The sequence below is a fragment of the Acanthopagrus latus genome, chromosome 4, assembly GCF_904848185.1.
Source record: "Acanthopagrus latus isolate v.2019 chromosome 4, fAcaLat1.1, whole genome shotgun sequence".
NCBI classification, from domain to species: domain Eukaryota; kingdom Metazoa; phylum Chordata; class Actinopteri; order Spariformes; family Sparidae; genus Acanthopagrus; species Acanthopagrus latus.
In genome coordinates this window covers 7,148,981-7,433,169 of record NC_051042.1, presented here as the reverse complement: position 1 = coordinate 7,433,169, position 284,189 = coordinate 7,148,981, and the positions used below count along the sequence as shown (strand labels likewise).

The window sequence follows — 284,189 nt, the reverse complement described above, 5'->3', positions numbered from 1 at the left end:
ACATTTTACAGTTTGAATGGTGTGTCTAGGTCAACGTATGCCAGAGAAGGAGATTTGCGATTTTTTTGACCTCGTCCACACATTCCTTATGAGAAATGTTTGGCAGTTTTTCGCGTCTTACGATGCGAATTATCTATATTCTGAAAAACTGAATGATGGCATACCGAGTCAGATCGAGCTGCACGTTGTGATCTATTGTTTGTTTGTGTGCACTCAGCGATGTGGGAAGAGTTAGCGACAGAAAAAAGGGAGAAAAGAGAGAAAAGAGAGAGAGACAGACAGATAGACTGAGAAAGACAGACAGATAGAGAGAGAGAGAGAGAAAGACAGAGACAGACAGACAGAGAGAGGGAGAGAGAGAGAGACAGATAGAGACAGACAGAGAGAGAGAGAGAGAGAGAGAGAGAGAGAGAGAGAGAGAGAGAGAGAGACAGACAGACAGACAGACAGATAGAGACAGAAGACAGACAGATAGAGAGAGATATATGTATGCACAGACAGAGAGAGAGAGAGATAGGCAGGTAGAGAGAGAGAGAGATAGACAGGTAGAGAGAGACAGGTAGAGAGAGAGAGAGAGAGAGACAGACAGGTAGAGAGAGAGAGAGATAGACAGATAGAGAGAGAGAGAGACAGACAAATAAAGAGAGAGAGAGAGAGACAGACAAAGAGAGAGAGATAGAGACTCACAGACAGATAGAGAGAGATATATGCATAGACAGACAGAGAGAGAGAGAGACAGACAGACTGTCTGTGCTGGCCCAGCTGATCTCGGTTGCCACGGTGATCGTTGCCGACCCCCCCCCTGCTCCCCGGTAACGGACTGGGACTGCTGTTTCTCAGCCCTTTCAGCCTCACATGCAGGACGTCAAACTGGTGCTATATATTCAAAACCATACATGATAGCACCAAAATTTTTTCACGATCAAGCCAGAAATGCCTTAAAGAACACGCTCACCAAGTTTCGTGGTCCTCGTGTCCGAAATGTGGTAACACGAGCGAGTTGAAAAAGGGTGCAGTCTCGAAAATCCTCTTCGCGATTAACATTGGAGTGAATGGAGGAAGTGAGAGCTACTCTGGTCGGTCAGAGGCAGATAATTCAAAAACCGTAAATCCGACTGAAAAAGCGGACACATTGTGAGAGAGAAGACAAGTGTGGCTAAAACTCTGGAAAATATCACTGTTTTTGAGCATAATTTGTGGCCGGGATCGTCACGGAAAGAGAAAATTTCTGAGTGTTTTTTTGAGGCTCTCTCACTCTGTCAGTTGGTCTCCTGCACTCTGCTGCGCGAACATTCCGCCATACACACTCATTGAAAACCCTGAATTTTCCCCAAATCACTCATCATCGTTAAAGGGTCAGAGTTCAAAAACTATACATCGTAGGAAAAAAGTTCAAATACAACTTAAATAGTCGAGACTTGTGCCTACGTTTTAAAGTTGGAATGGTGTTTCTAGGCGCACGTATGCCAGAGCAGGAGATGTTTGAATAACGTTGCAGATTTGCGACGTTTTTGACCCCGTCCCATTCATTCCTTATGGGAAATTTTTCGCAGTTTTTCGCGTCTTACGACGCGAAAAATTCGAATTTCAAAAATCTGAATGATAGCATACCGAGTCAGATCGAGACGCACGTTTTGATATATTTTTTGTTTGTGTGCGACAAACGGTGCGGGACTAGTTAGCTGCCAAAAACGAGCGGGAGGATGAAAAATATTATTAAGAAGAGGCGCGAGCAATAGTAATAGTGGGCTGTGCTCCGCACAGCCCACTATGGACACCCTATAGCAGAGCTATAGAGGTGTCCATAGTGGGCTTGCGAGCACAGCCCACTAATTAAGAAGAGGCGCGAGCAATAGTAATAGTGGGCTGTGCTTCGCACAGCCCACTATGGACACCCTATAGCAGAGCTATAGAGGTGTCCATAGTGGGCTGGCGAGCACAGCCCACTAATAAGAAGAGGCGCGAGCAATAATAATAGTGGGCTGTGCTTCGCACAGCCCACTATGGACACCCTATAGCAGAGCTATAGAGGTGTCCATAGTGGGCTGGCGAGCACAGCCCACTAACTAGACAATTCCCCGCCGGGGAATCGCGAGAGTGGGCTGTGCGCTTTGCCCCGTGACGAAAAAACCCTGAAAGCTAAAGCAAAAGTTGAATCCCACATTGATAATTTGGACTTGTATCTACATTTTAAAGTTTGAATGGTGTGTCTGGGTCAACGTATGCCAGAGATGTCGGCTTTTGAAATCTTGAAAACCGTTGAAGTTTTGCGACTTTTCTTACCTCGTCCCATTCTTTCCTTATGGGAAATGTTTGGCAGTTTTTCACGTCTTACGACGTGAAAAATTGATATTTTGGAAATCTGAATGATAGCATACCGAGTCAGATCGAACCGCACGTTTTGATGTATTGTTTGTTTGTGTGCACTCAATGGTGTGGGACGAGTTAGCGACAGAAAAAATGGCTCTCACTGTACAGTGGATTGTAAAATAAACACTAGACAATTCCCCGCCGGGGAATCGCGAGAGTGGGCTGTGCGCTTTGCCCCGTGACGAAGAAACTATGAAAGCTAGAGCAAAAGTTGAATTCCACGTTGATAATTTGGACTTGTATCTACATTTTAAAGTTCGAATGGTGTTCCTAGGTCAATGTATGCCAGAGAAAGAGAGAGAGAGAGAGAGAGGCAGACAGACAGATAGACAGATAGAGAGAGAGAGATATATGTATAGACAGACAGATAGAGAGAGAGAGACAGATAGACAGAGAGAGAGAGAGACAGACAGACAGACAGACAGAGACAGACAGACAGAGAGAGAGAAACAGACCGATATAGAGAGAGAGAGAGAGATAGAGAGAGAGATAGACAGATAGAGAGAGACAGATAGAAAGATAGAGAGAGAGAGAGAGACAGAGAGACAGAGAGAGACAGATAGAGAGAGAGACAGACAGACAGATAGAGATATATGTATAGACAGACAGATAGAGAGAGAGAGATAGAAAGAGAGAGAGAGAGAGAGACAGAGAGAGAGAAGGACAGACAGAGAGAGAGAGAGAGAGAGACAGATAGATAGAGAGAGAGAGAGGCAGACAGACAGAGAGAGAGAGAGAAAGACAGAGAGATAGAGAGACAGGGAGAGACAGAGACAGAGACAGACAGATAGAGAGAGAGAGAGAGACAGAAAGATAGAGAGAGAGAGGAAGACAGATACAGACAGACAGAGACAGACAGATAGAGAAAGAGAGAGAGACAGACAGATAGAGACAGACAGATAGAGAGAGATAGAGAGAGACAGATAGAGAGAGACAGACAGTCAGATAGAGAGAGAGAGAGACAGACAGGTAGAGACAGACAGATAAAGAGAGATATATGCATAGACAGACAGATAGAGAGAGAGAGACAGACAGACTGTCTGTGCTTGCCCAGCTGATCTCGGTTGCCACGGTGATCGTGCTGACCCCCCCCCCCCCCCCCCCGCTAACGGACTGGGGACAGCTGTTTTCTCAGCCCTTTCAGCCTCACATGCAGGACGTCAAACTGGTGCTATATATTCAAAACCATACATGATAGCACCAAAATTTTTTCACGATCAAGCCAGAAATGCCTTAAAGAACACGCTCACCAAGTTTCGTGGTCCTCGTGTCCGAAATGTGGTAACACGAGCGAGTTGAAAAAGGGTGCAGTTTCGAAAATCCTCTTCGCGATTAACATTGGAGTGAATGGAGGAAGTGAGAGCTACTCTGGTCGGTCAGAGGCAGATAATTCAAAAACCGTAAATCCCACCGAAAAAGCGGACACATTGTGAGAGAGAAGACAAGTGTGGCTAAAACTCTGGAAAATATCACTGTTTTTGAGCATAATTTGTGGCCGGGATCGTCACGGAAAGAGAAAATTTCTGAGTGTTTTTTTGAGGCTCTCTCACTCTGTCAGTTGGTCTCCTGCACTCTGCTGCGCGAACATTCCGCCATACACACTCATTGAAAACCCTGAATTTTCCCCAAATCACTCATCATCGTTAAAGGGTCAGAGTTCAAAAACTATACATCGTAGGAAAAAAGTTCAAATACAACTTAAATAGTCGAGACTTGTGCCTACGTTTTAAAGTTGGAATGGTGTTTCTAGGCGCACGTATGCCAGAGCAGGAGATGTTTGAATAACGTTGCAGATTTGCGACGTTTTTGACCCCGTCCCATTCATTCCTTATGGGAAATTTTTCGCAGTTTTTCGCGTCTTATGACGCGAAAAATTCGAATTTCAAAAATCTGAATGATAGCATACCGAGTCAGATCGAGACGCACGTTTTGATATATTTTTTGTTTGTGTGCGACAAACGGTGCGGGACTAGTTAGCTGCCAAAAACGAGCGGGAGGATGAAAAATATTATTATTATTATTAAGAAGAGGCGCGAGCAATAGTAATAGTGGGCTGTGCTCCGCACAGCCCACTATGGACACCCTATAGCAGAGCTATAGAGGTGTCCATAGTGGGCTGGCGAGCACAGCCCACTAACTAGACAATTCCCCGCCGGGGAATCGCGAGAGTGGGCTGTGCGCTTTGCCCCGTGACGAAAAAGCAAACATGGTATCAGCAAAATTTCTCCACCATCAAGCGGGAATGGCCTTAATTAACACAGTCACCAAGTTTTGTGGTCCCACTTTGAGAAATGTGGCAATAGGAGCGAGTTAGAGAAGGGTGCAGTTTTGCAAATCCTCTTCCTGATTTACAATGGAGTTAATGGGACAGTTGAGACCTACTCTTGTTGGTTAGGGGCCGATAATTCTAAAACCGTGAATCCCACCCAGAAAATAGACACATTGGGAGAAAGAAGACAAGACTCTGGAAAATGTCACTGTTTTTGAGTGAAATTTGTGGCTGGGAGCATCATCTAAAGAGAAAATTTCCCTTACCATCTTTCAAGGGCCAGCATTCAAAAACTACACAGTATAAGAAAAAAGTTGAACACACCTCTAATAAACAGGATTTGTGCCGACATTTTAAAGTTTGAATGGTGTTTCTAGGTGAATGTATGCCAGAGCAGGAGATGTTTGAAAAACGTTGCAAATTTGCGGCTTTTTTACAACGTCCCATTCATTCCTTATGGGAAATGTTTGGCAGTTTTTCGCGTTTTACGTCACGAAAAATTGATATTCTTAAAAACTGAATGATAGCATACCGAGTCAGATCGAACCGCACGTTTTGACATATTGTTTGTTTGTGTGCGCTCAACGGTGTGGGACGAGTTAGCGACAGAAAAAAGAGCTCTCATTGTAAAGTGGATTGCAAAATAAACACTAGACAATTCCCCGCCGGGGAATCGCGAGAGTGGGCTGTGCGCTTTGCCCCGGGTCAAAAAAACTACGAAAGCTTAGGCAAAAGTATGACATCACGTTGATAATTTGAGTCTTATCTACATTTTACAGTTTGAATGGTTTGTTTAGGTCAACATATGCCAGAGGAGGTGGTGTTTGAAAAATGTTGAAGATCTGCCACTTTTTTTACCTCGTCCCATTCATTCCTTATGGGAAATGTTTGGCAGTTTTTCGCGTCTTACGACGCGAAAAATTGATATTCTGAAGCCTGAATGATAGCATAACGAGTCAGATCGAACCGCACATTTTGATGTATTGTTTGTCTGTGTGCGCTCAACGGTGTGGGATGAGTTAGCGAAAGAAAAATTGGTTCTCAATCTACAGTGGATTGTAAAATAAACAGAGAGATAGAGGGAGAGACAGACAGACAGATAGAGAGAGAGAGACAGACAGACAGACAGAATGACAGACAGATAGAGAGAGAGAGGCAGACAGACAGAGAGAGAGAGAGAAAGACAGAGACAGAGAGAGAGAGAAAGACAGATAGAGACAGACAGAGAGAGGGCGAGAGAGAGAGACAGACAGATAGAGACAGAGAGATAGAGAGACAGAGACAGACAGACAAACAGATAGAGAGAGATATATGTATGGACAGACAGATAGAGAGAGAGAGAGTTAGACAGGTAGAGAGAGAGAGAGAGAGAGACAGGTAGAGAAAGAGAGAGAGATAGACAGGTAGAGAGAGAGAGAGAGAGACAGACAGACAGGTAGAGAGAGAGAGAGATAGACAGATAGAGACAGAGAGACAGACAAATAAAGAGAGAGAGAGAGAGACAGGTAGAGAGAGAGAGAGACAGACAGGTAGAGAGAGAGAGAGATAGACAGATAGAGACAGAGAGACAGACAAATAAAGAGAGAGAGAGAGAGAGAGAGAGAGACAGAAAGATATATATATGTAGAGAGAGAGAGACAGAGAGACAGACAGAGTGTGAGAGAGAGAGAGAGACAGACAGACAGACAGAGAGACAGAGAGATAGAGACAGACAGATAGATAGAGAGAGATATATGCATAGACAGAAAGATAGAGAGAGAGAGACAGACAGACTGTCTGCGCTGGCCCAGCTGATCTTGGTTGCCACGGTGATCGTTTCTGACCCCCCCCTGCCCCCCGGTAACGGACTGGCACAGCTGTTTCTCAGCCCTTTCAGCCTCACATGCAGGACATCAAACTGGTGCTATATTTTCAAAACCATACATGATAGCAGCAAATTTTTTTCACGGTCAAGCCAGAAATGCCTTAAAGAGCATGCTCACCAAGTTTCATGGTCCTGGTGTCAGAAATGTGGAAACGGGAGCGAGTTGGAAAAAGGGAGCAGTTTCGAAAATCCTCTTCCCGATTAACATTGGAGTAAATGGAGCCAGTGAGAGCTACTCTGGTCGGTCAGAGGCAGATAATTCAAAAACCGTAAATCCGACCGAAAAAGCGGACACATTGTGAGAGAGAAGACAAGTGTGGCTACAACTCTGGAAAATATCACTGTTTTTGAGCGTAATTTGTGGCCGGGATCGTCACGGAAAGAGAAAATTTCTGAGGTTTTTTTTGAGTCTCTCTCACTCTGTCAGTTGGTCTCCTGCACTCTGCTGCGCGAACATTCCGCCATACACACTCATTGAAAACCCTGAATTTTCCCCAAATCACGCATCATCGTTAAAGGGTCAGAGTTCAAAAACGATACATCGTAGGAAAAAAGTTCAAATACAACTTAAAAAGACGAGACCTGTGCCTACGTTTTAAAGTTGGAATGGTGTTTCTAGGCGAAAGTATGCCCGAGCAGGAGATGTTTGAAAAACGTTGCAGATTTGCGACATTTTTGACCCCGTCCCATTCATTCCTTATGGGAAATTTTTCGCAGTTTTTCGCGTCTTACGACGCGAAAAATCAAAATTTTAAAAATCTGAATGATAGCATACCGAGTCAGATCGAGACGCACGTTTTGATATATTTTTTGTTTGGGTGCGACAAACGGTGCGAGACTAGTTAAGTGCCAAAAAATCACGGGAGGATGAAAAATAATAAGAAGAGGCGCGAGCAATAATAATAGTGGGCTGTGCTCCGCACAGCCCACTATGGACACCCTATAGCAGAGCTATAGAGGTGTCCATAGTGGGCTGGCGAGCACAGCCCACTAACTAGACAATTCCCCGCCGGGGAATCGCGAGAGTGGGCTGTGCGCTTTGCCCCGTGACGAAAATACTATGAAAGCTAAGGCAAAAGTATGCTATCATGTTGATAATTTTGACTTGTATGTACATTTTACAGTTTGAATGGTGTGTCTAGGTCAACGTATGCCAGAGAAGGAGATTTGCGACTTTTTTGACTTCGTCCCATTCATTCCTTATGGGAAATGTTTGGCAGTTTTTCGCGTCTTGTGACGCGAAAAAATTGACATTCTGAAAAACTACATGATAGCATACCAAGTCAGATCGACCTGCACGTTGTGATCTATTGTTTGTTTGTATGCAGTCAGGGGTGTGGGAAGAGTTAGTGACAGAAAAAAGGGCCCTCAATGTACAGTGGATTGGAAAATAAACACAGAGATAGAGAAAGAGACAGACAGATAGACCGAGAAAGACAGACAGATAGAGAGAGAGAGAAAGACAGAGACAGACAGTCAGAGAGACAGAGAGAGAGAGACAGACAGATAGAGACTGACAGACAGAGAGAGAGAGAGAGAGAGAGAGAGAGAGAGAGACAGAGAGAGACAGAGATAGAGAGAGATATATGTATAGACAGACAGATAGAGAGAGAGAGAGAGAGATAGACAGGTAGAGAGAGAGAGAGAGAGAGAGAGAGAGAGACAGGTAGAGAGAGAGAGAGAGAGACAGACAGATAGAGAGAGAGAGACAGACAAATAAAGAGAGAGAGAGAGAGAGAGAAAGACAGGCAGATAGAGACAGACAGATAGATAGAGAGAGAGAGAGAGAGAGAGAGACAAAGACAGAGACAGAGAAAGATAGAGAGAGAGAGACAGACAGACAGACAGACAGAGAGACAGACAAATAAAGAGAGAGAGAGAGAGAGAAAGACAGGCAGATAGAGACAGACAGACAGATAGAGAGAGAGAGAGAGAGAGAGAGAGAGAGAGACAAAGACAGAGACAGAGAAAGATAGAGAGAGAGAGACAGACAGAGAGAGAGACAGACAGATAGAGACTGACAGACAGAGAGAGAGAGAGAGAGAGAGAGAGAGAGAGAGAGAGACAGAGAGAGACAGAGATAGAGAGAGATATATGTATAGACAGACAGATAGAGAGAGAGAGAGAGAGAGATAGACAGGTAGAGAGAGAGAGAGAGAGAGAGAGAGAGACAGGTAGAGAGAGAGAGAGAGAGAGACAGACAGAGAGAGAGAGAGAGAGACAGACAAATAAAGAGAGAGAGAGAGAGAGAGAAAGACAGGCAGATAGAGACAGACAGATAGATAGAGAGAGAGAGAGAGAGAGAGAGAGAGAGAGACAAAGACAGAGACAGAGAAAGATAGAGAGAGAGAGACAGACAGACAGACAGAGAGAGAGACAGACAAATAAAGAGAGAGAGAGAGAGAGAAAGACAGGCAGATAGAGACAAACAGACAGATAGAGAGAGAGAGAGAGAGAGAGAGAGAGACAAAGACAGAGACAGAGAAAGATAGAGAGAGAGAGACAGACAGACAGACAGAGAGAGAGACAGACAGACAGACAGATGGAGAAAGACAGATAGAGAGAGAAATAGACAGGTAGAGAGAGAGAGAGAGAGATAGACAGGTAGAGAGAGAGAGAGATAGACAGGTAGAGAGAGAGAGAGAGATAGACAGGTAGAGAGAGAGAGAGAGAGACAGACAGATAGAGACAGACAGACAGATAGAGAGAGAGACAGACAGACAGACTGTCTGGCTGGCCCAGCTGATCTTGGTTGCCACGGTGATCGTTGCTGACCCCCCCCCCCGCCCCCCGGTAACGGACTGGCACAGCTGTTTCTCAGCCCTTTCAGCCTCACATGCAGGACGTCAAACCGGTGCCATATCTTCAAAACCGTACATGATAGCAGCAAAATTTTTTCACGGTCAAGCCAGAAATGCCTTAAAGAACAAGCTCACCAAGTTTCGTGGTCCTTGTGTCAGAAATGTGGTAACGGGAGCGATCTCAAAAAGGGTGCAGTTTCGAAAAACCTCTTCCCGATTAACATTGGAGTAAATGGAGCCAGTGAGAGCTCCTCTGGTCGGTCAGAGGCAGATGATTCAAAAACCGTAAATCCGACCGAAAAAGTGGACACATTGTGAGAGAGAAGACAAGTGTGGCTACAACTCTGGAAAATATCACTGTTTTTGAGCGTAATTTGTGGCCGGGATCGTCACGGAAAGAGAAAATTTCTGAGGTTTTTTTTGAGCCTCTCTCACTCTGTCAGTTGGTCTCCTGCACTCTGCTGCGCGAACATTCCGCCATACACACTCATTGAAAACCCTGAATTTTCCCGAAATCACTCATCGTCGTTAAAGGGTCAGAGTTCAAAAACTATACATCGTAGGAAAAAAGTTCAAATACAACTTAAGTAGTCGAGACTTGTGCCTACGTTTTAAAGTTAGAATGGTGTTTCTAGGCGAATTTATGCCCGAGCAGGAGATGTTTGAATAACGTTGCAGATTTGCGACATTTTTGACCTCGTCCCATTCATTCCTTATGGGAAATTTTTCGCAGTTTTTCGCGTCTTACGACGCGAAAAATCAATATTTCAAAAATCTGAATGATAGCATACCGAGTCAGATCGAGACGCACGTTTTGATATATTTTTTGTTTGGGTGCGACAAACGGTGCGAGACGAGTTAAGTGCCAAAATCGGAAGGAGGATGAATAATAATAACTAGAAAAATTGTATTTCCTGCGAAAATACAGTGTGAATGCTGAAGGCTGAAACGCTCTTGGAAATCTGCTGAACGTCCTGGCGAAATGTTGAAAAAGTCGAAAAGCCGGAAAAGTTGCAAAGTTAAAGGCCGAAAGAGCTTAAAAAGTTGAACATATTGATAGTTGAACAGTTCCATAGCTGCACAGGAAGCGGAATGGTTGAAGCAGTTGAAATTACAGAAAGATGAATATTTTAAGAAGATGAAGAGACAGGAAGGTTGAAGAGGGCTGAAAGAGTTTAAAAAGTGTAACAATTTCATAGCTGAACATGAAGTTGAATGTTTGAAGGAGTTGAAAAGGCAGGAAGATGAATATCTGAAAAGTTTGAAAAGCTGTAGCTTAAGAGGGCTGAACGAGCTTAAAAATGTGAAAAAAGACTGAAAAGGCCAAAAAGTTGTAGAGTAAGAGGGAAGAACGAGCTTAAAAAGGTGAGAGAGGGTTGAAAAGGTGAGAGGAGAAAGGAAGAAAGAGCTTAAAATGGTTGCACACATGCTGGAGCAGGAGCAGAGCCAAAGATGAAAATGTCCCCATAAGGATGAAAGGGAAAACGCCTGACAAACTCCTGCGATCTTTGAAAAAACTGTAATGGTTATGGTCAAAATATTTATTTAATGAGTAACAGGAGACATTGTTAAACGAAGTGATGTTGTTTATATTTCTGGAAAGAATATTTTAAAAAGATCAAAAGACAGAAAGTCCAATATCTGAAGAGGTTGAAAAGCTGTAGCTTAAGAGGGTAGAACGAGCTTAAAAAGGTGAAAAAAGACTGGAAAGGCAGAAAGATTGTAGAGTAAGAGGGCAGAAGGAGCCTAAAAAGGTGGAAAAAAGGTTGAAGAGGTGAAAGGATAAAGGCATAAAGAGCTTAAAATATTTGCACACATGCTGGAGCAGGAGCAGAGCCAAAGATGAAAATGTCGCCATAAGGATGAATGGGAAAACGCCTGACAAACTCCTGCGACTTTTGAAAAAAATGTAATGGTTATGGCCAAAATATTTATATATTATAAAGTTGGAATGGTGTCTCTAGCTCAAAGTATGAAGGACAGGAAGAGGTGCAAAGTCGATGACTTTGGAAGAGGATTTGAAGATTTTCCCATTTACTTCAGTGTTAAATTTTGTTTATAAAAAGCCGAATTTCTAAAGAAGTTGAAAAGTTAAAAAGCAAAAAAGTACAAGGTTGGAATAGCTTAAAAAGTTGAACATTTTAATAGCTGAATGGCTTCTTTAGCTTAAAGTATGCAGAAGTTATAGCAGGATGAAATTTGAAAAATTCCCCATAAGGATGAATGGGAAAACGCCTCCCAAACGCCTCCGATTTGAAAGAAAACTGTAATGGTTGTAGCTGAAATATCTATATGGTGAGTGAGAGGAGGAGTTGCTGAACGCGGTCATGTTGTTTTTATTTCTGGAAAGTGAGAAATGAAGGCACAGAAGCGAGAGAGAGAAAAGGTACCGTCTGCTCTTCAGCAGAAATTTTGGCTCAAAATTAACATTGCGGCTTATGGAGGAACTGTTGGACTTCTTGTTGCTCTCGGGCTTCTAGATCCAAAACCGTAAGTCCCACATCTGAAATGAGACCATCAGATGAAAGCCCACAAGATTTCCTACATTTCTATGCATATATTGTCTATATCAAATAAAAGATGTGGGAACCAAATCGAGCTGAAGAGAATTTTCCTCCCTTTTTTCCCAGCTGTTCTACACTCTGGGCTGCGGCAGTTGGTGCGCGCGCACTCTAGCTGACGCAATACACACCCATTATAAAATGAGAAGAGGAGCTAAAAATCCTTCAAACTCAAACTGCGATGATTTCAAAACCATACAAGATTTTAAAAAACTGAATACAGTGCAAACAGTTCAAGGTGTTGTGAGTATTTTAAAGTTTGAATGGTGTCTCTAGCTCAAGGTATGAGGGAGAAGAAGAGGTTGAAATTCGAGGAGTTTTGAAGAGGATTTGAAGCTTTTCCCATTTGCGGCAATGTTAATTTTTTTTTAAACAAAGCTTAATATTTGAAAAAGTTGAAAGGTTGAAAAGTTGAAAAGCACAAGGTTGAAAAAGCTTACAAAGCTGAACATTTTCATGTTTGAATGGTTTCTATAGCTGAAGGTATGCTGAAGTTATAGCAGAATGAAATTTGAAAAAATCCCCATAAGGATGAATGGGAAAAATTTAGCAGAAAAAGCTGAATATTTCCAAAAGTAGAAAAGGTAGAAAAAAGAAAAATACAAGCCATCATGTCCCAAAAAAGCTGAACATTTTGATGGTTGAATGGTTTTTATAGCAAAAAGTTTGTAGGAGGAGAAGCGAGCCAAAAAACGTACGGAAGAAGAATAATAATAACTAGAAAAATTGTATTTCCTGCGAAAATACAGTGTGAATGCTGAAGGCTGAAACGCTCTTGGAAATCTGCTGAACGTCCTGGCGAAATGTTGAAAAAGTCGAAAAGCCGGAAAAGTTGCAAAGTTAAAGGCCGAAAGAGCTTAAAAAGTTGAACATATTGATAGTTGAACATTTCCATAGCTGCACAGGAAGCGGAATGGTTGAAGCAGTTGAAATTACAGAAAGATGAATATTTTAAGAAGATGAAGAGACAGGAAGGTTGAAGAGGGCTGAAAGAGTTTAAAAAGTGTAACAATTTCATAGCTGAACATGAAGTTGAATGTTTGAAGGAGTTGAAAAGGCAGGAAGATGAATATCTGAAAAGTTTGAAAAGCTGTAGCTTAAGAGGGCTGAACGAGCTTAAAAATATGAAAAAAGATTGAAAAGGCCAAAAAGTTGTAGAGTAAGAGGGACGAATGAGCTTAAAAAGGTGAGAAAGGGTTGAAAAGGTGAGAGGATAAAGGAAGAAAGAGCTTAAAATGGTTGCACACATGCTGGAGCAGGAGCAGAGCCAAAGATGAAAATGTCCCCATAAGGATGAATGGGAAAAAGCCTGACAAACTCCTGCAATCTTTGAAAAAACTGTAATGGTTATGGTCAAAATATTTATTTAATGAGTAACAGGAGACATTGTTAAACGAAGTGATGTTGTTTATATTTCTGGAAAGAATATTTTAAAAAGATCAAAAGGCAGAAAGTCCAATATCTGAAGAGGTTGAAAAGCTGTAGCTTAAGAGGGCAGAACGAGCTTAAAAAGGTGAAAAAAGACTGGAAAGGCAGAAAGATTGTAGAGTAAGAGGGCAGAAAGAGCTTAAAAAGGTGGAAAAAAGGTTGAAGAGGTGAAAGGATAAAGGCATAAAGAGCTTAAAATGTTTGCACACATGCTGGAGCAGGAGCAGAGCCAAAGATGAAAATGTCGCCATAAGGATGAATGGGAAAACGCCTGACAAACTCCTGCGACTTTTGAAAAAACTGTAATGGTTATGGCCAAAATATTTATATATTATAAAGTTGGAATGGTGTCTCTAGCTCAAAGTATGAAGGACAGGAAGAGGTGACTTTGGAAGAGGATTTGAAGATTTTCCCAATTACTTCAGTGTTAAATTTTGTTTAGAAAAAGCCGAATTTCTAAAGAAGTTGAAAAGTTAAAAAGCAAAAAATGGAATAGCTGAAAAAGTTGAACATTTTAATAGTTGAATGGCTTCTTTAGCTTAAAGTATGCAGAAGTTATAGCAGGATGAAATTTGAAAAATTCCCCATAAGGATGAATGGGAAAACGCCTCCCAAACGCCTCCGATTTGAAAGAAAACTGTAATGGTTGTAGCTGAAATATCTATATGGTGAGTGAGAGGAGGAGTTGCTGAACGCGGTCATGTTGTTTTTATTTCTGGAAAGTGAGAAATGAAGGCACAGAAGCGAGAGAGAGAAAAGGTACCGTCTGCTCTTCAGCAGAAATTTTGGCTCAAAATTAACATTGCGGCTTATGGAGGAACTGTTGGACTTCTTGTCGCTCTCGGGCTTCTAGATCCAAAACCGTAAGTCCCACATCTGAAATGAGACCATCAGATGAAAGCCCACAAGATTTCCTACATTTCTATGCATATATTGTCTATATCAAGTAAAAGATGTGGGAACCAAATCGAGCTGAAGAGAATTTTCCTCCCTTTTTTCCCAGCTGTTCTACACTCTGGGCTGCGGCAGTTGGTGCGCGCGCACTCTAGCTGACGCAATACACACCCATTATAAAATGAGAAGAGGAGCTAAAAATCCTTCAAACTCAAACTGCGATGATTTCAAAACCATACAAGATTTTAAAAAACTGAATACAGTGCAAACAGTTCAAGGTGTTGTGAGTATTTTAAAGTTTGAATGGTGTCTCTAGCTCAAGGTATGAGGGAGAAGAAGAGGTTGAAATTCGAGGAGTTTTGAAGAGGATTTGAAGCTTTTCCCATTTGCGGCAATGTTAATTTTTTTTTAAACAAAGCTTAATATTTGAAAAAGTTGAAAGGTTGAAAAGTTGAAAAGCACAAGGTTGAAAAAGCTTACAAAGCTGAACATTTTCATGTTTGAATGGTTTCTATAGCTGAAGGTATGCTGAAGTTATAGCAGAATGAAATTTGAAAAAATCCCCATAAGGATGAATGGGAAAAATTTAGCAGAAAAAGCTGAATATTTCCAAAAGTAGAAAAGGTAGAAAAAAGAAAAATACAAGCCATCATGTCCCAAAAAAGCTGAACATTTTGATGGTTGAATGGTTTTTATAGCAAAAAGTTTGTAGGAGGAGAAGCGAGCCAAAAAACGTACGGAAGAAGAATAATAATAATAAATTCCAGAAGAACAATAGTGTGAATGCCTTCAGCATTCACACTAATAAATTCCAGAAGAACAATAGTGTGAATGCCTTCAGCATTCACACTAAAAATAAATTCCAGAAGAACAATAGTGTGAATGCCTTCAGCATTCACACTAATAAATTCCAGAAGAACAATAGTGTGAATGCTGACTCAGCATTCACACTAACTAGAAAAATTGTATTTCCTGCGAAAATACAGTGTGAATGCTGAAGGCTGAAACGCTCTTGGAAATCTGCTGAACGTCCTGGCGAAATGTTGAAAAAGTCGAAAAGCCGGAAAAGTTGCAAAGTTAAAGGCCGAAAGAGCTTAAAAAGTTGAACATATTGATAGTTGAACAGTTCCATAGCTGCACAGGAAGCGGAATGGTTGAAGCAGTTGAAATTACAGAAAGATGAATATTTTAAGAAGATGAAGAGACAGGAAGGTTGAAGAGGGCTGAAAGAGTTTAAAAAGTGTAACAATTTCATAGCTGAACATGAAGTTGAATGTTTGAAGGAGTTGAAAAGGCAGGAAGATGAATATCTGAAAAGTTTGAAAAGCTGTAGCTTAAGAGGGCTGAACGAGCTTAAAAATATGAAAAAAGATTGAAAAGGCCAAAAAGTTGTAGAGTAAGAGGGAAGAATGAGCTTAAAAAGGTGAGAAAGGGTTGAAAAGGTGAGAGGATAAAGGAAGAAAGAGCTTAAAATGGTTGCACACATGCTGGAGCAGGAGCAGAGCCAAAGATGAAAATGTCCCCATAAGGATGAATGGGAAAACGCCTGACAAACTCCTGCTATCTTTGAAAAAACTGTAATGCTTATCGCAAAATATTTATATGATGAGTAACAGGAGACATTGCTGAACGATGTGATATCGTTTATATTTCTGTAAAGAATATTTTAAAAAGATGAAAAGGCAGAAAGTCCAATATCTGAGGTTGAAAAGCTGTAGAGTAAGAGGGGTGAAAGAGCTTAAAATGGGTGCACACGTGCTGGAGCAGCAGCAGAGCTGAAGATGACAATGCTCCCATGAGAATGAATGGGCAAACGCCTGCCAAACTGTGATGAATAACAGGAGAGATTACTGAACACGGTGATGTCCTTTAAATTTCTGTAAAGAATATTTTAATAAGATGAAAAAGGCAGAAAGATGAATATCTGAATAGGTTGAAAAGCTGTAGAGTAAGAGGGCTAAAAGAGCTTAAAAGAGTGGGAAGAAGCTAAAAAGCTAAAACATAACATATTATCTTTGTCTTTTGGCATTGGGTTAGACATTCACATTTTTGAGTGGAGGGGAAAGATCCATAGACTTGCCAGGTAGTGATGCACAGTCAGGGCTTCTGTGGTTCAGCACCACGGACAGCGGTGAGAAAGAGAGACCACAAGCATGCCCCAAAACAATTAAAACAAGGTGAGGGTGATCCGCTGTGTGATAGCGGAGTGGAGAGTCAACAGCTGGATTTTGCAGACACGGTCAATATTAGTAGATGTATAGGCAAACAAAAAAACAACAACCACGACCATTATTCATTTTTTTAATTACATTTGTGAGAAGTTATTATAATGAGGATTTTCACTTCCCCACAAACATGATAAATCCCTCCAAATAGTTATTACATTAGTGGGAAATCACATGTTACATTTGAAGTAGGCAGCGGCCATTACCTTTGTGGAAAATGTATTAAATTTGTGGGTTTATTACATTAAAGGCTGGCTGCAAGGTTGAATGGTCTTAAAAAGCTGAAGATTTGTGAAGCCAAACGGTTTTTTTAAATGTCCCCATAAGGATGAATGGGAAAACGCCTGCTAAAGATGAAAATGTCCCCATAAGGATGAATGGGGAAACACCTGACAAACTCCTGCGGTCTTTGAAAAAATTGTAATGGTTATGGTCAAAATATTTATTTAATGAGTAACAGGAGACGTTAAACGAAGTGATGTTGTTTATATTTCTGGAAAGAATATTTTAAAAAGATCAAAAGGCAGAAAGTCCAATATCTGAAGAGGTTGAAAAGCTGTAGCTTAAGAGGGCAGAACGAGCTTAAAAAGGTGAAAAAAGACTGGAAAGGCAGAAAGATTGTAGAGTAAGAGGGCAGAAAGAGCTTAAAAAGGTGGAAAAAAGGTTGAAGAGGTGAAAGGATAAAGGCATAAAGAGCTTAAAATGTTTGCACACATGCTGGAGCAGGAGCAGAGCCAAAGATGAAAATGTCCCCGTAAGGATGAATGGGAAAACGCCTGACAAACTCCTGCGACTTTTGAAAAAACTGTAATGGTTATGGCCAAAATATTTATATATTATAAAGTTGGAATGGTGTCTCTAGCTCAAAGTATGAAGGACAGGAAGAGGTGCAAAGACTTTGGAAGAGGATTTGAAGATTTTCCCATTTACTTCAGTGTTAAATTTTGTTTAGAAAAAGCCGAATTTCTAAAGAAGTTGAAAAGTTAAAAAGCAAAAAAGTACAAGGTTGGAATAGCTTAAAAAGTTGAACATTTTAATAGCTGAATGGCTTCTTTAGCTTAAAGTATGCAGAAGTTATAGCAGGATGAAATTTGAAAAATTCCCCATAAGGATGAATGGGAAAACGCCTCCCAAACGCCTCCGATTTGAAAGAAAACTGTAATGGTTGTAGCTGAAATATCTATATGGTGAGTGAGAGGAGGAGTTGCTGAACGCGGTCATGTTGTTTTTATTTCTGGAAAGTGAGAAATGAAGGCACAGAAGCGAGAGAGAGAAAAGGTACCGTCTGCTCTTCAGCAGAAATTTTGGCTCAAAATTAACATTGCGGCTTATGGAGGAACTGTTGGACTTCTTGTCGCTCTCGGGCTTCTAGATCCAAAACCGTAAGTCCCACATCTGAAATGAGACCATCAGATGAAAGCCCACAAGATTTCCTACATTTCTATGCATATATTGTCTATATCAAGTAAAAGATGTGGGAACCAAATCGAGCTGAAGAGAATTTTCCTCCCTTTTTTCCCAGCTGTTCTACACTCTGGGCTGCGGCAGTTGGTGCGCGCGCACTCTAGCTGACGCAATACACACCCATTATAAAATGAGAAGAGGAGCTAAAAATCCTTCAAACTCAAACTGCGATGATTTCAAAACCATACAAGATTTTAAAAAACTGAATACAGTGCAAACAGTTCAAGGTGTTGTGAGTATTTTAAAGTTTGAATGGTGTCTCTAGCTCAAGGTATGAGGGAGAAGAAGAGGTTGAAATTCGAGGAGTTTTGAAGAGGATTTGAAGCTTTTCCCATTTGCGGCAATGTTAATTTTTTTTTAAACAAAGCTTAATATTTGAAAAAGTTGAAAGGTTGAAAAGTTGAAAAGCACAAGGTTGAAAAAGCTTACAAAGCTGAACATTTTCATGTTTGAATGGTTTCTATAGCTGAAGGTATGCTGAAGTTATAGCAGAATGAAATTTGAAAAAATCCCCATAAGGATGAATGGGAAAAATTTAGCAGAAAAAGCTGAATATTTCCAAAAGTAGAAAAGGTAGAAAAAAGAAAAATACAAGCCATCATGTCCCAAAAAAGCTGAACATTTTGATGGTTGAATGGTTTTTATAGCAAAAAGTTTGTAGGAGGAGAAGCGAGCCAAAAAACGTACGGAAGAAGAATAATAATAATAAATTCCAGAAGAACAATAGTGTGAATGCCTTCAGCATTCACACTAACTAGAAAAATTGTATTTCCTGCGAAAATACAGTGTGAATGCTGAAGGCTGAAACGCTCTTGGAAATCTGCTGAACGTCCTGGCGAAATGTTGAAAAAGTCGAAAAGCCGGAAAAGTTGCAAAGTTAAAGGCCGAAAGAGCTTAAAAAGTTGAACATATTGATAGTTGAACAGTTCCATAGCTGCACAGGAAGAGGAATGGTTGAAGCAGTTGAAATTACAGAAAGATGAATATTTTAAGAAGATGAAGAGACAGGAAGGTTGAAGAGGGCTGAAAGAGTTTAAAAAGTGTAACAATTTCATAGCTGAACATGAAGTTGAATGTTTGAAGGTGTTGAAAAGGCAGGAAGATGAATATCTGAAAAGTTTGAAAAGCTGTAGCTTAAGAGGGCTGAACGAGCTTAAGAATGTGAAAAAAGATTGAAAAGGCCAAAAAGTTGCAGAGTAAGAGGGAGGAACGAGCTTAAAAAGGTGAGAAAGGGTTGAAAAGGTGAGAGGATAAAGGAAGAAAGAGCTTAAAATGGTTGCACACATGCTGGAGCAGGAGCAGAGCCAAAGATGAAAATGTCCCCATAAGGATGAATGGGAAAAAGCCTGACAAACTCCTGCGATCTTTGAAACAACTGTAACGGTTATGGTCAAAATATTTATTTAATGAGTAACAGGAGACATTGTTAAACGAAGTGATGTTGTTTATATTTCTGGAAAGAATATTTTAAAAAGATCAAAAGGCAGAAAGTCCAATATCTGAAGAGGTTGAAAAGCTGTATCTTAAGAGGGTAGAACGAGCTTAAAAAGGTGAAAAAAGACTGGAAAGGCAGAAAGATTGTAGAGTAAGAGGGCAGAAGGAGCCTAAAAAGGTGGAAAAAAGGTTGAAGAGGTGAAAGGATAAAGGCATAAAGAGCTTAAAATGTTTGCACACATGCTGGAGCAGGAGCAGAGCCAAAGATGAAAATGTCGCCATAAGGATGAATGGGAAAACGCCTGACAAACTCCTGCGACTTTTGAAAAAAATGTAATGGTTATGGCCAAAATATTTATATATTATAAAGTTGGAATGGTGTCTCTAGCTCAAAGTATGAAGGACAGGAAGAGGTGCAAAGTCGATGACTTTGGAAGAGGATTTGAAGATTTTCCCATTTACTTCAGTGTTACATTTTGTTTAGAAAAAGCCGAATTTCTAAAGAAGTTGAAAAGTTAAAAAGCAAAAAAGTACAAGGTTGGAATAGCTTAAAAAGTTGAAAATTTTAATAGCTGAATGGCTTCTTTAGCTTAAAGTATGCAGAAGTTATAGCAGAATGAAATTTGAAAAATTCCCCATAAGGATGAATGGGAAAACGCCTCCCAAACGCCTCCGATTTGAAAGAAAACTGTAATGGTTGTAGCTGAAATATCTATATGGTGAGTGAGAGGAGGAGTTGCTGAACGCGGTCATGTTGTTTTTATTTCTGGAAAGTGAGAAATGAAGGCACAGAAGCGAGAGAGAGAAAAGGTACCGTCTGCTCTTCAGCAGAAATTTTGGCTCAAAATTAACATTGCGGCTTATGGAGGAACTGTTGGACTTCTTGTCGCTCTCGGGCTTCTAGATCCAAAACCGTAAGTCCCACATCTGAAATAAGACCATCAGATGAAAGCCCACAAGATTTCCTACATTTCTATGCATATATTGTCTATGTCAAGTAAAAGATGTGGGAACCAAATCGAGCTGAAGAGAATTTTTCTCCCTTTTTCCCCAGCTGTTCTATACTCTGGGCTGCGGCAGTTGGTGCGCGCTCACTCTAGCTGACGCAATACACACCCATTATAAAATGAGAAGAGGAGCTAAAAATCCTTCAAACTCAAACTGCGATGATTTCAAAACCATACAAGATTTTAAAAAACTGAATACAGTGCAAATAGTTCAAGGCGTTGTGAGTATTTTAAAGTTTGAATGGTGTCTCTAGCTCAAGGTATGAGGGAGAAGAAGAGGTTGAAAGTCGAGGAGTTTTGAAGAGGATTTGAAGCTTTTCCCATTTGTGGCAATGTTAAATTTTTTTTAAACAAAGCTTAATATTTGAAAAAGTTGAAAGGTTGAAAAGTTGAAAAGTACAAGGTTGAAAGAGCTTAAAAAGCTGAACATTTTCATGTTTGAATGGTTTCTATAGCTGAGGGTATGCTGAAGTTATAGCAGAATGAAATTTGAAAAAATCCCCATAAGGATGAATGGGAAAAATTTAGCAGAAAAAGCTGAATATTAGCAAAAGTATAAAAGGTAGAAAAAAGAAAAATAGACGCCATCATGTCCTAAAAAAGCTGAACATTTTGATGGTTGAATGGTTTCTGTAGCACAAAGTTTGTAGAAGGAGAAGCGAGCCAAAAAACGTACGGAAGAATAATAATAAATTCCAGAAGAACAATAGTGTGAATGCTGACTCAGCATTCACACTAACTAGAAAAATTGTATTTCCTGCGAAAATACAGTGTGAATGCTGAAGGCTGAAACGCTCTTGGAAATCTGCTGAACGTCCTGGCGAAATGTTGAAAAAGTCGAAAAGCCGGAAAAGTTGCAAAGTTAAAGGCCGAAAGAGGTTAAAAAGTTGAACATATTGATAGTTGAACAGTTCCATAGCTGCACAGGAAGAGGAATGGTTGAAGCAGTTGAAATTACAGAAAGATGAATATTTTAAGAAGATGAAGAGACAGGAAGGTTGAAGACGGCTGAAAGAGTTTAAAAAGTGTAACAATTTCATAGCTGAACATGAAGTTGAATGTTTGAAGGTGTTGAAAAGGCAGGAAGATGAATATCTGAAAAGTTTGAAAAGCTGTAGCTTAAGAGGGCTGAACGAGCTTAAGAATGTGAAAAAAGATTGAAAAGGCCAAAAAGTTCCAGAGTAAGAGGGAAGAACGAGCTTAAAAAGGTGAGAAAGGGTTGAAAAGGTGAGAGGATAAAGGAATAAAGAGCTTAAAATGGTTGCACACATGCTGGAGCAGGAGCAGAGCCAAAGATGAAAATGTCCCCAAAAGGATGAATGGGAAAACGCCTGACAAACTCCTGCGATCTTTGAAAAAACTGTAATGGTTATGGTCAAAATATTTATTTAATGAGTAACAGGAGACATTGTTAAACGAAGTGATGTTGTTTATATTTCTGGAAAGAATATTTTAAAAAGATCAAAAGGCAGAAAGTCCAATATCTGAAGGGTTGAAAAGCTGTATCTTAAGAGGGTAGAACGAGCTTAAAAAGGTGAAAAAAGACTGGAAAGGCAGAAAGATTGTAGAGTCAGAGGGCAGAAGGAGCCTAAAAAGGTGGAAAAAAGGTTGAAGAGGTGAAAGGATAAAGGCATAAAGAGCTTAAAATGTTTGCACACATGCTGGAGCAGGAGCAGAGCCAAAGATGAAAATTTCGCCATAAGGATGAATGGGAAAACGCCTGACAAACTCCTGCGACTTTTGAAAAAAATGTAATGGTTATGGCCAAAATATTTATATATTATAAAGTTGGAATGGTGTCTCTAGCTCAAAGTATGAAGGACAGGAAGAGGTGCAAATTCGATGACTTTGGAAGAGGATTTGAAGATTTTCCCATTTACTTCAGTGTTAAATTTTGTTTAGAAAAAGCCGAATTTCTAAAGAAGTTGAAAAGTTAAAAAGCAAAAAAGTACAAGGTTGGAATAGCTTAAAAAGTTGAACATTTTAATAGCTGAATGGCTTCTTTAGCTTAAAGTATGCAGAAGTTATAGCAGGATGAAATTTGAAAAATTCCCCATAAGGATGAATGGGAAAACGCCTCCCAAACGCCTTCGATTTGAAAGAAAACTGTAATGGTTGTAGCTGAAATATCTATATGGTGAGTGAGAGGAGGAGTTGCTGAACGCGGTCATGTTGTTTTTATTTCTGGAAAGTGAGAAATGAAGGCACAGAAGCGAGAGAGAGAAAAGGTACCGTCTGCTCTTCAGCAGAAATTTTGGCTCAAAATTAACATTGCGGCTTATGGAGGAACTGTTGGACTTCTTGTCGCTCTCGGGCTTCTAGATCCAAAACCGTAAGTCCCACATCTGAAATAAGACCATCAGATGAAAGCCCACAAGATTTCCTACATTTCTATGCATATATTGTCTATGTCAAGTAAAAGATGTGGGAACCAAATCGAGCTGAAGAGAATTTTTCTCCCTTTTTTCCCAGCTGTTCTACACTCTGGGCTGCGGCAGTTGGTGCGCGCTCACTCTAGCTGACGCAATACACACCCATTATAAAATGAGAAGAGGAGCTAAAAATCCTTCAAACTCAAACTGCGATGATTTCAAAACCATACAAGATTTTAAAAAACTGAATACAGTGCAAATAGTTCAAGGCGTTGTGAGTATTTTAAAGTTTGAATGGTGTCTCTAGCTCAAGGTATGAGGGAGAAGAAGAGGTTGAAAGTCGAGGAGTTTTGAAGAGGATTTGAAGCTTTTCCCATTTGTGGCAATGTTAAATTTTTTTTAAACAAAGCTTAATATTTGAAAAAGTTGAAAGGTTGAAAAGTTGAAAAGCACAAGGTTGAAAGAGCTTAAAAAGCTGAACATTTTCATGTTTGAATGGTTTCTATAGCTGAAGGTATGCTGAAGTTATAGCAGAATGAAATTTGAAAAAATCCCCATAAGGATGAATGGGAAAAATTTAGCAGAAAAAGCTGAATATTAGCAAAAGTATAAAAGGTAGAAAAAAGAAAAATAGACGCCATCATGTCCTAAAAAAGCTGAACATTTTGATGGTTGAATGGTTTCTGTAGCACAAAGTTTGTAGAAGGAGAAGCGAGCCAAAAAACGTACGGAAGAATAATAATAAATTCCAGAAGAACAATAGTGTGAATGCTGAGTCAGCATTCACACTAATAAATTCCAGAAGAACAATAGTGTGAATGCCTTCAGCATTCACACTAATAAGAAGAGGCGCGAGCAATAGTAATAGTGGGCTGTGCTTCGCACAGCCCACTATGGACACCCTATAGCAGAGCTATAGAGGTGTCCATAGTGGGCTGGCGAGCACAGCCCACTAACTAGACAATTCCCCGCCGGGGAATCGCGAGAGTGGGCTGTGCGCTTTGCCCCGTGACGAAGAAACTATGAAAGCTAAGGCAAAAGTATGACATCACGTTGATAATTTGGAGTTTTATCTACATTTTATAGTTCGAATGGGGTGTCTAGGTCAACGTATGCCAGAGCAGGAGATTTGCGACTTTTTTGACTTCGTCTCATTCATTCCTTATGGGAAATGTTTTGCAGTTTTTCGCGTCTTGCGACGCGAAAAAATTGACATTCTGAAAAACTACATGATAGCATACCGAGTCAGATCGAGCTACACGTTGTGATCTATTGTTTGTTTGCATGCAGTCAGCGGTGTGGGAAGAGTTAGCGACAGAAAAAGGGCCCTCAATGTACAGTGGGTTGGAAAATAAACACAGAGATAGAGAAAGAGACAGACAGATAGACCGAGAAAGACAGACAGATAGAGAGAGAGAGAAAGACAGAGACAGACAGTCAGAGAGACAGAGAGAGAGAGACAGACAGATAGAGACTGACAGACAGAGAGAGAGAGAGAGAGAGAGAGAGAGAGAGAGAGACAGAGAGAGACAGAGATAGAGAGAGATATATGTATAGACAGACAGATAGAGAGAGAGAGAGAGATAGGCAGGTAGAGAGAGAGAGAGAGAGATAGACAGGTAGAGAGAGAGAGAGAGACAGGTAGAGAGAGAGAGAGAGACAGACAGATAGAGAGAGAGAGAGACAGACAAATAAAGAGAGAGAGAGAGAGAGAGAAAGACAGGCAGATAGAGACAGACAGATAGATAGAGAGAGAGAGAGAGAGAGAGAGAGACAAAGACAGAGACAGAGAAAGATAGAGAGAGAGAGACAGACAGACAGACAGAGAGAGAGACAGACAAATAAAGAGAGAGAGAGAGAGAGAAAGACAGGCAGATAGAGACAGACAGACAGATAGAGAGAGAGAGAGAGAGAGAGAGAGAGAGACAAAGACAGAGACAGAGAAAGATAGAGAGAGAGAGACAGACAGACAGACAGAGAGAGAGACAGACAGACAGACAGATAGAGAAAGACAGATAGAGAGAGAGAGATAGACAGGTAGAGAGAGAGAGAGAGATAGACAGGTAGAGAGAGAGAGAGAGAGACAGACAGATAGAGACAGACAGACAGATAAAGAGAGATATATGCATAGACAGACAGATAGAGAGAGAGAGACAGACAGACTGTCTGTGCTGGCCCAGCTGTTCTTGGTTGCCACGGTGATCGTTGCTCACCCCCCCCCCCCCCCCCTGCCCCCCGGTAACGGACTGGCACAGCTGTTTCTCAGCCCTTTCAGCCTCACATGCAGGACGTCAAACCGGTGCCATATCTTCAAAACCGTACATGATAGCAGCAAAAATTTTTCACGGTCAAGCCAGAAATGCCTTAAAGAACAAGCTCACCAAGTTTCGTGGTCCTTGTGTCAGAAATGTGGTAACGGGAGCGATCTCAAAAAGGGTGCAGTTTCGAAAAACCTCTTCCCGATTAACATTGGAGTGAATGGAGCCAGTGAGAGCTCCTCTGGTCGGTCAGAGGCAGATGATTCAAAAACCGTAAATCCGACCGAAAAAGTGGACGCATTGTGAGAGAGAAGACAAGTGTGGCTACAACTCTGGAAAATATCACTGTTTTTGAGCGTAATTTGTGGCCGGGATCGTCACGGAAAGAGAAAATTTCTGAGGTTTTTTTTGAGTCTCTCTCACTCTGTCAGTTGGTCTCCTGCACTCTGCTGCGCGAACATTCCGCCATACACACTCATTGAAAACCCTGAATTTTCCCCAAATCACGCATCATCGTTAAAGGGTCAGAGTTCAAAAACGATACATCGTAGGAAAAAAGTTCAAATACAACTTAAATAGACGAGACCTGTGCCTACGTTTTAAAGTTGGAATGGTGTTTCTAGGCGAAAGTATGCCCGAGCAGGAGATGTTTGAAAAATGTTGCAGATTTGCGACATTTTTGACCTCGTCCCATTCATTCCTTATGGGAAATTTTTCGCAGTTTTTCGCGTCTTACGACGCGAAAAATTCGTATTTCAAAAATCTGAATGATAGCACACCGAGTCAGATCGAGACGCACGTTTTGATATATTTTTTGTTTGGGTGCGACAAACGGTGCAGGACTAGTTAAGTGCCAAAAAAGAGCGGGAGGATGAAAAATAATAATATTACTAGACAATTCCCCGCCGGGGAATCGCGAGAGTGGGCTGTGCGCTTTGCCCCATGACGAAAAAGCAAACATGGTATCAGCAAAATTTCTCCACCATCACGCGGGAATGGCCTTAAATAACACAGTCACCAAGTTTTGTGGTCCCACTTTGAGAAATGTGGCAATAGGAGCGAGTTAGAGAAGGGTGCAGTTTTGCAAATCCTCTTCCTGATTTACAATGGAGTTAATGGGACAGTTGAGAGCTACTCTTGTTGGTTAGGGGCAGATAATTCAAAAACCGTGAATCCCACCGAGAAAATAGACACATTGGGAGAAAGAAGACAAGTGTGGCTACAACTCTGGAAAATTTCACTGTTTTTGAGTGAAATTTGTGGCTGGGAGCGTCATGTAAAGATAAAATTTCCCTCACCATCTTTCAAGGGCCAGCATTCAAAAACTACACAGTATAGGAAAAAAGTTGAAGACACCTCTAATACACAGGATTTGTGCCTACATTTTAAAGTTTGAATGGTGTTTCTAGGTGAATGTATGCCAGAGCAGGAGACGTTTGAAAAACGTTGCAGATTTGCGACTTTTTGAGCTCGTCCCATTCATTCCTTATGGGAAATATTTGGCAGTTTTTCGCGTCTTACGACGCCAAAAATTGATATTCTGAAAAACTGAATGATAGCATACCGAGTCAGATCGAACCGCATGTTTTGATGTATTGTTTGTTTGTGTGCACTCAACGGTGTGGGACGAGTTAGCGACAGAAAAAATGGCTCTCACTGTACAGTGGATTGTAAAATAAACACTAGACAATTCCCCGCCGGGGAATCGCGAGAGTGGGCTGTGCGCTTTGCCCCGTGACGAAAAAACTACGAAAGCTAGAGTAAAAGTTGAATTCCACGTTGATAATTTGGACTTGTATATACATTTTAAAGTTCGAATGGTGTTCCTAGGTTAATGTATGCCAGAGAGAGAGAGAGAGAGAGAGAGAGAGGCAGACAGACAGATAGGAGAGAGAGAGAGAGATATATATGCATAGACAGACAGATAGAGAGAGAGAGACAGATAGAGAGAGAAAGAGACAGACAGACAGAGACAGATAGAAAGAGAGAGAGAGAGAGAGAGAGACAGAGAGACAGAGAGAGACAGATAGAGAGAGAGACAGACAGACAGATAGTGATATATGTATAGACAGACAGATAGAGAGAGAGAGATAGAAAGATAGAGAGAGAGAGAGACAGAGAGACAGAAGGACAGACAGAGAGAGAGAGAGAGAGAGAGAGAGAGAGAGAGATAGATAGAGAGACAGAGGCAGACAGACAGAGAGAGAGAGAGAGAGAGAGAAAGACAAAGAGATAGAGAGACAGGGAGAGACAGAGACAGAGACAGACAGATAGAGAGAGAGAGAGACAGAAAGATAGAGAGAGAGAGGCAGACAGATACAGACAGACAGAGACAGACAGATAGAGAGAGAGAGAGACAGACAGATAGACAGTCAGATAGAGAGAGAGAGAGACAGACAGATAGAGACAGACAGATAAAGAGAGATATATGCATAGACAGACAGATAGAGAGAGAGAGACAGACAGACTGTCTGTGCTTGCCCAGCTGATCTCGGTTGCCACGGTGATCGTGCTGACCCCCCGCTAACGGACTGGGGACAGCTGTTTTCTCAGCCCTTTCAGCCTCACATGCAGGACGTCAAACTGGTGCTATATATTCAAAACCATACATGATAGCACCAAAATTTTTTCACGATCAAGCCAGAAATGCCTTAAAGAACACGCTCACCAAGTTTCGTGGTCCTCGTGTCCGAAATGTGGTAACACGAGCGAGTTGAAAAAGGGTGCAGTTTCGAAAATCCTCTTCGCGATTAACATTGGAGTGAATGGAGGAAGTGAGAGCTACTCTGGTTGGTCAGAGGCAGATAATTCAAAAACCGTAAATCCGACCGAAAAAGCGGACACATTGTGAGAGAGAAGACAAGTGTGGCTAAAACTCTGGAAAATATCACTGTTTTTGAGCATAATTTGTGGCCGGGATCGTCACGGAAAGAGAAAATTTCTGAGTGTTTTTTTGAGGCTCTCTCACTCTGTCAGTTGGTCTCCTGCACTCTGCTGCGCGAACATTCCGCCATACACACTCATTGAAAACCCGGAATTTTCCCCAAATCACTCATCATCGTTAAAGGGTCAGAGTTCAAAAACTGTACATTGTAGGAAAAAAGTTCAAATACAACTTAAATAGTCGAGACTTGTGCCTACGTTTTAAAGCTTGAATGGTGTTTCTAGGTCAACATATGCCAGAGCAGGAGATGTTTGAATAACGTTGCAGATTTGCGACGTTTTTGACCCCGTCCCATTCATTCCTTATGGGAAATTTTTCGCAGTTTTTCGCGTCTTACGACGCGAAAAATTCAAATTTCAAAAATCTGAATGATAGCATACCGAGTCAGATCGAGACGCACGTTTTGATATATTTTTTGTTTGTGTGCGACAAACGGTGCGGGACTAGTTAACTGCCAAAAACGAGCGGGAGGATGAAAAATATTACTAGACAATTCCCCGCCGGGGAATCGCGAGAGTGGGCTGTGCGCTTTGCCCCGTGACGAAAAAGCAAACATGGTATCGGCAAAATGTCTTCACCATCAAGCAGGAAAGGCCTTAAAGAACACAGTCACCAGGTTTTGTGGTCTGTGTTTGAGAAATGTGGTAACAGGAGCGAGTTAGAGAAGGGTGCAGTTTTGCAAATCCTCTTCCCGATTTACAATGGAGTTAATGGGACAGTTGAGAGCTACTCTTGTTGGTTAGGGGCCGATAATTCTAAAACCGTGAATCCCACCGAGAAAATAGACACATTGGGAGAAAGAAGACAAGTGTGGCTACAACTCTGGAAAATTTCACTGTTTTTGAGTGAAATTTGTGGCTGGGAGCATCATCTAAAGAGAAAATTTCCCTTACCATCTTTCAAGGGCCAGCATTCAAAAACTACACAGTATAAGAAAAAAGTTGAACACACCTCTAATAAACAGGATTTGTGTCGACATTTTAAAGTTTGAATGGTATTTCTAGGTGAATGTATGCCAGAGCAGGAGATGTTTGAAAAACGTTGCAGATTTGCGACTTTTTTACAACGTCCCATTCATTCCTTATGGGAAATGTTTGGCAGTTTTTCGCGTTTTACGTCGCGAAAATTTGATATTCTTAAAAACTGAATGATAGCATACCGAGTCAGATTGAACCGGACGTTTTGACATATTGTTTGTTTGTGTGCGCTCAACGGTGTGGGACGAGTTAGCGACAGAAAAAAGAGCTCGCATTGTAAAGTGGATTGCAAAATAAACACTAGACAATTCCCCGCCGGGGAATCGCGAGAGTGGGCTGTGCGCTTTGCCCCGTGACGAAAAAGCAAACATGGTCTCGGCAAAATTTCTCCACCATCAGCGGGAAAGGCCTTAAAGTACACAGTAACCAAGTTTTGTGGTCCCACTTTGAGAAATGTGGTAATAGGAGCGAGTTAGAGAAGGGTGCAGTTTTGTAAATCCTCTTCCTGATTTACAATGGAGTTAATGGGACAGTTGAGACCTACTCTTGTTGGTTAGAGGCTGATAATTCAAAAACCATGAATCCCACCGAGAAAATAAACACATTGGGAGAAAGAAGACAAGTGTGGCTACAGCTCTGGAAAATTTCACTGTTTTTGAGTGAAATTTGTGGCTGGGAGCGTCATGTAAAGAGAAAATGTCAATCACCATAATTCAAGGGCCAGCATTCAAAAACTACACAGTATAGGAAAAAAGTTGAAGACACCTCTAATACACAGGATTTGCGCCTACATTTTAAAGTTTGAATGGTATTTCTAGGTGAATGTATGCCAGAGCAGGAGATGTCTGAAAAGCATTGAAGATTTGCGACTTTTTTTTACCTTGTCCCATTCATTCCTTATGGGAAAAGTTTGGCAGTTTTTCGCATCTCACAATGCGAAAAATTGATATTCTGAAAAACTGAATGATAGCATGCCGAGTCAGATCGAACCGCACGTTTTGACATATTGTTTGTTTGTGTGCGCTTAACGGTGTGGGACGAGTTAGCGACAGAAAAAAGAGCTCTCATTGTAAAGTGGATTGCAAAATAAACACTAGACAATTCCCCGCCGGGGAATAGCGAGAGTGGGCTGTGCGCTTTGCCCCGTGACGAAGAAACTATGAAAGCTAGAGCAAAAGTTGAATTCCACGTTGATAATTTGGACTTGTATCTACATTTTAAAGTTCGAATGGTGTTCCTAGGTCAATGTATGCCAGAGGGAGAGAGAGAGAGAGAGAGAGAGAGGCAGACAGACAGATAGACAGATAGAGAGAGAGAGACAGAGACAGAGACAGACAGACAGATAGAGAGAGAGAGAGAGAGAGAGAGATATGTATAGACAGACAGATAGAGAGAGAGAGACAGATAGATAGAGAGAGAGAGAGAAAGACAGACAGACAGAGACAGACAGACAGAGAGAAACAGACCGATATAGAGAGAGAGAGAGATAGAGAGAGAGAGATAGACAGATAGAGAGAGACAGATAGAAAGATAGAGAGAGAGAGAGACAGATAGAGAGACAGACAGACAGACAGATAGAGATATATGTATAGACAGACAGATAGAGAGAGAGAGATAGAAAGATAGAGAGAGAGAGACAGAGAGAGAGAAGGACAGACAGAGAGAGAGAGAGAGAGAGAGAGACAGATAGATAGAGAGACAGAGGCAGACAGACAGAGAGAGAGAGAAAGACAGAGAGATAGAGAGACAGGGAGAGACAGAGACAGAGACAGACAGATAGAGAGAGAGAGAGAGACAGAAAGATAGAGAGAGAGAGGCAGACAGATACAGACAGACAGAGACAGACAGATAGAGAGAGAGAGAGAGAGACAGATAGAGACAGACAGATAGAGAGAGATAGAGAGAGACAGAGAGAGACAGACAGTCAGATAGAGAGAGAGAGAGGCAGACAGATAGAGACAGACAGATAAAGAGAGATATATGCATAGACAGACAGATAGAGAGAGAGCCCAGCTGATCTTGGTTGCCACGGTGATCGTTGCTGACCCCCCCCCCCCCCCCCCGGTAACGGACTGGCACAGCTGTTTCTCAGCCCTTTCAGCCTCACATGCAGGACGTCAAACTGGTGCTACATATTCAAAACCATACATGATAGCAGCAAAATTTTTTCACGGTCAAGCCAGAAATGCCTTAAAGAGCACGCTCACCAAGTTTCATGGTCCTTGTGTCAGAAATGTGGAAATGCCAGCGAGTTGAAAAAGGGTGCAGTTTCGAAAATCCTCTTCCCGATTAACATTGGAGTAAATGGAGCCAGTGAGAGCTCCTCTGGTCGGTCAGAGGCAGATGATTCAAAAACCGTAAATCCGACCGAAAAAGTGGACACATTGTGAGAGAGAAGACAAGTGTGGCTACAACTCTGGAAAATATCACTGTTTTTGAGCGTAATTTGTGGCCGGGATCGTCATGGAAAGAGAAAATTTCTGAGTTTTTCTTTTAGTCTCTCTCACTCTGTCAGTTGGTCTCCTGCACTCTGCTGCGCGAACATTCCGCCATACACACTCATTGAAAACCCTGAATTTTCCCCAAATCACTCATCATCGTTAAAGGGTCAGAGTTCAAAAACTGTACATTGTAGGAAAAAAGTTCAAATACAACTTAAATAGTCGAGACTTGTGCCTACGTTTTAAAGCTTGAATGGTGTTTCTAGGTCAACGTATGCCAGAGCAGGAGATGTTTGAAGACGTTGCAGATTTGCGACATTTTTGACCTCGTCCCATTCATTCCTTATGGGAAATTTTTCGCAGTTTTTCGCGTCTTACGACGCGAAAAATTCGTATTTCAAAAATCTGAATGATAGCATACCGAGTCAGATCGAGACGCACGTTTTGGTATATTTTTGTGTGGGTGCGACAAACGGTGCGGGACTAGTTAAGTGCCAAAAACGAGCGGGAGGATGAAAAATATTACTAGACAATTCCCCGCCGGGGAATCGCGAGAGTGGGCTGTGCGCTTTGCCCCATGACGAAAAAGCAAACATGGTATCAGCAAAATTTCTCCACCATCAAGCGGGAATGGCCTTAAATAACACAGTCACCAAGTTTTGTGGTCCCAATTTGAGAAATGTGGCAATAGGAGCGAGTTAGAGAAGGGTGCAGTTTTGCAAATCCTCTTCCTGATTTACAATGGAGTTAATGGGACAGTTGAGAGCTACTCTTGTTGGTTAGGGGCAGATAATTCAAAAACCGTGAATCCCACCTAAATAGACACATTGGGCAACAACTCTGGAAAATTTCACTGTTTTTGAGTGAAATTTGTGGCTGGGAGCATCAAAGAGAAAATTTCCCTTACCATCTTTCAAGGGCCAGCATTCAAAAACTACACAGTATAAGAAAAAAGTTGAACACACCTCTAATAAACAGGATTTGTGCCGACATTTTAAAGTTTGAATGGTGTTTCTAGGTGAATGTATGCCAGAGCAGGAGATGTTTGAAAAACGTTGCAGATTTGCGACATTTTTACAACGTCCCATTCATTCCTTATGGGAAATGTTTGGCAGTTTTTCGCGTTTTACGTCGCAAAAAATTGATATTCTTAAAAACTGAATGATAGCATACCGAGTCAGATCGAACCGCACGTTTTGACATATTGTTTGTTTGTGTGCACTCAACGGTGTGGGACGAGTTAGCGACAGAAAAAAGAGCTCTCACTGTAAAGTGGATTGTAAAATAAACACTAGACAATTCCCCGCCGGGGAATCGCGAGAGTGGGCTGTGCGCTTTGCCCCGGGTCGAAAAAACTATGAAAGCTACCAAAAAAGTTGAATCCCACATTGATAATTTGGACTTGTATCTACATTTTAAACTTCGAATGGTGTGTCCAGGTTAAAGTATGCCAGAGATGTCGATGTCTGAAAAACAAAGTTTCATTTTTTTTCACTCAGCCCCATTCACTGTCAATGGGAAATGAGGATTGTCAAAGGTATGATACTACAATGCAATGCTACAACGTGTTCATTTCACCACCTACCATTCATTCTCAGCGTCTTCATCTTTTCATTGTTAAAAACTAAAACTAAACTTGCAAATAATAATTCAACAGGCATACACCGACATCTTGTAACAGAGATGACATTTATTTCTCTCCAAAAAACAAGCACAGGAGGCCTTCTTCCTGGAGGTCTTCATCCTGAGTCTGAGAGTTGTTGTCTCTTCAGTGGAGAGTGAGACACGAATTAGTTCAAAATCATCGTGTGAACATTTGAAGAGAAAACAGTATTACTTCCCTTATTTTTGCTGCAGTCCTCTGGAGGTCTTCTTCCTGGATCACTTTTGTTAGATTTAAAGGACATTAATTAGTTACAGGTTCGAAAGACTGATGTAAACATTTTAAGTGAAAGTTGAGAATTAAAGGAAACATTACTTCCCTTATTGTTGCTGCAGTCCTCTGGAGGTCTTCTTCCTGTAGTCTGTATACATTTTGCCAGATTGAAAAGACAAATTAGTTACAGGTTCGAAAGACTGATGTAAACATTTTAAGTGAAAGTTGAGAATTAAAGGAAACATTACTTCCCTTATTGTTGCTGCAGTCCTCTGGAGGTCTTCTTCTTGTAGTCTGTATACATTTTGACAGATTGAAAAGACATAAATTAGTTACAGGTTCAAAAGACTGATGGAAACATTTGAAGTGAAAGTTGAGAATTAAAGGAAACATTACTTCCCTTATTGTTGCTGCAGTCCTCTGGAGGTCTTCTTCCTGTAGTCTGTATACATTTTGCCAGATTGAAAAGACAAATTAGTTACAGGTTCGAAAGACTGATGTAAACATTTTAAGTGAAAGTTGAGAATTAAAGGAAACATTACTTCCCTTATTGTTGCTGCAGTCCTCTGGAGGTCTTCTTCTTGTAGTCTGTATACATTTTGCCAGATTGAAAAGACATAAATTAGTTACAGGTTCAAAAGACTGATGGAAACATTTGAAGTGAAAGTTGAGAATTAAAGGAAACATTACTTCCCTTATTGTTGCTGCAGTCCTCTGGAGGTCTTCTTCTTGTAGTCTGTATAAATTTTGCCAGATTGAAAAGACATAAATTAGTTACAGGTTCAAAAGACTGATGGAAACATTTGAAGTGAAAGTTGAGAATTAAAGGAAACATTACTTCCCTTATTGTTGCTGCAGTCCTCTGGAGGTCTTCTTCTTGTAGTCTGTATAAATTTTGCCAGATTGAAAAGACATAAATTAGTTACAGGTTCAAAAGACTGATGTAAACATTTTAAGTGAAAGCTGAGAATTTAATGAAATATTACTTCCCTTATTTTCTTCTGGGTTGTTGTCTTTGCTGGAGAGAGGGTCCTTCTCACTGGATCATCCTAGAAAGACAATGACATCATCGAGTTAAATCACTCAATGCAAGTCAATCACTTAAAAAACAAAAAACAAAAAGAGACATACTTACTTTGTTATGCACCTGGTTTGACATGCAGCTTGGTCTGCATCTCTCTGACACTCCTACACTACATTAGCTAAGATTAGCGTAGCTAATGTGATGACAACAACCCAGCAGAAAAAAAACAAAAAACAAAAAAAAAACACAATAAAAAAAAAAAACAATTACAATACATGAATAATAAAAAAAAAAAAACACGATTCATTAAACATACATCCTTAAATTACATAATTACATGATCAATTATGTAAGCTTAGCCAATGTAATTCTTACATGAGCTTAGCTATTACATTGCAGCTTACATCATATCTTACACATGCCATTCTCATCTAAATAGATGAGAACATCATGAGTTAAGATTTTACAATGTCAATAAATACATGATAAATATATTTAAAAAATGTTTAAAGGCATTTACAAAATTATTAACTACAAAACATTTAACACACTGGCCCGGTCGCTCTCATCATCTCAAGAGATAATAAGAACATGAAAAAAGTTGCTGACCCCATTCTAAAATAAACAAATACATACATACACATTTACATTATACAATTAAACTATTTCCAGCCAAGACATGCCACTGCAACCACATACATATGAAAAACAATTACATAAGACTAAAACACACTAAAAGACTAAACAAGACCAAATAGTGAAATAAATGACATCAATCACTAGTGAGCAAATCTCCGAGTGCAAATGAAGCAAGCCCCCTGGTACCTGCCTAACTCCAAACTAAACCTAACTATCTTCTGAGACGTGCTGGGCTCGAGGCTTCTTTAAAGCAAAACTTCAGTAAACCTCAGCCAAATGACCAAGGCCCTGAAATGCTCGCCCCCACCAGAGAAACATGTCTCCACCCAGGATTGCCTCGAAAATAAAAAAGGCAAAATAACAAATAGTACACCGATGGAAGGACAGATTGCTCTGCCCAGCTGGCACACTCCCTAACTAACCAGGGAGATCAACCACAAACTGAAATCAGAAACACTCGGATGCTATACTCACCCGGAGAGGACCACAGCTCCTGGTACGCTGTAAAAACGTGGCACAACAGGTCTTGGACGTAACAGCTGGAGATAAGTCATTACTCAGTCAAAATACAATAAACTGGACTGTGGTAACTATAATATGTTTGGAGAACACCTGATTGAAGACATTTATCAGGATGTGAAATGTAAATGTGATCAATCAGTGTGTTCTTTTCGGTCGTCGAATTTGCTACTAATTGAGTGTAACCTCTGGACTGAAACAAATCTTTGATACTTTTTTTTCCCTTTGAAAGGTGGTCCTCATTAAAATCGCCACAAACAATGATGGGCTGGTGATTTAACATGTCCAATGAGTCCAAGAGGTTTTTCAAGTTTTGGAGAAAGATTCCCAGTTGAAAACTTGGCGGTTTGTACACAGTCGCTATTAGCACTTTGACTGGAGCCTCAATTTTAAGGACAACAAACTCCAAATCAGTGACCTGTTGCATGTATCGGCGAGGCTCTGCTTGCACAGTGTCTCTACAGTACATCGCAACTCCACCTCCCTCTTTTTTGGCCATGTTCACACAGCTGTTGTAAGACAGCTGTCTGCTACGTGTGAACATGGTGTACCCCTCCAATTGAAAAATTTCAGCTACAGAGGACCCTGACAAATGTGTCTCTGTAAGGCAAAGCACATCTGCTTGTTGGAGCTCGTGATGTGCTTTCAGGTCCACCATGTGACATGGCAGACCCTGCGTGTTGTGGTGGACAATTGTCAAAACCTTTGGCATTTGTTGTATAGATTTCAAAAACGTTAACAATGGTCTACAGCTCTGGAAAGATGCATGAGGCATACTTTCCAGGGCTGTCTTGATCTTGGGGTCAGCATAAATTTTTTTCTCATCAAAGTCAAGGATGGTGAGACCTTGAAGCGAGGTTGTGCGGCTGAGCGCAACGTACGCCATACCAGGTTCAAAAACACGCTTCAGACACACAACCGCCGACGGCATGGTCATTCCTTGAACTTTGTGGGCCGTACAAGCAAAAGCTAATTTCATGGGGAACTGCCGGCGAACAACCCCTTTCTTGTTACTTAGGTTCTCCTCAGATCTTTCGATGTACACCGAGTCATCTGAGGGACCTAAGATTTTTTTGCGGTATCTCTGTCCTGCTGTAGGATTGTCCAGCAAGAGTCCAATCATCTTCACGCCTTCCGGTTCTCTAATTACAATGTTAGAAATGGTTCCAAATGTACCGTTCACAAGGCCGTCTTCCACATCTAAATTTCGGATCAACATAACGCGTACTCCTTGAGCAGCCATTATGTTGTCGGGCAAATCTCGCTTGTGTCCTTTCATTTCCCCAGACACAAACGTCATGCAGCCAGTTCTGGGGTCTTTTCGAAAATCACGAGCTGCAATGCCAATTGCATCCTTGTAGGAAGCAGCTACGATGTTGGCGTTGTGACGGTCTACTTCTTTGTTTGTGGCGTAGATGTGTAGACTCAGCGCTGGGCAATGCTGACTATCAGCCACTGCCTGTGTAAGCAAGAGCCTGTCTTCATCCAACAAAGAATCTTCCTTTTGCTTCACCCTGAGACGGTTCAAGAGTTCAGCAAAAGCTCGATCGTCCTTCTGTCGCATGATCTCAGTCAGGGTGACCATTTTGAAGTTATCCTTCCAGAGATCAAACTCAGTCTCCTCATACACACACAGTGGCTTGGCTTTACCAAGGGGCGGCAGTTGATAAAAGTCACCTACAGCAAGGACAGACATGCCTCCAAATGGCTTCCGATTACCCCTGATCTGCTGAAATCGCCAATGCACGTAGGCAAATAGCTCTTTAGAGACCATGGATATCTCATCGATGATGAGAATCTCAGCGTTCGCCAGTGTTGCTCTGACTTCGTCGAGTGCATTCCCAAGACCTTGATAAGGTGGCTTCAAGGACCTTGGTAATTTGAGAATGGAGTGCAACGTGTTGCCTGATATGTTAAATGCTGCTGTACCTGTGAATGCGGTCAGCAGCACTGCGGGTTGGGACATGTCTGCGTGGTCCCGAAATCTCGGGAGCTCGCGCAGAATTCTTGTTGCCTCGTGGTGAATGCACTTAATCACATGCGATTTGCCACATCCAGCCCCTCCCGACAGGAAGTAATAAAATGGTTCTGGATTGTGGCCCCAGACTAGTTCAAAGCACCACTGTCGAACACTGTAGAAAACGGAAGCCTGAGTTTCGTTCAGACTTTGGTACATTTTCCTAACAAAGTCTGGACTCAACGCTGGAGCATCTACTCTAAGCATAGAGCTCCCCTTTTCCTTCTTAGTGCCAAATTCTGGGACATCTTCACCGTTTTGCTCCTGATCGCGAGGTTCACATTCAGCCAGGCACTCCAGCCGGTCAACTTCAACTTCGGGCGCAAAAGAGTTCCAAGCATTCACGAGAGGACCGCACACCTGAAGCTGTTGAAACGCAGCTTCCATGTTTTTTCCTTGGCCCTCATAACGCTTTTTGTTGTGCCTCACTATTTCCTCTACTCTCATACCCCACTTGTCGCTACACTTATAAAACTCTTCATAAGTGGGGTACGCTTCATCTCTCAGATCGGCGTCGGATCGATGTGGGAGATAAAGTTTCAGCAATCTTCTATAAAACTTCTCTGGAGTTTTTTCCTCAGAGAAGCGAGTAAATCTAATGATTGCTGGTTTTCCTACGGTTCTCTTTTGAATAAATCCTTCATCGTTCAACAATGGAATGGCATTCGGGCTTTCCGTTTGCCGGCCATAGACTACCCTGTAGTCTGACGCGAACTCGGCCAGGCACATACGTTCAAACTCTCGAGTGAGAGGTCTGTTGACGTATTTTTCAGGCAACCCCGACATCCATACATCCACTGATCCGGGTTCCATTCTTTCCAGTCTACTCATAGGGTGACTCATTTTCAGACCTTCCTCGTCGGTCTGAATAAACACCACGGATCGGGAGCACTTCTTGAGGCGTAAGCTGCAGGTACGGGCTACAGCCTCTTGAGCGCTGACCTCTCTGTGTTTAGAGTAGGCCTGCATAATTTGTTTCATTTCGTCGCGCTTGTTAACATCAGATGTCTTTACATCCTTGATGACGTTCTTAAGGAATTCCGTCATCTCGTGCTCCGGTTTCGCTACATATGACATCATGTACATGATGCAGCTGTAGTCGTCTATGACGTACTGGATGTCCATGTTTGCGTTCCACGCTCTAAGCAAATCAGGATTGTAGGCATTAACCCAACAATCATTTGGATGGCGCCTCAGCATCACGACATGGGTGTTTGCCAGGCGCTGCGCGGCGGCAAAGTATTGTTCGTAAGTTAAGTTGCACTGGCAAAGCAAGTCTGTCAAACTGCTGAACGAAGCGCCTGGATCCATAAGCAGATCTCTAACTGGTTGGAGCGTTTGTTTAGCCAATTTTTGCATTTCTGCGAGGGCCCTTTTCTGCTCCTCTATTTGCGCTTCAAAGTCTGCATCATCTTGATCCTCTTTTTGGTAGCAATTAATAGTGGGGGGCCTGGTGATGAATGTTTTATCCATCGGTAGTTTTGGAAAGCCGAACCTGCAGGCTACATTTCCCTTCTTACAGGACTTTGAATGTTTCCTGCTGTGCACCTGAACCTCTGACACTATTTTGTGGAGTTCCGGATCTGTGTCAGGGTCGGGCATTTTGCAACTTATGTATCTATCTATAAATTCCATGATGTGACTATCGGGGTCCTCTTCAAATTTAGGTGAATCTTTTATCCAAATGAGCATGTGGATGTGCGGGCTTCCCCTGGCTTGGAACTCAACGCGATAAAAATAATCTTCCACTTCACCAATCGGCTGTGAAGGGGAGAGGATGAGATTCGTCATGAGTGCCTCTACTCTCTTTTCAAACATGCGCATTACTGTGATGGGGTTACTTCTCAGAATGTCACATTTTGATTTCCAATCCAAATCTGAAAACAGCCCCTGTTCACCTTGCTGAGCTTTGATGGCCTCTATGAACTCAGGCCATCTCATCTCAGCAGCGGAAAATGTGGCAAAAAATGTTGGTTTTCCAATTTGACGAACCATGGCGTGCACATCTTTAAGCGTTTTATTCCAATAGGCTGGAGTGCCTCTGAGAGGCTGCATGAACCTGGTTGCATCTTGGCTCATGATGAGCCGTTCTACCTCATCCTTGTCCTGGAGCATGACATTGTTAATCCTTCTGCCGTCTTTGGTTTTCGACTTTCCTTTGCGCATTTGTATAGACATACTATTTGTCGCGAGGTGAGTCTCTGTAACAAACTGCGCAAAGAAAAGATAACTCTGGTCACTTGCAAAACGCGTATCTGCAGCAAAGAGCCTAGAATTAAAGTAGAGGCTCGGGGACAGGGAGACGGTTCTAGCTTCATCTAATGTGTTCTCTCCTGTCGGAAATTGTACAGGAAAAGCCATGGCCTCTAACTTTGGTATGGTGAAAAAACCAACCGGTTTGTTGCCTTGCGCGGGTGCAACACTAAATACTCCGTCGCCATATGAAAGGATTTCCTGTGCAATGTCGGGGGGCTGCATGCAAGTGTCCAGGGAGAGGCCTGGTCTCAGCTCCTCCTGTTCTTCCTCATCTGCCTCTAACTGTCCCGGCTCGTTTTGACTTTTAAAAATTTCCTCTAAATCGACATCCCGATCTTCTTCTGGGATGCTGGGCTCCTCTTCTTGTCTGAGCTCCTCTTCTTCGATGGGCTCCTCTTCTTCGAGCAGACAGTCAAAAGTTGCAGTCTCATCGATAAACACGTCTTTATATTCTGAATGTGTCTCTTTCAATTTCGCAAGGCCAGCTAGCACATTCTTCATATTAACGTTGTAAAAGTGCTGGTAACCTTTGTATTTGATGTGCCTTTTCAATTTCACTTGAAGCAGCTGCGCTTCTGCTCTGGGCCTTGGGAGACTGTTGACGGTCGCTTCCACCTCTGATGGAACGCACACAACAGCTCCGTGAACTGCTCTCTGTTGGCCTTTTGGCAGAGCAACAATTTTTGCAAATGGCAAGATTTTTGCTATCAGCTGCCTCTCAAGCACATTGAGTGCAGCCAATTCTGGGGGGATGGGCGCCAGCTCCAAATTGTTTACGACTGCCATGGGTGGTATGCATCCTCTGCTAAGGTGGCTGTCGCAGGTGTAGCATATCCACTCATGCAGTCTCTCTTGTGGCACAGAGCAAGGGGTAGAGCAGTCACTGTCACAAAAGTGAACATAGTTTCCTGTCAAGCATGCTGCTGCGACTTTTGCGTGTTTACAATATTTTTGTCTTTTGCATTCTTTGACCTGATTAGGAAACATGGTTCTGTTACAAACGGTACAAATGTATGTGGGTCCATGTCTAATGGACTCACGAAAGGCAGCTATGGCTGCTTCCATCACCGGATCAATAAGGGGCTGGGGGCGGTGGGGCACAATTTGTCTGTATTTTCTCCTGATTCTAAGCGCTCTCTGCATCTTGTAAAATATGCTAAAGGCAGCATTTGTGGCCAATTTGGTTCCTCTCTGCTGGTTACAACGTTGATTAAAACGACCTCTAAATTCTGGATCACTGTGATATCTAAGATTGAAATCTTGCTTTTTCTTTTGGCTATAGCTTTGATCTGTGTTATACCTCTGAGACATGCCAAATTTTTGTCTGCTCCGAAACGCTGCATCTGACTGGTATCTATCTGTAATGTGTTTCTTTTGTCTGGTGCGGAACATGGCATCTTCCTTGTATTTCTTTGTAATGTAAGTCTTCCGTTGTTGCCTGAAAGTAGCATCTTCCCTGTATCTTCGGACGACTTCTTCTTTCTTCTTATCTTGAACATTGTCATAGTAACGTTTGAAGGACAGTAATCGCCGTTTCTGATGGAGACTGTCTTGGGCATATCTTCTCCTTTGTGCTTGGAGCTTTTTTCTCCGAAATTCTGGACAGCTGCTGTATTTTTTCCTTTCATATTGGGTGTTTTTCCTTTTTTCTTCTTCACCAGAGAGTAATGCGTTTTGATTTCTGCTGGCTTTCCGCATCGCTCTTCGTCGCTGTTGCTTTGGCAATTTTGTGAAATGTTCTTTTGCTGGTGGTGCAGGAGCCATCTTATGGACACGCTCTTTTGCTGGTGGTGCAGGAGCCGTCTTATGGACACGCTCTTTTGCTGGTGGTGCAGGAGCCGTCTTATGGACACGCTCTTTTGCTGGTGGTGCAGGAGCCGTCTTATGGACACGCTCTGCTGCTGGTGGTGCAGGAGCCGTCTTATGGACACGCTCTGCTGCTGGTGGTGCAGGAGCCGTCTTATGGACACGCTCTGCTGCTGGTGGTGCAGGAGCCGTCTTATGGACACGCTCTGCTGCTGGTGGGAGAGCTGTTCTGGATACACTGTGTGCCAGAGATGCCTGAGGGCGTTCTCTTGAACCAATGGCTTCAAATGACACCGGAACAAACTCATAACTGGCAGAAGGTCCACGATTTGCAAAGAGTTTGTGCAGGTGGTCAACCAAGTCACTGATTTCCGAGAAGGTCTTCATAATTGCAGTTCCATGGGGGTGAGGTAAGCCCATCACATTTCGTGAGTGTGAATCAAACACACCATACCTGCCTGATTGGTCACGGAAAACTGCAATACACTCTGGACTTACTATGATTAAAGCCAGATTAACTTCACCTGACAGACACTCTAACTGTGTGGCAAGGGGCAGATACCAAGCCTGGCTTCCACTGGCTTTCATAAGTCCACACCTGATTTCAGGCATGTGGACGTTGCACACATCTGTGTCAGTCAGGACTTGTTTGGGCAGTTCTTCCACAGCGAGATGGTCACTGCGGAATCTTTTTTCCCGGATAAGCTGTTGTTTTACACCTACATAAAGTGAATCTCCCTTTGCCAGCACTCTATCGAGTGCAGCAGTGTTGAACTGACAGCCCTCGTTCTGATAAGCCAGAAAAGTCAGGGACATGCAGGTACACTGGTGGTTCCTGGAGAACTTCCTGTACCTCATGTCACTCTGACTATGACTAGCCCTAATACTAGCACTAATTGGCACCTGAAATATAAGATAAATTATAATCATTATCATAAAGGACTACTTATTAGCATAACCGTGAGCATAGTAAGGCTGACAATCTTACACATTACTTGACTTGAACACATCAACTCAGATTATTCCATTTTTCAAATTTAAATGTTTTGAGACCATCGTCAACCTTTGTCATCTTGACCAAAGTCTGAAGGAGTCTTTAAAGGACCTTTAAATCTCACACATCCCTTGCTACTACTTGTACTTGTGTCACACCTTTTACACATGAAAACATTTAATATTCAAATTTATACTACAATGGCAGTGTATTAAAACATGTCGCTTACACTTTCATCACTTACATCGCCACACTTTCCCTTGAACAAACACTTGTTCACGCCCACAATAAACCTGAATGTAAATGTCTTTACCTCTTTGGAAGGCGAATGAGAAGTGGAGAGCCCATCATCGATGATCCAGGGCCAGCAGGTCGATGAAGGTGTCCAGGCAGTCTGTGATAAGTCATAACACCAGTTAATATTTGGACATGAGGTAACACAATGCAGCAAGTTGATACAAGTTTTCCAAATGTATTTCAATTACTCACTGACATTTGTGAACTGCAGAGAAAGATATGGGTATCAGAGATGTTAAATGAAGCAGTTCAATGCAGTTACAGCTGATTTTACAATAAGCGTTCTGTGTGTGTCAGTTGTGGAAGTAATACCTTAGCTGGGCGAGGAGAGTGATAGGCTGCAGCTTTAATGGTCTGGGACAGTCCAGCCGGTGAAGGGGTCTTCAGCCTGGCCATCTGAAAACAAATACCAACAATTCAGTAAAATGAAGACTTTGATGACATTATGAACTTTATTCAATAGGAATAATCTTTACCTTCGCAACCGGTGAACAGCAGGGGGTCGCCGGATCACCCAAACTACAGGACAACCTGACTGGAGGGGATCCAACCAGCTGCTGACACATGAGAACAAATATGTTAAACTTCACGCGTCTCAGTGAACACAATGTGTATTCTGAGTGAGATTGTGTCTTGTGTCAGAGAGTAACATACGTTGGTCACTGAAGTTTGGGTGCGGGGGGGTGTTCCATCCGTGGTCCTGGACCGAGGAACCGGGCTGGAGGGGCCGTCGTCCTCCAGTCTCCGTGACAGCCTGGCTGGAGAGGATCCAACCTGCTGTTGACAGATGAGAACAAATATGTTAAAATTCAGACAGAGTGGACAATGTAGTTATGTCTCCATGAAGACACCATTTCAACTGTAAACATTGACTATGTGCGTCAGTTGTGTAACATACGTTGTTCACAGGAGACTGGTGGCGGGGGGGGCGTCTCTCCGTGGTCCTATGACGCCTGGCTGCCACTGGGGAGGCCACCTGCACCGTCAAATAAAACATAGAACCAGTAACTGAAGGGACCAAGGAGAAACTTTAAAATACAGCTGAGAAGCGATGTCACACAATTTACCTTCTTGCGCGCTGGAGGAGATGGGACGTCCACCACGTCAGACAGCTGAGAAGGAGACACTTCCTCCATAGCACAAAGGGTCGTGCTACTGAACCACCGTGGGTTCAGTGGAAGGAAGGACTCCTTCTCCTGTGGAAGACAAAACACCACAAAGACAAATGAATATTTGTCAGGTCAAATACACAAAGTTTAAATACTAACCAGTTAACTTGTTGTGAAAAAAAAAAAAGAAAAATAACTCACCTGCTGCTGAGCCACGCTGGCCGGACCAGGAACCTGCGGCTGGGAAAGCACATCACATATTTGATTAAATAGGTGCTTTTTAGTTATGACTGTGAACCAAAATGTACACAAACACATGTAAAGACACATAATATAATAATAAATAAAAAAGAAAAACCCTACTAACCTTGCTGCTCTGACCAACGACCTTCCACTGGAAGGGGTCAGGAGACAGAGGAGCACGTACCTCTCCCTTCACAACCAGCTTAGGAGAAACCTTCCTAAGCGGCTGTGAAGGAGTAGGAGACACCGGGGGAGGTGGAGGTGGTGGTGGTGTCTCGAGGAACTGCTCGGTGGAGGCCCACAGCAGCTGGGTGAGAATCCCCATCCCCTCACGGTCGCTCAGGTGAACCTGCAGACATGACAATACAAATCCATTTACAGACAGTTTAACTTCAAAGGTAGCTCGTGTCGACTGTTTCATATCGACACACAAGAAATTATAGCAAATTAGACCTTTTCTATCACACAGATACTCTACTTACGCCGTCTCTGCTCCACAGATCCAAGCGCGTACGGGGGAAGTACTCCTCCGCAGAGAAGTACCTCAAACCTAAAAACATAAAAAAAAAGTCATTACAATATTCACACATGTATGACTAAGTTCATCACAGACATTTTTAAGTACATTTCTTTTACTTGGGTTAATTGACAAGATATTTTTTGTTACCTACCCATACGAGCTGTCACACGATGGTACGCATGGCGAAGGGCCCTCTGGTGCTCCTCATCCTCGTTCAGGCGGGGAGGAAAGTCCACCACAAAGACCTGTAGGAAACAAAATTTTAGAAAACACCAACTGACAGTTTCATTCAAAATCACACACACCATATTTAGTACACATTTTTGAAAGCTCATACAATTAATCTTATTAAAAGTAGCTAATGTACTACTAGTGTTGTTTAACTACTAACAATACAGGACAAGCGAGACATGAAATAAATGCTTACCTCCGGCCAGCGGCTCCTCACAGCAGTGAGAAATCGGGCGTAGTCAAAATTTTAGAAAACACCAACTGACAGTTTCATTCAAAAATCACACACACACCATATTTAGTACACATTTTTGAAAGCTCATACAATTAATCTTATTAAAAGTAGCTAATGTACTACTAGTGTTGTTTAACTACTAAGAATACAGGACAAGCAAGACATGAAATAAAAGCCTACCTTCGACCAGCGGCTCCTCACAGCGGTGAGGAATCGGGCGTAGTCGACGGCTGCCTCGTCGACGGTCCTGCTCGCGGTCAGGTTGTTGCTAGGAGCAAGAACACAAACAGCATCAGGGTCTTGAGGAACCTTAGCGTGTAGGACCTCAGTGCGCAGCTGAGAAGCATGGGCCCCAGGGGTCGACATGATACCAAAAGAAAACTTCCCTTCTGGCATCTTGGCGAAGCGGTCCACGATGGCCCGGAGATGGGAGTCCCCAACAATCAGAACAAACTGCAACAAAAAAGAAAATTTCATTAGCATGAAAATCATTAATCCCTCTCAAGATCAATTACTTCCTTCATAAACTGGACAATAATAGCACCTGCTTGCCAGGAGACTCCGGTGGGATGACCAACTTGTGGCTCCGTCCAGTGAGCTTCGAAGTTGGCCACGTCTTCACCCGATGGCGGTAACCGGTACCGCGGCCTGTTTGGTAAAGTACAAAACAGATAAAAGGTTAAACTGATGAAGGAAAGGCTACTAGGAAATATCAACAATCACTTGTTTATACCAGTAAAAAAGTACAGGAAAACCTGTTTAAAAAGTTCAATATTGATGATGAATTAATTTATTGATCACTTAGGGATAAAAACAAGTAGATACTTACGTGCACGAACTTGCACATCCTCCGGGCTCCAGAAAGGCTTGGCTGGGGGTGAAGATCCAACTGCCTGATGACAGATTAAAGACAAAAAAAAAAAAAAAATTAACGATAATCATAACAAGCATAAGATGAAGACATACAAGTTAAAACAAAATATAATAAAACATGTCTCATTGTGTGTGTCTGAGGTAGGAACATACGTTGCCGACTGGAGCTCGGGAGCAGGGGGGGTGGGTCTCCCTGGTCCTCTTGGTCCTTGACCCTCTGGAAGGCTCCTCTCCAGCCGGGGGGGACACCGTCTGAAGAAACATTAACATCAAAAGACATGGCAGACCTTCAGAACTCAGCAGTTAAGGAGAAAGCAATAGATGTAACATTTCTACAGCCATTTTCATGCAGACAGTTGACACTGCGACACAGAGGCTTATCTACTGTGTAAGTACCTCCGGGGGGGTGGGGGAAGACCTCAGCTCTTCCAGGTTGAGCTTCCTCCAGCGCTGCTTCAACACCTCAGATCGCCTCGACTTCCTTGGCATCCTGCTGACAGAAGTTCAAGAAAAGAGAAACAACGAGAAATACTTGTCAAACTGACCTAAACCTAAACCACCTAATGTAATCTAAACTAATCTAAGACAAACTAATATAATCTTGTATATAGAATGAAATTTGAAAAAAAGATGAAGATGTGGTGATTATGTGTGTGTAGGTGATGTGGTGATACTGCTCTGTGAAGGTTGAGGGCAATGGATGAAGGATGATGGTCACTCTCAGCTGTCAGCGGTCAAACTCAGTGCAGGAACCCTTTAATCTTGTCAAAGACAATAGGCAATAAAAAGATAAATGTCACTCAAATGTTACGAGTCAGTGTTAGCAACAAGTTAATATCATAACAGACACAAGTTAAACATCTGTACTTGTCATAATTTGTGTTGTTGGGCACAGTATTTTTTTTAAATAATTCTATTATAATTTATAATTACTATAAATGATAATTAAAATACTATGTCAATTTTATAGTACACAGTATCAAATCATTTATTCCTAAGAACAAAGAATTACTATGACATGATAAATATAACACACAAGATAACAATAAGTTCATCAAATGTACAGGATTTTATCAACATCTGAATGCACATTTATTACCAAAAGCAAAAATAGTCATGTATGAAAATGCTTCCTTTTCTATTTAATCAAGGTAGATTGTAAGTGTATGGTACATCTAAAGTATGATATTTATCTAACTACATAGAAAGGCATTTAATCACATCTTATCACAAACAGGAGAAATGTGTTTTTCAGTAGACAGGAGGGAGTATTAAATACTAGTCACAATCTACACAATTAGATATGAAATAGAGCTCTTAGCTTGTGTGAACATTCTTGTATGAAAACAGAAAAAAACAAACAAAAAAAAAAATCCCAAAATAATTAGTGTAATATCTCCAACTACAAATCTGACCCGTGTTAAGGATCTAGACATGACAGTACAGTTCGCACCCGGAGAGAAAAATGGCTACCGTTCGCGCCGTGAGAGAACAAAAGGCGAAGGTTCGCGCAGTTAGCATCTAGCTAATGGCTATCCTTCGCGCTGCGAGAGAACAAAGACAAGGTTCGCGCAGTTAGCATCTGGCGCGGCCTAACACTTTAGCTCAATGATCTTATATATAAACAGATCGACCTTATATAGAAACACATCGACCATAAACAATTAATCTTCCCAAAATCACGAGATAGTAATGTTTAGATTCAATTACCTCACTTTTGTTAAAGGTGTACGGATGTTAGCACAATTAGCTTTTCGCTCCGGTTAATGTTTCTTTATAGAAAAAGCAAAGTCACCGCTGTTGGCTTAGATCGTGGCCTAATGTTTTACATACCAGGGCCGAGTAGCGCCATTAACTCGTCTTAATATTGTTGTATTGAAACAGACTGACGGAGCCCCGTTACTGTTACCGAGACAGACATATTATATACTTATGGACCCCTATAGCTTTGCTAACCACTGTTGGCCCGGAGCTACGGGGCTCCGGGTAGCGGAGCTAACAGCTAATGGAGGTCCGTTAGCTGTTAGCTATCTGTGCACTTGACACTCCGCTGTTGGCCCGGAGCTACTGGGCTCCGGGTAGCGGAGCTAACAGCTAACGTTAGCTATCTGTGCACTTGACACTCCACTAACGGAGCTCCGTCAGTCTGTTTCAATACAACAATATTAGGACGAGCTAACGGTGCTACTCGGCTCCGGTATATAAAACATTAGGCCGCGCTCGAAGCCACCAGCGGTGACTTTGAGCCAAGTACCTCCGGATTAATATTGCTGAAACAGACCGATCATTAACAATTACATTCATTTTTTTCCACGAAATCATGAGTTATCGTGATCATGAGAGAGATAGTAATGTCTAGCTTCAATAAAATCCATTTTTATTAACGATTTCAGTATGCTAATATCAGACGTAACAGGTACTTACCTACGACGAGGTCAAAGGGTATCGAGCAGAGCCGGATCAGTGGTTTTATATCAAGGCCAAAAATAATGCACACACAACTGTCCAATCAGAGTTCTCCTGTGTTGTCTGTCATCTGTATCCGAGGTGATTTGTCCAATGAGATGGCTGATAATCTGTGCACTTGACACAGACTCCGGACGACCATACTTTGCTGCATCCATTATTTATATATATTTCTATGAATGTATTAGAATATAATACAGTAACAAAACATCAATGTTAATTAGAACACTTAATTAATAATGATATTAATTGACTGATGTTGAATTATTATGTTATATATTATTAAATAACATAAAACAATATATGTTTTATTTATTTCATTTGCGTATCATGATAAAATACATTAATGAAAATGTTACTATGAATTAATTAATATTATTGATAATATTAATATCTTAAAAGTGCTTTTCAACAATTTTAAGACAGCATTCCAGTTTATTTTTTTCAGCTGATGGATTATGAAGGCTTGAATGAGTGAAAAGATAATCGTCAAATATAGGTTACATATTGGGATATATACTGTGTGTGTGTGTTTGTGTGCATGTGTGTGTGTGTGTCTGTGTGTGTGTGTGTGTGTATTAAACTGACTCATTACTTAATCTGTCACTCTTTCTTCTTATTAGTGGTGCTGTGCTCCGCACAGCCCTCTATAGGCCGCTATTGCTTTGCTTTACAGGGGTCCCATTTCCTCGTCCCATTCATTCCTTGTGGGCAACTTTTCACAGTTTTTCACGACTGACGTCGCGAAAAATTGATTTTCTACAGAGTTGCATAATTGCATACCGCGTCCAGTCAAGCCGCACGTTAAATGAATGAAAAATTCATTAAATATGGTTTAAATGTTGGGAAATATGCTGTGTGTGTGTTTATGTGTGTTTGTGTGTGTGTGTGTGTGTGTGTGTGTGTGTGTGTGTGTGCATTAAACTGACTCACTGATTAATCTGTCACTGTCTCTTCATATTAGTGGTGCTGTGCTCCGCACAGCCCTCACTGGGCCCCTATAGCTTTGCTATGGAGGGGTCTCATTTCCTCATCCCATTCATTCCTTATGGGAAACTTTTAACAGTCGCCGCCGCCCCCCCCCCCCCCCCCCCCGCCCCCCCCCCCCCCCCCCAGTTGATTTCTCAGCCCTTTCAGCCTCACATGCAGGACATAAAACTGGTGCTATATATTCAAAACCATACATGATAGCAGCAAAATTTTAACCTAACCTAACCTATTCTAACCCTTACCCCAAGCCAGAATGGACTTAAGGAACACGCTCACCAAAAATTGATATTCTGAAAAACTGAATGATAGCATACCGAGTCAGATCGAGATGTTCGTTTTGATGTATTGTTTGTTTGTGTGCGCTCAACGGGGTGGGACGAGTTAGCGACAGAAAAAATGGCTCTCAATGTACAGTGGATTGTAAAATAAACAGAGAGATAGAGAGACAGACAGAAAGAGAGAGAGAGACAGACAGAAAGAGAGAGACAGACAGACAGACAGAAAGAGAGAGGCAGACAGACAAACAGACAGAGAGATAGAGAGAGAGAGTGAGAGACAGAGCGACAGACAGATAGAGAGATATATATATAGAGAGAGAGACAGACAGATAGAGAGACAGATACAGATAGAGAGAGAGAGAGAGAGAGACAGATAGAGAGACAGACAGACAGACAGATAGAGAGAGAGACAGAGACAGACAGATAGAGACAGACAGATAGAGAGAGAGACAGACAGACAGACAGAAAGAGAGAACGAAACAGACAGATAGAGAGACAGAGAGAGAGGGAGAGAGTGACAGTCAGACAGGTAGAAAGAGAGAGAGATAGACAGATAGAGAGAGAGAGAGACAGACAAATAAAGAGAGAGAGAGAGAGACAGACAAAGAGAGAGAGATAGAGACTCACAGACAGATAGAGAGAGATATATGCATAGACAGACAGAGAGAGAGAGAGAGACAGACAGACTGTCTGTGCTGGCCCAGCTGATCTCGGTTGCCACGGTGATCGTTGCCGACCCCCCCCCTGCTCCCCGGTAACGGACTGGGACTGCTGTTTCTCAGCCCTTTCAGCCTCACATGCAGGACGTCAAACTGGTGCTATATATTCAAAACCATACATGATAGCACCAAAATTTTTTCACGATCAAGCCAGAAATGCCTTAAAGAACACGCTCACCAAGTTTCGTGGTCCTCGTGTCCGAAATGTGGTAACACGAGCGAGTTGAAAAAGGGTGCAGTCTCGAAAATCCTCTTCGCGATTAACATTGGAGTGAATGGAGGAAGTGAGAGCTACTCTGGTCGGTCAGAGGCAGATAATTCAAAAACCGTAAATCCGACTGAAAAAGCGGACACATTGTGAGAGAGAAGACAAGTGTGGCTAAAACTCTGGAAAATATCACTGTTTTTGAGCATAATTTGTGGCCGGGATCGTCACGGAAAGAGAAAATTTCTGAGTGTTTTTTTGAGGCTCTCTCACTCTGTCAGTTGGTCTCCTGCACTCTGCTGCGCGAACATTCCGCCATACACACTCATTGAAAACCCTGAATTTTCCCCAAATCACTCATCATCGTTAAAGGGTCAGAGTTCAAAAACTATACATCGTAGGAAAAAAGTTCAAATACAACTTAAATAGTCGAGACTTGTGCCTACGTTTTAAAGTTGGAATGGTGTTTCTAGGCGCACGTATGCCAGAGCAGGAGATGTTTGAATAACGTTGCAGATTTGCGACGTTTTTGACCCCGTCCCATTCATTCCTTATGGGAAATTTTTCGCAGTTTTTCGCGTCTTACGACGCGAAAAATTCGAATTTCAAAAATCTGAATGATAGCATACCGAGTCAGATCGAGACGCACGTTTTGATATATTTTTTGTTTGTGTGCGACAAACGGTGCGGGACTAGTTAGCTGCCAAAAACGAGCGGGAGGATGAAAAATATTATTAAGAAGAGGCGCGAGCAATAGTAATAGTGGGCTGTGCTCCGCACAGCCCACTATGGACACCCTATAGCAGAGCTATAGAGGTGTCCATAGTGGGCTTGCGAGCACAGCCCACTAACTAGACAATTCCCCGCCGGGGAATCGCGAGAGTGGGCTGTGCGCTTTGCCCCGGGTCGAAAAAACTATGAAAGCTAAGGCAAAAGTATGACATCACGTTGATAATTTCGAGTTTTATCTACATTTTATAGTTCGAATGGTGTGTCTAGGTCAACGTATGCCAGAGCAGGAGATTTGCGACGCGAAAAAATTGACATTCTGAAAAACTACATGATAGCATACCAAGTCAGGTCAAGCTGCACGTTGTGATCTATTGTTTGTTTGTATGCAGTCAGCGGTGTGGGAAGAGTTAGCGACAGAAAAAGGGCCCTCAATGTACAGTGGGTTGGAAAATAAACACATAGATAGAGAAAGAGACAGACAGATAGACCGAGAAAGACAGACAGATAGAGAGAGAGAGAAAGACAGAGACAGACAGACAGAGAGACAGAGAGAGAGAGAGAGACAGATAGAGACTGACAGACAGAGAGAGAGAGAGAGACAGACAGATAGAGAGAGAGAGATAGGCAGGTAGAGAGAGAGAGAGAGAGAGAGAGATAGACAGGTAGAGAGAGAGAGAGAGAGACAGGTAGAGAGAGAGAGAGAGAGAGGTAGAGAGAGAGAGAGAGACAGACAGGTAGAGAGAGAGAGAGACAGGTAGAGAGAGAGAGAGAGAGAGAGTTAGACAGATAGAGAGAGAGAGAGAGACAGACAAATAAAGAGAGAGAGAGAGAGAGAGAGAGAGAGAGAGAAAGACAGGAAGAGAGACAGACAGATAGACAGAGACAGACAGAGAGAGAGAGAGAGAGAGAGAGACAGACAGACAGACAGATAGAGAGAGAGAGAGAGAGAGAGACAAAGACAGAGAAAGATAGAGAGAGATAGAGAGAGAGAGACAGACAGACTGTCTGTGCTGGCCCAGCTGATCTCGGTTGCCACGGTGATCATTGCCGACCCCCCCCCCCTGCTCCCCGGTAACGGACTGGGACTGCTGTTTCTCAGCCCTTTCAGCCTCACATGTAGGACGTCAAACTGGTGCTATATATTCAAAACCATACATGATAGTAGCAAAATTTTTTCACGGTCAAGCCAGAAATGCCTTAAAGAGCACGCTCACCAAGTTTCATGGTCCTGGTGTCAGAAATGTGGAAATGCCAGCGAGTTGAAAAAGGGTGCAGTTTCGAAAATCCTCTTCCCGATTAACATTGGAGTAAATGGAGCCAGTGAGAGCTCCTCTGGTCGGTCAGAGGCAGATGATTCAAAAACCGTAAATCCGACCGAAAAAGTGGACACATTGTGAGAGAGAAGACAAGTGTGGCTACAACTCTGGAAAATATCACTGTTTTTGAGCGTAATTTGTGGCCGGGATCGCCACGGAAAGAGAAAATTTCTGAGGTTTTTTTTGAGCCTCTCTCACTCTGTCAGTTGGTCTCCTGCACTCTGCTGCGCGAACATTCCGCCATACACACTCATTGAAAACCCTGAATTTTCCCCAAATCACGCATCATCGTTAAAGGGTCAGAGTTCAAAAACGATACATCGTAGGAAAAAAGTTCAAATACAACTTAAATAGACGAGACCTGTGCCTACGTTTTAAAGTTGGAATGGTGTTTCTAGGTCAACGTATGCCAGAGCAGGAGATGTTTGAAAGACGTTGCAGATTTGCGACATTTTTGACCTCGTCCCATTCATTCCTTATGGGAAATTTTTCGCAGTTTTTCGCGTCTTACGACGCGAAAAATCAAAATTTCAAAAATCTGAATGATAGCATACCGAGTCAGATCGAGACGCACGTTTTGATATATTTTTTGTTTGTGTGCGACAAACGGTGCGAGACGAGTTAAGTGCCAAAATCGGAAGGAGGATGAATAATAATAAGAAGAGGCGCGAGCAATAATAATAGTGGGCTGTGCTCCGCACAGCCCACTATGGACACCCTATAGCTCTGCTATAGGGTGTCCATAGTGGGCTGGCGAGCACAGCCCACTAAAAAGACGCGCGAGCAATAACAATAGTGGGCTGTGCTTCGCACAGCCCACTATGGACACCCTATAGCAGAGCTATAGAGGTGTCCATAGTGGGCTGGCGAGCACAGCCCACTAACTAGACAATTCCCCGCCGGGGAATCGCGAGAGTGGGCTGTGCGCTTTGCCCCGGGTCGAAAAAACTATGAAAGCTAAGGCAAAAGTATGACATCACGTTGATAATTTGGAGTTTTATCTACATTTTATAGTTCGAATGGTGTGTCTAGGTCAACGTATGCCAGAGCAGGAGATTTGCGACTTTTTTGACTTCGTCCCATTCATTCCTTATGGGAAATGTTTTGCAGTTTTTCGCGTCTTGCGACGCGAAAAAATTGACATTCTGAAAAACTACATGATAGCATACCGAGTCAGATCGAGCTGCACATTGTGATCTATTGTTTGTTTGTATGCAGTCAGCGGTGTGGGAAGAGTTAGCGACAGAAAAAGGGCCCTCAATGTACAGTGGGTTGGAAAATAAACACAGAGATAGAGAAAGAGACAGACAGATAGACCGAGAAAGACAGACAGATAGAGAGAGAGAGAAAGACAGAGACAGACAGACAGAGAGACAGAGAGAGAGAGAGAGAGACAGATAGAGACTGACAGACTGAGAGAGAGAGAGAGACAGACAGATAGAGAGAGATATATGTATGGACAGACAGATAGAGAGAGAGATAGGCAGGTAGAGAGAGAGAGAGAGAGAGAGAGAGAGAGAGAGAGACAGGTAGAGAGAGAGAGAGACAGGTAGAGAGAGAGAGAGAGACAGACAGGTAGAGAGAGAGAGAGAGAGACAGACAGGTAGAGAGAGAGAGAGATAGACAGATAGAGAGAGAGAGAGAGACAGACAAATAAAGAGAGAGAGAGAGAGAGAGAGAGAGAGAGAGAGAGAGAGAGAAAGACAGGCAGAGAGAGACAGACAGATAGACAGAGACAGACAGACAGAGAGAGAGACAGAGAGAGAGACAGACAGACAGACAGATAGAGAGAGAGAGAGAGATATGTATAGACAGACAGATAGAGAGAGAGAGACAGATAGATAGAGAGAGAGAGAGAGAGACAGACAGACAGACAGAGACAGACAGACAGAGAGAGAGAAACAGACCGATATAGAGAGAGAGAGAGATAGAGAGAGAGAGATAGACAGAGAGACAGATAGAAAGATAGAGAGAGAGAGAGACAGAGAGACAGAGAGAGACAGATAGAGAGAGAGACAGACAGACAGATAGAGATATATGTATAGACAGACAGATAGAGAGAGAGAGATAGAAAGATAGAGAGAGAGACAGAGAGAGAGAAGGACAGACAGAGAGAGAGAGAGAGAGAGAGAGAGAGAGATAGATAGAGAGACAGAGGCAGACAGACAGAGAGAGAGAGAGAAAGACAGAGAGATAGAGAGACAGGGAGAGACAGAGACAGAGACAGACAGATAGAGAGAGAGAGAGAGACAGACAGATAGAGACAGACAGATAGAGAGAGATAGAGAGAGACAGATAGAGAGAGACAGACAGTCAGATAGAGAGAGACAGACAGATAGAGACAGACAGATAAAGAGAGATATATGCATAGACAGACAGATAGAGAGAGAGAGACAGACAGACTGTCTGTGCTGGCCCAGCTGATCTCGGTTGCCACGGTGATCGTTGCTGACCCCCCCCCCCTCTGCCCCCCCGGTAACGGACTGGCACAGCTGTTTCTCAGCCCTTTCAGCCTCACATGCAGGACATCAAACTGGTGCTATATTTTCAAAACCATACATGATAGCAGCAAATTTTTTTCACGGTCAAACCAAAAATGCCTTAAAGAGCAAGCTCACCAAGTTTCATGTTCCTTGTGTCAGAAATGTGGAAACGGGAGCGAGTTGGAAAAAGGGAGCAGTTTCGAAAATCCTCTTCCCGATTAACATTGGAGTAAATGGAGCCAGTGAGAGCTACTCTGGTCGGTCAGAGGCAGATAATTCAAAAACCGTAAATCCGACCGAAAAAGCGGACGCATTGTGAGAGAGAAGACAAGTGTGGCTACAACTCTGGAAAGTATCACTGTTTTTGAGCGTAATTTGTGGCCGGGATCGTCACGGAAAGAGAAAATTTCTGAGGCTTTTTTTGAGTCTCTCTCACTCTGTCAGTTGGTCTCCTGCACTCTGCTGCACGAACATTCCGCCATACACACTCATTGAAAACCCTGAATTTTCCCCAAATCACTCATCATCGTTAAAGGGTCACAGTTCAAAAACTATACATCGTAGGAAAAAAGTTCAAATACAACTTAAATAGACGAGACCTGTGCCTACGTTTTAAAGTTGGAATGGTGTTTCTAGGCGAAAGTATGCCCGAGCAGGAGATGTTTGAAAAACGTTGCAGATTTGCGACATTTTTGACCTCGTCCCATTCATTCCTTATGGGAAATTTTTCGCAGTTTTTCGCGTCTTACGACGCGAAAAATTCGAATTTCAAAAATCTGAATGATAGCATACCGAGTCAGATCGAGACGCACGTTTTGGTATATTTTTGTGTTGGTGCGACAAACGGTGCGGGACTAGTTAAGTGCCAAAAACGAGCGGGAGGATGAAAAATATTATTATTAAGAAGAGGCGCGAGCAATAGTAATAGTGGGCTGTGCTCCGCACAGCCCACTATGGACACCCTATAGCAGAGCTATAGAGGTGTCCATAGTGGGCTGGCGAGCACAGCCCACTAATTAAGAAGAGGCGCGAGCAATAGTAATAGTGGGCTGTGCTTCGCACAGCCCACTATGGACACCCTATAGCAGAGCTATAGAGGTGTCCATAGTGGGCTGGCGAGCACAGCCCACTAACTAGACAATTCCCCGCCGGGGAATCGCGAGAGTGGGCTGTGCGCTTTGCCCCGTGACGAAGAAACTATGAAAGCTAGAGCAAAAGTTGAATTCCACGTTGATAATTTGGACTTGTATCTACATTTTAAAGTTCGAATGGTGTTCCTAGGTCAATGTATGCCAGAGAGAGAGAGAGAGAGAGAGAGACAGACAGACAGACAGAGAGAGAGAGAGACAGAAAGATAGAGAGAGATATATGTATAGATAGACAGATAGAGAGAGAGAGACAGATAGATAGAGAGAGAGACAGACAGACAGACAGAGACAGACAGACAGACAGAGAGAAACAGACAGATATAGAGAGAGAGAGATAGAGAGAGGCAGACAGACCGATAGACAGATAGAGAGAGAAAGATAGAGAGAGAGAGAGACAGATAGAGAGAGAGACAGACAGACAGATAGAGAGAGAGAGATAGAAAGATAGAGAGAGAGAGACAGAGAGAGAGAAGGACAGACAGAGAGAGAGAGAGAGAGACAGATAGAGAGACAGAGGCAGACAGACAGAGAGAGAGAGAGAGAGAGAGAGAGAGGCAGACAGACAGAGAGAGAGAGAGAGAGAGAGAGAGAAAGACAGAGATAGAGAGACAGGGAGAGACAGAGACAGAGACAGACAGATAGAGAGAGAGAGAGACAGAAAGATAGAGAGAGAGAGGCAGACAGATACAGACAGACAGAGACAGATAGACAGAGAGAGAGAGAGACAGATAGAGACAGACAGATAGAGAGAGATAGAGAGAGACAGACAGTCAGATAGAGAGAGAGAGGCAGACAGATACAGACAGACAGAGACAGATAGAGAGAGAGAGAGACAGACAGATAGAGACAGACAGATAGAGAGAGACAGACAGTCAGATAGAGAGAGAGAGAGACAGACAGACAGACTGTGCTTGCCCAGCTGATCTCGGTTGCCACGGTGATCGTGCTGACCCCCCCCCCCCCCCCCCCCCCCCCCCCCGCTAACGGACTGGGGAAAGCTGATTTCTAAGCACTTTCAGCCTCACATGCAGGACGTCAAACTGGAGCTATATATTCAAAACCATACATGATAGAGGGAAAAAATTTTCACGATCAAGCCAGAATGGCCTTAAAGAAGACGCTCACCAAGTTTCGTGGTCCTTGTGTCAGAAATGTGGAAACGCGAGCGAGTTGGAAAAAGGGAGCAGTTTTGAAAATCTTCTTCCCGATTAACATTGGAGTGAATGGAGCCAGTGAGTGCTACTCTGGTCGGTCAGAGGCAGATAATTCAAAAACCGTAAATCCGACCGAAAAAGCGGACACATTGTGAGAGAGAAGACAAGTGTGGCTACAACTCTGGAAAATATCACTGTTTTTGAGCGTAATTTGTGGCCGGGATCATCACGGAAAGAGAAAATTTCTGAGGTTTTTTTTGAGTCTCTCTCACTCTGTCAGTTGGTCTACTGCACTCTGCTGCGCGAACATTCCGCCATACACACTCATTGAAAACCCTGAATTTTCCCCAAATCACTCATCATCGTTAAAGGGTCAGAGTTCAAAAACTATACATCGTAGGAAAAAAGTTCAAATACAACTTAAATAGACAACACCTGTGCCTACATTTTAAAGTTAGAATGGTGTTTCTAGGCGAATGTATGCCCGAGCAAGAGATGTTTGAAAAACGTTGCAAATTTGCGACATTTTTGACCTCGTCCCATTCATTCCTTATGGGAAATTTTTCGCAGTTTTTCGCGTCTTACGACGCGAAAAATTCGTATTTCAAAAATCTGAATGATAGCATACCGAGTCAGATCGAGACGCATGTTTTGATATATTTATTGTTTGTGTGCGACAAACGGTGCGAGACAAGTTAAGTGCCAAAAACGAGCGGGAGGATGAAAAATATTAAGAAGAGGCGCGAGCAATAGTAATAGTGGGCTGTGCTTTGCACAGCCCACTATGGACACCCTATAGCAGAGCTATAGAGGTGTCCATAGTGGGCTGGCGAGCACAGCCCACTAATAAGAAGAGGCGCGAGCAATAATAATAGTGGGCTGTGCTCCGCACAGCCCACTATGGACACCCTATAGCAGAGCTATAGAGGTGTCCATAGTGGGCTGGCGAGCACAGCCCACTAACTAGACAATTCCCCGCCGGGGAATCGCGAGAGTGGGCTGTGCGCGTTGCCCCGTGACGAAAATACTATGAAAGCTAAGGCAAAAGTATGCTATCATGTTGATAATTTTGACTTGTATGTACATTTTACAGTTTGAATGGTGTGTCTAGGTCAATGTATGCCAGAGAAGGAGATTTGCGATTTTTTTGACCTCGTCCCATTCATTCCTTATGGGAAATGTTTGGCAGTTTTTCGCGTCTTGTGACGCGAAAAAATTGACATTCTGAAAAACTGAATGGTAGCATACCGAGTCAGATCGAGCTGCACATTGTGATCTATTGTTTGTTTGTATGCAGTCAGCGGTGTGGGAAGAGTTAGCGACAGAAAAAGGGCCCTCAATGTACAGTGGGTTGGAAAATAAACACAGAGATAGAGAAAGAGACAGACAGATAGACCGAGAAAGACAGACAGATAGAGAGAGAGAGAAAGACAGAGACAGACAGACAGAGAGACAGAGACAGAGAGAGAGACAGATAGAGACTGACAGACTGAGAGAGAGAGAGAGAGACAGACAGATAGAGAGAGATATATGTATGGACAGACAGATAGAGAGAGAGAGATAGGCAGGTAGAGAGAGAGAGAGAGAGAGAGAGAGATAGATAGACAGGTAGAGAGAGAGAGAGAGAGAGAGAGAGAGAGAGAGACAGGTAGAGAGAGAGAGAGAGAGACAGGTAGAGAGAGAGAGAGAGAGAGACAGACAGGTAGAGAGAGAGAGACAGGTAGAGAGAGAGAGAGACAGACAGGTAGAGAGAGAGAGAGATAGACAGATAGAGAGAGAGAGAGAGACAGACAAATAAAGAGAGAGAGAGAGAGAGAGAGAGAGAGAAAGACAGGCAGAGAGAGACAGACAGATAGACAGAGACAGACAGACAGAGAGAGAGAGAGAGAGAGAGAGACAAAGACAGAGACAGAGAAAGATAGAGAGAGAGAGAGAGAGAGAGAGAGAGAGAGAGAGAGAGAGAGAGAGAGAGAGAGAGAGAGAGAGAGAGAGAGAGAGAGAGAGAGACAAAGACAGAGAAAGATAGAGAGAGATAGAGAGAGAGAGACAGACAGACTGTCTGTGCTGGCCCAGCTGATCTCGGTTGCCACGGTGATCGTTGCCGGACCCCCCCCCCCTGCTCCCCGGTAACGGACTGGGACTGCTGTTTCTCAGCCCTTTCAGCCTCACATGCAGGACGTCAAACTGGTGCTATATATTCAAAACCATACATGATAGCAGCAAAATTTTTTCACGGTCAAGCCAGAAATGCCTTAAAGAGCACGCTCACCAAGTTTCATGGTCCTGGTGTCAGAAATGTGGAAATGCCAGCGAGTTGAAAAAGGGTGCAGTTTCGAAAATCCTCTTCCCGATTAACATTGGAGTAAATGGAGCCAGTGAGAGCTCCTCTGGTCGGTCAGAGGCAGATGATTCAAAAACCGTAAATCCGACCGAAAAAGTGGACACATTGTGAGAGAGAAGACAAGTGTGGCTACAACTCTGGAAAATATCACTGTTTTTGAGCGTAATTTGTGGCCGGGATCGTCACGGAAAGAGAAAATTTCTGAGGTTTTTTTTGAGCCTCTCTCACTCTGTCAGTTGGTCTCCTGCACTCTGCTGCGCGAACATTCCGCCATACACACTCATTGAAAACCCTGAATTTTCCCGAAACACAGCCCACAGCCCACTATGGACACCCTATAGCAGAGCTATAGAGGTGTCCATAGACAGGACTGGGAGACAAGTTAAGTGCCAAAAACGAGCGGGAGGATGAAAAATATTAAGAAGAGGCGCGAGCAATAGTAATAGTGGGCTGGCGAGCACAGCCCACTATGGACACCCTATAGCAGAGCTATAGAGGTGTCCATAGTGGGCTGGCGAGCACAGCCCACTAATAAGAAGAGGCGCGAGCAATAATAATAGTGGGCTGTGCTCCGCACAGCCCACTATGGACACCCTATAGCAGAGCTATAGAGGTGTCCATAGTGGGCTGGCGAGCACAGCCCACTAATTAAGAAGAGGCGCGATGAATAATAATAGTGGGCTGGCGAGCACAGCCCACTAACTAGACAATTCCCCGCCGGGGAATCGCGAGAGTGGGCTGTGCGCTTTGCCCCGTGACGAAAAAGCAAACAAGGCATCAGCAAAATTTTTCCACCATCAAGCAGGAAAGGCCTTAAAGAACACAGTCACCAACTTTTGTGGTCCCACTTTGAGAAATGTGGTAATAGGAGCAAGTTGGAGAAGGGTGCAGTTTCGCAAATCCTCTTCCTGATTTACAATGGAGTTCATGGGACAGTTGAGACCTACTCTTGTTGGTTAGAGGCCGATAATTCAAAAACCATGAATCCCAACGAGAAAATAGACACATTGGGAGAAAGAAGACAAGTGTGGCTACAACTCTGGAAAATTTCACTGTTTTTGAGTGAAATTTGTGCCTGGGAGCATCATGTAAAGAGAAAATTTCACTCACCATCATTCAAGGGCCAGCATTCAAAAACTACACAGTATAGGAAAAAAGTTGAAGACACCTCTAATACACAGGATTTGTGTCTATATTTAAAAGTTCAAAAGTTCGGTGTTCCTAGGTGAATGTATGCCAGAGCAGGAGATGTTTGAAAAACGTTGAAGATTTGCGACTTTTTTACCTCGTCCCATTCATTCCTTATGGGAAATGTTTGGGAGTTTTTCGCGTCTTACGACTCGAAAAATTGATATTCTGAAAAACTGAATGATAGCATACCGAGACAGATCGAACCGCACGTTTTGATGTATTGTATGTCTGTGTGCGTTCAAGGGTATGGGACGAGTTAGCGACAGAAAAAATGGCTCTCAATGTACAATGGATTGTAAAATAAACAGAGAGATAGAGTGAGAGATAGACAGAGAGAGAGACAGACAGACAGACAGAGAGACAGACAGACAGATAGAAAGAGCGACAGAGACAGACAGAGAGAGAGAGAGAGAGAGAGAGAGTGAGACAGAACGAGAGAGAGAGAGAGACAGACAGAGAGACAGAGAGACCCCCCCCCCCCCCCCCACTAACGGACTGGGACAGCTGATTTCTCAGCCCTTTCAGCCTCACATGCAGGACGTAAAACTGGTGCTATATCTTCAAAACCATACATGATAGCAGCAAAAAATTTTCACGATCAAGCCAGTAAGGCCTTAAAGAACACGCTTATCAAGTTTCGTGGTCCTCGTGTCAGAAATGTGGTAACACGAGCGAGTTGAAAAAGGGTGCAGTTTCGAAAATCCTCTTCCCGATTAACATAGGAGTGAACGGAGCCAGTGAGAGCTACTCTGGTCGGTCAGAGGCAGATAATTCAAAAACCGTAAATCCGACCGAAAAAGCAGACACATTGTGAGAGAGAAGACAAGTGTGGCTACAACTCTGGAAAATATCACTGTTTTTGTTTTTCCGTAATTTGTGGCCGGGATCGTCATGGAAAGAGAACATTTCTGAGCTAATTTTTGAGTCTCTCTCACTCTGTCAGTTGCACTCTGCTGCATGAACATTCCGCCACACACACTCATTGAAAACCCTAAATTTTCCCGAAATCACTCATCGTCGTTAAAGGGTCAGAGTTCAAAAACTATTCATCATAGGAAAAAAGTTCAAATACAACTTAAATAGTCGAAACTTGTGCCTACGTTTTAAAGTTAGAATGGTGTCTCTAGGCGAATGTATGCCCGAGCAGGAGATGTTTGAATAACGTTGCAGATTTGCGACGTTTTTGACATCGTCCCATTCATTCCCTTACGTCGCGAAAAATTTAAATTTCAAAAATCTGAATGATAGCATACCGAGTCAGATCGAGACGCACGTTTTGATATATTTTTTGTTTGGGTGCAACAAACGGTGCGAGACAAGTTAACTGCCAAAAAATCATGGGAGGATGAAGTGCTTCACACAGCCCACTATGGACACCCTATAGCTCTGCTGGCGAGCACAGCCCACTAACTAGACAATTCCCCACTGGGGAATCGCGAGAGTGGGCTGTGCGCTTTGCCCCGTGACAAAAAAACTATGAAAGCTAAAGCAAAAATTGAATCCCACGTTGATAATTTGGACTTGTATCTACATTTTACACTTCGAATGGTGTGTCCAGGTTAAAGTATACCAGAGATGTCGATGTTTGAAAAACAAAGTTTCATTTTCTTCACTCAGCCCCATTCACTGTCAATGGGAAATGACGATTGTCAATGCTATGATACTACAATGCAATGCTCCAATGTGTTCATTTCACCACCTACCATTCATTCTCAGCGTCTTCATCTTTTCATTGTCACAAACTAAAACTAAACTTGCAAATGATTAATAATTCAACAGGCATACACCAACATCTTGTAACAGAGATGATATTTATTTCTCTCCAAAAAACAAGCACAGGAGGCCTTCTTCCTGGAGGTCTTCATCCCGAGTCTGAGAGTTGTTGTCTCTTCAGTGGAGAGTGAGACTGATGGAAACATTTGAAGTGAAAGTTGAGAATTAAAGGAAACATTACTTCCCTTACTGTTGCTGCAGTCCTCTGGAGGTCTTCTTCTTGTAGTCTGTAAATTTTGCCAGATTTAAAAGACATAAATTAGTTACAGGTTCAAAAGACTGATGGAAACATTTGAAGTGAAAGTTGAGAATTAAAGGAAACATTACTTCCCTTATTGTTGCTGCAGTCCTCTGGAGGTCTTCTTCTTGTAGTCTGTATATATTTTGCCAGATTTAAAAGACATAAATTAGTTATAGGTTCAAAACACTGATGGAAACATTTGAAGTGAAAGCTGAGAATTTAATGAAATATTACTTCCCTTATTTTCTTCTGGGTTGTTGTCTTTGCTGGAGAGAGGGTCCTTCTCACTGGATCATCCTAGAAAGACAATGACATCATCATTGAGTTAAATCACTCGATGCAAGTGAATCACTTTGAAAAAAAAAAAGAGACATACTTACTTTGTTATGCACCTGGTTTGACATGCAGCTTGGTCTGCATCTCAGCTGGATGTTCAGCTCCCTCCCTGACACTCCTGCACTACATTAGCTAAGATTAGCGTAGCTAATGTAGTGACAACAACCCAGCAGAAACAAAAAATAAAAACAAACAAAAAAAAAACACAATAAAAAAAATACAATTACATTACATGATACAAAATAATAAAAAAAATACATGATTCATTAAATATACATCCTTAAATTACATGTGTGAAATAAACACGTTGTGTGTATGTTTAGTGGATGCTGAAATGCTCCTTGTAACTTATCCCCACTACATTAAATTAATTGTAGAGTCCGACACTACCAGAAGACAACACGCACACAGTCAAAATACAGAAATAATATATTTGCAAGTAAATTATTTGCTTGGTTTTATCTCTCACATAAAGAGTATTCATGCCGACAATAATGCAAATTTATGCTACATTAAAAATAACTATTAAATCAACACCACTTACTACAGACAGGGACCGAGACTGGGGTAACTCCAGCTAATACAGCGATAAGGTGTCATTGACAGGCAGCCGATGTTATAATACGTGCAAACACCAGTACTTCCCACACGTATATCAGCCTGCACAGGGAGACGTCTAGGTTATTTACACTGTCACTTTCGTCAGGTTTTTTTTTGTTATGTTTGGGTCGTCGGTCAAGTTAAACGCGATGAATACGGATAAGTTTGACAGTGGACTTGTGACGTGATGCCTTTTTTGACAAAGTCATTTGGTGATGCACTCACATAGGATTAGAAAGCTGGGAAAATCACACTCCATTGCTTTTGCCCAGCGTTTTGTGCAAACGTAGTTGCCATAATGAAGAGGTATGACACATTGTTAGGAGAGTGTGGCTGCCAAGTGGTCACATAAGCGTGAGAAAGTCACAGATTACCACAAATAACACCTAATTATTCAGCCTGAAATGTATGTTTAACGTGGAGAAATCTGTGTGTGTGCGGATATTTTCTATGTAATGAATGAACGTAATCTAGTATTACCCATTAATTTCTTATGCTATTCAATTTTCATCAGGAACACCACAGCTGTTACAAAGTTCATTAGCCAATTCAAAATTCAGTGAAAGTGGTAATCAGCAATTTCATATGTTCAGATGGCTAGTGTGGAGGATATCATAAGGTCTTGACAAAATCAGAGGAAAAAGTACAGCTCCAAGCAGGGATGAAAAGGCTTTGGCACCGTTAGAGAGCAAACACTTGTCTCCTGTCACTCTTGGCTGAATCATTGACACCTACGAATCCTGCAAATGTCATGAAAATGGAATAAAAGTTTTGAGACTAACTCTGCCTGTGTCCACTATGTATTGCTATAAATCACCCTTCAATTATATGTGATATTGTAGTGTATGATGTGAAAAAAAAACAACCCCCAAATGTCATGTACTGACATTATGTAAAGCAGTCGTCACCAATCGCCATGCCGCCAAACAGTATTGGTGAGGGGATGCACTGCAGGGGTGAGTAGCACTACCTGACATACAGTTGTGTTCAAAATAATAGCAGTCCAACATGACTAACCAGATTAATCAGTGTTTTTGGTAGAAATCTTAATATTACATCGCAAATAATTTACCAGTCGGTGTAGTAGAGTCAGAGAAACCCAACAGACCCAACATTCATGATATGAATGTTCCTGAGTCTGTGTTGTCGAATAATTAAGTGAAAGGGGTGTGTTCAAAAAAATAGCAGTGTGGAGCTCAATCACTGTGATCAGTCGTTATGTGAAGAAACAGGTGTCATTCAGGTGTCCCCTATTTAAAGACGAAGCCAGCACATGTTTTACATGCAATTTTCTCTGAGAACCTGAGAAAGATGGGTCGTGCCAGACACTGTTCAGAAGAACAGCGTACTTTAATTAAAACGTTGATCCAAGATGGGAAAACATACAAAGAAGTGCAAAAAATTATAGGCTGCTCAGCCAAAATGATCTGCAATGCATTGAAATGGAAAGCCAAACCAGAGAGTCGTGGAAGAAAGAGGAAGACGACTATTCGAATGGACCGAACAATAGCCAGAATGGCAAAGACTCGGCCAATGATCAGCTCCAGGGAGATCAGAGATGAACTGAGGTTACCTGTGAGTACTGTGACGATTAGAAGACGTCTGTGTGAGGCTAATCTATCAGCAAGAAGCCCCCGCAAAGTCCCATTGTTAAAAAAAAAGACATGTGATGAAGAGGATACAATTTGCCAAAGACCATATCGACTGGCCTAAAGAGAAATGGAGAAACATTTTGTGGACTGATGAAAGAAAGATTATTCTTTTTGGGTCCAAGGGCCACAGACAGTTTGTGAGAAGACCCCCAAACACTGAATTCAAGCCTCAGTACACTCTGAAGCCCGTGAAGCACGGTGGTGCAAGCATCATGACATGGGGCTGTTTCTCTTACCGTGGTGTCGGGCCTATTTATCGCATACCAGGGATCATGGATCAATTTGCTTACATCAAAATACTTGAAGAGGTCATGCTGCCTTACGCTGAAGAGGAAATGCCCTTGAAATGGGTGTTTCAACAAGACAATGACCCCAAACACACCAGTAAGCGAGCAGCATCTTGGTTCCAGACCAACAAAATCAAGGTTATGGAGTAGCCAGCCCAATCCCCAGACCTTAATCCAATAGAGAACTTGTGGTGTGACATCAAAAATGCTGTTTCTGAGGCAAAACCAAGAAATGCAGAGGAATTGTGGAAGGCTGTCAAATCATCCTGGGATGGAATACCTGTTTCCAGGTGTCAGAAGTTGGTTGACTCCATGCAACACAGATGCGAAGCAGTTCTCAAAAACGGTGGTTATGCAACTAAATATTAGTTTTGTTAATCACAGGAATGCTAAATCTTAATGTTGTTTCAGTTCATTGAGTAAACATGAGTTTGTTGTGAAAAATTCAGACACTGCTATTTTTTTGAACAGCCAACAACCACTTTTTCTTCATTTTCTGTAAATTAATTCAAATATTGCTACTTTTTTCTTGATGCTTTCATGTAAAATATAATGTGCAGTGTTCCCAGTGAATGGAAATAAAAATATTTGAAGGATTTTGAGCTTTACCCACATTTTTAACAACACTGCTATTATTTTGAACACAACTGTACACTGCACAAAGGAGGGGGCTACCAACAGTGTACACACAGCCATGACTGACACTTCTCAGACACTCACCTTATGACTAGTTCTGTTGATTCAAGTGTCAAATTCTTGCAAACCAAGACACACTGGCTGCACCCACAGACAGTGGAATTTTTTCATAATTGATGTGTATCTTACTCCACTCTCAAATCATAATGACTATTTTAACGAATATAACAAAATAGTTGTACATACTACTAATTTAACTGTGTCATTATAAAACAAACCAAACTCTCACACTATCAGAAACATTATGTTCCTTCTTTCAGAAACACACAAATAACTAATGGCTAACACTAACACATCTGGAATACTAATGGTAATATTACCACTGTTTTGTGTGTGAACACTTATGACAATTCCTAACACCCTAATCACCATAGATGTTGTATACAAAAGGAAACAAACACGTATGCAAACAACATTTATTAAATGAACAAAAATTGAAACACAAACAGAAACTCCTCAGACTCCTCCCACCACATCTTCTCCTCCTACAGCAAATGACATAAACAATACAGGCAAATAAATTATTACTTCAGTTACACTGACATATAAAGGCACAGCTTTAATGTAACAAAGAGTCTCATCAGAGTCTTTTGACTCTCTTCCTGTCCCTCTCTGAGTGGTGGAAGCTCAAATACAGAAAGGAAGAGACTCAATAAGCTGGTGAAAAGGTCTGGCTCAGTCTTGGACTGTCTTCTGGACTCTATTGAGGAGGTGGGTGAGAGGAGGATGTTAGCCAAGCTGACATCAATTATGGACAACCCCTCTCACCTCTAAATGCAACTGTGAGGGCCTTAAGCAGCTCCTTCAGCAACAGACTGCTAAACCCACGGTGTAAGAAGGAACACTACCGCAGGTAATTAATTCCAACAACTATCAGACTGTTCAACACATATAACCCTAAACGTAACATCATAAGCATCTACTTATCTGCACTACTTAAACTTCTACCTCCGCTATCTTGTGCAATTATTCTGTGCAATAATACTATTCTCTTTTTTGTACATATTCATACCCTGAGTCTGTTCATTTTAAAATACTGTATTTAAACACTATTTACTTATGCATCTAATCTCAACAAAGCAATACTCACACTTTATTTAAATATATATATCTGTATGTGTATCTACCTGCTACTGTGACAAGTGAATTTGCCTGATGTGAGGTAAATAAAAGTCTCAAGTCTAAACTACCATATTTAGAACTCACCCTCCTCCAACACCTCTGCCACTCCTACAACAAATGACATAAACAACACAGGCAAATACATTATTACAATTCAATTACACTCACACATAAAGGCACGGCTTAAATGTCTCTTCCTGTGACTCTCTGAGCATCCACAGTTCAGAAAGGGAAAGGAAGAGACTCAATAAGCTGGTCAAAAGGCCTGGCTCAGTCTGGGAATGTCCTCTGGATTCCATTGAGGAGGTGGATGAGAGGAGGATGATAGCCAAGCTGCCATCAATTCTGGACGACCCCTCTCACCCCCTACAGGAGACAGTGGGGGCCTTAAGCAGCTCCTTCAGCAACAGACTGCTTCACCCACGGTGTATAAAGAACGCTACCACAGGTGATTTATTCCAACGGCTGTCAGATTGTTCAACACCAATAACCCTTAACATAGCATCATAAGCACCTATATATTTTGCACTACTTACACTTCTATCTCTGGCATCTTGTGCAATTATTCTGTGCAATAATACTATTTTAGGTACATATTCATATTCATACACTAAGTCTGTTTATTTTCAAACGATGTATTCATTTATGCAACCAGCTTCAACAAGGCAATATTCTGACAATTTATTTAAATGCATATAATGCATATTTTTGCCTGCTGTATATAATTCACATAACTTATTGTGCTTTCTATATTTTACCTATTCTCTCTTATTCAAATCTTTTTAGTATTTTAAGTCCTTTACTTATTGTATATCTGTGCGTCTGTCTACCTGCTACTGTGACAAGTGAATTGTCCCCATGTGGGATGAATAAAAGTCTGAAGTCTAAACTAACACATTTACAACTTACCCTCCTCCAACACCTCCACCATTCCTACAACAAATAGCATAAACAACAGGCAAATACATTATTACAATTCAATTATAAAAAGGCACAGCTTGAATGTGACTTACCCTCCTCCAACACCTGGAGCATTTCTTCATCCGTAACTTCTGCAAATGGTCACAATCATAGTGTAAGAAGAAATGTTTGACTTTTCCCCACACTTTGCATATACTGCTGACTCAAACAGTAGCCTCATTCACACTGCTGTTTGCATGCCGAGATCCTGCACCAATTCTTCGCACCGTCCTTCGTGTGAAAGTGTCAGATGCGGAGGGAGTGAAATTTCGCTCCGGCTCTGATCCGCCTCTGCAGGTAGTATCAAGGCCGCATTATTAGTGAACCGAACCACTGTGAATGGATAAGTCAGAGGCGCGGAGCAGGGGCATGTCGGTCTGACTAGTCTGATAACTGCACTCAACTAAATAAAGAGAGATGTCCCACAAAGCAATGTTAGAGGACCAAACAAAAGTAACACAGTAACTGTAACTGTCTTTGGCAACTTATATGAGGAAAGAAATACCACAGCTGTACATGGAGAAGCGTCCGTCCTCATGCCTGTCCTCCCAACACTTCATCACATTTCTGTCTGTCATCAGCACAAAACTTTAAGTCACCGAGTGTTTATGATGAAAATAAATCAACACAACCGTCAGCCGTCCCGACAGAGACTTCAGGGAAGTTTCCCCCAGAAAACAGCCTCCATCCCCACAAATGAGGGAATCCGACAATGTCCACTTTATTAATGGTGATTATGTATTAGTAATTTAGCTTGAAAAAAGTAACTTCATCACTTTCCACAATGTTTGGTCGGTCAGGATCTCAATCACAAAACATTATAACAGCATCCATATGATTGTAAACTGTCCTCAGGTTTAGAATGACAGGGGGACACCTGCGAAACACCAACATCAACAAGATGTGTACCATCACGTCTCTTTAGGAGCTGAAGTGCCGGCTTTCTGTGTGAATTGGCAAACCACCACTCCAGAGATAATGAATAGTGTAAAAGGGCTACTAACTGAACTTACCAGATGCAGGAGGCTTCAAACTGTGTTGGAGTTGAGCCAACTCACTTCGTAGCTTCTCAATAGTGGCCTTGTCAGAGAGGTGTTGCTTCTTCTGCCACTCCACCTTTGCTGAAGAAGCATTCAGCTTACGAGCAAAGCTGCCAGTGACCCTGAGGAATTTTTCCCCGATTTCGAGGGAACTTTTGTATGTTGATGTTGTCGTGGCACCGCCTCATCCAAGCAAGAGTACTGCAACACACACAACATACAAACATTTCCCAAACATAAATAAACATTACAGTTAATAACTATATATAACTATATATTTATATATTTATAATAGTAGCCTACTCTAACTTTTATCATGAAGTGTTACTGAAAACAATATCATATCACATTTAGATATCAGAATATGGTTGTTGTAAACACAGCTTCAATATTTAAGTCCTTTATCATCACAGCAAGAGCACTACATTCACTGGTAGCTAAGTTACAATATTTTGCATATGTCTACTTTATAAAGTTCACTGCACTGAGTTGTGTTACCTCACGGGGCTCATCTGTCACATCCAGAATTGTGGACATGCAGAGGTATAGCAGCAACGGGAAAACCTGCTATATGAGGCATCAGGTCTACATCTATACAGACACTGCGTACGCGCTTGCCACAAAGCTTCACAGTTCATGGTTGGAGCGGTAAATGTCGGTAATAACATTGTTGGCTATCGATATGAATTGCATGGTTAAATACTTACAGACATGACCTGCCACTCCTGGCGGAGCGCCATCACCTCAGGGTCATTGACGATGCTGAACTTCATTGGAGAGTCCGGGTAAGACATATTTATCTTTAATAAAGAAATACACAACCCATTAAGAACACTAAAAAACACTAACAACACACATTTTGACATGACTTGTAACATGCACTTTTTCATTCATGTATCCATCCAACGCTAGCATTAGCACGTTATAGCTAACGCTAGCTAACCAGCAATACCTTACGACATCCGTACAATTTCAAAACAATGTCTGACTACTTAATCAACTACCATGACATGTATCGGTGTTACCAATGGCATTTCTTGTTGATTACGTTTAATATGATTATATTAGGTGTTTTATTACAGGTGAATGACACATAACCAACGTACCACTCCTGAAGAACTTCCGATAATGGACGTTTTTGGTGGTGTTCGATGACAGAAAAGGAATCAAACTAACAAGGTGACGTCACCGCTACAGGCGCTGTTCAGTCTCTGCGTGAAGTGTACAGAGCTAACACACGCCATATCCGATTTGTCTCATTTCAAAACAAAAGCACGTATTTCTTAATTAATTAATTTTTTTAAACGATGCAATTACACAACTTTATAAAGGCGAGTTCTATAAAGTGCTTTAAATTAGTTACTAATAATGTAACGCTGTTGCTGTGATGATAAATGACAGATATTGAAGCAGTGTTAACAACATCCACATTCTGACATGTAAATGTGACATTTGTAGGAATAAAAAACAGCAATTGACATGTACCTAACCTTTTTATAAATACACTGATGTTTTTATATTCCAGTGAATTCCCTGCATATTTTTCACTTGACTATGAGCAGGTGTAACACAAGCAATTTACACTCACAGATGAATAAAGCATTTCTCATTCTGCTTTCATCATGCAGCAGGTGACATCTCACATACCATCAGTTCTTCTCTGACCTAGCTGGATTCTCTGGATTTTTTTCAAGATCCAGTGAACCAGTGTGCATGACAGAGTGGTGGCACACAGACTCCCAAGAGCAAACCAAGTAAGATGGAACTTCCATATCCATGCCGTGAACACTGTGTTTTAGCACAAAGGTGACATCATCCAGTGTTTTGAAATCATCAGGGGAGTTTGAGCCTACCACTGAGCGAGAAACTAGAGAGTTTGTGAGCCTACTGGAGGATGATACTTTCAGCTTCTTCCTGAAAGTATTTCTTTGCATCATGCCTCGTATGCATATTCTCTTCAGCCAGCTCCTGAGGCAGACCATTGACTCAGTCTTTGTCCAGGGAATCATGCAGCAGTTAACACAGTTTTTCTGACTTCAGCATACATTATTTCATGAGCAATAGCAGGTCACCGAATTATGGAGAAACAACTTCCTCAGCAAAGGGTGTTGCTTGAACAAGCCCTGAAGGCAGCATGCCCTGACGGCGGCATGCCCCAAGGTGCGTGGACTGCGAGGGCCTGTCCAACGCTGCTCGCAGCTTTAATTTATTTATTTATTAGGGCCCGAGCAGGGAACCTGCAAGGACCTTATTGTTTTTGAAAGGATTCTTTATTAGGGCCCGAGCAGGGAACCTGCAAGGACCCTATTGTTTTTGAAGTGATTCTTTATTAGGGCCCGAGCAGGGAACCTGCAAGGACCCTATTGTTTTTGAAGTGATTCTTTATTAGGGCCCGAGCAGGGAACCTGCAAGGACCCTATTGTTTTTGAAGGAATTCTTTATTTTTTTGTTTTTTTAATTAATTAATTAATTTTTTCTTTGGACGAAATGATTGCATTTTTCACTGCCTGGACATACCCCAAAACTCAACAAACTTGGAATATAAGTCCCACCTGGCGAAACATTTTATAATCTATTGTCGTCCTGAATTTCCACCACTAGGTGGCGCTGTTATTATGCACAGCGCATTTTGGCTAATAACTGCCATATACTTTGTCGCACATTCAAAAACCTTATATCCACACGTGAATTGGGCTGAGTCTCGTGGTATAGGCCACGCCCATTTCCGCCTACCGTTTTTTTTCGCTACGTTGCAAAATGGCGAAAACATACTTTTTCAAACTCGTCCCAGGCAATTTAACCGATTTGCACGAAACTTGGCACACAGCATCTGTGGACACTCCTGACAAAAAGTTATTAAAAGAATTTTGATAGGCCAAACAATACTCAAGTTATTAAATAACAACTTCCTGCAGATTTTCTTCCAAACAGGAAGTGTTGGATATCTCCACAATGGTGTGTCCAAATGACATGAAACTTGAGATAGTACTTTGACATGAGTTCCTGAGGATGTTTCCAAAAGTTTAGGCGATGACCACAAGGTGGCGCTCTTTAAATACCAATAGTTTATATCTCCACATCGGTTGAGCGGATTGACACCAAACTTGGTATAATCATTGCCACTCCCCTCTTGAGGATATCTGACAAAGGACTTAGCAATCGGCCGCTAGGTGGCGCTGTGGTGCCAGTTTAATTTTATATTTGGCCCTGTGCCCACACCTTAACACTTATGGAAATGAAATTCATAGGGGTGGTATAGACTAGCCCCTGCAACTTACATACCAAAAATGACCAGCAGGTGGCGCTATTTTCCATGTGAAAGCGTTTTTGGCCCATAAGTCACACGTAATGTGTCACACATTGTTAAACCTTATATCTACATGTTCCCTCAATTCAGCTGAATTATTTGGTGTAGGCCACGCCCACTTTTGCATTAACTTTCCATCCGCAAAATTGCGACAAATGCAAAACGTACTTTTTCAAACTCCTCCTAGGAAATTTGACCAATTTGCACTAAACTTTGCGTGAACCATCTGTGGACCCTCCTGACAAAAAGTTATCAAAAGAATTTTGATAGTCCATAAAACGCCCGAAATTTAAAACAACAAATTCCTGCATATTGTGTTGAAAGCAGACGATCGTGTACATCTTAACAAAATACTGTCTGATTATCACGTAAATGTTCATAATTGTGTGCCATGGACTGATGAGGCTTTGTGTAAAATTTGGTGCAAATCGGCCAATAGGTGACGATTTGGTCGCAGTCTAATTAGTTTGAATGGAAAGTAAATGGGAAAATCTTAAAATCCTCTTCAAAACTCATCGGCTTTCAACCTCTTCTTGTGCTTCATGCTTTGAGCTACGGATACCATTCCACCTTTTAAAGAGTCAGAAGACCTTGAAATGTTGGGCATGTATTCAGTTTTTAAAAATCTTTTACGGTTTCCAAATCATCACAGTTTTGGTTTTAAGGATTTTTAGGCCTTCTTCTGATTTTGTAATGGGTGTGTATTGCGTGAGCTAGAGTGCGTGACATCATCGCTAGAGTGTAGAGCAGCTGGAAGAACTGGAGAAAAAATTCTCCTCCGCTACTGGACGATGATACTTTCAGCTTCTTCCTGAAACTATTTCATTGCATTATGCCTCATGTGGACATTTTCGTTGGCCAGCTCCAGACGCGGGCCATCTGACCAGCTGGCGAGCACAGCCCACTAATAAAAAGATGCGCGAGGAATAATAATGTTTAAAAAAAAGGCTAGATAATAAATCATTTCAACCTGTGATAATCTAAAAAAAAAAATGGCTTCATTATAAATATTATAAATGGAGTCATATTTTCTAAGAAACGTGTGTTGCACTGTTATGCCCCGGCCTAGGGTATACGGGAGCATAACAGTGCAACACATCTCTCCCCTTTCCTACTCCCAAGAAAACAAAAAAACCCCCACCAGAACCCATGGATGCAGTGCAAAAATAAGGGATTTTATTTACCCAAACGAAACATACTTCAGAGTGAACAATACCTAAAACAATAAACAAAACAAGCTGAGTTTTAATAAAAAAATAACTTCCCTAATGCCAAAAAAAAAGTCAACATGAATACAGGTTTTCTTACCTCACTCCCTAACAAAAAACAGGAGAAAAGGTGTACAAAGAAAAAAGGCTACTCACCCCTACTAACATGGACTGAGTATTTTAAAAATTATTTACAATATTTACAATATGTACCAAAAAAAAGTTGCTTTCAGTGGATCTGTCTGGACCCAAATATAAACAATGCCGAGGAAGACGGTGGAAAAAAATCGTTTTGGCACATGCCTTGTCCACATGTACCAAAACAATCTTTTTACTTAAAAACACATTACAGGACTATTCGTCTTCTTCTGCTTAATAAATGGCGGGTTCTCCCCAGAAATTGTTAGTGTAGTGGGGCGCACCATCAGCGGGGGGGGGACGGTCGCCATCGTGGGGGGACGCTCCTCCACCGTCTGGGGAGAACCCTGCAGAGTTCTACAGCGCCCCCTCCTTATCCGGTGGGTGTAAAAATGACTTTAAAAGGACGAACATTTAAAACAATCTTTTCGAAGATGATAATTATAAAAATAGATGCTGTTATATTTTGTTTGCCCAAGCCTTGAGAGGAGTTTAGAAAACGGGTTGTTGCTGCCCTGTCTGCCACACCGTTTGAATCATGGTTTGAAAAGGCAGCCTGTACTCAACCTCAGTGGCAGGAAAGCCATTCAATTTATGTTGGGACTAGTGCTAAAGGCCCCCGCACACTGCGCAGACGTCCAACTCCCTTATAGGACCACACTTCGACCACTCTGTTGCCTCTTGTCTGACCTGTTCGGCAGAAAAGTTGCACTGAAACACACTGCTTCGACGTACTGCGTACTGCACAGTAGCGTGTACGTTCTGCGCTTGTGCGAGATGCAATAAGCGGGTGGCGCTTGTGTTAGTGTTGTGTCGGTCGCGAACATGTTGTTCGAACCAATGGATCTTTTCGGTGAATGAAGTGAACGAGATCACTGATTCGTTCCTTTCCCAGTTCAGTTGAGCTCAGCCAAGATCATGCCGGCCGGGAGTGGACCTGCCGCAACACACACAGAGAACTGTGAGGATGTGATTCTCGTTTGCGCTGTGATTCGTTCATGATTCACGAACCTACGGCAGGCAGAGAACTGATGCTGAGGACGTGATTCTCGTTCATGTACTGTGCTGAAGATGGCGCTGTGTCACTCACCCAGGGCAGAGGAGATGATTCACGTGCAGTAACCCTACTGCTAAAATTAGCGCTGTGTTGCTAACATCCGTGTAGCATCATGATAAGAGATTTTACTGTGCACAGAGGACACTTTCACCGTGCGATAATTTTAGTGCATGTATACCACTCAGAGCAGCAGACACTGTTGAGCACTAAAGTAGAAGATTCATTTTAAAAACTTGGGAAATTCTTTGTATTTATATAGAACATCCTCTTCAGTTTCAAAAAGTAACCCCCCCACTACATTTTATGATCACTTTTTTATGACCAACATCCCAGAAAAACTACTAACATTCATATTAACATGCTGACTTTAATTTAAAGCACCTCTGAAACTTAACAGAGCCTCACAGAGCCTCTAGAACTAGAACTAGCTTCTTAATATTGTTACTAGGCAACATAATACACACAAAGCAGCACAGTTGCTGCTGTTTCTGTGGATGACTACAGCTCTGATTCTTAAACATTTCAGCACACACACACCAGCACTCTCACTGGTTTATATCACATTATATCACACTTTAATTATATTATTAAGCTGCCAGACCAGGATACTGTGCACAAAGAACTTACAGAAACAAATGCAGGAAAAGACAATTCAGCAAGTAACTTTCATCCAATTTGTTTTCCTGCAAATTCCTTTACAGTATAAATGAATGTGCCCATTTAGAGTCCTGCGTGCTTATAACAGCCAATGATACAAGAAACTAGTGATAATAGTTCACTCCAGACCCTCTCAAATATCTTTTGTCCTTAAGTTTTAGAAATTTCATCTCAAGGAAAAATTCATCATAGTCTGACACTACATGGCCATGTCAATTTCCTTCCTCCAGCAGAGCAGCAGAATCGTCCATAAATTTGATAAAATGTCTATCTAAATATTGGCTCCAACAGTCATTAGAGAGAGCGCAGACATCCAGGGAGCTGCAAAGACCAAAGTGGTGGACTGACGGACACTTTCATCCCAACAACAAATGCCAAATATATAGTGGTTTAAATGCGACAATGTGCTTCTTTATTATGTTCTCTATTATGCTAAATATCTTTGGGTTTTGACTGCTGGTTCAATTCTGTTTGTTCAAATAGCTTAAAATGACATCTTTAACTTAGCAATTTTCACAATTTTCAGAAACTCAAACAATTAATTTGTACAAATGAAAAATTCATTAAATAAAAATAATATAACCACCAACCCAATATTGATGTTTTTTCCTGTTTTTGACAGTTTAGCAAGGGGCATAAATCTACAAATGTAAACCTTTGGCAAGAAGGTGTGTTAGTTGTGAGCTGTGTACATCTCTTCAGCAAAACATCAGATCCGTTCCATTCCATTTTCTTTTCCGCTTATCTGTGAGGGTTGTGGAGATGTTGCTGCTTTTTTCCCCTAAGGGGTTGCGGGGCTTACTGGGGCCAAATCCAGTTTACTCGATGGGCGAAGGCCAGGGTACACCCTGGATGAGTCGCCAGCTCATCGCAGGACCCTTACTGATGCCAGCTGCACATCGGGAACAATTTTGGGGTTCAGTAACTTATTCAAGGATACTTCGAGGTATCCAAAACATCAAATTTACTTGTAAATTACCGGCCAGCCTCTGGCCAAGCAATGATTAAACAGTGATTAAAGGTTGGCATCAAGTCATATATGAGAATGTCCATTATTGTCTGTCTTTGGCCATAACAACGAGATAACAAAGATCGGTTCCAGCTTTAGCTCGAGGGTTTGGGATTGATTAATTCAATTTAAGAAGCCGTGATAGAAATGACATCTTTGGAGAATTTTTCAGTACTGCTGGAGGTTTGTGCCTTTTAATGCCATTTAAATGCCAATATTTATACTTCCGTATTATGTGTATTGCGTGTTTACTCAAGTGTGCCGATTGTGTAAGTTTTCAATTTGGATCCAATTTGGGTTTTTGGATGGATTTTTTCTGACAAACAGTGACACAGCACAAAAGTTTGTTAAGTCAGGACAGAATACGCCTGACTCCCGACACCACTTCGCTAAACGTTAGCAAACTAGCTAACCAGCTAGCCACAGGTAGCTCTGGGAGCTACTTACCAGACGCCGAATCTCCTCGCCGGCTGCAGGCATGCTGGCGGTGTGTGAATCCTGCCTCCCCACCCTCTCAAAACTGAGGGACAGCGTCTCTGGTCTGAAGGCTGACCTCAAACAGAAGGACAAAATCCTTATGGATTTCTCCACTGTCGCCACAAACCAGGCGAAGCTGATCTCCCACCTGAGGACATCCGGCGTTGGTGACCGGAGCATGACGACCATGGACAACACCACCTTGCCATGGACCGGCTCAATCACCACCGAGACTCCGGCACCAGCACTAGCCGAGTCCCGCTGGCACCACCAGGGAGCCAAGCCCAAGTCATCGGCACCCTCCACCTCCTGCCTACGCACCGCGGACCCGCTGTGCCTCAGACGGGAGGATGGAATGGAGGCTCCGGTGAGCTAAACTCCACTCAGGCTGGGGGACCACTGGTCAGTGGTGCACAGGGGCGCTGGGGCTCGTCGATCTCCTCCTCCTCCGCCCCCGGATCTTCCACTGGATAACAGGTTTGACATTCTAAGCCTGCAGGATTTCCCTCCCGTGGGTGCCATGTCCGGCTCGCCCATGGGACCTGCTCATCCAACTGGTCGTGGCTCTCACCAGCCCAGGGTCCGGGGTCCACCTGTCCAGCCCGATCCCTCCCCTCCATCTCGGCGAGGAAAACCCGCAGCACGGCGCCATAAATCCGTGCCTCAGGCTCCATCCGGCGTCGCCCCATCCCGCCTCCGACGCACCTCCAGGCAGCCAGTGGAGCGGCGCACCCCCTCTGTGCTGGTTGTCGGGACCTCCATGGTCAGGCACGTGGCAGCGGACAGCGGCCGGACCTTCTGCCACCCTGGAGCCAGCGTGAATGAGGTCGCATCCTCTGCCCTCAAGCTGAGCGAACAGCACAGCTCGGCCTCCACGCTGGTCCTGGAGGCCGGCATCAACGACCTCAAAACCCAGCAGTCGGAGGTATTAAAACGCGATTACATCTCCCTCGTGGATCGCCTGCTGGACACGGGGAAGCGGCTAATTATCGCCGGCCCGCTCCCCCCACCTAGGTATGGTGACGTCACCACCAGCCGCCTTCGTCAGCTGCACCTGTGGCTGAAGGGGTACTGCCTGACAAAAAGTATCCCGTTTGTCGACAATTTTACAGCGTTTTTAAACAGGCCTAGCCTTTTTAAACGGGATGGCCTCCACCCAAACCAGGAGGGATCACGGCTTTTATCTGTCAACATTGACCTGACTGTCCGTTCCTGCACCACACCCACCTCCTGACTCACGGTAAACACGCATCCCACTCACTCACCCGCACCCGCCTCTACCTACACGACACACGCCCCCCATTCAGTTGCCCCCGAGGCACAGGACAACATCCACACCATTGAAACAAGACTCTCACGCAGACGAATCACACGCAGGACTGTTTTTAGACCAAACTGTGTTTTTAACATTCCTCTGAAAAGACATGATGAGCGCACGTTCAGCACGGACATTAAAATGGCCGTGCTGAACGTGCGCTCTCTTTTAAACAAATCTTTTATCATAAATGATTTAATTTTAGATAACAGTTTAGACAGCATTCTCCTGACAGAGACATGGCTTGGCACTGATGCACCTGTTGTTCTCACTGAGGCTTCCCCACCGAATTTTAACTTTTTATTTTCTACAAGAGGGGGACAAAAAGGAGGTGGAACTGCATCAATCACTAAAGACACCATGTTGTCAAATGAAGTCTTTTTTTTAACAAATATTTATCATTTGAATACCATGCCTTTGTTTTTAGCAGCCCCCCCCATCCTCTGTATTACAGTCTACAGACCACCCCGCTATTCCACCTCTTTTAACAGTGAATTCTCAGAGCTACTGTCAATAACTCACAGCAATTATAACAGAATATTAATAACGGGTGATTTTAATTTGCACATAGATAATCCCTCAGATACGATGTCGAGAGAATTTTTAAACCTTCTACACTGTCTAGATTTTAATCAGCATGTCACGCAGCCGACCCACAGCAGGGGGCGCACCCTGGACCTGGTCATAACCTATGGCCTGTCCATTGGTGCGCCTTCTGTTGTGGACCTGGCTGTGTCTGACCACTTTTGTGTGTTTTTTACAATCACCAGTTTTAACCAGCGGGAGGCCCCAGTGAGAACAGTGAGGAAACGCTACCTAACTTCTGAAGTGGCTGCAAATTTTATCCAGATTTTACAGAGCACTCCTGCAGAAATTTTACCAGCACCATGTGATTTTATTGTTGACAGCTTTAACCATAAAATAAAATCAACGCTGGACTCAGTGGCTCCACTTTTAATAAAAAACATTAATACAAGACCTACACCCCCGTGGAGAAATACAGAAACTAAAAAACTCTTGAGAAACTGCAGGAGTGCTGAGAGGAGATGGAGAAAAACAAAGTTAACCGTTCACCATGAAATTTTACGTGAAGACCTCAAAACCTACAATAACGCAGTCAAACAGTCAAGAATCTCCCATTTCCAAAAGCTAATCGACGAACATAAAAACAACCAAAAATTCCTCTTCTCCACAATTGACTTTTTAACAAACACACATTTTAATAGATCCTCCAAAACACCAACTAACGCCCTTTGCGAGGATTTTGCAGACCACTTCAGAAGTAAAATCAATGACATCAGAACGAGTCTCTTACCTCAACAGATTTTAAATGTCGACACACCTGGATCATTGATTTTACTCGAGGAAACACTAGAGAGTTTTGCCCTGGTTGATGCGAGGACACTTGGTCGAGTTTTCTCCCAAGTAAAGCCCACGACCTGCCTATTAGACCCAATTCCCACACCGTTTTTTAAAACACTTTGTGGAGACGGGTGTCTTCCCCGTCTCCTTTAAAACGGCGGTGGTGAAGCCCCTTCTGAAGAAGAGCAACCTAGATCCCAACATCTTTAATAATTATGGGCCTGTATCCAACTTACCGCTTTTAAGTAAAATTTTGGAAAAACTTGTTTTCAATCAAGTGAATGATTTTTTAATTGCAAACAACATTTTAGAGAAGTATCAGTCTGGCTTTAGGACGAACCACAGTACTGAGACAGCCCTTTTAAAGATTTTAAACGACATCAGGTGCAACTTAGATAACCATAAACTCACAGTCTTGGTACTGCTGGATCTAACCGCCGCCTTCGATACAGTAGACCATCACATTTTATTAAATAGACTGAAGAACCTGGTCGGCCTCTCTGGTACTGTTCTTAACTGGTTCGTTTCTTACCTCACAGACCGACACTTCTTTGTAAGTATGGATACATGTTCCTCAGAAACCCACAAAATAAAGTGTGGGGTTCCCCAAGGGTCAATTTTAGGTCCAACTCTTTTTAATCTGTACATGCTTCCCCTTGGGGACGTCATCAGGAGGCACGGCATCAGCTTTCATAGTTATGCTGACGATACGCAACTGTACATCGCTGTGTCTCCTGATGACACAGGGCCTATTGATGTCCTTTTTAACTGCATTTTAGATATCAAGACATGGATGGCAGCAAATTTCCTACAGCTCAACCAGGACAAAACAGAAGTTTTACTCATTGGTCCTGAAGGCCTGAAAGAGAAACTTTTACCAAAGTTAAAGGATTTTAAACCATCACAATCTGTAAAAAATCTGGGTGTGATTTTTGACTCTGAGCTCAGTTTTATTCCACACATCAAAAATATAACAAAGACAGGTTTTTACCATCTTAAGAATATAGCCAGAATCCGCCCGTTTCTCTCTCAGGCCAGCACGGAGGTGCTGATGCATGCTTTTATCTCTTGTCGTTTAGACTATTGTAATGCCCTGCTCTCTGGCCTTCCCAAAAAGAGCATTTCGAATCTACAATTATTACAAAACTCAGCTGCACGAGTGCTGACGAGGACCAGAGGGCGGGAGCACATTACACCGGTTTTAAAGTCACTTCATTGGCTCCCCGTGCGTTTCAGGATTGATTTTAAGGTTCTTTTACTAGTTTTTAAATGTCTTAACGGTCTTGGGCCTTCTTATTTATCTGACCTGCTTTTAGTCTATCAGCCCCCGCGGACCCTGAGGTCCTCCGGCACCGGCCTTTTAACCATACCACAGGTTAGTTCAAAAAAGCACGGGGAGGCGGCTTTCTGTTGTTATGGGCCCCGACTGTGGAACAGCCTGCCGGAGAGCCTCAAGGTCGCAGAGACTGTAGAGGTTTTAAAAAAGAGGCTCAAGACCCACCTTTTTAACCAGGCTTTTAATTGAAATTTAAATTCTTCTTAATTCCTTTATGCCATACTAATCAGAGCACTTTTATTTATTTATTTACTTATTTATTCTTTTATTTATTTATTCATTTAAATCATTTTTATTTTATTTTATTTTATTTTATTTTATTTTATTTTATTTTATTTATCTATTTATTTATTTTTTCTTTTACTGTTTTAACCCTTTAGTCCCTTGTGCGTTTAGCCTTTATACTTTTATGTTTTAGTCCCCCGTGTTTTCAGCTTCTATGCTTTTTGCTTTATTTTACTGTTTTAGTCTGTCAGTTCTTAATCTCCAGTGTTTCCTCCTGGGGGCCTGCCGGGCTGGGGTGGTCTCTGGTCTGGCCGCGGCGGGTGCTGTCCCATGGACGGCTCCGGCCCGGGTGACCAGAGGGCTCTGCACCTTGGTGTGGGGCCTCCTGTCTGCCCGGGTTGGGGTGGTCTCTGTGGTGGTGCTCCCTGCGGCCTTGGCCCGACATCTCTCCCGGTGTGGCTGGCTCCTGAAAGGTAGCTTTCTCCATGCACCAGGTCTCGCTGCCCAGCCATGTCTCTTTAGTGACAGCTACTGTATGGGTGTGTATTAGTGTGTGTGTGTCCGCGTGCATATGTGTGAGTGTGTGTATGACTGTGTATGTCTCTGTCCATGTCTGAAGGGGTGGGAGGGTTTGGGTTCTTTTAACTATCTTCTCCTTTTTTTTATTTTGCTGTTTCTATTTTTCTGCTGTTGTTTGTTTATTTCTGTGAGGCACTTTGAGGTACTTTTTTCTGTATGAAAAGCGCCATATAAATAAAGATTGATTTGATTTGATTTGATTTGATTTGATTTGATTTGATTTTGAGAAAATAGAGGCTGTATCTTCATCTTCCTGTAATTCCTTCATGTCACATCTATCCTGCTCTCTCTCAGCTGGCTGTGAGCCTCGGGGTGCTTGTAGTATAAAAAAATGTTGATGATGTGATATAGCACAGGCCAAGACAGCAGCCCCATGTTTTCTTCCTAAGTACAAAAAATTAATTTGTTTTCCAATCCCCTTTTCTATCATTAATCATTTCATTGATTGTCTGACTTGTTAGGGAATTGGCTTTGACCCTTGCAGTTTATTGGCTGGCTGAAATATCAAACTTTTTTCCACAGACTTGAAATCCCTCCAGGTGACAGATCCAGATTAGATTCCATAGCAAATATGTAGTGGTGCCAATGTACAATATGTTTGTGCAAACCACACGCATCCTTTCCATTTCTTTATACTCAAATCAATCCAATCCAATCCAACTTTATTTGTTAAGCACTTTAAAAACAACCAAAGTTGACAAGAGTGCTGTACAGAAAAAATAAATAAGACATCATAAATAGAAAGACATCATTTCTCACATAAAGCACAAAATACAACAATACATTAAAAGGCATAAAACATGAGTAAAAAATGCAATAAAAGTAATCAAAATAAGGAATAAAATCAATCAGATCAAGTCGACCTCTTACTAGGTGTCAAATGCTATGGAGAAGAGATGGGTTTTAAGAAGTGATTTAAAAACCGACAAAGAAGAGGCCTGTTTAACATGCCGAGGCAGATCATTTCATAGTTTGGGAGCCGACACAGCAAAAGCACGGTCCCCTCTGAGCTTCCGCTTAGATTTAGTCATACTCAGGAGCAGCTGATCATCTGACCTGAGAGAGCGGGTGGGTAAATAAGGGTGTAGAAGCTCAGAGAGGTAGGGTGAGGCAAGACCATTCAGGAATTTAAAAGCAAATAAAATAATTTTAAAATGGACCCGAAATTGAATAGGCAGCCACTGCAGTGAGGCTAAAATGGGGGAAATGTGCTCGTATTTATGTGTGCCAGTTAAAAGACATGCAGCTGCATTCTGTACCATCTGGAGACGGGCGATGGAGGACCCACTGACCCCCACATACAGTGCATTACAGTAATCCAGCCAAGTAGTTACAAAGGCGTGGATTACTGTCTCAGAGTGCTGCCTTGAAAGAATTGGCTTTATTTTGGCCAGCTGCCTCAAATGGAAAAAACTAGCTTTGACAACAGCCTTGCTCTGACAGTTAAGATTAATCTCAGGGCCCACTTTAAACCCTAGGTTTGTGATATTAGGTTTAATATACTGGGCCAAGGAACTCAGGTCTACGGGGGGGTCCCTGTGGCGCCACCAAAAACCATCACATCTGTCTTTTTATCAGTAAAATTTCAAAAGTTCAGCGCCATCCAGGCCTTTATGTCGTCAAGACATGTAAGTAACCGTCTGGCAGAGTGTTCATCTTTCTTTTGAAGAAGCACATAAATCTGACTGTTGTCTGCATAACAGTGGAATGACATGCCGTGCTTCCAAAGTATGGAACCAAGTGGAAGCAGATAGAGAGAGGAAAGGGCCAAGAACTGAGCCCTGGGGGACCCCACACGAGAGAGGAGCAGAGGAGGATACCGAGTCACCAAGGCTGACACAAAAAATGTGATCTGTCAAGTACGACCTGAACCATTCCACTGTGTTAAATGCAGCAGTTAAATCTAAAAAAACAGATTGGAAAACCTATAGGATATTATTTTCTTCCAGAGCATCCAAACAATATACTGCACTTTAGGAGTCCCAACGAGAGGATGGCTTGTCTGCTGAGGACTTTCTAAATTTAGTGCTTCCTATAGAGAGCCACTGATCAGCAAGCACAATATTGGAGCTTTTGGATAAACTCTATATTTTCATTTCCACCTGTCAAAAAAGAGGTGAGGCCGGCTGTTTTTCCTCTAGTCTGACCTCCAGTTGTGAGCATGAAAGTTTGAATCTCAGGATCATTGAAATGTTGGGGATCAGTGAATTTGGTCAGGACCAGAGGCATAAATATTGGTAAGACATTGAATCTTTCAGTCAGCCTTTAATATGTTAAAGCTTCTGTCCTATCTTACTAAAGAGTTTCTTAAGCACACATTTCCTCTGTGTTTAAGGAGTTAACTACAGAACAGAGCAGAAACAAGGGAGGTTCAAATGTGCTGTGGATAATTGCTGACCTATGATTTCAATTCTGTTCTTGTAACTGAACAAAATAGAAAAGGAAAACCTCATTTTACTAATGAAGGTCCATTTAGAAATGACAGACAAGGACACTTCAAATCAGTTACATTTGCAGTGCTGAGAAGTTGGTCTGTATAATCACTTTATGGTGTATGATGTTCATGTTTTTTATCACTTGGAATGGCCAAGATAACTTATATCTTATTAACGAGAAATGTTTGTATATCGTGTAACAATTGCATAATGATTTGAAAACAGAAGAAAGCACGTCATGCTACACTGTAGGTCAAAGCAGCCACACCAGCTGCTGTCGTCAACAGCAAGGAGATGAAGAGAGAGAGAAATTCCTCAGACTCCCTTATAAATACTTTCAATTTTGTGTAATTTTGAGTTGGGAAAAAACGTTATAATCTTTGTATAATGCTTTCTATGATAAATTCTTAATTATTTGGTTATTCTCGTGAATTCGGCAAATGTTATAGATGAATATCATAGTGGAGAGGAGCATACTGTGTGTTACACAGATCTGCTTTTGTCACAGTGAACAGACACTCCAGTCAGCACTGCAGTTTGCACACTTCATACACTTGGTAGATTAACCAGAATATTGACAAGTTAATTTAGGCTTGATGATCAATGGAAGTTTTTATATAATGTGGACAAACAATAAAAGGTTCTTACAATGCTTTTCGGCCTATAACAGATTATAGGTTTATTTAGAAGGGGAGACATTTGGGGATATTTCCAAGAAAGAGCCCGCAGTCTGTGTTTCCAGTGTTACACACCGTACATTTGCAGTTTCTAGCCACAGGGTAGGTGACAGCCAGCAGACATCCATCAATGTGTTTCACCTCATAGGACCAGTCCCCATTACAGGTCCTTTGTTCAGCCCAGTCATGCTGACTTAGGTAGACTGGATCCTGTCAAGTACACCAACAGACGACAACATGATTGAAGAACAGGAAAGAACAGGATAGAAATGCAACCTTGTGATTTATGATAACGACAAATATCAACAAAAAAGAGCAAGAACTGTATCGAAGACATTTTATGTTTTACAAGTACAGTATGTCATTTCTGCCATTTGTTAAACAAAGTAAACAAAAGACAGTCCAATGACATCTTGAAGTAGTGGGAGATCATGGGACCACCACTGCTGATGAAAATCTACTTGGCGTGACTCAGGCAGAATGGTTCGCAGAAGATGTAATGTATAATATAATATTTAAGTTTTATCAATGTTACGTTTAGCCACATTTTCCAACATCCCTCCTCACTCTTGCAAGTATCAGCTGATGTTCCCCGGGAAGTTATTCTGACCAAACAAAATGTACTGACCTTGGAAAAAAAATCAATAAAATACATAACAAAAGTCATTTTAAAACACCTAAATATACAGATATGTTACATATTATAAATAAAAATCTTCAGCCATCCAACAGCAGATTACTGTAAACTATTGACCTCTGACTGCACTCACAGGCACAAACTGATAAACAGACAGAGCTCGATCCAAACTGAGTCAAAGGGCTGTGGAACCATTAAAAATAATAACAACCTGCTATGACCTGCACGTGACTGGCAAGTTTAGAAACACACTATATACTTATACACTTTATAAAAAGGGCATAAATCATATAATTAAGTCATATTGAGCTAATTCATTACTCAGGATTGTGAAAAGATGAAGTTACTGAATTTATGTTATTAGTTAACACTTCATAGATCATCAGTTAATAGATGTTAATCCACAATTATGTCATAATTTAACTGACATGCAATCTTATTAGTTCACTTCCAGTTTCCTCATATTTGTTCAGTCTCTCTGAAAGCAGAACAGAGATATGAAAGGCACTATTTTATAAAACTCGATTATCAAACTGATCATCAGATGCAAAAATGATGTATATCTAAAGCTCAGTTCATGATCATTATCCATTATTATCAGGGAAAACTTACCAAGCATTAAGCTATTTAATAGCAACAGGGGACAGTTGTTTAATTGTTAACAAAAACATATTGTTAAACCTTATATCAAGCAAGTGTTCACTTTAAAGATGCACTTTGAAATTTGTTCAGGCAAAATATAGTCGATGAAGATCATTCTCCTTTCTGATCAAAACTAAGTAAACTAAATAATCTTCAGTTATGGAAAAATAACTAGTTCTGACTTTGTATTATTATTTATATTGATATTGTAAATATTGATATTCCAAATCTGAATTTCTTCTCCAACACTACTAAGTGCCACTTTAAAGCTTGAAGTGATGCTAATCATAGTTTGTAAACAGTTAATAAATACTATGTGGTTCATCTATAAACACTATTTGGATAATTTGCAACTGTTAATAATGTTAATACATGGTTTATAAAGCATCTCATTGTTGGAGAAATGTCAAAATAACTATAAACTAAAGTTCAATATTTTATAAATTTTCAATTTATGAATGATTGTTATTATAAAGTATTCCAGATGATTGCCTTAATTCACACTCATACAAACTAGAAGTTTACAAGCATGGTTATCAACTGTGGTAATAACAATAAAGAGATGAGTGGGTTAAATAATGCATATTATTAGCGAACATGACTGGCAAGAAGGGTGACAAGATAAAAAAAAAAAAAACAATAAATAGAAAACAAACTGCCATTTAATGTGTGTGAATTGACGTCTTAATTGATAATCTACTGAGTGTGATTAGGTTGCATTAACTTCCACTGAGGTGAAATCAATTCAATGGAAAAACTCCCTCAAGCTTATCAAACAAAGAGAACATAGCCTACTCTGGATCGATCAGCTGGCATGAAGTTTAACATCCTCATGGATATAAATCAGAATAATTCAGTGTGTTCAAGGTTTGAATGATCTGTTACCTCGTGGTAGCACTGTCCTGCACATATGGTGGTGTCAATGAACCCTGTTCCACCACAGCTCTCAACTGGCATGCTGATGTTGGTTGGATGGCAGCCGAATCTGCAGCTTTGGCCTGTCCCCGTCAGCAGTACTACTGCTGCCATGACAACTAGCTGCATCCTCTGACGGGTGCCACACCGACACCTGCCACAAGAGGGGATCAAGTCTCACATCAGACACTTAAAGACCATGTCAGAGGCCCAGCCAAGTTAATGTGGAGTAAAGCGAGGGACTGTGCTGTCACGTTTGAGGTGGTTTTATATTTACAGGAGAGATTTATGTTACACATCTGTGCCTCCTTTAATTCATATCTTCTTGAATGAAATCATTCTGAGCATGAGATTTTCAAATCTGAATCACTGTGTAAATCAGTTTGTAAAATTACTAATACAGCTCTATGTGTGGTAGAGTAGCATATAATTGCATTATGATGCAATATAGCAATAATGAATTTAATAGAGAGAATAAGGTTCGACTGTAAGTTCATGATCAGACTGGAAACCAAAATAGGTTTCTAGGTTCCTCTAATAACTAAAATTCACTTTCTATCTTCAGATTTTTATTTATACCTAGAGTTAAAGTGACTACAAGGAAGATTGAAGTCTTGACAAAACATTTGCCTGATTCCTCTGATGACTATTAATAACCTGCAAAAGCAAACGAGACCATCAGCTACATGTTTCAAATCTGATTGCACAAATGTGTTTAGTGTCCCCTTATACTCTTCACTGTACTCGCATTTCAGTTTTTACAACTTCCATTTCTAGGAAAAACAGTGATACCTATAAAAAGTACAGCTCCCTTGAGCTGTGCAATGAGGCCTGTTATAACTCAGGTCTGAAATTTGTAGTTTCATTGGTGCATGGTTCTAATTATTATCAAAAAAAGATATAGCCACACAATATATCACACCTGATACAAGTAAAATAGTAATTAGAACACAAATGATTTTACTGCCCAGGTAACTACACAAAATGAACTAGATACAAACAATGTGCAAGCTGTCCTCCAGGACCCTCCCGGCTCCACCTCTATGAAGTCTCACAAACTCTGACACATATATAAGTGTTTTTTACAATTTACTCTTCATTCTACTTACTCCTCAAGTTCTGTTCTTAGGTACAATATTGAGGTGCTTCTGCTTTACTTGATTATTTTCATTTTCTGCTACTTTGCTCTTTCACTCAAATACATTTTCAAGGCAAATGTTGTACTTTTACTCTGCTACATTTATTGGAAAACTTTAGTTACACGTTACTTTAGCAGTGGCACGTGTTACTTTAGCAATGGCATGTTGCATGTTACTTATTTATACTTTTACTTTATTTGTACTTCTGATACTAAGTACATTCATTATAAGATACCTAAAGACTTTTACTCTTACTACTTCACATTTATAAAGGCTATATCTTAATATACTTTTACCTTTACTCAAGTATGACACATTTTTTCAACATATGAAAAAATGCAATCAAGTCTTTTTGAGACAATGTTCTGTGTCTACCATTTCTCAGAAGCATGTCTATCAAATATGATACAAGCTGTTCTGATTTCTGAATGTACTTCCTTCACTGCCTCTTTATGATCCTATCATTCTGTTAGAACTTTACAACAGCATAATTAGCACATTTTCAGCAGCCTGTTTGTAACCATACCTGTAGGACAGTTGTTGCCTGGAACCTTGTTTCCTCTGTCACTGTCTGAACATCTGAATCAGCCTCCAGCCTGTGGCTCTCCCCTCTTCCCTCTCCCACTTAAATAGTTCTGCTCTCAAAACCTTTTAATCTATTTGACCTTTGGCTATTTTTCCAACCTGCCTGGACTTAAGAACAAATCCTCGTCATTTTCCCTCAACAGCTCAGAGATGGCCCCAGGCTCAAGGCCTTTCCACCTACACCTGAGGAGGAAGAGTTGATATCTACAGAAATCTTGTTTGGATTAAGAATGAATGGAAGACTTAGATGTACCACAGAAAGAAAAGAAATAACCAGCCTCAACAGTAAGATGGAAACACTGATGCAGGCAACAGTCATTAATTTGCCACGCTTCAGCATCATTCATTATGTGTCATTTTCCCAGATTAGTAATGGTAGTTAAACACGCTCTCACTGAATATGAAGGTCATAGATTATATACAAATATACACTGAAAATATGATTGGGGCTTGTAGGGGGACTACAGAGTTTTGGAGAAGAAATTCAAACTCCATGTGACCCCGTAAAAGGGATAAAGCGGTTACAGAAAATGGATGGATGGAAATTCAAAGTCAGCATTTTTATATTTACTGTATTAATAAAGTAATAACACAAACTCAGAAATGTTCATTTTTGTGGCAGGGTCCACCACATATAACACAGTAAAACAGTACAAACGGTCAGTTTGTTTTATTCAGTCATGAGAACAAAGACAGTTTGTTTATTTGTATCAATTGTTTGTTTAGGCAAAAACAAAAAATCAGTTAAAGAACATGAAGTTGATACTTTCCCCCATACTAGCTAGCAGCAGCCGCTACTACAACAAGCTGATCTGCCGGTGGAGAGCTGATCAAGTCGTCAGCTGGCACCGATCAAACGGAGCATAATGGGGCCGAAAAAAACCCTGACCCTGACCACGGAGGAAGTCGATGACATTAAAAAATCACTCGACTTCCTATCGGAGGAAGTTTCTGCTGTGAGGATGCAACAGAAAAACATCTTGAAGCTGGTTGACGAGGTGAAGGTGCTCCGTTTGCAAAATGCAGAGAAGGACAAGCGGCTTGTCTATCTGGAAAATCGGGTTGCCGACCTCGAACAGTACACCAGGATGAATGATATTGTCATTACTGGAATACCAATAAATCCACGGTCGTATGCGAGGGCGGTGACTGCAAGTAGCGAAGGGGAACCCGGATGTGAGCTGGACGCAAGCTCAACCGAGCAACAGGTGGCTACATTTCTGCAGTCAAAAGGGATTGCTCTGGACTTAAAACAGGTTGAAGCTTGCCATCCGTTACCCAGAAGAAACAATGACAAACCAGTGGTCATACTGAGATTCATTAGCAGGAAGCACAAAGTTGCACTCCTGCAAAAGTGTAAGATGCTCAAAGGCACAGATGTGTACATCAATGAACATCTGACGAAGATCAACGCTGACATCGCTAAGAAAGCACGTTATCTGAGAAGAATGAAAAAAATCCAGAGCACATGGACGAGAAACTGCAAAATATTCATCAAGCTTAACGGATCACCAGAAGAGGCCAAGGTACTGATGGTGAGGAACATAGAGGAATTGGAAAAACTGGAATGAGTATCCCCATTATGAACATAGACTGGAGAGGTCTTGAGATGGAATGGAGCACAAACACAAACATTATGCTCAGTGACAGAGATCAACCTACAATAAGTGACAATGGACACGTAATGCAGTGGATTCAAGAACACGAACAACTGGAATTAACAACATTTGAATACAGTGAAAGCAGTTCATTTGACAACGAACAGGATATTGATCCAGACAATAACTTCTTCTCAATCATAAACAATACATGTTATTACTACAACAATGATCAGTATAATGATAATATTATGGCAAAGGATAAACTATCTATAATTCACTTCAATAGCCGAAGTTTATATACAAATTTTAACAGCATCAGGGATTATCTGCAAACATTCCAACAGCCATTTAACATAATTGCTATCTCTGAAACCTGGATGACCACTGAAAAGGGGATGAATTTTGAGATGGAGGGCTATGAATTTATATATAAAAACAGACAGAGCAAAAGAGGTGGTGGTGTTGCAATATATGTTGATCAGAACTTGACTTTCAAGATTGTAGAGGCTATGACACAGGTGATTGACAGCCTTCTTGAATGTCTCACAATACAGATTTGTATTGAAAAGAAAAAAGATGTCATTATCAGTTGTATATATAGAGCTCCGGGTTCTGATATAGATAATTTCAAGGAATGGATAGAAAGCATGGTAATAAAAATGGGTAATAAAAATATCTTCATTTGTGGGGATTATAATATTGATATACTAAACCCCAACAATCAGAAAAGTATTGAAGATTTTTTAAACTCAATGCAAAGTTTGAGTCTCTTCCCTACTATCACTAGACCCAGCAGAATAACGTCTCATACTGCAACTCTGATTGATAACATATTTACCAATGTAATAGAAATAAGACAATAAGTGGGTTATTAATTAGTGATATCACTGACCACCTCCCAGTATTCACAGTATATGACAATAATTATAATAGAATTGAAATAGAGGAACATAAACAATATAGACGAACTAGAACAGAGGAGACAATAGCTACTCTAAAACACGAATTAATGGCAAAGGACTGGGATGCAATATATAATGAAACAGATGTAAATAATGCATACAACAAATTATTGATTACATTCACTTCATTATATGATAAGCATTGTCCCGTTAAGAGATATAATAAAAAACTAGCACATAAAAGCAATCCATGGTTAACTAAAGGTTTAAGAAATGCATGTAAAAAGAAAAATTTACTCTACAGGAAATTCATAACACAAAGAACAAAAGAGACAGAAGATAAATATAAAAGATATAAGAATAAGTTAACTAATATTATAAGATTAAGCAAAAAAGAATACTATAAAAAGAAATTAGAAGATAACAGAAACAAGATGAAAGGGATATGGAACATGCTAAACAACATTATTAGAGATGGTGCTAAACAAAACAAACTGCCTAAATATTTTGTTATAAATAATAACGAAAATTATAAATTGGATGAAGTTGCAAATAGTTTTAATCAGTTCTTTGTAGATGTTGGTCCTGAGCTAGCGAAAAACATCCCAAGTCCAGGGCCAGATGGAGACTACATGGATAAACTAATAATAAGGAATCCCCACTCAATGTTCCTGAAAGCGATAGAGGAAAATGAAATTATCAACATAGTAAAAAAGTGTAAAAATAAAACATCTACAGATTATAATGACATTGATATGTCATTAATTAAAAAGGTCATTGAAGGGGTATCAAAACCATTAGCACACATCTGCAATCTGTCTTTTCAAACTGGAACATTTCCTAACCAGATGAAAATTGCTAAAGTCATTCCGATATATAAAACTGGGAGCAAACACAACTTTACAAACTACAGACCTGTCTCAATATTGCCACAGCTCTCAAAAATATTGGAAAAGCTTTTTAACAATAGAATGGATGCATTCTTGGAAAAATACAAATTATTTTCAGAGAGTCAGTATGGGTTTAGGGCTAACAGATCAACATCACAGGCAATAATGGAATCAATAGAGGAAATCACAGATGCAATAGACAACAAGAAACATGCAATAGGAGTATTCATCGATCTTAAAAAAGCGTTCGATACAATTAATCATAACATACTATTCAACAAACTGGAAAAATATGGGATAAGGGGATTGGTGTTAGACTGGATCAAGAGTTATTTGAAAGGAAGGCAACAGTTTGTAAAGTTGGGTAATCACTGCTCGGGATATTTGGACATTGCTTGTGGGGTGCCCCAGGGGTCAGTGTTGGGCCCCAAATTGTTTATCCTGTATATCAATGATATGTGTAAAGTATCTAGGTGGTTAACATTGGTCAATTTTGCAGATGACACAAATATTTTTGGCTCAGGAGAAAACATTAAACAAATGGAAACAGTTATAAACGAGGAAATGAAAAAACTAAAGACATGGTTTGACTGGAATAAATTATCATTAAATGTAAGTAAGACTAAGTTCATGTTGTTTGGCAAAAGCACAAGGAACACAAAAGTGCGAATAGAATTAGATGGGGTTGAAATTGAAAGGGTGCATGAACACAGATTTCTCGGGGTTATAATAGATGACAGACTGAGTTGGAAACCACACATCAAACATGTTCAGTCCAAAGTTTCACGAAGCATTGCAGTCATACACAAAGCAAAACAATTACTGGATCATAATTCTCTTCGCACACTGTACTGTTCACTGGTCTTGCCATATATGAATTACTGTGCTGAGGTCTGGGGAAACACTTACAAAACATCATTACGGTCACTTACTATCCTGCAGAAAAGAGCAATAAGGACTATTCATAAGGTCAGCTACTTGGAACATACAAATCCACTTTTTATACAATCAAAACTACTGAAATTCACTGACATTGTGTCTTACCAAACAGCAATTATCATGTATAAGGCAAAAAACAGACAATTACCAGAAAATATCCAAAATTTATTTAGAAATCGGGAGGGAGGTTATCAATTAAGAGGGGAACATAACTTCAAAAGAATAAACAGACGAACAACCTTGAAAAGTTTCTGTATATCTATTGCTGGTGTCAAGCTATGGAACAACCTAAGTGAGGAACTCAAGCAAAGTCCAAATATCAACCAGTTCAAGAAAATGTATAAACACATGTTATTTACCGGGTATAATGGATAATGGTCATTAATGAGTATTGGTGATTATCATTTATTAATTGATGGGGCATGGTGATGAAAGGTAAAGAATGTGGATGTGTATGTGTGTGTGGGTGTATATGTGTGTATGTAGATATTTGTATGGGTATGTATATGTATGTGTATATGTATGTATGTATGTGTGTAAATGTGTATGTATATGTATGTATGTATGTATGTATGTATGTATGTATGTATGTATGTATGTATGTATGTATGTATGTATGTGTGTATATATGTATGTATATGTATGTATGTGTGTATGTATGTGTATGTGTATGTGTATATATGTATATATATGTATGTATATATGTATATATATATATATTAATTTCATTTTGTCACATCGTGGTGAGGTTGTCTCGTCTTGGTATCTGTCTTGTGAACTTCCTGTTTTATTTTGAAATTAACTCTCCTTTCGTTTCAGGTCACTTACCCTTCCTCCCGTGTCCATGGTCTGACGTCATCCCTAATCCCTGATTGTTTCCACCTGTGAACCCCTTCCTCATGTGTATAAAGTCTGCGTCTTCCCCTGTCTCTGTGCCAAAGTATTTCGTCTTTATGTCGTTTACCGAAGCCTTTGATCACAGCCTTGTTCCACGCCTTGTTGAGAGTTTGAATCATATATGGTTAAGTATTGTTCATGTTTTATTTTCTCTGAATTTTGTATCCTCGAGAAGAGTGATTTTGATTTGTATTTTCTGGTTAGGATTTTGAGTTGAAGTTTGAAGTTTTACAGCCTTTTGTTTTCCTCGTCACGAGTGAATTTTTGTTGATAACTTTAAGAAAGAGTAGTTAATTTTCATAGCCTCTGAGCTTCCTCTTCGGAGTGTTTTTTGTTTTGTAAATTTTGATATCTATGTACATATTTAAGAACAGTGTAGGTTTTTCTCCTACGGGAGCGTTTTCAGTTATTCTGTGTTTCATGTTGTTTGTCTTGTTTGTCTCGCAGAGTTTCATAGAGTTTTATTTGTCATTCTCGCTGGAGTGTTACAAAATCAGAATAATAAAACTTGACACTACTACTGCCATTTCCGCATCTGAGTTCTCTTTTCTGCCCGAGTCTGACACATTTAGACAAAGGGGTGAGAGCTAACAAGCTATGCTTCTTCTCACTCCTTTTCACATATGTCATTTATTTTACTTTTTATCGTATTATTTTGCTTCCTCAAAATCTTCATTTCCATATGATGTTGTGCAAATAATTTGTTAAACTGCAATCAGGAAGCCATGTTCTATTTGCATATTCGAAATAAAAAGAAATAAAAAAAAAAAGAAATAAAAAATACTGTATTACACCTTTGATAACAACTTCATTCAAACACATTAACACCATATCTCTATTCCATTTGAAATTTTAAGGCCATAAGACCTCATTTACATGAACTTTTACCTACAGTAAATAATAATGACAAATAAAGCAATCAATTATTCTGACTATGGCTAACACTAAACCTAGATCAGTGGTGTCAAACTGATCAAGAACACGCCTGATTTGGATCAGGCGTGTTCTTGCTTGGTTGGAATGAAACACACCTGATTTGGATCAGGCACGTTCTTGCTTGGTTGGAATGAAACACACCTGATTTGGATCAGGTGTGTTCTTGCTTGGTTGGAAAACCTGCAGCCACATGGCCCTTTACTGGATCAGTTTGACACCACTGACCTAGATCATCACAGACTGGTATATGTCAAAGTTGAGCTAGGACACTGTTTTTAAACCACTTAAATTTTCTAATGTCAGCAAATAATCACAGCTGTTGTCTGGTTTGACTGTTTATAAAGCATAAAGTATGAATTATCACCCACCTCTGTTCCAACTCATTACCTGACATACGAAACATGTCAACATTCATTTCAAAAACATTTAACTTTTCAAAACTAACTTTTCAGTATAAAAACAGTGTGAATGCCCTCAGCTGCATGCGAGGCAGGTAGTCATGGTGAGATATCTCTGGCAAGAGCAGAATTTGCAGGCGCTTCCTCAGAGGAAGAAGTAGCATGTGGTCTGTACGTCAACTCCATCAGCTCATCAGTTGATTCTTCCTCCTCATAATATTCAGCATTGTCCTCCTGGTCATTCTTTTCCACAACATGATTAAGAATGAGCTCTCAAGCCTCCTATGCAGTCAAGTGCTTCTGCCTCCTCATTGTGCTGCTCTCTCTCAGACCAGTGAGAAACACACCTCTTTGTTGTTGTTGTTGTTGTTGTCATAACCACAGCTTGACTCCACATATCAAACGTCCAACATCAAAGATGTTTTGGAAAGCAGTATGGTGTGACACAAAACAAGGCTTAACAAACATCTTTCTCTTCTCATTAAAGTGTCTTCCCCAAATCTACTATCGCAACTTTATTCAGTACTTTAGTTACTTGGAAATTTTCATCCAATTTAATTACACAAGTTCAATGTATAGTTCATGCATAGTTGAGTCAATATGTTTGAATTAAATAACAGGATGTATGAATTATTACAGGAGACAGAACAACCCATTTGAAATGCATTACTTTATTCTATGGCCCAACAGTCCCCCTTTTTTTAATCAAGCCTCATTAATATCAAACTTGACTGAGGGTCAAGATCCTCACGTCCATGTATTGTGGAAATGTGTCCAGTTGTTTTTGGTGGCACAGCAACCATCAAACCAACAGACACGGCCAGAATTCAATCGACACTAAAGCATTTTGTTTATGTTGAAGTTGAGGTTGTGACTTCATACGTCACTGAATGTTGTTACACTAGTATAAGAAACACACAATTGAACTACTCAAGTACAGTACAAGCACCTTAAAAAAGTACTGTACATGAGTAACTATTCAGTAACTGCTCTAAAGATTTCTTCCCTGCAGCCTCCTAGCCTGCAACTGCCTGTTTTTTTTAGAAATTCTGTAGTCCTCTGCTGCATCCAGTAAAAAGTTTTAGCACTGTACCATGGGCCAGACAGTCTGTAGTGACTGTACAATAAAATCACTTGGGAAGTAGCCACGGCTCATTCAACTGCTGCTCCATCTGCCCTTGCATCCACCAGGGACCCAGGCTCCCCTACATCCAGTTGAAGTGCCATACCTGCGTAACAAGGACTTTTATAGAGTGTCACCCTCGTCCTCTACGGCATCTCTTCCTTTAGGAATCCTCAGCTGAAAGAAATATTTGTTAAAATGCATTCTGTCCTTAATGACAACCAGTCATAGTTGATTAATCAGAGTGGAACACATTGTTAGTTATTTTCTGAGACTGAATTACAGCTAGTAATTCCTCTTAAAATGAGCTGCACTGAAACTTGATTTATTAACTGTGGAGATGAAACACTTACATTGGTCTATGTGCTGCATTGATATGCTAATTACATTAACACACTGTTCTATTTACAAAAGGGGATGTGAGGCATTTAAGTTAAAGTTTGTATCATAGTCCTAAAAATAGCCTATTTGTGCTGCTGCAAGTTAAAGGGACAGGAATCCCCTAACCTGGTGCATTATTAAAAATATCAATGTTTGCACTGAGAATTAAGTCAAATAGTTTCATTGTTATATCTGCCTGGAGAAATGAATTGAATACTGTTTCGATTTTTGGCATCTAATCATCAAAACTGCTATGGTGAAGGAACAAAAGACTGATGTTGGCCTACCATATGTATTTCAACAAAGAATAATTGTCATAATTCCATCATGGCAGCCCTGCCTTCTCCCTTGTGTGTGTTTTGTGTTTTTACCCTCACCCTCGCTTTCACTGGTGACTTCACAAGCCATGTTTGGATCCTGGGACAACGCACCACCCCCTCCCCTGCACTTGTTTACACGTTCTAAATATTAAAGAAATTATTTACTGTGAATCAGTTGTCTAGGGCGTGCATTTGGGTCCTAAATGTATACACAAATCATATCAATTATAATACAGAAATCTTTGTGGCTATTCACATGTAGATTTCAGAGTTTAGGAGGTGCACCTGAATGCATCATTAAGTTTCTAACCCTGCGTTAATTTACATGGAAACAAGGTGACAATGTGACTTACAGGGCTGCACAGCATGTAAATGTCTGGTAGATTACGTTGATATTCTCCTATTGTGTTAACGAGATATGATAGTCCTACAGTGCAACCTTGTGGTCAATTCCGCTTTTATTTTGAAACGTGCCGTTTTCTTCCTCTGGTGTCTTTTGTGACGTTTAACGTCCTGCCACTAGTGATGGAAACGGCAGTTCTTTTTATTGAACTGAATTTCTAGAATCCGTTCAGTAAAATGATTTGTTCAAAAGATTTGTTCACCGAATCGTTCAGTGCTCTCCAACTCCCTGAACTGATGAGCAGCCAAATGATCCGACATTCAATTAATAATTCAGCCCTGAGGTTCACATTCACTTACTGAGGAACGGTGCACAATCATTCGTGGGAGACGCAGTGCTGCTCTGAGTGGTATACGTGCACTAAAATTATTACATGGTGAAAGTGTCCTCTGTGCACAGTAAAATCACTTAAGATGATGCTACACGGATGTTAGCAACACAGCGCTAATTTTAGCAGTACCGTTACTGAATGTGAATCATCTCCTCTGCCCTGGGTAAGTGACACTGCCATTTTCAGCGCAGTATGTGAATGAGAATCACGTCCTCAGTGTCAGTTCTCTGCCTGCAGTAGGTTTGTGAATCATGAACGAATCACAGCGCGAATGAGAATCACGTCCTGATAGTTCTCTGTGTGAGTTGCGGCAGTTCCACTCCCGGCCGGCATGATCGCAGCTGAGCTCAACTGAACTGAGAAAGGAACGAATCAGTCCATGAAGTGATCCCATTCACTTCGTTCACTGAAAAGATCCGTTCGTTCGAACGACACGTTCGTGACCGACACACCACTCTCTGTTCACAATGGTGTGCTCCTGTGTTGTCGGAGGAACGGTAAAGACGTGTAAACACACTAGTTATTCATCGTGTTCATCAGTTTGAATCCTGTAAGTAGAGAGTTTACATTGTGATTTACCTCATTATCTTTGTATTGTTCGTACCTGTTATCTTTTAAGAGCTCCGAACTGTGAAGCGTGTGTCAAGTTAGAGAAACTTTTTAATTAGTGCCCTTGGAAAGCGGAATGAGGTATGGAAACTGTGGAGTGTGTATTATCATCATCATCATCATATAGGATTTTGTTAAGAATGTCATTACTTAATTTGCTTATGAGTTAATTGCACATGTCATCAAGATAAAGGCAATATATTCTTTCTGTGAACAATTACAGTATATTGTATTTCATTTAAAATAAGCAAGTGATACACTTGTCATAATAACTTAAAATTATGTTTCATCATTATGGGTTAAAATGATCTGTATTGGGTGTCAATATGATTAATATGTGGACTTGGTTTATGTGTGAACTATTTGTTAAACTACAGGCAAGCATTTTGTATTTCTTCTGTTTATACCTGTAGTTTTCACGGTGTTGTACGAAGATGGAAAAGGAAGGGGAGGGAATTAAAAGGACACCTGTTTGAAACTCTGTGTTTTAATCAATGAATCCGAGGGGCCGCTACACAGCAAGAGTCCTCCACCATCTCAAATTTGGAACTCTGTGATAATTCCCAGAACTTGGACCCAATTTATTCCAAAATAATGCCTGGAATCGTTCATCAAATGAGCCATTTGCTCCATTCCAAGAGGATCAAAAAATTCAAGTAACCATGTTTCTTTTGAAAAACAATTTGTCTTATATGTCTTCCAATTCATTAAAATCATTATTTTAGCAACCAAAGCTTAGGCCTGCTATTTTCCTATCTCCCTTTGACCTGAGTTGTGCAGCCCTGTATCCTGACAAACAAATGAGAGGACAAGGAGAGAGTTCTATCTTCAGCATAAGTGACACTGTGTGGACCACATCCTCCCAGAAGGATTTAACTGCAGGACAATGCCATAACATGTGGATCAGAGTTCCTACTTGACCACACCCATGCCAACAGAAGTCAGAGGAGCTGGGGTCTATTTTTTTCATTCTTGCTGGTGTGATATATGATGAATTTTCATTTGTGTGACTGATTTGGAAATGGCTGCAGGGTCCCTCCATATTCTTTCCCATTCTGTTGAATTTAATGAGACCCCTAAATCCTGTTCCCACTGTAACTGAGTGTGGGCATTAGGATTTGAGGAGGAGCATAATAACAATTTATATAGACCCGAGACTGTGCCTCTGCGTGATGCTAAACCTCTCAATTTACTATCTATTTCAGCATTGTACTTCAAATATTCTCTTGGGAATTTTGACAGTATTGATGATAATTGTGCATATTTTAAGAAAGCATTAGCATTTAAACAATACCTTTTTCTGAGCTCCTCAAAAGACAATCACCCCATTTTCTACAATTTGTGAGATTAAATTAACGTGAAAATGATTAAGAAATGAACAGTGGTACAGTACTGACCCCCCCACCCCATTTGTGTTTTTAATTTGTGTATTGTATTGTACTTTGTGTATATATGTGTATATGTGTATATGTGTGCATGTATGTAAGTATGTATGTATGTATGTATGTATGTATGTATGTATGTATGTATGTATGTATGTATGTATGTATGTATGTATGTATGTATGTATGTATATGTGTACAGTATATGTACATGTATTTTTTTGCATGTCTGGTATGGTTTGTTGTGCTTTGTCATTTCTTTTTGTCTGATTTATTGTATTGTATAATAATAAAAATGTTGAATTAAAAAAAAAAAAAGTTTCTAAACCTGTGCTGTGTGTAAAACTTCAATACAAACAGGGCCAGACTGGGAGACTTTTTCAGGCCAGGAGTCATGTAACAAGGCCACCCTGGCCTTGCCCACACATGCATGTTCACACCCACACCTACATGCATGGGCACGCATGCACACAGGTACGCACTCACACACAGATTCAAAACAAATATGCGCTCCAATACAGGCATAATAATTACTACAACACTCACCCTAATGTCATGGACATTTTCAGGCCATGACCCATCTATGGAACTATTGACCTAGCAAATATTTTGAAGCAAAATATGACATAGACTGTCTATATACCATGTAAAAAAAAAGGTATATGATTAACACTATGGTAAATGGTCCATACAGTATATTCCTGTTTTCAGTCTTCAAACATACTGATGATCAAATGAAATAATACTGTAGACAAGACAGGTGAAGATCACACATACTTTAGTGAGATCGAAACATCTTTACACACAGCTTCAAAATGGCAGTGCCTGGTGGTGTTCATATGTCTGCAACTTGTTGCAAGTTGGTGCTCTACTGTAGAAATGATTCTGTACCTTCTGCCAACTACTCTGCACTGGCTTCTCCTAAGGCACCAGCAGGACTGTCATCACCATCACCACCTTTGAATAACAAACATATGCTTACAGTGTTTTTTTCCATACACTAGTATGTAGTTCATACAGTAAGATAGTGTAGCCCATGTCTTGCTTGATTTGCCCTTGTATTCATATACATAATAATGGAATGAATATATCCCATTTGTTGCACAAATAAATAATTTCAAAAACAGTCAATAAAAAGTGGCTTGTAAATCAGTGATTTTAAAATCCTGGCTGTGTGTGTGTCTGTGTGTGTGTGTGTGTGTGTGTGTGTGTGTGTGTGTGGGGGGGGGTCCATCATCTAATCGTCGAAGCCTCGTCTCCTCTCCGCTCACCACACACACACACACACACACACACACACACACACACACACACACACACACACCGCAGCAGGTACCAGACACACGTCACATACCCCTTCCTCCACACACTGTCTGTCTGGGTGTTACGGACTGTTGGGGCGGGTGTTAATCGAAACAAACCAATCGTCTTGTCCTCCTCACATGCTGCTGGCCTGAGTGGCCTCTGATTGGCCTGGCCTGCCTCTCTGACTTAGAAAAAAAAAGTCAGATAGCCACGACGCCGGCTGACCGGCAGCCTGTTAGAAGAGAGAGAGAGAGAGAGAGAGAGAGAGAGAGAGAGAGACCAGCAGGCCAATCATTGGCACTTCGGGAATACGGAATACGGTTCTCCCTATGGCCAGTCCAGGCCTGAACACAGACAGAGGACAGAAGCAGCATGCTGTTAATGACACCAAAACACAGTTCAAACTGGCAGCATAATTTTCAATTAGAGGACTGTTTTGTTAGAAACATTTACCCACCAGGTTGACCAATAGCCTTTAGACATTTACTTACCAAACATAAAATCTGCCTGCATTTGGCGTTTGTATTCATTTCAGCCCCTCATCCAGGAGAAGAGGAATATTTTACAAGATCAATCTGGGGATTTTATGCAATTAGGCTTAATATCATAGTTTAGCCATTGAAACATGAGGAAAGATTACAATTACAATTCAGTGTGTGTAGTGATAAAATATAAAATCACACTCACAGTCCATACAATTTATCTAACACGAATATTGAACTTTAGGATTAGAATAAAATCTACTTTATGAACACTAATGCAGGTAAGTGACTGTCATCTTTCACATTGGGAATAAAGTAAGCTTGTACTCTGTTAAAGGCTGTGTCTGATTTGTTTAAATGTTTTTAAACACAAAACATTGTTTTTGACTCAAAGAAACACAGCTCCAGGTCATAAAGTCAACTGAATTTATTTGAAATGGTATCCAAATCCAAGGTGCTGACTTGCAAGCAGGACACACAGGAACAGGATATGATGATGCTGAGGAGAGAAGAATATAGAAAACATAAACTTGTGATAAAAATTGAATTAATGCTCACTTAAACTCACTTAAAAACAACACTGTTACATTTTTGGTGTCACAGCATGTGCACAAGGCAACATCCCAAATCCCTCATATTGCGTGTAATATGATTGACATGGGATGGTACATTGTGCAAAATTTGGTGACTACAAGACTTGTGGACATGTTTGTGGTTGTTAAGTGTTTAATTTGGTCACTGCTAAGTTATAGATACTGCTGTGTATGCTGACACGGCAGTAGAATTAATAAAACACTTGACCTGAAAATTCATGTGTCCATCAGTCCTGGTTGGGGGAATCCTGCAAAAAGAGATAAAGGGAACAAAGCAGAACATGATTTCTTTTAACGTCAGATGAAGGAAAGAGTAAATCCCTTTTATTAATCAATTCTTTAAAGACTGCAAGGCTGGTTGCTGGTCCCTTTTGACTCTCCCTGATCTGTATGTATATGTATTTTGATTTTGTTTATTTTATTTATAAGATTACAAGAGCGCATTAAAAAGTAAATGTTATCATTACATGTTGCTCACTACCTTCATCACTACTCTGAAGCCAAATTACTCTTACACAGTCAGATGAAACGTATGGCTATCACAGTATGTGCACTCTTGTGGTTTTCTGCACTGATTGGTCATAAAAATGGGACCTGTGGATGTCTGTCACCAGGAGCACTGGCTTGAGGGTTTTCAATGAAGACCATTTAAGCGGGACAATTTTTTCTTGTGCTAATAACATGTCACACTGTAGGAGCAATCATGCATGAAACATCTGCACTATCATGCCATGCAGAAATCCACACTTTTCCAGAAGGTTCACTCTTTTTCTTCCAACTGTGTAAAATAAGGTTAAGGATGTCCTGAAACTATGAAAATCAAGGCCAAACTTAATGTTGAAGTTAATGTTAGCTTATGCCAATTGTTAGCTGCTAGCTGAGTAACAGCTAGGTTATCTTTGCTAAATTCGCATATACACATCTCTTACCTGATCAATTTGAGCCAGAGATACTTCACATCTGAAGGCATCCGAAAGAAACAACAGCCAGTCCTGCTTGAGGACTGGTACAAAACACATCAGCATCTTGAAATACAGGAACCTTGACTTAGCCACTTGACAGCGGAGGGAAAAGTTGATGATGTGATGTCACATGCGCGACATGTAGTCTTTCTCATTGTTTTTCTCTACAGCCTTTAAATGAACAGTTGCACAATACACTGTCAAACTCTTGACAAACAACATCTGTATAATCAAAGGCATATAAGGACTGGAACCAGAAAATAATTACTTTCTGTCCATTCAATCCCATGCATATTTTACGATCCCAGAGGTCCCATGGGGTCCATCGGATGGGGCGGGACTTTGCCACTCTATTAGCCCACTGTATATCTCATGGTCCTGATGTCAACAGCCTCTCTGCTCTCTGCTCCTCTCTCTTGGTCCTAATGTCAACAGCCTTTTGCCATTCAATAAAATTAGGGCTGTCAGGTTAAGGCGTTAATTAGATTAATTAATTACACTGCAAATTAACGGGTTATAAAAATTAATGCAATTAATTCTGAGATTTTGAGTGGCAATTCAATGTGCCAGCATTTTAAATTTGGGCCACTGAATGACCCGTAGGCTACTTGACAGTGGCTCCTCATGGTAGCACTAGCATCGAGGAACTTGTCCAGACATGTTCATCACTTCCCACCTGCGTCGCTAGTCAAAGCAGGGTGACAACAGACATGAGCCTTTTTTAGACAGAGCACCAAGCCGCCAATTTGCCCTTCCTTTTTGGTCCGCGGTTTTAGACAGAGGCCGGCAAATTGGGGGTCTGTTTTGGTCCGTCGATTTTCCGCCTCAGAGGGTACACTTATTTCTGCCTCGCCTGCTATCTAAAAACGAGGCAGAAATGTGCCGGCCTCTGAGTGAGGTGGGCGGAGGTGTCATTGACCTGCACTGTTGTGCAACCCACAGCCGGGGAGTTTTAAGACCAACAGCTGATCGCAGCAGTCAGTCCATCGCTTCATCCGTGGACATTACGATGAACAACTGGACAGGTCTCTTTAGCTGTTTGGTTGTGTTAGCTGGTTGTTGTGTCGGCAAGCTAAGGATGGTCGTTACATTCAAGTTAAAAGCCCCCCGCTAACAACCCAGTTCTAAATGGGGTGCAATGTAAAGCTCTTATTTTGAAGACAAATTCTATGTCACTGTTCACAGCCTTATACTTCTACTATTCATTTTGAATTGCTGTATTAAGTCAGTTTTGGTATTCATTTTGAATTGCTGTATTGAGTCAGCTTTAGTGCTCATTTTGATTTGAGAGTCTGCTTAAGTGCCTATTTGAGACTTTTTTTTCTGAATTTTATTCATTTAAGTGTCTTTGTCTTGCACTTTTGAATAATGCACCTGGCCTAATTGGTTTGCTGGGATGTGCTCCATTTTCTTTTAAATTCCATTTATGAAACGCACTTCACCAAAAAAAATGTGGATTTCAAATATTCTCTTCTTAGTGTATTCAATTGATTAGTCATGCAATACAATTTTATAATGTCCTAGAATTTGAATTCTTTATTTGGGTACCTTTAGCAGATATGAGATTAAAATGCAATTAATTAGAGTAATTAATTACAAATCCTGTAATTAATTAGATTATTTTTTTATATTTCCTGACAGCCCTAAATAAAATGTTTTTTAAAGAAGTCTTGTAAGTCATTGTTTTATTGCTTAATTTTCATTGAATATAAGAAAGTAGGGATAAGTAGTTGACTTGTATAAAATAACATGACACCGTGGACTGGTTTTCCTCCTGTCCTCCCCAATTTTTTCAGTCACCAGCCGCCACTGGTGTAGAAGCATAACTACGACGAAAGAAGCACTTCTTAGATTGACCATATTTTCGCTTTCGTCTCAAATTCATGGGACTGCATGGGGCACTTTTACGCTAACATCAAAATCGATATTTTTAAAACACTAAGAAGGCTTGTAACTTGAAACTATGCTTGTAGTATCACCAGGATCTCTCATTGCACTCCCTTTGAAAATGAGTTTGAGCTGAAAATGAAAAGACGGTCAATCTTAAAAGTGCCTCTTTCATCGTAATTATGCTTTTACATAAAGGTTTGACTCATATGCATTCACAAAAAAATCCTAGGTTGCATTTTGGCAAGAGTTTCACTTAAATGCCCTCCTCAACTGAACATTTGCTGAACATTTGCTGGCTTTGTTAGCCCAGTTAGCTCACTGCTCTATCCATGGGAAGAATAACACTTCCCTCTGATCCATAATATGAATAAAAAATAGTTCATGAAACTGCCCACAAGACGTTCTGTGGATATATTAAAGTAACAACCGCTCGAGTCTGATGGCATTGAGTCAGGGGGTCACTCGAGTTCCTTTTTTTCAGCCACCGTTGCCAGGTGCTTGTTCATGAGGCAAAAGTTAGGTGGTTATAAATAAATTATTAATCAAGAAGTATGGTCTAGATCTGTTCAGTTTGTTAAGTGTCATGCGATGACTTTTGTTGTGATTTAGTGCTATACAAATAAAGCTGACATCACAGATTTGAGTCACGGATCATTGATTTTGAGTCCTCTTGCTTCTTTTTCCATCACCACACTGTAAATGCTTCCATAACAGGACTGACAGCATCCACAAACCCTCTCTCTGCAGAGCCTCGCCTACTCTGCCACTTCCATCTGCTGCTGTACCAGTCCTTTAACATGACCATGTAACATGGAAAAACCACTCACTCAGGCCCCTGAATGCACCATCTCACACTCACGTTTTCACCCTCAGGTCCAATCAAAATGCCTCCACAGCACAGCCAAGGACGAGACTATTGTTTGGTGACTTTGCTGCAAGATGTTTCTGTGTGCAGGCTGAGTGTGGACATAGGTGGTGGGCGTGTATCGACTGCTGATGATTCTTCACTGTTCTTCCCTTTCTCTGTTCTCTTTACATTTTCATATCAAATCTCATTCCATGATTCTTCATCTATTTTTTGATTTATCTTCTTAGCGCATTCTGTCTGTCACATTCAGTCTGTTAAATACCTTTAATTATTTTCTGTGGTGTTTTAAAAACTGTAAAAAAAAAAAAAAACTTAAAAACTTAAATAACTGATTGCCATTTTGAGCTTTTCTGAATGAGAGAACCGCTTATCAGCAGGCGCCTATTGCTAACCTGCTGCAGGTGTGTATGTCTCAGCTGATCCAGAGAGTGGCCAGCTCCGCCCAGTCCCTCAGAAAAAAACACCAAAACACAAGTATCTGCCTCAGAAAATTACAGAATGTGACAGGAATACTGCAATAAACCTGAAGATTCAAGGTCTCAAACAACTTAGCCCTGTTTTTTGGCCCGCTGCCTTGTTTCTGTTTTCATTCCTGTCACTTGCTTCGAAAGTGCAACATGGTCAGAAACAATGGATTAATGAAGTTCAAATGTGGAGTTATCTACACATCTCAACACTAATCTTTTACATGAGTGGTTAAGTCTCTAACCTGATCTTCAGCTATATGGTTTGTTAACATGATGTAACAGAAAGAAAATTTAATGGTTAACGCTTTTTTAAATGGCAGTTGACTCTTGGATGCAGTCAGGACACAGTGAAATGTGGCCACAAACTGCTAGCCTTAAGTAGACAAGAGGGGCAGGCTACAAACTAATAGTGCTGAGACCCAACTGATGGTGATTCAAGTGACATCACTTGAGGGGCAATTTCATAGACTTTGTGTAGCCTCTCTTCTCCATTTATCTGTTGTACATTTAACACTTGTAAACAGACTTTCATGTTTAAAATTGACTGTGCTCCCCTCTAACACCTGACTGTCTTCTCTGGTTAAAGGTTTTGAGTTTGTTTCACCTCTGGTCACATGAAGCATCATAGATGGGTGTGGTTAGAGGTGTGCTTGGTTGCACCTGTAACCACACCCAGCAGTGACGTAATGGCATCTCTGGGCTCTGCCAGAGTCCTCGAGTCAAGAACCCCGTAAAGTTAGAGGTAAAAATGTCAACCGCACTTGATTAAGGGAGACTTCAGATCGTTCCAGGAAGTCCTGAGTGAGCAATTTAAATTCACGAATACTGAGAGACAGAAAGTACAATGTTTGGCAGTTTATAGGTTATACATGATTCATTGATTGAATTGAATGATTTCCAGTGCTGGGCAGCTAGTATTTGTAGCTAACTTTAGGAACTACTGAGAGGCTCCATGGTCTACAATTGCTCTAAAACTATGCTAATATCACCGCTCTCATTACTCATGGGCTCTGATCTTTACATCACCACAAAGAGAAAGACAATATTTTGATAGGTTGATAAGTTCCACTTCAGATTTGGTTATTTTATATTTCCACATTCACCAAATGCAGGACAAATGCTTATTATATTGTGATACTGATCTTATTGCCATGCCTGACATGAGCTATGCTCACTGATGCAAAACATGAATTTCCATCATCTCACAAGGTTTAAATGCATTGATTGCTTCATTAACTTTCAAGCTTTAGTGTCAAAAGTCCCCAACTTCCCTACCTTTTTTAACAGTTTAACATTATCCTGGGTTAGACGTCCTGTAATGATTAACAAATGGTTGAACTGTAAATACATACATACTGCAATAAGATTCAGGTGGATTTTATCAGCAAACGCAGCTATATTGCAGCTCTGGCATCAGTTCAAAGTGCGTCTAAACTGGTTTGTAATAAGATTCCTTCTATCCTCACACTCTATCACCTCTTATTATTACTGACCTTACAACTCCCCCTGGTGCTGACTAAGGTGGATGCTCAATGAAGTGCAAGAGGCGATGCTGCGTGTGTGATGGGTGGAAGGTTGCCTACATGTTGTGCAGACTAGAAAGAGCTCCTCTAATGTCTTTGGTAAGACTCTGAAACATTTACAAAGAGAGAGATGACTGTGAAGATGTAAGAATCTGTAAGTGATATTTGCACTGTCGGCAGGACTGATTATTTCACTAGGATAAGCCTTTGTATTTAATTTTTCCTTTTGGTACAGATTTCCTGTTATGAGATGGAAGCACAGTGACTGGATAGTTCATTTTAGGAGTAAACTGCACAACCAAAAATATCCCTGCAGAAATATCACAACTAGAAATTTTAAAATTACCTGGAATGATTCTTTAGAGGAATATTGCATCACTTTTCTAGTTTGGAATAACAGGCTGTTCTTGTCCTAATTAGAGTTTTTGAGTCAAACAGATTGAATGGAATGGGCTCTAGCTGCTGATTGCTTTGTGTCCCAGCACCAGACCTGCAGTGGTACCTGCAGAAAAAAATCAGTTATCTGCACAATCAAATTAAACCTGGGAGGTTTCAAAGACTTCCATCTTCCCAGAGCGCAAAATGATCCAAATAAATCTGTGGTGGCAATTGGGTGATCAATAACAGTGAATCAACAGTTACCTCGCCAAATACGTAAGTTTCTGGGTTTAAAAGCTGTTAAAGGCTATGTGCACTTTTGACTTCTCAGGGAATGCCAACAGGAAAAACATCAGCTTCTGAACCTAAAATAGGATAAAAGATTACAGAATAATATATAATAATGTCGTATTAGCGCATTTATCTATCTATCTGTATGCCGTATGTGTGTGTCTTTTGTAGGCTTATATGCTCTATATTTACAGTCTGCTCTTTACATTTTAGGTGACAGAATCACAAAAACATCATTGTTCGTGCTGTTGATGAGCTGATGATGACAGAGACGCCGAGCAGATGTGCTGCTGAGGTGTCTGCCCACTTTAAGGTCTAGTGTGGATTTAAGGGCATGTAGCAGTGAGGTGGTGGACTGCAAATAACTGGACACCTGTCATCTCAATGTCCCCAAAGCCATTATTATTTATAATTTCTTGTTTCAGTTTGTCCTTTCTGTATAAACATGGTGGACTCCACAGAGGAGGACCTGCCAAGCCCAAACTCATTTTCATAGCAGCCAAACCGTGTCATTACACCACAATGTGACATTGTGAAAGAAGCATCTGTAAAACTGTGAACTAATTCATTTGAGCTTCACAACCCCCGCATGATTTAAGTATACCGATTCAAGTTAGCTGGCACTAAACCAGAAATTAACCAGCTCGGTCTGAAGTCTCTAGTACACACACTCAATGGGAAGCACAACACAGAAGATCTGAGTACTCTCATACTCAGAAAGTGGAGATTTTTGGCTTCATGTGCCATTGAGACGGGGCTCAGCCTCCAACACTGTGTCCATGTCTCAGTGTACATCCATGGGACTGCTGCCTCCGTAGATATAAAAGTCTCATTCAAAGGTAACAAAATCACAATGGTCTTTATTCTTAAGTGATTAAACACTAATGAAAACACAAGTATGAATATTATATATTCAGTTTCTGCCAATGGAATCCAACCGAATCAGAATCAATCTGCTGGATCAAACCTCAGAACTGCGGGTTTTGACGTGATGTCCTTGTGTGATATAAACATCATTTTGTGTTTTTCTACACTGAAAAAAATGATTTTTTGTCCCTGTAATTATTACTTCAATTATGTATATAATTCTACAAGCAAATAACATTTGAGTGCTTTTACTTTAAAATGTCGGTTTTCATGTGGTTTGTTACTTGGTGTTTGTTTGTAAGAATGTATGTTACACCCGCAAACGTAATAACTGCCCACAAACGTAATAAACCACAAATGTAATACAAATCTGCAGCTTTGAATGTAATAATCCCGCAAATGTAATAAATTTCCCACAAACGTAACAAAATTTGCCTACTGCAAACGTAATACTGAATTTCCTGCAAATGTAATAACTATTACATTTGCAGGAAATTATTACATATGTGGGAAAGTGAAAATCTGTAAATGTAATAACTTCCCACAAATGTAATATGAGACAAAATAATGATCTTTGTGGTCGTTGTCGTTTATTTGTTTACTTATAAACCTGCCAATAGTGACTGAATGTTGACAAGCAACCCGCAGGTCAGGTGGGGCAGGTCAGAAAGTGACAGAGCAGTGTTCTAAGTTATTAATAACACACACACACACACACACACACACACACACACACACACACACACACACAGGTCATGCTCATAATTTTAAGGGCTATGGCTACAAGCCTATGCTGGTGGCTTATGAGAGCCAATGTTTGAACCATTTAAGCTAGAAGATCCGCGGTTTGCGTCCCGGTTAGGACGCCTGGGATCTTTCTGTGTGGAGTTTGCATGTTCTCCCTGTGCAGCGTAGGTTTTCACCGGGTACTCCGGCTTCCTCCCACAGTCCAAAAACATACTGAGGTTAATTGATTATTCTAAATTGTCCGTAGGTGTGAATGAGAGTGTGCCTGGTTGTTTGTCTCTATGTGTAGCCCTGTGATGGACTGGCGACCTGTCCAGGGTGTCCCCTGCCTTCGCCCTAAGTCAGCTGGGATAGGCTCCAGCCCCCCCGCGACCCTGCAGAGGATTAAGCGGCGTACATATAATGTACAGATAATGGATGGATGGATGGATATCAAAAGCCAAAAACTTGAATAGATAGTCCATTCTTTGAAGTACGCCTAATGAAAACATTTGTCAAGATTTAAGACTGGTCCATGTTCTTTTTGATAGTAACATGGACCAAGACTGTCTGAACACTGACAATTAAAGTCTTGCAAATAAATAATGACTGTAACTTAAATTAATCTACCATTGTGAATGCAGGAAAGTGAGAATTGCCATGTAGGCTACCGTAAGTAACAGAAAAATTCCCAATGTTACATTATGTTACATTATTTTAAATAAACGGCCTTTCAATTAAGTGTGATGTAATTGTTGATGATTTGTTGCTGCAAACAGGCCCGGCGTCATGGGCAGGCATTGGCGGGCAGTGCCCGCCCACAGAGTCGGCCGTGCCCGCCCTGGGCTGGAAGCTGTTTATTTTTGGGTTTGTTTTTTTTTTTTTTTTTACATCGGCGTGGCCAACTTTCTATTATTCCTATCTCGGTTTGTCGATCATACAATTCAATCAATCCAACCAACCAATGAAGGCAACGGGCTGGCCATTTACAGGTGGTGGGGGCGGGTCATGAGTGGATATCCGTAGTTTTTTCAAAAAAAATACGCGGGCAATAAATAATGTCGGGAGCGAGCAGGATGCAGCGGCAGCGCCATTCACTTCTACTGGAAACAGAAGCACTGAAGTCAACAACAGTAACACTGGAGTAAACATTCATGCTAGGAGAGGTAGCTACAGCAGCTAGGGAGCACAAGGAGCAGCACCGAGCAGTGTAACTCACCTGCACGGAAGAAACGTGAGTGACGACGTCGACAACAACAACAACAACAACACAGAGGTTCACAGTAACGCGAGGAGCAACAGGCCATTGCAGCCTACTGACCTTGGCACAGAAGAGCCCCAAAGACCACTCATGCAGAGCTTTCCTTCACGCCATTTCTCAGGGAAAAAAAGGTCATTTTGCAGTTCCTGGTTTGGAAGCTTTCCCTGGCTGGAGTACTCAGTTCAAGCAGATGCTGCATTCTGCTACCCATGCAGAATGTTTCAGGGACCCAGACATGATCAAACCTTCAGTGTAATTGGCTTCCACGACTGGAAGCATGCAATGGAAAACGAAAAAGGACTAAACAAGCATGCTGCATCCAAAGAGCACCTGACTTGTGAGGCCATGTGGAGGGACAAGCAAAGACGCATTCACACAAGTAAGGAAATCTCAACACTAATTAACACTGATCAACTGCAGCGCAACAGATATTATCTGTCTGCAATTATTGATGTTGTGGAGTTCCTTGCTGTGAACCAACTGCCCTTTAGAGGTGACCATGACAGATACAGTGCTATGAATGAAAATGGATGTGGGCTATTTTTGTCTCTATTTGAGTTTGCACTAAGGAAAGATGCTGAATTAGCAAGGATAGCAAAAACTATTCCTGGCAATGCAACATACACAAGTCACGACATTCAAAATAACTTAATAGATGTGATGAGTGCTTTAGTAAGAGAGCACATTGTAAAAGAAGTTGGCGAATCATTCTACACGTTGAAAATAGACGGAACCAGAGACCCAACAGGGACAGAGAATATATCCATAGTTCTCCGCTTTTTGAACAAACTGTGCGAACCAACAGAGCGCCTCCTAACAATAGCCACTGCTGACCAGGGAGATGCAGTTACATTGACTGACACCATCCTAGGAGAACTGACCACAGCTGGCCTGAGCCCTGAGAAAATCATCAGTCAGGTGTATGATGGGGCCTCGCTCATGTCGGGCAAACATGGGGGGGGGTACAGAAATTGCTGCAGCAAAAACTGGACAGAGAGATACCATATGTCCACTGCTATAATCATCAGCTGCATTTGGTGGTCATCCATGCCCTGGCAGTTGAAAAGGCCGTGACGGACTTCTTCAGTGTGTGTAACATGCTGTACAAGTTCTGCAGAAAACCAACTGTTGCCATTCTCTACAAAGGAGAGACACTCAAGCGTCTATTGGACCAACGCTGGACTGGACATTTTGCTACAGGTATGTTCATTTGGACTGATTAATCTGATAATGATGATGCTGTATTGTGTGAATGACTCCCCACCTGAAGATATTAAGATATATTTTCTCTATTCTACAGTCTCAGTCATTCTGAAATCATTTGATGACCTATCCACACTGCTCAGAGAGATTACCTGCAACCGGGCATTTGGAGTAGATCTGCGCATTGAAGCAACAGGATTGTTGCAGAGCATGTCTGAACCCAGCTTTAAGTTCATTGCTGAGATGGTGCATAAGATCCTTGCATATCTTGATCCCCCAAACAAGATGTTGCAGTCCGAAGACATGGATCTGCTTACAGGTGAAATTATTAATGTAGATGGTGAAAAATGTATACCTACTTCAAAATAATAATAATAATAATAATATAATAATAAACTTGGTGTATAGATCCTTCCATGCAAGAAATGTAGCATACAACAAAGAGTTACATGAACTAGGTGCTTCACAATTAACATAAAACGTGATAAAAAGAGATGAGCGAAAATAACAAAAAAGAGTAAGAATAAAACACATAGCTTCAGCTCTATTTCTGGTTCAGTAGAAGCAGTAAACTCATTAACCCACTTTAAAAGGATTTGCAATGAACTATCTTAAAATTTAATCAACTTTAAATAATCTTTAAAATTACTGTTAATTTTGTTAACGATAACTTATAGTATCTTCAAAAAAGAATATTCACTTTAAATTGTTGTGGGCATCCCCACAGGAACAATTGTTTTGATATGTATGTTACACAATATTTTAGAACTTATAGCTGGATTTGTTTGTTTTGTTTAATTTTCCTGTGTCTTTTCATGCAATGCTGCATTTTAAGTTGTTATATTCTGTACAGTAACAATAAGGTTTTTTTTTTATTTTCTTGTAGGCTTGCAGCTTGTCTGCAGTGCATGCACCTGTCTTGAGAATATCCGCACTGAGACTGAATTCCAGGCAATCCTAGCGCATTGTGACAGTGTCACAAAAAGGCCATCAAAAAGAAAGCGGTCTCAAAACACTGCCTTTGCTGACTATGTTGTTGAAGACATCAGCACACATGTAGATACAAATGAAGAAACAGAGCTACGCAGGATTTTTTACAGCTGCATTGACTCTGTGTGTGGGGAAATGAAGGATCGCTTTGGGAAAAATAACTGTCAACTGATGGAGGCACTCAAGGCCCTGGATCCTGTCCAAGGCACATTCTTGGATGTGAGCAAGGTAAAACCTTTACTTGACCTCACCAAGACACCTGCTCTGGACTCTGAGTTTGAGGTGGCCTGCAACTTCCTCAGGGCACAGATGGAAGAGTCTTCTCCACCGGATGGGGAAAAGTGGACAATGAAACAGGTGATTAAGACTAGTTCATCATTGTTTTTATTGTACTTTAAAAAGCTACAAGGCTCCTTTTAGAATTATTAAATAGCCTATATTGTCATGGCATGGTCATTTGGTGACCCTTAAAAACAAACTGATATTTTTCAGCATCAGGGCATCATCAAGCAGTGAAACATATCACACATCACACCTACAGTAACCTACAGTAACATGATTTGGTTCAATGAGATGACAATTTATTTGATTGTTCAAACTACTGTAATTTTATTGCAAAGTGTTACCATTGTTCAACATGATGTTGCATTTATATTGTTATCTAGGGAATCATTATGGTTGTAATGATATTGATTTCAACCTTATTTCTCTATCCTCACAGATCTTGAAACAGTTCCACAGACCCCTGGAAGCAATGCCTACCGTCTTGACAGCGTTCAAACATGGCCTGACATTCGGAGCAAGCACTGCATCCTGTGAAAATTCATTTTCCACTCTTAAGAACGTCTTCACAGAGCATCGCCAGAGCATGCTTCATCAAAGGAAGGCCAACCTCATCCACTTGGCATTTGAGAAGGACTTGACCCGAAAATTCCGGGATGAGTGGAAGGACATGGTCTTAAGAAGGTTTCACACAATCCACAGACGCCGCCTGCCACTCTACTAACACACACACACACACACACACACACACACAAACTTACAGTAGGTTACTTGTAGGCAGAAGGGTTACATTGCTTTGTGCTGCTCCTTGTGCTCCCTAGCTGCAGTAGCTACCTCTCCCAGCATGAATGTTTACTTCAGTGTTCAGGTTGACATCAGTGCTTCTGTTTGCAGTGAAGCTGCTGTATGGTGCTATCTTGCTTTGTTGAATAAATGGACACAGCACCACACTATTTTGTTTGTTTTTTTTTTTTGATTTTCTGATGAACTGTTCCTTTTTAGTAAGAGGAAAATTATTCTCCGCACTGTAGGAGTGGTCACAGAGCCATATTGTTCACCGTGAAGCAAATGTTTGCCCCACTGAAAAAATGTAATGCCCCCCCTTAAATGTTTTTCTGCAGCCGGGTCTGGCTGCAAATAAATGAATGAATGAGTATGCACCACCACTCTGCCAATCAGAACAAAGAAGACGCACTGACAGGCTACAACTTTGGCAGAACTTTTCACCCCTTTCCCGGTAAGTCAGCATGATGTATTTTGTATCGATGAATTCATTGAAATCTCAAGATATATGATGGTTTCGCAGTAGTTTTAAAGCTCAGTCCGCTATATTGTCAAAAGTGTCCCTCTTGTATTTTTTTCCTCTTATGTAGCATGATACTCCAACATAATTAGCTGCACCACATGCCAGCTTAAATAAAGGTCTATAGTCACTTCGCGGTAAAACAGCAACAACTTTTCACTCCTTACCCGGTCAGCAAGCATGATGTATTTGGTGTCAATGGATTCGTTGAAATCTCAAGATTCATATAATACCGCTGGTTTTGCGCTACCTTAAAAATTGAGTCCGCTAGATTGTCAAACGTGTCGATGTTGCATTTTTTTCATGCAAAGTTACGTGTTTAATGCGTATTATATTGCAACTTGCCCAATTGCACACTAGATATAAAGTGCTATTTTAATTGCACAATTCTCAATACATTTTACAATAATTAAATACCAACAATGGTAATTTTATAATACAGAGAGAACTAGAACAGAAATATAAAGTGCTTGTTGAATTGCACATTGCTCTACTGCCTAAGAATAAAAGATGATAGAATTGCAGACTTATTACATACTACAATAATTCATTAACAGTTATAATTTGTGAGTACCCAACTATGTGGACATGTAAAAATTAAACATTATAATATACAATAGATAATAACACACAACAAATCAGCAGCAGTGGACAAGTTAAAAATGATCACAATTAGTGGCAACAGGTTTGATTTTCCAAAGTTTAAGATGCTTGGAAAATGAAGCAATAGTGGGTAGATCAGGCACTTGGTGTGGAGTTCCAAGAATTTGCCGCTCGATAGGAAAAAGTTGCTTGACCAAAAGTACTTCTCCTTAAAAGAACAGTGCAATCACCCCTAGAGCCTGCTCACTTTCCTGCATTCACAATGGTAGATTAATTTAAGTTACAGTCATTATTTATTTGCAAGTCTTTAATTGTCAGTGTTCAGACAGTCTTGGTCCATGTTACTATCAAAAAGAACATGGACCAGTCTTAAATCTTGACAAATGTTTTCATTAGGCGTACTTCAAAGAATGGACTATCTATTCAAGTTTTTGGCTTTTGGTATCCATCCATCCATCCATTATCTGTACATTATATGTACGCCGCTTAATCCTCTGCAGGGTCGCGGGGGGGCTGGAGCCTATCCCAGCTGACTTAGGGCGAAGGCAGGGGACACCCTGGACAGGTCGCCAGTCTATCACAGGGCTACACATAGAGACAAACAACCAGGCACACTCTCATTCACACCTACGGACAATTTAGAATAATCAATTAACCTCAGTATGTTTTTGGACTGTGGGAGGAAGCCGGAGTACCCGGTGAAAACCTACGCTGCACAGGGAGAACATGCAAACTCCACACAGAAAGATCCCAGGCGTCCTAACCGGGACGCAAACCGCGGATCTTCTAGCTGTGAGGCAGCAGTGCTAACCACTGGGCCACTGTGCAGCCCCGGCCTTTGATATGCAGACATTAAATGGTTCAAACATTGGCTCTCATAAGCCACCAGCATAGGCTTGTAGCCATAGCCCTTAAAATTATGAGCATGACCTGTGTGTGTGTGTGTGTGTGTGTGTGTGTGTGTGTGTGTGTGTGTTATTAATAACTTAGAACACTGCTCTGTCACTTTCTGACCTGCCCCACCTGACCTGCGGGTTGCTTGTCAACATTCAGTCACTATTGGCAGGTTTATAAGTAAACAAATAAACAACAACAACCACAAAGATCATTATTTTGTCTCATATTACATTTGTGGGAAGTTATTACATTTACAGATTTTCACTTTCCCGCATATGTAATAATTTCCTGCAAATGTAATAGTTATTACATTTGCAGGAAATTCAGTATTACGTTTGCAGTAGGCAAATTTTGTTACGTTTGTGGGAAATTTATTACATTTGCGGGATTATTACATTCAAAGCTGCAGATTTGTATTACGTTTGTGGTTTATTACGTTTGTGGGCAGTTATTACGTTTGCGGGTGTAACAAATGTATCCTCAATTTTGCATATAAATTTTACTCTGTATTCCAAGTAATATTCACTAAACTACTCCATTAACTTTATTAGTTGAAATGTGCAAGTAAAATGTACTTGGGTGATATCAGTGAACCTGGCAACCTCCCTTGCACTCGGTGTGTGACGTCAGGCCGTTCGTTGCATGTTGTGCTGTTGAGTGCCTCTGCCCTCGCACATGTGGACACCTGAGACCGTGGATCAGCAGTGGGATTTTAGTCGACATGGGACCGCGGAGGTAAGTCTTGACAAAAGCTAACAAGCACACAAACGTTGTAACGCCCGTTTTATGTGTTATTTTTTGTGTAAGTCGACGGCTCGTTTTTCGTCGTCGTCGTCGTCGTCTTCTGCTAATGTTAGCTAGCTAGCGCACTTGTCGTTTTTGCCTGGAGGCTGTGGTTTTATCAAAGTTGGATATGTTGCTGGGTGGAATGGCTGGCTTGCATGATGTGTCTGTGTATGTGTCGCCCCATAGTCTTCTGCAACTCCCGACCATGTTTGCAAAGTTTGGATGAAAACAAGTGCAAAACCGGATACCCACATTTGAGAGGAATATCGCGTCCGCGCGCGCGCGTGTGTGTGAGTGTGTGTTTTTCCATCCGCATGGGGACAAAATTCTGACTTTTACTATACTGGTGGGGACTAACTGTCTCTTTGGGAGGCTTAAGACTTGGTTTTAGAGTTTATGTTTGAATTGGGTTTTGGTTAGGTTTAGGTTAAGGAGCTAGGTAATGCATTATGTCAATGAGAGTCCCCATGGAGATAGAAGTAGAAACGCGTGTGTCTGTGTCTCTATGTCTGTCTGTCTGTCTGTCTGAGTCGACTGTGGCTGTGTTAATAGAAATGTATTTAAAAAATTCATAGCTAACACTTTTTTCCCTTTTACAGAACCTAAGGTCATTTGCTCATCACTTTGCAATTTCCAGTCCACAGCTGAGATAAGGTAAGATCAAATTTGTAATGATTAGGAACAGAGAACACAGTTTTAGTTTTTATGTATTGAATTTGTATTTTTCAGGTGCAACAACATGAGATGGGTGTGTAAGATATGTAGGTTTGAATCAGAGAAGAGGGGACCATTGTTGAAACACTACAGACTAAAGCATGGACATGGTGGGCGCAGCCAGGCAGTTCCTTGTCTCCACACTGATTGCCCCTGTTCATTTAAAACGTTTAATGCCCTTCAGACCCATTTGTCTCGGCAGCATGCACAGATGGCCACACAAAGTGGACCTCTTTCATTTTCTTGTCTACTCTGCTCCACTGGTTATTTTAATTCAGAAAAGCAGTATTTTGAGCATCTTGGCAGCCACTTGAGAAAGTTTGAACTTGTAGCATGTGTCTTCAAAAACTGCAACTTCAGCACAAACATTTATTCAACATTCGCTACCCACAGACATAGAAAGCACCATTCACACTCCATTGATGATTTTAAAACAGAAGTCTTAAAACAAACCCCCCTTGAACCCATTTCAGCTCTGGATGAGAGTGATGATGTGGAAGAAAGCTCAGAGCTTTTGGATGGTGAACCACAGGAGTTGACCCAAGATATAAAAGAGAGATTTGGTCATCTCTTTTTGAAGCTGGAGAGTACTTTCAATGTCCCAAACAAATGCATTGATGAATTAATAGATGAACTTAAGTTTATATCCACATGTGCCTCTGGTCCACTTATAAAAGACGTGGTTTTGTCCACCTTGAGAAACCATAAGTGTGATCTGGTTCCAGCTGTTGTTTCAGATTTGGTAAAAAATCTGTGTGAGTCACACCCTATAAGTACTGCTTTGGGGATGGATGGGCCTTTCACCACTCAGTACAAGAGGAGAGAATTCTTGAAAAAACATTTCTCAGTTGTTGAACCCGAAGAACATATTCTTGACAAAAAGAAGGGGAAAACCTTCCAATACGTTCCAATATTGCCCTCCTTGTTGCAGGTCCTAAGCAAGAGTTTTCAAGAAAAGACATTTGAATGTGGAAAAAATTCTGAAAATAAGTACCAGACATTCCGTGATGGATCTCACTATCAGAAGAATGATTTTTTTTCTGTGAAAGAGGACAGAATCAGTCTAGTACTCTATATTGATGACTTTGAGGTATGCAATCCTCTTGGGACATCACGAAAGATGCACAAAGTCACTGCTGTATATTGGGTGTTGGGAAATATTCCAGTGCACTTACGGTCCACATTGGCATCCATCTATCTGGCAATTCTGTGTAAAGCTGAAGACACCAAGCAGTTTGGATTCCACAGAGTTTTAGAGCCACTCTAAACAGATATTCAAAGCTTGGAGAAAGATGGGCTTTTTGTTCCAGAGACAGGGAAAGCCATTAAAGGAACTGTGGTTAGTGTGGTGGCAGATAATTTGGGAGCCCACTCTGTGGCAGGATTTGTCGAGAGCTTCACAGGACCTTACGTCTGTCGTTTTTGTGTTGGAGAGCGATCAGCCTTTCAGTCCAGTGAAGTGAGATCCGGGTCTTTTCAACAAAGAACTAAAGATCAGCATGCACTGCATGTACAGATAGCTGTGTCTAGTCCAAGTCACACACCTTGCTTTGGTGTGAAAAAACAGTGTGCATTGTCAGAAAAACTTGAACATTTTCACGTGACATCAGGATATCCCCCAGATGTTTTACACGACACTCTGGAGGGCATTGTTCCTGTGGAACTGGCTTTGTCATTGGATATCCTGATCAGGAAAAAATACTTTTCTCTCATGGAACTCAATAATGCCATCTGTGATTTCCCAGATAAGTGGAGTGATAAAACCAATCGCCCTCATCTCATCCCTGCTAACTTTAGTGCTCGAAAATCATTAGGGGGAAATGCACATGAAAACTGGTGCTTATTGCGACTGCTGCCTCTGATAATAGGTTTAAAGGTACCTGAACATGAGCCTGTATGGCAGATGTTAATGACACTGAAAGACATTGTGGCCCTTGTCATGTCTCCAGTCCACACAGAAGAAAGCATCTGCTATCTTAACAGTATGATTGCAGAACACCGAAGCAGATTCCTTGATGTTTTTCCCCAAGAGACGCTCAAACCAAAGCACCATTTCCTGGAGCACTACCCTCAGCTCATACGTGAATTTGGCCCTGTTGCTGCTCTTTGGACAATGAGATTTGAGGCAAAACACAGCTTTTTTAAGAGAATCGTCAGGCACATCGGTTGTTTCAGGAATATCTTGCTGTCCCTTGCAATTAAGCACCAGCTCATGGTTGCGTGCCATCAAACGCATGCTGTCAAACCATCACTTGCAGTCACAAAAACAACAGAGGTCTCATTAGATGTACTTAAGGATGATCTAAAAGACCTGGTGAAATGCAGATTCCCATCTGTTTCAGCTGTGCATGTTGCGAATAATGTGTCCTTTTTAGGCACGAACTATGCAGTGGGAATGTTGTTGTGTTTTGGCTCCACTGCAGGATTGCCTGATTTTTCTGAAGTGTTGCAAATAATGGTGATTTGTGACAAACTGACTTTTTTTGTGAGACAACAAAACACGTGGTACAATGAACACCTCAGGAGTTATGAGCTGGAGAAAACAGCCAGTGTGCAGTTACTTGAGCAAGGAGAGCTTAAAGATTTTTATCCTGTGGCTGCATATACTCTTGCTGGAAGGCGACTGACAACTTTGAAGCACCACATTTGCCTCTCCTTCTAAGTAAGACATGAGTAGACGAGGATGTTGTATCAATTAATGTGTGTCGTCTTCTCCATTTTTTTGAAGCACCTTCCTCATCTTGATATGGCATCCCCAGTGAGACTGCGGATCATCGTTTGCGAGGATGACATCCGCAAACTGATTCTTCCTTCAGGCATCCCGGCCACAGTTCAGGCTCTCACTGATGTTATTCAAGAGACGTTTCACATTACAGAATCATTCACTGTAATGTATCAGGACGTGGATTTCGATAACCAGTTTTTTACTTTGACCTCAATTGAGGAAGTACACGATAAGGCTACCCTGAAACTTGTAATGACTGAACCAGTAGTCTTAACTATCAGTCCTGTGGATTTGTCAGACATAGAATCCCCAGTACCACAGTCTTCAGATGCAAGCTCTGGCCACTCATCTGGATCACAGGACACAATCCTGCTTTCACCAGAAGATGAAAGTGGAACATCTTTCAGGTCTAAGCCATGGCCAAGTAAGTTTGAAATACCGCCCTTTTCTTATGATGTTGACCTTGTACTGGAAGCTGGAAACAAGGATTATGAAAAGGAAGGCACACTGTTGAACAACCCAAGAGTAACAAGTAGCATACTTGAGAAGCTATCAGAGACAATATTTAGCTTCACAGCATACCCAACTGGTGTCCAGATTTTAGCTGTTGCTGAAGCTTTGGTAGAAAAGTACCCGTGCCTCAAAGAGCCAGGGTCTTTTAATGGCTTATATGGCTGGCAACAGAGGATCAAGTATAAAATGGGCAATTACCGGGCAAAGTTAAGAGGCCGCCAGCTAGCCATTCCAGAACTGGAGGTTAACACACTGAAGAAACGATGCATCAATGAAGAGGGTTCACCAAAAGGCATCAAAAGGGCGAAGAAAGCTGAAGTGAATTACCTGCCACCACTGCCATTAGGAGAGACAGAGGAAACTTTAGAGAATGAGAGACTAGATCTGCTCAAGGAAATAAAGAAGAAGAACAACGGGAAGATAATCAATGAGAAAATGGAGAAGTCTTTCGCTCTCAGAAGAAAAGAGGTTGTCAATGACTGCCCCACAGTCCAAGACCTCATGGAACGATGGCCTGGTCTGTTCAGTCAAACTCAGGTAACTCCAGTTCTCTCTTACACTACGAGGTTTGTCTGATGGGGACCTGTTCATTCAATAATTAAGTGTACCTGGGGTCTGTTGAGTATGATATTTGTGTTTCTATATTTTGTGTTTATATCTTTCATTTCAGATCAAAGAAGAGTTCAAACGAATAACCACAGTTCATCTGGAGCAAACGTTTTTGTCCAAACTGGACAGGCACACCACCAAACTTGTGGAGATATTTAGGAAGAAAGGCGGGATTGCAGGAACAAAGATAAGACCGATGTTGGACTCACTAAGTGAGGTAAATGTTTTAATTAATGTAATTGCATTATTTAATGTTAATAAATGTATTGCTGATGTCTTATTTTGATAGTGTCTGTTCACCTCAAACTTTTCTCTGTATCTCATCACTGTTTGTGATTTCTCACAGAAATGTAGACAATCTTGTCCTCTCTCATATTATGTGCTCAAAAAAGCAGAGACATTTACATAATCTTCACTGTGAATCTCTGAGTGGTCTCTGGGTTTGATTCCTATTCCTATAGCTACAATCGAGCCCTTGATGGAGCACATTGTCTCAACAGATACCATTAAGAAACTTATTTTATGTTGCACACTTCTAATACACTTACCCACGTAGAATGCTGTTGCAAGCTTACATTCCCTATAGGTAACTGTTCGCATTTGTGTGTGCTGTATTGTTCTCTGAAATTAAATATTCTTATAATTTTTAACAGCAACATATCGAAGGCCGAAGAGACATCATCATCCGTTGATTTTTGGATGATCAAAACCACAAGGATTATCTCACCATCCTATACACTGAATTGTGTTTCACTGTGGTGTATTTATATTTCCATGCATTTCTTTACACTAACCTCAAACACTCCCCAATGGTATGTGTCTGCAGATGCAGAGACTGCAGATTCAGACAGACCTGCAGGTCTGTGTCTGCAGTCTCAGGGTCTGCAGACACACCTTCCTCAACAGTCTAGGCATTTTTAACTGTTCCATGTTATTCAACCTCCCTTTCACAAACTGTTTGAAATCTAGACTTAGCCATTGATTTCTAATTCTAGTTGTATATGTTTTCACAGGATGTCAGCCAAGAGGCAGTGAAGGAGGACTGCAGTCAACACTTGATGAAAGTCATCGTCATCTGTCAGAACCTGGAACAGGAAAGCCAAGACCTCAGCTATGTGTCTGTAGTCATAGAGGGGAAAGAGGTGTTGGAGGACTGCAGGAGTGTGGCAAATGCTTGTCTGCTCCTCATGGGTGTCATTTATGCAGTCAATCTGAGTTACCCACTGAAACTCAAATACACATTTGAGGTATTTCAGAAAATGCTTCTTGAGCTCGATGCTCTCAAAATGTCTTCAAAGGTCCAGGCTCTCCACAGGAAACTACTAGCATGAGTGTGTTGAATGCTGCAGTGTTTTGAATCCATGTGCCCATGCACAGGAAAGGTTTTTAGTTCTTGTTCTTCTCACATTTCCTTCTGTGATCACAGCGATCCAGTGTTAGTAGACAGTTGATTCAGTTGCTGTTGTTGCAGTGATACCTCTTCTCTGTTCTGAGGTTTAAAAGAAAGGAATACCCTACATATGGGAAATTGCCAAGGTCTGCGTGCGTGTGCGTGTGTCATTTCTGAAAGTCATTTCTTCCCCGATTTTTAGAAATCTGTGAATATTTGGAAGAAAGTGTCATCAGCAGCAGGTCATGTTTTCTTTTAAGAGGATATTCACACTAATTCTCCATTGAGTGTGTGGGAGGATTCCTCACCTGCAATACAAAGGCTGTGTTTATTAGATTTTAAAGGATGTTCACTGTTTCTCACTGTTTCTCAGCCCTATTGTGTGTGGACAGGAGTGTGCGTACATGTGCATGCGTGCATGAGTGGGTGTCTGTCTGTAATGAGACAGAAGTGTGTGTGTGTTTTCAATCTTTGTTCATGTACACCAAAGGAAGGTTATGATGTTATGTAGACATACATATATGTCAGTGCAAATTGGAAAATAAAATGTCCATTTGAAAAATTGAAAATGTTTATTTATTCACTTCACAGAAATGGCAACAAATTTATTGTGGTAATGTGAAGTCATAAATTAAATTTAATTCAAGTAAATATTACTTAATCATTTCATAGAATTAAACAAAGAAAAGCTTAGTTAAATAAGAGTAAGAACCACCTGAAATATTTAACTGGATTTTGCAATTAAAATGCAATGGTAATTTAGTAAAATTTACTTCCAATAGGTGAGTTCTGCTTGTGAGATTTACTAAAAATTACAAGGGATTTCCGTGTGGAAAAACTTGCCTAGCTTTTTTTAAGTAAATGTCACTCCAAATTTTTTTCAGTGTAGTTAAAAATAGTTTGAGTAACTGATTCAATGTTAATGAAAGCAATTATTTGACCCCACCTGAATTTGTATTCCATAGAGACATTCATTAGTGTGAATGCTGACTCAGCATTCATTAGTGCCAATGTTCTTCTGGAATTAAATTCTAACTTGCAAAGGTGTTGAACAGTCAGTCATCTTGATCATTTGTTCAGCTGTAGGCATAAAGACAATACGGATTCTCCATTTATTATCATGTTGTCATATTGCACCAGTCAATGAAATGTGGTCTCCATAAAGACGTAATATCAACACATTTATTGTTTCATTTAAAATGTCAATAATGTGCAACTGTATAGGCTGTGAGCTGCCAACAGGAAGTTTTCATGATATCTTAAGAGGAACAGTTTAATACATGAATGTTAACTAAGACACTGTGTTACTGCTGGAACTCACAAACACAAACACTTGGAGCTCTAACTCTGAACCATGAGCACAAGAAATTAAAATGTTTTTAAAGAAAGGTTTCAATTACTTTGTAATGCTTTTGGCTTTATTAATTGTGATTTTGTAACGTTGTTATTCATTCATTCATTTGGAGCAGTGGTTTGGTCCTAATGGCCTCAGCCCGAGCTCTTTAGGAAGATGAGAAAAAACTTGAGACAGTTCTTCATCTCTCACGCAACGCTTCCTTCTCCTTTATCCTTTCAAGCACAATCTTCTTGTCTGACTCCCAAGCAGTAGTGTAACATCATGGTGATAGGCCCTGGTACGAATATTTTCTTTCTGGCCCCCACCCCTGCCCTAAACACAAGCACACACTCTTGCGTGTTACAGGTCTCAGGCAGAGAACCCATCAGTCTCTTGTATTCCATATTAAAATAATACTTTATTAAGACAAAATCCACAATATATATAAAAAAAATCTAATTACTTAGTCCAGGTACAACCTCGTTTGCTTTAAAATAAAACACATTTTCCATTTACCATTAAAATGATACTGCATTAATGAATTCTCATTAAATCCTTTAACTGAACTAGTGTTTCCAGTTAGTTCACAATCACCTAACAGAAAACATTATTCTAAAATGCAGCATTTCTTGGTTTTCATATGCTCCCTTATTTAACCTCACTCCTTGTGCAAAATAAAGAAAAGACACATAGCACATTGCTACTAATGACAGTTGTGTAAAAATTTGTGAGCTGAAGGCTTTCAACATTCAACTTTTCAAAGTGCTTATAAAAAATATATTCACACTGTAACAGCAACAATACACTCATTTAGAACAAGCTGTTATATCAGCACAAATAGTATTTCAAACCAAAAGGGAATGTACTGGAGCCAAACTAAAACATGCTTAGACCTTACTTTGTTTCCAAGAAAAAGTTTACAGCAGGCGCCATTTTGGGTCAGCTGTGACACAAAGGAAAACAGTCTTTTCTCTGCTTGTTCACACAAACCATAGATATGTGCTTATTTCCTTCTACAACATAGATTTCCAGTTAGTTAAAGCTAGGGTCTACAATCCTGGAGAGCTAGCAAGGGATCTAGCAAGAAAAAAGCGCCACACTGCCTCCTGCTGGCAGCACTGAGATGCTGTACTATAAAGAAACCCTGTGCTCTTACCAGGAAACAATAATTCCATGGGGGAGAAACAAAGCGCCACACTGCCTCCTGCTGGCAGCACTGAGATGCTGTACTATAAAGAAACCCTGTGCTCTTACCAGGAAACAATAATTCACCATAATGGCTCTTATTACCACATTTCTCTCATAAAATAAGACTCCAAAAATAAAAACATAAACAAAATGACATTAAATGTGTACATTTTGTGTGTGTCACACACGCATGCACACACACACGCTTGGACACACATGCACAGCCACAGAGTACTGCTATTGCAGGAGTGGACTGGCCATCGAGAGTACTGATGTGACAGTTTAACTGGCGTTCATTTTAACTGGCGATGGTCCCAGATGTGTTGGAGGTGTGGTTTGAGAATCCCGCGCTACAGAGCACACAGTGACAGTGTAGGTGACTGTGTCCATGCCTGTCCAAAAAACGCAACTGTCAGTAAATCATCCAAAAGTGCATGTTGTTGGGCTTACATCTTTGTCGTGAATGTCTGTTCTCTCAAACAACTCACAGATGGAACAGTCTGAGGCATTTGTTCATGCCGAGCGGCTAGAGAGCAGCGTGGAGACCACAGTTAGCTGTAGCATTGAGTGCTCAGCGTCCAGGTTAACTTGTGACACCTGTTACCATCGAGCATTTCAATCCACATCGCGTTGAAATGGTCACTGAATGAAAGCCACCATTCCCAGCCACATACATCGTTATTAAACTGAAGTCAAGTCGATGTGAAAACTGTATATTCTGTCATACAGCCTGCTTGTCAGACAGTCTGCAGAATATGTTGACATCCACCCTGAACTCAGCATGAGGTCAGTCAGCTGTGGCAAAGCGTGAGGCGCCCAGATCAACCTGTGACACAAACACCTGTATCAACCATCGACCATGGTTAATAGGAAAGCTCAGACATGTATCTAACGTACGCCACCGTAAGTGACAGCAGAGATGAGGAGGTTTCCTCGAGTGCTGGTTGGCTAAATCGTTTCCTCCACCACAACAACTTCACTTGCAGAAGACAATTATTGCCCAAAAGGATGCCTTCAACTGCTTTTACTACCAGTACTACTACTTGTACTACTAATGCTACTGTGTACACTACATATGATTTTTCGGCCTTTAAGCAAAGAGAGCCCTTCCACATTCATCCTCTTAGCAAATATTAAGCTTTTTTCAGCCTATTAATATGAAGCCTTTTCAGGTACTTCATTTTAACATCCAGCTTTGTGATATTACACTTACCGCCTAATTTTTTTGGCAATATTTTTTCAATGCTTTATAGTTATTATGGAATTTGAATCCATTATCGTCACATTCCTGTGTTAGCTAAAGCTAAAACAAAGCATTTCTGCTTTTGTTTTCAGTCTCATTTCAGCTGTCAGCATTCAAACTGTATTTTCACAGGAAATACACTTTTTCTAGTTTTAATATAAATGTGCATGAGTAATTAAATGCGGAGGACTATTGATACTGAACTACCTGCTTGTTGTGTGCATCAGATGCTAGTTTAAAAGTATCAATGAGCCTTTAACAGATTAGAAATCCTGTTTAACTCTTTGTTCGTGATGAACGATAAACTCTATCAGCATAACTCCAAATCACTTGAGGATGGACAGCAGATCTTCTCACTGTGTTTTGAAGGTTGTCAAATATAAAATGTTAAAAAAAATTAAAAATTAAAAAATCAAATGGGGCTGAATATGTGATAATAAATAGAAAGGCCTGGTTCTAAACTGGTTTTTAATTATGGAAGAAAACGTTATCTTTTAGATTCAGTAGTCCTAATGCTCTACACTCAACAATATTCTGAATGCAAACTGTGGTTTGGGACCTTGTGCAAGTTCAGGTGACATCTTTATATCTTGTTACATGGTGCGCACATGGAAAAGTGTTGTGCAGGGAGGCATTACTGAAAAGTGGAAGTACCATCATCCAGAAAAACATTTAAAGGTACAAAAGGACAAAAAATGGACAATAATTTGGTGGGTTGGGATGGATTCATCTTAAGCTGCAAGTGTGCTTGTCGTGTGACGCTCCACTACCAGCGAATTGTCGGCACTGACGTTACTTTAGGAATCACTGCAACATATTACATTTTTTTTTAATTTTTGGTAAGGACACCGGTTGCCACCCAGCAGCGATGAAGGACAGAGGAGGCTCCGGTGTGAGACTGCAGCACAGTGCGTAGTGACCGGCTGCATCCACTGGGGGAGGACCGAGCACCGCCTGCATGCGCTGCAGTACATGGACGACTTTCTCACCGAGCCTCTCCATCAACACACACACACACACACACACATTGGGAAGGATACCGGAGTATAGGTAGGGCTACAGCGGCAGACACACAGATGTGCGATGCTCAAACTGTACCATGGGGCTATTTCCCCTTGCCTGCGTTAAGGTAAACTTTTACCCACCTTCGCATCCTCTTGCTGTGACCGTGTGGAGATGTCATTGATGCCAACTCGCTGGCCGCTCACCTGCTTCTTTTTCTCCCTTTTTCCTCAATGATTATTGATGCCAGTGTATCAGGAGCGATGCAGCAGGAACGGGGGCTGAAGTGCCAGTAGATCCTGTTGAATTGAGACAAGACGTCGAGACGCAGCCAGAAAAGTGTCCTCCTCAGTGCGTCGGAGCACGGCTGCACACAGCGGATGCTATGGTCGCTGCTTGGATACAACGAGGGATTTGTGATATTACCCCCCGAAAATCAAGAGGGAATTTGGGCAAAAGCGAAGATCTGCATCCTCACATACCCTCCCTCCTCCTCCTCCTCCTCCTCCTCCAACACCACCACAACCACCGCCTCCTCCTCTTCCTCCTCCAGCAGATTTGTTTGTAATGGGGGTTGAGGCGATTTCGTTTGGCCCCTTTTCACATGTAAGTATGAATGTTAGGGTGAAGGAGGGCTATATTCACGAGCACAGGTTCCTGCGTAATGTCTGTTATGAACATAAATATCCATGCAATCATTTCTGACAGCCTACCTTTGTGCTCACCCAACAACAACAACAACAACAACAACAACAACAATAACAATAATAATAATAATAATAATAATAATAATGATGATGATGATGATGATGATAATGATAATAATATGCAAATCAATTTTTACTGCCCTTATCTTGCAAAAGATTCGTAGTATCCTGGACTGTGCAGTCAACGGACATGCATACATATTTTTCCTCTCGTCTGAACCAACCGCCGTTTTCTCTCCTGTCTTTCTCTCGCAGCTCCAGAGAGCGTCAGAGGAATAAAGTCATTCACGTTCATTTTTTTTTATTTCATCACATAAAATGGCAACCAGGAATGACCACGGAGGATAAAAGGACGCATTTAGGCACGAGCTGTGGTCTTGGAGATATTAACCACCTGATGGGCACCGGACAGCCTCCTGTGGTGTCGCGTGTTGACTTGGTGATTTTTATTGCTGAACAAATAAAAGGGCTGCAAGTTTTGATACAGAGCTTCTGCGTAACAGGCTGTGCCACCGGCCCTTACATATTTTGGTTATGGTAATGATGTCATAGAATCCTGGGGGCCTGTGCCTGAGCGGAAAGACAGGCTTTTTTTTTTATCATCTCCTACCATGTAAGTAACCACACGGACCGCTCTCGACATGGACCTGACTGAGGTGGGTTTGTTATTCTGACATTCTCACGTCCACAACTGGCTGAAACCCGTTCATGCCTCATTTTCTCTCTCTGAGCGCACTGGGCAGCAACTTTTCTCCTCTGGCCTGCATCCACGTCGCACCGAGGCGGTCTCTGTAGCGCTCACGGACCGCACCGCCCATTGACTTACAATGGAGTTTGCCATGGTGGGTGCGGACGGTGGGTGCAGTAGTCACCTGCCTTATGGATATGCCCAAGCTCGCGCACGGGAGAGGGAACGCGAGAGGGAGCGCCAGGCTGCCCAATCGAGAGCGGCGGCTGCGGCGGCCGCCGCTGAAGGTGGGTCCGGTGCGGAGGGAGGAGGCGGCAGCGTGGGGGGGTCCACCTCAACCTCCACCTCCTCCTCCAGCGCTCATCTCCTTAACAACCGCCAGCATCAGTCTCGCGCCGCCTCCTCCACGAACGCCAACATCAGCAGCGGCGGCACCGCCTCGCGCCCCTCCTCCTCCTCCTCCTCGTCCTCCTCCACCTCCTCCTCTCAGCCGCCACAGCACCAGCAGGAGCCCGAGCAGCAGCAGAGAGTTCTCAGAGAGCGGAAAAAGCAGCGCGGCGTCGGACGGTGGAGACGCAGCCGGACGACACTCGGCGGGGACTTGCGCCACTCGGAGCTGGCGCTGCTCGGATCCGAGGAGGACATCATGATAGAGGAGGAAGAGGCCGAGGAAGAGGAGGAGGGAGAAGGGGGGGACCAGGGCAGCAAGAGGTCGAGCTTTCTGTGTAACATGGATGATGAGGAGGAGACGGTGTCGCTCACTGACAGGCGCCCCCAGTCCGGATACGAAAACGTTTACAGCGAGTGCGGCTGCTGCGAGAGAGTGGTCATCAACGTGTCGGGGCTGAAGTTTGAAACTCAGCTCAAGACTCTCACTCAGTTCCCGGACACCCTCCTGGGAGACCCCGACAAGAGAATCAGGTACTTCGACCCGCTGAGGAACGAATACTTCTTCGACCGGAACCGACCGAGCTTTGACGCCATTCTGTACTATTACCAGTCAGGGGGGCGGTTGAAAAGACCTGTCAACGTCCCGTTTGACATCTTCTCCGAGGAGGTGAAGTTTTATGAACTCGGGGAGGAGGCAATACTCAAGTTTCGGGAGGATGAGGGTTTCGTCAAAGAGGAGGAGAAGCCTCTGCCCGAGGACGAGTTCAAGCGCCAGATCTGGCTGCTTTTTGAATATCCGGAGAGCTCGAGTCCTGCCAGGGGGATCGCAGTGGTGTCTGTCCTGGTCATAGTTATTTCTATTGTCATTTTCTGCCTGGAGACGCTGCCGGAGTTCAGGGATGAAAAAGAGTATCTGCAGCCACGACACAACTCCACTCAGCCGGACCACGGATTTACTCCTTTCAACGACCCGTTTTTCATTGTGGAGACGGTTTGCATCATCTGGTTCTCCTTTGAGATTATAGTCCGCTTCTTTGCGAGTCCGAGCAAACCGGCTTTCTTTAAAAACATTATGAACTCTATAGACATTGTATCCATTTTGCCTTATTTCATAACTCTCGGCACGGACCTGGCGCAGCACCAAGGCAACGGGCAGCAAGCGATGAGCTTTGCCATCCTGAGAATAATCCGTCTCGTCAGGGTGTTCCGCATCTTCAAGCTCTCCCGGCACTCCAAGGGGCTGCAGATCCTGGGTCATACCCTGCGCGCCAGCATGAGGGAACTGGCCCTCCTCATTTTCTTCCTAGTCATAGGCGTCATCCTGTTCTCCAGCGCGGTGTATTTCGCCGAGGCGGACGAGCCCACTTCCCAGTTCACGAGCATCCCCGACGCCTTTTGGTGGGCCGTGGTGACCATGACCACGGTGGGCTATGGTGACATGAAGCCCATCACCGTCGGGGGAAAGATAGTGGGCTCCCTCTGCGCCATCGCGGGCGTGTTAACCATCGCGCTGCCGGTGCCGGTCATAGTGTCCAACTTCAACTACTTTTACCACAGGGAGACAGATAATGACGACCAGACGCCGGTTGTGGAGAGCATGCCCCCAGGCTGCCCGTATTTCCCGGACTTTCTAAGGAAATTCAAAGGCTCGCCCTCTGGCTCCTCGCTGGGTGATAAAGCGGAGTATATGGAGATGGAGGAGGGAGTGACGGAGTCGCTGTGCGGGCTGGACAAGAGCCCTAGTAAAGGAAACGGCACTGACATAGGAAGGAGAAACAGTACTAACTCAAAATCCATTCAGACTGACGTGTGATATCAAGTAGTGTCCTGTTATTTAACTTTTTTCTGTGGAAGAATTTGCCCTATGAAGTTTCAGTGTGCCCGAGATCAGGTGCCCCCCCAACACAAGATTTTTGCACGCACACAAACACACGTCACCAATTGGCAGGATGAAATATTTCATTCCCTCCACCTCAGAATAGTTTCTCCAGATCTTCTCCACTACTTCTCCGCCATTATGACCAGTATTTATCTAATTGGTTGATTAATAAATCATCTAACCTGTGGGGGCTTCCAAATCTGAGATCAAATCGGAATTCGAGACAAGACAGGCTATGCATTCGCACTTTATGAGTTTCATCTGTCAATAACTGAAAGTATAGGGATGGTCGTTTTGCTGTTATGCAATAAAGTTTAAAATGTTTGTTTGCACTAAATGTAGAATTTGCGCTTTGTTTGGCTGATTTTTCTTTTAGAGACAGAAACTGTAGGCCATGCAAATGGCAATAATTTAGTCATCCTCTGACCACTTAGCTGAAGAATGTTTGAGTTACTTCCTCAAAGAGAGCGAACTAAGGATATTAATAACATCTTTCATGTGCTGCCAATAAAAATGACTCCATTAAAGGAAAGGCCGAAGACAGATACAAGACTTTGGTTAGTGTTCCAACACTTAGTATTAACAAAACGTTCTTTGATTAAACATAGAAGTTAGCAGTCATCGAATAAACCAGGGCTAGAATTATTTCTACAACATCTACATGAATATGCTTTTCCACAACAGGCCAAAACAAGCATTGTGTTGTTGACCCACCATGAGAGCTAAGCACAGGAAACCATCAGAGTTATAAATGGCTGGAGAAATGACTCGCCCCACCAGGTTTTGTACGGACAGGCTTGGGGGCCTTGTTGACAACAGTTTCCCCAGTTTGATTTAAACCACCTCAAAATGACAATATCCCTTTACACGGACCCAGATGGAAAGCTATAGCAAAAATGACTCTGTCGTGGAAACTCCTTGGATGGGAGTTTGCAAGCAACTTCATCTTCTTTCCGCTGGACTTTGTGCACAAATTATTATCTTTTTTTTTTTCTTAAGAGGACTATGATTATCTGTGAGCTCCGAGGACCATCTGGGATGTGGATGTCTTCCAAGGTATGTAGCCTGTGCAGATCCTCTGTGACAGTGATTATTATTCAGTAATGATGAGTAGGACAGTAAAGCAACACTTCAAACGAACCACATTTAGATATATAGATATGTTTAATGGTATTCCAGCCTGATATTCCTAACTCTTCATCGTCCCTCAGACCAATGAATGACAGGTGGTTTCGTGTGCATATTAGTGTGTAAAAGACTGGAGATGCACTGGCACTTATTCCAGGCATGGTAGTTGGTTCATGTTTCTCCTGCCCTGCACAACGTTTTTGCTACACTCAGACATCTCAACAATATCACAGACATCTCATCATAATAATTGTAATTATCTAATCTAAGGGGACATCAGGTCAGGCTGTTGAGAATATTTGTCAAAGGTTACCTCAATGGATTGTGTGGCTCATCGTTATTGTCTGAAGAGAGTTTACACATGCAGTACTTGAGTTCAAGCTTCAGAACAGAAGTTTATTTTATGAATTAACTCTAAATGTATGTTACTTTCTGCTTTGTTGGACAGCCCTGACTATTTTCACATCTAAAGATAACTGACTTTAGTTTTCTTGTTTTGTCACTGCTGTCCAGTCATCTTATTTACTGTAGTCCCACCTTCCACAACAGGTGTTGCATTAGAACACTGTGATGCATGAAGCCTAAACCACAACTTGTATTATTTCAAATGTGAAAACTAAAACTTTATTACTGCCCAAATCAACACAAGTTGTCTCTAGGCATCCAGGCAAACCTCAAAGCTTCTTCGATTCAAATATGTTTTTGAAATTTTGTTGCTATAGTTTGATGTTTGAACAGAGTTTGACACTAGAGGGCTGTTTTCTTGATGATAGGTGTCTGCGCTCACCTTTAATCTCAGTTTAAGATGTTTAGATATGAGCAAGATTTTGAGACGTCACACATAGTTTGGATTCAGTCATGGTTAAATATGTAAAGTGTGATGTGGAAACTTGAATCCTCAAGTGCACAAACATTGCCAATGGACTTTTAGTTAACCCTAATTGCAATGCTTAAACAAGTAAGAAATAATTCCTGGATCAGTCCCTTTGTCTAGATCCACACCAAAAGTTAATGGAGTCTATTCAGGGCCAATACCCAGCTTCCTTCCAGGTTTTGTGGGAATCCGTTCAGTAGGGCTTCTGTAATCCTCCTGACAAACCAACACGGGTGAAAACACAACCTTGTTGTAATTGTTATTGAAAGCAAAATAATTTGATGTACAGAAACAGGTGTGGTGGAGTCCTTAAGATAGGCAAAGTTTGCAGATGGGATTGCAAAATACAGCATATATTCACATCGTTCTACAAGAACAAAAGTTATGAAATTATAATGTGTCAACATTTCCTTACAATGCACAGAAATTCTGGGCCTAAGAAACTGTGTCATCTGTTGGGCAAAGATTGACAAAAACATTAGGATTGTTGCCAAAATGTATCTTGACTGAAGTAGCAGTGTTTCGAATATCAGAATGTACTAAACAGTGTACTCACTGATAAGCCAATTTTTGTCCAGATCAGTAAGCATTTGCATTCATGGTTTAGATCTGTCCACCCTGCCACTCACTCCACCAGTGCTTTTCAGCATTCCTCAGCACATAATCACCTCATCGGCACATTATAATTTATTGCACTGTGTTCATATTCTCAGAAGAACTATTCATACCAAATATTTTCATCACCTGCACCCACAACCACACACACAGACAGACAAACAAACACACACACACACACACGCACGCACGCACGCACGCACGCACGCACGCACGCACGCACGCACGCACACACACACACACACACACACACACACAGACACCATCCTGGCACTGGGCCAACTCCTCTTGATACCTCTCACACTTCACACTTACATAATGTGGCTTATGGCGAGAGGTGCAATACAAAACATTTTTCAAGCTAAGTGGAAGTGTGTGGGTCAGGCATATTCTTAGGTCTGTAGCTGCTGAGCTGACTGTGAAAACAGCCTGTATCATCCTGAGCCACGGAGTCAAGCTGAATGCTTTTGACTGCTCATAGCGTCCCATTGTCACGTGCACAGCGAGCCTTTGTAGTGCAGATTTAGACCATATGGCCAGGCCATGTGACAAAGTGAGAGTTATTAATGGTTATTTTTCCCAAAGTATTCCATGCCTGTCAAAAGACATAGAGGAGAGTTGGAAAGAAGGTGAGCATGCAGTACATAATGTCAGAGCAGGTTATGTAATAACAGGAAGAACAGGGTGTAAATGAGGCGACTCGATCAAAGGAAAGCTTTGATTATCAATTAAAATTCTGAGGAATTACCCTGCTTAAGACATTGAACTTCTGCTGGTTCTCCTGTGTGACAGTTTACTGCTTCACTCTACTTCACACGAGTGCGTTGAAGATATTCAGGACTTTTTGACTTGTTGGTCAGACAAAATAAACAGTTTGCAGTGATGTGCTTTTGTCTCATATGGACCAAATAATTAACTGGTTAATCATCGGAACAAACAGATTTATTGAAAAATAAAGTAATGCGTCTAAGAGCTAACTGGTACTGACACAGCTACAGTATTATACTATGTTGTGGATGGACTCCTCATTGATAAATGTCTGCACTGTACAGATAGCAGTGAATCACAGTGATTCAGGGTTTCTTTTAGAATAAACATGAGTCGTCAGAGTTACATTTGTACCTATACTGAACCACAGACTTTAGGGGGCCAGATATCTGCCAGGTTATCTGTGTAATTAGATCGTTGTACCTGAACTAGTGAAGGGCCCTGAGATGGCTACAATCTTAATACACTGTCAAAATAGATTATTATTACTTTATTTAACCAGGAAGTCTCATGGAAGGCATGAAGGATATTTATATTTAAAAGCAACATTATGTAACCTTTTTAAACCATCAACTAAAAGCTTAAATTTCAAGTTTGAAGCTTCTTTTTTCTTGTAATACAGTGAATGGTGTCTCTGTCTCATCCATCAGCCCTCCATCATTTGTTTCTGCTCTTTCACTTCAGTGAGAGGGTTTGATCACTTCGCCATACATATTCACTTCAACATACATGTTTACTTAAACATACAAATTTACTTCAAAATACATGTTCACTTCAACTGACATATTCACTTCAAAATACATGTTCATGTCAACTTACATGTTCACTTCAGCATACATGTTTTCACATCACATTGTCATGACTTAATTACTTTTGTTGGTACTTAGCACCTACATTACATCACAGACCTGGGATTTGTATTTATTACAGTGGTGGTGCACTTAGAAACTCCAGGGTGCACCAAAATGAACTAAAGCCAATTTCTACATAATGTTGCTTTAACACCACAAACTGAATCCATGTTTGCCCCCAAAGTACCCACAGGTACTCTTTAGTCTTAGGTACTGCTGATAAGGCTCCTTTAGCCTGCCATTGTCTGCGGTTCCACCAAGATCTAAACACCCGGGAAAATTACATTTCAAGCACATTTCTGCAAAACCACAGATAAGTTCGAACTGAATGTTTCTTTATGTTGCAATTTTACATTTGTGTAGGTTGAATTTTCTATTTATCTTTAGTCACTACACTGTGCTCACACTCTAGTAAGGTTTATGCACAAAAAACACCTGGTTAGAGTATGGAAAGAAATCATTCAGTGCGTTTACATGACACACAAGAAAACCAAATTACTGCGTTAGTCTGACTATGATCGGATTTTTGAGATGCATGTATACACCTTAGTCTAACTAAAATTGGACCGGATTGGATTTCTCATAGTCGGATTAATACACCTAGATTATTCGATTGATATTCGCATTACTCTTGCATGTATACGCTATGCCCAATTGTGCATCTAGTTTATGTAATTATCATGTACACTATATACGCAATCTACAAAGATGTAGTTTCTCCTCAATCTTCGTATGCCATCTTTCTTGGTCAGTCAGATGTGGTTCTCTATTACTGCTCGTTGAAATGGGTACAGCGCCACCTAGGCTATGACATGCTTCGGTCAGTAATTCGATTTTCTCACTGGCATGTATACTCAGACAATTGCAGTTGTCTGATTGAGCAGAACAGTCGAACTTTAGCTGTAGTCTGACTAAGGTGTGCATGTAAACGCACTGACTGTTTGGCTTAAAATACCTATTTCGGTCACCAGAATTATGGATGAAGACTCCTTCTTATTGAATATAGCCTGTTTGGGTTGCCACAGAAATGGCTGGAAATGTCCACAGGTCTCCTTAAAAACAACAAACAAAAATCCAGTGGTGTGACTCAAACTGTGGTCGACCCTTTGACAATCTTGTTGGCTTGTAATATGATTTTACATCATATTGTTTGGATAGTACGACCCCCCCATTGAACTGGGGCCATGTTGGGGGGTAAAATAATGTTTCCTGAACTTAAGTTTGACTTGATTCCCTCCAAGGAGTCCACGTCCCTGGGGAGGGTTACAGCAGTGGAAACCGCAACTTATCAGACACATAGCAAAGAGATTAGAGATTATAGGTTGGTTACACAGGAGGCATTGTGTTTGCTTTGTAGTTTGATTGTCCTACATTCATCTAGCTTGAGTTTTTCTGTCTTAGACTCTATCAAAAGTCTATCAAGAGAGTAGAGAATTGGCAAATGTTGGTTTTCTGAAAATGCAGCGCTCGACCATTACAAAGTCACAATTGTAACACTAAACTATTGTCATAAAACATGTCTGTTTGGTGTGCAGCCTCTCTCGAGTGTTTCCACGAGGAAGAAATCCTGCAGGGTCACTCTCGATAGATGATGTAATCTCTAATCAAAGAGGAAAACTTTCCCTAAAATACCAAAATATTGAAAAAATTTAATATATACTCACTTTTGTTCAGTTTCACTCAGTTTCACTAACCTTTCACACAGCTGTAATGGTCACAAGCTGACGCTGGAAAAAGCCAGAAGTGCTAAAATGTCTTAGAGTTAATCCGATCTTTCGATTAGATGTAATCGAGCAGCATTTAGGTTTTCCTTTGTGGCATTTACATTACATTACATTTACATTAATAAGAGTTTCACTGAATTAGGCTCCTCATACCCCGCAGTCAACTATTCAAGTGACAGTCGACTCGTCTAGATTGAAATAACCTGCTCTGCATAACAGAAACCTAATCGTGCTGACAACCATAGGTCAGAGTCACGCTGACCCTGCTGACAAATGGCTCATTTAGATGCTCAGAAAATGACTCCTACCTGCAGCCAAGACATCCATCCATCTTCTACAGCCGCTAATACCTGCTGAGGTCACAGGGGGCTGAGGGCTGGAGCCCGTCCCATCCTACACCGGCTGAGAGGCAGGGAACACTCTGGACAGATTGCCAGCTATTCACAGAGTTAACATAAATGCAGACACTCATTTTCACTCCTTAGGGGGATTTAGGCACTTACTTGACCTGCATGTCTTTGGACTGAAACACCCAAACAAAGACAAGGAGAACATACAATGCAGTGGAATTCGGATGACACACTACTGCATATGACAACCTTATATTAACCCAACTATATGGGATATGTTGAAACTGTTCAACTTTCAATTTTATGCACAGAAAAGCACAATAAACACTTGGGAAGGGTCAGAAAAAGATCATGTTTAGGCTTACCTGGCTCTGTTGCCACAAATACGGCCAGGTGACATCCAACACTCTCAAACCTTTTGATCGAGCAGCATTGTTGGGTTAGTTTTTTGTGAGTTGTTAATAAACTTGCAACTGAATGTACATGATGATTTAATTTCATCATTATTTAGTTAGTTATTTTATGTGTGACTTTCTGGCAGTGACGAATCTTCAAGGCCTTCAACGTATTCAGAGAAGGCCCTGAAATGCACTGCGCATTTTACTGGTTTTGTGTTGGAAAAAAATTCAACCATCAGATATTTTTCTACTGTGTCTCTGGGCAGAATATCCTCCATCCAAGATATTCTGTTTCCTTTATAGAATGCCCTGACCATTAAATGTAATCAGAGTTTACGTTTGGATTGACAATTTGATCAACCAATCATATTTGGATTTGTAGCCACTGGGCGTATTCTTGAAGATTTTCGACGGCCGAGGGTATTCCAGAAGGCCCGCTTGCTCAGTCACGCGAGACCTAGCTTAACTTGCCAGTTGTAATTGATTCCCGATGTGTAAAAATAGCAACAGGTGGAGATGATATTGATACAGCAGGTGGAGATGATATTGATACATCAGGTGGAGATGCTATTATCGCAAATTTATTGTCAGTGCCTTTTTTTCAAGATGACCGTTTCATGAAAAGATGGACATTGTTAAAAAACGCCGCCCAACGCCTGAGCACCTCGAGCTCAATCAACCAGCAAAAGCAGGCAATGTGTGCCATTTTCAGGCTAGCAACTGGGAGCAATACATTTGGCTTACAGGCTCTTAAAATTAAATCTGCTTCTGCAGACAACCAAACACCAGCGTCTATCCATTTTGGATGGTTTCTATGTTTTTTTCTGTTGAATGCACAATGATACACACAGTGGCGATTTTGGCTGCTGTTTGTTGGAGATTGCGTCATTTTATCAGCACAGTACTGCCTAAAAATGCAACACATTTAAGATTTAAATGTCAAGAATATGACCAGGAAAGTTCTCCTTGTCACAGTTTTTCTAGTTATATAGCAGCCATTTTCTCCCAAATACACTGACTTTGTGGAGAAATCATTGATCAAGCATAATGACCAAGAACAACTTAATAATGCCTGATGTTTGAGAAAGGAATCCTGCATGTATTGTTGTAAGCAGTTGTTGTAAATAATCATAGATGAGCAGTCATGCATCACTGATAAAAATTTTTTCCTTGGAAGTAGCCAAAGCGACATGAAGAGAAAACAATAAAAAAACGGAGTCAAAGTACATGTGGCTGGAATGTCTCTGCAGTCAAGTTTCCTGCCAGTACAGTAATCAGACCTGATAAAGGGCTGTCTGCTAGCTTTGTTGCCAACACACACAACAGATGATCCTAGCTGTTGTCATCATGTGAGTATTTACAATAATTGTCACCTCTTGAAACAATAGGCTGATTGGAGCTACCTTCTTGTATAATCATTAACAAATGGTTCAGTGAGAATGCAACAGGATCATCAGTTTAGACTTGAGGTCTGTTTGACTCTGATTATTGATTGGCCGCAGACAACGCCAAACAGTTCTGAGATAAAGCACTGCATGAAAAGTGGGCTTTTCGTGAGTATGCGACACTCAGTGTGCTTATATGCACAGCTTAGTCAGATTACAGCCATAGTTCGACTATGCTACTCAATCAGACAACTGCAATTGTCTGAGTATACATGCCAGTGAGAAAATCGAATTACTGGCCAAAGCATGTCTTACCCCGGTACAATAGGTGGCGCTCTAGTCATTTCAACTAGTGGTAATAGAGCAACCTCCGGCTGACCTCTATACGTCACCAGCTGCCTCAGCATTTGAGAAAAATGCTGCACGAAGAGCGAGGAGAAGCTACATTTTTGTACATTTCGTATATGGTGTACATGATAATTACCAAACTAGATGCACAATGGCGCTCTTACTTGCAGTTATTTTGGAGGAAAGCCACCACCGCCGTCCTTCTACTTCCGGCTTAGGGCCCTTGGAAAAAAAGTCTCAACGCACAAAAATCCGATCCGATCTGATGGAGTGTATACATGCACGAGTAATGCGACTATCAATCGAATAATCGAGGTGTATTAATCCGACAATGAGAAATGTGATCCGGTCCAATTTTAGTCAGACTAAGGTGTATTCATGCATTTTAAAAATCCAATCATAGTCGGACTAACACAGTAATTCGATTTTCTTGAGTGTCATGTAAACACACTGACTGTAGATTGTCATGGAAGTTCAGGTTTACGAGTCTTAACCTGAACTTCCAATCGACTGCACACAGCAATTTGCAGGAAACTGACGTGGGCCTTCCTTGGCAGTTGTCCCCTCATGACTCAGCTCCCCTTAATTCTAGGGGAGGCTTTAACATGTAAATAGTAATGCTGTGAGCTATACAAATGCAAATCAGGATAGCGGGGGGAGATTCACTTCAGGCGACATTTTTGTAAAAGGTATTAACTTCATTTTAAGAAAATCTCTAGTATAAAGAGATCAGGCTCAGTATAGCCTAATTATAGACTAAATTTGATCTTGAATTGTTTTTGTTTAATGAAAGAATGCTAGATTAATTACTGTGTATGTCTTTAGCAATGGCCAGTATTCTGTAAAAAGGATACACACATTTTGTTTTTTTTCTTTCTCTCCTGGGACCAAGTTAAAGATGAAACGGCAGTTGTTAAGAAGTTATAATTTGAAATATTTGAAATAAATAAGATATCAAAATGTACAAATGATTTATGCGTGAAATGCGTGAGTTTAAAATCTAATTTCATGGGTTCTGAATGTTTAAAAGAAGTTAAAGTAATTATTTTTATGTGTGAGAGTCCATGACCTTTAAGAGTTTTTACACTTCCGGGTTGACCTAAGTGTGAGTGACGAAGAAGAGAGAGTTGAGAGTTAATGGCATAGAGCAACTAACGTTAACAGTGGACTGTGTGTGTCGTCAATGTCGTGTTTTATCACTAACGGACAGTGAACTTGGTGGTTTGTGTGGTCAGAAATTTGATTAAGTTTGCTAGCACACTCAGACAATCTGGGCCAACTGAGGATTACAGATTTGTTATGGCACTGGGAAAGGTAAGCATTTCAAAGATTTGTCATATCAACTTTAGGTCCCCCCGCCCCCCTTATTTTCCAGACTGCTACCTAAAACCCCATAGCGCTGCAGCTTTTCATAAACAAGCTTGAGATTTGATTAAATAGAGCAGCTGCTCAACCATGAGAAAGTTTTCTCTGCTGCTCCCCATGAAGATGAGCTGGTCCTCTAAACTTTTGAGGAGCTGCAGATGCTGATCCCACTGTGGGACGCACACACACACACACACACACACACACACACACACACACACACACACACACACACACACACACACACACACACACACACACACACACACACAATATCAGCATGTGCCTGGAAAAGCATGGGAGTGTGAACTTGATAGCCGCTCATGCTCTTCAGGAGCCATCTATTTCAAAATATAATGTAAAGATTTAAACCTCTAAAGATGCCTGTGGCAGTTCTTGCTTTTTTTTGGTTGAGTTGCATGGAGTGTCCTGGACAAGACTGGATAGATACCAGGCATACAAACAAATACAATTTACACAGCAGCTTCTCTGACTGTGGTATTTGTTGTAGAGGGTGACACAGAATTTTAATTCTTGTCTTATCCCAGTGACAGGAGAGTGACAACATTCTTATCCTGTCACTGTGTTGAGCACGTCATGCACAGGTCAATAGCTGCAACCAACCAGCAATCACAGAAGACAATGAATAATAGTAAAGAAAAAAAGGAGGACAGTGCAGCTGGCATTATGTTCCTGGAACACACAGGACTCACAGGACTGTCAGCCTTTAACTGGTCGCTGCAGGGAGTGAGGAGAAAAGCAGATGTTTGTGGGAACAACATGTCACCATGAAGTCTCAGAATTATGTCAAGTAGGTTTGTAAAACAGAATCAAGTTGTCCAAATTGTCTTAAGATGCCAATTTCGCTTTTGTTTATTTGGGTAAAAACCAAAGAGAGACAGGAAAGGGAGGAGAAGGCCATGCAGCAGAGGGCCCTGCTGGTCCCCGCAGTCCTGACTCAACCTTTAGTTTATAGTATGGCACTATAGTGTGGCACTCCCAGGGCACTCCATTCTTTAGATCATAAAATTCATAATAAATCACCTTGACCATGTACAGTGCCGCAACAAGCAGCTGCTTGTGACAAGACAAAACACATACAGAAGAAACAAAAGGCAAACTGAAATCTCTGTGGCTGAGAGTCTCTGCATCAACAATGCTGCTACACGAGGCCATTCAGTGCTGTGCTTTAGGTTTGCTTGATGTACATTGATCGCTCTTATTTAGAAAAAAATCTAAGCATGTAGAGCAGATATTGGGTTTATGCCTGACAAAGTAGACACGCAACTCTGGCTGTTTGGAAAGATGTGGTCATGTCCTTTTCCTGCTGATGTTGTGTTACATGATGCCCATTAGAGTCGTATTAGTTTGTCTTATCAGAGCTGAGATGACTTTTTAGTACTTTATGTATTATGTTATTGTTAGTTACTTTCTTAATTTGTCTTTTAGGTGTAAAAATTAGGGGTAGACCAATACCAAGTAGTAGAAAATCGAAGAGACGGAAATCAGATATCATGGGCTGAAATTTGGAGCAACCAGTGATGAAATGAACCTTTAGTAAGTATAATTTAGTCAAGTACTGTTTGGACTACTTTGATTATCTGCATCCTGATACTTCCTCCATGCAACATTTGTTCAGTGCATTTAGTTACTAGTTAATTTACAAATTCAGATTATTCTGTATTTATAGGTTATTAATTGTGACGTGTTACCAATCAGATAGTGTTGTTGGTGGGACATTGTGAGTAAGCAGTAGTACATATACCTCAAAACGCAATAACGTGAATGTGAAATTAGTGCATTCATTATTGATTCATCTGATTTGACTCTTTGTTTTCGTTGGATCAGTGGTGGTCAGAACTGCAATTCCATGCAGACAGCAGGCTGTTAAAACAGTCTGAAAATACCTGAAGGTTCTCTTGATTAGATTAGACAATGGACACATTCTCCTTTTTCTTTGCACCAAGGACTTTGTAGGACAGACCAGACATGACGACACAGGGATGGTGTCACACTAACCTGCTGCCATTGTCTGCATTATACAACCCTGATTCCAAATGGCTGGGACGCTGTGTATAACACAGAACAGAGAGAATATATGTGTTTCACCTTTTTTTTGGTGCAGCAACAAAAGAAATTGTGAAGGTGTTATTGTTAACTCTCTTGCTTGGAACACATACAAGCAGGTGAAATAAGTGTATATTGTAGATAACAACTGTGGAGCCTTTTCAGACAAAAAAATCTGCTCTTTCTTCTAACACAGTTAAGAGGAGTAGCCTTTATGGAGGCTCTAACCAATGATGAGTCAAATAACATTATTCAATGTTTAAAGGGATAGTTTGTATTTTTTGAAGTCAGGTCATATAAAGTACATATCTATAATTGGTCTGTTCCCTACCGTAATCACCGATCAGTGCAGCCTCAGTTTGGAGAAGTAGAGAGCCACTCCAGCCCAGAAGCTCAGCTTTGTAGTGCAGTGAACGGGGTCCAGAGAAAAAGCAAAATAAACCACTTAAAACTAGGCTCACCTTAAAAAATTTATTACAGTTCAAGTGTACGTTGTTTAGGGAAAATTCACACCGCTTTACATCACCGTCAGACCTGCCTTTCTTTTGGCACTACATTTTTGTCAACCGTAGAACTACACAGTTGCGCTAATGCGTAGGGATATGGAGGTTCTACAGTTGAGAAAATGTAGGGCCAAAAGAAAGGCAGGTCTGACAGTGACAGTTGAATTTTCCCTATACAACGTACATTTTAACTGTTATAGAATTTTTAAGGTGAGCCTTGTTTTAGGTGGTTTATTTTGTGGTTTATTTCGCTTGGACCCCGTTCACTGAAGTACAAAGCTGTACGTCTGGGCTGGAATGGCTCTCTACTTCTCCAAACTGAGGCTGCCCTGATCGGTGATTACAGTGGGGAACAGATCAACTATAGATATGTACTTTATATGACCCCACTTCAAAAAATACAAACTATCCCTTTAAGGCTACAGCACACCTCTCATGCAGCCTGAACTTTAGAAACTAAACATCCCAAAGCAGATCTTATGTACACAATGTTTAACTTCTCGTGAACATCACATTGGAATGTGTTACAGCCAGGGGCGATTTTAGGGTCACAGCTTTAGGGGTGCTGAGCACCCAATGAGTCCAACTGCCACCATCCACCCCTTTTTCTCACAAAAACACAAAATATGTCTATTGAAAAATAACTATCATTTTAACATCGGTTCAGCTAACTTCAAAACCATTTTTTTTTTCTTTTTTACTTTTTTACTTTAGCTTAACACTTTTCCATAGGTATGATTGGCAAAGGGCAAAATAGAATGAAAACATTTTTGAGAAAGATTGATTTGTAGCAGTGGTTCTCTGAGTTGCTAACCTAACAACACTAGCAGGGTCCGGGGTGAACATTTTGAAAAATAACCCTTTAAATGGTGACCACTGATGAGATTTTTAAGGAAAAAAAAAATCATTTCCAGAATTTACATTAGACAAAATATTGTAGAGGTTGACATTGCTGCTTAAAAATATGTTAACCTCTTGAGCATTAAAGAACCTTTTTATCATTATTTTCTTATCATAATTTCTGCATATTAATATTCATATGAAATAGAGGAAGCACTAAAGTACAGTAGAGAGAGCTGTGTCTCATTCGTTAAGTTTGCTAATACAATCTGCTGCTGGTTTGGAGTCACTGGGTTACATGACATGGAAGATATTGCAATTATTTTATATTAATATATTTATGCAAAGTAATTTAAGGACGGTCCCTAAATCGGTCTCCAGTGATTCAGCAAGTAATGATGATACTAATCAATTTCAAGATAACTTAGGGTGTAGTGCTTTCACTGTGTGCAACTTAAATTCGCCATTTGCCCACGATATTGAACCTACAACAATCATGTTGTTGTGCTGGATGACGGTCGGGCTGCGGAGCAGTGCAGGTACAGAGGAGAAGTAGTGCGTGAGAAAAGGATGATACCATTTGCTAAGCGGGGGTGTTTTCATTTTCGTCCTTCACATATACATTTTAAACCACCAACTATGGAGTATGCGTTGGACATAATTTAACCTTGTCAAAGACGAACACAAATTTTAGAATAACATCATTTCTCACTCCAAGTTTTAGGGGTGCTGAGCCCTTTTTTCGGGGCACCCCTAAAAATGGGCTAGCCTCGCCCATGGTTACAGCAGCAGTGTGGAGGTGTGTGTTTGAATCTATTTGACATTGAGCCATCTGGACATTCAACTTTTAGAGTTTTTGACTTCATGATAAAGAATATTATTAACTGGAATGAATTATTCACTAAACAGTTTGTTTTTATTTTTTTTATTTTGATTTAACTGTAAATGTATGTGTGTTGAGATTGCTGAGAATTATTACCAACTCATCTCTATGAAGCTTTCTGGGCTGCTTCCATCAATCCCATTTACAATCAAACCCAATTTAATGATTGCACAATCCCAGTCCATCACACAGCATACAGACAAAATAAGCACCGTGCTGGTAATGAAATATGAAGTTTAAGGCTGAGATATTTCTTTGGAATTCCTGGTGGACAGTAAATAATGGACAGATACATGGCTATGGGATGAAATATTGCTCCTTGGTGACTGGATGTTAACTGTAAATAAGCAACTTCTTGCAAACACTTTAGCTACATCAGCCTTGTTCATAACATAATTGTGTATCTGTCCTCTTGTCAGCTGTTAATGACCAAAAATCCATTTATGCTGGAGAAAGTTAGTTCCTCTTAAAGGTACAGCAGATAGTAACATACAGTACTTAATGTTTGTCAGCCAGTTAACAACCATTTGGCCTATATAGTACTTACCACAGGAGAAAAGGAGGAAGTCAGGACTTTAACCCAGGATACGACTGTTAGTGTCCCAAGTAAAACCAAAGCTTGACTTGTTTATTCTTATGAAATGGATGTAAATAATGTCATGTACAGTACATGACATAACTAAACCAACATAACTAATACTTTGAACCTAAATCCTCCTGAAACCTATACCAAGTAATTTGTTGCCTAAATCTATCCAAGCTGTGACCATTTCACAACATTAACCATGTTTTTGTTCGGTACTCTCATCACTCTGACTCTCTGGTGAACGCAGATGATGTTTCCAAAGCCAGTGCCAAGTGACCTGTTCTCTTGTTCAGGTATGACGTGTTGTGATAAATGCTGCAAAAACTTTTTTACTCCACCTTTTGCACTGCTCCAACAAATTCTCCACTGGAGACCAGTCAGTATATGTGGGGTCAGCTTCACTCACACTAGCTTGACTTGTAACTTAGCTTAGCAGCTAGCGTAACTGTGACTGCAGCTGAAAATTTACACTTGAATTATCCCTCTTCTTCCTCCACCCTTATCTCCAAATTCTGTGTGATTTTCTTCCATTTTTCTCTCGGTCTGTCAGATACGAGCTGCTTGATAAAACATTCCATTGATCATGATCTTACACAGTTTCATAGCACTGTCAGTAAGAAGCATATCACCATTATCTGGCACCATTAACTGGCATTACAGGCGTATATAGCTCATTTGAAGTGCTCTTCAACAGAGAGAAAGTTATTTCTTAAATTCAGATCATTAAGTGCTGTCCAGCTGAATCAGTGCATTTAATTTAAGAATATTTATAGGTAATATTCTGTTACGTAAGTGCCACGTGTGGAGTCAACATCTATTACAGTCAGATGACGTCAAGTTTCACCCCATGGTCAGTTGAGGCCAGCGTGAACATGGATAACATGAGTCCTAGATGAGCCTGGATCAGGGGGCGTCTCCTCCTGTATCGATCACTCTTATGTAAACTCTCTCGGCTTTTGTCCTGCCCAAGCAGCGATTGTACGCGTTGGAAAATGCCTGCCATGACCAGACCTCTACAGACCTCGTCTCCCACTCATTCTCTCTGCTCTCCTGCTTTGGAGTGACTAGATGCTTTTATGTGGAGTGACTAATGCTTTAAAGGGCCTGGGGTGTATCTCACTGTGTGTACGGGTATATGCATTTGCGTGTGTGTGTTTGCGTGCGCTTGCATGTGAATGCTGTACGTGACCAATCAGGATGCTTTACTCGCTTACATGAAGATGAGTCAATCTCATGGTTGGCACACACAATACATGTATTTGTAATTTTGCACAAGAGTTACTGTGGACCGTAATGATGTAGCGCCAATTCATTGGTATGTAAAGATACTTGGAGGAGGGTTTCAGTGGGAGGAAGAGGTTGGAGGTGAGACTGATGAGTGCAGATTGGCACAATAAACAATATGGCTCACTGTGTGCTTGTTTCATAGTGAAAGAGTGGTGAAGTAATGATGTTTGTGTGTCCAATTATGATGAAAAGGGGATGAAGACCAAAAGGAATTTTAAAACCCCAGACGAAAATTTTACTGCTCAGAGCTTGCTCCTTTACAGCTCCATAGCCGTAAAGGAGCTCAACGAGAGCTCTCATTTCAGACTTTCAGTCTCTTCAGCATTTCTTGTTTGTTTCTCCTAAAATTCCTTAGGAGCAATAGGTGAGACTTGACAGCTAGCAACAGGAACCTTACTTGAGACTTGACATAGCTTTATTTGAGCATTACTTTGGAGACAAAAATGAGCAATACTGGAGCTATTTAAACAATAACACAATTTTACTGTTCAAAGCTTGCTCCTTTCCAGCACGGGGGAGAAAAAAATTAGATTTATCTTTTTTAGTAATTTATATTTTATTGGTATTCATCATCATGAAGACAAATATGCTTCTTCACAAAGTACATTTCAAATATTATATGCATTCTTCATGTCTTTATATTTGCTATGAATTCTCAGTCTTTTTATTTATGTATATACATAGATTGAGATCTGAGATTTATTGAAAACTGAGATTTATCATTTATTTCTCCTAAAATTCAGTAGGTGCAATAGATGAGGCATGACAGCTAGCAACAGGAACCTTGTTGACATTACAGAGCTTTATTTGAGACCTCATTTGAAAACAAAAATCAGCAATACTGGAGCTATTCTGAAGCATATATATCGACACTTTTGAAAACACTGAAAAAAGGCCTTTATTAAAATCACCACCTTTAGTATACAACACAGCAGCACTCTATAAAGCACAGTTTGAACAGAATCATGATAACATTTGACATTTCTGACAATAGTGATCTCTTCAGAAAATGCAGATCGCCTTAACCAACCTGTAACAACTGACTATTTCAGCTGGTAGTGTAAAGACAGTTTATTAACGTGTCTCTTCTCATATAGAATATAGAAGTGTCTAACAGTGTTCCACACAGCTGCACAACAGTGCAGAGCCTGTCATTACTTTAGTCTTTTAGCAGTATTTGTGTATGAGGACTTATTTGACCATGATCACCTCACCAAATGCCTTCTCAACCGAAGTCCATCCATCCCATGTGCCATAGTGCATGATGTACCTGCAAGAATGTCAGAAAGCCCAGCCTACAAATGAATTCCCTTAACATACCATTATAGCAACCTATCAAAGATAAACTAATTACTGCATGGAGGACAGTCCATGACCACTCTTTGCATTGCACTTATTCAACCTTCATGTTGTATTTTATTTTAGGTTTTATAGTCATACATTTTTTAAGGTACGTTGTTTTTGTTTTTGTTTTTGTTTTTTATGTAAATGCATTGGATTCAGAAATGAATAACACAATAACATTTCTTTTTGTAATTTTCAAATTTTGGACTCATTAGTGAATATGAAAAGAATGAATGAAACATAGACTGATAGGAGCATGGTAGATCTGCCACCTGCTGATCCAGATCTGAATATTTGTGTATATGGGGGAATAATTAATGATACAGCAAGTCCTGTGGGGTGAATACACACATGAAAAATAAACACACAATGAAATAAGCAATGTACTTACTTAGAGCCAGAATACACCTGATATGTCTGTTGGCCAAATCAAGTCATCATATTATTTTGAATTTCTGTTTAATGTACCACAATTGAAATAGCTTGGTTGCTGTCCACATTAGTTGCATTTGTGTTTGTATTGAGTAGAGGTACATGTTGCTCAGGTGAATTACGTGAGGAAAGAAGTATGTGGTGAAGGGATGATGAATTCCATGAAAGTTGGGCCTAAATATGTTGTTAAACCCACCCAACCTGAATCTCTCCACAGTGGCAAGATAGAAAGCTAGCTGCTGATGGCTCTAAGTCAGAGCACTGGCAGCCAAGATAGGTCAAAAGACTGCAACCCTGTTGCTAGACAGGAATTATCATTCAAAAGGTAGAGGAGATGTCATTTTCTAAACCACAAAATGAAACACAAGGAAAAGACAAGTTGACACTGAAAGCACTACCCATCCACCACCACCCCAAAACAGTCACACTAGGATTTAAAAATTAAAAACTGTGCATTACCATTTTGGTACTTGGGTGAGCTAGAGTCTGGCTGATATCACCTTCAGTGGGTAGTGCAGTCTTTTGGCCATGTCTGTTTTAAAATGTTTCTGCTGAATATTTCTTTCTGTGAAATACACTAAAGTACAAAACTTTTTTTTTTAAAAAGTGGCTCTTAGTAAATTTTAACTTTACATTATATATATTAAGTTCTTGCAGCAAATCCTACATTAATATCATGTAGTGCACAGAAACCTTACTACTGAAAGTACAGTGACTTCACCAAGAATACAACACCTAAATGCCCTACAGGTCTTTATTTCAAGGTTGTTAATGGACTTACTGAAATTATTTCTTACTATAAACGACTACTACTGAGTGCTCAGTTCCCCATAGATCAATAATATGATGTTCTTTGGATCAACAATAGTCAAAGCTTTCTGTTCGTACCTATATTTTGCAACACACAAACTATTTAATGCACACAGTATGCAAAGATAATCAAATGCCTCATTTAAAGAATGGTGAAAAGAACGATTGTACTGTGTTACTTCATCTATTCAGTTCAACTTCAGCAGACTGAAGAGACTACTCGACCTTTCTTTGGGTTCACAGCACATCAGATTATTTAGCAGCGCAGAACATCTGTTGAATAATAAAAAAAACACAGTAATCCTTTTACCAAAAAACAGATTGTGTATATATATTTATATTATATAGTTATATTTTCTACTTTTTAAAATAGTTTATATTGTTAATTTGTTATATATATATATATATATATATATATATATATATATATATATATATATATATATATATATATATATATATATATATATATATATATTATATACTTAATAGTTATTTGATGCATGCACCAACATCACCACAACAAATTCCTCATATGTGTAAAATCGTACTTGGCAATAAAGCTTTTCTGAGGTGGTGATCTGCTGTACAGCTCCTTGCCTTACACATTAAAAATTAATAAAATAAACAATTGTAACAGTCGCCATACTACATGATTTACATTTTACGTCTCAAATAGTACTGCTTGAGGCTGAACACTTGTCATGACTAACGGACTCAGCAAGCTAGCGCAGTTTCACTCAAAGAAAAGACAGAAATAATAAACAACAAAACAGTGACACAGTGATAGTCCAAAAAAAAAAACGTGACAGGACAACTCAAATAACATAACATGGACTTAAACTTATATAAAGGCAGTTTTATAGAGTAATATCTGATTAAATCACGGAGCTGTTATAGCACATACCAACGCTGTGGTCGTCAATGGCAACAGGGAGAAATTGATGATGTTACCACAGTTAATTACAACAAATAAAAGGAACCTTGCATGGATAAATGCAAAAAAATATGAACTTGTTTCACAAGAAAATAATGAGAATGGAAAACAACAAAATACCTTGCTTGAAAATTAAAATAAACACTGAAGGAATATAGAAATGCATTTTGTCGAACTTGATTGATCTATAGCAACCCTGTTACAACTGCATGCAAAAGACATGATTTCTATCCCAAATTGCATGCATTTAATATAAAGTGGGCATATCTGCAAAGGGGAGACCTGCCGGTATCCTGGGCATCTATTTTCATACAGTTATACTGAGGAACTCCTTTGAAAATGGCCATGTCAGTTTTTTCCCACAGCAAAATGTAACCTATTTTTAAAACATTATTTTATCCCCTTGCCCATACCCTAGGATGGCCTCCTCGATACCAATGTTATTTTAGGTCGTGTAGTTTAAAATAAAACCAGAGTTTTAACTACAGCTTCAAACCGCAGAGGCTAATTTGTAGCTATACCATTAGCTTTAAAACTGAGCCCTCTACACACTGTCTCAACTAATCTATGTTACGTATTTCGGCTAAGGTCGCTGAATTCCCAGCGGGTTCTCTCAAATTACATTAATAATGTAGCTTACCTTCTTTTTCCAGGTCCACATGTGTTCTGTTTTCGCTCCTAGCTGTCTTTCCATACAACAGTCTTCAAAATCAACCAACCAATCTCGATGCAGAGTGTGGGATGGCGCTGCTGTCCAATGAGATAGTGTGCACATCATCCAGGGTTCGCAGGTCAAATCTGTTTGCCATGCTTGTTGTGATGATCAACTATATACATAGAGGCATAGTGTTTACAGCTGCCAATGTAGGTAACGCTCTTACTGTGATGATACACAACAGTTAAATATTTAATCTGTGACTATAATAACCACATCCTGAAATTTAAATGTGACATCTGTCTACCATACTGTCAATTGGTAGTATCTTCATTGTGCTCCAGCCACCAATAGTTGATTTGACAGTATAAGATAGAACTGATACATGACATTTAAAGGGTTTGTTTTGTGGTCTATGAAACAAAGTTGCAATGATACAAAATAGGCTATTGCAGACATGAGTGTGAATTTTTTAAAGTATTTTTTTGGCCTTTGTGGCTTTTATTGGATAGTGCAGCTGAAAAAGGAGACAGGAAACAGGGAGAGAGAGGGGGAGTGACATGCAGCAAATGGTCCCCGAGCCGGGAGTCAAACCCGGGTCCGCTGCAGCAAGGACAAAGCCTCTGCACATGGGACGCCCACTCTACCAACTGACTTCAGTGAGCACTTGCAGAGAGCTCTTTATTTGTTCTGAGGTCAACCTGAGATACATGAATTGAGGAGACTGGGATGAGAGTAGATTGATTTCATAAAGAGACCTCTCTGATGTCTCTGCCTGAGATCAAAAAGAGACACAAGAGTTGAGACATTCTGAGACTTCATTGAGAGCTTGATGAGATCTCATGTGAAACCTACAGGGGGCCCAAGTTGAGATTTTGTGCACCTGTTTCTCAGGAGAAACAATCGAGAAACAGGAGAAATCATCCACAGGCTCACTTTGGTCTCGCATAGATCTCATAGTTGTCTAGGAGAAATGAATGAGAGACTACTGAGATCTCTTCTCGAACTTTCATTTCATCTGGGACTGACTGTCAGACTGCAAACGGTTGCTTGTACACACTTGATGAGGTGACAGCATCTTTATGTGTTCTCTGTTCATTCATCACATTGTGATTAATCTCTGTCTTGTCACAACAACTCTCTTATCAACATAGTCCAACATATTTCAATGTATTGAAATGTCTTTGGTCACACTGTCCTGTGACAATAATTCCCTCTAAACACAATTTGAATTGTAGTAAGGTGGAGAAAATTCTAAGAAAACTTGTCAATTTAAAATCACAAGAAAATGCCAAGGTACTTCTTATGAACTAAAAAAAATCCCTTATAAATATGGCATGGTCCTGTTAGACCTGCTGCCGACAGGCTCCAGAATTTGTTCATAAACTCTAACATGACCGTGCCTTGGTGATAAAGGCATTTTATTGGTTCATAACAGAGGGCCTTGGAGTTTCTTACCGTGGAATGATGATGTCAAAGGCTGGGCTGCCGGTGTCCTATGAGAAAGGATGGTGGAGAAAGAGAGGGTCTGAGGGGGAGGGTTATCAGAACTTGAGACGAACAGGAGAGAGATGGTTTGGCTTACCTATGTGGGCTTCCTAGGTGATGGGATCAGGTGGAGGGGGTGGTTGAGTTGAGTGGTGCAGGTGGTTAGATTGATGAGATGCAGGTGGTTAGGTTGATGATGCGGGCGGTTTGATTGGCTGGACGTGGGTGGCAGGTCAGTGAGTGGATTGGCGTGGTCCAGTTCCTGAACCTTATTTATGATAACTCCATTTAAAAAGAGTGTTGTTTAGTCTGTAATTTCTAAGTCTAGGTGTCTCTCCAACCAGAGAGCACCTTGCATGTTGTCATTGAAATCTTTCATGCCCACCCTCTGTTTGGCGAGTACCCAAACGCAGACACAGAGTGAGCTTTACTGAAGTGGATGTAGTCTATAAATCCAGCATCCACAGTGCAGGTAGCAAAAGTCAGGTAAATAAGCTTGGCAACAAAACAGATGGGACATGTAGATGGGAGGCACAGCAGCACGGTGTTGAGCACTATCATCTCACAGGTCCTTGTTTTGGGTACAGATGATGAACGGTTGGATGGCTTTATGTGGATGATTTACTCAGCAGTTCCTGGTTTGCCTGACACAGCATGCATCATATGTTTATATTGATTTTGTGGTTGTGTGTTTTAACTGTTAGCCTTGAATCTTTGCAATGTGTACGTGGGGACATTTTCAGTGTTTATGCTGTTTCTCACATTATGTTACGTTGCGTTAGATATCTTGGACCTCATACTGTTTAGCACCTTAATAATGTAAGTGTTCACCGGTTAGCTGAGGTTAAAGCAGCTTTATAAGATAAACATCATAGCAGGTGTTGTGCACTGTCTCTGACACCTCTCTCTGCAGGGCATAGTCAGCAGACATAGAGAGCTGAGGGGAAGGGAGAGCATTTTATAGAAATTAATTCAAAGCAGCATCTGGCCAGCAGGTGAATCATCGCCACTGTAATGTCTACCAACCATTTCTTACATACTTCATCTCCAACAAGTCTAATTTTTCAAGCCCATCACCAAGAAATGATGCTGTACAGTACTAATTTGCTTTTTGAATAAGGTGATGTGAAATGTAATTGTTGCTGGAATTAAGTTCAATGATGTTTGTACTGCACAGAAATTGTGAGGGGGATGTTGAGGCGCATGTTAAGAGAACAAAGTGCAGCGCTGTGACTCCTGAGTCGAGGATTTGAGTCCCGGGGGTGGTTGGATTAGAAGCACTTTGGTTTTTGGTGTAAGACAGACTGTGATTTCCGTTAAACACCTTTTGTCTCATGCTTTAAGTCGCTTTTGTACTTTTTCAGCATTAATCTGAGACTTAAATCTTTCCCTTGCTTTAACCAAGTGCTGTGAGTGTCTCAACATACCATCAAGAACAAGATTAAAGAAAACCCTGACATTCTGAAACACGCTTTTTTACGCTTTAGACAAAGAGATTGAGTCTGATCTCATGTCTGTGTGATACATATAATGCTAATATAAAGTCCAGTTAACTGGTCCCAGCCATTAACAAGTCTGGCACATAACCTCAAGTGTAACTATAAATTGTTGGTTTGACCCTTGGGATTATACACATAATGAAAAACAACAAGATATAATGAGTTAATTAGTGAGCCTTAGAGGTGCAGAGCCATGCAAGCCGTTTCCCCTTTGTTTGCTCGATTTACACTACACTAAGTGAACTAGCTGACAGCTGTGGCTTCATATTTACCAAATAGATATGACAGTGGTCTCAATCTTCACAAGAAAGTGTATTTTCCAAAATGTTAAAATGTTGCTATAATAATGCTGTCACTGAAGTTGACAGATATTATAGGGAAACAAATATGTTCGCATATTTTCTCGTTCTGTTAAGAAATAGAATGTAATCTGGGGACAAATCTGTATTTTCCTTTCAAAGATAATGTCACTGCAAAATAGAGCAACCTTGTTGATTATTAATTGGAGGAAGGAAAGAAAATGAATTTGTGTTCAAGCAAAAACACACACTTTTTATAGATCTTGGTTCTCAAATATGAGAATTCACTGCTTTTTAAGTGAATTAAACACATTTTGCAATCTGACAGACAAAACAAGGCGTTTAAAGGAACTGGTTTGTGCTCTAGGATACTGTGATGGACATTTGTTATGTTTTATATTGACTAAATGATTAGCCGCTTAATCAAGAAAACAGTCAGCAAATTAACTAATGAAATTGATCATTATAGTTTTACTGCAAATTAGTTTTATATAAATGTAACCTGGAGGTGACAAGAGCCAATAGGACTGTGTTATGATTTAGAAGTGACCATCTCAGGTTGTGTTTCATGTGGTACATTAGCACAGGATAAGCAGTGTGTATTTTACTTGTACTAACCTACTTGTACTTGTTCTTGTTATGGTTTGGTTGTAGCAGGACCCAAAAGTGGACACCAACTTATTTGTTGTTATCTGAGAAGGCAGCAGCCTGGCAACTAAGTACAAAAACACACTAGAAACAGATGGAGAGGTTCAGCCATAGATACAACAAATGTGGAAACAATCCGATAGCGTGTGTAGAGACAACCAGACAGTTTTTAAGCTGATGCTTGATCATAGATGAGCTGAAGGTATGTAAAGAACAGGACCTCCAGCTGACCACAGAAACCTGCCTCAGAGCACATGAAACAACCAACACACGAAACACATACACAAAAACTTTCTGCCTGTGTTACAAGCATAAATATACAATTGCAGCTCTTTAGATCAAGTAACAGATGCTCTGTAGCTGTAACTAAATACTGCAACTCTTGGTAGGTCCTTTTAAGCATCACTATGCAACAGCTGTTGATTGCTGTTCAGTATGTTATGAGCCACGATCAGATTTAATAATTGTTCAGTTGTCTGACAACAGAAAATTGGGTTTTTCAAAGAAATACAACCCCAAATCACCAGCATCTGGATGTGCATGGGACTAATATTATCACAGGACCTCTGTCTGGCTAAATAGATCTGCATGGAATCAAGATCCTTGGGATATTACAAACGACTACAGTTCCACTGGTAGTACTAGTCCAATGCAATTAGGTGTAAGGATGTTGTCTTGACAGTATGCTGTCTAATATATCCATCCATCCATCCATCTTCTTCCGCTTATCCAGTACCGGGTCGCGGGGGCAGCTGTCTGAGCAGGGACACCCAGACTTCCCTCACCCCAGACACTTCCTCCAGCTCTTCTGGGAGGATCCCAAGGCGTTCCCAGGCCAGCTGGGCGACATAGTCGCTCCAGCGTGTCCTGGGTCTTCCCCGGGTTCTCCTCCCAGTGGGACATGCCAGGAACACCTCCCGAGGAAGGCGCCCCGGGGGCATCCGAAACAGATGCCCGAGCCACCTCAACTGGCTCCTCTTGATGTGGAGGAGCAGCGGCTCTACTCTGAGCTCCTCCCGGGTGACAGAGCTCCTCACCCTATCTCTAAGGGAGTGCCCTGCCACCCTGCGGAGGAAACTCATATCAGCCGCTTGTATCCGGGATCTTATTCCTTCGGTCATGACCCAAAGTTCATGACCATAGATGAGGGTAGGAACATAGATTGACCGGTAAATCGAGAGCTTCGCCTTTCGACTCAGCTCTGTCTTCATCACGACAGACCGGTATAATGACCGCATTACTGCGGCCGCCGCACCGATCCGCCTGTCAATCTCACACTCCATCCTTCCCTCACTCGTGAACAAGAGCCCAAGATACTTAAACTTCTCCACCTGAGGCAGTAGCTCTCCCCCAACCCGGAGATGACAAGCCACCTTTTTCCGGTCGAGAACCATGGCCTCGGATTTGGAGGTGCTGATTCTCATCCCAGCCGCTTCACACTCGGCTGCAAACCGCCCCAGGACATGCTGGAGGTCCCGGCCCGAAGGAGCCAACAAGACCACATCATCTGTGAAAAGCAGAGATGAAATCCCGTGGCTCCCGAACCAGATCCCCTCTGGCCCGTGGCTGCACCTAGAAATTCTGTCCATGAAAATAATGAACAGAACTGGTGACAAAGGGCAGCCCTGCCGGAGTCCAACATGCACCGGGAACAGGTCTGACTTACTGCCGGCAATGCGAACCAAGCTCCTGCTCTGCTCGTACAGGGACCGCACGGCCCTTAACAGAGGGCCCACGACCCCGTACTCTCGGAGCACCTCCCACAGAATGCCATGAGGGACACGGTCGAATGCCTTCTCCAAGTCCACAAACACATGTGGACTGGTTGGGCAAACTCCCATGAACCCTCGAGCAACCTGCAGAGGGTATGGAGCTGGTCCAGTTTTCCGCGGCCTGGACGAAAACCGCATTGTTCCTCCTGGATCCGAGGTTCGACTATTGGCCGAATTCTCCTCTCCAGTACCCTGGAATAGATTTTCCCAGGGAGGCTGAGGAGTGTGATCCCCCCGATAGTTGGAACACACCCTCCTGGTCTGCCAGTCCAGAGGCACTGTCCCCGACTGCCATGCAATGTTGCAGAGACGTGTCAACCAAGACAGCCCTACAACATCCAGAGACTTGAAGTACTCAGGGCGGATCTCATCCACCCCCGGTGCTTTGCCACCGAGGAGCTTCCCGACTACCTCAGTGACTTCGGCTTCGTGATGAATGAGTCAACCTCCGAGTCCCCAGCCTCTGCTTCCTCTATGGAAGACATATCAGTGGGATTGAGGAGATCCTCGAAGTATTCCTTCCACCGCCCGACAATATCCCCAGTCGAGGTCAACAGCTCCCCACCCCCACTGTAAAGAGTGTTGGTGGAGAACTGCTTCCCCCTCCTGAGGCGCCGGATGGTTTGCCAGAATTTCCTCGAGGCTGACCAATAGTCCTCCTCCATGGCCTCTCCGAACTTTTCCCAGACCCGAGTTTTTGCTTCCGCGACTGCCCGTGCTGCCGCTCGCCTGGTCTGCCGGTACCCGTCAGCTGCTTCAGGAGTCCCCCGGGCCAACCAGGCCCTGTAGGACTCCTTCTTCAGCTTGACAGCATCCCCTACTTCCGGAGTCCACCACCGGGTTTGGGGATTGCCGCCACGACAGGCACCGGAGACCCTACGGCCACAGCTCTGGACAGCCGCGTCAACAATAGAAGTGGAGAACATGGTCCATTCGGACTCAATGTCCCCAGCCTCCCTCAGGATCAGGTCCAAGCTCTCCCGGAGGTGGGAGTTAAAGACCTCTTTGACAGAGGGTTCTGCCAGACGTTCCCAGCAGACCCTCACAATACGTTTGGGTCTGCCAGGTCTGTCCAGCTTCCTCCCCTGCCAACGGATCCGACTCACCACCAGATGGTGATCAGTTGACAGCTCAGCCCCTCTCTTCACCCGAGTGTCCAAGACATACGGCCAGAGGCCAGATGACACGACCACAAAGTCGATCATTGACCTCCGGCCTAGGGTGTCCTGGTGCCATGTGCACATATGGACACCCTTATGCTTGAACATGGTGTTCGTTATGGACAAACTGTGACTAGCACAGAAGTCCAGTAACGAAACACCACTCTGATTCAGATCGGGGAGGCCGTTCCTCCCAATCACACCCCTCCAGGTAACACTGTCGCTGCCCACGTGAGCGTTGAAGTCCCCCAGAAGAATGACGGAGTCCCCGGTTGGAGCACTCTCCAGTACCCCTCCCAGGGACTCCAAGAAGGCCGGGTACTCTACACTGCTGTTTGGCCCATAAGCCGAAACAACAGTGAGAGACCTATCCCCGACCCGGAGGCGCAGGGAAACGACCCTCTCGTTCACTGGGGTAAACTCCAACACATGGCGGCTGAGCCGAGGAGCTATAAGCAAGCCCACACCAGCTCGCTGCCTCTCACCGTGGGCAACTCCAGAATAGAAGAGAGTCCAGCCTCTCTCAAGGAGTTCAGTTCCAGAGCCCAGACTGTGCGTAGAGGAGAGCCCGACTATCTCTAGTCGGTACCGCTCAACCTCTCGCACCAGCTCAGGCTCTTTACCCCCCAGTGAGGTGACATTCCATGTCCCCATGGCTAGAGTCACCATCCGGGGATTGGGTCGCCCCGCCCACGACCGCCACCCAAATCACACCGGACCTGTTTGCCTTGGGAGACCCTACCAGGAGCATTAAGCCAGGGACAACATAGCTCCTAGGGTCATTCAGGTGCTCAAACTCCTCCACCACGATAAGGTGCCGGTTCAAGGAGGAGTTAAGAACCAGCTAATATAACCAAGATTAATGCTGATTGTGCAAACCAGTGATATGAGTGGAATGTCCCACTCTATATCTGTCATCTGATCAGTTTTATGTCCAGATGAGGTAGTCAAATCCTGCAAGTGCTGTAGAGTGGAGATACATGCTCAAGACACTGTTTGATACTGTATGAAAATACATGAAGCATGTGGACATGTCTGGTCCCATGTTGTACCATGTTACCATGCTTGAACTGACCCACTGATTTTCAAAATATCTGTGCACGTCTCTCATACATATATTCACACACTGATGGTGGTGGCTGCCATGCAAGGTGCTGACCAGCACATCAGGAGCAGCTTGGGTTCAGTATCTTGCCCATGGACACTTTGACCTGCAGACTAGGGGAATCGAACCAGCAAACCTTACAATAACAATACGCTGGCTCGACCTCCGGGCCTCAGCCGCCTTGGTACCAGCTAAAATGTCACTTTAGCTGCCACGTGTGCTCAAATAACTTTGCCTTCTATGTGTTGAATGTAAACTGTAGCTGCTCGACTGTTTCCCTCAGCGGCACACTGCAGCCTCCCTCCTACACACACACGCACGCACACACACACACACACACACACACACACACACACACACACTCCTACACACAACACAACCTCCCACATTTACTGTTTCCATTTGATTTCATTTACTGCAGTAGGTCGGTTTTAATTTATTGATGCTCCTTTACCTCTCATTCAGATAATTTGTTACCTGGCATTTCTGCTCCTCATCTCTCTCTGTGCCTTTCCAATTTGGCTTCCTACGAGCTGAGAGCTGTGGTTAATTTCTAGTTTCTGAGCTGATATATGTAAATTCATAACCTAGGAGTTAAGTTTAGTGGGCACTGTATTAGCATACATGGATAAAGTCATTTTTAAATGTATGAGACTTTTAAATGTATACAGAATCCCACTCTTCTGGCTTTAGGTGAATAGCTGTGGTCTTTCATATTATGAAAAGGACGTAGAAAGGCTAAGAATTGTTTTCTGTCACTTAAATCATATTTGGTTAATCTTTTATGGATCAGATATCAGTTAATGATGAAGCACACTGCCAAGACAGGACTGCTTTTGTAAAGAGTTATGTTTTCATATTTGGTGGTTGATTTTCTAAATGCTCTGAGGTGGTATTAAAAACTGGATGTGGAAAAGATTCTCCCAGCGGACAACTGCTACCACTTTTTGGCTTCACTCGTTCCTCCAAGGGTGAAAAACATCTTTATGTTCAAGGGACTCAGCAGTTTCATTTTCCTTGGGCTAGATCCACACTGCTATTTTGGAAGGCTTTCACTGACGTCTGTTGGATTATGCAGAAAAACCACAACGTCCTCTTTTAGGATTTTTGTTTTACTTTTAAGGCCACTAACAGTAAATCCTTTCTCCTTCCAGCCAACTTCTGGTTTTATACAGCCATGGTTTTCTGCCTCCTCATTAGACGTTAGACTCCGCCGCTTGCAGATTTCAGCTGCTGCCACAGCCCTGATGGAAAATTCCATTTAATTTTTACCAGCAAATGTTTTGATTTGTTGATTTTTCCTGCAGCCACAGTATCTTTTTGTGTGGGCTAGAGATCCTCTGCACACATGATCTTGTGTACAGAAAAACAGAGAATGTCTCAAAATTATTCATCAGACTGAGACCGAATGAAACTCACTGATGAGTGGATTGTTTTCTCAACAGTTAAGAAACAGATAACAGATCATCACACAGAACAATTAAAGCAGAGTGAGAGATTTGGTGGCATACTCTTAGGTTTCATTTAATTGCACATGAGCCTCACTTTAAACTGAGGATTACTTCAATCAGTGCCATCAGTGCAGATAATATCCTGCCTTCACTTTAATCTTTTCTTCAGATCATTCTTGTTAATTAAAACACTTGGCTATCTTACCCCACCTTTAATGATTGTGACATTTAACATCAAACTCATTTATGTTGAATGCGTTTAAAGTGATGGATTGTGGATTTGCTTGCAGCAGTAAAGTAAATAAGGAAGAATAAAGTGCATACTGGATTGACCCCAAAGGTGCGCTCACACAGTAGGTTATAAATGGAGGCTTAGCAAATCAGGCTCCTCATGTTGTAGCTATTTATCTAGATGAAGTCTTTGTGCAATGGTCAAACACATTCAGAGAGCCCTGAAGTTAGGTCCAGAAGTTAGGTCTAGAAGTTGGGTCCAGAAGCTAGGTACAGAAGTAACGTCTAGAAGTTGGGTCCAGAAGTTAGGTCCAGAAATTAGGTACAGAAGTTAGGTCCAGAAGTTAGGTATACAAGTTAGGTCTAGAAGTTAGATCTAGAAGTTCGGTTCAGAAGTTCGGTTCAGAGGTTAAGCTTAGAAGTTAGGTATAGAAGTTAGGTCCAGAAGTTAGGTTCAGGTGTTAGGTCCAGAAGTTAGGTTCAAAAGTTAGGTTCAGAAGTTAGGTCTAGAAGTTAGGTCCAGAAGTTAGGTCCAGAAGTTAGGTCTAGAAGTTAGGTTCAGAAGTTAGGTCCAGAAGTTAGGTATAGAAGTTAGGTCTAGAAGTTAGGTTCAGAAATTAGGTATATAAGTTAGGTATATAAGTTAGGTTCAGAGGTTAGGTCCAGAAACTGTCTCAGCTGCTGTCACTGATGTAGTCAACAACCATGAGAGGGCAGAAAGAGTGAGTGAGTGAGTGAGTGAGTGAGTGAGTGAGTGAGTGAGTGAGTGAAAATGAAAAAAGTTATAAATCAATCAGTAGGAATTGTCAATGTGCCTGTCTGACTAAATGTTATTATTGATAAATAAACTTGAGTAAAGAATATATAAATTAATAACTGATGAGTTAATCACTAAAGGAACTGAAGAATGAATGAATGGATGATAACGATCAGTGTATAAAAGGAAGAAGGTAATAATGAATGAATGAATGAATGAGGGTATGGTAAGTTAGTCTATGTATGTAAGGACGTAATAATTAATACTCAAATCAATGAATATCTAATTGACTGCATGACACAATTAAGAGAGCTGAAGAATGACTGTATGAATGAATGAATTATATCTGTATGGAAAAGAATAAAAACAAGATCACAAGTGAATCAATGAATGACTTTGTATTCAAACATTAGCCAGTGAGGGGTGGCTGTAGCTCAGCAGGTAGAGCAGGTAGACTAGTGATCGGAAGGTCACTGGTTCAAATCCCGGCTCAGGGCAGGGCTGAGCTGAGCTGAGCTGCATGTCGAAGTGTCATTGAGCGAGATACACTACTCATCAGTGAGATGAGCTGGCGACTTGTCCAGGGAGTACCCTGCTCTCGCCCTGAGACAAGGCTGGGATTGGCTCCAGCAGCAACCCGTGACCCCATGGAAAGGGATAGGCGGCTACGGACAATGACATGACATAACATGGCATCAGCCAGTGAATTAATCAATGGGGAAATAAGAATACATATGTGTATGGATCAAGAAAGATATTTTCTTTAAATGAAAGAGAAAAGGCAATGAATGAATGAGAGTGAATGTAAAAATGAATGAAAAGTGTCAGTATAAATGAGAAAGACAGACAAAGGAATGAATGGGTCAGAAAGGGATGAGGCACACAATGAATGAAGGAAGAAGTCTTCAAGAAAAGACTTGAAGATAAATAAATGATTTTTCAGCTGTCAGGTTGTTTAAAAGGGCAGCAAAGGACTCAGCTGTCCTATAAACTCATGTGACTGCTTCCATCATCAAGACATGATGTCTGTTGTTACATATAAAAATATGAAGTGTTTATTTTCATTACTAAACCCTCTCATGATCCATATTGAATTCTTCCTCCCATAATGAAATCTTTCTTGTGTTTTTTTTCACTGTGGTGCAGTGTGTCAGCATGTGGGGAAAGACATGTTATTAGTTATCTCAGTGTTTCCTCTCTGGGTTTCCTGTTAGCTAATTGGAGCCCTCCCATGTGTCCCAGCTGAAAAACTGCATGTTTGTGGTTAAAAATAGGTGCAGCATTTCCTGCTGTGCCATGGACAGGATTTGTTTCTGAAAGACTCCACATTGCTTCTGCTTGTTAACTCAAGCGGTGGCTGCTGCATTGAGCACAATTATGTACAAAATGCTAGCAAAATGCATTATACACAAAATCATTAAAAGGGAAGGTATTTTCATTCCAGTTCTGTAACACTAGGACTCAGTGTTTGGAAAGTGAAACAAGCACCTATAAATGATACACCACCACTTTACACACCATGTTAGTTCTACAGTATATAACTTAAGAAATGCACCTGCTACATGATATCATGTTTTACCAGGTATAATGTCTGTAATGTAGTGTGTACAGTTAAACTGATATTTCTGATATAACTGTGTTTTGCTGCTGCCCCTGTCCACAGCAGGACATTGCCTTGGTTCTTCATTGATTGTCATCCAAGCTAATCCTTTAAAGTATACAGTAGTTCAAAAATGCATAGAACTCCTAACACTTTAGATATTTCCAGGAGGTTAAGTTTTGTTGTGTTGTTTTGATTGAAAGCAGCATTTAAAAAAAAAAAGAAAGAAAAAAAAGCCTATCAGAGGCAGCGTAAGTTATCGTGTTGCTTATTGCTGGAGAGATGATAAACCTTCAGCCGGATGGGCGTGGTTGTGTAGGGTGTAGCTGTGCTTCCTCCATGACCTTGCTGAGTGGACGTTGTTTTCTAATAATATATATATTTGACTTCACAGTTATGTGCCTGGAAAGTGATAATCTGACTTGTAAGACCAATTGGGTGGTTAGATGAGAAGCTTTCTGCTAGTCAGGTGATATCGTATATAGACAGACAAAGACTAAAGACTGAATGAATCTAGCACATGAATATCATGTTGGTAACCGGAGTTTGTTTCCTGATATTGTCAGAGGTTTTTATTCATGTTTTACCTGTATTGTTTTCAGGTACTATGAAGATTAATTTTTAGTTTTTTGTCCAGGCTTGTTTAGCTTGGCAGCAACCAGGGCAGGTTCAGGAAAAGATCACGATTTAGATTGAAATAAGTCAATAATCAAGCAATTTGCAAGCTGATGAGAACAAAATCAGGCACAAGACTGATGCAGGATTTGTTTTTAGGGATTATGGTCCAGTTTAAGTCCAGTTTAAGTAATAGATTCCTGTGTTGGAATCAATGCAAACAATTACAATGATGAATGACTGTAGAATGCTAGTGCTGGATACGTCACTTGGTGTCAAACCAGGTTTTTTCAGGATCCCATCTGATGTGCTGTTGTCTATCTGTCTTTTTGTCTGTCACCTTTGTCCATTTGTATTACTGGCTTTGAGAAATTAATTAGATTTTAGCACACTGAAAAAAGTGATACTATGGATCAACTTAGAAAAATTACTGTAATTTGTTACACCTAAATATATTAGTTTTTCCCAAATTAAATTCATGATCCGGTTGAAAACGTACAGTTTGATTTAATGTAAATACATTTTGTATTTTAAGACAAAGCAAAAGAATTGCTTTCATTCAAAGTAAAAACATTATTCATTCCAAAGACCATAAAATATTTTTTTTTTTTGCTTTTTTTACAGCTTATTTTTTAGTTTGGGAAAACCTTGTATTTACCATTACATCCAATTATAAATTTTACTTTGGAATAAACTAATTGAATTGCTGTAATTCTGTTACACACAATTTTCTCAAGTTAAATTTCTGATTCAGTACATAGTATTTTTTTAACTATACCATAATCAATACATTTTCTTTAGTCACAAGCCAAAGTATTTCTTAATTACATATACAATGATATTTTTTGCCTTTTTAAAAACTGATATATCACCATAAACAACATTCATTCCCCATAATATAGGACTAGAATTCACTGAACTGATTCGCTTAAGAGAAAACTTAAAAAACAGGAAAATTCTCTTCAAAAGACCATTTATTTTCGATGACTTTGAAATAGGCATCACCTCAAACTCGCTATCAGGAGCCAGGAAAGTATGTGGTTTACACATAAAAAATGAAACTTGTGTGTAAAATAAAATAAATTTGGTCTTTTCAACATGTTACTTTTTAAACCTTATGAAACACATCCATTTACATGCACATCTTAACATGTATAACTGGTTGTACTCTTCTTCAAAGCTTGAGATGCAACGGAACAGCCAGTAAGTATAAAAACAGACTTTCTAACAGTCCATCAAATCTTTGTTATCCTTTGGCAAAAACATATGAATATCATTATTTTGAACCATTATAAATGCAAGGAAGCCAAAAAAAATAAATAAATAAACCAAGGAAACACACTGTTGCTATGGATGCAATTATGAACAAAGGCAGTTCAAGAAAAAAAAAGGAACCATTACTAGTGCTCTTGTTGGTCATTCTGAATTTAGCATCATTCACATTTTCAATGTTAATATCAGCACCACAACACGAAGAATTCTGTTAACAGAGAATATCAGGGGTCATTATAAATAAGAGAAAAAACAGCATTTTTAACATTATCCTGGGATGTATTTGAACACAAGCTCAAGATCAACATGATGTATCCAAATGTCTTTCTTTGAGCAACCCCATATTTAGAGCTTGACACTCAGACTGCACACTCTGTGGATCCTCCTCCTCTCTGATGACAAACATTGTGCACTGCTGAAGCTCTCTTTCGGCGTCATCCTTCTCACCAACCTGACAAAAGACAAGAAATTTATTGGATAAAAGGCTACTCTGTATGTACGCACACAAGTCTGTCTCCCCTTTGTGTAGCAGGAAGTGATTTAATCATACAGCAGACGGCCAAAAGACTTTTTCTCTCAGCTGTAGTAAACTTGTAGCGGATAGTTACTCATAGTTTCTGCCTGTGATTTTAGATATTTTCCTTTGGAAGGATGCTCTTGTGACACTCTTGAGTTTCAGTTGAATAAAGAAAAGTAAGTACCATTTCTGTTGTACTTAAACTGTGTTTATTGTGTCGCATCTCAATAAATTCCATACTTGTGTATCTTCAGTGATAGATAAACCCATAGTAGTTCCTAATGTTTCCGCATCTGACCTACTTTAGCTAGTATTTGCATAACACATAAAATTCTTAACTTGTTTAAACGAGTTTCCACACAGGACATACAGTCCACTCAGCGTTCTCCCCAGAAATGTATAGTGTAGTGGCGCACGGTCAGCCGGGGGGTAATCGCTCCTCATTGGGCTCCTCCGGCGCTCCTCACCATCAGCGGGGTGGCGATCGCTCCTCATGGGCTCCCGTAGTTCATAAAATGGCACTGTCTTGTTAGTAGCTTGGCTTTGTGGCGTCGGACCTCGTCAGACACTTGTTGTTCACTAAGAGAAGACAGCGGCAGCCCACAAACACCTGCTATAAAGCAGCTAACATTGAAAATGAGTATAGTGGCACTGAACTAGCAGTATAGGGGCGCAGCGCCATTGTTCCACTGTCTGGGAGAACCCTGCCACTCTTGCGGTTCGCACTTGATGCGAGGAAACAACAATGGCGGACTTCAACGTCGAAAAGAGCGGTCTGACGTAACGTCACATGGTCACGTGACAGGAAAACGTTTGGTTTGAAGTCAAAATACCATTTGAGTAGAAGTGTTTCTTTTAATTTTATCCACAGGTAGTGACATTTGCTTTGAAGCAAACTGAAAACATCAGGTTTCAAAATGAACCCATCATTTTTCATTAGACCAATTTAAAAATACACTTTTAAGGAATGACACAGTAGTTTCACTTTTTTCAGTGCAGATTTGGATAATTGAAGTGTCTTCTCATGACTCTTCAGATGTGAGTGATAGGTATGATGTCTTCAGACGACACTGCCAGTGTGAGAAGCTGCTCAGTGTTAGCAGTGTTTGTACTTTTTGTTTCTCTTTTTTCCCTTTTGGTCCATTGTTGTCTCCTACGCATACCAGGCTCTCCGCGTGTGTCACACTTGATCAATTGGCTCCATGTAGTGTTGTTCCTGGGTTGCATTCCCATGCATTATGTTGAAAACACACTCTCCCGGTGGATGGGGTGGAGGGCACCATAAGTCATAAGAAAGAAACCTCTGTTTGTGCTAAATGTAATCATTGCCATGGCAACAAGGACTGGAATCTCTGATAGAGGCTATTCGTCTATGGAAAACACTATCCTCAACAGTGTGTGTTTGTGCTCTCCTGTGTGGACATGTGTTTGAGTTTGGTAAGTGTGTTATAAAAAAAAATTGTGTGTGTGAACATTTGCACTTTTTGTAATGCTTTGCTTTTTTCCCAATGTCTTATTCTCAGTTTGGAAAATGTGTGTGTGTGTGTGTGTGTGTTTATGAGTGTAGAGTTTTTCCAAACAGAGCACTGGCAAACAGGAAGGCTTGAAAAAAAATCAAAAAATATAGAGTGATCCCTATGTGACTCAATCTGCTGCACATTAAGGAGAGAAATCAGCTGCACAGAACAGCAGAAAGGAGCGTTGTGGTATCGCTAACAGTTCAGGGTCCTGGCTGTCGTGCTACATGCTGTTTTCAAGTGGCTCTCTGTAACAGCTGGGGAGCAGGGTTTAATCCACAGTGTAGGGCTGAATTATGCATTATACTGTGAATATTACACCATGTCTATTTAAATGCTGTGCTTGTCCTGTTGTCTTGATCTACACAGTTTCAGCAGCTATTCAGCAGTAGATGCCACATGGAGAGGAAGAGTGAGAAAGAAAAAACATGTCAATATTATATGCAGACTTTTCTCTCTGCTTCTATTGCAGGTTTAACTGTGTCTTCACAGTAATGTATTTTCTAGGCTTTTAAATGACCTAAATTCTGCCATTTTTTTCCCTCAATCCTTAGGATGGTTACCCAGATAGCAAAATTTGATTGAATCAACATTAGGATATTGTCAGGCTGAAAATTGTAATCAACAACATGACAATCAACATTGAAATAAGGTTGGATTGAATCAACATTGATGTCAGATACTGAAATATACATTGAAAGTGCTCACTATGATCAACATTGAAATAACGCTGAATTTCCCATCAATTCTGACAATGACTCAACCTTTATTCAACTATTATATGATCAGCATTGAAAGAATGTAGAATTAAATCAACATTGATTTATCTATGCATTGCATTATACATTGAAACAAGGTTATTTTTAAAGGTCATTTCAACACTTTTCAACCTTCCTTTGTGTCACTCCCTCCAGGAAATACACGGGACCATGATTCTTCAGTTACAGATGACTTTATTCTTCTCCTTTGTTGTGAACCACCATAAGTCAACGTTGAACTATTAAATACATAGCATATAATTTTAAGACAAAATTTGTATGTGACAGAAATACAGAATATAAACACATATGCTCGATACAGCGTGACAGAAACAAACATACCTTGCTGGCTGCACACAACCGAGAGGGAATGAGTCCACTTCAGAAATCTTGAGCAGTAAATATCTCTGCAAACTTAAGGTTCAAACTTATTTTTGAAGGCTTGCACTCTTCTCCTGTTTCATAACTTTCTTGTTCACTCTTTTCTTCCTGAGCGACACGTTGCAATCAAATTCGTCCCACTTGCAACTCAGGTTGAAAATAAGTTCATTCTTAGACAAATAAAAATTATTATCCATGACAATAAACAGTACAAAAATAAAATATATAACAAATCATTAAATAATTACATTAATAATATTCGTGGCAGTTAAACTTGTATGTTTTTAATATGCCTCATCAAAAAACCCATTAGATTATTTGAATTGTTTTTAAGAAACCAAGGTTGACAACAGTTGCTTTACTGCATGCTCTATGAACAGAAAAAACCCTAACAAAACAGACCATTATTCAGTAAGTTATTTTTTTAAATCTTCAAAAGCAATTATGCTTTTGTACTTTTTTTTAGCACATACCTTTTCATCTTTCATCAGATTTCCTGTCTGGCTTAGCTGGAGAATTATCTATTTGCCCTGAAAATCCAGGGGAAAAAAACATGGCAATTGTCCTTCAGAAATAAAACCACATTCAACATGAACAAACATCTTAATGAATTGTCTGGCTACCTTTGCCCTGAAAATCCAGGGGACACAAACATTACAAATAGGACCCCAGTTCAATATGAACTGAACATAAGAGCACAGTGGCTTTAAAGCAGGCATGTCCAACTATTTCATAAAGGGCTGGTGTGGCTGCAAGTTTCCTCTTCAACCAAGCAGCAGCACACCAGACCTGAATCATTTAATCAACTTATCTCAGTCTTCAGAAACTTAATTGTTCAAACTGTGTGCTCTTGACTGGTTGGGACAAAAACCTGCAGCCACACCATTCACACCAAGCAGCAGCACACCAGACCTGAATCATTTAATCAACTTATCTCAGTCTTCAGAAACTTAATTGCTCAAACTGTGTGCTCTTGACTGGTTGGAACAAAAACCTGCAGCCACACCATTCACACTGGTTCGGTTTTCCAATAATACAGCCCCAATTCTACATCCATAGGCGGATCAGGGCCGGAGTGAAATTTCACCCCTCGCCGCCTCCAATAGATTCATTCTGAGACGGAATTGGTGTACTAAAGCCTGTGTGAATGTGGCTATTGAAACGATGTTGCTTAATTGTAGGGCATTTCAACATTGAAAAATCATCATTTATACTACACTGATTCAACAACAGTTATTCAAAAGTTAAAATGTTAACTGTGATTAAACATTGCATCAACATAGAATTTTCAACCTCAACCAAAAATAACCAGTCTTACCAAAATCCAGCATTGAATTAATGTCTTTTGCTATCGGGTACTGAAACCAGCACTAAATGGGCCCTGGGTCTAAATTATTAAAGAGCGTAATGTTTATAAGCTCTCACGATATTAGAGAAATAAAGACATTCGTCTATGATGCATTTTCACCGTTCTGAATCCACAAGATATCTCTGTGTGTCGCATTTATGAAGGATGGAGGCAGCTCTCTCTGCCTGTCTCTCACACACACACAGACACACACACATCCACCCACCCACACACACACACACACAGGCACACACCCACACACACACAGACAGGCACACACACACACAGACTCTGCTCTCAGTGACAATGTTGGAGAAACACAACTGCTTAAAAGTCCAGTTACACTTTACTGAAGTTGATGTGGACAATGCTTGATGCCACACGGTAACATGAATATGTCTTTACACACACCTCATCAAAGTACACACAGGCTCCCAATAACATTTCAGTGTCAGTTCATTGCTGAGTTACTAGGCTAATCAAGCATATGAAGTACCAAACCACAACATTGTTTTTTGTCAGGGTCTAATCAAAAGAGCATACATGCACATTTGGGCCATTCATGAATTCATAATTACAGTTTTTCTCGATTGTTTACACACACAAACTGGTACTTGAGACACAATGACCACAAAATGTAACTCATGCACCAACCCCCTGAACCAATTCTGCTAAACTATAAGCACAATTCCTGCTTTACACTCAAATTGCAGTTCTAAAACACACTTTTTTCAAAACACTACACACAATTCTCTGCATTTGGCACAATTTTCATGGAGAAAATCTCTTGTTTTCACAAGGAGCACAATGTCATTCAAAATTCTAAAGTCAATTGCCCTACTATGCACACTGACTCATCACATAGGCAAACACCTGTCACACAGTTTTACAATTAGCAATCAGAGCTTTAGCATAAAAGGCCAGCAGGTGAGCTCTTCTGTTTTGGAGCAATGGGTGCCAACATTGGAAACAGAGGCAGAGCCAGAGGAGTGAGAGTAATGAGAATAGGTAAGAAATCTACTCTCACTAGAAAATTGCAGTACTGCATATCAATACAGTACTCAGTGAGTACAGTGGTACAGTATTGCCTGTGGACTGTTCTGTTGACTGTAAAAATAAAGTATGTTTCAAGTATTTGGGAAATGTATTCCTAATTTGTATTCCTACACAGTATTTGCTGTATTTTACTATTTGTATTGCAGAACTGAAAGATTACCAACACAAGGTGGATAAAATATATTTGCTACCATGTATTTGTGTGTCCTGAGTATAAAAACAATATTCTCAAATATTTTACAACACAGTCATGTATGAGCTGTCTGTGTGTGTGTGTGATTTTTGATTTGTGTGTAGAGTTCTGAGAGTATGAGGCATGCTTTCAGAAAATGTGTGTAAACAATCGAGAACAACTATAATACCAAAAAAGAGATATTAATCACCATGAGACTCTTAAAATATATCCACAGAACCAAGTAGCAGATCGATAAGATGTATCAATAAAAGTAGTCACACCATTCAAATCTTAACAATACCAATCCCTATTAACTTGTCATTTCATACAGTTTTTGCCTGTTGCTTGAACGCGTTTTGCTAAACTTGGCTCATGTGTCAAATTGAAACTCTGCTATCAAAACGAAACAGTCCTTGGTCAAAATGTCACCCTGATGACAAAATGATACCCACTTGCATCATATGAATGCACTTTCAGACCAGCAGCAACACACTAGTCTACTTTATATAAAACACTGCAGTCTTTCATTTTCACTGTTTTTATTCAGTCCCACAGAAGGCATGTTTTCACAACAACCACAAAATGAGATACTCAATTCAAAATCATTACATTACAGTAGTGGATTTTACAGTACAGTAAATTCAGTTAAAGCAAAAATAAAACAAAAATAAAATGAAAAACACACTACTGTAAACACAGAAAAACACAATTGTGCACAAGTGGGTTTATGGATCCTGCCGTCTGTTGGGGTCTGGCCACAGGATCTCATCAACATTACAAGCAATGTCTTCTCTCGCTAAGCATGGGGGAAAATATCCCCTTCTGTGCCGAATCCATCCCTGGATTGACCATACCTCAGTGTCTCCGCAGGCCTGTTCCATTGCCTGCAGAAGAGGCATGTGGTTGGCGGTCATATATGCGCCATCTCCAAGCAGAAAAAAATTCCTCTATAGGATTTAGAAATGGCGAGTAAGGGGGCAAGTACATAACTTTGAATTGATCATGGTTGGTGAACCAGTTCTGGACCAGAGCAGCCTGATGGAAACTAACATTATCCCAGACAACATCAAATCTGGGCTGTCCATGCATGGCCTCTTCAACCACGTCCTGGATTTTAAATAGATGTGTTTTCCCAATGGTACCCTGAGATTTCATTTTTGAACTATGTGTCTTATGTATGACATAGTGTGTAGTGTGCAGGAGTAAGTGTGTTACAGAATTGCAACTAAAGTGCAAAGCAGCGCTTTTGTTTAAGGTATGCTTACACTTTGATTAAGGTATAGTAACAACAACTTCAAGTTATGTTACTTTGGTTTAAGCATGTGACTATAGTGTTCAAGCAATGGGTAAAAAATGTAATGCCACATCTGTCTGCTTGTTGCAGTCATATATTTCATTTAATGTTTCCACATGTCAAGAACGTAATCCACATGTGGCAAAGAAAACATTTGTATGTAATTTGTGCAAGAAATGTAAATATCTTGAGTGGATCTTTTTATTCCAATGTGAAACAAAGCCAATCACTTGTGACAATGTCCCGTTCACATCTGATATTTTATTTCCACATGTGGGATTTACATGTGATGTAGCAACATTTTGATGTGCTATGTGAAAATAGCCAACAACACATGAAAATATTCAATTAACATGTGGAATTGTGAGCACATGTGACATTTCCATTGGGACTAGTGACTATATGATGATTTATGACTAGAAAATAAGCCTGTCGTTTCCTAGCCGACACAACTTCTTTGACGAGTCTTTATGAATCTTCCAAATGATTTAAAAACACATTTAAACATGTATTTGCTCTTGCAGGATGATTTCAATCTCATTTTAAATGGGTACAGTGTATTTGCAGACTTTGATAAGGCATCACATTGAGCCATTACTCTCTGTGCAGCTTGTAATTGGAATTATGTCATATTGTCCCTCAACAACATTGCAACAATACTAAGCGACAGCTTATTATTCTGTGTTGGTTTTGATACGAACTATGTTACAGGTTCATTTGGTGTCGAGTTGAAAACAGCATCAGATCATTTGTAATGTTTGACAGCTGACGTCAACAAGCCTCTGGCTATCTACTTCAATTCCACATAGTGAGGTTTGATTACATGTAAACAGAAGGCAGATAACAAGAACTCAGTCTGTCGGCGTGTTCATGTAATTGGATGTGTGTACCTGAAAAGTTATCCAGTTAGAGATCACATTTATGAAGCCGGGCAAGAACCAGCTGGTTCAGTCATATAAAAAATACATCATTATCTTGAAGTCAAAGTGTGCAAATTAAAACGTTACACAAACTGTTTCTAGTGCTCCATCAGGGGACAGCATGAGTTCCTGCTCACATCATGTATTTTTTGCTGCTATTCTACTTAATGTATCTGAATAAAGAGCCTCCACGATCAGATATGTGGAAACTTTCCTTATATTGCCACTTTATTTTTCTTTAGGTTCAATTGTCAGTTTAAATTGTGAGAACATTGTGCTTGTGGTCTGGTTAAGTTTAGGCACAAAAACCACTTGGGTTAGAAAAGATCATATTTTGGCTTAAGTGCAGTTTTGGTTGCCACAAACATGTCTGGGAAACATCCTGAGGTCTTGTCAAAAACAACAGGTTCATAATTCTTCCCACCTGAAACTCCACCACCATCGCCTCCACCAGAAAAGTTTGCTCATAAAAATGTGACATGTTTTTCTTCTAAATGTCAATTTGGTAACAAACCTGTGACACATACACAAGTAAGATAATCAGTGGTTTGCAGAAATGTTAATGGACAACATTCTGTAGACTGGACTGCCACTGTGTAGTTCAGGAGAGAGGCTGGGGAGCTCAATAAGACATCCGAATTTACATAATAACAATCCTAATTTTCTTAGCATGTATCCTCATCCTCTCTGCTACTTTCTGCCATGATCGAGAGTCGTTACTCTGAATTCGAATGCATACAAAGTTAACTTTTGTGTTATTCAGCTCCTCAGTAAAATTGCCACTATCATTCCTTCCTCCTCCTTTCAGCGTCAGAATCTCATTGGACAATTTTTTTAAACATTGGCCAGTGTGGAAAATCGGCTCAGCACCTCTTTAACTTGCGTTTGTGAGAGCTGCTGGACATATTGCTGTGTTTCTGGAGAGCTGGAAAAACGGACAATGGGACAGTCGAGTAGACTGACTTGTAAACTGTTGTCCAAGCATTGAAAACAATGGGAGAGGGTGTTTTTCATTTTTGCCCTGAAGATAATCAATATCAGAGGGAAATGGAAAGAAAACTCCAATACACATAACTGTACTTCATTTTAAGAGTATTTGAGAGTTTTTACCGATATTTCAAAGTCAAGCAAAGACTTTGAATTTCATAAGCAGGACCATAGTAAATCATAAAAGCAGACAGAAAGAAAAAGACGGAGAGGTATGAAAACATGCTTGCATCAGTCAGGATTCATCACTACAGGTCTCCTTTCCATGAAAACACTAAGTTGCAGAAATAACTCTTCCAAAGCAATCCTCTACTGTCGGATTCAATTTTGAGTGCAGAATGGAGGCTTAATGACAGTCTGGGAAGCCAGCCCATAATCAATCCAGTAATCATGGGTACGTTTATACCACTGCAATTAACCTCAAGTGTTCAATCAAAAAATATTGGAGCAAGGAGAAAAATACCTTTTTCAGTTGTCCTTATCAGCTGTTTGCACAGCCTGTCTTCTCCTCCTGCCTCATTCACCTTTTCTCTCTGTTGATTAAGTCCAAATGTTTGAGTCTGCTGTCGTGACCAGATGCCAAGCAATATTTCTCCTTTTCAGCTTTCATGCCAAAAGAAAATGATCAAGCTCTTTTTTTCTTTCTAAATCCAGTGTACATTGCATTGTGTGTGACAAAAAAGAGAACAGAGCAGTCTGATGCTGTTATGTTCCAAGATACATTTTAAAACATCAAAATATTTACTATGATCCAAATTCAAGAAGATGAAAGAAATGCTGTCATCTTGTTATGTTGGGATGATTTGTGGCTTCACTAACTTTATGTAGCATACAGCTATTGAATGAGCACTGTGGAACTTCTGCATCTGCTGGAAGCCAGTAGTTAGCAGACTCCATTTCTAAACTAACAATAGCTACTGTTGCTCACTATGAGTATAGCTGAGAGAGGTACACGAGAACATACATAGAGTCACATCCTTTGGACTGGTTTGGAAAACCTGACCTGAGTCCTTCCCAAGAAAAACAGTCCAGCAGCTGTAATTGTCCACAGGCTTGTATAGACAACTGAGATAAATGAGGAAGGTTTCATTTGGCATGCCATGTTACAATCTGCTCACAAATGGCCAATAAAAATGTAATTGATGCATATAAATTGCTACCAAGTGTTACATTGAGCCCCCCTGCATACTACAGGTCCCAAAATCCTGGAGGCAGCAAACGTTCCCAGAACAGTTAGTTGTCAGAAACATAACTAAAGAGCAGCTGTTTGCAGTGCAGCCACACAAAATCATGTTGTTTGAATAAAAGACGTCATTCAATAATGTAGTTCTTTCTATCATGCAATAATCACCCACAATCTGAGTTTTCACTATCTGCACTACAGCAGAACACAGTAAAGTTGTAATCTGCCTGGTGATCCCCACCCTCCTCTTCTCATCACCATCACAACACTTGAATGAATGCTTTTTTTTTCTTCGATGCAGCTCTCTGTGCCTCCTTCTTTTCTTCAAGTGCTCCTCATTGCTTGGCATGTTTGGTAATATAAACCAGTGTTTCTCAAACTTGTTTTGACAAGGCAAGCACCACTTACCAATAATTGAGAATCATCATTGTCTCTGGTGCCATCTTAATGGAAAGAATGGCAACATAAGTTTAGCAATGCCTGGTTCAAATCTGGAGAATTTCAGTGTCACATGACGGACAACAGCTGTTCATTTTTGACATGAATTATAAATATGTTATGCATATATTGTCACAAAATGCTCACAATGTTCAGTTACTTTGCAAAGGCACACAAAGTCTGATAACACAGCAGAAGAGCCAAAAATGTTTTCATTTGTGTACAAGTTGATATATTAACAAAACAATTCCACCCAACTCAATAGGAGGCTTCAAAGTCACTCACTTTGGTATACAGTTTGTGACACTTAATTTAAAACATGATATTTCACCAGATTTACTTGTGGACCACTGCTCAAGCTTATTTTCTCTTTTACTGCATGGTGGAGGAGGAGAGACATGGGTTACTGACTACACTAAATACTTTCTAACAGTGATTATGGTTGGAATTTAGAGCTAGAAAGTAACGCTTATGACAGCTTTAAGTCACTACCTTAAAGATCAAAAGCTGTTCAAAGCTTTTGGATTCGTCATACCTGGTGGGTGTGATGGTGGAAACCATTTTTTTCCTTCGCCTTAAAGCATCAAGTCTTTACAACTTCAACATACAATTTCCCATCTACACCAAAACGCACACACATGAAGACGGTGTTGCCCCGAATATGTCTCAGCATCAATTCTAAATCAGCCATTTTGATTTTTGGCCACCATTTTGAAGATCAGCGGGCTTACTTATGAAGTCTCAGTGTCTGAAATGGGTGCCTAGTGTCTTTCAATTGGTTGTCTATAAAGGTGTCAGCACTCTATGATCAGCATGCTGTGTTAGGAAGCCTTGGGTGCTGAAAAGGGCACTTAGTCTCTTCCAGTGTTGTAGGAAAAAGCATAACAGCGTTGCTGAATGAGGGAACATAATGATGACTGAGCTCATGGCCCACTGATGAAAGTTCGTGCATTGGTGTTATTCTGTGGCGACATTCCCAGGAAAAATGTCCCAAGTAGTGCACAGTTGACATGTTCTCCATCATCCCTCAGTGGTTGGTCCACTACAGGGGCAGGAGACAATGCAAGACACTCACTCATCCCCTCACTTGTGTGTGGAGCAGTGTACAGTTTTGTTCTTTGTCTCTGATAGCATTGCTAGTAAATGTTGCTTTGACTGAACAAACACTGAAAAGATCGATGATGATAAATCGAGTGCAAGAAACGTCTGATGAGCAAAACTGTTTGGCTCTCCGCCAAAGGCACATGGATATTTATATATATATATATATATATAGAAACAGACTTGAAGATTTATATTTGGTCAAACTGGTGATAAGTGCTGATACACACACACACAAGTATATATATATATATATATATATATATATATATATATATATATATATATATATATATATATATATATATATACTTGTGTGTGACCAAATATAAATCTTCAAGTCTGTTTCTTTTTGTGTTTCAGGTTTGAGCTTGCCTCGACAATAGCATGACCAGAGCTGCAGTGACTTTCTCTTATTGCGAAACTGATTATACGGATATTATTGGATCATAGAAGTTCAGCTAAATGTTGATGCAGGTATCTGTATCAGGAAGTTTGCGCTTGATGGAGTAGTGGCAATTAAATAGTGAACAGCAGAGAAGAGGTAGAAAGGATTGTGAAGAAAACAAACCTCCGTGTTGAAATCAAAGAAGCTTTTTGAAATGAGAGCAGATGCAGATCTATTGCAAAGCAGTTGAAAGAGTAGAGTGAGGAGTTTGTGAGGAGCTGTATGTCCCTCAATGTAGCGAAAGAATAACAATGACTTACGTGCAAATGCAGAATGTGCTTTCTGCAGAAAAAGTTACAAAAACTGTTCTTTTAAACCAAGAAATGATCGTGTGAAGCAGGCCCAACTAGAACCAGACAGGTTTGACACCGAAAAATGTGATGGGAGAGCTGCTGGATAATAGACTCTCCTCACTGACACAGATGAGGATCCTTATCTGAACTTTTTTAGCAATAAGGAGTGATAGCCAGCATTTCAGATTGTCAACTGACTCACACAAAACAACACTCTTGTTGTGAATCAGACTACTGTAACCCAATATGGATGAGATAAACGCTTTTAGTGCAATGAACAGATTAAATACAAGCCCAGTATCATCAGTATTAGTACTAGTAATGTGTGGCTGATGATAACAATGTCAGTGTCAGGAAGGAAATACCACAGTGGACTGAACCCAACAACTGAATGTAAAATACTCAACACACTCAACACAATGAACCCAATGAACACAGTGAACTACAAAACTGTTATGTTACACCAAAATATCAGTCAGTTGATTTTGTAATTAGCGTGGGTTCATGGGAGTTGCTGTCTTCGCTGTTAAACAACATTCTGACTTGTTCACCACAAAGAAATGTTGTATTTACGTTTAACCAATTTTGACCAATTGAAATACACTGTAATAGTTTGAACCAAACCCCCACGAAGAGCACCAGCCTCAGAATCCAATGCCCATAATTACAGCCTTAAAAATACTTTTCCCCTTAAGTTTATATCTTGAAAGGAGTGGCTGTAAAACTGGATAATTTCAAAAGTTCACCTTAAAAATTCAATTGAGTTATCAACTCACCCTCACCCTGATGGAAACTCAGGTGAAGTTTCGTAGTCTACCAAACATTTTTGGAGCTTCACAGCAAATTGACAACAAACAACTGTAGTAGATGTGGACTACAAAAGTAAAGTGAAGCCACCGAGCAAAGTGGACTATTAGATTGAAGTTGTATGAGCTAAAAAGTTTTAACAACTTAATACTTACATGCCTACTTTAATTGCTGGATTGTTATTTAAGTGACAAAGTCACTTTGTCAGACATTACACTGTACAACTCATCCAATGTATTCCAAGTCTCATGAACTCCTAATCACAAATCTATTTGAAAAAACAGTTTATTAGCTTGATCCATGTGCAAGCTTGTGCACCCATTTCAGACTGTGCACACTGACAGTAGGAGTTACAGTAAAGATTAGGGTGTAAATTTGTAAGCTTTTCAAATCATTTTGGGGTCTCAGGGGTTGGTTGCGGTGGATTGAATTGTATGGAGCCATTTGATGTTTAAAACATGGCCCATCTACTTCAGGTGTTTAGAAGAATGCTGCAATGCTGTTTTGCTAGTAGATAATGACTGAATTTTCATTCATAGGTGAACTTATCCTTTAAGGTCTCTGCAAAAATCTTCAGATGGGTCACTTTGGAAAGAGAAAAGGACTCTTTGGTTTAACCACTCACAGCTCATGCCCACTCTAAGGCTAATGCATGTGTAAGGGGTCACAACTTGATTTTATTTGAAAGGTCATCAGCCAAAAAAGGACCGAACTGACTGCTATGACTGCAATCACAGATGAATAAAATCCTCCTCCTCCAGGTTAATGATGTGACCAGAGCTAATTTTAGCTTCAAACTGCAACCGTAGCACATTATTCACCGACTCAAGAATTCACTATGTGCATGTCACACACCCACAGATTTAGTATCACTGTGCTATGGTCTGCTGTGAATTATTGCTTCATTATTCATCTTTGCAGATTGCCAAGTGCAGTGTTGACGTGGTCTGAGTCAACCCAAACAGGTGAGCAGGGCCAATGTGTGACTCACTGCACTCATGTTCTTGTTGGGCATTTGTACAGATTTGTCATAACTAAAATATGTCAAGTTCTAGCTTTGCATACACTGTTATGCATGAGGGTCATATGTACAGATATGTTTTCAAAATGGAATTATTAGGAAATAGGAAATATTCCTTTTTCTCTAAATCTGTCCGACACATGACCACAGTTTCCCATTTAGAAAAGGCACAAAAGTAGCCAGTTGGCGAGCAGACACTAAAAAGTCGACCATTTGGGAAAGAGCCAGCACTGGTGGGAAAGACTTTTGTCAAGCCTTTGATTGTTGCTAGAAAAAGATGGTGGTTGCCATGTTTCCAAGATGTTTTAAAAAGTCAGACCATGTGCGTAATATTTCCAGGTTGCATATTTTACATTTTCCATTCGAAGCAAATGAGGGGACAGAGAAACTCTCATCTTCACTCTCTTAAGTTAAAACTTCAGAGTGACGTTGCTCATTAAGATTTTCTTGCAAAAGGGAGTAAATAGGGCAGACTGGAGACGCTGTGGGAGATGTGACAAATTAATTCTGCAGTTTGACAAGACTGTTTTGCGGTCCAGCAATGGGAAGGCTTAAGGAACTGACAGAGATCAAACGTGATTACAATGCCAAGCAGTTTATTGTTACTAATCAAAAGTGGAACCATTGTGGTTGGGTTATGCACCAGCACTAGTGCAGCTTCAGAGGCTAAGTTTACTTTGGATAATAGAGTTTGCTGTTTTAACTCATGTATAGGCCATTTGAACTCAATTACCTGGAGCTTTTGAACATACTGAACACCTACAATTGTGTATAAAATGTCTGTTCTAGGCCATTACAGCAGAATAAAAACAGCTGTCAAATCAACTGTTCTTCTGCTAATGGAAAGTTAGTGAATGTGTGGTGTACTGTAGTGTGATGTTCAGAGTTGAGTGTCTGTATTGGCTCAGGCCACTGGCCTCTTGCCCTTTTTTGGCTTAAGTGTTCCTTTCCTTTTTTGTGTGTGTGTGTTTAATTGAGCTGCTGCGTGACTCTCAAAATGTCTGTGCATGACTCTGCAAGAGCAGATGATGAGTGGGCAGTAATGTGATGTCTGGTCTCATAAAGCCACACCTCTGCTCATGCCAAGACAAATGGGGAGGTTTGTTGCAAAAGGGTAACAAGGCCAAAATCATCAAATTGTGTTAAAGCAAAGCTCAGCACTGGTGCTCAGTTCATTATAAAGTAATCATCAGAGAGAAACACCAGGTAGAAACAGCAAAGTATGATTTTCTCTGACACTCTGGTGAAGTCCATATGGAGCACTGAAGCACAAATTACAATGGCGAGCAGGAAAACACAACAAGAAACTGGAAATCAAATTAAGACTAGAGCTGCAAGCAGTTATGAATGGGGGCCAAGCCCCAGCCCCGCACGACTCAGACCCCGCGCACCGCAGAGCACACGGAAGTTTGCCCAAAGGATGACGGGCTTGGGGCAAAAGTGAGGACACAGGCCAGCGTCTGAGCCGTGGTCTTCGCTGTAATGGGAAGTGCACTGGAAGTGCAAAAGGCTAAATGCGTGCTAATTTGGACTTGTTGTACAAAATCATGCCAAATTTGACCAATTGTTACTGAACTATATGGCTAGCCTCAGGAGTGACCCCACATCAGTACTGTTTAATTACATTTGTATTATTGCAACAAAAAATGAGAGTGACAAGGAAAAATGTGTTTATGTTGATTAGTGTGTGGTGACTTAACAAAGGAAAAGTGCAGCATAAGTGGGCATGTTCTATGTCAGAAAACGCAGCTCTACTCTGGGAACATATGGATATAAGGTTTGTGAATGTGTTCTTTAAAATGTGGAAGTTACAGGCAAAAACGCGATTGCATCCATTATAGCGCCACCTAGTGGAGTACATAATTTGCACATTTTTTGACCGAGCAAAATTCTTTTGATAATTTTAGATCAGGTCCAGCTGAAGAGTGTACGTGCCAAGTTTCATGCAGATCGAACAAAATCCCAAGGAAGAGTCTGAAAAAGTAGGTTTTCCAGTTTTTGCGATTTTGCAAAAACACTTTCAATTGGAAGTGGCCAAGCAAAGTGATTCAGCTCCTTTCAGGGAATCTGGGGAGGATTTTGAATGTGTGTACGGTGTGGGAGTTATAGGCAAAAACGCGTTGGCCAAGGTTATAGCGTCCTCTGCAGGCGGATATATGTAGTTTGTCTGGACCAGCCCTCCAAATTGCACCGCCCTCCCTTGCACGAATTAGCCTGCAGCACGACTTTTAGCGGGAGAAAAATTAAAATCTTTACAATTACAGTAGGGTTCCTAGCACCGCTGATCCTAGGAAACGCATCTGCTTGCATACGCGTTCCCTCAGCCCCTCGGGCTTGGCCCCCTAATTACAATAGGGTTCCCAGCACCGCTGGTCTTAGGAAACGTGTCTTCTTACATACGTGTTCCCTCGACCCCTCGGGCTTGGCCCCCTAATAAACAAAACAACCGCTCTGTTAAAAGTGTAGGTCCATGCAGCCCTCAAGGCTTTCATCATACAAAATTGATAGATGCAAGCCAATCTAAGGAAGAGTAGGGCAGGTCTTACAAGAAAAGCAGTAGGATCCAAAGTAACACATGAATGGCACTTTGACTTACTGTTAAAAAGATGAACAGTGTGTCCAGGCACTTCTGGTTCCCTCATCCCACAGTCAATGTTTTTTTTTTTTTTTTTTTGTTAAATGATGAAATAAGGTCTGTGGTTACTACAGGCTTAAGATGTTGGAAGGTTTTCTTCTACAACATTAAATACATAAATAAATGTCCCACAATTTAATTATAATGAGCTGATGTGTCTTTAAAACAGTTAGCAGTTGCTAACAAGTATCTAAATCAGTGTTGGGCAAGCTACTTGGAAAGTGTAGTGAGCTAAGCTACCAGTTACTCTACATTAAATTAAGCTTCACTACACCGAAGCTACCCCCCAGAGAAATGTATCAAGCTACAGCAAAAATGGCTGTAGCTTGACTACATCAAAACTATTTTTTTTTGTTGTTGTTTTTATGTTGGAACAATTTCAAGTCAAAGCTATCTCAGTGATCAATAAAACTTTGAATCAGACAGATAAGCAGGCAAAAATGTTCCATTCAATTGTTTATTAGACAATAAGCTGTGCCTTCACTATTCTGTGTATTGTATTATTCAACTATCAATGCACACTTAATTCTAACGTCCATGGACAATCATGCACCTTGCTACCATAGCAATATTCACCTGACTTGCACTAAAGTACAGTGTCCTACACTGTAGCATATTAATATTATTTTATTTTGTATTATTTCCTAGGACCAGTGGTGCAAGGAACCCTATTGTAATTGTAAGGATTTTTTATTTTTATTTTTCTCCCGCTAAAAGTGGTGCTGCAGGCCAAACCATGCAAGGGAGGGCAGTTCAATCGCCAAAACTCCTCCTTGGGACTTTTTCTAATCTGCGTGAAACTTGGCACGTATACTCTTCAGCTGGACCTGATCATAAGCTATCAAAAGAATTTTGCTCGGTCAAAAAATGTGCAAATTATAACTAAATGCTATTAACACCAAATTTAAGATCCTTGGTTGCCATTACACTGGGAAGGGATGAGCCAAATTTGGCTAATTTTGGCCACTAGGAGGCGCTAAAAATATGGGAAGTTTATATCTCTTGAACGGCTACACCGATTTTTACGAAATTTGGTTTGTATGATGTAGGGCCAATCCTGATACCGTATCTTGAAGGTGGCCATGACTGGTCAGTGTGGGTGTGGCTTATTACAAGATAAACAACTTACAGTGATTTCAGCCAAACTATTATGCTGACAGATTTGACATTTATATGGTACAGATAGAATAGGACACAGTTCTTCCATACAAAAAATTGCACATGTACTCCACTAGGTGGCGCTATAGATGCAATCGTGTTTTTGCATGTAACTTCCACATTTTAAATAACACAGTCACAAAACTTATATCCATATGTTCCCTGAAAAGAGCTGGGTTTTCTGACATAAGACACGCTCACTTATGCTGCACATTTCGTTTGCTAAATCGGCACATATGCAAAACGTACTTTTTCTAAATACTCCTTGGGATTTTGTCCGAACTGCATGAAACTTGATACATACACTCTTCAACTATCAAAAGAATTTTGCAAAAAATGCGCAAATTATTAACAAACAAATTTCTGTAGGTAGCTATAAAAATGTAAACTGTTTGATATCTCGGTCAAACTAAATGCTATTGACACCAAAATTGAGTTCCTTGGTTGCCATGACACTGGGAAGGAATGAGCCTGCGAATTTGGTGAATTTTGGCCACTAGGGGGCGCTAAAAATATGGGAATTTTATATCTCTTGAACTGCTACACCAACTTTTACGAAATGTGGTCTTTATGATGTAGGGCCAATCCTGAGGCGATATCTTGAAGGTGCTCATTACTGGTCAATGTGGGCATGGCTTAGTACAACCAAACCAAATCAGCACACATTCAGCATTTTGCACTTCCAGTGCACTTCCCCTTACAGTGAATACCACGGCTCAGACATTGGTCTGTGTCCTCATGTTTGTCCCGAGCCTGTCATCCTTTGGGGCCAACTTCCGTGGGCTCTGCGGTGCACTGGGTCCAAGATGCGCAGGGGGGCTTGGCCCCCATTCATTACTGCTTGCAGCTGTAGTTTATATTTGATATTTGAGTTAGTCTATTTAGTTATTGTATATAATTCAGCCTTTAATTGCATTTGTTTCTTTTACCTTCCTCATTGTTTTTGTATTTTGATCAATGTCAAGTGGCTGTAACACTTTGATTGCCCTTCGGAATTAATAAAGTATGGTATCCATCTACCAATATCCCATATAACTGGCAGATTCAAAAGCAGTATTTTTATCAGGCCCACTCTGTACTAGTGGCTATATCTACAGACATTTTAAGCTAATAATTTTGACTAAGAACCATACTTTGGTTTTGTAGAAATTGCATTTTTGTTGTACCCTCTGCTGGTTAAAAATTACAAAAGTAATATTTCAGAGTAATGTAAACCTATCAGATATTTCTCTGCTCCCTCATTTCCCCACCTTTTACCTCCATATATCAGTCCTTCCAGAAAAATGTGGAGTTTTTTTGTGATTGTTGCACGCAAAAATCCTTGATTATGCGGCACATTTTCTTAAAAATTGCAATGGAATATGCAGGATATTTATACAATTTTATGCAATGAAATTGTGGGAACTTGCAAAAAATTTTTGGACCTTGCAAAAGCTATAAAATATGAAAAACAAACACAGAGGTAGTGATAAAAAACAGACATCTTCTGTTAAAATAAGTGCTTCTAATGCACAAAGTCTCTTACGTAACATAAATTTACATACTACTAATATATTTACAAGTGTAAGGTTTTTGAAACTAGTATGATTTTTTGAGACAGATTTGTGGGCTTCATCATGGCTTCATTGTGGGGTTTGCAGCTTTTCGATGATGTTCACGTTGTTTGGCTGATTATGCATTGAATTATGCGATCGCATATGATATATGTAACTTTACTGTATTTGTTTATTATTTAAGTTTGTCTTTCGCATCCCTTGGGATCAATTCATCTCCATCCTCCTCACCCTCTGCCATCTTACCATCAAACATCGTAAACTTACTCAAGCTGACCTGTCTGTATTCCCCTGCAGCAGAGACGTTGTAGGCAAGGAATGGTCCGTGATGTCACCGTCATACGGAAGTGCTTCTGTCGGCTCCTCATACTCGGCCGTGTATGGCGGTGTCCAGTGGTTAAATTGTTTTTTGTAAGGAGGGGGAGCCCTTCTTCACTCAGAGACAATTATGAAATATGAAATGTTTCCTATTCAATATTCCCATTGACAAATTATTTTAAACTTTCTCATCCCTTTCATTATATTACTCACCACAGCAAAGGATCTCTGCACTGTCCCTGCATCCTGCATCTGTCGCTGACTTTCAAGTTAGAACCTAGATGTCCGGAGAGGTGGTGGAGCGATAATTATTTAGTGAGCAGTATCTATTCTATCATGTTTATAATCAGAACAACTTAAATTGAATGTAGATACCGGTACTGAATTGAAGTACAACTGACTGTAAAGTAACGGTCTATGAAACGGGAAATTCACCCAAAGCCTCAAAGTAAAATATCAGTGTTATGATCCAGTTGTCCAGAATTGCCACATGCCCTGTTTTTGTTAATAAAATAGCTGGGGGCGGGTCGGTAAGGTAACGCTGAGTGGCCTTGATGCCTGTCAGTCATGATGAGTCGCGTCTTGTCGCCTCTCTGCTGTGTCTGCAGCTGAGAACTGTGGGCCGAACTGATGCATGTCTCTCTCCCAAGGCCGGTGGAGTTATCATACCGTAACATACCAAATAATAGCCGGGCATTTATTTGTTTCAATCACTTAACAGACCAGACGTTTATGTGGGACCAGGCGGCAATTTGGGACAGGCGTTTAATTCCTTCTTCTCAAAAATCTGGGATGAAAATGTCACAAACTTCGCTAGCCTCTCGGTGAATTCTCTGGCATTCTTCAGCAATTGAAGCTGTTGCGGCAGGTTACAAGATTTAGTCAACCAGCACTCGTGGCAAACTCCTCATCTCTGCTGTCATGGCGGCGTAGATTCAGACAGACGCTGAAGCTCAGTTCAATCTCTCACGTTCTTGACTGAGTCGACAGGGAAACGTCTAGTCGCAGCAAATGAATGAATGAATGAATGAATGAATGAAAACGGCCGTCCATCGGCCCATTATTGATCGGCCCACCGGGAAAAATCCAGGTACTTCCGATGACCAGTCCACCTCTGCAATAGCAGTTCTCTCAAGTGGCTGTGCGTGTGTCTAAGCATGTGTGTGTGTGCGCGCGCGCGTGTGCGTGCAGTGCGCACGAGCGTGCACTTTTGTTTAGGGGCACAAAAAAAAATATTTGCACCGGGGCCTATCACCATGATGTTACGCTTCTCATTGATGGGGATCCAAATTAATGATTTTAAAATGTCATATAATGGTAGTTACACCCATGATTACAATGAAACACTGAAGCAGAGGGAGCTCAGCTCCTGCTGGCTGTACTGACAAGGTGAGGAGCTCCAGAGGGCTCCAGAGGGCTCCGGCCCAATTTAATCTCTGGCGGTGTCGTCACTGACTGGTCCTTTTATTTCAGACCGCAGCAGAGAGCTCCGCTGCACTGAGCTTCATAGGTGTTCATAAAATGTAGCTTGTGTGGCTGCTGCCACACTACTTGGTCAATAAAAGAGCTAAGCTACTGAAAATTCATTCAAGAAACAGGGATGCTACCACCACCGAAATGTAGTTTAACTAGTAACGCCACTACTTTTAGCAATGTTGCTGCCCAACACTGGTTTTGTCAGGTTGAGGTTTAAAGGGGAAAAACTAAGGAAGGGGAAGGTGGACCCAAACGCAGTTACCGGAGGCAAGATCAGGAGAACAAAAGGCGAGCTTTATTAAAAAGCTGATTACAAAAACAAAAGCAGACAAAACAGGGCAAAAGGGAAAGTGACAACCAAGAACGAGACAAAGTAGCAAAAGAAACAGCCAGACAAAGTACAAATCAAAATTCAAAGTTCAGCTCAAACATGGAAAACTCTAAACCAAGACATACCAAATGGGACAGGAGCATGGACAGGAGCATGGACAGGAGCAAGGAACAGGAGCAAACAGAAAACGGAAAACAATGACCGGGCAAGGAGTGAGGGGAACACAGAGACTAAATACACATACGCTAATGACATGACGAGGAACAGGTGAGGAGAGAGAGGCGGAAGGAAGCCAGGTGTGATAATGAGGGGGACGAGCACAGAGGAACAGACCAGGAGGGGACAAGACAACAGACAGAGGGAGCCAGAGGGGAGAACATAGGAGAACTTAAAGGACACATGAGGGCATGGAAAAATAAAAACATGAGACACAAGACATGGAAAAACAAAACACAGAACACAACAAGACATAGAAAAAAGGACATGAAGAGTCAAAGCCGGGAAGGTGGAGGGGGTCTGGAGGAGGGCCAGAGTCAAAGCCGGGAGGGTGGAGGGGGTCAGGGGGAGGGCCAAGGTCCAAACAAACAGGAGGGAGGAGGCGAGGACTGGGGACCACTAGAGACCAGCAATGAACATGAAGGCGTTCTAGAGGCCGGTGACGAAGACAAAGACGTAGGCGTTCTGGGGGCCGAAGACGAAGGCGCTCTGGAGGTCTGTGGTGAGGGCGAAGGGGCTCTGGATACTGGCAGAAGCGGCATGGGGTGAAACGCACTGAATACCAGGGACGTGGGCTGAGGCGCACTGGAGACTGGCGATGAAGGCGTTGTCGCAGGCTGGAACCCACGGGAGGCCGGCGACGAAGACGAAGACGAAGGCGAAGGCGTAGGTGCGGGCTGGATCCCCCTGGAGGTTGGTGACGAAGGTGAAGGCGAAGGTGCGGACTGGAACCCCCTGGAGGCTGGCGACGTAGACGAAGACGAAGGCGAAGGCATAGGTGCGGGCTGGAACCCCCTGGAGGCTGGTGACGAAGGCGAAGGCGAAGGTGCGGGCTGGAACCCCCTGGAGGCTGGCGTCGAAGGCGGGGGCTGAGATCCACTGGCGACCAGACCACTGGCTGGGAAACCCTCAAGGGTCTTGGCTGGACCACCGACGGAGTTTTGCCGGGAGCTGGTGGTCTGGGAGCTGATGAAGGGTCTCTGTCAACAAACAACCTCGGCCGGACACCTGACCGAGGAGCAGGCACTGGACCTGGCATGGGACTCGGCTGGGTCTCTGACCGAGGACCAGACACTGGATTTGGCGTGAGACTCGGCCGGGCCTCCGACCGAGGTGCAGGCAACGGGCTTGGCGTGAGACTCGGCCGGGCCTCCGACCGAGGAGCAGGCACAGGGCTTGGCGTGGGACTCGGCTGGGCCTCCGACCGAGGACCAGGCACTGGACTTGGCGTGAGACTTGGCCGGGCCTCCGACCGAGGAGCAGGCACTGGACTTGGCGTGGGACTCGGCCGGGCCTCCGACCGAGGTGCAGGCACTGGGCTTGGCGTGGGACTTGGCCGGGCCTCCTACTGAGGAGCAGGTTCAGGCCTCGGCCGGGCCTCCAACCGAGGTGCAGGAACTAGACGTGGCGTGAGCCTCGGCCGAACCTCGGACTGAGAAGAAGACACAGGCCTCGGCCAGACCACTGACCGAGGTGCAGGAACAGGCGCCATCTGGACTGTCGACTGAAGACTACTGGCAGGTGTCGACCAGACCGCCGACTGGGCCACTGGCAGGTGTTGACCGGAACACCGACTGGGGGCCACTGGCAGGTGTCGACCGGAACGCCTACTGGGGGCCACTGGCAGGTGTCGACGGGGTTGAGACTGAGGCCTGGGCTGGGAGCTCGGCTGTGGCTGAGGCCTGGGCTGAGAGCTCGGCGGTGGCTGCGGCCTGGGCTGGGAGCTCGGCTGTGGCTTAGGCTGAGGCCTGGGCTGAGAGCTCGGCGGTGGCTGCGGCCTGGGCTGGGAGCTCGGCTGTGGCTGGAGCTGAGGCATGGGCTGAGGCCCCTGAGCCTGACTTCAGGGAGCCAGGACGTGGATGGACTCGTTGCTTTCTCGGTGGGGGCACTTTATAGGCAAGCCGGGTTCTCCAGAAAGGAGACACTTCGGCTGTGGTATGGGCTGAGGCTGGAGCTGAGGCATGGGCTGAGGCAAGGGCTGAGTCATAAGCTTCAAAGAAAAGTTTGCTTGCAGTTATTTGACGAGCCCTACTGGTGGGGTTTGTGACAAAGTCCTGGTACCACCGGATTATCTCCAATCCATTAACTGCAGGGTCCATTTCTGGCCAGGTCATTCTGTCAGGTTGAGGTTTAAAGGGGAAAAACTAAGGAAGGGGAAGGTGGACCCAAACGCAGTTACCGGAGGCAAGATCAGGAGAACAAAAGGCGAGCTTTATTAAAAAGCTGATTACAAAAACAAAAGCAGGCAAAACAGGGCAAAAGGCAAAGTAAGTACCAACCAAGAACGAGACAAAGTAGCAAAAGAAACAGCCAGACAAAGTACAAATCAAAATTCAAAGTTCAACTCAAACATGGAAAACTCTAAACCAAGACATAACGGAAAACAATGACCGGGCAAGGAGTGAGGGGAACACAGAGACTAAATACACAGACGCTAATGACATGAGGAGGAACAGGTGAGGAGACAGAGGAGGAAGGAAGCCAGGTGTGATAATGAGGGGGAGGAGCACAGAGGAACAGACCAGGAGGGGACAAGACAACAGACAGAGGGAGCCAGAGGGGAGAACATAGGAGAACTTAAAGGACACATGATGGCATGGAAAAATCAAAACATGAGACACAGGACATGGAAAAACAAAACACAGAACACAACAAGACATAGAAAAAAGGACATGAATCAAAACCCAAAAACCAAAAACCAAATACAAGGACAACACAAACAGGAGTCATGACAGGTCTAAATGAGACTACATAAGTTGTCCCAGACATTAAATGTAATCACGCCGAACTCGGAGACTCATCAACTATTCTAACTTCAATTTAACAACTTTAAGATTGATCAACTTACAGAAAATGTGCACGGTAATTGTGTATTAAGACACTTAGTGGTGGTGACATTTAAGTCATCTGACCGTTATGCATGCTGTTTATAGCCTAACATTAGCTTTCTACTTCTAGTGATTTAGTTTATCCTTTGGAAATCATAAAAGTGGTTTTCATCCGTGAAGTTTATCATGCTGAACAAAATCTGTCAGTATCATACATTTTTTTTTGCCATAATTTATTTACAGTGATAATCCAAAATCCAATTCAGAAATCCCATAGACTTTTTATTGTTGGAACCAGGAGGATGCTAACTACCGTGGTGGCCAAAGAAAATACATCATCATTACGCCACTCAATAGTCCACCACTGGAGAAAACTCTGCAAGTTAAATACATAAACCAGCTGTATTCTTAAAGATAGAAATATACATGGATCATTTGCTTCAGACTTCTAAAGTGTGCATACAGAGGATGTTTTTCTCAGTCACTGTGAAGCGATCAGACATAGGCAAACATGATTTACACTCCCACAGTTAACCAAACATGGATGCACTACAAGAAGACACATTTGGCATTGTTTGCAGGTAGGATGAAGGTTGGGGAATGTGTCTGTAATGCTTCTTTGGCAAATCACGCAGGTAGGTGGCTGGCAGCTCCATGTGTATGGGAGGAAGCACACGGTAGTCTATCCTCCCCAGGCTACATGGGCAGGGACTGTGATGGAAAAATTCCTTTTCATTATGGGTTAATGAATTTTGAACTATTTTGTTGAATATGATTTCTCAATAACATTTATCTAACTTGCTTCATGTGACTGATAGCTTATACAAATGTATGAACACCTAACCTCTGCCCTATATGATTGTAATAGAGTCACGAACCAGCCAAAACTCAGATAGAAAGTTGCCCTCTTGTCTCATGTTTTATGTCTGATAATTTTATGCTTCGCACAGAGTCCCAGGTCATGCGTCATGAAGTTTTAACTTTATGTCTTGTGTCGATGAGAAGCCTGTCTGATTGGGATAGCCGTATGTACTTATGTGTGTAGCTTAATCACTGCTGGCGCCGAGAGTGCTTGTCTCTTCCCCTGACCTTGTTGATATCTGTGTATAAATTGTGAACACTCCTTTACTCTGGGCTCATTCACTCAGCTCATGAATTTGACTGTGTGGTGAGTCCATCTGCAGATGGTTGGATTAAACTTACAGAAAAGACAGATCTGACTTTACTCTTTTATTGACAGAAATTTCCACCACAGGACAAAAAAGAAAACTAAATTTGGAGAAAAAGTGGTGTAAAAGGCTGGTCACAGAGAGGAGGTGAATTAAAAACAACATAACTGCTCCATCAAACTCAACTTCTTTTCTTTTGCTATTTAACACGCCTTTCTTAATGTCACATCCAACCAAAATCCCTGAAAAGTCTCATTGTTTAATGAGGCTTTGCTAACCAGTGAAAGGTAATATGAAGCAAAAAATTAATTTAAAACAAAATATCAACTCTTACCGTGCATTCAGACCAAAGGCACATAAAGAGGAAAATTATCCCAGAAGTCATTCATTGTGTATTGGGAGCCAGGCAGACAAGGAGGGAAAAGTGGAAAAGGCAGAGGCAGGTGGAATAGGTGGATTAGGAGGAATAAAAAGTAAAAAATCCTCCAACTTTATGTAATGAGCTATGAGTCTTGGTGGAAAAGGTGGAAAAGCCATGCGATAACCAATGGGGATGTCTCGTTCTGCTGTCATCCCTCCAACCTGTGTAGTTTTGGTTCCTACCAAACATTCGTTCCGAGATGGTGCTGGAAATGTTGATTGCTGCCGTAGCAGAACACCTGGTGCTTTATGATTTGACCCTGTTTGCGTATAGGGATTAGACTTTAGAGCGGGCCCACAAAATCAACTGTATTAACTGTAATTATGAGCTAACCACTTTTTTCAGTAATGAGTAATCTAACATGTTAATATTTCCAAACCAGTAATCAGATTAAGGAATTTATTCAAGTCACTACGCATTACTGTTATTTTTGTCATTTTCCTTTGTAAATATATATATTTTTGCTTTCTTCTTGCGTCTCAGGGAGTGATGTCACGTGTGCAACAAGTCACATTTTCAGCATGAGAAATATCGACCCGACCCAGCCTGCGGTCAGGATCGGGCTCAGGCTCGTACTCGGCCAGACTCTTGAGAGAATCTAAACTCTAATAGGGATCAATTAAAGAGGGCCGATGTGTGGAGGAAGGTCTAGTCGTTGGTTTGTCTGGTGAGCTATTTAATGACTTTAAGAAGTAACTTTCCATCAAGTAACTTTCTGTGATCAACGATGTCGGTAAATGAATGGGTTGTGCTACAGCAGTAGTGCGTGGTGGTGTTTAATGCGAGTGGTGTGCAGGCCCTTTAAATTTAGAAGCAAGGACGAACAGGGTGAGAAAAGTGACTTAAGCAACTTAGGTGGAGTGGACAAGGTGGATTTTCCTCTTTGTGCGCTTTCGGTCTGAACGCACAGTTAGAAGTGTTTAAAACTGTCTGACATTCATTTTGATGTTCCAATCAAACATTTTAACAGCGCACACCGAGTAATGACATAGATGTCTCTCCCCTGCAGAAGGTTTCAAGCTTTTGGCCATGCCTGATAAAGCAAACCGATGAGACAGTCTGTGGATAGACACACTGTTCAGCAGCAGTTTTAGAGCTAATTGCTTGTTACTGGTGTACTGGCACAACCGCTTTCAAAGTACAATTAAGTCTTGGTTCCAAGTTTGGATTCATTTTAATCCAGCATGGTTTAATTTAGCAAACTGGGCAGCAAGTGTTGATCCGTCTGGTCAGAGCAGTAAACGAATTTAGAACCGAAGAAGAATAAAAAGTTATGAGGGGCCATCAGGGACATTATTCAGGATTACCTCTCACAAACACATGTGAAATGCTCTTGTACACACTATTGAAACACTCTCACATAAACAACTGAAAAATTATTCACTAGCACACACTACTAAAACACTCACACATACATGTGAAATGCTCTTATATACACTACTGAAACGTTCTCATACATACAAGTGAGTGAAACGCTCTCACACACAATACTGAAACGTTCTCATACACACTACTGAAACATTCTCATACACACTACTGAAACGTTCTGATACACACTACTAAAACACTCTCACACACACTACTGAAACACTCTCACACACTACTGAAATGCTTTCATACACACTACTGAAACGTTCTCACATACACTACTAAAACGCTCTCACACACACGACTGAAACGCTCTCATAAACACTACTGAAACGCTCTCACACACACTACTGAAACGTTCTCATACACACTACTGAAATGATCTCATACACACTACTGAAACGTTCTCATACACACGACTAAAACGCTCTCACACACACTACTGAAACGGGTTAAGGTTAGGGTTATATATATATATATATATATATATATATATATATATATATATATATATATATATACACACACACACACACACACACACACACACACGCACACACACACACACATATATATATTAGGCCTGTCAGGCAATTAAAATTTACAGGATTTGTTATTAATTAATCAAATTAATCACATTTTAATCTCATATCTGCTAAAGGTACCCAAATAAAGAATTCGAATTCTAGGACATTACAAAATTGTATTACATGACTAGTCAATTGAATATATTAAGAAGAGAAGATTTGAAATCCACATTTTTTTTTATTTTTTTATTTTTTTGGTGAAGTGCGTTTCATAAATGAAATTTAAAAGAAAATGGTCACATCCCAGCAAACCAATTAGGCCAGGTGCGTTATTCAAAAATGCAATACAAATACACTTATAAATAAAATTCATAAATAAAATAAGGCTGAGTCTCAAATAGGCACTTAAGCAGACTTTCAATTTAAAATGAGCACTAAAGGTGACGCAGTACAGCAATTCAAAATGAATTCCAAAGCTGACTAAATATGGCAATTCAAAATGAATAGTAGATGTATAAGGCTGTGAACAGTGACATAGAATTTGTCTTCAAAATAAGAGCTTTACATTACACCCCATTTAGAACTGGGTTCTCAGCGGGGGGCTTTTAATTTGAAAGTAGCGACCGTCATTAGCTTGCGGATACAACAACAAGCTAACACACCCAAACCAAGGAGACGCTGCATCTCCTGGATCTCTGCAGCTGTCCAGTTGTTCATCTTAATGTCCGCGGATGAAGTGATAGACTGACTGCTGTGATCAGCTGTTTCTTGGTTTTAAAACTCCCCGGATGTGGGTCACACAACAGAGCACACCTCCGCCCACCTCACTCAGAGGCCCCCACATTTCTGCCTCGTTTTTAGATAGCAGGTGAGGCTGAAATAAGTGTACCCTCCGAGGCATAAAATCAGCGGACCAAAACAGACCCCAATTTGCCAGCCTCTGTCTAAAACCGCAGACCAAGCCGCCCAAAGGACGGGCAACTTGGCGGCTTGGTGCTCTGTCTAAAAACGGCTCATGTCTGTTGTCACCCTGCTTTGACTAGCAATGCAGGTGGGAAGTGATGAACACGTCCGGACAAGTTCCTCGGTGCTAGTGCCACCGTGACGTGCCACTGCCAAGTAGCCTACGGGTCATACAATGGGCCAAATTTAAAATGCTGGCGCATTGAACTGCCACTCAGAATCTCAGAATTAATTGCGTTGATTTTTATAATGCGTTAATTTGCAGTGTGATTGATTAATTAATCTCATTAACGCATTAAACTGACAGCCCTAATATATATATATATATATATATATATATATATATATCCATTCCATGAAGGTCGCAGGGATGGGAATATCACAATAGAATATCAGATGTAGATACATTGTGGTTGAAGCAAGGGTTGAAGTACTTCAAACTCAGCAAAGGCACATGCATTTCCCTGTGTGGAGTATTCCTGTTTCTGTCAGGTGACAGGAAGGCCTTCCTGTTTAACTGAAACGCTCTCATACACACTACTGAAACTGTCTCATACACACTACTGAAATGTTCTCATACACACTACTAAAACGTTCTCATACACACTACTGAAATGTTCTCATACACACTACTGAAACACTGACTTGAATACGGGAGACCAGGGTTCGAAAACATCATCCACTGAGGGTCCTTATGCAAGACCTCTCATGATATACTGGCCTACCTCAAGGATGATAGAGTCATACCGGCTCAGACGTTGCCCGGGTCAACAAGGTCTTCCTGTCACCTGATGGAAACAAAAAGACTCCACACATGGAAAGGCATGTGCTTTTGCTGAGTTTAAAGTACTTCAACCCTTGCTTCAACCACAATGTATGAGAGCGTTTCAGTTGTGAGTATGAGAATGTTTCAGTAGTGTCTATGAGAGCATTTCAGTAGTGTGTATGATGGCATTTCAGTAGTGTGTATGAGAATGTTTCAGTAATGTGTGTGAGAGCGTTTTAGTAGTGTGTATGAGAACATTTCAGTAGTGTGTGTGAGAGCGTTTAGTAGTGTGTATGAGAATGTTTCACTAGTGTGTGTTAGAGTGTTTTAGTAGTGTGTATGTGAGAGCGTTTTAGTAGTGTGTATGAGAGTGTTTCAGTAGTGTGTGTGAGAGCGTTTCAGTAGTGTGTGTGTGAGAGCGTTTTAGTAGTGTGTATGAGAATGTTTCAGTCGTGTGTATGAGAGCATTTCAGCAGTGTGTGTGAGAAAGTTTTAGTAGTGTGTATGAGAGCATTTTAGTAGTGTGTCTGAGAACGTTTCAGTAGTGTGTATGAGAACGTATCAGTAGTGTGTGTGAGAGCATTTTAGTAGAGTGTATGAGAACATTTCAGTAGTGTGTGTGAGAGCGTTTAGTAGTGTGTATGAGAACGTTTCAGTAGTGTGTATGAGAGCGTTTCAGCAGTGTGTGTGAGAGCGTTTTAGTAGTGTGTATGAGAGCGTTTCAGTAGTGTGTGTGAGAGCGTTTAGTAGTGTGTATGAGAACGTTTCACTAGTGTGTGTGAGAGCGTTTTAGTAGTGTGTATGAGATTGTTTCAGTAGTGTGTGTGAGAGTGTTTTAGTAGTGTGTATGAGAACGTTTCATTAGTGTGACAGGAAGGCCTTCCTGTTTAACCGAAACGCTCTCATACACGCTACTGAAACTGTCTCATACACACTACTGAAATGTTCTCATACACACTACTAAAACGTTCTCATACACACTACTGAAATGTTCTCATACACACTACTGAAACACTGACTTGAATGCGGGAGACCAGGGTTCGAATCCCGGTCGTGGCGAAAACATCATCCACTGAGGGTCCTTAGGCAAGACCCCTCATGATATACTGGCCTACCTCAGGGATGATAGAGTCATACCGGCTCAGACGTTGCCCGGGTCAACAAGGTCTTCCTGTCACCTGATGGAAACAGGAAGACTCCACACATGGAAAGGCATGTGCTTTTGCTGAGTTTAAAGTACTTCAACCCTTGCTTCAACCACAATGTATGAGAGCGTTTCAGTAGTGAGTATGAGAACGTTTCAGTAGTGTCTATGAGAGCATTTCAGTAGTGTGTATGAGGGCATTTCAGTAGTGTGTATGAGAATGTTTCAGTAGTGTGTGTGAGAGCGTTTTAGTAGTGTGTATGAGAACATTTCAGTAGTGTGTGTGAGAGCGTTTAGTAGTGTGTATGAGAACGTTTCAGTAGTGTGTGTGAGAGTGTTTTAGTAGTGTGTATGAGAACGTTTCATTAGTGTGACAGGAAGGCCTTCCTGTTTAACCGAAACGCTCTCATACACGCTACTGAAACTGTCTCATACACACTACTGAAATGTTCTCATACACACTACTAAAACGTTCTCATACACACTACTGAAATGTTCTCATACACACTACTGAAACACTGACTTGAATGCGGGAGACCAGGGTTCGAATCCCGGTCGTGGCGAAAACATCATCCACTGAGGGTCCTTAGGCAAGACCCCTCATGATATACTGGCCTACCTCAGGGATGATAGAGTCATACCGGCTCAGACGTTGCCCGGGTCAACAAGGTCTTCCTGTCACCTGATGGAAACAGGAAGACTCCACACATGGAAAGGCATGTGCTTTTGCTGAGTTTAAAGTACTTCAACCCTTGCTTCAACCACAATGTATGAGAGCGTTTCAGTAGTGAGTATGAGAACGTTTCAGTAGTGTCTATGAGAGCATTTCAGTAGTGTGTATGAGGGCATTTCAGTAGTGTGTATGAGAATGTTTCAGTAGTGTGTGTGAGAGCGTTTTAGTAGTGTGTATGAGAACATTTCAGTAGTGTGTGTGAGAGCGTTTAGTAGTGTGTATGAGAACGTTTCACTAGTGTGTGTTAGAGCGTTTTAGTAGTGTGTGTGTGAGAGTGTTTTAGTAGTGTGTATGAGAACGTATCAGTAGTGTGTGTGAGAGCATTTTAGTAGTGTGTATGAGAACATTTCAGTAGTGTGTGTGAGAGCGTTTAGTAGTGTGTATGAGAACGTTTCACTAGTGTGTGTGAGAGCGTTTTAGTAGTGTGTATGAGAACGTTTCAGTAGTGTGTATGAGAGCGTTTTAGCAGTGTGTGTGAGTGTTTTAGTAGTGTGTATGAGAGCGTTTTAGCAGTGTGTGTGAGTGTTTTAGTAGTGTGTATGAGAGCGTGTTAGCAGTGTGTGTGAGTGTTTTAGTAGTGTGTATGAGAGTGTTTCAGTAGTGTGTGTGAGACTGTTTTAGTAGTGTGTATGAGAACGTTTAATTAGTGTGTGTGAGAGCGTTTTAGTAGTGTGTACGAGAACGTTTCAGTAGTGTGTGTGAGAGCGTTCAGTAGTGTGTATGAGAATGTTTCAGTAGTATGTGTGAGAGCGTTTTAGTAGTGTGTATGAGAACGTTTCAGTAGTGTTTATGAGCGCGTTTTAGCAGTGTGTGTGAGTGTTTTAGTAGTGTGTATGAGAACGTTTCATTAGTGTGTGTGAGAGCGTTTTAGTAGTGTGTATGAGAACGTTTCAGTAGTGTGTATTAGAACGTTTCAGTAGTCTGTATGAGAGCGTTTTAGCAGTGTGTGTGAGATTGTTTTAGTCGTGTGTATGAGATTATTTCAGTAGTGTGTGTGAGAGTGTTTTAGTAGTGTGCATGAGAACGTTTCACTAGTGTGTATGAGAGCGTTTTAGTAGTGTATGTGAGAGCATTTTAGTAGTGTGTATGAGAATGTTTCAGTAGTGTGTGTGTGTGTGTGAGAGTGTTTTAGTAGTGTGTATGAGAACATTTCAGTAGTGTGTATGAGAGCGTTTCACTCACTTGTATGTATGATAACGTTTCAGCAGTGTATATATGGTCTTTTCACATGTATGTGTCAGAGCATTTTAGTAGTGTGTGTGAGTGAATAATTTTTCAGTTGTTTATGTGAGAGTGTTTCAGTAGTGTATGTAAGAGTATTTCACATGCGTTTGTGAGAGGTAATTCTGAATAATGTCCCTGACGGCCACTGATAAGAAGTCATGGGTCTAATTAATCTTCTGAATGAAGATGATTCGTTCAGAAGATTAATTAGAAAAAGAGGAGACACAAAAACCCATGACGACTTCTAGCAGATTTCTGCTTCAAAACACAGTTTGTGTCATTCAGACTTTTCTGTAATCTTTTTTAATTAAATGCACAGAATGCAGTTTGTTGATGTTCTGAAGTTGTGTGGAATCACAGGAGTCGCTGTCTTCATTGTTACCAACCACAACTCAGGCAGAACTGTTCACGAAGGAGGTCATTTATTAAAGTTTTGTTCACATTGCATTAAGTCATGTTTGCTGACTTCCTTCCCCACTCTCATCATCATCATCTGATGTTTCCACAGAAATGATGATGACAGAATAAAACAAGGATTTCTCTGGGTTTGAAGATTGTTGATAACATTTAGTATAGTTTGGTACAACCTCAACACAGTATATAACAAATGTTGTTTTGATGCATCTTAATCCAGAAATGTTAAACATTGTAGCTATACATATTCGTTTCACCTCTTCACCTTCAAATTAAACAGACATATGCTGCCTCTGATGTAAGATCACAAGTAGACTTAGCCAAATGCTTGGGATCTTTCTTAACATTGGCGTCTTCCTTAGTTTACCACAGTAAGTATTCACATTTTCACCTGTGGCCAATTCTTCACTTTAAATGTTCAAAAATCAAATTAATGAAAGGTGTGATATGACATGTGATATGGCAATGAGGTTACATTTACATCTGATGTCTCACATTGCACATGTAAAATTACACATGGGGACACTTGGAAAATGTGTTAAACATGAGATAAATACACATTTGCTTGTTTGTCAGCAGTGAAATTAGCTTTTAGTTATTATCTTTTAAAATTGTCACTTTACTTGCAACATGAAAAATGTCCTTGAAAGAAGAGATGATGGTAAAAGATATTTGATCAACCCCATTGTCTTTTTCCCACATGAAGGTGTTCTGAATCCATCCTCCACAGCTGTTTTAAAGTTGCTGCAGGAGATTAGCACCCAGCTAATGGCCAACGATTTTTTAAGCGCTTAACATTTTCCAAACTCTAGTCTAATAACTCAGTCATGCGAAATGAGCTAGTTCGTAATTTAGTTTGTAACTTGGGGAATGTATTTCCAGCTACTGCTATCAAAGGCAGCGACATGATAATTTTTTATGCTTGGCAGCACGACTGTCAGGCATCAACATCTGCTGTTGGTAAGTGATTGTAGGCGTTTCATTAAGTCTGTTGAAGTGCACATGTGAGAAAAGCCTGCGGGGGCATGAGATGGAGGAGGCTGGTTTGGAGGTGGTACGACATGACTGACAGGGATGAGCAGATAATGACAGTTTTCATTTTGGGTAAATGGCTCGCTGCTTTTGTTCACACAAATTATGAAATTGTGTCTAATGTACCACGGCCACAGTTAAAATCTGTACACGAAATAAGTAACAGACAGAAAAGTGTGATCAATTAGAATAATGCACCTGTATCATGGGGGAAAAAAAAAATCAATGTTAAGTACCCCATATAGCAGTGACATGAACTATGTCCATTATGCACAAAGATTGTAGATTGTAGCCACTGAATTAATTATAAAACATATGTTTCAATCAAATATAATGTCATTAAAACATATATTCACACATTAAGTCACTTGAACACTATATGTTGGGATTGAAAGTGAGTGAAACGAGTGAACGAATGAGCAGGCATGTCTCAACAATTAGCTGAAGGTTATAGATGAATGGTTGAAACGTGTAGCTTCGACCACTCTCACCCTGTGGTTCAGACCAAATCTGACCAAACCCACCTCAACATTATTGTAACAACATCCGCTTTTATATGTTAAACATTTTTATATAAAATCAAGAAAAAAATGTAGTAAAAAAGACTCTTGTTAAAATAGCACTGAGTACTCAAGTAAAGGTAAACATGTTTGTGCCGAGCCAACTGAACCTGAGCTTTTGTCACTACACACCTTTTCTCCCTCTATGTCTGTTTCTGCCTTGTTTCTTCTCTTCACGTCTGCCATGCTTCTCATAAACTGTGCTGATTCATTTCATGTTGGGATGGTGCCACACAATATGAAAACTAAAAATAATTATTTAAGCTGCAAGCAGCGATGAACGGGCCATGTATGCATGTTCGGGCAGTGAAGCTGAAAACTAAGAGGGCTTAAAAAGGTGAACTGATTGATATCTGAACAGTTTCGCCAACTGAACTGCGCCTCTTAGCTTAGTTGGTAGCATGCACGACCCATGTGCCAAGGCTCTGTGGCGGACCTGGGTTCGACTCCCGGCCCGGGTCCCTTTGCTGCATGTCACTCCCCCTTTCTTACTCTGTTTCCTGTCACCCTCTTCAAGCTGTACTATCAATAAAGCCAGAAAAGGCCAAAGAAATATGAAAAAATAATAATAACTAATGGCAAAATGCCTCCCAAACTCCAGTGATTTTTGAAAAAATGTAATGGTTATCGCCAAAATATTTATACATTGCGTAACAGGAGACATTGCTGAACTCTGTGATGCCTTTTTATTTCTGTTGAGGGAAAAATAAGGACAACAGAGCAAAAGACAAAACAGGTACAGTCTGCTCTCCTCCAGAAATGTAGGCTCAAAATTAACATTGTGGCTTATGGGGGCATTGCTGGAGTGCTTGTCACTCTGGGGCTTCCACATCCAAAAGTCTAAGTCCTACAACTGAAATAAGACCATCAACTGAAAGCCAACAAGATTTCCTACATTTCTGTGTATATTGTCAATGTGACTTAAAAGATGTGGGATCTAAATCAAGCTGAAGAATTTTCTCTCCAGTTTTTCCAGCTGCCCTCCACTCCAGCAATGATGTCATGCACTCTAAAAATCAGAAGACAGGATAAAAATCCTTAAAACTAAAACTGTGATGTTTTCAAAACTGTAAAAGATTCAAGGTGTTCTTACTCTTTAAAAATCAGAATGGTGTCTGTATGAAGAATGAGGTTGAAAGTGGATGAGTTTTGAAAAGGATTTGAAGATTCTCCCATTTACTTTCATTCACGCTACTTAGACTGCGACCAGTGCGCCACCTATTGGCCGATTTGCACCGAATTTTGCTCAAAGCCTCATCAGGCAATGGAAAATAATTAGCAATTAGCAATGTGTGTGTGTGTATATATATATATATATAGATATATATATATATATATATATATATATATATATATAGATATATAGATATATAGATATAGATATAGATATGTGTGTGTGTCCCAGAGACTCAAGCATGGCTGAAAATACACTCACTGCTTCCTTGAATACTATAAATTACAACACACATAATATGGAATATTAAATAGGATTGGCCCATGCAGTTATCGAGTCACACTTTTCAATAACACATTTCTCACATTACAAAAAACAAAATGCAACCAGCATGGTATGTCAGGTGTATTAGCATTTTAGCCTATTAATCTCAACAGTAAATATGTGTTTTCAGAACTGCAAACAGGCCCAACTTTGACATTTTGGACTTTAAACCATTTGTTCTGTCAGTAAGTCGCAGGCTAAAGGGTTAGATAAGAGCTGCTGTCTCTACACATCTACACTTACATATTACTTGGCTGCTGGCTTTGAAGTAATTGGCACTAACCCAGTTTTCAGCTGCTTCTGCTGTCTCCTCTCATACTACATGTACTGTATATTGGTTATGTAACTAACAAACAGACTAGTGTTGCACGGGAAACCGATACTAGAAAGGTACCGCAGTACCCAGCCGTTAAAAACAATACCTTTTCACGTCTCATTAATATGAGACTTGATGAACTTTGAGCGACAGCGGGGCAGCGTGTCTGTGTGTGCAGCTTCTCTCTGCTTCCTCACTGCCTGCAGCCAGAGTGGGCGTGGTTTCACGGTGACAGTCACAGAGCAGAGCGAGACAGACGTGTTGGCTCCCTTTGTCATTACGGATTTAAAGCATCGTTCACAGACGGGCCGTGTGGATTTACCCTTACTGTCGGCAACGCTGTCGTCGAAGCTGTCGTGCTTCTGCTTTTTCAATACGCCTCGCATGGTCGGCAGGAGCACTCATGCCACTTTCAGCTGACAGGCATGCGGACAAAGAGTTCAAAGAGCTGCAGGTTATGGAAGTCAAGTGAACTTTTTTCACCGTCAGAGTTGCACGAGGCAGTCAGGGGTAACAGTTTAACAGTCCGATGTGGTTCCACACATCTCTATATGCAAACGCAACGTTCACACTGGTAACATGAACTTTACCATAACATGTGCTGGTGTTCACAAGTATGCTGATCAACAACACCACTTATAAATTATCTATTTTAAGTCAATCAGTACTAGTAGTAAAATCATAGCGTACATTTTTGTCAATAATTTATAATATATATTGTAACTTACATTACAAGAAAATGGTTAGAGCACAGACCTCCACCAGGTCTGGGTCGTTTGTGTTGTACTTTAGTGCACTAATGTAGTTTGCAAGCTAATAATCCAGGGTTTGAACTTTATCAACATGAAATGATAATTGCAAATTTACCCTATGTGGGACGAATAAAGTATTGTCTTATTTTATGAATTGCCAGACTTACAGTTAATGTCATTTATGTTCATTATTTTTATGCTAAATAAAATTGTAGTTAATGTGCTGTTTTTTTTGTTTGTTTTTTTTCTACCAGAAGCACTGAGCTTTTAAAGAAAAATCCGGTTATTTAATAATCTCTGAGAGCAAACAAGACAAATGAATAAAAAATGATGACACTTGTCTTCTTGGATACAGAAGCTATAAAGCTCAGCAGCTTTTAAAAAAATATATTTGTTTTATTTTGACTCTGAAGTGTATAACCCTAACCCTTAAAAAAAGAAATAAATCATTTTAACTTCCACATTCTGTCATCTGATATTTTATTCCATTACTTTTGATGATGCTCTAGTTTTTTGCCGTGGTATCGTTTCAGTATCGGTATCAAGATATTTTAGGCAGGTATCATACCGAAGTCATAATTTTGGTATCGTGACAACACTAAAACAGACAGTACATGTGGACGCTAGGCAAATTTTAAAAGTGTAAATGTAGTTTTGCCTCATTCTGCCAGTTCTGCCATCCACACATCTGTTTGAGAGCAAACCGGAGCATCATAGCATGAATGATGTTTCCTGACTACTGCCTCCGTTTGTGTCCTGCCTTTAATTTGCCATGACAGTCTGTCATGGTGTAATGTGACTCATTGTGTTTCACATGTGCTTTCCAAACTGCACCTCTCACCCTCATACACAAACACAAACAAACACGCAACACCTGAAGCTTGGCTTGTCATGCAGCAGCTAACACATCTAATGAGTGCTCTGTGAGCTGACAACAAAACAGCGATGGGACCGCTTCAGTTTGGGCTCCGTGGAGCACATTTATGGACAAGTCTGCCTAAATGAACAGCATCAAATGAGCAGATGAGCAGATGTGCAGGTTTTTTCCTACAGAAGTGTGCTGACAGAGAGCTCGGTGGCATGGTTTAAATGAGCACAGTTTGTGTTACTTCCTCGGTGTACATAGTGCTGCACGTACCGATGATCCTGGCCTGAATATTTATAGTCTGTTCGTCCGTGTATGTTTGTATGCATTTGTGGAAATGGGAAAGCCAGTGAGGATCTGAGAGCCCTGCAGGGGTGTGAGGCAAGGAGCAGCAAGAGGCAGAAAATCCCCGCTGCCTTTGGATTAGTGTCAGCAAGCAGGAAGCTAGGCTACATGTGCATGTGCACTCTCCTGAAGTCAGTCCCTGCCGGATTATTTTATTTCTCTGTCCAGGTTTGGAACAAAACTCCCCTAATTTAGTGGTTTGATATCAGCCGATGTTGATGTGAGTCATTTGATGCCATTGGTTGTTACTGTGTGATTAAAGTCATCTCAAAACTTTGCAGTGCAGTCATCGCCTTATGTGGTACATAATCACCATGCATTTATTATTTTCTTCACTTTGGTTTATATTGATTACTCCATTATTTGTTAACATATAGGACCAACAGATGTGACATGTAAACAAACAAAGCTAAAACTATGTTTTCAGAGTGCATACCTGTGCCAACAGTCCCCTTTAATCCAATCAAGCCTAATCCAATATCAAAAAAAGCATTTTTACATTGGCTAGATCTGGATTTTATTTGGATATGCATGGAATTGCGCCCACTCACAGACACCAGCCACCTAAATATGCCAGATTTCATTTTTTTCACATTAAGATAAGTGCTCTTACAATGTCTTGCAATATCTTACAATGTTAAAGAATATTGAGAAAAGATTCCTGGATACGTCCCTTTATCTGGATCAGCACCAAAATGTAATGGGGTCCATCCAAACTTTGTGGGAATCCGCTCAGTGGCTTTTGTTTAATCCTGGTAAAAAAAAAAAACATCCACCAAACCAGCAGACATGGGTGGAAACATGACTTCCTGAGAAGACAAAATAATGCAAGGGGATAAAAGAGGAAAACATTTTTAGTGGTTCACCTACTCCCTCAGCTTCGTCCAGTGAATCAGCTCTCCTCACTCAGTCTTTGTTGTTGTTCTAACCCTGAATAATGTTCATTTCTTTTACTTTTCTTCCATCTGAGCCAATGTGTTATTTTCATGTGCATCTCTTTGCACTAATATTTTATGGCAGCTATAAAATGTGTGATATATTTGATATCCATTTCATTGTAGTGTAGACATTTGTTAATCCTTAAAATAAAAGGTGCCTCTTGTGATTTTAAAACTTCCTGAGGGGCCTGTTTTGTGGGTCATAGTTCTTCATCATCTGACCTCCTGTTCTCCAACAGCTCACAGACACTGCCATGGATAAGGAATGAGGTCTGAAATCTCCAGCAAAGGACAGCCAAAGTCAAGTCTCCCTTTCTTGGACTGCACTGAGGCTTCCTTTAACAGTAACAGGTGACCTGCCTGTGAAACACTCTGGTGCTTTGATGATGATAGCTTGGAGCATTTGTGACACAGATCAGAAGAAGATTTAGACGAGTGTATTAACAAAAACATCCAAGCGTCACAGAGGATATTCTCCAGGTAGGGAGATCTTAAGTGCAATCTGTCATAATCATGCAGTTTTAGTTTAAATAAAATTAAATGGCGTGTTTACACTTTAGACAATGTACAACCATAGACACATTTTCATAGTTTAAGCCTCCATTCTAGGATGCAACTGATTATTTTCAATGCTTAATCTGTTTATTATTTTCTCCATTATTCTGTCAGTTGATTGGTCTATAAAGTGTCAGGAAGTCCTGAAAAAATGTCACTCTGAGTTTCCAAAAGCTCAGGATTACGTCTTCAAATGTAAAGATATTCAGTTTACTGTCAAAGAGGGGGAAAGAAACCAGAAAGTATCCACATCTGAGAAGATGGAATTGAAAGTGATGAGTTTTGTGTTCTTAAAAAAATAACTAAAACTGATTAATTGATAGTTAGCAAACAATTGATTAATCAATGAATAGCTGCAGCTTTAATGTCTAAAATGTTGGTGGTCTTTCTGTCCAGTACATAAATATATATTAAAAAACTGTTTTATTGTACTAAAATGTCTGTTAATTCTGTCACAGAAATGTTGTTTAAACATTACACAAAAAAGATGTCAAATTAATGTGGCCTGTCATGTATAAAAACAGATTTGTCCTCAGCAGTAAAGATTTTAGAGGTTGCAAGAGGCTACCGGGTTGATGTGCCAGCAACAGTAATGAGTAATGAGAAGCTGTTATGTCTCATTTCCCAACTTGATTCACAGCAGTAATAATATTTACGGCCATTGTTCTCACCTGTTTGCCCTCTTGAGGAGTTTGTTCCAGTCTGAATCACAGACATTATTGCCCCATCCATGTGGAAAACATTTGAGCTCTACTGGGGAAGGCGGATGAAACTTGGCACAGCTAAATCCAAAGCTGGGCGTATAGGCATGGTTCTGTTGAAAAAACCTCAGCCATTGTGCAAGTATGGCACAGATTCATAACCCTGATTTAGGCACTATAACAAATGCTTTGTCTACAGACCTGCACCTTCCTATGTCAGAACAAGTGAGGAAAAGTCAGTCCAAAGACAATGAGTGTGTTTTCACAGACACTGAATCTCTGCAGTCATACCTTTGCTCTTGTCTTGTCGACTGCAGAGGAGCTATTCTACATCAGACTGAACAGCCACTTTCACTTGATAACCTTTTACAACTGTTTGTTGACACAACATTTTGGCTTTAAAACATGTTTCAGTGCTGTAAAAATATCCTCATAGAACTGCAAACAGCCTGACACTATGCCTTTGAATGAGCCATAAGGACTACTGTAAACTTGCGATATAGTTACGGCCTTCAGCCAAAAAAGCAGACTTGATGTGTAAACATGGTGGTCGTTGCCTGCTCAGGCCAGTGAGAACTGACCAATCAGAGCATACTGGGCTTTTTGGGAGGGGGCCTTAAAGAGGCAGGGGCTAAAACAGAGCCCCCAGACAGAGGCTGAACAGAGCTGCAGCAACCATTTTTAAACATTAAAGCATCTAAACATTTTGTAGAATACTCCCAAAATTAATGTATAAAGCTTAAAAGGTGCATAATGTAGGACCTCTAAAGAGTTGTCATTTCTGTATGTAGATGTCATAAAGGTGCTATTTTTTTCAGTTAGTAATATAGGAATAATATAGGAATTTGTTTTATTCTCACCCTACGATGCTCTGATTGGTCGGTGATTCAGAGGTCTGGATAAGACAACATATGTTGGATAAGTTAGGAGGAAGGTGTCTTGATATAAATCTCAAAATTAAACGGTTTGTTTTAAAACAGTGGAGAGAGTTTAAGGAATCAGGTGAAATAATTGTTGAGAAATTTGAATGTATTAACTCCATCAGCCCCCTGTGGTTATGTTGATATCATTTGCTGCTTTGAGGCTTGAACTGTCCCCCACATAATATCAATCCTGCAGGTTCTGTCTCTTTCAGCCTCAACTGGCTCTTTCTGCAAACGCCATAATGATTTTAAATCCAGTACCAGAGAGAAAAACAGCCCCCAGCATTTCAAATTGTGAATGGTGATAGCTTCTGGGCAGCAGGTGGCTTTGTAGATCTGAACAGGTTTAACCTGGTGCTCCCAGCATAGCCTTGAGGAGGCAGTGGCCTAGACCCACAGGCTGTGGCATGAATGGAGTTAGGCAGGTGGCACTGAAAACAATCCTGTGGCTCCTGCTGGGCCACAGAAGTGAAAGCATCCAGGTGTGCACACAGCTGCAGGCTGGGTACATGAATTAAAGATAGATGGATATGGAACAAGGGATTTTTTCTATTAGATTCACCTGTTTCAGTCAACAAATGACATTTTTTTCTCTTGTATCTTTCTTTTTTAATTGTATCTACTCTCACTAGTGCTCTCTTTCAGCGCCTAATATTTGAGCTACAGTACTCATTTTAGTCCTTAGTTATTCAGAACAGACACAAGCTTTAGATCTCTGAGCAGACCTTCTATAAACTGTCCCCTGACAGGAGCAGACTTTTCATTGCACTACATTGCTGTGTCTTAGGAGAAACATGCAGACCTAGAACACATATGTGAAGATGATAATCAAAAATTAACCTGCAGAGACTTGAAGATTAAACTATATAGGTTTTGTGCCCAATCTCCAGAAAAAATGATAGCGTACATACATAGATTTCTTCAAACCACAGATATGTAAAACATCACGTATCTTTATGTTGTATGTTTACTTTACATTTTTTAAATTCAGTTTCCAATTGTATTTAGTGACAATGCTGTGCTAATGACCTGGTTAGCTTGAGGCACTAAAACTAAGGCTGAAGAAAAGATCATGCTGTGGCTCATCAGGTTCATCACCGGTGATCCATATCCTGACAGCTTGTTAAGATTCACCAGTGGTTTACTGGTAACACATGTTGAAACATCACAAGCAACAGTCTCTCGCTGGGCAGCCATCCCATCCAGCTGTAGCGTCACCACCATCCTCTCCACCCGCTGATATGATGTCAGTGTATAGTAAGGGTAGACTATTATTGATGTGGCCAAACATCACGACCAGTGCTGCTTTTTTCCAATCATCGATTTGTTTTTTGTGTACAATTTTAAAAACGTTTAAAAAACAGTAATTTGGCTCTGATGCAGCATCCTGCCTCTGTCAGTGGTCACCACTCTGTACTCTCAGTGTAGTTGGTTATTGTATTATTGGATATTCTTGACTTTGAGATTAAGATTCCTGTTTTTCCAGTAGTAAAGAAGTGTAATCGTTTCCAATCAATTATTGATCTCTAATAGTAAGTGTTGGTAGAAAAAAAACACGACAACATTTTACTCTGGTGATCAGGCTGGATATCACAGATTGTCTCTATACACTGGATCAAGATTTCAGCTAATCCAATGAGCACAATGCATTGTTGAGATTTGTGAGTGTTGTGTGTTGACTCATTATCACTCACTACTGAAGGTCACTGTGCAGTTAGCCATAAGGGTTGTTTCAGGTCTCTACTTTCTGTGTTCACTCCAGTGTTTGAAGTGATTTGTGTAAGATTATGTGTAATGTCATCAGCTGAAGGAGGCTCCTGCTGCTTGATGCTACAAACATCGCCTATGTGATTGTCCGCTTTCTAAGAATATCCACAACACAAGTAGTAAGGCAAAGTTGCGACAACCCAAAGTGTCACAACAGTCACATTTATGAAAACACGCCCAATAAGAATGCACGATATGAATTGTTTTCTGCAAAATCTGATAAGATTAATAATAATTTAACATTTTTGTACTTTAAAAAAGGTTCATACCCTGTACTTTATGCTAATCTGAGGGTAATTAAGGTTTAGATGTGGTGAGCAAAGATGGATTCTTCCTCTTCTTCTGCATGTTTATTCATTAAAAATGCATACCAACATTTACTGAGTGTGAAGATGCTAAGCTTATTAAGTCAAGGAATACAAACTGGCTCCATATTGTTGGCTATTTCTCCTATCTTGACTTTCACTGATACCAATAAATAGGCGATAATATACATTTCCCAACATTGGGCCAGTAATACAAATTGTGCCTCCCAGATGCCAGCTTGAGTTAAAATCAAACCAGATCAAGATAAGATTATGTTTAAGACACTGAATGTCTGAGAGTCAGACACAGTAACTGCTCATCATCACACCTCATGTGTAATGAACATTTACATTTATATACTTTGTTACTGAAAGGGGTTTTATCACTCAAGACAATAAATTCTGTGCTTATTAACAATAAAAATGTGGCAACTTTGCAATCTGGCTAGCATTTTGCTGGAGTTGTGAGACTGTTTCCTTTGATCACCTTCAGTAAACTCACTGCATCAAAGCTCCTCACACAACAAATGACTCACTCTTATATTACAGCCTTCCATTAGAATGAAATTAAACATCATTTGTTGCTGTGATATCCGCTCATAAAATCCCAGGAAGGTGCAATTGTATGTCTTTATACTATAATTTACTGCACAGTGTCAACATCACTGAAGCTCAGATCACAGTAGGTGGCCTGTCCTCATGTGGCCACAGAGCCAACAACTTACATTTCATTCAGTGTGAATTGTGGCATTGTAGTACATGGACCCTGTTAAGGTAAGGCCCTGTTTCCCTCCAGCTGTAGGTTGCCTACTTTATACTACACACACACACACACACACACACACACACACACACACACACACACACACACACACACGCACACACACACACACCCACACACACAGAGTTGCTTTTATTTCAACACCTGAGAAAAAGGACACCACTGCGCTCTACTGTAAACAACTCTCCTCATTTCGTTTCTCAGAGCGACATTTTAGCCTCAGAGTTAAAAAAGAGTGAGGGAACAGACGTTGAATGATATCAATGATCTCCTCTGATCTCACTACAATTCACCTCAATGCTGCACATCATTTTAACACTCCATGCTCTGTATATTCAGGGATGCTACCGACTTTTGAGTTGTATATAATTTTCTTATCACTACAAGTTGGGGGGATTTGAGGATGGATTCAGGACTCTCTGCCTGTGTGGACTGAAGCTGTGCTGTAAACAAGCACAACCTGAAATGTAAACAAGCACAGGTTCAGCTGGTGAGTCTTAATAAGGGAATTGGATAAAAACACTTAGTGTATTTGCTGTAATTGCCGGCTGCAGCTATGATTGCATACAGAATGTGGGCAACTCCAGGGAGACTATGTAGAAATCCTGAAATTATTGAGGTGGAGAATTATACAACAGCTGCTCTATTAAAAGAGGACGCTTGTCTCTAATAGTCTGCATCTTAATAAGCACAAATAGCTATGACACAGAACAGTTATTCTGTAAAATGTTTGGCCCTGCAGGGGGTAGCCAGAACAACATAAACACTTCATGAAGGGGGAATTTAAATGTAAGCTAATTCAACATTACAACTGTCAGCCGTTATGATGCTATGTGTCCTGTCATGTTGATGGTCACTTAAGTTTTCTGTGGACAGATTAAATCATTTCTGTTCATCTTTTCTTTCTTTAGCACCAGTGTCCCTGAAATCAGTTTGAGGCTCAATGTTAACACATTTATCTGAATATGACTCAGCTTTGAAAAAGTGGCTTCAGCTGTCAATAACTCTCTCAAAATTCGAATCACTTTGAATTGTACTGTTTTTACTATTGTTTTTTCATGAACACTCCTATATGATTATATATGACACTCCTTATGAGTATTGAACCTACCTGCCCGTATTTTAACAAGTGAATTCCTCCCTCTAGGATTACACATAAAAACAAATTTGTTAAGACTGATTATGGTATGGTTAGATTTAGAAACAAAAACAGGGGTTAAAGAGATCAGTTCTGGGTTAATTAACTATTTTGTTAAGGTAACGGGACCTTCGTGGTCATGGCAAGGGTGATCAATGCTTGGTTATGGTCAAGTGATGATCGTGCCCATGCTTTAAAAGAAACCAAAGTTGACAGTTGGTTAGTAACTGGCTTAGACTGTTAAAGTCTGCTGTTTGGTTGAACTGCCAGTCCGACCAGAGCTCCCACTGATGTGGACTTTGTCATTCCTTAACATCACCCGACTTCCTCCTTTGCTCCTATCATTATTACTACTGTTTCAGGGTTCTGTCACTGTATCCTAAACAGATGTTGTATGATTATATTATTAGGGGCCAAGCCCGAGGGACACTCCTAGCACCGCTGGTCCTAGGAAACACGTTTTTGCCTATAACTCCCACACCGTATGTTGCACATTCAAAAATCTTGTATCCCCAGATTCCCTGAATGGAGCGGAATCACTTAGCAATGGCCACGCTCCCTTCCGCAGCTGTAGTTTTGTTTTGTTTTTTGTCATCTATGGAGGAAATTCTATATTAACGCACATCACAGCCCACCCAGTCAGCAGGGTGAAGGTTAAGAATGTACATTTTTGCAAACCAAGGATATGGTGAAACTTTATGTTTCTCTATTTTGTCATCTTTATGAGTCCGTTCAATTTTCAATTTTATGTTGTAACAATGTTGTCATTTTGGGTTTTGGCACAAAAAACACTTGGTTAGGGTTAGGAAGAGATCATATGTTGGCTTAAAATACCTGCTTGGTGGCCACGGAAACTGTGAGAGAAGTCTTGTAAAAACAGCGTTGACACAGTCCCGACTTCTTGTCAAAAATATCTGTTTTAGGTAGCCACAGACGAGGCTGAAAACTGTATTGAGGTCATCTTTAAAATCTCCAGTGGTCTCACACATACAAATGATGTAACATCGTCTCAGACTGTGGTCAGTGTCTTGATAGTCTTCTTGCCTGTAACTCTACCAATATCACATTTACCTCCAGTTATGCAAGTCAGATCATAAATATTATTTAAATGTCAATATTGTTTGCTGTCAGTGTTGTAAATGAATCAGTGAGTTGCAGAAACAGTCTCTGCCATCATCTCTGGCAACTGGGCTGAAAGTAATCGTAATTCCTTATCAAGTCTTTCCTTCTGTCATCCATCCTCTCAGTACTTCATAGCTCATTTTTTTTCTGAAGTTTTAAAGAGCATGGACTGCTCTACAGACACCGAAGTGAATATGACATTTGTTTTCATTCAATATTGAATGTAAACTGTATGTATCTGCAAGAAAGAATATGAACAAGCTCATAGCAAATGAATATGAAAATGTCAGACAAAAGGAGGAGAGGTACATTAAGTGGTAAATATTTATATTTATATGTATGAACAAGTACATATATGAATTGTAATCTGCTGTAATGTGCAGAGCAGGCCTCAGACCTATCCCTTGCCCAAGTGCTCAGAGGGAATGGCAGCTTAATGACCCTGATGAATATGTTTAGTGGGATGCGTCTTGCCCAACCTCTGGGTGAGAAAGGAAAATATGTCCAATCAGTGTGGCGATGGGGCAAATTGCTCCACATTCAGGGTGCCATTTTCTAAAAAATGATGACAAATTTACAAACATTTCCTATTTCTCTCTCTGTGTTGCAGCGCTGCCAGTTACAAAGAGAGGGAGTATACCCCCCACATCTCCGGGAAAATTGCAGTGAACAAGAAAACATTGTGACTGGTCATCTTGAGCATGAGCCGAAACTTGAAAAAGCAACAACAACTGAACAGGGACTCAGCATTTGGACGAGTGGGGATGAGAGAGCTACTGCCCAACAACAGTAAACTAACCCTGGAGGGCTGAGACTAGAGTTGGCAGATGAGTAAGTCGTGACCCAAAATGATTGCCTTAATTACAACACATATACAGATGTATGAAGTGATGAAACTAAGAGACTTATAAAAGTTCAAATATGTTTTCTTTACATGTGAAAAAAGTGTCTTGTAAGGAACAGATGTGAATATTTTAATATGATAGAGATAATGTTTTGTTGTAACGTCGACATAATGTTTTAGTTGGGTCGGCTTCGTAGGTGTCATTGGTTACTAAATGGTGAGTTTGCTCTCTGCTCATGTGCAGTCAGCAGAATGACTTAATCTATTTTTATCTTTTTTCATATTGTCAACCAAACAAGGCTGGCCTGAGTTGCTCACTCAAATGCTGGCGACAAATTCACATTGTGTCATTCCACATGAAAATCCTCATTCAGAAAGTGTATAGAGGGGAAGAAACATGAGACATATTGACTGGCTCAATGCAACAAGAAGAATATCCTCTTACATTAAGATCCACTTACACTAAAGCAAAGATGTCAGGCACATAAACACCACCATAAGTATCTGCCACACTACTCACTTTCTATCACAGAAAAACAGCGGCTGAAAATCGCCGCCCCAAGAATCATCGACATAAAATGAAATACCTTAGGTTCTACTCTCAGATGCAAATTTAGAGCTGACCAGCTGCTTTGTTGATAGGTTTTTACTTTGAATTTAACTGTATGCAAAAGTAACATGGATGTGTGTTATATATTTTTTTAAACCTAGCCTTGATAATTACATAACCAAAGGTGAAACCCTGAATTTATTGTATGTTGTGGAACTTCTGGAAAATGTTGTGATATAGATGCACACTGAATAGGAAAAAAAATGTAAATAGCAGACATTTATACTTGTGTGTTCTAAGATGTGTTGCAGATAGAGAAATTCGAGACTTTTTACTTTCTTTGACTGTTATGACCATTGACCATTATCATCTGTGTTTGGTTTGTCTCAGCTGATACAATCATGTTCCTCATATTGTCGCGAATGCTGCTTCAGCACCCTTATTGTCATGTTTTAAGCAGTTTTGTTGTTGTTGTTGTGCTTGTTCTTTTTCTCTTCTTTTTTTTATACATACAGCCCATTAAAAATCCTGCAACTCATTGATTTGGTATTCAGAAACATGTGGTTGCTAATGTTGTTGGTACAGCTTTGCCAGAGAAGTGTTGGATTGTGTTACCTCTCTTAGACCTGCAATGTTGCCCATGAATATTAATGATTAGAAATATCCACTGACATGCCAGATGTATTTAATTTTTAGGCGTAGTAGTAAGAGATATCACTTATTTTAATGAAGACAGTGTTTTTATTTTCTGATATTTTCCTTCAGATAAGCCTCTATTTCATACTGTGTCAACTATGATGGCACTACAGACTACAGAGCTTAACCTCCAAAGTTCACATTTTTGTTTTTTTTCCAAAAAATGGTATCTGTTATTACCTCAGAATCCCTCAGAAAAGCTGTTTACTGAATGTTTCTTAGTGTCACAAAAACCTGTAGCCACACAATAGTTTGCTTAGGAAATCCTTACGGGAGGATATTTAAATGCAAAGAAGAAACTAATTTTGTCATACAAACCAACATTTTTATTAGGACAAACAGAATAGAGCAGCAAAGTTAAACTGTCATGCATGAAATGTGCTGTTTCTTTACAACATTATGTCAGAAAAAGAAAAGATGGAAAACTGTAACTGAATGTGAAAAAAATGAATGACAGGAGTCACTTTGTAACTGTCCAAATCAAGTTCATGTAAAGATAAGTGCTGTCACACAACAGATAAATCAATCAACACAATAGGATTCAATTTAAACACAGCGCTGTTGTCTCAGTGTCATCAGTCATTACATTGTAAGAGCATAAATAAGCAAACAGCAATAGATGAGTTTGGGGAAGTTTACTTATCTGCTTGCTTATTTGCAGGTTATACTAGTTATATGTGAAGATTGACATGGGTATAATAAATGTGAAGCTGCAGCCAACCGCCAGTTAGCTTAGCATAGCTTAGCATTTAATTCAATCAGCACATAACCCCCAGTGAAAACTCAGCTTGCATTTAGACATTGATTGAACTAACTAGATCTAATGTGTTTAAGCAGAATGAGTAAAATTTTTGGTTGCAGTTGTTAAACAGAGTACTCAGTGTTGGCCCGTCCTGCTTGGCTTAACAACTGTGGATACATGCGGACAATCTGGCACTTGATCGCTCTATTCTTAATGGCTGAATTTCAATGTCCAACCTCTGCTCTTGTGGACTGAGCCCTCGTGGGCTTTGGTTGTATGTGCTGTGACTTGTTATGATGTCAAGCCTATGAGGGCAGTATAAACCACGGATACATGGGCCTTAAGACTACTACAATTTCTGTATCATGATGTGGTTGAGTATTAATATTGGCCAACCTGAGCAAGTTATGTTTAATTATGTAATTGCTGGACAAATTCATGATAAGTTCTGTAATTTTTCAGTAGGCAGTTAAAAGAGAGATACTTCACTTCCGTAGTGCAAAGAGTTGTGTGTTAATGTGTGTTATAAGACCAGTGTACTCTCTGAGACAATGAGTGCTTCCTTTAGAGTCATACAGGGTTGGTCCTTTGTGATGATTGAGAGGGATTGTTTTTGTAGGACAGCCTACATAGTTTTTTTTTGTTTTTTGGGGGGGGTGAAATTCCTACTCATTCTGCCATTAATTGGTGGGCTTTAAAGGTTTCCTTTAGAAATGGCTAAGCTAGCTGTTTCCTTTTTTTTCTAGACTTTATGCTGGGCTAAAATTAGCAAATGTTGGCTGGAGCTGCATAGTTATTGTACAGACATTAGAGTGCTATCTGAGAGTGAACAGAAGCATTTCCCAAACATGTCTGAGAGGTAAATTAAATGAAAATATCATGTGTCTGTAGAAATATATTTTCTGAAGTGATTCTATTACACTAATCTTCCTCATGCACAAGCTGACCTTATGTAGAAACTATCATAACAGAAGTTAACATTGGCCAGAAGATGTGCTGCAACACTACAGATATTCTTGTTAAAGATAAATTAATCCACCGAGTGATTTGTTCAGAAACAGCTCAGTATTGTCATGAAGCAACACATTTGATGCTAAGCCAAAGAGTAATATGCCCACAGGTTAGTGGGGAGAACAAGAACAGGCTCAGCCTGACAATTGATCCTTGAGGTCACCATGTCCAATCAAGTAGAACAAACAAGTACCAAAGGAAAAAGAGAAATCTGTTAAAGAGGACAGTCTCTAACCCATTTCCTCAATCTGTGAATTAACACAATTTAGGTGGCTAGAGGCTACAATTATGTCAAGTTGCACTGATACAGCGCCCTGTGCTTAAATGTGCTGTCATCAGGAGATAAGTAGTAACCCAGAGTAGGGCAGCAGCATAATGTGAAGAAAGAAAAAAATAAAGGCAGATTTTGAAGCACATAGAAAATTCCTCAGATATTTATATGAATATTTATAAAAAGGTCATCCAGGTCATGAGAAGGGATGAGCAGAAACAGATCCTACAGAACAAACAATGACTCTACATTTCCTTTGACTTAGTATAGCTAGATATTCTTGTGGATGTTGAAATGACCTGCTGTAATAATAACTTCTGTAATAACTGTTACTGTGCATTCAGACCAAAAGCGCACAAAGAGGGAAATCTGCCTTGTCGCTTTACCAACATTGTTGATCAAGGAAAGTTACTTGATGGAATATTACTTGGTAAAGTCATTAAATAGCATGCTAGCATGCTATGTTGCAATGCTAGTATGCAATAATTTCTCTCATTTCTTACAAATATATTACACAATTAAAAGCTCACCATGCAAACCAGCGACTATAGCGACCTTCTTCCACGCATTGGTTGTCTTTAATTGACCCGCGGTCTGGGTCAGGTCGATATTTCCCTCCACTATCCTCGGGCACTCGGGCCCTGTGTGTGTGCTTTTTTTTTTTTTTTTTTTAATTTAATAACTCAAATTATTGAGTGTATTTCCAGCTACAAAACACACATCTCTCTCCTCCCTCCATTTTTGTTTGTGTCGCTGCGTGGTCATACACGTGAGCATCCTCATGCTGAAAACATGACTTGCCGCATATGTGACATCACTCCCCGAGACGCAAAAAGAAAGCAAAAATATATATTTTTACAAAGGAAAATGACAAATATAATAGTAACGCACAGTGACTTGAATACATACTTTAATTTGATTACTGGTTTGGAAATTACTCGTTACTGAAAAAAGTGGTCAGCTCATAATTAGTTAATGTGTCTTTGTCAAGTGCGTTAAGGTGGCACTTGTTGCATTATTCCTTCAAATAATTCTGAACAGATTTCTGTAGTTCAAACAACTCCGAATTGTAGTTGAGAACATCAGTTATAACAGCCCACGTATTAACAAATTGTCGGGTTTAAATCGGCTTGGGCTCATAATTACAGTTGCAGGGCTCGACACAACATGCACGGGCTCAGGTCGGGTCGAGCTCGGACACAGTGTGCTAGGGCTTGGGTCAGGTCAGGTCAGGCTTGATTTTGTGGATCCGATCTAAACTCTAATCCCTATACGCGAATAGTGTCAAATCGCAGAGGACCGGATGTTCGGTAGCAATCAACATTTCCAGTGCCATCTCGGAACGAATGTTTGGTAGGAACCAAAATTACGTGGGTTGTTCTCTGGGACCGACCTGACTGAGGGACAACAGCAGAACGATACATCCATAGACATAATATACGTAGATGCCTCATAGACTGACGCTGCCTATTGGAGCTAACGTATCAGCGCAGCCGCCATCTTGGATGGGTCTCCAATGCGACCGCCTTGCTTTTCTACTGAGGAAGGTGTATCCCCAACTACCATAATCATAACCTCCCGAATTTCTACCGGATTTTCACACAGTTACAAACGGCAGAGATTTAGTTATGATACATGGCTGTCACAAAAATTATTTAAAAAAAACTTGTGAAAGGTAATCCTCCACGATCTGGTAACAATACTGCACAGGTTATTGCAGCCATAAACTGCATAAAATACAGTCATAGTTGCTCTCTCTCCGTTGATTCCGATTGACTCTGATGCTAGCCAACCAAGATGGCGGTAACGCGGGATTACGTTTTAGCATGCTATGAGGCATCTACGTATATTATGTCTATGGAGACATCCCCATTGGTTATCGCATGGCTTTTCCACCTTTTCCACCTTTTCCACCTAGACACATCATAGCTCATTACATAGTTGGAGAATTTTAACTTTTTTTTTCCATCTAATCTGCCTATTTCACCCGCCTCTGCCTTTTCTGCTGTTCCATCCTTCTCTACCTTTCTCCCAATAGAAAGTGAATGGCTTCCTGGATAATTTGCCTCTTTATGCGCCTTTGGTCTGAATGTACAGTTAGGGAGGCTATTAGTCTGTGTGGGGACGTTAGATAACACACAGAGCAACGTCCACATGAGACATTTTTAATCACAATCTGGAGAACCCACCGTGGCTTAATTTATAATGTTTCTAAGCACCAGCTAAAGCGTCTGTCACTGGCCAGAGGAGGAAGAAGATTAGATTAACCAGACAACTCATTTTCAGCTATGAAGTTAAGAAAACAACACATCAAATTTAATAGTGCTGAACTCATTAGAAAGATAAACCTGGCTGGGGATTGATTTCACATTAGGAAGAACTATCACTGTGTGAGAACTGCTTTTCTGTATGAGCTCACGTATTTCTGAAGCCTAAACATCTGTGAAACTCCTCTGATCCTCGTAGCTTTCAGCAGAGCAAGGAGGCAAGATTAACTTTAAGATGAATTCCTCTCTGAATCAATAATTTCTTCTGAAGAACAACCAGTGATGTGCTAAATTTAAACAGCTTACGGTGTTGCCAGATTTGGCTTACACAAAACAAGCCAATTGGATCCTGTAGATAATTGTTAATTTCCATATAATAGGTGCTGGGAAGAAGCCTCAGGACATTCCTCTGCTCTCCTGATTTATTTGAGGAATTATGCAAACTCCCGAACACAAGATTACAATAACAAAAGGTATCTAAACCAAATCTTTTGGAAGTGATTAAACATTACAATATTCACTTGGAAGATCAGGTGTAAGCTTTTAGTAGTCACGTATCACAGAAAATGGAAAATAGTTTAATTGTCGTTGTTTCAGGGCTGCACCTAACGATTGTTTTCATTATATTATTTTCCAGATCAATCAGTTTTTTGATTGGTCTACAATTTGTCTGGAAATAGTGAAAAACGTAATTCACAGTTTAAAAAGTTCACATTTGGAACATTTTCTGCCATTTTCTGCCATAATGCTGCAAACCATGAAACCATAATGGTTATTTTTATCCTTATTATTTTATTGGTTTAATCAAATATAAAGTAGCCAGTGTTGATGGAAAGTGGCTTAGTAACTGCTCATAGTGATCAGAATAGACACGTTGATACAGAAACTACTAGCACGTCTGAGTTTGTTGCTCATGCTTTGAATTTGGTTTAAAAACTCTCACTTCTAACGTTTTTTGTCTCCGAAAGCCGAAAGGGACATCTTTAAAAACAAAACCTGGTTAAGACCAATAGCTGCACATTGCACCCCGGCAGCACTGCAGATGTCTCCACGTGGCTCAGTTCAATGTTTCGTGCCATGGACACACACACAAATAAAAGTAACACATTAGTCTGAGGATAAAAACTAGAGTGTTTACTTTTGAATCCATGGCGTTAGATAAAACCAGGAACTCGTTTTATGTCTTAATCTCCATATAAACAAGGTGGCATATGAGGAGCACTCTGAAGCTGTTGAACAGTGACACAGTTTGTGTTTGTTTAGCACTTGTGCTATTGTGTGACTGACTGGATTTTGGGTTGTTTTGCACCATCTGCCTCCTGCAGAACAGTATTAGCGCTCTTTGGTGCAAATACAATGATTCCAGTGTTTTCCTGGTCACATCTGTAGTTGGGAGACACATAAAATGCTTTGCAGAGTTCCTGTTTGTTGAAAGGCAGTGTTGTCACTCAGATTAATGGGTTATTAACAGGGTTATAAACAGGGTTATTAACAGGGTTACCACACAGCGCTTGATCTGAGAAATACTTAATGGTCACTACTTAAAGTTGTCATTTGGGTAATTAAGACATGATCACTCATTTTTTCAGAGATTATAATATTGATTAAATGATAACAGACTTCATTATTAAATATCACTTAAATTTTACTTTATTATTTTGAACACCATTCACTTTCTGGCTCATATTGTACCAGAGCAGTGAGGAGATGGACTATGTTGTGCTTAATGGCTAGAGGGCAATTAGTGTAGTGTAGTGTAGGTGGTCAAACAGCCTCTGCTTGCTTTCAGGCTGCTGCTGTCCAATGACAGTAATGACAATAAGCTGTATGAGCTTTACAGTCAGTGAAATCAAACAAATATCGCTTTATTTTTGGATGGACAGTAAACAGGCAGTGCAGTTCTGATCATCATTTAAGTCATATTCAAGCAAAAAATACTAAACATTCTCTGGTTCTGGCTTCTCAAACATAAAGATATGATGCGTTAAATGATATTAGACTAAATACCTGTGAGTTTTGGATGGTGAGACAATCTGAATTAAAGCTGCAGCAAAGAATACATTTTACAGGAATAAAGGCCGATTCCAGCTTCTTCTTTCTGGTATCTTTACTCCTCTATGACAGTCAAATGAACATTTTTGGGTTGAGGACAAAACAAGACATTTGAGGACATCATCTTGGGCTCTGGGAAACACTGATCAGCATTTTGCAGGCCAAAGAACTAACAGATGAAAATAATGGATAGTTGCAGCCCTAATCTGAATAATTTCTTGAAGTGTTGGAAAATATTATCAGAATGTTTCACTACTTCATGCTATTTCACAGATAAAACAATTTGTTGGTTAAGATATATAGGAAAGTGACTATCTAACTATTAGTTACAGCTCCGATGGATATAATGTAATCTCCTCATGATCGGCGCTCTTGATATCACAATACAATGCTCCTGGTGATAAAAGGTTCCATGCTCAATGCCCCTGAGCTGAACGCACTCCAACATAAGAAAATACTCCCAAATACAGAAAACACAACAAAATATAGCCATGTTTTAGTTGTGCTTTCTATACTTGCAGCAAGTTTGCTTCACCTTTGTCTCTATGTGTATTCTTGAGCTGCAGTGTGTCGAGCTCTCATGGCCGCTGTACATTAACTTTTTCATCAAAAGTATAATGTGTCAGCAGGCTGATGGTCTTAACAACAGACTTGCTCATTTTGAAAGCACAGAACATTAATGGATGATTAGATACTGTTTACTGTGGTGGCACATGCAGATCTGTTGTCATGTTACATTCATCAGCCTACATGTGGGGCATGGCACATTTTCTTCAACAAGCCTCAAATGTACAGGCCAAGAATCATTAGGCATGTATAATTCTGACCGTGTGTAAATGGGCATTTTTTTTGTACAAGAAGTCTTTAGTTCATTAATTTCTGATACTGGGTGAGAACATGTGAAGTGTCTTTGGGTCATTTTGTTGTTGTTTCTCAATGTGACTCCTGCAGTGCTCGATGAAGGTGGGCCACTGTGTGTTCAATAAAACTACAGAGTGCACAAACAAAAGAAGATGTGAGGGAGGTTGGAAAGATGGGATTCGAACAATGATTATCAGGTGTCTATGCAAGCTGGTGCAGTTTGGTCAGCCAAGGCCACGGTCACATTTATGTGTAGGTTATAATCCAGTTCATCACAAGCATCTCACTTGCACAGAGGTAAACGCTCTACATGTGGCTGCACAGCTCGTCAGTAACAGGACGATGGCTGTGGTGGATTTGTTTCAGTGTTACTGCCTCACGTATGTTCAAAATGTTCATCTGCCACTGCCTTGTCACTCATAACAATGGATGGAAATCATCATCAGCAAAGGGAAATTGACAGTAACTATTACGAATATGTAAAATATTTCTACAGTTCAGGTGTTAAGAAATATCCATGTGAGTTTTGGCCAGCCTTGCTTTTATTCTGCATGATGCCTTGTTTTGAGAAAAATGCATCTTAATCCAAAATATGTTTGTATTTGCTTTCCTGAGGGTGCTCCTCTCTCTCTCTCTCTCTCTCTCTCTCTCTCTCTCTCTCTCTCTCTCTCTCTCTCTCTCTCTCTCTCTCTCTGTCTCCCCCCCTTCCTCTCTCTCTCTCTCTTTCATTGTGTCTTTGGAGCCTGTCACTTGTGTCCCCTTTTTTGCTTTCTTCTTTATTTTATTTTTTGGTAAACCTTCCAACTTCTGGATTTTCTACATTCATAACATTTTGTAGACAGCAATATGAGATGTGATTGAAAATGGAATATGTGCAATGTTGATTAAAGAAAAAAAATAATATATTAAATAAAAAGTCAGAAAACAGAAGTGTTTAAGATGTGCTTTCTTTGATGAATGTAGCTCAACGTCAGGTCATCTACATCCCTTCCACCTCCCAATTTGAAAATTAGCTCGTAAACATGGAATATGGATATGATATCACACATATTGTAGAAATGTTGACATACATATGATTAGTACACATTTGAATGTATTCTTAACACACGACATTTAATTATTTCAACTGGGCTGAAAACTCCATTTTTATAATCTGTGATTGGATTTCTTTAGATGTACATACAGAGAAAAAAACATATTGTCTTTGTACACAGTCCAAGAACAGAGACAACAAAATGAAGTTAGTGTCTAACTGGAAGTGCAAAAAAGCAATAACAACAAGGCTGAGAGCATCAGAGCAGCACACAGAGCCAAAGCCGTGCTCCTTTTCCATCACAGTTCTCTTTGCAGTTTGGTCAGTGAGGTTACTTTGAGACTCAATTTAGTAAAGGTTTGTATCTTTCCCTGCTGTTATCCTGCGCTGCTCTCTGTACAGAGACGCAGGTGATAAAAGCTGTGTCAGTGACTCGACTGACAATTCAGGAGCTTCTGGACTGATAATTCCAGTAGTCATTGTTTAGGGAGCAGCCAAACTGATTTCCCTTGTCAGTCTAAATGTGTTTAATACGACTGTGTTGCAGTAATGACGGCGTCACCACAGAGCTCAACAGTGAAATTAGGTGACAAATGAGCCTATTCACAGGAGTTCCATACCCTCAGTAAAAGATACAACAATGTTTAACCTCCGGGTCAGGGTGTGTCACTGGCCTTATCAGCGGCCAAACTGAGTCTTTGAAAAAAGAAAAAAAAAAAAAAAGTCTTATTCTTAGGTTTCCTGCTTCCCTCCTCTGACTCTTACAGGTTGTGATCTTGGTTTGATAATAACGCAGAAAGACAGAGTAAAGCAGGTTGTTCTCCTCTCCAGACATGATCTGGTTTCTCAGATAAACATATCACTATCCTTTTGCTGGACCAGTTCTTCAGTATTACAACACTATGTATGATATATTAAATTATTATGATATTATTATTGTTTAACTCAGAATATAAAGAAATAAATCTAAACAATCTGCACCTATAAGCAGTTGGCTGAACTGTTGGACATATTTGTGAACATCACTTGTGTCCCTCAGACAAAATCAGCTCTGTCAGCGAGGCTGAGTATCACACTCACACAAAGTTTTCAGCCACAGTGGCCTTCTACGGTGGCTGCTTTTGAAACCTGATGCCCAGGCCATTCATGTTCGACACCGTTTAAATATTTTAAATGGGTCCGTTGTGGTGCAATTACTTGACTGTTGGACAAACACCAGTGCATCCATCAAGCTGCTGATGGACAGATTGCAGCCAGGTTGCGCTTGACCCTCCTCACTACAAAACACACAAAAGTTCTGTTAGGATGGGGTCTCTTCACCTTCACGGGTGAGGGAAAACTACAAATAGTAAACACTATTTATTATTTTTAATGCTTCATAAACCTTTAAGACACTAAATATGTCTGCCATGAATTTGCTGCGCATGACAGCGACCCTGAAAGGTCAATGTATGACCCTGAGATCAGGTCACAGAGAGGAACAGCGGTGAAGATATATATAGGATCTCAGCCTTTACAGCTGTCTCCACAAAAAAAGACAACATACACAAAAGCTATCACACAAAATCACAGATACACATGCACACACACATGCACAAAGCAACCACACACACTGACGAGCACTAAGCATAAACCCGGACAAACTCGTTTTTGCCACTTTATCTTGTATTATCTATCTATCTATCTATCTATCTATCTATCTATCTATCTATCTATCTATCTATCTATCTATCTATCTATCTATCTATCTATCTATCTATCTATCTATCTATCTATCTATCTATCTGTCTATCTCAGGCAACAATGTGCATTCTCAGTTCTTGCATTTTTGATGTTGTGAGATACATTGTGCTCTACAATGTTCCCACTTTTTTCATGTGTTTGTAATGTTTAATATTTATGAGATAAAAATGCTCTATCAATTTGTAAAATCCCTAATTATTACTAATTCTTTTTCATAATCTGAGCAGGGCAGGCACAATTAGCTCAGGGAGTCTCTTAAACAAACCTGGAGTCCTGGTTTAATTTTTAATCAGAACACAAACATTGTTCTTCTTTATCCAGTAGAGCTGTAACAACTCACTGATGAATCCATTTTATATCAACTATTAAATTAAAGTCCACTTATTTTGATAATCAGTTCATCACCTTGAGTGATAAAAAACAATTCTCTGATTCCAGCCTCTTAAATGTTTCTTTGCTCCTCTGTGAAAGTAAACTTAATATCTTTGTGCACAAAATAAAACAAGACATTCAGAAGTATAAAATGTATAAACCAGACAACTTCTGTAATTGATAAAAGGGCAAAATCATTAACAGATTAGTTGACATTAGTTGTAGCCCTACTGGCCAGCAGCCACCATTAAGTTTCAGTTAAGTCTCTCCTAACACATGAGTAGTGCTTTGTTGTCATTCGACTCCACCGTGTGAGTACATACAGCACAGTTTGCTGTCGCAGATTCAACAGTATATTAGCCACAAATCCAAAGGCTCTTACAGTTTTCTAAAGTCAGGAAGTGACCCTCAGAAATGCTCTTAGATAAAAAGGTTTGAGTTGTATTGAGAAAATTCAGTATTCATCCCTGAAATATTCATCTCAGTGAGATGAATGTAATTATGTGTAAGATGAGTCACAGTTAAAATAGTTTGAGTGCATTTGGGGCTGAGCAGAAAGAATAATATCATTAGTTAAATAATAAACTTTACACAGAGACAGAGAGCTGCCACAGCACCGTCTCAGCTTCACACTCATCACAGCAGCTGCTGCTGTCTTCCAGGATAAGACCCCATCACTCATAGGTGTAAGACAACACCTGACAGGAAACAATATCTCGGCACATGGTCCGAGGCTGCTCTCATACATTCATGCCCGTGAATTTGGCGTTCACATTTTCCCTTCTGCATGGAAACCCAACGCCGCTGTACCACACGCTGCTGAACCCTGAAACCCAATCGCCCAGGTCCCAGAAGGTACCTGCCTGCTCCTTTACAAACAGCGCTCCTGCCGCAGGGCTGCGGATGGAAAAGTTGTCAGCAACAATTGTGTTTGCTGCTATAGACAAACAGTTCTTTTACATCAAGAAAATATCAGTAGGCCTTCTGCCAGTCAAATGCAGCATGACTCAGGCCAGTGACCTCCTCAGGGGAACATTTACTAGCTTCTGCACTTAGATCCAGTGGTGCTAACCTTGGACTTACTCCCCTGGCGTATTCCTTTCACTCTCAATTTATTACATTTGACAGTCAGTGACATTGGATAGATGTGTTGTAAAGGATGGATGTATCATTTTTCAGTCTTGCTGTCATATTTATCTGTGTCTGAGATGAGAGATTTCCACAGAAAACAGAGATAAATATTTAAATAGACATACAGATGGATACATAGATAGACCAATACAAAACAGATGAATTCACTAAATCCAAACAAACCAACTTATAAGTTCAATTGTCAGAAAGAGTGAGTCTAAAAGAGGGCTGGAGAAAGAGAGAGAGAGAGAGAGACAGTAGCACACTTATTCTACAGCTCCAGTTCCATCAAATCATCAGCAGTTTTTATTGGATTCAGCTCCTTGGAAGTCGGGAGGCTTAAGCAGCTTGTTAGTTTCAAATCCTTCTGCATACAATGGAGAAGAAATCACAGCTTGTGTTGTTGGGATAAGGTGTTATTACCCTGATAAGACTGCCATGAGTGTGAATTCAATTCAAATATTTTTCACTTCTCACAGCATCATTACAAACAGCAAGGAAAAGAACACTGTCAGATGTTGTTTTATAATTTAATAAGAAAACTCATGGTGTTTGAATACTTTCAAATAAAGTCAAACTCATTTTTGGAAGAGGATACCAACATAGCTGTTGGGAAGTAAACATTTCTGATAGATATATTGGCGGATATACAAACATTTTTCTCAGTGATCATTGAAATGTGGTTATCAATCGCTATATTACATATAGCATTTCACATTTCACTGCAGTAGGATAATTACAGTCTAAAGGCCACATATGTTCGTCCTCCATGTTGGCATGGATGTTAAGCAATACAGCCACTAGAGGGCACATCTCAGGGTACAGTCAGTCTCACATGTACCTTCACTTTCCCTTCAACACTGTCTTTGTGCCTGGGTGAAGTAAATGCCTAACACCTCTTCAGAAAGCTCCACCATTTTTAAAACTTTGTCCTCTTGAGGTCATAAAGGTCATGTCACTTTTGAACTATTGGCTACGCTGTTTCACTGCTGCCCACGATTAGCAAGGGTACAGCTCCTTATCTGTAAGCTTTCATATAGATCTGTCCACCAATATAGACACTAGACTTTCCATATTTGTATGCTTATCTAACTTTGACCATAAATGAATAATAAAAAAATCTTATTTCATTTGTTTATGAATAAATAATCAGTCAGTGAAGATCTTTCTCTTCTGCTTAAAATTTCTTCCCCAAAACTATATAGTGCACTAGTAAAAAGTGGCACCAGTGCACTGAAACAGTCAACTTACTGGGGATTTGATAATTATAAACTATCTTAAGCAACAAGTATGCTGATATCAATAAATCTGTGATTGGCCAGATGACCAGGTTCTACTGTCCACTTTCTAACCTTGTGGGACGCAGAAGTGCCATCCCTTGTGTCACATCTCACATGCTCAGAGCTGCACTCACAGACCCAGAATAGAGCCTCTGACAGATCTTCATCCATCTCTGACACTTCAAGGTGTGAGAATGGAAAGAGGTCAAGGGTCAGGATGTCCAAAATAGGCCAGACCCTACCAGTAGGTCGGGCACCTCGGTGTCGGGGCCTCCCACAATGTGTAAGTGTATTCTCGCTGCCAATCATCACAGGCTGTCTCCAAGGTAAGGTGGAGGTGAGTCTATTTCGGTTTGGACACCAAAGAATAGGTGTTTTCTCTGCTCGTGTGGTAGAAGACATCAGACAGGTGATTGACTGTGTCCTTTTCAAACACGCTCATCCTTTCACTGCAGGCTATGCAGAGTGCTCCTCTACACAGCTTCCTCAGATGGCGATGCATGATAGCGCAAGGTGGTCGCACAGCTGGGTCACCTCTGAGCACCTCCCCGCCCTGACATGTTCGTGAAAAGCAGCCCAATTCATTCTGTTCGAGCTGTGTGATTCAGTCACCTGCTTGAGCAGCTCACTCTCAAGTTCATACGGCTCGGAAAGAGGTAGAAGAAAGGCAGTGATCTCGCTGACATCTGAATTAGTCATGTGAACAGTCTCGCTTCACTTGTCAAGAGAGATCAATTGAAGTGTATTTCCCAAACTCCCGAGGATGCTGGGAGCAGAGGAGAAGGGTTGTAACTCAGGGGAAGTGATACAGGAGTGAAGAAAGGGGAGGATGGTTTCAGTGTTGAGAAGTACTAGGGTGAAGTGTATGAAGGGACATTTCTGTTTGTTGTCATGGTAACAGGCAGTGTGGTCTGTAGCAAAAACATATCCCGAGCACAGAGGCTTGATCAGGATCCAGCAGCTCCTCGCAGCACTCCTCCATTTTGAACGTAGGAACGCTGATTGTGTTGCAAATGTTTAATGATCTGTGATGCTCTGAATCATATGAAACATACAGACAGGCAGAGCCGAAGAAAAACAGGGACAGTTTCATGTAAAACTGTGCTGTGGTGCAATCAGGGTGGATGTCAGCCTCAGAAATGAGAGGTGAGTCACTGAATTGTTGAGGGGAGCGAGAAAAGGACATTTCCTTTTATGGTTTCTACGATTTCAATGCAGCCATGCATAAAGGTGAGAGAAAAAGAAGTCAACTACAATAATATATACAGTAAGGCTGGTACTGAACAGATTTAAAGGTGTAACCATTGTTCTGACAATCAGAGGAATAAAACCACATAAACATGGTTGTAGACAGCGTTGGGTGGGGCTGAGTATTCTCACTGCCTTCAGTCAATGTAATCCCTTAAGTCATCTAAAGCTTTATCCTGCATATTGTTGCAGGGTCTCTTACTTCACTGTAAGGATAAATGTAAGGATGTGAGGAAATATCAGCAGTATTTACATTATTGATTAAGTACAAGAAAATATTCAGAATACATTAATTAGACGTAGACCTCAGGTGACATCAGTTTTTGCCAGCCTGTAAGGCTACTTCCAGTTTTTCACTCACATTGTGGTTTTAATAAGGACGCCTGCCTGTCACTGGTCTAAAATCATTAAAAGCACAAGTTATTCAGTAATTTGTAATATTCTAATTACTTTCTAAAACCAACAAGTGTGGTTACTAATTAATCAATTACTTCAACTGTTAAATGAATCACAAAATATTTTGATGAATTATTAATCAGTTAATCGGTCAAACTTCATTTCAGTTTATTAAATGTGAATTTTCTTCTGGTTTCTTTTTCCATGACAGCAAAATGAACATCTTTAAGTTGTAAGAGAAGAAGACGTTGTCCTCCTTGTTTTACACTGACTGAAATGTTGACGAACCAAACTGATAATTGATTCATCTGGAAAATCATCAACAGACTAATCAACAGATTAAATGTTAGTTGAAGTCCAACACACACACACACACACACACACACACACACACACACACACACACACACTGCACTCAGAAGTCTTGGATTGTCTGTGGGTGGAAAAAAAAGCCACATGTCTCTGTTCTTTTCAAGAAAACGGCTAAAATTAGCACGACCTTTTTAAAATCGTGTTTTTTTTCAGGCACAAAAATAGAAATCAAATGGCTCACAGGGAAACAAAAGCCTTCCCCATTCTGAACATCACACAGTCTGCGCCTGGGAGCTCAGGCTTTGCATAAAATGAGCATTGATAAATTTAGCAGTGCTTACGTAACTCGCACTCAGTTTGAATCTTACTGATGAGGCAGAAAAAGACGTTTATTTCATTTTAGCTTCAGCCTCTGTTGATGATATTTGCAGCAAAGCCGCCAACATGCACCAGCAGTGACAGCAGCATTTGACAAGGAAAAGGGGGGATCACTAAGCTGACGGACGCCAGCCTGAGAAGGTAATGTTATAGAAATATTTGTATGAACTTAACCTCCCCTCCTCCTCCTCTCCCTCCCCAACCTGCAGCCTCCACATGAATATCCAAATCCATAAACCCCTGAGAAGCTGTCAGTCTATGTTGGTGGTACCTGCGTTCAACTTCCAGTGTGTAGAGTAAAAGCGTCTGACAGAGGTTTCTGGAAAAAAAGAAAAAATGAAACAAAATGAGTGCACTCTATTAATATTCAAAGAATCATCACCAAAGAATGGCTGTTTAACAAATAGCTTCGACAGAAAAAGAAAAGAGCCTGTCAGTTCTGCAGGATGTGTTCTTTTCTCTTCACTGCATCTGGAGGCATGAAACACTCAGATGCACTGAGGCACGATGGTAAGAGATACCCATCAAAAGAGTGCATCAGCCAGGGAGAAACCACTCTCCTTCACTTCGGATGGACAATTCTGTTTCAATCTGAGTAGTGCGTAGAAGACGTCCACAGTCACAGACCCATATATTGTATTAATTCAAGAATTAAGTGATGCATTTCAGACTTGGCATCTGCGTTTGGTGGAGAGGGCAGACATGGAAATCAACAGCGCCACTGCAGAAAAGCGAATGTCAATTTATCTCATCACCGGGAAGCAGTTACCTGTCTTTAGACTGTTGCTTAGCTGTTTCTCTGCTCCACAGAAAGATCCAGAGACTTGAAGGGAGAACATACTGAAGGGCTGCACACAATCTCTTCCAATTCTCCTCTGGCAAAATGACCACCCAGCCATGCCAAATGTGGATCAGGAACGAGAGAGAGATGAACATTACACAAGCAAAAGGAATTCTGGGTAATACAATGCCAGTGATAAGCCTTTAGATAGTCCTCTGTCCATTTTGTTCAACATGAGCAGACACTGTGATGGTTGCAGGCCCGCTGAGCACTAGGTGGATAGAACAGTTTCTCTCGATGATGCAACACCAAGAGAGCCGTGCAGCCGCAAAGTGGAGCGAGAATAGCAGCAGAGAAAACTTCAGCAGAGAAATTATTTAAATTCTTTTTTGGTGATCAAATGTTTTTATTCAAGCAAGATAACAAGTTACAACCAAAAAACATGACTCATTAATGGACAATAGAGACAGTACAAAATTGACTGTAACAGCTAAACAATGATAAGATAATAATAGTAATAGTGATAACCTTGCACCTCAATAAGGTGCAAGCAAAACCAAACCAAACCAAAAGGACATTAAAAAGAGAGAGAGAGAGAGAAAGGGCATCACCCCACACCCCAGCACCACACTCATATTGGTGTGCTCTCTCAGTTCTAGTGAATGGAGCATAAATGTGATGTGTTTGTACACACACACACACACACACACACACACACACACACACACACACACACACACACACACACACACACACACACACACACACACACACACACACAATGCAAAAATGCAGGGAAGAGCTTATCTCATAAGTTCTTTCAGTGAATCAGCTGCTGCACACCAGTTGTTTATGGAAGCCTCACTAGCGCCATTAATTCTAGCAGTAGACAGTTCTAGACAAATTTTATTTAGGAAGGTAAGTGCCCAGTGTCTGATGGTAAGAGAATGGGGAGGTTTTCTTCTTGGCAGCTGTCAGGCCAGCTAGTACAGTGTGCTTTTTAAGGTTAATAATATTAACCTCTGACAGATCAGTTAGCAAAAGGACAGGTATAGTCACTGGTATGGTCACTGATACCAAATCAGAAAGCTTGGCTGCCACCTTGGACCAGAATTGTGAGACTGGAGGACAATTCCACATTATACGCAAAAAAGTGCCAGAGGTCTTCATAGAACAACAGCTGAACAAGGGATCAGTTATCAACTTCATACAATGGCGTTTGCAAGGGGTCAAATATGTTCTGTGTACATAGTTAAAGTGGATCTGTTGGTGGTTGGGGTTGAGGGAAGCCTCTCTAATATTTGCCCAGACCTGTGACCAATCAAAGTCAGATTCCAAATTGGGGAAATCATACCTCCATATTCTGTCAAGTGGTAGTTTATCATTTCTTCCTGGAGGCCTCCTATAATAAAGAGCGGAAACTCTACCTCTCTTTTTAATTCAAGTGGCAAGTAGTTTGTACAGTGGGTGAATAGGTGATGGTTGGTGTCCCGGAGCACCATGCACCTGTAAAGATGATCTAAGTTGCAGATAGAAAAAAAAGAGTTTGCAGGCAAATTATACCTGTCTCTAATATCTTGAAAAGTGCTCAGCCCAGTGTCACTATATACCTCGTCAAAAGTGCGAATATTACTGTTACTCCAGGTGGAACACGAGATTGGTCTCCCTCCGATTAATAGGCCATGGTTGGTAAAGATCGGTGTAAGTGTATACCACTTACAGGAGATTTTATACTGAAGCTCAGCCGCACGCCATGTCTGAATGAGTTGTGAAACTGTTGGGCTAAAATGTATCCTGCATTGTTTATTGGATATGTTAGCAAAGAGAACCTCCTGCAAGTTCCAGGGTCTCACACAGTTAGCTTGCGTCAGGAAACTAAGGTATCAGTCATGCCACACAAGTAATGGCCTAAGTTTGAGGTGCGGTCACTTTCTATTCCAAATAAATCGAGACACACTAGAATGTATTTTGTTCCAATAATTGACAGCAGGAGAGACGGGGATCACTGAACTGATCAAATTTATCCTGGGCCAAATGTTCATTTTGACAATAGAGACACAGGCTCTGAGAGACTTGGGGAGACTGAGCCACCTATCCAAGTCTGCTTTAACTTTATTTAGTGTTTCTGAGTAATTGTGTGTTATAATGCGGTTCAAGGATGGGAAGATTTGTATTGTATTGTACTGGACAAAATGGGATGCCAGCTGGAAATTGCGACCCTTTTGGGGGATTTGGTCCAGTTGATCTTAAAACCTGAGAGACAGCCATATTCTTCACAAATGGACAGTAAGTTAAGCAGATTGTAGTGGCGTCTCCATAAAGACCAACACATCATCACCATATAATGACAGGTGGTGATGAGTGTCATGAACTGAGATAGGATATACAGTGGGGGAATGACAAATCATCTGAGCAAGTAGCTCAAGAGAAAGTGCAAAAAGTACCAGGGATGGGACAGCCCTGACGGGATGATCTGGTAACAGGGAACAGTGCAGAAGAGATTTGCCCAGTGAGTACCAGAGCTGAGGAATTTGAATACAGGACCTTTATCATATGAATTAAGTTTTTTTCTGAAACCCATTTTTTCTAAAACCGCCCACAAAAAGGACCACTCCAGCCTATCGTAAGCTTTCATAGCGTCAAGGGTTAACACTACAGCTGGCGCTGTTTTGTCTACTGATGCATCGACTTTATGGAGCAAAAGTCATCTGACACTGTCTGCAGCTAGCCTAAACTTTAGAAATCCAGTCTGATCGCAACTGACTAATGTCAACATGTGACTCCAAGAAGTCTATAACTACTGCAGTCTACAGGGTCCTTGTCTTTCTCTATGAGTAAAGATAATAGAGCTACATTGATGTCTCTTGAAAAACTGCCCTTGTCTATGGATGTCATTATCATGTCTAGAAGTAGTGGGCGTACCATGTCCCAGAATTCCACATATACCTCTGGAGGTATTCCATCAAACCCTGGGGATTCGTTTCTTTGCATGTTGAGAGCTGCTGCCTTAAGTATTTCCAGCGATAAGGGTGCGTCAAATCGCATAGTCAGCCACTGCCAATTGTGGTAGATTTACTTGGCCAAGGAAGTTCTGACACTTATCTCTATCCAACTGTATCTCTGATTGGTATAAATTAGAGTAATATGTGCGAAAGGTCTCATTCAACTGCTTGGAATCAGTCAGAATTTGGCCTGTTGTAGACCTGATGGAAGGAATGTCAGCAAATTACTCGTTGGTCCTTATTTTGGAGGATAGGAAATGGCTGGGTCTAGACCCCTGAAAATATGTAGTAACGCTGTCTGGTCATATGTATCAGGAATTCTGACTGTTGTTTTAAAATGTTTTTAATGTCTTTTTTATTGATTTCCTGTTGTAATACAACCTGTTGGGAACAGTTATTTTGTAAGGTCAAATCTATTCTAGCCAAGTCAGCTTCCAGAGCTTGTAATTTAGCTGTTCTATCCTTACGCAGATTTGAGGCGAAACGGATGGTGTGTTTTATATAAGCCCTTCCCATCCCATAAAATCCTGGGGTCATAGACCGAGTCTAAATTGAAGTCCAAAAATTCCTTTAGTTGGGACAAAAACTGAGATTTATGATCATCATTTTTTAACAATGTGGGATTAAAGCACCACCTAGCAGCGCGTCTGGATAGGGAACCCAAGGTTGCACAGCAAAACACTCCTTTGTGGTGTGATAAAGCAATAGGTAGCAAGGCAGCATCATTGATTTTTTGAAAAAGCTGTGGTGAAGTGAAAAGAAAATCTATCCGATTGAATGATTTATGTCTGCCTGAAAAGAAGGAATAATCTTTCACTGTTAGGAATGCCATACATCTATTAGACCAAGGGTCTTGGCCCATGACTGTAAAGCTGAAATGTTTTTAATTCTGTGTTGTTTTCATAGGTAGTGTAACAGACATTATCCCCCCAAAAATAGGCTGATCAATTTTATGATTATACTGTTGTATTTTAGCCAAAAAGGATACAGGTGGCTAAAAGCATGAAAAATACTGTGGGAATGGTATTTTTGCATTTAATTTTCACTGTTTTTTGCAGTATGTTGTGATAAATCAAACATGTTTCATAAAGTTGCAGCTCCTGTGACCTACACATTGCACTTGGCCATACTGTAAATGTGATAATATTCAGGTTAATTTTGCAGCCCACAACCATGACTATAGAAAGGACTTCAGGGGCTCCTTGGTGTTTAGGAGCAGCATGTAACAACATAACCAATGTAACGCCCACATGGGCTGTTCTTTACTGATGAACTGATCTTTGTATCGACACCTGCTACTTGAGGATTTTTCATATTCGATTTTATGTTTTTTTCTTGTCAGTACAGAACAAGAATTAATGCACTTTGTGAAATTTACTCATTCTTGTGTGCATTGATAAGAAGCAGACAAGAAGTCTGGGGAGAGAGACGCTGACGTCCTTGTTTCACATGGTCTGTTGTTCACCTGGTGCTGCTTTCAGTTTGTTACTGACCAGAACTTTGAATAAGCAGACGAGAACTAAGAAAATCAAACAGCCATTTTAGTCAGTTTATCAAGAGAAAATGCAAAAAGTGTTGTTTTTTGCTTTCACAAAATTGTGAATATCTGCAACTTATTAACCTTTTTGATTCTCGATTCTCCTCGGCCTCTGGAAACTTGATATGAATGATACAGAAATGTTCCTTTCTCTCATGGTTAGCAGTTGGGGTGAAGCCAACCAAACACTTGTGTTTGCTGTTTTTAGATCATAATGATGACAGAAACCACCCAAATGACCCAGATGAAAAATGTACATACCCTGGAGGTTTTGGTCTGATAAAATACACACAAGTTGACACACACAGGTTTAAACGGCTACTAAAGGTAACCATCTGACAACCTCACAGACCCCTGCATGTTTCCTCCAGTGCTGCACTGTTGTTGCTGGATTTCGAGCCATAGGGAAGGAAAAGAATTATCAATGGATCTGTGGGAGAAGGTAGTTGAACTCACAGCTGATATACAGGACTCTGAAAAACTGGTGTAGCTGTTTCAAGATGCACAATAAGAAGGCACTTGAAGAAAAATGGGCTGCATGGTTGAGTCACCAGAAGAAAGCCATCACTACGCCAGTGCCACAAAGCAGCCTGCTTATGTAGCCCTATGGAAAGTTAGGCCTAGAATATGATAGTTCATAAATTCATAAATTTAAATTAATAAGTAACATACAGTTGGAAATGATAAATGGAAGGAATATGATTTAACGCTAGGGACTGTTAGGTTGTTCAGAAACACATTTTGTTCCACTGGGTGAAATGGTCCTGCTAACCTGAGAGTAGTCAAGACATTATGTAGCCAGAAAAACGAACGAAAATAATCAGACCTCTGTGGCAGCTGCAGGGCTGAGAAAAAGCTGACCAATCTGTGCCAATCAGCCCAGATAGCACGGATTGGTCAGATGCACGGATTGGTCAGATGCCTTCATGTCTCGTTCTGCCTGCGTCCTCCTCCGCGCGTGTGTAATGGTTAAAAAAAGTGCTGTTAAAAATGCTGAAGTGCTTTTAAATCTTGTGTTATTTTGCTAAGAATAGTAAGCAAAAGAATGCTTTAATTCATGAAAGTACATGGTTAAAAATATAACATCATAAGTAATTATAAAGGTTAAAAAAAAAGTGGATTAAGGTGAAATTCATTGTGATCTGCTGATCGAGTGATCTGTTATCTGCTACTCTGGTCTTCTAGACAAACAAGCATAGAGTGATAAGCTAAAAGGGATATCTGTGTTTAAAACATAACAAATTCCTTGTCATGTTGGAAAAGCTCTCTGATTACTGTTTTATATTGTTTCCTTAAGTGCCTCTTCTTCTAAGTTATTTCTTGAAAGCTAATCCTCAAATCACCTCTGGTGTTCGAGTTTCGATTGCTTGTGTCTGAGCCAAGACGGTAGAGGGGAAGACCTTGTTTTCACTCGTCCATTACAACACTGGACGTGACGGAAGCAACACCGTGTCCATGTTTCTCATTTATTATTCCCTTTACAGGTAAAAAAAAAAAAAAAAAAAATGAACATAATCGGGTTTTGACATGTTTCTATGTTTTCTATGCCGTGAAAGATAAATAGGGAGTAAAATACTGGAGTTTGCAGTAACTTTGAGAGCTAATAGGTTTTGTTCACTTGAATGTTACACCCACTGTAGCTTTCTTGCTAGCAGCTTCGTGCGGAGCGGACAACATTGTTTCAGAGGCGTAGTTGTGCCGTTTGTGTACAGTGTTTGACATTTATTGAGAATATGTGATGAAAGCCATGTAGCACTGTTATTCTTTTATTTGTATGGGTAAAAGAGTGATGCTAATAGCTTCCATTTTGCAGGATATAAGTTTGGTTATGACTACTATACATAACAGATGTGATATACTTTCATTTATCTTTGAACAGAACTAGATGTAAAACATGAGTTTGAAAGTACAATTTGTCAATTCTGATTTAAACCATTGTAAAGATATTTTATGTTTCCAGTACAATGTTCTTTTTTTCTAACTGAACAATCTTTGGAGATGACAGCTGTTATAACAGTTGCTGATTTGATAGCAATGTAATGTTGAGAAAATTGTGTATTTTTGAAAAAGTGCATTACAACGCTGGACTTGACTGAAGCAACATCGTGTCCATGTTTCTCATTTATTATTTCCCTTTACAGGGGTGTAACATGTGCACACGTCACGTTTCACTGATGCTGGAAATATTCAGTACACTACTCTGCAGAAATATGGAGTTGCAGGAGAAGACGTACATTCGGTTACAATGGCAGAAAAAAATGCAGCCAGCGTTACTTGTAACAGCTCACCCGCTAAAAAGGCAAGGAAAAGAAAGCCTGAGGCAGAAAAGGCTGCCACAAAAAAGGCTCTGGATCAAGAAAGAAGTTAGACCCGAGTCAACATCGGTGTAGCGTTTGGGCAGTGAAGACAACTGGGACATGTTAAGGGCCTAAAAAATGCAGAGGTTGCTCACTTTCTGTTGGACAGGTAATGATTTTTTTTGTTTGTTTCGGGGGGATTTGTTATTTTCTTAAAATATGTAAGGTTTGCCAGCTTGGCTACGTTTGTAGCTCATATTAGCCCAATGCTAAACGTTAGCTTCTGTTGTTTTTAGCCATGAAAAGGCCCAATTTCCACTGGATACAGTCCGCTGCCTTGCGGCTCTGATCTGGTTTTGCTCTGCCGTCCGGCAATCCCCAGAAAGCAAAAGAGCTAGTGTTTGTTTCTTTTTTGAGATTGATGTGCTGGTGTGAACACTGAGTGTTTTATTTTGAAAAGTAACCGAATGTTGTTTGTTTTTTCAGCGCTTGACTTCCTGTCTGCTTCCTGCTAAATTCAGCTGAATTGCTGCATTGGGATTGGGAAAATTTGTTAAGAATATTTTATTTTGAAAGTAAAGAAAAAAAGGAAGTTTCATGTATGGTTTTTGCATTACCTTTATTTTCTGAACCAGTGAGGTGTAGACAAGGCAAGTTTATTTGTATAGCACAAGGCAACTCAAAGTGCTTTACAGGCACACACAAATTTCATTAGAAGATATAAGAATTTCACTTAAAGGACATTAAAAATTGCACAAAAAAACATTAAAAATAGCATTTTAAAACCAGTAAAAACATTAAGAAACAAACATCAAAACAAGTAGGCTTGAGTTCAAAGACTTGAATTGCTTTAGCTAAAAGCAGTGGCAAAAAGAAATGTTTATGTCTTGATTTAAAAGAGGTGAGTGTTGGAGCAGACCAAATATGAGGCCCATAGTAACTGAATGCTGCTGCTCTATGTTTAGTTTTGATTCTGGGGACTGAAAGCAGACCGGTACCTGACAATCTCAGAGGTCTGGATGGTTCATAACACGGCAGCAGATCAGAAACGGATTTTGGCCCGAAACAATTCAATGCTTTATAAACCAATAACAGGATTTTGAAATCTATTCTTTGATAAACAGGAAGCCAGTGTAAAGATCGAAGAACTGGAGTGATGTGATCTAATTTTTTGGTTCTTTTTAGGACTTGAGCAGCAGCGTTCTGAATCAGCTGCAACTGTGTGATGGAGCTTTTAGGGAGTCCTGTAAAGACACCATTACAGTAGTCGAGTCTGCTGAAGATAAATGCGTGAACAAGTTTCTCCAAAGACATAAGTCCTCTTATCCTGGATATATTCTTAAGGTAGTAGATAGTAGACTGCCTTGGTACCTGTCTTAATATGGCTGCCTTTAAAATCAGGTCTGAGTCCATAATTACACCAAGGTTTCTGGCTTGGTCTGTACTTTTCAACGTTACGGACTGTAGCTGAGCAGAGACTTTAAGTCGTTCTTCTTTGGATCCAAAAATAATTATTTCAGTCTTGTCTTTGTTTGATTTAAGAAAACTCTGACACATCCAATCATTGATTTGTTCAATGCATCTACTCAGGTTATGTATGGGATTATAGTCCCCTGGTGTTATGGTTATATACATGTGTGTGTCATCTGCATAACTATGGTGTAAGGTGAAGGGTTGAGTTAAAAGGTTGATGAGGAAGTGAAGAGAAAAGAAAACAACAGTGAGACGACATGTTGAGATATGCGCCGCACAGCTTAAGTTTACGTGAACAACCCGTCTGGAAGCGTTACCACTGTAAATGTTTGTAGACGATCGACAAGTGACTCTCGCAGAGACACTGTGCAGCAGTGTAGTTGTGCTAAGTGAAGTTAAATTTGGAGAACTCGGACTGAGCTACCAACGAGCATCAGGAAGCTAACGAGGCTAGCGCTAGCTTATTTGGCTTTGTACAAGTGTAGCCTGCTCAGACACACTGGATATACATCGTCCAGACTGCTAAGTTAAGTACATTTAGACCAAGAGACTGAGGCAGTAGGGTAACATCATGGTGATAGGTCCCGGTGCAAATAATTTTTTGTGCCCCTAAACAATAGCGCATGCTCGTGTGCACTGCATGCACGCGTGCACACACATACGCTTAGGCACCTGCACAGCCACTTGAGAGAACTGCTATTGCAGAGGTGGACTGGCTATCGGGAGTACCGGGATTTTTCCCAGTGGGCCGATCAATAATGGGCCAATGGACGGCCGTTTTATTTATTTATTTATTTATTTATTTGCTGCACTTAGCCGTTCCTCTATCAACGCAGTCAAGAACAGGAGAGATTAGCGAAAAAAATAAAACTGAGCTTCAGCGTCTGTCCTAGGAGGACAGCAACAGGGCCAGGCTGCCTGGTGGAGGTAGGAAGAAGGCTAGCAAGGAGCTTGAGATAAACATGCGGGGGTAGGTGATCAGGAAACAGGCACGCCATGAGAGAGTGTGAAAAATGATCATGGCGATGGCGAAACAAATGTACGCCACTGTGAGTGACAGCAGAGATGAGGAGTTTGCTGGCGAGTGCTGGTTGACTAAATCTTTTCCTCCGCCGCAACAACTTCACTTGCAGAAGGACACCGGAGAATTCACAGAGAGGCTGGCGAAGTTTGTGACATTTTCATCCTAAAATCAAAGCAATTCATCATTTTTGAGAGGAAGGAATTAAACGCTTGTCCCAAATTGCCGCCTGGTCCCAAGAAAACGCTTGATCTGTTAAGTGATTGAAACAAATAAACGCCCTGGCTATTATTTGGTATGTATGATAACTCTCCCGGCCTGGGCGAGAGACATGCATCGGTTCGGCCCACAGTGCTCAGCTGCAGACACAGCAGAGAGGTGATGAGACGCGACTCATCATGACTGACAGGCATCAAGGCCACTCAGCGTTACCTTAGCAACCCGCCCCCAGCTATTTAATTCACAAAAACAGGGGCCTGTGGCAATTCTGGACTGGTTTTTTGTTTTGGTTTTTTGGGGGGTTTTTTGTTTGTTTTTTGTTTTTTTGTTTTCTCCTTCCTTCATGGGCCCCTGACAGGTTCTGGGCCCCGGTGCAGCTACACCTGTTGCACCGCCGATACTTAGACCATTGGACTGAGGTATCCAGCAGACAGTGGGGGACTCTGGTCGCTAGACATCTCGGGTGAACTGTGCTGAGGACATCTTTCCCTTTCGTGGCTCAGGACACTCTCGACGAGGGTGGCAGCGATTGTTCAAGCAGGTGTTTCCCCAGCGCATTGGAGCAGTGTACATCGTGTTCCTGGATTCTACAATCCCAAGCTTCACATCAGGTCTGCAACTTTTTATTTGGTAACTCATTAGGTGCCCATGGTATTATTTAAGGTTTATTAATGAAGAGTTTTGAAAGTGAATATTTTGTGTTCACATAAACAAATACTTTTGAAGTATTGAAATGAAGGTACTACATTGAACTGAAAACTACTCTTTTGTTTATTAATGATTGTGAACCGCTGTGAATATATTATGTGAATAGTAAATTGTGAAATATATATCTTTTGCAGTTGAATGGTTTATTTGTGTTTAAGGTTTAATTCCAATATTCAACTATTGACTGAAGGGTAAACATCTATCTGTGTGACTGAAATATGGTAAGTTTAAGGCTGTCATTCAAACTCGAATAAGGGACAATAATTCAAAATAGCCTTGCTACAAAGTTACAAAAACAAGGTCAAAAGTCAAAGTAAACACAAACACTTTTTGTTAGAGATAACACTTTATTTAAAGAATTCAGGATAGCTGCCCCTGTTAATTGCCAGGACAGCAGAGGGGTGCTACACTTACAATACACCAGACAGCACAGAGACAAGCCTCAAAACTTCTGGAACAAAGTTATTTGGAGTGATGAGACCAAAATTGAACTTTTTGGCAACAACCATGAACACCACATTTGGAGAAGGGTCAGATGAAAAGTACACCATTCCTACTGTGAAACATGGAGGTGGATCGCTGATGTTTTGGGGCTGTGTGAGTTACAAAGACACAAGGAACCTGGTCAGAATTGATGGCAAGATGAATGCAGCATGTTAGCAGAAAATACTGGAGGAAAAATTGCGCTCATCAGCATGGAAGCTGCACATGGTATGTGCCTGGATGTTCCATCATGTTCCAACATGATGACCTGTCATTGGCTACAGCAGAAACACATGAAGTTTCTGGAGCTCCTGTCTCAGTCTCCTGACATCAGTATCATTGAGCCACTTTGGGGAGATCTCAAAGCCCAAGAATTTACAGGAGGTGGAGACTTTTTGTCAAGAAGCATGGGCAGCTTTACCATCTGAGAAAATAAAGGGCCTCATCCCAAACTACCACCAAACGTTGTCACTGGTGTTGAAGGGGCAACACACAGTATTAAGAACCAGGGTATGTAAACTTTTGATCAGGGTCATTTGGGTAGTTTCTGTCATGATGATTTAAAAAGAGCAAACACAATTATTTGCTAATAAATGGCCTCACCCCAACCACTGACCATGAGTGAAGGACACGTTTTTGTATTATCATTCATATTCTCTGAAAAATGTCCAAAACATCACACATTCTGCCCTAGTATGTAACATATGAGCACACCTGTAACTTTAGTTGGACATTATGTTCAAAATCAGTACCTGTCATGGCTTTGGGGTCAGTTATTTGTTTCCTGTTTTATTTTGTTGATTATACCCATGTTTGGATGTTTTTGTTTCTACTTCCTGCCTCATCTGTTTTTCCCACCCTTTTTCTGTGTACATCTGATTAATTTGCTCATTAGTTTGTTCATGTCTACTATCAAAACATTTAATTAATACAGAAAACAATAGAACAGTTAATAAATTACACAGTTCAATGCATCATAGATTAATGAATTTAAAGTATGTATAGTAGGTGTGTGTATTATCTGATCGCCATTTGTTATTTGGTACTATTATATATACTATTAGATATAAAACTAGGAAGCTACAGAGAACAGTGTGTTTGTTTCCTTCTCTGTCACTAAACTGAAGTCAGGACTGATCAGGAGTATGCACAATGACAGACAGCAGGTGCACCTGGAGCTAACTACACAGAACCCAGGGCAGATGTTGAGTCATTAACACAAATTGCATTATTAATCACAGACCCACATGTGACAGACAAACTTGATTCTTCGCAGTAATGCAGTGACAGGCAGCCACTCAAACTTTCTTGTTCTTGATGAAAAGTTAAGGACGAGGTATGTCAAACTGAGGCAGATGGAAGTCCAGTCCCTAAAGCCCACATAACTAATCAAGGTCTAATGATACAGGACGTGGCCTTTTCTGTTCCCTGAGAATTTAAATGAACACTCGCTGCTAGAGCCATCACCTCAAACACTGAAGATGGTTTGAATTTCAGATGAGATGCTTTGTTTTCTAAGTATATTTACATGCAAACCACAGCACCAATTACCAGCAGGGGTAATCACCTAAGTCAGCTCTTATCGATAATGACATTTACATGGTACAAGAAAAGTAGCTGCTCTAATAACACCATTTTCAAAAATCCATTTAATAATTGGGGTACAACGGAGCAGCTTTCACACCTCTTCCTCTTCTAAAATCAAATGTATAGTGCTACTCGAGTTAATTGTTGGCTGAGATGTGTTGTTCTGACAGACAGATCAGGCTCAAGAGATTAGCTAGGTTATGTAGGTGATAATTCATGGCAAGGTTTCTTGAAATACAAAAATAACAGACCAGATGGAGGCGAAGAGTGCCATTTCCTCCGCTGAGACTGGTTTATTTTGGGCTTTCAAGGTTCCTAAATCAAAAATCTCTTTAATTTTCTGCAGACAATGGTAGGTGACCGGCAGTTGGAGTACTTCCACGGCTTGGAGAGGAATTCATTTTTCAGCACAAAAGATGTGCACTTGTGTTATATGTGATTATATACCTGGTTCTTTCATAAAAAGTCAAGGCTACAATACTGGGTAAATAAACACAAGGAGAGGAGGGAAACATGACTTCACGATGCATTTTGGTAAGAAACCCCGAGCATGATCACTGAGTCACTTTTGGATGAATTTGTGTTATGAATTTAGTTCATTTCTGATTCTTGCCTCTAAATGACTTCTTCTCTGTAGCAACATTTGCAGAGGTTTGTCAATTTCATAGTATTTCGACCCATTATCTGCCATAGCTACAGAAGCCCTGAATGGTCATGGATCAAATGTTTTATTTCTTCCTTTTTCCTGAGAAGTTGATTTTGAATGTTACAACATGGTCACAGAAAAAGTGAATTATTATTTCCATAGATACTGAGATAATTTATCTTGAGAATATGACACAGTGCACACTCTGCTCTGCTCTGTGAGGTGTGTGTGAGCTCCAAAGCAAACTGTGAATTTATTTTGTGAACTGTTGCCATTTGAATGTTTTTTCTATTGCTTTGATTTTAGGTTATTTACATTATGGCTACAGTAGGGACGGTCATAACAATAATATTATAATAAAGCACTTTGTCTGTTTCTACACAGACATTTAAGAGTGTTTGTATGTATTATGGATATAACAATAGGGTAAGCAGCTAAAATGTGTCCATTACAGATCAGGCAGAATGAAACATACAGTGATTTACTCAAAGTGTTTCTGTTTCTGTCCAGTGGGCTACAATCTTTCATTGGCATAGTACAAGTAAACTGCCCACATTAGTGAATAAATGAGTAAGACAGAAGTACAATATCATGCTTCGATCAGTGATGAGTGGCCCCTGATCTGACATTTCCAGGTCGACTCATTGTTACACTTGTCAAGATGCCATTGCAATGCTGATCTATTAAACATGAAGCTGTAAGTCCTGAGAGGGAACAGCCGGCAAAGCGTGCAATTATTAGGATCATTTTCATTTGAACAGGTTCATTTATCTCCTTATCTCGGAAAAACAGAGCACATTTTCTCAAGAAAACAGAACAATTGAATCTGTTATCGCAAGAAAACAATCTTAATGATTGCACGTTTTGCTGTTATGGGCTTCTTTACAGCACAAACTGATGGAAAATGATGCAAAAAGTGTTAAAGTGATAACAACTGCCGCAACAAGAGGGCTTTGTCTCAAATGATCACTACTTTTAGGGGTTCAGTCTCTGAACTGAACTGAAATATTATTTCTTATGACTGAATTTTTGAAAATGTAATGCAGTTTAATTCCTGCAGGATAAACAAATATATATTTTGAAGAAATGATATAGTTAGATATGAAAAAAGTCTTTTGTCTCTCTTCATGTAAGAACTGTCTTGAGATCTGATTCCTCATACAACTGCTTTGTTTGATGGAATGATTCGGATTTCTTTCAGACATATGGACAGTAATTTAAGCCATAACATAAGATTAATGCAGGTGTGTTGGTATCTATGCATATACAGTCAAGAAAAAACAGATAAGAGAAAATAATTTCTGTACCGAAATGTCAAACTATGTTTGAGGTAACAAAGAAAAAGTGTTACTGTTAGTTGGTCAACTGGCGAGCACTGACAAAGCTATAACGTGCATCTATGTTATCAGAATGTGCTGGGATTGGGCTGGGTGATATAGCATGAAAACCATATTGCACATTTTTAGGTGTATTGCAGTATGCAATATATCTCTTTATTTTCAACAATCTTTTCAGGTTTCTGCAATGTACCGCATACCACATAAAGTGCCCCGTTCAGTGGCGAGAACGTGCTATATGTGCCCCTTTTTTTTTCAAAAAGTCTGTGCACACCACTTTGATGCTGCATTTATACTCAACTTTCATTTCATATACACAAATCAATATTTATGTAAGCGGTGAAGACATTTGTAACAACTGCAAATAAATTCATTAATGTTACATCGATATCCCTCCCATACTTGTTACTAAGTCTACTGTTAAAAAATGTTGGTTTGCATAACCCTACAAATGTTTATGATCTTAAAAATATGTTGGTGTATTTTTTTTCTGTCATTTCATTTGCTAAGTTTTATATTTTAGTCATGTTCTTGTGTTTGTTTTCCTGTTTTCCTGTTGAAACCCATTTCTCTGCTGCTGCAGTGATGGAATTTCCCCACAGGGATCAATAAAGATTCATCTCATCTTACTTTATGAATCTGTGCACAAGGGCAAAAACTTCAGTAGCATAAAAGACCCAGTGACTGTGGAGTCAAGAACAGAGAGCTGACAAGGAAAACCACTGCAACTTCCTGTCCTGAGCTCTCTGTGTGTCTCCATGTAATCTGCATCAGTGCAATGTTTCGAGGGAAAATGTAATGCCACACAGATCATTTTTTCTTCAGTGTATCAGAGAGAACTATAATATTGAAAATATCTGCAAATAATATACTGCCAACAATATTCCTTCAATATTAAAGCTGCTCAAATGTGGTTAAATTAAGTTACTGAAGCTACTACAATCTTAATGAACGCCATCTTTTCTCTCTGTTATAACACCATTTCTCAACACTCAACTGCAAGAACAGATTCACGCACAACAGCAGCACAAAACAGTCAGATATTACATGAATTAACAAATGCACAATTTGTGTCCTGTTAGCTAAACCGTTTATCCAGAACTGAAAGTGAGTGCACCTGAAATGGTCATTATAATAGTCTGTTAATAAGAGGACTAAAGGTCTGTCGCCACATTGGCAGCCTGAGCACAGTAAAGCTCATTACACATCGGAGAATAATATGTTGTGATGGTTGAAAAATGGAAAAATTGCTTTGCTCTGCTATTGTTACAGAGAAAGGACTGAACAATATAAAGTTTGGTGCTAGAGTAAAGGCCATGGTGTTACCAATATAAGCTTTTGGTAAGCCTTTCTTTTACAGTCCCCTAATTACCTGGTAAATTCATAGTAACAAATTCATGGTGTTTAAGTGTTACTAGGTAATTACCAATGGTAATAAGAAAGTAAATACAATACCTAGTAACACATTTTTGTTACCATATATTTACTGGGTAAATAGCTAGGACAGTAGCTACCTACTTATTACCAGCAGTAATTACTATAATTTACCATATAGTTACCAGGTAAATACCTAGCATTTTGGCCATATTTTCATTGTACGTACCTTCTTAGTAATTACCCAATAACACACTGTAATTTACCATAGAGTTAACAGGTAAATGCCCAGTATTTTGGCCATAGTTTCATTGTATTTACTTTCTTATTAGCATTGGTAATTACTTTGTAACACCTTTGTGTTACCATGAATTTACCAGGTAAATAACTGGTAATTAGAGGACAGTACAAGAAAGGCTTACCAAGCCTTTTATCATCTGCACTTTGGCAATCTCAGACTCAGCTTGACAGTTCTACTTTGTCATATTTAGTGCACCTTTTAGTCAAAGCAATACTTCAACATCCATGTAGCAACTATACTTTAGGGTACAGGCTCCTGAGTTGAGTCAAACACACCATTTACACTGGGTGCTAACATGTAGTCTGTCCACACACTTCACTGGGATCAGGTTGCATGTTAATACAAGAGATTCTTGTGTTAGGAGAGATATGTGATCAGATGAGACCACATCTGGAGGAAGTCTGGCTCTAATGGTGCTTGGAACACAACACTGATACATTTGTTCTTCTCAAAATGGTATTTTGTTTTCAAATTACACACACAAACCATCATATGAGTAGACATTCATAAGAACCAGTTGAACACTGATGTGCTCAATGTAAAACACTACAATGAATGGAAAACACTTCTTCTCCATTCATCATAATGACTTCAGCCTTTTTTTGTTCAGTGTTACACTTACTACAGACAGCACATTCATAAGTGTGTTGTAGAATAATTGAGAATATAGTTTTTACAGTTTTTGCCTAATGCTTAAACACTAAAAGCGGTTGTTATGCCCAAAGCATCACAACCTCTAATTTTGGTGACCACGCCCTAAACAACAGCATCGACCAATATATGCTTTGCATTGTGTTTGAAATTCTCCAACACACTTCTTGCAAAACACTACACACTGTTTTTTACATTAGACACATAGTTCAAAAAGCAAATTTCATGCAATCATTGGGAAAACACATCCATTTAAAACACAAAACACAACTAAAATTGGAAAAGCACACAGACTCACACACATGGAAACATTTAAAATCTAATTGCAGACCAATCAGTCTAAGCCATAGCACTACAAATACACCTGATGTTAGCTCAGCTCCTTTGTGCCAACTCTGGAAACATGGAGGCAGAAAGAGGAGAGAAGAGGAAGAGTAAGAGCAGCAGCAGGGTGAGGAAGAGGACGAAGAAGGGGAGCAGGCAACAGTGACACTGCATCACCACTCCATCCTCGGTCCCTACAACACAGTCCTCATTATTCGTTTTTCTGGACACACAGTAGTTCAGGACGGGCCAGAGCCGCCCCAGTTTGTTGTCATCTGGGATAATGTCAGTTTCCATCGGGCTGCTCTGGTCCTGGACTGGTTCACCAACTATAATAGATGTATTGCACTCAAATTGCCACCACGCAGCCCATTTTTGAATCCAATTGAGGAGTTCTTTTCAGCATGGTGCTGGAAAGTTTATGATCGTCAGCCACATGCCCATATGCCTCTTCTACAAGCCATGGAAAGCGATATTTCCCCATTGCTTGGCAAGGGGGGACATTTCCTGTGATGTGGATGAGGTGATGTGGCCAAATGCGAACAGGAGACAGGATCCATAGCCTAAATGTCTTCCAATCACTCCTTTACAACACTATGTTTTTTAGAATATTCTAGTTGTGCCATGTTTTTGTGTTTTTTTTTTGTTTGTTTTTTTTTTTTTTTGTTTAGTTGTGCCATGTCTTTGTGTTTTTTTTGTTTTGTTTTTTTGTTTGTTTGAAAAACCAGAAAAACAAAAAAAAACAAAAAAAAAATCCATTTTGTTTTCATGTGGCTAGAACAACTGTAGTGGATCAATATTTCACCAAAAAAATCTGTATGAGACTTTTAAAGTAAAAAATTATCCAAAGTACTCTGTGTTGTTGCTTCTAGGAAAGAGTAATTCAAAGGTGCATGTTTTTAAAGTTTTGATGCTAAAAACTCCTAAAAGTTTTGAAATGGGATTGTTAGGTTTTGTTTCAAGAGTTTCATTTGCCATATACGTTAGGAGTTTATCTCCTTTTGCTGTGTCTTATTGAGCCTGTGTGATAAGTTATGATGCAGTGAGCCAAAGTCTGCAACATGTGTGTAAGCATATAGCAAAAACTATAAACTCGGAAAACACTAATACACGGTAACAAATATATTTTATTTTTCCCACAAAAACAATGTACACAGTGTACATCCCAACCAACACAAAGTGGCACATACAGTGGTTTACATACAAAACGGAAAAAAATACTGTATCCAGTTACAGTAAAAAAATTAAAGCTACGAGCAAATTTAATGCAAATTGGTCAAATTGCCTAGGAGGAGTTCGAAAAAGTAAGTTTTGCATTTGTCGCGATTTTGCGAATGGAAAGTTAGCTGAATGGAGGGAACATGTAGATATAGGGTTTAACAATGTCTGACACAAAATGTGTGAGTTATGGGCCAAAAACGCTTTCAGGTGGAAAATAGCGCCACCTGCTGGTCATTTTTGGTGTGTATGTTGCAGGGGCTAGTCGATACCACCCCTATGAATTTCATTTCCATAAGTGTTAAGGTGTGGGCACAGGGCGAAATATAAAATTAAACTGGCACCACAGCGCCACCTAGTGGCCGATTGATAAGTCCTTAGTCAGATATCCTCAAGAGGGCAGTGGCAAGTTTCGTGTTAATCCGCCAAACCGATGTGGAGATATAAACTATTTGAATTTAAATAGCGCCACCTTGTGGTCATCGCCTAAACGTTTGGACACATCCTCAGGAACTCATGTCAAACTACCATCTCAAGTTTTATGTCATTTGGATACACCATTGTGGAGATATCCAACACTTCCTGTTTGGCAGGAAATCTGCAGGAAGTTGTTATTTAATAACTTGAGTATTGTTTGGCCTATCGAAATTCTTTTAATAATTTTTGTCTGGAGGGTCCACAGATGCTGTGTGCCAAGTTTCGTGCAAATTGGTGAAATCGCCTGGGACGAGTTCGAAAAAGTAGGTTTTCGACATTTTGCGACGTAGCGAAAAAAACGGTAGGCGGAAATGGGCGTGGCCTATACCACAAGACTCAGCACAATTCACTCAACACGTGGATGTAAGGTTTTTGAATGTGCGACAAAATATATTGGAGTTATTAGCCAAAACGCACTGTCCTTAATAACAGCGCCACCTAGTGGTGGAAATTCAGGATGACAATAGATTATAAAATTTTTCACCAGGTGTGACTTACATTCCAAGTTTGGTGAGTTTTGGGGTATGTCCAGGCAGTGAAAAATACAATCATTTCGTCCGAAGAAAAAAAAAAAAAAAATTAAAGCTGCGAGCAGCGTTGGTCGGGCCCTCGCAGTCCACGCACCTCGGTGCATGCTGCCGTCAGGGCTTCCGCACGCAACGCCTTGAAGAAGGTGTTTCTGTATAATTTGGTGGCCTGCTCCCGCTGGTATGAATTAATGTACGCTGAAGTCAAAAATAGTGCGTGTACTGCTGCATGATTCCCCAGACAAAGACTGAGATGATGGTCCGCTTCTGGAGCTGGCTGACGAAAATGTCCACATGAGGCATAATGCAATGAAATAGTTTCAGGAAGAGGCTGAAAGTATCAATGTCCAGTACCTGAAGAGAATTTTTTCTCCAGTTCTTCCAGCTGCTCTACACTGTAGCGATGATGTCACACACTCTAATTCACGCAATACACACCCATTATAAAATCAGAAGAAGGCCTAAAAATCATTAAAACTAAAACTGTGATGGTTTGGAAACCGTAAGAGATTTTTAAAAACTGAATACATGCCCAACAGTTCAAGGTCTTCTGACTCTCTAAAAGGTGGAATGGTATCTGTAGCTCAAAGCATGAAGCACAAGAAGAGGTCGAAAGTCGATGAGTTTTGAAGAGGATTTTAAGATTTTCCCATTTACTTACCATTCAAACTAATCAGACTGCGACCAGATCGCCCTCTATTGGCCGATTTGTACTAAATTTTACACAGAGCCTCATCAGTCAATGGAACACAATTATGAACATTTACGTGATAATAAGACAGTATTTTGTTTAGATGTGCAAGATTGTCTGCTTTCAACACAATATGCAGGAATTTGTTGTTTTATATGTCGGCGGTTTTAAGGACTATCAAAATTCTTTTGATAACTTTTTGTCAGGGGGGTCCATAGATGCTTCACGCAAAGTTTAATGCAAATTGGTCAAATGGCCTAGGAGGAGTTCGAAAAAGTAGGTTTTGCATTTGTTGCAATTTTGCGAACGGAAACTTAGCTCGAAAGTGGGCGTGGGCTACACCAAATAATTCAGCTGAATGCAGGGAATAAGTAGATATAAGGTTTAACAATGTGTGACACATTATGTGTGAGTTATGGACCAAAATCGCTTTCACATAAAAAATAGCGCCACCTGCTGGTCATTTTTGGTGTGTAAGTTGCAGGGGCTAGTCTATACCAAGCCTATGAATTTCATTTCCACAAGTGTTATGGTGTGGGCACAGGGCCAAATATAAAATTAAACTGGCACCAGAGCGCCACCTAGAGGCCGATTGATAAGCATTTTGTGAGATATGCTCAAGAGGCCAGTGGCAATAAGTATACCAAGATTGGTGTCAATCTGCACAACCGATGTGGAGATATAAATTATTTGAATTTAAAGAGCGCCACCTTGTGGTCATCACCTAGACTTTTGGACACATGCTCATTTAGTCATGTAGAAGTATAACTTAAGTTTCATGTCATTTGGACACACCGTTGTGGAGATATCCAACACTTCCAGTTTGGCAGGAAATCTGCAGGAAGTTGTAATTTAATAACTTGAGTATTGTTTGGCCTATCAAAATTCTTTTAACAAATTTTTGTCAGGAGGGTCCACAGATGCTGTGTGCCAAGTTTCGTGCAAATCAGTGAAATCGCCTCGGACGAGTTCGAAAAAGCAGGTTTTCCATTTGTCGCAATTTTGCGAACTGAAAGTTAACTCGAAAGTGGGCGTGGCCTACACCAAATAATTCAGCTGGATGCAGGGAACATGGAGATATAAGGTTTATCAATGTGTGACACATTATGTGCGAGTTATGGGCCAAAAACTCTTCAAGTGGAAAATAGCGCCACCTGCTGGTCATTTTTGGTGTGTAAGTTGCAGGGGCCAGTCTATACCACCTCTTATGAATTTCATTCCCATAAGTGTTATGGTGTGGTCACAAGGCCAAAAATAAAATTAAACTGGCACCAGAGCGCCACCTAGTGGCCGATTGATAAGTCCTTTCTCAGATATACTCAAGAGGGCAGTGGGAATGACTACACCAAGTTTGGTGTCAATCCGCCCAACCGATGTGGAGATATAAACTATTAGAATTTAAAGAGCGCCACCTTGTGGTCATCGCCTGAACTTTTGGACACATCCTCAGGGACTCGTGTCAAAGTACTATCTCAAGTTTCATGTCATTTGGACACACCATTGTGGAGATATCCAACACTTCCTGTTTGGCAGGAAATCCGCAGGAAGTTGTTATTTAATAACGTGAGTATTGTTTGGCCTTTCAAAATTCTTTTAATAACTTTTTGTCAGAAGGGTCCACAGATGCTGTGTGCCAAGTTTCGTGCAAATCGGTGAAATCGCCTGGGACGAGTTCGAAAAAGTAGGTTTTCAACATTTTGCGACGTAGCGAAAAAAAACGTTAGGCGGAAATGGGCGTGGCCTATACCACGAGACTCAGCCCACTTCACTGAACGCGTGGATATAAGGTTTTTGAATGTGCGACAAAGTATGTGGGAGTTATTAGCCAAAACGCGCTGTGCTTAATAACAGCGCCACCTAATGGTGGTAATTCAGGACGACAATAGATTATAAAATTTTTCGCCAGGTGGGACATATATTCCAAGTTTGGTGAGTTTTGGGGTATGTTCAGGCAGTGAAAGATGCAATCGTTTCGTCCGAAGAAAAAAAAAAAAAATTAAAGCTGCGAGCAGCGTTGGTCGGGCCCTCGCAGTCCACGCACCTCGGGGCATGCTGCCGTCAGGGGCTTCCGCACGCAACGCCTTGAAGAAGGTGTTTCTGTATAATTTGGTGGCCTGCTCCCGCTGGTATGAAGTAATGTACGCTGAAGTCAAAAATAGTGCGTGTACTGCTGCATGATTCCCCAGACAAAGACTGAGTTGATGGTCCGCTTCTGGAGCTGGCTGACGAAAATGTCCACATGAGGCATAATGCAAAGAAATAGTTTCGGGAAGAAGCTGAAAGTATCATCGTCCAGTAGCTGAAGAGAATTTTTTCTCCAGTTCTTCCAGCTGCTCTACACTGTAGCGATGATGTCAGGCACTCTAGCTCACGCAATACACACCCATTATAAAATCACAAGATAGCCTAAAAAATCCTTGAAACTAAAACTGTGATGATTGGAAAACCGTTAAAGATTGTTAGAAAATGAATACATGCCCAATAGTTCAAGGTCTTCTGACTCTTTAAAATGTGGAATAGTATCTGTAGCTCAAAGCAAGAAGCACAACAAGAGGTTGAAAGGCGATGAGTTTTGAAGAGGATTTTAAGATTTTCCCATTTACTTTCCATTCAAACTAATTAGACTGCGACCAAATCGCCACCTATTGGCCGAGCTGCACCAAATTTTACACAAAGCCTCATCATTCCATTGCACACAATTTTCAACATTTACATGATAATCAGAAAGTATTTTGTTAAGATGTACATGATTGTCTGCTTTGTAGACAATTTGCAGGAATTTGTTGTTTTATATTTTGGCTGTTTTATGGACAGTCAAAATTCTTTTAATAACTTTGTGCCGGGAGGGTCCATAGATGCTTCACGCAAAATTTAGTGCAAATTGGTCAAATTGCCTAGGAGGAGTTCGAAAAAGTAGGTTTTGCATTTGTCCCAATTTTGCAAACAAAAAGTTAGCGCAAAAGTGGGCGTGGCCTACAACAAATAATTCAGCTGAATTCAGGGAATAAGTAGATATAAGGTTTAACAATGTGTGACACATTATGTGTGAGTTATGGGCCAAAAACGCTTTCACATAAAAAATAGCACCACCTGCTGGTCATTTTTGGTGTGTAAGTTGCAGGGGCTAGTCTATACCAAACCTATGAATTTCATTTCCACAAGTGTTATGGTGTGGGCACAGGGCCAAATATAAAATTAAACTGGCACCAGAGCGCCACGTAGTGGCCGATTGATAAGCATTTTGTGAGATATGCTCAAGAGGCCAGTGGCAATAAGTATACCAAGATTGGTGTCAATCTGCACAACCGATGTGGAGATATAAATTATTTGAATTTAAAGAGCGCCACCTTGTGGTCATCGCCTACACTTTTGCAAACATCCTCAGGAACTCATGTCAAAGTATTATCTTAGGTCTCATGTCATTTGGACACACCATTGTGGAGATATCCAACACTTCCTGTTTGGGAGGAAATCTGCAGGAAGTTGTTATTTAATATCTTGAGTATTGTTTGGCCTATCAAAATTCTTTTAATAACTTTTTGTCAGGAGGGTCCACAGATGCTCTGTGCCAAGTTTCGTGCAAATCGGTTAAATTGCCTGGGATGAGTTCGAAAAAGTAGGTTTTGCATTTGTCGCAATTTTGCGAACTGAAAGTTAGCTCGAAAGTGGGCGTGGCCTGCACCAAATAATTCAGCTCGATGCAGGGAACATGGAGATATAAGGTTTATCAATGTGTGATACATTATGTGTGAGTTATGGGCCAAAAACTCTTCAAGTGAAAAATAGCGCCACCTGCTGGTCATTTTTGGTGTGTAAGTTGCAGGGGCCAGTCTATACCACCTCTATGAATTTCATTCCCATAAGTGTTATGGTGTGGTCACAAGGCCAAAAATAAAATTAAACTGGCACCAGAGCACCACCTAGAGGCCGATTGATAAGTCCTTTCTGAGATATACTCAAGAGGGCAGTGGCAATGACTATACCAAGTTTGGTGTCAATCCGCCCAACCGATGTGGAGATATAAACTATTACAATTTAAAGAGCGCCACCTTGTGGTCATCGCCTAAACCTTTGGACACATGCTCAGGGACTCGTGTCAAAGTACTATCTCAAGTTTCATGTCATTTGGACACACCATTGTGGAGATATCCAACACTTCCTGTTTGGCAGGAAATCCGCAGGAAGTTGTTATTTAATAACGTGAGTATTGTTTGGCCTTTCAAAATTCTTTTAATAACTTTTTGTCAGGAGGGTCCACAGATGCTGTGTGCCAAGTTTCGTGGAAATCGGTGAAATCGCCTGGGACGAGTTCGAAAAAGTAGGTTTTCGACATTTTGCGTCGTAGCGAAAAAAAACGGTAGGCGGAAATGGGCGTGGCCTATACCACGAGACTCAGCCCACTTCACTGAACGCGTGGATATAAGGTTTTTGAATGTGCGACAAAGTATATGGGACTTATTAGCCAAAACGCGCTGTGCTTAATAACAGCGCCACCTAGTGGTGGAAATTCAGGACGACAATAGATTATAAAGTTTTTCGCCAGGTGGGACTTATATTCCAAGTTTGGTGAGTTTTGGGGTATGTTCAGGCAGTCAAAAATGCAATCATTTCGTCCGAAGGAAAAAATAAATAAATAAATAAATAAATAAATAAATAAATAAATAATCACATGAAAAACAATAGGGTCCTCGCAGGGGTTCCCTGCTCGGGCCCTAATAATCGCTTGAAAAACAATAGGGTCCTCGCAGGGGTTCCCTGCTCGGGCCCTAATAAAAAAAAATAATAATAAAGAATTCCTTCAAATACAATAGGGTCCTCGCAGGGGTTCCCTGCTTGGGCCCTAATAAAGAATCGCGTCAAAAACAATAGGGTCCTCGCAGGTTCCCTGCTCGGGCCCTAATAAAGAATCGCTTCAAAAACAATAGGGTCCTCGCAGGTTCCCTGCTCGGGCCCTAATAAAGAATCCCTTCAAATACAATAGGGTCCTCGCAGGTTCCCTGCTTGGGCCCTAAAAATAAAGAATCGCTTCAAAAACAATAGGGTCCTTGCAGGTTCCCTGCTCGGGCCCTAAAAATAAAGAATTCCTTCAAATACAATAGGGTCCTTGCAGGTTCCCTGCTCGGGCCCTAATTAAACTGGCACCACAGCGCCACCTAGTAGCCGATTGCTAAGTCCTTTTTCAGATATCCTCAAGAGGGCAGAGGCAATGATTATACCAAGTTTGGTGTCAATCCGCCCAACCGATGTGGAGATATAAACTATTTAAATTTAAAGAGCGCCACCTTGTGGTCATTGCCTATACTTTTCGACACATCTTCAGTAAGTCATGTCAAAGTATTATCTGAAGTTTCATGTCATTTGGGTTCACCGTTGTGGAGATATCCAACACTTCCTGTTTGGAAGGAAATCTGCAGAAAGTTGTTATTTAATAACTTGAGTATTGTTTGGCCTATCAAAATTCTTTTAATAAGTTTTTGTCAGGAGGGTGCACAGATGCTGTGTGTCAAGTTTCGTGCAAATCGGTTAAATTGCCTGGGACGAGTTTGAAAAAGTAGGTTTTCGACATCTTGCGACGTAGCGAAAAAAAACGGTAGGCGGAAATGGGCGTGGCCTATACCATGAGACTCACCTTAAATCACTGAACGTGTGGATATAAGGTTTTTGAATGTGCAACAAAGTATATGGGAGTAATTAGCCAAAACGAGCTTTTCTTAACAACAGCGCCACCTAGTGGCGGAAATTCTGGATGACAATAGATTATAAAATTTTTCGCCAGGTGTGACTTATATTCCAAGTTTGGTGAGTTTTGGGGCATGTTCAGGCAGTGAAAAATGCAATAATTTCGTCCGAAGAAAAAAAAATAAAGAATCACTTCAAAAACAATAGGGTCCTTGCAGGTTCCCTGCTCGGGCCCTAATAAAGAATCGCTTCAAAAACAATAGGGTCCTTGCAGGTTCCCTGCTCGGGCACTAATAAAGAATCGCTTCAAAAACAATAGGGTCCTTGCAGGTTCCCTGCTCGGGCCCTAATAAAGAATCGCTTCAAAAACAATAGGGTCCTCGCAGGTTCCCTGCTCGGGCCCTAAAAAAAATAAAAACTGCTTCTGTTCCAGTCTGGCTACAGCACCTCATCCACATCACAAGCAATGTAGAACAGAAGTTAAAGATAAAACCTATTACAGTAAAGTATAAAAATCTATTACTGTAGAGTACATGAAATAGTGCATGAAATAGACATGAAATCTCTTCTGTCTTGACAATGGGGCCACATGGCCCCATACACATCATATTCAACATCCTCTCTTGATGTGCACCAAGGGAAAAATCGTCTTGCATGCCTTATCCAACCTTGACATTCCTGTGCACCTATTTCTCACTCTCACCTGCCTTAGACCTCTTCCATCCATGTCCATGTCCTCTTCCAACACAGAGGCTGCACCTTTTAACGGGTGCTTCAGTGATTTCATACTGATATAGGCAGTTTCTAATGCTTAGGAAGAGATGGTTTCTGTTTGGTTAAAACAAAGGGGTTTGGACTGCTTTACATGTTAACTGAATCCGACCCCCTACACGCCTGCATTGTTTTCCTCATACATTTGTCATCATGATCAGACAGACAGCCAACGGAAATTCAATAGGTGTGAGTACGTCACGCAGCTGACAAAGGGAGGTCTGCGTCTGCCCCTCCCCAAGAAGCAGGCAGCCAGACGTGAACAGCGATGATTCACAACAAACAATATATAATTTACAACCTGCAAGAAGTGTATTTTACGAAATGTGTTTTATAAATAAGGAAGCCCGAGGCCCGACCCAGCTCATTTGTGTATTTTTTCGGCCTGAACCCGGCCAGAACCTGTGGGTCCGGTCGGGTTTGTCGGACCAGCCCGACCCGTTGAGAACTCTACTTGGGGATTGTAGGTTTACTGTTCAGTATCAGTGTTTGACAAGATGGGTTGAGAGTCAAAAATCAACTTTCTTAAACTCGTGAACTCAAGGCACATCCTGCTATCCTGGCAGTGAACCCAAGAGCAAGTTGATCAGGTTTTCTTGAATTTGGTTTGACTTTTCTTCATGAGCATCAGCTTTTTTCTTGTCTTACCATTTAAGAACAATGTCATGTAGATGCCGGTGTACAGCTGCAACTAATAGTCGATTAATCAATCATTAGAAAATGATTTGCTGGTCAACATTCACTGGTTCAAGCTTCTTAAATGTGCAGATTTGCTGCTTTTCTTTATCTAAGATTGTGAATGAAGAGTCTTGGTTGGACAAAAGATGCAAGCGGAAGACATCACTTTGGGCTTTGGGACACGTTGAAAATGTTAAAATTCTATAGACTACACGATTGATTGATTGATTAATTGTGGAATAATCAGCAGATAAATTGATGATGAAAAGAATCATTGGAAGCAGCTCTAATTGTGCATGAAAGAGATTCAACTTTACTTCCACTCCCTGTTTTTCATCTCAGTCGCAACGCTCTTCATTGCAAAGCCCAACACACACACTGCCTAAAAAATAACTGGAATAATTTGACAATCATTTCATTTTTGGCATTTTATCATACTAAGAATAAGCACAAGTTTTACCGTTAACATTAATGATTGCTCCGCGACAGTGTGACTGAAACTGAAGTAGCTAAATAAAACAGTCACCTGTGTGTTTACCACTCAGTGAGGATATGACATGTCAAACAACTCATCACCTTTGGAGTGTCTCACTTAGTCCTACAACATCAAGCTCATGGTGGCACAGGCGATGATTATTTTGGCCAATAAAAATGACCCACATCTGTCAGCTGCCAATGGATCATTTGCAGAGTGAACTGCAGCAGCCAGTGATGAATGGACCTGCCTCCTTGGCTCAACAGGACGCTGGCTGGCTCACTGTCCAGCAACGGGATGCCTGACAAGAATCCTCAGAGCAAAACAATTCTGCAAATGTCCACCATTTGGAAATGTTTCATTCAAACTTTGGACATGGAAAGAGAAGAATCTAAAATGGTGATTGGGTTTTAAAATAATGCTTTTATTCATTCATTTTATTTCACCTTTCACCATTGATTTATCATGACCACAACACTGATGAGAGTGTTTATATTAAAGAAACATGCAAGAGTCACATAAGATAATCACATTAGATTTAAAAATAGGCCTTTCTTCTTTTTAATGGAACGTTCATCTCATGGTTTTAATCAGCGGATGGAGTTTGCTCAGTTCAAATGAGTAAAATCATGAAAAGCAGTTTAAAGCTATTCTGGTAAACTGTGAGGTCAAGCATAAACTCTCAACGTGTTTCAAATCGTTTTCAACAGCACTGATTCTGTCCTTTAGAACTAAATGTGATAAATAAGCCAACTCATTATGTTATTCATAATAATCATGTCTTCATCATCTGGTGTTAAATCCATATCCATAAAATCCACTCTTCTTCTTCACCCTGAAACTCCAGAGCTGCAAAGATGCACTGATGTGTAATTTAGTTGTCAAGTATCAAGTTAGTTGTGTTCTGCTTTGATAATGTTTGAATCACTTTGAGGAATTTCTTAAGAAGATAAATTTCATCTTTTTGAATGTGAATGTTTTGTGGTTTCTTCACTCATCTGAATAGAATATCTGTGGGACATATTGAGCTCTGGGAAAGAATGATCCACATTTCTCAATTCCAACATTTTATAGTCCAATTAATGAATCGATTAATCAAGAAAATATTATTATTATTAAATCATATTTCCTGCTGGACTCGCCTGCTGAGTCTAGCTGTGATGCAAAGCCTACAGAAGTGTAGCCTTGTGCTTGTGGGAAATGGTTTGTGTTAAAGGCTGCTAAAAAAATATATGAAAAATATAAATAGGTTTGTTGGAGGCTGGATTTTTAGATATCAACACAGTCACACATGTCAGTGGTATTTAGAGAACAGAACCCAGATGATCTGTTTCACTTCACGCCCTCTGTAACATGTGGAATTGCCAGCTCTCTGCCACAAAGCTGCACAGGCTTACAGAAGAGTTTGATCTAAAAAGAAATTATGCAGTAAAAAAAATATTTTCCCCAAAACAGGTTTGAGGAGATCTTTGAAGGAAGAGAACTAAGGGAATTTACTGTGAAAGCCCATCAAACTTACTCATCCTCCTCATCTCTTAATACACTGAAGCTGAGCTGCCTGTTGGATGAAGTGGATTCCCCTTAGGTACTTTTTTCTGCAGCGTGACTAAGTCCCTGTTATTTCCCCCAACAACAACAATAACAGCATTCGTTTGCTGTTTTGAACAAATGTAAAGACCAGAGAACTAGTGACAGCGGGATGATCTGTGATCACCTGCGGCTGGCTGCATTCATGTGTTCTGTTTTATTTTGACTTTTTTCCTGTCTTTTGGCTTTAGGATATTTTGTGTGAATGTGCATGACATAGAAAACAAAAGCTCTTAAAATAGTAACTGTCAGACCCTGCTGGGAGAAAGTCCCAAAGACAGCTGGGAACAAAAGTGCAATCCTTAGTGTCTGTGATGTAGGGATCATCATTCGTACTAACATTTACCAAAGGGAAAACTGATGTATGCTCATTCTGGGCTCAAACAACACACACGCAAGGTGATCAGACAGTGGATGAGACTCCAAAATGAATCTTAGCTTCACCTACTAAATCGCACTGTGAAATACAGCTTTTCTAGTTTGATTCACTTGTGGATTTAGAAATCTAATGTGACACACCATTAAAGCTGAATCCAAAGCTTGTGGCAACAATGATGAGGGACAGATGAAAACTTGTCAGATCATTTTCAGTTTCACACATAATGTTAAGTTGTAGTCGTGTGCAGCTGGCAGATCTCTAGACAAGTGAATGCACTGCAGCGACTTCTCCTCGTGCTCACGAAGCCTCCAAACGCAGTAACAATGCTCCAAAAGGCTCATATGAACAATCAATTTGGAACCAGAGTCTGGCCTTGTTTTATCTGGTTGCACATTTAAAGATGGGGCGGCTGTAGCTCAGCGGGTAAAGCAGGTTGACTAGTGATCGGAAGGTCGCTGATTCAAATCCCGACTCTGAGCTGAGCTGCATGTCGAAGTGTCCTTGAGCGAGATACTGAACCCCACACTGCTCATCAGTGAGGGCCCTGCAATGAGCTGGCAACCTGTCCAGGGACTACTCTGCCCTCACCCTGAGACAAGGCTGGGATTGGCACCAGCATCTCTTACAATAACATAAATTTACATACTACTGTAAGGTTTTTGAAACTAGTGTGATTTTTTTTGCTGGCAAATGAGACAGATTTGCAGGCTTCATCATGGCTTCATCGTGGGGTTTGCAGCTTTTCGATGATGTTCATGTTGCTTAATTACGTCACTTCCTAACGTTCCCATAGCAACAGGGGAAAATGGCTGCCCTTATGTAAAGTAAACACAACATTTTTCAACTTTCTGCTAAGATATATCTGACTTTTTTGTAACGAAAATGTGGGGAATAAAATCATGCAAGCCCCTGCATATTTTTGCGTGGAAATTGGCAATTTATGTAGCTAAAGTGCAGCATATTTGAAAAAACTAGTGCAGTGCCCATAGGAAATAGGTATTCCTATAGAAAAGAGGGAGGTTAAGTAGCTTTTTCATGGATGGTCAAATGAGGCTGTGTTTGAAGGTGGAAGGTCAGGGATATTTAGGTTTGTTGTGAAATCCGATATTCCAGGGTATAATTGGCCGTTTTTTGACTATTTTTGATTTATCTTTCACTTTAAAAACTATTTACTTGGTGTCATTATTTTCAGCACAACCTAACATGTATGACTGTACAGTTATTTTTTTATTTTGACATACTGTATTAACACAATGGACCTAAATCACAAAAAAACATAAAATCCGAGTAGAAAAAGTTAGATTTTTTACTGTGAATTCCACAAATATGTTTAACAAACCATTTTTCATTACTTATACTGCAAATATAAATTGTTGTTTGCTAAATATGTACATACATTTTAAAAAATTACAAAGTTATATGTAACTATTCACATTTAAATGCAGGCAATGCTCAGGTCTGCCTGAGCTCCTTCCAGCTGAATGAAAAGCTGCACTGCCTGCTCCACATTCAGCGATCTCCTCATTGTTTGGCTCATTAAACAAAAAACTGACTCCACAACACACTAAACACATTACACCAAACACTACATAACACACTAACTATACATTCCAAACACGCTAAATGTCACAAATCTCTCAACTCTCAATATCGCTGTCTCTATCGCTGTCTCTACACCGACTGTTGTTGCCTGTCATTCATCCGCCTCCGTCTCTCCCACAACTTCCCGTTCCTCAACAACCAAACTTGCTGCTTGGACACTTTCGCAACAAAAGCTGTTTTACCGTTTTTTCCTGCACCAGACACAACACCAACGTGACGGCAATGTTCGTGAAAAAGCGTGGCGGACATTATTTACCCATTATTTACCCCAATGTTAGCAGCTAGCTACACACAAACATCCACAGATTCCAATTCCACTTTGTTGTCCGTGCGTCACCGGATCTCCTCAGACCAGAACAGACTTGGTCCGGATTAGTTTAGTCTCATTAATCCACAACAGTCTGTTTAGATGCACAGAACAGAGCGGGACCAAACTGCCGGCAAAATCCCGGTCCAGCTTGCGCCGCTGCAGGTATAAATCAGCTTGTTTCCTCAGGTATGTCATGGGTTTGAGCTCTGCATTGATTGGCTCTGGCACGCACATGACTGTGGTGGCTCCGGTGGACAATGCTTGCAGAATTTATAAAACATTTATGCAATAATCTATTAACGGTATCATTGCAGTCCAAACATATCTGACTTCACACACCCTTGAACCACGCAGCAGCCATGTTGAAACTCTCAGGTAAGTCTGATCCTGATCTGCAGAGATATGTGAGGAACAGACACACACAAACACACACACACACAGACAGACAGAGATTCCTTCCTTTATAGAGAGATGTGGCCCCCGTATAAATATGCATACTTTGGCTGATTATGCATTGAATTATGCGATTGCATAATCACGTTTTTCTGGAGGTACTGTAAAACATATATTGATCCAAAGAACATTAAATAAAGAACGAAATATGTTCTGCTTCTGAAAGAACAGGTTCAAAAGGATATGATTTGCTATATAGGTCAGAAGCTGCACAGATTCTTGTCCAGCAGTGCATGAAAACAACTGGACTCCATCTGGGACTCACATTCAGAATGATCATGAAACATTATACTCTGGAGCCTGTTCGTGTCACAACCAAGTACGGTACGTGTCACCAAATTCTCCAACTGTGCACTGAGTCGTCCTGGAGGCACCGACGGTGCCCCACATGCCCCAAAATCAGCATGACAAGCTGTTAATCACGTCTGGTCATTTATCTGTCAGAGTCCGCCCAAGTGTTGCGCGGATGATGCGTGACGATGGACGATTCCCATCCCAGCCACCCCCAGCTCCAGCTGTCTGGCTGAACGGCTGCCGGTGTCTCAAAGTCAGCGTTCACAGTTTGGGGCTTCTGACTCATCACTTCAACACAGCATGATTTCACTCCAACGACTTCAAGCAACAAGCAGTTCAGTCCAACACCGGACGGACACTGAGCAACACTTCTTCTTTCATTCATCAGGTTTATTTGGCAGCCTCACCACCTACCAGCCACCCTCCACCTCTCCTGAGTTTATTTTTATAGATATGCACCACGACTCTGGCAGAAGCTGCATCTGTTTTTTGTCCAAACAAACTAAGCTTTGGCACAAAAAAGCACCTGTAGTTTATCTATAGATGTCCTGAACCCTCAAGATTAAATATAAAAACTAAAATTTGTCTAATCTTCCCCCTAGATTCACCTCTAGTCTGAATTTTTCTGAGGCTTATCCTTATATTGTGATGTGCGTAAAAATCAGTAAGACTACTGTTTGGGTTGATTTTGAATAATTTACATATATATCAGTTATATCACAGTTCTATTAGTGGTCTAATTAAGTATCCAGCTGATTTGTGTAGTTTGAGTTACAATAGAATCGTTTAGAGCAGATTAAAAAAAATAACATTACATGAGGATGAAATCTGATCAAATCACAAAGTTGACTTCATTTGGGGTTAAAGTGCATCATATCAGATAACTTCATTTTAGATTCAGTTAATCAAATTACATAATAGAGTTATAACAATTGAACTTTATTGGTTAATAAATGATAACCTCATTGATTTAGAGTCATCGTTTTGAATTTGAACACTAGGGAAACATCTTAAATTATTTTACATTATATTTTAATGACAAAAGTGACATCATAAAAAACACACACAAAAAAAACAATAAACAACAATAAAACACAATAATAATTTAAATGATTATTATGGGCTGAAATATGTGCCATGAGAAACAGAATTTGAATCATCAATATTTGAATTTGAACTGCTAAACTTGCCTATTTGCATTAAAAAACTGAATTTGAATCATTTACCTTGAATTTGTATTGTTAAATTTGAATCATTGCATTGGAAAACTGAATCTGAATATTATATTTTGAAATTGTATTTATTAGTTTGGATTATTCAGCTCTATATATTTTCACATTCAGTTCTCACAATTCAAATTCAGTTCTCAAAATTCAAATTCATATCTCGAAATTCAATTTCAATTTACTGTGACTGACATCTGGGTAGTTGAGGAAGAGCAATTGAGCACACATAATTAGGACTCCTCTTTGGTCAGTCAGCACCTATGTTTTCACCTACGTAATTTAACTTGATGCTGACTGGTTGCTGGCTGGTTGCCACCCGCCATGAAACAGAGGAAGAAGTGGAGACGGGGTGACCATTAGGCCGTTGTTCTGTGACAACGCTGCTTGCCCTAATGTTCTTGAAATCTTTCTCAGTGGGAAGTTTTATTTAAGTTCCCAGAATGTTCAAGGATAACATTCCAAAAATGTTTTGTGATAACATTGCTTGAACATTATGCCCTTGCATTTTTATGGCACTTTTTCGAGTACTCTAAGCACTTTACAGTACTTGCCACATTCACCCATTCACACACTGAGGCTGCCATGCAAGGTGCCAACTGCACATCAGGAGCAATTTGGGGTTCAGTATCTTCCTCAATGACACTTCAACACACCGCTCAACACAGCCAGGATTCGACGCAGCGACCTTCCGATTACTAGACAACCTGTTATACCCGCTGAGCTACAGCCGCCCTAAACAGCTCATTCTAGATGACCATGAATGTTCAAGGTTAACGTTCTCTAAAAACCTTCTAAAAATGTTTGCGATAACATCCTTAAACTGTTTAGTGACAACACTGATTGAACATTATGTCCTAAATGTTCTTGAAAACTTTCTCAGCAGGATGTTTTCTTTAAATGGACTTGCATTTATATGGTGCTTTTCCAGTTCTTAAAGAACTTTACAGTACTTGCCAAATTCACCAATTCACATGCACATTCATAGACTGATGGCGGAGGCTGCCATGCAAGGTGCCAGCTGCACATCAGGAGCAATTTGGGGTTCAGTATCTTGCTCAAGGACACTTTAACATGTAACTAAACCCAAATCAGGAGAGCCGGGATTCAAACCAGCGACCTTTCAATCACTAGACGACCTGCTCTACTCGTTGGCTGAGCTACAGCTACCCAAAATAGCTTGTTCTAAGTTCCCAGAATGTCGGAGGATAACATCCTCTAAAAACATTACAAAACTGTTTCATGATAACCTCCTTAAAATGTTTAGTGACAATATTGCTTGAACATTATGCCCTAATAACATTCTCAGTTGGAAGTTTTCTTTAAGTTCGCAGAATGTTCGAGGATAACATCATCTAAAAACATTACAAAAATGGTAGTGATAACCTTCTTAAAATGTTTACTAAAAGCCCTGTTAGAACATTATGTCCAAATGTTCTTAAAACATTTGGACATAATGTTCTAACAGGGCTTTTAGAGTTGGATAACATGCTTTGAAAAAAAATGTATAAATGTTTTGGAGTAACTTTTCATTCAAATATTTAAACATTAAAGCATTATGACAACATTCCCACTTAATCTTTAAACAAAAATGTCCTCACTAGGATCACTGGTAATTTCCTTAACTATTGGAATTGGACCATTAACACATGTAAAAGTTTGATAACATCAATATTCAAAAGTCTATCAACAGATTTATTTATTCATATTCTTTTAGTTAAAACAAGGGTTAGGGTTACGTTTTTTCAATTGCACTTTCCCCACTAGACATTCTACTAGAGCCAAAAAGACAAAAAAAAAAAAAAAAAAAAAAAAAATCCACAAAAACTTTCAAAGCCCCCAGACATGTGCGCTTTAAACCTAAACCTAAACCTTTTGGCAACAATAATAATGTAAATCGTACTGTAGAACACTTGTGTTGAACCAACATTGTCATCCTCCTAAATTTATCTCTAATTTTGTCACCCACATTGTCCATACTGGCATTTTACATGCATATTACATGTCTTTCAATCCCGGGAGAGGGATCCAACTCTGTTGTTCTTCCTGAAGTTTCCTCCATTGCTCACCCTGTAGGAAATCTGCCCCATGTAGCCTGTGCTGTACAATACGTATTGTAAAGCCCCTTGAGGTAATTTTGTGATTTGTGATATTGGGCTATAAAATTATTTGTTTGATTTTACCTGAATATTTTTGACTCATTGATTGTGGTTGCTTGGAATTGTCACAAGTTAGAATTACGCTTAGGTAGCATGCAATGAGTCATGATCCACAAATGGCCTGTGGGGTGCTGTTTAGCTCAGTGGGTAGAGCAGGAGCTTTGTCCTCACTGCTGTGGACCTGGGTTTGACTGGGTTTGACTCCCAGCTTGGGTCCCTTTGCTGCATGTTACTCCCTCTCTCTCTCATCCTGTTTCCTGTCAAAAGTCTTCAGCTATCCTATCAATAAAGGCAAAAAAGAAAAATACTTTAAAGCTTGTCAGTGTTCACACTGTAAAAAACCCAGCTAATTACATCTAAGATACAGTACACACAAGGTGTGAGATTGTAAGCACTGGTAATAATGCCACCTGGTCACCTTTCTTTTGATATTCTCAATTTCTCCTGGAAAAGTAGAGACTGGGACAAATGGACATCAGGGAAGGGGACAGTCATGTCAATTAATCCCCTATCCCTATACCCCTACCCCTATCCCAAGTAATTTGAAAACGGCAACCTATCCAATTTATCAGCCCCGGAACATCTGGGAGTCTGAATGGATTAGCGACGTCATTGTGGTGTGTTTGGTCCTGCCTTGGCTTGCCTTGGCTTTTCTGAGATAATTTTCTGTTTCCCTAGAGCTGGTGTGGGTTCATGACATTTTGTAAAAAAGTTCTGTTATCTGTTATCTGTTGCTTACAGAATGTTTTTCCTTTGTTATCATATAACCTTGTGGAAATGTTTTAAAGAAGAACATTCTGTAGTTGGAGGCCTTAAAAACATACCAAAAATGTGTTCTAAATGTTGCCTTAAGAATGTTCTTCCTTTGCTATTTTGTAACATTATGGGAATGTTTTGTAGAAGAGCATACTATAATCTGTTACTTCAACAACATCATCAAAATATCCTCAAAATGTTGCACCCAAAACCGTTTTTTTAAGAAATAATAAGAACTTGTACGGAATGTTAGCCAGTGTTGTGGGAATATTTCCTGCTAGCTGGGTAATTAAGTGGATGGCTCTCCTGTGCATCTCATGTGGAAGTCAGCGACTGACATGTTTAATCAAACAGCAGCCCAAACATGTATCAGGGATGTTTTGCACCGAGAAAACCTGAACAAAGAGGCAGATCAGAGGACAGCTGTCCTGTCAATAAAGCCAGAAAAGGCCAAGAACATTTCTTAAAGAAACGATCACGGGGGGTTACCTTTCACAAGTTTTTTTAAAATAATTTTTGTGACAGCGCCCTGTATCAGAACTAAATCTCTGCCGTTTGTAACCGGGCGAAAACTCAGTAAAAATTCGGGAGGTTATGATTATTATAGTTGGGGATACACCTTCCTCAGTAGAAATAAATGCAGAGGGGTCACACTGAAGACGGCCGCACTGGTCACTTCCGCGCTAAGCGGTGCATCAGAAAAGATGCACGCTACTGTTATTCACTCAAAAGTATGTTGCACGAAATATTTAATATGTAGTGTATGTAGTGTATAGTATGGAATTTCAGATGCTGAATTTGAATTTTGAGAACTGAATTTGAATTGTGAGATCAATTTTGAATTGTTTTTCAAAATACAGCATTCAGATTCAGTTTTTCAAAGCAATTATTCAAATTTAACAATACAAATTCAAATTGTGTGATTCAAATTCAGTTTTTTAATGCAATTATTGAAGTTCAGCAATTCAAATTCAAATATTGATGATTCAAATTCAGTTTCTAGTGGCACATATTTCAGCCCATAAGATTATGTTCTACACCAACAGGTTAAATATGTACAGCTGAGAATGAAATTGATCAGATTTTAACATCAACCTAAAACTTTCAGTCTAAACCAACACATTGAACGAAGTTACCATTTTCAATATGTATGACGCTCTTAGGTTCTTTTATGGAGATAAAATAAACAAACTCCCACAAAAACACATGAGGAAAGACATTATGTATACATTTTCATTCAAACATGGCGTTTCTTGACAAGTACCGTAATTTCCGGACTATTGAGCGCACATGATTATAAGCCACACCAACTAAATTTAAAAAGAAAAAAGAATTTGTACATATATAGGCAGCACCTCTTAATAAGCCGCAGGTGTCCACGTTGTAACATGAGATATTTACACAGTAATATTTATTTTAATAAGAGCTTTCTTCCGAACAGTGCCTGTAACACGGCAGTAACAAGCAGTCACAGCAGTAACACTACTGGTTAAAAAAATAACTAGCCTACCGGCCATAGGCCGTTAGCCTACCAGAAAAGTCACTGATCGCTATCTTCATCTTCCTCCTGCGCACTTAAACCACTGAGGTCGTCATCTTCAGTGTCAGAATTGAACAGCCTCTGATTGACTTCGTCACAGACTTTCTCAGTCTCTCTTTCGTTGTCGCTCTCAATGTCACTTTCATCCCGTGGCAAGTTTGTGCTTGTGCTGTCCTCTTCATCCCACAGCAGTCCAGCCGTTCAAAACCCATTGGTGATCGTGGATTTTTTTACACTGCTCCACGCTATCAGGATCCACTGGCAGACTTGAGCAAAAGTTGCTCTTCGCATGCGGCCAGTTTAGGTGAATGATTTCTCACCGCTGGTCATCCAAGCCTCCCACTCAACCCGGAGTACCACTTTGAATGCACGATTCACACTGATGTCAAGTGGCTGCAAATGCTTCGTTGTGTCCCCAGGGATCACAGCTGGAATTGAGTTTGTCCTCTTGATGGCTGCTTTCACAGAATCTGTTATATGGGCCCTCAAAATGACTGTTCAAAACACAATTAATGTGTTTCAATCAAACCTAGCATCTTCCTTGGCGCATTATCTCTCCCGCCTGTCTGTCTCGCCCTTGTGCTTCCTGCTAGAGCGCCCCCTGGAGGTCGTCAGCCCGTAAAAATCTATAGATTAGCCGCATCGTTGTTTAAGATGCAGGGTTCAAAGCATGTGAAAAAAGTAGCGGCTTATAGAACGGAAATTACGGTAAATAAGTTAGATCTGTAGGAAAAGTCACAATGCTTACGTTTTAGCGCATTTTAGCATTAGCACTTCACAAAACACTCCAATTCACTTCTCAAGAATAAAACCATGATCCAAAATCATAATTGTCAACAGGCGTTCAACTGAGCACAAATCAGTGCCTCTCAGCTGAGACAGGTAGCCTGGGGTCAAACCAACAGTACACCTGCATTCCTGATGTAGCTACTGTTAGGCCTTGGTGGAGGATAATTAGGGCACAGATTTATCACTCCATGTTGTCAATTTTAGCTAATCTTTAACAACAAGTATTTAAAGTGAATTGACTGACTCGACTATGCTGCTGAATCAGACAACTGCAATTGTCCGAGTGTACATGCCAGTGAGAAAATTGACTCACTGGCCGAAGCATGTCATAGCCCTTTACACTAGGTGGCGCTGTACCCATTTCAACTAGCAGTAATAGAGAGCTACCTCCAGTTGACCTCTTTACATCACCAGCTGCCTCAGCATTCGAGAAAGATGGCGTACGAATAGCGATGAGAAACCTCATCTTTGTACATTTCATATATGGTGTACATGATAATTACACAAACGAGATGCACAATTGTGCTCTTGCTAGCTGTTATTTCAGAGGAAAGCCGCTGTCGCCATCCTTCTACTTCCGGCTCGAGGCCCCCGTAAAAAAAATCTTGAGCCTTTGCAGAACATAAAAATCCGATCCGATCTGATGGAATGTATACATGCAGAAGTAATGCGACTATCAATCGAATGATCTAGGTGTATTATTCCGACTATGAGAAATCCGATCCGGTCCGATTTTAGTCAGACTAAGGTGTATACATGCGTCTTAAAAATCCAATCATAGTCAGACTAACGCAGTAGTTTGGTTTTCTTGTGTGTCATGAAAATGCACTGACTGCTGTGACCAACCAAATCAGTACAGTCAGCTCAGATAGCTCACACAGCCACCAAATCAACACCAAAGCCGGGCTGCTTTTTATTCATGGGCTCTTATTTATGTGAATGGGATTCAGTGTTGCAGCCTCAATGGTCTGCTGAGATACAGATTCACAAAGCTTCCAGCAGCACTAGGGAAGGGCTGAGTAGTGGTAATAGTAGTAGTATTCCACCAGTTTGTTGGTTCATTATTTATTTTTGGTTATTTTATTTGGCAAGTTTAAAGTTGGACTTTGTCGCATCAAGTCTCTGTGATGCTTAAACAGCTTTGAAAGTCCAGAGTCCATGTTTTATTCCCAAAGGTTTCATAGATTTCAGCTTTACACAGCTGTAGATTTACAGGTGCATAGGAGATGACCAAAGGCTGACAAATGCAGGAAAGAACTGTTGCACACTGTTCACACCACTGAATTGTTTTGAATGTTTTGGTACCCAGTCATTGTTCCTAATCCCACGTGCACTGATCATCAGTTGCTGGTTGTTGGACTGACAGTGGCCACCTGGCTGGAGAATGTCATCGTATTGCCTAATTGTACACCAGGGGAGAATTGATAAAGACTTGACTTTACCCTCTGACATGATCTGAGCGACAACCAGGCGAGAACCAACTGTACTCGCTTCAGTTTGATACTATGCTGCAATCTCTGAGCAGGGATCACTTAAAGCACAGACACTCACAGAGTTCAGTATCTATGATGGCTATGATAGGCTCGGTCCTCATTGTTTTGGACATAAAATGATTCAACAACGCATACTGCCAGAAAGACTGCTGTCTCTCTGTGCTGTAGCTGGATAAGCTTGCCTTCTCTTCCAGGTCCTCCTGGAATTGATCCTTCCCTGATTTCTGAATAAGCTGACTATTTTTCTTTACCTGCCTGTTGTCTCTGCTTTTGGCTCAAACCTTGGTTTACATAGAGCTGTTACACTCATCACAGCTCAGCCCAACATCAACCCGAGCAAAGGTCTGATGAAAGTAATTGAAAACACCTGTTTGAGTGTGAAGGGTTGTTCCCAGCAGGGCTACATTTTGTTTCCAGTACACCACTGAGCAGGAGTTTTACAGAAGTGCAGCAGAATAATGCCACCATACATATAAAAACTGCACCACAACATTTACTATTATTAGTTTAAAAAATACAAAGCTGCCCATAAACTGGCACAGTTTTCTCTGCAACACTGCCTCAGTAGCCTGTTAACTCCCGTCACACCACATTGGATTCTCTTTGCAGGCATTTGCTCTGGCCAAATACCAATTGATTTTTGGAAAACGAGTGGCCGGCGCCCAGATGGTTATATCATCATTCATTGTTTCAGACCCATCCAGATTTATTTGATCACAGCAAGATAAACCGGGTCAATCAGGCTGCAATGTAGCTGTAATATTATGTATGACACGATGTTCCAACCCCACAAAAATAGACAGGGAGAAGCAGTAGCGTAACATCATAGTGATAGGCCCCGGTGCAAATATTTCCTTTGTGCCCCCCACCCCCGCCCTAAACACAAGCGCACGCTCTTGCGCACTGCATGCAAGCACACACGCTTGGACACACGCACAGCCACAGAGATCTGCTATTGCAGGGGTGGACTGGCCATCAAGGGTACCGGGATTTTTCCCGATCAATAATGGGCCGATGGATGGCCTTCCCAAATTGCCACCTGCCCCAAATAAACGCCTGGTCTTTTAAGTGATAGACACAAATAAACGCCCCTGCTATGCTTTGGTAATTTACAGTATGACAACTCTCCCAGCCCGGGTAGAGACATCCAGCGCCGCCTACAGTGCTCAGCTGCAGACACAGCAGAGAGGCGGTGGCGCAGTGGCTTGTCAATCTAAAGAATACCTGGCTTGGTGATTGAACAAATTATCATTTCCTCCTCTTATACCAGCCACTCAGTGTTACCTTACCGACCCGCCCCCAGCTCTTTCATGCCAAAAACAAGGGCCTGCGATTCTGGACAGCTGTTTTTGTTTGTTTGTTTTTTCTTTATTCATGGGCCCTGACGGCTTCTGGGCCCTGGTGCAGCTGCACTGGTTGCACCACCGATACTTATGCCACTGGGGAGGGGGGGATGCTGATGTCACAGTAGGCAGAAGTTACTCAAAACACAGGTCATCTTAAAACTGATTTGAGTTACACAACAATGCTTGAGATTTGATTAAATGAAAGGTCATCTGAAACATGAGACACACTGTGCTTTTGGTTTTGACACACACTGCCTCCCTTGGACAGAAAAACATCAGCCTCCTCCTCAGGATGGAAAGTCAAGTATTCCAAAGCAATTACAAGGTTTTATGGAGATGGATGACTGACCAGAGTAGAGTTATTGCTTTTTAATATCAGGACGTTTTTAAAGATGCATTCCAAGCAATCAATAAAGTGAAACTCAGACTTCATTAGCATAATTAGGCTGCCGAACAGATTCATGTGTACCTCATGAAGGCAAAAAGAGTTTTTGGCTCAACTGGCATTCAGTTTTAGAATAGTGACAGAATACTGAGGTGGCAGTGGTCAGTTAAAGGATTAGGTGATAACCGAAAACTTGATATTTTGGGGGGGGTTGTACAGCCAAATCTCAGAGAGGTGCAACCCTACTGAACAGACAAACTAGCCAGAGACCCAGTACACACAGTGTGATTCCTTTTAATATGTCTTGGGCCAAATTTGTCCTGTAAAATATAAATTAATGGCCAATTGACTGCAGATCATCTGTAATGTTGAAATGTTTCTCCTAGACTCGCAAAATTTCAACTTAAAGTAAAATAACTTTGAAGATTTTCATGTGAATAAATATCTGTTAAGTCGCTATCTATTGACGACTTAGCCTGTGGCCCACAGATGAAAGCGTTCATTTGCTGTAATACCAAAGAGGCACACTGGGTGTTAGTGCCGCATTCACCCAGCAGAGTGAGCAGGTGGTTAGCATCATAATGACTGGAATAAGTTAGCTTACTGTTTAACAATGAATAACAATGTACATAATGTTACTTTTATAGCAACCATTATTCATCAGTAAATACTCATTCTTATAACTAATGTCTCAGAAGACATCGTACCCTCTTAGCTGTCTTGCATTGAAGCTTAATTGGAAGAAGTTTCAGGAGCAGGACCACACCTCAACAGCGCCGACTTCTGCATTTCTATAAATAACCACCTGACCCTCTCCTCTGCTTTGCTCTCGTATTCCACATCACACAGGTGTTAATCGGGGGGTGGAGGTCAATCAGTTGCCATGGAGATGGCTCTGATGAAATGAAGGCGGGATTTACTATCGCCCTTTATCTTTCATATTGTTAAGTATTTATAAATGGAGTGCAGTATGCAAGCAGGGTGTGAAAGGAAACTAACAGAGTGAGTTCTCTCAAAAGTGGGAATGGCTTAACAAATATAATGCAATATGGACTAGGGTTGCTGTGGTGACACAATTCTCCATTGTTGTTACAAGATGCTCACTATCTGTAGAGCGCTGTAGCTTCTTATTCAAAGCATTTAACTGGTGAAACACAAGTTTGCTTTTATTTTAAACAAGGCTAGATAGCAAATACAATATGTTCAGAGACTTTCGGCACTTTCTACTATTATTTCTCAAAAATGCATCCACAGAGCAAAAAATCTGTAATTTTTGGCAATTTTTGAGAGAGGTACAACAGGGGGTAGTTTTTTTCTATGAAGAGCTGCAGGAGACAGGATACACAAGTCCAACTTCTTAGGTTACCAACTTGATCTCCCTCATTAATGTTATCAGGCTCCCCGTTTGCATTGGATTTAGAATTCAGACATCACCAAATCGGCACTTTTTCAAATGAGAGACAGTAGCACCCATCTTCTGATTAAGTATTGATCACAAAAGCAACACAACAGTGGGGGCAATAGGCAAGTAATGTAATCAGTGAACTGTGTGTCTAGACCACCGTGTAACACTTACTACCACAGCAAGTCTAATGTGGAACTGATATCACTCTGCTATAACTCTTGAGCTAATGGGATGTGGACTTGATGAGCTTAGCTGTTAGCGTAAAATCACATTTGATTGGATAAGTTTATTTTAGGATAAGTTATCAGAAACGCGAACAATTTCCAGGAGGAGAAAAGGAATTTGACACAGGATTACTCGAACAGTACACAGTAAAAATACTTCATGTTATTCATGCCCATAGTCTAGGAAGTACTAAGTCCAGCAGTATGTGAATCTTGAACTACTTATGGAAACTTCTTTTTTTTCCCTCATGTCATCATTTACTTTGAAATCTAGATGCATACCTTTGTGATATCTTCAGTTTATTACTGGGAATAATTACTGTCAAAGTATCATAATTTTCATGGGTCTGATGTGAGACTGCACTCTGCCCCACAGTCACTACCAGCAGCTCTTCAGAGCGGTTTCATTACGATTATTGTTGGTAGATTTGCGCCCTACAAATCAATTTGCAGCTGATTTGACCAAGCTAACGCAAACCACGGCTGGCTTGATGAGCTTGACACTAGCCAAAGCTAGCTTCAGTGAAGCTACAGAGAGGCACTGTAATAACTGCTCATTGCTAGGACAGGAGCTACAGTATAGAAACACAAATTTTCATATTTGCTCTAAGTTTGCCAGCTGACATGTCCACTGTTACAAAACGGTGCAAGCAAGACCCATCGCTGAACAAACGTTAGCCTGCTAGCTAGCAGGAGATGTTCGCTGTGTTCCGATATTCATACTTCAATGAGTACACTTAAACCTAGTACACTATCCACACTTAATAAGTACACAGATTTCAGCAGGTGAGTGTTTTTCCAAATCTAATACTCCGTGGTGCCCTTACCGGAAATTATGATCACGACAGCCACCGCGGCTTGTCACCCGCCAAAAACATCTCGCTTTGAGCGGTGAACAAACGACATCTACGACTGTACTTTTTAACAATTACAATCCTACAATATGACTCTGCTGCAGGCGCTGTCTTCTCGGTAGCTATTTAAAAAAAAAAAAAACAGCAGCTGTCTCTGCTGCTGTTAGTTTAGCATATTGCTAAGTCCACCCCTCTCTGATTGGCTGTGGGATCAATCAATCTCAGTTCAGCACCCCCCTTTTGCACAAGAGACTGAATGCACAGATAGTTTTTCACCACATATCTCAGTGGAGGCGTGATTCGTGATTTGTAGTTGAGGGAAACGGAATCTGTGACTCGTGGGGGAGATTCGCGCATTTGTACTTATCGATTTGTGTTTGTGTTTTAAAAGAGCAAATGTATTTTCGTGATAAATTATTTGACATGCATTGAACATTTATTCTACAAGTTCACATTCAAATTTGCACACATTCAAATTTTGTCCACAAGTTCACATTGTCTGTTACAGGTGCACAAATATGTTTTGCACCAAATATACTACAACAATTGGAGCAAAAATGTGAGTGTGTAGTTTTTTAATCTGTGACTTGTAAAATAGGATTCGTGCACCTGTAATTAAGAATTTGTGAATGTGTAAGTGTTGTGTTGTATTTGTGGAGAGAGAAAAGTACACAACTCATAGAGTATGTGACTATATATTTACTGATGCACATACACAATCACTGTACACACACTTATCCGGGGCCTCGTGGATCCTAAGGCGTTCCCAGGCCAGCTGGGCGGCATAGTCACTCCAGTGTGTCCTCGGGGTCTCCTCATGGCGGGACATGCCAGTAACACCTCCCGAGGGAGGCGTCCCAGGGGCATCCGAAACAGATGCCTGAGCCACCTCAGCTTGCTCCTCTCGATGTGGAGGAGCAACGGCTCTACTCAGAGTTCCTCCCAGGTGACAGAGCTCCTCACCCTATCTCTAAGGGAGCACCCCGCCACCCTGTGGAGGAAACTCATTTCAGCCGCTTGTATCTGGGATCTTATTCTTTCGGCCATGACCCAAAGTTCATGACCATAGGTGAGGGTAGGAACATAGATTGACCGGTAAATCGTGAGCTTCGCCTTTCGACTCAGCTCTCTCTTCACAAAGACAGACCGATACAACGACCGCATTACTGCGGCCGCTGCACTGATCCGCCTGTCAATCTCACGCTCCATCCTTTCCTCACTCGTGAACAAGAACAAGATACTTCAACTCATCCACTTGAGGCAGTAATTCTCCCCCTACCGAGAGGGAGCAAGCCACCCTTTTCGGTCAAGACCCATGGCCTCGGACTTGAAGGTGCTGATTCTCATCCCAGCCGCTTCACACTCGGCTGCAAACCGCCCCAGGACATGCTGGAGGTCCTGGCTCAAAGGAGCCAACAAGACCACATCATCTGCGAAAAGCAGAGTTGAAATCATGTGGCTCCCGAACCAGACCCCCTCCAGCCAGTGGCTGCACCTAGAAAGTCTGTCCATAAAAATAATTAACAGAACTGGTGACAAAGGGCAGCCCTGCCGAAGTCCAACATGCACTGGGAACAGGTCTGACTTACTGTCGGCAATGCGAACCAAGCTCCTGCTCTGGTCGCACAGGGACCATACAGCCCTTAACAGAGGGCTTCCGACCTCGTACTCCCGGAGCACCTCCCACAGAATGCCACGAGGGACACTGTCAAATGCTTTCTCCAAGTCCACAAAACACATGTGGACTGGTTGGGCCAACTCCCATGAACCCTCAAGCACCCTGCGGAGGTTATAGAGCTGGTCCAGTGTTCCACGGCAGGCCCGGCGTCATGGGCGGGCATTGGCGGGCAGTGCCCGCCCACAGAGTCGGCCGTGCCCGCCCTGGGCTGCAAGCTGTTTATTTTTGGGTTTTTTTTTTTTTTTTTTTACATCGGCGTGGCCAACTTTCTATTATTCCTATCTCGGTTTGTCGATCATACAATTCAATCAATCCAACCAACCAATGAAGGCAACGGGCTGGCCATTTACAGGTGGTGGGGGCGGGTCATGAGTGGATACGCGCGTGACGTTCATGGTTCATGGGTCGCAGTCGCTTCGCTCTAACTGTGGTGTCTCATGGATATCCGTAGTTTTTTCAAAAAAAATACGCGGGCAATAAATAATGTCGGGAGCGAGCAGGATGCAGCGGCAGCGCCATTCACTTCTACTGGAAACAGAAGCACTGAAGTCAACAACAGTAACACTGGAGTAAACATTCATGCTAGGAGAGGTAGCTACAGCAGCTAGGGAGCACAAGGAGCAGCACCGAGCAGTGTAACTCACCTGCACGGAAGAAACGTGAGTGACGACGTCGACAACAACAACAACAACACAGAGGTTCACAGTAACGCGAGGAGCAACAGGCCATTGCAGCCTACTGACCTTGGCACAGAAGAGCCCCAAAGACCACTCATGCAGAGCTTTCCTTCACGCCATTTCTCAGGGAAAAAAAGGTCATTTTGCAGTTCCTGGTTTGGAAGCTTTCCCTGGCTGGAGTACTCAGTTCAAGCAGATGCTGCATTCTGCTACCCATGCAGAATGTTTCAGGGACCCAGACATGATCAAACCTTCAGTGTAATTGGCTTCCACGACTGGAAGCATGCAATGGAAAACGGAAAAGGACTAAACAAGCATGCTGCATCCAAAGAGCACCTGACTTGTGAGGCCATGTGGAGGGACAAGCAAAGACGCATTCACACAAGTAAGGAAATCTCAACACTAATTAATACTGATCAACTGCAGCGCAACAGATATTATCTGTCTGCAATTATTGATGTTGTGGAGTTCCTTGCTGTGAACCAACTGCCCTTTAGAGGTGACCATGACAGATACAGTGCTATGAATGAAAATGGATGTGGGCTATTTTTGTCTCTATTTGAGTTTGCACTAAGGAAAGATGCTGAATTAGCAAGGATAGCAAAAACTATTCCTGGCAATGCAACATACACAAGTCACGACATTCAAAATAACTTAATAGATGTGATGAGTGCTTTAGTAAGAGAGCACATTGTAAAAGAAGTTGGCGAATCATTCTACACGTTGAAAGTAGACGGAACCAGAGACCCAACAGGGACAGAGAATATATCCATAGTTCTCCGCTTTTTGAACAAACTGTGCGAACCAACAGAGCGCCTCCTAACAATAGCCACTGCTGACCAGGGAGATGCAGTTACATTGACTGACACCATCCTAGGAGAACTGACCACAGCTGGCCTGAGCCCTGAGAAAATCATCAGTCAGGTGTATGATGGGGCCTCGCTCATGTCGGGCAAACATGGGGGGGTACAGAAATTGCTGCAGCAAAAACTGGACAGAGAGATACCATATGTCCACTGCTATAATCATCAGCTGCATTTGGTGGTCATCCATGCCCTGGCAGTTGAAAAGGCCGTGACGGACTTCTTCAGTGTGTGTAACATGCTGTACAAGTTCTGCAGAAAACCAACTGTTGCCATTCTCTACAAAGGAGAGACACTCAAGCGTCTATTGGACCAACGCTGGACTGGACATTTTGCTACAGGTATGTTCATTTGGACTGATTAATCTGATAATGATGATGCTGTATTGTGTGAATGACTCCCCACCTGAAGATATTAAGATATATTTTCTCTATTCTACAGTCTCAGTCATTCTGAAATCATTTGATGACCTATCCACACTGCTCAGAGAGATTACCTGCAACCGGGCATTTGGAGTAGATCTGCGCATTGAAGCAACAGGATTGTTGCAGAGCATGTCTGAACCCAGCTTTAAGTTCATTGCTGAGATGGTGCATAAGATCCTTGCATATCTTGATCCCCCAAACAAGATGTTGCAGTCCGAAGACATGGATCTGCTTACAGGTGAAATTATTAATGTAGATGGTGAAAAATGTATACCTACTTCAAAATAATAATAATAATAATAATAATATAATAATAAACTTGGTGTATAGATCCTTCCATGCAAGAAATGTAGCATACAACAAAGAGTTACATGAACTAGGTGCTTCACAATTAACATAAAACGTGATAAAAAGAGATGAGCGAAAATAACAAAAAAGAGTAAGAATAAAACACATAGCTTCAGCTCTATTTCTGGTTCAGTAGAAGCAGTAAACTCATTAACCCACTTTAAAAGGATTTGCAATGAACTATCTTAAAATTTAATCAACTTTAAATAATCTTTAAAATTACTGTTAATTTTGTTAACGATAACTTATAGTATCTTCAAAAAAAAAATATTCACTTTAAATTGTTGTGGGCATCCCCACAGGAACAATTGTTTTGATATGTATGTTACACAATATTTTAGAACTTATAGCTGGATTTGTTTGTTTTGTTTAATTTTCCTGTGTCTTTTCATGCAATGCTGCATTTTAAGTTGTTATATTCTGTACAGTAACAATAAGGTTTTTTTTTTTTTTTTCTTGTAGGCTTGCAGCTTGTCTGCAGTGCATGCACCTGTCTTGAGAATATCCGCACTGAGACTGAATTCCAGGCAATCCTAGCGCATTGTGACAGTGTCACAAAAAGGCCATCAAAAAGAAAGCGGTCTCAAAACACTGCCTTTGCTGACTATGTTGTTGAAGACATCAGCACACATGTAGATACAAATGAAGAAACAGAGCTACGCAGGATTTTTTACAGCTGCATTGACTCTGTGTGTGGGGAAATGAAGGATCGCTTTGGGAAAAATAACTGTCAACTGATGGAGGCACTCAAGGCCCTGGATCCTGTCCAAGGCACATTCTTGGATGTGAGCAAGGTAAAACCTTTACTTGACCTCACCAAGACACCTGCTCTGGACTCTGAGTTTGAGGTGGCCTGCAACTTCCTCAGGGCACAGATGGAAGAGTCTTCTCCACCGGATGGGGAAAAGTGGACAATGAAACAGGTGATTAAGACTAGTTCATCATTGTTTTTATTGTACTTTAAAAAGCTACAAGGATCCTTTTAGAATTATTAAATAGCCTATATTGTCATGGCATGGTCATTTGGTGACCCTTAAAAACAAACTGATATTTTTCAGCATCAGGGCATCATCAAGCAGTGAAACATATCACACATCACACCTACAGTAACCTACAGTAACATGATTTGGTTCAATGAGATGACAATTTATTTGATTGTTCAAACTACTGTAATTTTATTGCAAAGTGTTACCATTGTTCAACATGATGTTGCATTTATATTGTTATCTAGGGAATCATTATGGTTGTAATGATATTGATTTCAACCTTATTTCTCTATCCTCACAGATCTTGAAACAGTTCCACAGACCCCTGGAAGCAATGCCTACCGTCTTGACAGCGTTCAAACATGGCCTGACATTCGGAGCAAGCACTGCATCCTGTGAAAATTCATTTTCCACTCTTAAGAACGTCTTCACAGAGCATCGCCAGAGCATGCTTCATCAAAGGAAGGCCAACCTCATCCACTTGGCATTTGAGAAGGACTTGACCCGAAAATTCCGGGATGAGTGGAAGGACATGGTCTTAAGAAGGTTTCACACAATCCACAGACGCCGCCTGCCACTCTACTAACACACACACACACACACACACACAAACTTACAGTAGGTTACTTGTAGGCAGAAGGGTTACATTGCTTTGTGCTGCTCCTTGTGCTCCCTAGCTGCAGTAGCTACCTCTCCCAGCATGAATGTTTACTTCAGTGTTCAGGTTGACATCAGTGCTTCTGTTTGCAGTGAAGCTGCTGTATGGTGCTATCTTGCTTTGTTGAATAAATGGACACAGCACCACACTATTTTGTTTTTTTTGTTTTTTTGATTTTCTGATGAACTGTTCCTTTTTAGTAAGAGGAAAATTATTCTCCGCACTGTAGGAGTGGTCACAGAGCCATATTGTTCACCGTGAAGCAAATGTTTGCCCCACTGAAAAAATGTAATGCCCCCCCTTAAATGTTTTTCTGCAGCCGGGTCTGTTCACGGCCCGGATGAAAACCGCATTGTTCCTCCTAAATCCGAGGTTTGACTATCAGCCGAATTCTCCTCTCCAGTACCCTGAAATGGACTTTCCCAGGGAGGCTGAGGAGTGTGATCCCCCAATAGTTGAAACACACCCTCTGGTTCCCCTTTTTAAATAGGAGGACCACCACCCCGGTCTGCCAGTCCAGAGGCACTGTCCCCAGCTGCAATGCGATACTGCAGAGATGTGTCAACCAAGACAGCCCCACAACATCCAGAGACTTGAGGTACTCAGGGCAGATCTTATCCACCCCCGGTGCTTTGCCCCTGAGGAGCTTCCCGACTACCTCAGTGACTTCGGCTTGGGTGATGAATGAGTCAACCGCTGAGTCCCCAGCCTCTGGGGCATGTCAGTGGGATTGAGGAGATCCTCGAAGTATTCCTTCCACCGCCCGACAATGTCCCCAGTTGAGGTCAACAGCTCCCCACCTCCACTGTAAACAGTGTTGGTGGAGGACTGCTTCCCCCTCCTGAGGTGCCGGATGGTTTGCCAGAATTTCTTCAAGGCTGACTGATAGTTCTCCTCCATGGCCTCCCCGAACTTTTCCCAGACCCGAGTTTTTGCTTCCGTGACTGCCCATGCTGCCACTCGCTTGGCCTGCCTGTACCCGTCAGCTGCCTCAGGAGTCCCCCGGGCCAACCAGGCCCGATAGGACTCCTTCTTCAGCTTGACAGCATCCCTTACTTCCGGAGTCCACCACTGGGTTCGGGGATTGCCGCCACGACAGGCACCGGAGACCTTACGGCCACAGCTCCGGACAACCGCGTCAGCAATAGAAGTGGAGAACATGGTCCATTCAGACTCAATGTCTCAAGCCTCCCTCAGGATCTTATCGAAGCTCTCCAATAATACCTTAATAGGAAAACACACTTTTTTGAAAACGGGTCTCAGGGTGGAAAAATCCGAAAGCGCTGCCTTCCACATTTCATGTGGACGGCAAATCCGCATACATTCCGAAATGATGACGCCATCACCCCACCCCTTGGCCTCTAGCTTCCGACCTCTGAACCCTGCAACGTCTCATAACAACAACAACAACAACAACAACAATGGCGGATTACTGCTTGTGTTCGTGTTTCTTGCAACTTACTCGCCTTGTAGTCGAGTGTGAGTCGCAGCAGCAGTTCGGCCTGATTATCGATCCACACAAATGCTTCTGGTTTCCTTGCACTAGCCATTTTCATCTTCTTCTTCTTGTTTTTGGACAGCGCACAAGTTTTATCATAGACATATAAAGAGTAGACGCCGCGTCGAACGCTGCTGCCTGTTGGCGCTGATGAGAATTGGGGCGGCCATCTTGGGGCGGTCACCCGTTCCACTCAGTGTAATCTGTTCAGCAGGCGCGATTAGGTGTCAGCGCATTTAATCAATCGTAACTCTGATATAGAAACTGATTTTCACGCGTTTTTTTTTTTTGCTGTAAACGTCATACATTATAGGTATGACACAGGACACATGGGCCGGCGTATTTTATTCATTATAAATGGATTAACAGTAATAGAATATTCTGATGTATGATATATGTTATGTATGATAGGTATTTTGCAAACACTATAAACACAACAGAAATCATATAGGCTCTCTCTCTCTCTATACATACAGTATATATATATATATATATATATATATATATATATATATATATATATATATATATATATATATATATATATATATATATATATATTTGCACACACACACACACACACACACACACACACACACATCATAGATACGTTTATATATCAGAGAAAATTAAAAATATATAAATCATGTAGAGTATCAATATGTTCATATATATATTATATATACATTTATATATCAGAGAATATGAAAAAAATATATAAATCATATATCTATCCATATATGTAATAGATACATTTATATATCAGAGAAAATTAAAAATATATAAATCATGTAGAGTATCAATATGATTCATATATAATATATTATATATATATATATATATACATTTATATATCAGAGAATATGAAAAAATATAAATCATATATATCTATCCATATATGTAATAGATACATTTATATATCAGAGAAAATTAAAAATATATAAATCATGTAGAGTATCAATATGATTCATATATAACATATTATATATACATTTATATATCAGAGAAAATGAAAAATATATAAATCATGTAGAGTATCAATATGATTCATATATTATATATAATATAATATAATATAATATAATATAATATAATATAATATAATATATAGATAGATAGATAGATAGAT

The 284,189-nt window shown here is 40.9% G+C and overlaps 6 protein-coding genes and 4 long non-coding RNA genes across 20 annotated transcripts; 5 read left to right on the top strand and 5 right to left on the bottom strand.

Moving 5' to 3' along the window:
• Positions 1-33,795: 33,795 nt before the first annotated feature.
• On the bottom strand, positions 33,796-48,718 carry LOC119017941. Of its 5 annotated transcripts, none has more exons than XR_005074607.1 (18): positions 48,373-48,718; positions 46,345-46,709; positions 46,102-46,200; positions 45,905-45,968; positions 45,620-45,723; positions 45,256-45,528; positions 44,761-44,854; positions 44,572-44,639; positions 44,214-44,438; positions 44,048-44,086; positions 43,805-43,933; positions 43,636-43,713; positions 43,392-43,514; positions 43,214-43,294; positions 43,050-43,133; positions 42,754-42,834; positions 34,321-34,402; positions 33,796-34,234 (listed from the first exon to the last, which is right to left on the bottom strand). XR_005074607.1 is itself a non-coding variant. In XM_037095140.1 (18 exons), the coding sequence occupies exons 2-17, from the start codon at positions 46,435-46,437 to the stop codon at positions 42,788-42,790; spliced, it is 1,614 nt and encodes a 537-aa protein (XP_036951035.1). In that variant the 5' UTR covers positions 46,438-46,709; positions 48,373-48,718; the 3' UTR covers positions 33,796-34,234; positions 42,754-42,787. The 5 variants fall into 5 exon arrangements, 3 of the variants coding, with proteins under 3 accessions (XP_036951035.1, XP_036951034.1, XP_036951037.1); XM_037095140.1 differs by lacking the exon at positions 34,321-34,402 and adding an exon at positions 42,930-42,942; XM_037095142.1 differs by lacking the exons at positions 33,796-34,234; positions 34,321-34,402 and adding exons at positions 42,236-42,349; positions 42,930-42,942.
• An 18,240-nt stretch (positions 48,719-66,958) lies between these two features.
• On the bottom strand, positions 66,959-75,479 carry LOC119017513. Its single transcript, XR_005074454.1, has 4 exons — positions 75,422-75,479; positions 70,386-70,478; positions 69,652-69,879; positions 66,959-68,730 (listed from the first exon to the last, which is right to left on the bottom strand). It is a non-coding gene; the product is annotated as an uncharacterized LOC119017513 (long non-coding RNA).
• Positions 75,480-83,068: 7,589 nt separating this feature from the next.
• On the bottom strand, positions 83,069-129,148 carry LOC119017925 (gonadotropin subunit beta-1-like). Its single transcript, XM_037095122.1, has 3 exons — positions 129,031-129,148; positions 87,625-87,808; positions 83,069-85,670 (listed from the first exon to the last, which is right to left on the bottom strand). Exons 1-3 carry the CDS (start codon positions 129,066-129,068, stop codon positions 85,467-85,469), a joined length of 426 nt encoding a protein of 141 aa, XP_036951017.1. The 5' UTR covers positions 129,069-129,148; the 3' UTR covers positions 83,069-85,466.
• LOC119017927 lies at positions 102,690-104,328 on the bottom strand. Of its 2 annotated transcripts, XR_005074601.1 has the most exons (3): positions 104,101-104,328; positions 103,800-104,003; positions 102,690-103,118 (listed from the first exon to the last, which is right to left on the bottom strand). It is a non-coding gene; the product is annotated as an uncharacterized LOC119017927 (long non-coding RNA). The 2 variants fall into 2 exon arrangements; XR_005074600.1 differs by having other exon boundaries at positions 103,800-104,328.
• Positions 111,579-115,702, top strand: LOC119017924. The gene is made up of 4 exons (XM_037095121.1): positions 111,579-113,303; positions 113,404-113,625; positions 114,193-114,653; positions 115,018-115,702. Exons 1-4 carry the CDS (start codon positions 113,201-113,203, stop codon positions 115,300-115,302), a joined length of 1,071 nt encoding a protein of 356 aa, XP_036951016.1. The 5' UTR covers positions 111,579-113,200; the 3' UTR covers positions 115,303-115,702.
• On the top strand, positions 117,860-125,481 carry LOC119017923. 5 transcript variants are annotated; one of them, XM_037095117.1, is made up of 5 exons: positions 117,860-118,116; positions 118,767-118,821; positions 121,610-122,656; positions 122,790-122,945; positions 123,742-125,467. In XM_037095117.1, the coding sequence occupies exons 3-5, from the start codon at positions 121,628-121,630 to the stop codon at positions 124,057-124,059; spliced, it is 1,503 nt and encodes a 500-aa protein (XP_036951012.1). In that variant the 5' UTR covers positions 117,860-118,116; positions 118,767-118,821; positions 121,610-121,627; the 3' UTR covers positions 124,060-125,467. The 5 variants fall into 5 exon arrangements, 4 of the variants coding, with proteins under 4 accessions (XP_036951012.1, XP_036951014.1, XP_036951015.1 ...); XM_037095119.1 differs by lacking the exon at positions 123,742-125,467 and adding an exon at positions 123,382-123,727; XR_005074598.1 differs by lacking the exons at positions 121,610-122,656; positions 122,790-122,945 and having other exon boundaries at positions 123,742-125,093.
• Positions 129,149-129,356: 208 nt separating the features above from the next.
• Positions 129,357-219,350, top strand: kcna4 (potassium voltage-gated channel, shaker-related subfamily, member 4). 2 transcript variants are annotated; one of them, XM_037095115.1, is made up of 4 exons: positions 129,357-129,493; positions 129,850-133,607; positions 206,632-206,872; positions 214,295-219,350. In XM_037095115.1, exon 2 carries the CDS (start codon positions 130,422-130,424, stop codon positions 132,483-132,485), a length of 2,064 nt encoding a protein of 687 aa, XP_036951010.1. In that variant the 5' UTR covers positions 129,357-129,493; positions 129,850-130,421; the 3' UTR covers positions 132,486-133,607; positions 206,632-206,872; positions 214,295-219,350. The 2 variants fall into 2 exon arrangements, with proteins under 2 accessions (XP_036951010.1, XP_036951009.1); XM_037095114.1 differs by lacking the exon at positions 206,632-206,872.
• LOC119017926 lies at positions 169,375-170,538 on the bottom strand. The gene is made up of 4 exons (XR_005074599.1): positions 170,395-170,538; positions 170,245-170,301; positions 169,733-169,804; positions 169,375-169,629 (listed from the first exon to the last, which is right to left on the bottom strand). It is a non-coding gene; the product is annotated as an uncharacterized LOC119017926 (long non-coding RNA).
• Positions 219,351-229,469: 10,119 nt separating the features above from the next.
• On the top strand, positions 229,470-231,991 carry LOC119018471. Its single transcript, XR_005074769.1, has 4 exons — positions 229,470-229,683; positions 230,393-230,526; positions 230,925-231,012; positions 231,682-231,991. It is a non-coding gene; the product is annotated as an uncharacterized LOC119018471 (long non-coding RNA).
• A 45,882-nt stretch (positions 231,992-277,873) lies between these two features.
• Positions 277,874-281,702, top strand: LOC119018246 (zinc finger MYM-type protein 1-like). Its single transcript, XM_037095761.1, has 4 exons — positions 277,874-279,486; positions 279,587-279,808; positions 280,381-280,841; positions 281,206-281,702. The coding sequence occupies exons 1-4, from the start codon at positions 278,379-278,381 to the stop codon at positions 281,488-281,490; spliced, it is 2,076 nt and encodes a 691-aa protein (XP_036951656.1). The 5' UTR covers positions 277,874-278,378; the 3' UTR covers positions 281,491-281,702.
• Positions 281,703-284,189: the final 2,487 nt, after the last annotated feature.

Excerpts from the sequence above, each read along its gene's own strand:
- LOC119017941 (XM_037095139.1), bottom strand. The coding sequence starts at position 46,437 with ATGCCAAGGAAGTCGAGGCGATCTGAGGTGTTGAAGCAGCGCTGGAGG. Across the intron at positions 45,724-45,904 it reads GGATGTGCAAGTTCGTGCAC|GCCGCGGTACCGGTTACCGC; the intron begins GTAAGTATCTAC and ends TTTACCAAACAG. Across the intron at positions 45,529-45,619 it reads CGGAGTCTCCTGGCAAGCAG|TTTGTTCTGATTGTTGGGGA; the intron begins GTGCTATTATTG and ends TTTTTGTTGCAG.
- LOC119017923 (XM_037095117.1), top strand. The coding sequence starts at position 121,628 with ATGGCATCCCCAGTGAGACTGCGGATCATCGTTTGCGAGGATGACATC. Across the intron at positions 122,657-122,789 it reads GTCTGTTCAGTCAAACTCAG|ATCAAAGAAGAGTTCAAACG; the intron begins GTAACTCCAGTT and ends CTTTCATTTCAG. Across the intron at positions 122,946-123,741 it reads TGTTGGACTCACTAAGTGAG|GATGTCAGCCAAGAGGCAGT; the intron begins GTAAATGTTTTA and ends ATGTTTTCACAG.
- LOC119018246 (XM_037095761.1), top strand. The coding sequence starts at position 278,379 with ATGCAGAGCTTTCCTTCACGCCATTTCTCAGGGAAAAAAAGGTCATTT. Across the intron at positions 279,487-279,586 it reads GACTGGACATTTTGCTACAG|TCTCAGTCATTCTGAAATCA; the intron begins GTATGTTCATTT and ends TCTATTCTACAG. Across the intron at positions 280,842-281,205 it reads AAAAGTGGACAATGAAACAG|ATCTTGAAACAGTTCCACAG; the intron begins GTGATTAAGACT and ends CTATCCTCACAG.
- LOC119017924 (XM_037095121.1), top strand. The coding sequence starts at position 113,201 with ATGCTGTACAAGTTCTGCAGAAAACCAACTGTTGCCATTCTCTACAAA. Across the intron at positions 113,304-113,403 it reads GACTGGACATTTTGCTACAG|TCTCAGTCATTCTGAAATCA; the intron begins GTATGTTCATTT and ends TCTATTCTACAG. Across the intron at positions 114,654-115,017 it reads AAAAGTGGACAATGAAACAG|ATCTTGAAACAGTTCCACAG; the intron begins GTGATTAAGACT and ends CTATCCTCACAG.
- kcna4 (XM_037095114.1), top strand. The coding sequence starts at position 130,422 with ATGGAGTTTGCCATGGTGGGTGCGGACGGTGGGTGCAGTAGTCACCTG.
- LOC119017925 (XM_037095122.1), bottom strand. The coding sequence starts at position 129,068 with ATGACATCTCCACACGGTCACAGCAAGAGGATGCGAAG. Across the intron at positions 87,809-129,030 it reads CACAGCAAGAGGATGCGAAG|GTGTCGGTGTGGCACCCGTC; the intron begins GTGGGTAAAAGT and ends CTCTTGTGGCAG. Across the intron at positions 85,671-87,624 it reads CAGGACAGTGCTACCACGAG|GATCCAGTCTACCTAAGTCA; the intron begins GTAACAGATCAT and ends TGTACTTGACAG.